Below are 264,427 nucleotides of genomic sequence, written 5' to 3'. Positions count from 1 at the left end.
CAGTTGTTTGCTCCTTCATTTACAAGACAAAGAAAACTCTATTCATTTACTCCTTCGTACCAAGATCTTGAGGTTTCCACATAATCAACTTGCAATAAAAAGTGTTGGCAACAATATAACTGCTACTTCTTTTTTATCAACTTTTAGATTTTAGTCTCTGTCTTTCTTATTTTTTCACCCACTGGATCCATTTTCAGACTCAACATCTAGATCATTGGTTTGCAATTTTTATTATAGTTCTGTAATTGTTAATAATGATTGGCAATGAAGGGAGATTATACTATTGATGAATACAAGCGAGATAAAAAGAATGGAGAAATATTAGTTGAATGGAGAAAAAGATTATTGTTAGGATTATGGCAATGTTGATTGTTGACAGCTTGAGCCTTACCATATAGAATTTTCTTCTGTCCTTAAAAGAACAATTTTTGTTAAAATCTCGGGATGTGATCCCTCTATTCATGTTTCACATGCGTAGTTGGCCAATAAATTATAAATTCCGTAGATCTATTTCCTGTTCTTCTTTAATATTAATTATGAAGTTAATAATTAATTAATAGGGTGGTTTTACATCGACCACAGTAATTAACAAAATGAGAGTTTTCCTTGAAATTGGTTTTTGAAATTCTCCTATCTGTTAATCTAACATCGCAAATCATATTAAAAAAAGAATGTTACATATTAATCAGTGTCCTGAAATGAATATCGGTGTGTTAAAGTGCACTACGTGTTTCACAATCTAAGAAACAGAGGAAAGAAATGAAAGATTCCCAATGGCAAAGAGGAGAGTGAAGTTACACAACAGCCCAGCTCCCACGTCAATTCAGGAGAAAGGAATAGATATCATAACCAGTTGGTGCAGGGAACTGGGACCAACATGCCTCCCTTCAGCTCGATGCCGCCAAAACTCCATAAAATCTTGCAGCCCCACCCTGACTTGCTACCTTCTACCTTAGTCACAACGCTACTGCTTCCAAGCGAGCTGACCCAGATATGGTCCAACGGTCGGATAAAATAGAACGTTAGATTGGGCATCACTGATTAATAGATTACAAGTTTCTAATAGATAAATTTGAATAAATTCTTTATAAAAAAAAAAAGATCCCACTAATAAAGAGATTAGTTGATATCATTTTAGATAAATTAAATAAAATATTATTAAAATATTATTTTTTAATATTATTATTATTTTAAAATTTAAAAAAATTAAATTATTTATTATATTTTATGCAAAAATTTAAAAAAATTGTAAAAATGAGATAAATTTCCAATCCAAACTGGGACTAATTTTTTACTTTCTTAAGTTATAATTATTTTTTTTTTATAAAAACTTACACGAAATTTATTTATTTAAAATTTGTACAGATATTTTTCTTTTTTTTTAAACAACATCTGTACGTATTCCGCACCCCAAGAGCAGAAAAGAATATTTGGTACTGAAATTACCTTATTCGTTCCGAAAGAAAAGTAAGATAATAGAAGAGAAACGAACTACTAGAAACGATATGATGGAATCAACGAACAGTTTGCAACCAGACATCACTTAGAGCTGCTTGCCTAGCATCCAAAGCACGGCCGGCAATATACCGGTGACATGAAACTGAGGATCCTTACTTACAACAGTCCATTAGCATCGAACCCAGCTAAAGTATGATACACAAATTCAAGGAATCCCACATGTTCAAGAGGTACATTAAAGTTCGTATTTACATATATTCACAAGCTTGCCAGATACATATGTGGTAGGGGTATCAGTGTCCTGATGAGGACCTCGTCAACTTTGAACCGATTTTTTATGTACACGTTATACAGTCCAAGAGCTGAGAAAAACAAAAAAAGAATTTGTCAGTCCAATAATTTAGTTGCTTGCAATGGAGAATGGCATTAAAAAAATCAGTTTTTTCTATTTCCTTCCTTTTTTGGGAGGGACAAGAGGAAAGGTGGCGAGAAATGACCCCACAATCACAGCAAACAAAGTTTCCAATTGATGATAGTATAGATGAGCTACATACCTGTTATTTAAGTTCCTTCTAGCCCGAAGCTGACTGAGCTTGTCGCGCCACTGAGCTGTAGATAGCATTAGAATCATGAGAATTCCAACCCTCTTAACATTAAGAAGGAAAATCGACCATAATTACCATAATTTAAGGGCAAGAAGGAAAGGAACACAAGGGTGCCATTCCAAATATTTCCATCTATTTTTTTTAGAGTAATGCTAGAGAGAAGCCATTGTAGCAGTGCACACTTTGCACTCACTGCATGGCTGCTTCTAGTTGACTGTTTCCAACACTCACTTGGGGAGATGTGTAGTCTAGATGATGCCACATCATGTGTGCAAAATAGATGCTCCCAATAGTGACTTCTATCTATATTTATTCTTTTTTTTAACAAGTAAAAATTTTATTAATAAGAATAGAAGACTAGGCGAAGCCTGAGTAAACAGGAGACACCACCGGGTTAAAAAAATTTCTGACAATCAAGTGATGACACCTGATTGTCAGAAAATCAAGTCCATACAAACAAGACCCACAGCCTGATCCCACTTAATGGTGTAGACCCAAGGTCAAAATATTACAGGCTATATTTCAAACGTACAGTAAGTTGTGCATGACTTCGATTTAAACATAAGAAGAAATTAGTTATTTAAGAGAAATGACCCAATGCTAAGCAGAGGATAAAAATATACCAGCATCTCTGTAGCGTTCTTCAACGGCAGCAATCAGCATGTTGCGCACAAGATTAAACTCTTTTGTTTCAATGCAAGGTTGACCACTTGGCCTGAAACATATTATCTTCAATTCTCATTTATCAACTCTCCCAACTTATGGACAAGAGAGCGGGTCAATGCAACATGCCAACATATTTAAGCCACAAGCAACAAATCATATAATTCAACAGATAAATATCGGATTATGCAAAAGCCAGGTAAGCTGAAAGAAAAATCATCCAGATCCCCAAAAATGAAAAAGCACTCATAATTTCATGATAGAAAATGGCCCAAACTAAATACCCAGAACACAACTTGTCTAGACATCCAACACACCAACTCACTCCGAATCAAAGAACAATCAGATAAAAAGGCCCGAAGTCCAAGTAATTATAACAGTTACCTATCCATTTCAGTAAATAATAAGCCATCAGTTTGCATTAACAGCTTGCCAGATTCAATGACTCTCATTCCATCACTATATGCCAAGTACTTGTTTACCTGTATTGGTACCTGCACACGAAAGATAAAAAGACGGTTCATCATTATTCTGTTACTAGGGCATTTAATGCCTTCATATTTCACCGCATGCAGTATAACAAATTCCAAAGCTTGCAAAAGTCAACTCAGAGAATCATGAAGCTACAACAAACGGACCTTCCTTCCAACCAAGAAGGCTCCGTAACAGCAGGAATTGAGACTAACTATAAGTTTCAAGTCGAGTAAAGAGAATGGGAAAGAGAAGCATGAAGCCAAGACCAAGAGTGAATCCAGTCTTTAATATTGGCAACAAAATGAGTCCCGTGCTAAGAAAATCAATCAAGCATTACAGGTACGTGTTAAGCCCAAGGCACCAATTACATAGTGACACATCCATAATTCATCGCAGAACATTGGGGCAACTAAAACTTTCTGGGAAAATGTTTCAAGAAAGTATTTCTTCCCTACCATAGCAAACCTTCATTTATGTACATTCTAATTATTATTGATAAATCCTTCAAAATGTTTCAAGAGCCACTTTATGCATGTAAATAGCTTTGAAATAATGCTGTTCCAATACTGACAAAACTATATAGAGAAAAAAGTTCATTGAGAATGGCATGCAAAGAGTACCTTGCATCTTACTGCAATGTTGATGGCGTCTGAAGGTCGAAGGTCAAAACTGACGCACTCTGTCCCATTACCCACCTGTTGCAACATTGAACAGTGTAACCAGACACTTATCTTCCTAAAAATCTATGGTTGTATAATTTAGCACACCCCCGCACCCTTTTTCTCCAAGTAAAATAATATAGAAGGACAACTGAAGTATAAGGGTATGGTTGATATTTGCCTTGGTAAGGTATAACTGAGCAAAATATGCCTCATGCACTCTCTTAGTAACTCTAACAAGTCTGACCTGCAGAAATAGTCAATATAAATGCTCTCTTTAGTATCATACTCAAATCATTCTTTGAAGGATGTTTGAATGTTTATATTATGATTATAACACTGGTATAAAAAAAAAAAAAAAACACATACTTCATAGCCCATCTTATCAACCATTTCCTTAACCACTTGATATAGAGTGGGTCTAGCCTGAAAAAAATAACCACATATTAGACACATACAAGATTTTGCTTAATTAAGAATTTGACAGTATAACACACTTGGAAACAAAACTCATATAAGAGAGAAAGTGGTAAATAAATTGAAACATACAATTGGAACATTGCGCACTGCTGCCATGAGCAACACACTAGGCATTTCCACTGCAATTAAAGCCAAAGAACAACTATCAAAATGACAGTGGAACTAAAGCAGCAATTGATATAACTTCAGCCATAAGGTTCTATAAAGAATCGGAAGCAAGATGACCATACAAACTATTATGGGAAGAAGAAGACCGGTCCCATCATCAATTTTTAACACAATTGCAGGATGTGGAGCATAATCTGGCAGATGCCCACCATGAGGGTTGTTGTGGACGCACCTTAGATGCCTACCATCCCTCATTTTGACCACAAAACCATCTGCCCCACTCTTCACCTCAACTATATCGAACAAGAAGGATATATGTATCGACAATGGAGAATTGACCATCACATGATAGGAACATGAAAATGCAAAATCATGAAATTAGAAGCAAAACCATATCTTCTAAAAAACGCCAACATCTGAACAATCCATAGATGCAAAGACATGAGCTACCCACTGGCTTAGCTTACCAGCTTCAATCACGCTAGAGTTAACATACTCTTCATCGTTTTCATCGAAATTCTCGGCGGAGCTTCCGTTCCCATTGGAGGATGAATCGTAACTACAATGCACCCTTTGGCACTTTTGCACGTGTAAATGGTGAGAAAGACTCCCCACTTTAGCCTTGCTACAACTGATCCCTTTGAACCCCAAGAACTCACTTCTAAACAGCCTAGCCTTCCTGAAAGGACCAATCATTGGCAGAGTGTAAAATCCTACTTGCTTTGCTCGAACCGTGGGGCAAATAACTGGTCCTTGCAGAGACCCCATACTACCTTCTTCAATACCTACTAAACCAAATCCAGCAAAGAAATTAACATTTCCCAGCTTTAACGTATACAAGTGCCAAAAAGACCACACACTGTTTGCTGCAAAGAAAATGAGCGAAAAAGAAATAATTTTAGTTTTCTCATGATTTAGATATCTTAAGATTCTGAGAAACAAAATAGTTCACTCAACGGTCCCCCCCCCCCCAAAAACAAAAAAAAAAGCGCAAGTCCCTTCTACATCAGGTTTTCCTTACTCGGAAATATTAAATAACTGCTGATAACATAGTATCCCATATTTCTTATTTCTTTCTTTCTTTCTTTCCTTTCATCTTTCTCGGAAACCAAATAGAAATCAGGCTTTCGAAGAGGCACCTCTATTTTTCCCTCTCAAGGATTTTTGAGTTCTAGATTAGTGCTGGTCAGTCTGAAGTCTACGAGAATCAGCCTAATAGAATAAATAAATAAAAACCTATAATCACACCTGCAAGACTCCAAAAGCACTGGACCTTAAACAGAAATCAACGATCAATAGCTATTGATCACCGATCACGGATGCAAACTGGAAAATTTTGCCACAGTTTCTGGACCTCTCCCACGGGATTCCCAAGATTCAAGGATTCGGGAAATCAACTCCGACCAGGTGAAATCCTGAAGGAGAAATCGTCGTATGTTCGGCCAAGGAATTATATACAAGTATAGAAGATCCGAATCGAGGAAACCCTGGAATCGGAAAAAGAAGACGGGGAAATGGTGAGATTTTTAGCTGAAGAAGAATTAGCTTGCAGAGGAAGCAACTGGAGGGGTGGGCGATGGCCGACAAGGAGGATTTGGATAAAAAGAATGTGAGACGGGCGAAAAGATAAGACTAATAAGGGGCAACATTTTTCAATCATGTTTGGTTGAATTACGATCATGGCCCTATAAGATCATGTAATGGTTGTGGATTAATAGTTTATAACTTTATTTAAGCCTAACGGTGTTTAATTTGGATATAGGGGGTTTTTCTGTAACTTGATCCGGTTATTAAGTGGACGATTTCTTCGGTTATATGCGTACATAATGCTGCGTCGTCTCTACTTGATAAAGTAATTGATATTGATAAATAAATAAGGCCATATATGAAAAATGATATTATTTATTTCTTAGTAAAAAAATTCCAACGTTAGATCCATCCTAAAAAAAAAGGCATATTTTTGTTGTAATTATTATCTTTTACGTTTGTATGTTAAGCTGGATTGAGATAAATTGATTTCTTTATGAATAATAGTGAGTTGAGATAGTGGAGAGAGTTTTGTGGGCCTACTTAAAATGTGTTTGGATGTTAAAATGATTTTAGATGTATTTATAGAAAGTTTAAAAATATTGTGGGTCCCGCATGTAAAGAGATGTTGAGTTGAAAAAAGCTTGTGGGTCTCATGTGTAAAAGTTTTGAATTAAAATGAATTTTGTGATTTGAGAATTGATATTTGAATATTAGATTCAGATTAAAATTAAATTGAATTGAGTGAATTTCAATTCAATCAAACTTCCAAACGGAACCCAATTTGTATACAAGAGTTTAATATACGAAATAAATTTTATAATATTTATTAAATATTTAAAATGTTTGATACTATTAATCTCAAGTGAAAATGAAATAATATATGTCTATCCAAAAAACCCACGCAGTAATAAAAACAATAAGAATAATTTATGTCTACTTTCTTTCTTTAGACCTAAATTTTCTTAAAAAAAATATCGTAGTTTTATTTTGATACTATTACACTATGATTGATGTTAAAATTGATGGGTATTTAGCATATTCTTAGTGGGTATTTTTATTTAATAAATAATATTTATAATTATAGAGTATGTAAGTACCGCACAATCTTTTTTTAAAAAAATAAATATATAATTCATATAAAAATTTAATTTTTAAATAATAAACTCAACTATTTTCAAAACAATTATATGATTTTTACGCATTCATGTAGCATTACTTTTTTTGTCTTCCTTGCTTTATTATCAATTTTGACTTATTTGTTGATTTTATAAGCAAACTTTGAAGACTGATTGCATCCTATCCCCAATTGTATGCTTCTATTGGACACTTTACCCAATTGGTCCCCTGTTTATTCTATATTTCAACCCAATAAAAATGTCCAACTACTTGATCAAACACAAGGAGTTTAAAGTGATCATTGAATAAAATAATAACCAATTCGAAGAGGCAATTATTGCATTCTAATATATATATTATATCATAAGTATTATGTGGTTAGAGTTTATGCTTTATGTTTGTTTTAGAACACGCTTGTTTTTATAGATAAGATAAGATAAAAATTAAAAATTAAATAAAATATTATTAGAATATATATTTTTAATATTATTTTTATTTTGAGATTTAAAAAAATTAAATTATTTATTTTATTTTATGTAAAAATTTAAAAAAATTATAATAATTAAATAAAATTAGATGAAATTAATTTAAATTTTTTTTTAAAACAAACGAGTGCTTAAATCCCACAAAGCAAGCCGGTCATTTGTCATTAACCGTTGTCGTGGGAGCATGCGTAGAAAGCATTAAGGAATAAGGACAAGCTTAGGGGACAAAAAAAAAAAAAAAAGACAAAGGGCAGAACCTTTTGGAAGGGTAAGTATGACTTTTGCTCGAAAACAGACAAAATAAGTGTTATTATCTGAGTCTGACGACTGATAGAACATACCGCCGGCGGTCGATGATATCATGATTCTCAAAGGAGCGCCACGTGTGTATTTATTTTACGGGAGGGTCGTGTGGATAATGCCCGTCTCTCAAAATATCCAAAATTTGTTGAGTCCAGTATTGTTGAATTTGCTTGAATTTGAACGCCTTTTTTGGGATTTGACTTCCAAGCTTGAATACAAATTACAACAAAACATGGAGGGGCACCCGTTTTAGAGTGATTATATGATTCTTTTTTTAAATAATAGTTTTAATTTAATATCAAACGATTTTATATATCAGAATAATCATTGGCATGCAAATTAACTAAAATTACATAGGATGAATTTCAAATTCTTTCAAAATTGTAAATAGATTTTTTTTAAAATTCTTAAAAATTGATTCGGAACCTTATCAGGTGTTTATACAAAAGATTTTATTTATTCTCTCTAATTAAGAAAAATAAAATGAAAATTCACAATTCAATGTGAATTTACTGCATGACGTTAATTCCACGTTCCAAAATCAAGCATATTAGCTTGCTTCTAATGGTTTTTAAAAAATAATAATAATAAAAACTTCCTTTTAATAAATTACATTTGAACTTATCAAAAAATTAATAAATTACATTTTTTTTTTTGATAAGTCAAGTTACATTTGAAACTATATACAGGATCTTTGTGTCAAAACAAATTAAAGGATGGCGTTTGTAAATGCAGACACGTAAAGTTAGAGCGAGGCAGGTTTGGATAATTTACACACAACAATTTTGCTACTTTACACACTACATATTATATATATATATATATATATATATATATATTTATAATAAATATGTGGTATATACATGTTGAGTAGAAATTAGAACAGTTTAATTAGTTTAACAGATATAAAATAAAAAAATATATATAATGTGTGGTGTAAGCTACTGAATAGCGAAATTCTAAATTATAAACGTAAGGTTAGCCAGCTGACAAATAATTAATATAAAATATATTATTGAATAGAATCCATTATATTCTAAAGAAAAACAAAGAGTAGTTTTTCACGCACAACTCAATTTAAATAAAATAAAAACAAACAGATTTAGCTACAACTGATTTTTTTTTTTTTTTAAACATTCCAATTTAGTGATACTGATTTCGATGGAATTTGATAAACTACTCCAGCTACGAGGCCAGCATGCATATTGCTAATTGCTGGCCATGTTAATGTCACAGGCCAGGTAATTAATTAAAAGCTTTGAAATCCAACAGTCAACCAATTTGGTATATATGGAGATTCAAGAATGTCTCTCTAATATTATATTCTTATATTTTTATTTTATATAGATGTAAATTGCTAATTGGCTAATTTTTTTGTAATTTGTTTATAATTTGGATTAGGTCAAATAAACTATATTTCATACAATTCTTTTTTTTTTTTTTCCTTTTCTGTTTTCATTATAAATTTTAAGAAATTGATATTCGGTCCGGGGAATAGCCCGTTTACATGATCCAGCCTGTGGTGCATAGCTTTGGGCATTTTGGGGAAGTTTGAACCTTAAAAGTTGTTGTTTACTGATGAATTTCATTCTTGATTGAATCTGACCTCGTAAATAAATAAATAAAGCTTCAAATTTTAATAAATAAATTCAGTTAAATTAAGATAATCACAATAATCAACTCAAGTAATAATTGATATATCTAAGGAAAAATAAAATACTGTAAGATTTAAGAATAATGGTCATAGCGTGGAGTTTCTTACTATAACTCTATTCATGTATAGTGAAAAATAAAATAAAATAATTTTCCGGCCTCATAATTCACCTCAAAACGATTTATTTTATAAAATATATGATGGAAATTAACAACAAATTGTACATGATTTGATGAATAATTTCTCCAATCTTGAACGATAGTTCGAAAGCAAGCAATAATATTAATTCCACCTCGATCAATCTCTAATTAAGGTGTATGGTTTCGATCGGTTTACGCTACGCACCTCATGTAACGAAGCTCTTCGATCTGTTTTACTAACCATGCAAAAGACTCACGAAATAAAGAAAGGATAAAGAAAAAGAGATCAGACCCTGCCATCGAAATTAATGAAAATGTGCATCTAGCTAGCTTGGTTGGAGTTAATTTGATGATCATTTTGTGAATTGCGGAAAGATATAAATGAATCATTATAAATTAGAAAGGGTACATAAATAATATAATGTGAACAAGCTGGGTCGGGGGGTCTCTTCAAATTTCAAAATACATGTTATAAATATTGATACATCCATTGTTAATGGATCAAACTTGGTCCATCCTGAGATCATTTTTTTTTTTAAACAGGATGACCAAATTTGCTCCACTAAATTATAGATGCTAGCTAGACCGAGAAAGGTACGTAAAGGCTGGCTCCCAAATAATATTAAGGCCGGGCTTAATAGAATAAGCAGTACTACTAATTAAGATCTGTCTTGCATGCCCGGCCAGAATTAATTTAGTACTACGGCTGACGTTTAAGATACATGATGATTATTAATTTCATATTATATATAATTATTCTTAAGTTCCTCCACCGTAGTTAGGTGCTGGAGGCCAAACGCCTCCACCGCCGCTATCACCTGTGACATAAGACATGCACGACAAAGGTACGAGACACAGCCCTCGGCTTCTAAGGTCTCGCTTTGGTTCTTGATCATTTCCAATATCGTTCACCGAACCCTGAAATCATATTATATATATATTTGCAGAATGAGCTAACGCTATTATATATATAATCCTGAAACAGATCATGATCATGATAACATGCAGTACTAGTACTACTACTACTACGTTTGATAGCGAAAACTCCTTAATTAAATTATTTGTTCCTCCAACTACCAGTACTACTGATCATATCGTTTATATCTTTCATCAATATAATGATCATGATTGGTTTAAATTAACCCTAGTTAGTAGTTTCCTTAATTAATTTCCTATGTTGGCGATCGACTTCTATTGATTTCTTACCACTGGCATTGTTCTACAAGCTGTCTTGTTTCGTGATGATGACTTCATGTATGGGACGCTCAGTGTCTGCAGAAAAAAATAACTCAAAACTTAGTATACATTCAAGCACAGAAATATAATATCGTATGCGATAAAAAATCAATCAATACTTTTTTTCAGTTTTTTAGCTTACTCCCTAGCTATTGTATCATGAACTTGTGGAAAATCAGAAGCACCATGCATTTTATAATTTGGACATTAATTTAGAATACAGATCTGATCTGTGACTATATATATATATATATATATATATGCAAACTTCAAATGCCAGAGACATGCAGCTAGCATGCATATATGTATATATGCAGGATCGGACTAGGAATTTATAAGGACCCGGGGCGTTTGGTTGGGGTGGGTTCTTCACCATAGTTGGCTCTGTTCATGGGCAACTGATCAGAGCTAACTATCATCGATCTCGGCCTGCATGCTGCCGCAGCAAATCTCTTTCCAAAACAGCAACCAAACCCTTTTCAAAGTCAGAACCGAACTGACCTTAGAGCCTGCAGGATCGGGATTATAGCTAATTATAAGATAATGTTGTCTCATGTTTTCCTGGTCCTGGACTCGTTTATAACTTCATGCATGTATATATTTTGACTAGAGCCGCCATTAAAGACATTGAATTCCTATATATCAAGGCCCAATAAATATATTCTTGCATCAAAGTCAAGCAAAGGTCGATGATCAGTACGTACGTAGTGACTAAATAAATAGTTTTTAACAAAAGGAAATGTGCCAATTAGTATATAATTAAGCTGGAGACAGCTTCAAATATGCTTACATTTTTTTGTGCGTCATTAGATTGAAGTATTAATTATATATTAATCCCTCTTTCTTATATATTATCAGTACTACGGGATAGGTGTAGCATGCATGTGTATTTTGCTGATCTAGTTAATTGCACAATTAATACCCTTTATTAATTATTAATAGCAATAATATTATCATTAGTACGTACCCTTTATTGATAGTTTTAATACCACCAATAGCAGAAATAAAAATCGCAACAACAACAACAATTTTTTATAAATTAGCTACATGATCACCATCATATATATATATATATATATATATATATATATATATTATACACACACACCTTTAACACCTTATTATGCCGTGGTGGTACAGGCGATGAATTTAAAAGCTATAGCAGGGAATATATATTAACTTAGAACATTTTTTTGCATATATATATATACACACACTATAATAACGTAGTGCACGTGAATCTCTAAACAAAAAACGAATGGTTCAAAAATTTTGTATTATGTTATAAAAGAAGTAAAAGAGCCAATAGTATTAGAACCCTAGCGGCCTTTCTTTTCAGACGCTGCATGATGGAATCGTACCCAAGTTTGACCTGCTAGCTGTGACATCTTAGAAAACTTCAAATTTCATTTTCTTAATATTCTTTGAGGACAGACTAGTTCAGAGTCGTCAGATAGTGGGGATAAGAAAAACGACGTTCAAGAAGAATGTTGGGAAGTGAAAATACCTCGACCTGGTTTTGAAGGAATTTTATGTACCCGATAGCCTCCATTAGTACCGATGCTGTGTCTGTCTGAAAGATTCTCGACCCCCACATGCAAAATCGACATCATTTTGCATATATTAGCAAAACATTTTTAAACGTAAACAACTTCTATATTCAACTTAATTATAAGTCTGGTGGACAAAGAAGTTATAAAAACTGTTTTTTGAGTTTTGTTACGTACAATTATTTTTATGTACTTTTTCTATAATATTCCATTGATTTGATTTGTTAAATGAGTTATTTTATATTAAGAAAAGATAATGCAGTCAATCACATTAATAAAATACGTAAAAAATATGTAAAGTGACTTGCGTAAAATTTTTTATTAGCAATTATATATGAAGGCATGCGAGAAATTAACACTGTACGTACCTTGCCAAAGGGAGCCACCAACTGCTGAAGAGCAGCAATTCTATCTCCTAGTTTTTCTTTCCTAACCTGGAACTCAATTCCAAGGCATAAAAATGCGATTCATAAGTTAGTAAAATTTGATAACAAAGTTTATTATATATTTATGTCAAATTGATCATCCTTTGGTACCTTAAAGGGTGGACATGAAGCGCGTGACTCCAATCGCGGTTTCTTAGGTGCAGCTTGAGATGACTTTGCCTCCATCAAACTGCTGGGTCTCTTTGCTTCTCTTACTCTATTTGTGAACAGTGATATCTTTAAAACGCAAAGAGTAAAGATGATCAGTTGAGAATAATTTAAAGTTACAAGTCTCTAAAACCAAAAAAAAAAAAAGCAAAAGAAAAAAGATGCATACAATGTATAAAGCTGAAGGTGCCCCTATTCTAGCAAAAAGAGAAGGCTATTCTTTTGGTGCCATGAGTGAATAAAATTGTTTATAATAAAGGGTTTCGACTTTTCTAAATTTTTTTAGTTGAAGATTAAAATGTATGATTTAATTTAATTGTGCATGTTTATTAATCATCTTTATAAAGCTGGTTTATTTGCTAATTACATATATAATTCGACTTGTATTCAGTCGGCATGAGTACTGCAGATTGCAGAATACAAATGCATATATATATATATATATATATATATATACTCGTTGAATTATTAGGATATATGTAAAGATATTAGAAGCCGGCCGCCTATTAATAATCAAGAATAGATACCCAGCTGAGCTAACTGCAAATTCTTGAACAGGAAGACAATAATTTTTGAAGTTATTAAGGATCATGATGGTGATCTTATAATGTACCATAAACTTACAAGTAGATTTCGTGATTATATCTGAATGAATAGATAAAGTCGTTTAAAAAAAACCTAAACGTAGCGACAAGAAAACTAGGTCATGAAAATGGTCGTGTGCTAGGAGCTGCTACAGAAGAGAAGATCTTAAGAAAATCGTACTCACATTGCTAGGGCTACTTGATAGCCTGTGGGTTAATTGCTGCATATTTTCAAGACCGAAAGGGCTCTCTTTAAATACGCCAAGTCTATCATTCGAATTAGGCAATTGGCTAAAACTTGATCCACTACTATATCTTTCAGATGTTAATGGATCCAAGGACTGCAAGTTCATGTCCAAGGAGCTTGAAATTGCTGACGGCGATGGCGATTGATTCACGTTGGAAATATTTATGCTGGGATAAATCTGGCTGAAGTTCCCTCTACTTGGCATTGCCGCACCTCCAAAACTAGGGAGGTTCTGAGAATTAGAATAGAATCCTTTGGACGAGACGGTCTTCAGCAAGAGCTTCTCACTGAGTTCATGACTCAGATGATCTTTTTGCTCGTCCTTTATGCAGTCTGTTGGATGATGAAGATGGTAATCTTCAATACTTGAGGAACTGTTTAACATTTCAGTGAATTTGGGGAAAGATTCCGAGAGCTCTTCCTTAATTTTCGTGAGGTCGTGTAGGTCATGGGCAGACTGATCAGTAGTACTACTGGTGAAACACCCTGCATTACTAGTCCAGTGAAACCCCAAGTCTTGGACCATGGAACTGTTCAGAGAGGGGACAAGAATGTCATTGTACTGCCTCGAGTCTCTTGGGTTTGAGAAAACTCCGTCGGCATTTGGATTGAAGTTACCAGTATTCCTGCATAAACAGTTGAGAGAAATATTTGAAGATTCAAGTGGAAAATTAGCATTTCCAAAATTTGAGGCATCTGGAAATCAAAGATTGAGAGAGAATTTCTAGAATAACGCGAAAAATGACATTATTATTAATATCACATGAAGGATTTCGCGTGTAAGTAAATATATTTCATACAGGAGTGTAATTAGAACTAGCTAGCTCGGAGGTTCTTCCTTCCAAAAGTAATCAGATAGATAGAAAGAATTCCTGAACCGTTCGTAAGATATCTGATAATTGACAATAATCTAACAAGTAGGTAATTTCAATTAGTTCTGGGCACTTTCTGCTCGACGAACATCAAATCAAAAAAGAAAAAGGAAAAAAGGAAAAAGATTCCAAACTCGAAAGGTCATTTATGATAGTACTTTGAATAGCCAAAAATTCATTATAGAATCAATTCAGAGAGAGAGAGAGAGAGAGAGAGAGGTAGGTTTGAAGCTACACTTACACAGTGATATTTGGGGTCCAACCATGGTTGCTTCCAACTCCATAGCAAGTTGGGTTGGCCAAAGAAGAAGACCCAACAAGCTGGTCTTGGAGCTGATGTTGGTGATGGAGATTTGCAGACTCCATGATGATAATCTTATATTAAAAGGCTTGAAAATCCCAAGATGAGTGGAAATTAAAATTAACTAGCTAGCTTTGCTCTAGGAATCTCTCTCGCTCTATTCAAAGAAAGACAGTTCAGGTGACACCCACATACCTGCTTGCTTTTAGCCACTTTTCTGAGTTTCCTCTTTACTCTTTCAAGTTTACAGCTTATTAAAGCAGCCTTGAAAAGAAAGAAAGAGAGGGCGTGAGTTATTCATCTCCATACCTCTCTCTGACTTTAATTATTATTTTTCTCCTCTCTCTCTCTCTCTCTCTGTCGTCTCTGGGCTAGCTAGCTGTATGTGCTTTTAGCACTCTGCAATTACAGGGAGATGATTATACTTCCCCTACGCCATGATTAACAGCCCTGCCTTCGATCCCAAGGCTTTCGACAAAGGTGTGAGAAGAGAAATGATAGCAACCATACTCTTCCTTCTCTCATCCCCACATGTCCAAAGCTCTTATATAATGGATTTGGTCGGTATCTAAATGAATGGATTCAGCAATGGACAGTTCTCTGCAGTGTGTTGTCTCCAATTCCGTCCAATTAATGAACTTACCAATTCATTACATTTGCATCGATCCTAAACATGAGCGCATGTGTGAGATCATCTTTTCTTCATGATCTCAAATTAATAATAATATCTCACATAGAAATTATAATAAATAAGAAATAAATTTCCTATAATTTAATATCACATCACTACCAATAAATTGATATTGAAAATTATTTTTCAACCATTTTCAATATTCATATTATATATCAATATATTGATGTCGTGTTTAACAACCCGAGCAACGCCGTGCACTAGGTTGATGCGTTCCTGCATAAATAGGAAATGAGAGCTCAAGGTGGTAGAGGATATCTCCGATGTCTAAATTAGTTTGGATTCTGTGTTTGTAATCTATGTGAGCTTCCAAATCAAAGTATGTGTAGAGATTTTTTTGCCCCGATATTTATATTTGGTAGGAGGGAATCCCTTGATAGGTTGATCGCGGTGTTGCCGCTCCTTACCCAGGTAGTGTCCTCTGCCAACTCCTTGCCACGTGACAGGTCGTCCATGCCTGATCGTGGCGATCGCTAACAGCCTTGGGTCCTTGTCATAGCGTGCCCGTCTCCGTCATTCATTAAATGCAACGTGGCCTCAGTCAGGTGCGTCCACCTTCCAGGTCATGTCTAAGTTGTCCCTAACTGTATGCGTGCGGATTGTCGATTAGAAGGAGTGTCAGGCCTCCTGGCTTAGTCCCATGCCCCATGCGTGCTACCTTGCTACATCTTTGTGGGCTTCCTGAGCCGACCTCGCCCTTCATAGCTTGGCCCGACCAATCTCATTCTCTCATATCGATTTCATCCAACCAGACTGTCCTTAGGCCCACCCATGGCACGTGGGCTGGGCTCGTGCGGTCTGGCCCAACACTAGAAACGCCCCCCCCTCCCCTCCCCTCCCCAAATATATATGTAGATAATTTATCAATTGTTAAAAGGCTCACTTAATATTTGATTTGAAGAGTACTTGTATACTTTGCCTCATTTTCTTAATTTGGATTTGGATGAGTCCCAGACCTTGCGAGCACCCAAAAAAAAAAAAAAAAGTACTACAGAGAGATTATATAAAAATAAACTGATAAATTGATATATATGATTTTTTGTGATTCGTTAGATCTATTTTAAAATAAAAGTAATTTTATAATATGACGTACTATATTAAGTTATTTAAATTTTGAATTTACTTTTATATAATCACTAAAATATTTTTTAAAAAAAAGTGAATAAAGAAACAGATCGATCGAATTACAAAGACAAATTAGAAAAAGAAAAAGAAAAAGGAAGAAAGAAAAATAGCTGGACCATGGTGTAGATTTAGCTGTTGGACAAATGGAAGGCACCACATGAGACCCAGCTGGACCTGCAATGCCCAGTGCTTCATTAATCTTTCTTTGTTCGTGTCGCAGTACGTAGTACCGTCGCATGCAATTTCAGCGGCATATAATACATGTACAGAGAGAGCCAGCTCTTGATCATCTACATACGTACGTACGTACCAGGCTAGCTAGATGCTAAATATGTTGACCAATTAATTGTGCATCAATGAATTCAGAACGTTTAAACCCTATCTGATATTAATTACCACGCATTCTATGGATTGATATATATGGGCTGGCTGGCTGGCTGGCTAGTTGGAATCACATGCATCCAATATTGAGAGAGTATTTTATAGTATTTTTTAAACTTGAATGACAACTTCGATCTGAAGGATTCTCGATATCTCTATTTTTCAATGCTTTGATACTCTTCGGAATCAACAAAGTTTTGATGCATGCTCGTATTTATAGTGAATTAATGGAAGACAAAATTAAGTTGCTAATTCATAATTAATAATGCGGAGGTCAATAATATTCCACTTAATTAATTAATTTGCATAAATCAGTATTATTCTTGTAATTGATCGATTGATGCGAGGACCCATGATAAGCTTTTCAAAATTTTCTTCTTTAATCTATATAATGACAAAAGTAAAAGTTAATAATTAAACGTGCCCACGTATGCTATCATATATATCCATATATATAATATTATAGAATACTACTTATTGCTAAGGTGGAAAAAGAAAAACATAAGAAGACCGGCCGCGGGCACAAACCAATCGATGTTAAGTAGTACTACGTACTTAATTAACAATTAACGTAGTACGTCGAATACATATATAATGCATTAAATTTACGCAAGGCATCACAACCACGAGAGTCCACACGAGTGTATATATATATATATATATATATATATATATATGTATATGGAATATAATTAGAGAGGTCATTCAGTTTCTCTTACCTTGAAATTATTCATGTGTATAATATTAAGAGTTGATTTGGCCTATATATATAAATATATATATATATATAGGTTATAGTGTTTCTAGGATTTGAATTCTTAAAAGTTTTTTCTTTAATTAACTCTAACATGCATGCCCAAACATGCGCTAAATCTTAGATTACGCTAAGAGAAATAGATTGATCATAAATACATGAAATCGTCTTACAATATTTAATGAATATTAAATAGTACTATTTAAGAAATTAGAACTATACATAAATGGTTTAGGATCCATCCTATATGTTTAATATTTCTCTAATCTCATTTATAAAAATTTTAGAGCTCGACGATTAAAATCTAGCTCATGTTTAAGATCAATATATTCCTTGCTCTAGATAACTGATGGTGTTATCTGTAAAGGGATTTTCTTGTCAGGAAAGGCCCATTGGACTTTGGTCCTAATTCAACCCGGCCCAATGATGCCCCAATATGCAGAGGGGATAGGGAGTCTACCAAAGAGGGGCGCCGTATGAGAGACAAGATTGATCAGCTTGATACTCCACGACCGACTTCAGAACCTAGGGACCTGCACAGAGTACAGAAGAAAATGCAGAGAGCCTTTGATCTATTGATTTCAGATCATCTACGACGCGTATAGTTTGGACAGAACCAAAAAACCACGCCACATTTATGAAATCGGTGCAAAGCCACGCTGCATTAAAGGAGGTCAGACAGCAGATGCATGAGAGACGCCACGGACTTTGTGAAGGAGAATACTATTTTACTCATTTCCCAGATCTGTAGTATAAATAACAGATCTCAAATATGATAATGGCTCTCTGATCCCTAAACTCTCTTATTTATTTGTAACCCTCCAAAAATATTTATTAATTTTGACATCGGAGTTTATCCGGCCCCTAAGTCGTCCTCTTCAAATTGCACTTCTCTCCATCTTTTACAGGCTCATTATCGAAGACCTAAGTTGTTAGAACTTTATCCAAAGGTGTGCGAAACACAATGTAAACATTGTCACTAATTTAGAAATACTTAGGAAAAAAAACCACAAAGATACATGCACGGGAGCTTTCCCGCTTATGATCTATCGATCCATATTGTTTTCCTAGCTATCTATCTGTTTAGTATGGACGGTACTCACGAGGCCTGGCACAGCTATTAGCAGCAACAAAATATAGTCTGAGTAGCGCGCTTATGTAGTTCAAGACTATATAAAGGGGAAAAAACTATTCTTTCTCGTTGCCCAATATATAGGTGAATCATCAAAAGGAAAGACTACTACTATTATATATTTCCTCTTCTTTTTTTTTTTTTCTTTTTTTACGTTTGGGGAGATGATGGATATGTGTGGGCTGAGGGGGCTTGCCTTTATACAAAGTAAGATAAGATTTCTTTCGATATGTTTGTTGTTTGTTCAAAACAATCATCATGATTCTTGAAAGAAAAAAAATTTCTCAATGATATCCTCATCTCTCGCGGCAAAGAAAAAGACTCTAAACCTACAACCATTGCTAATCATCTGCTGTTCGCACCAAATTAATCATATTGCGACATACACCTACTCTTCAACCATCCATCTTTTCTGGCCTGATCAATATTTTCAAATCTTCTAGCCATCTATTTCGGTACTCTTGCCTCTCTGATCTCTCTCGTCTCATCTGGGTGCGTGGTAGTATACCTGTCATCGTAAAATTATATATATGCAGTGCTATATATATATATATATATATACATGGATATATATACGTACGGGTCAATATTAATGGGAGTACGTACCCAATTAATCATAAATTATAAACTCTTTTGGGGAGTGACCTTTCACATTTAGAACAGCCACAGTCCTGACCACAATGATGCTCAGGAACAAATCTCTTTTCATTCCATGCTTTTGTTTGAGAGAGAGAGAGAGAGAGAGATTAAGGTGTCTTCGATCTGCTTCAGATTAAGAAGGTTTAAAATGAAATGATCATCAGCCCGACCAAAATTCACATCAGACCAAAAGTTGATGGGAGAATGGTGAGATCATAGTAGTATATATGGGCGGGCAAGCTTAACTTTGCTTTTTTAGATTAACATCGATCGATCTTTCGACTTTTATTACCGTGCGCGCCTACTCATATTCCTTCTACGCCCAATATCATTGATCTTCTTGAGTTATTCTAACTAGCAGCTACTCGATCAACTATTTTTTTCTCTTGTTCTTCAAAGTTAGTCCTCTTTATTGAAAGCTTTTTCTCTTTCTTTCGCAGCAATTGTTTGTCACCTTTTGCATATTTCCTATCTTGTCTCGATCGCTACCTTCCAAGATTCATTTCATTAAAGTTAGCTACTCGCTCTCACGTCAAAGTTTATTTTTGTGAAATTTTTTTGTGATTATTTTTATAAAATTTCTTTGTGATTATTGTAACACTTCTCTTATATCAATAGGAAATTGCAACACCAATATTTCTTATCCAATTTGAATTATAATTATTTCTAGTTAGAAGGACTCGTTTGAATATTACATGAGTACTGATCAACGATTACAAGAAGCAGCTGATCTTACAGCTTTTGAATCCATCTATACACACACATGCACAGTACTTTGAAATGCCAATCGTGACCGATTATATATATGTATATATATATGATATTAATGTTAGAGGCACCCTAAAGCAATTAATTTGCTATCATTAATGACTTTAGGGGTCTATCACCATCGTCGTCTAATATAAAGCACATACCTTTTTCAAGTCCTAGCTAGCCTGTCAACGTTGGGTCAAACGCCCACGATCGATCATATATATTTATATCAGCTTTTTCATAAAGTACTTATACCATTCTCCAAAATAAATATAAAATTATTTTACTTTATTAGTTAGCACCTAAATATATATATGTTATATTTTTAATGCTATAATTAGCTTTTGTCTTGTTTATCAAATAATGTAGAAGGTTCTAATTAACCCATGCAGTACTTACTAATCAAATCCCAGTTTACAATATTCAAACTACGTACTAATTCTCTGTGGCTAATTTTAAGGTTTGAGTAACTGTACCCATTAATATATGTGAGTAAAAGTAACTGTTTTACTTCGGTGTTTCTTAAGCAAAGGAAATAGTACTACTCATGCCTGCCCATGAAATCACTGCATGCAGCTTTTGCCGCTTGATATTCATGATCATGTGTGTTGAAGTAACAGTACTAATTAATATCAAACCTCATCTCATATGTATGCAATATGCATTTTCGAATTCGTTTGTAATCAATTAAGCTCCTTAATTCATCAACATGATTAGTGTTAAACTTGTTTAGAGAAACTAATTTAAAAAAAAAAGAAAAGAAAAGAAAAGAAAAGCTGATATAATATTTATAATCTTGATCATTATAAAAGTGTTGGCGTTTTTCTGGACAATTTATTAATCACATCAGTACACAAGCTTTTCCTTTCTTCTTCCAATTATTAATCTCATTATTTGGTGATGTGCTTTTGAACATGAATATATAATATACCTTTTGAGTCAAATATTTGGCAAAGCCCCTCAAAAGGAGGTCTAAAGCAGCAGGATTTAAAGTTGTCTTAAGAAGAAGACAAAACATTGCAACAGGAGAATATATGCTTTCTCAAGCTTATAGGGGCATGAAATCCAAAGCTAGGGGGGCCATGCTTTCCTGATCTTTGCTTTCCATGCCCACTGAACCATTAATTTTACCTTATTCTGTGCGATTCCTTCACCTTCCTAGCTATAATCTTTTAGGTTTTCATATATATATATATATATATATATATATATATGTATAGAGTTAGCTCTGAAAGAATGCAAAGATTGTCCAGAGTTAACGGCACAGCTTTTACCACGCTTTGTTGTCTGGGTATTTATAAGTATAGTGGAACATGTCTTCGCACTGATGCGTTCCGATTGCCTTCCTGAAGCAGACCAGATGAATGATCAATTATGTCGTGCACAAGGTTCTCCAAAAAAAAAAAAAAAAAAAAAAAAAAAAAATGAAAAAGGAAATTATACAAGACATGGACATACACGATATATGAGATGCATGGATTTTTTCAAAGTTATACGGCGGGTACATTTAATATTCCCCATGTTTCTGAAATTTGCTCCAATAAAGGACCAAGATAAGAGCTTTTTATATATCTTTTCTTATTGAGGGAAACATGTTCTCTAAGGACAATTTATGGCCATTCTTGAGGAGGAGGAGTAGAAAAAAGAAAAAAGAAAAAAATTAGATGCTGATCTATGATCTATTGCGCCCCTAGCCTTCCCTTCCCACCTCTAACCTTTGATACCATAAGCTTCATGAGTTACTTTTGTGTGCCATGATTGATGAACTTATAACTCTAGCAAATCTTGTTTTGCTTTACTAATTATTTCTATATATTTAGTTACCAATTCAGCTGAACTTTAATTTATCCTAATATTAAGTAGGAAAATGGGATAAATTACTGTGCTAAATTAGAGATTATTCGTAATGAAAAATGTTATATACTAGACTACTTTCGTCTCACTTTCATACAATTGTAAATGATGAATTATACTCATCAACTATTGTTCACTACTCTACATTTCACTCCACACTTACAGTTTTTTTCATAGGTTGCGGGGTGTGAGAGTAAATATTGACTGATAAAAAGAATTTTTCCAAAATATTATTGTCACAAATTCACAATCTTTAATTTTTTTTCCTTGGGAATATGTACGCGCCTAGTGGCCTACGTATTACGAAAAACAGATTAATGAGGTGGATCATGAATTGACTTGTTGATCCGAAATAATAAGAGGGTACTCGACCAGTTGTGTGCAATTGAGTTGGCGTATATATCATTTCCCAGGCTGACTCATGAGCTTGTCTGTGAGGGGTATTATCCCTTGGGCCAGGCCAGGAGAAGGGACTGAGCTCCTTGGACCGGACTAAGGGAAGGGCCTGGGCTCGAGCCCAGATATGAAGTCTAGGCTGGGCCAAGCATACTCAAAAGGCCCAAATAGAAAGGATGGTGAGACAAGGAACAATGACAGACATATGGCAGGAGGGACAATCTGACCCCCCACTGACCGACAGAAAAAATTCACTGACCCTAAACATCAGTGCCCAGACATGACAGGAAGGCAGGAATGCTGCATTCAATGCGTCTCGGGGCTCGGTATGCTCAACGTGAGACATTATGTCAGGAGTAATCACCATCAGACCTGAGTGGCCTATAGCATGGTAGGAGGACTGCATGAACACCCGATCTCATACAGAGCGACACCCCACTACCATGAAGGCCAGACAGTAGCATTAATGAGACTGATAGAGCTATGAAGGGAAGGCATTCTGCATTCAATGCGTCTCGGGGTTCGGTACACTCAACGTGAGGCCTTGTGTCAGGAGCAATCACCATCAGACCTAAGTGGCTTGTAGCATGGCAAGTGGACTGCATAAACATCCGATCTCATACAGAGTGTCACCCCACTACCATGAAGGCCAGACAATCAGGTATAAATAGACTCCTCCCACGATGAATAAGAAGTTGAGATCTACATCCATTATTATAACAACTTTCCTTAAGATATTCTCCTTTCATTTCCTTCACTTAGGCTGACTTGAGCGTCAGAGGTACCATGGACCCTGAGCCCACCATTCTTCATCTTAGCAGGACCCCGAGCCCTAACAGCGTAGAGTTGTCCAGGTCGCGAATCACAACATCAACAATGTCCATATGATCACTTGGCAGCTTGGCTTCCGTTAATCAATTCTAAAGAATAATCACACAATAAATAATTCTTTATTTTTTCTTAGAGAGAGAGAGAGAGATGGAGAGCTTTTCAATTAATTGCTTGAGGTTAACATGAGAGCCGTTGGGAATCTTGGGACAATATTGCATGCATCTGCGTCAACTCAGGAGTGAATTAATATATATATGATGTACCATTGATGATATTGTTATTAAGGTGAGAATCAGTTTTCTATTGCGTTCTAAAATGAAGGGGCCAAGTGAAGGATGTACTTACTATTGCTAGGTCTCTAAATTACGATGTATACACTTATGGTGATATCTGTGCTGTAATTAAGAAACTTGGTATTAGTATGTGTAATGATCAAAGAATGCTTCGAGAGCATATGAGAAATAGCAAGAAAGCCAAATACGAAATGGGAACATTTTGTGAACAATTTGGACTTCCTGCTATAGCTCCCTCTAAAAAGAAGTACAAGTTTTCTAAACCTCATGGTGGTATCAGGAGAAAATCCCGTGATGAATTTTATAAGAAAACTTATAAAAAACCATGTTCTAAGCCATTTTCTAAGAAAAAGAAATCTAAGGATTTTTCTCAAAGAAAATGTTTTATTTGTGGCAATCCAGGACATTTTGCTGACAAATACCCCCAGAAAGTCAAAAAAGATAAAAAAACTAAAAAAGAAGCTTAATCAGTTGAATATTGATAACAATGATAAAGAATAACTATTTCGACTCCTAGAAATAGCTTCGTCTTCATCATCTGATATCATTGAGTTCAGTTCTAGTGATTCAGAATATCACTCAGAAACTGAATCTCCAGATTCTACTGGTCCTAAGTTAGGTTGCAATTGTAATGATACTTGCTGCCAGACAAAGGGTAAGACAATCCATGTCTTGTCCAAATCTGAAGAACAAGAAAACTTATTGCTAACCTTGATTTCTCAAATAACAAATCCTGAACTTAAGGAAGAATATCTTCTTAATAAGAAAGACTATGACTCGCCAAGAACCAGAGTCTTTTAAGCAAATGATTAGTTTTCAAGAAACCTTGGAGAGATTTCAAAAGAAAAAATTCAAGAAAATTTCTACAAATGATTTACAACACGAAATAAATCTTGTTAAAAAAGAAATCGTTGAACTCAGATCTGAGGTTAACAACATTAAGTCTGAAAATGAGATTTTAAAATAAGAATTTTTAGTGTTTAAAATTGATAAACAACTTGATCAGGATATTCCTTCTGACAATGAGCAAACAAACGATTCTAGTCCAAACCAACATGAGTTAGCTGCTAATAATAATTAGATTTGTTTGATCCATCATATCATTCCTCCAAAATGGTTTTCTAAAGTCACCATTGTGGTCGCCCATGATTTTCAATTTTCTGTTGTTGCTATGATTGATTCCGAATTAAACCTGAATTATATTCAGGAATGACTCATTCCTGGCAAATATTTTGAAAAATCTTCTAAGAAATTATTTTCTGCAAATGGATCTCAGATGAAAATCACATATGAGCTTAACAACGCTCATGTTTCTCAAAACAATGTTTGCTTTAAAATCCCCTCTATTTTAGTCAAAAACATGTCTGACAAAGTGATTTTAGGCATTCCATTCATTTCTGTTTTATATCCTTTTTTTACTAAAAAAGATGGTATTACTACCGACCCTTTTGGTCAAAAGGTCAAATTCAAATTTGTAACTCGTCAAGAGATTGATCAAGATAAATGTTTGAAATCTTTGCTCTTTGCAAAAGAAAAACATCTGAATTTCCTTCAACAAGAAATCATATACAAAAAGATTTCTGAACAATTATCTTTGCCAATTTTAATTTCAAAAATTGATGATTTTAACAAGCGACTTCTTTCCGATGTTTATTATGATTTACCAAATATTTTTTAGCATAGAAAAAAACACATCGTTTCTCTTACCTATCTCAAAAATTTTGATGAAAGCACTATTTTCATTAAAGCTAGACTCATTCAGATGAATAGTCAAACTTTAGAATTTTGCAAAAAGGAAATTGCAGAGCTTAAGGATAAGGGCATTATTAGAGACAGCATGTCCCCTTGGTCTTGTCCAACCTTTTATGTACGGAAAAATGCAGAATTAGAAAGAGGTACCCCTCGTCTAGTCATTAATTACAAACCCTTGAACAAAGTCTTGCAGTAGATTAGGTATCCTATTCCCAACAAAAATGACTTAATTCATAGGTTGAGTGATGCTATAGTCTTCTCTAAATTTGACCTCAAATCTGGCTTTTGGCAAATCCAGATAGCTGAGTTAGACCGGTATAAGACAGCTTTTGTTACCCCCTTTGATCATTTCGAATGGAATGTAATGACATTCGGTCTAAAAAATGCCCCTAGTGAGTTCCAACATATCATGAACGATGTCTTTAACTCGTTCTCTGCTTTACCATCGTCTATATAGATGATGTCCTTATTTTTTTCAAATCTATTGATGAACACTGGAAACATTTGAACTCATTTTTAGACATCATTAGACTCAATGGTCTTGTCGTTTCTGCGAAAAAGATAAAACTGTTTCAAACCAAGATCAGATTCCTTGGTTATGATATTTCTGAAGGGAAAATTAGGCCCATCCAAAGAGTCATTGATTTTGCCAATAAATTCCCTGATATCATTCTTGATAAAAATCAATTGCAGAGGTTCTTAGGATTTCTCAATTATGTTGCTGATTTCTACAAGGATATGAGGAAACAATGTCGTCCTTTGTTCAAACGACTTCGTTCTCATCCTCCTCCTTGGACAAAAATACATACAAACATAGTGATAAAAATCAAAACACATGTTAAGACCCTTCCGTGCCTTAGTATCTCCACTTCTGATTCTTTTAAAATTGTTGAAACAGATGCCTCAAACATTGGTTATGGTGGCATTTTGAAACAATTTGTTTCACAAGGTTCTCCTGAATAAATTATTCGTTTCTATTCTGGAACCTGGAATCCTGCACAAGAAAAATATAGTACTATTAAAAAAGAAATTTTATCTATAGTACTATGTATATCTAAATTTCAATCTGATTTGTTTAACAAGAAGTTTTACTTCGAATTAATTGCATGAGTGTTAAATTTGTTTTAGAACAAGATATTGAAAATATTGCATCAAAACATATTTTTGCACGATGGCAAGGTATTTTAAGTATTTTTTATTTTGATATTCAATACATCAAAGGCACTGATAATTCTATACCTGATTTTCTTACAAGAGAGTTTTTGCAGACACCCAACCATGAGCGTGAGCAAGAAGAAAGGAAAAAAAAACAGAGAGCGAACCTCCCACCTCCAATACGCAGTATAAAACTCATCAAGAATGAGTCTGGATCCACCACTGTGCCCAGTGCCTCATCAACAACACTGGAGATTGCCAATAGATTCACACCTCTTGGTAAAATTGTGCAACCGGTGACCTTCGCGTCTACGGTTTCTACAGCTTTTGATCCATATGCGAAAACAGTAGCATCAAAAATTCCTGCTTTAATTACTGCTCAGTTTTTCCTCCCAAAAGGAAAATTTGAATATATGAAGAAACCATTTATTACCCATCTGTTTCACATAGAACCTAACTGTTCTAACCTAACAGATCTGTTTAAAATAGCCTCTTCTTATTTTCCCCCTAATTTCTACTGGATACCTGATGATTCATACAAAAATCTCCATTATTATTCCAGTATTTTGATTCTCACTAACTCTCTTGTCATAAAACCCATTTATGATAAGAATGATTCCACCAAACTAATCTACCGCAGTGCTTATATCCTCCGAGTCATGACAGAGACCGAATGGAGAACAAACCCATGGACTCCCAAAAGACTCGCAGACTCTAAACTGAGTTATAATTATTTTGATTATATAACTGCCTGGAGACATTTCATGTTCTTTCAGGTACTTGATATGAGCCATTCATGGTTCATCAATTTTGATACAAGATTCAAAGGAACTTTCCCTTATTGGTTTCTCCAATGGTGGGACCAATTTGGTTTAATTCCAGATAATCTTCCTGAGCAGCTCACTAGAGCTTTTACATTCTATCAACAAGTTGCTGGTACAAAACTGAACCGGCATTCACAGATGTTTCCTTATAAGCTCTATTTTTGCAAGAACTACAAACTACCGTAGATCTTCAAATGGACTTATGAGAAAAATGCTAATATAATTGACCGAGCTTACTTCACAAAATGGTGGGATAGGTTCGGATATATTGATAAAGTAATCAACTATATGATTAAAGATTTTCCTCAAAGTTGCCCCTGATTTACAAGACAAAAAGGAATTTCCTACAATTAAATCTGGTTCGCCTGTTCCTAAATACCCTTTAGTAATTCAGACTCCTAATTCACCAACTGCTTCAGCAAGAGGAAAAGCAACCAGCTCATCCTCAAAGAAATCTTCTAAGTCTACCAAAGATAATATCCTAAACAGACTTGGCAAAAAAAATTTAATAAAATTGCTTGAGCAACAACTGTCTAAGTCCACGAGCAATAATTCTAAAGACGATAATTCAGAAGCATCCTCAGAGGCTTCATACAGTAACATATTTGGTAATGATCCAGAAGACATTCCAAAATTGGAAGATGATTGACTACTACTTGAGTTCAAAGAAGACTAACCAAAGTCTACTTTGAGATAATCGTCGCCTAGTATCCAAAGCAGCCGCCTCAAAAGACAGCTAGAAGATAACCAAACGACCGAATGTTATTTTCTCATCTTGTGCAGAAAGCAGCCGCCGACAAAGACAGCTGGAAAGACACAATAATGACACTCTGAGCCCCGTGCTTAAACAGTTCCTACTGTTCACTCACGGATTGATTTACTGTTTTACTTTAATGATTGTAAATAGGAACTCCTTATGTTATAAAATGAGGATCTTACTTTTGAGCTAAGGCAGAACTCACATTCGAGAGAAACATTTCTGATCCTCTCCCTAATCTTGAGTCTCCTTATTTACCCTGAATTCTGTAAGTGCAAATCTGCACTACCTTGCATTTGTAATTACTTTAAGCTTGTTAATTCTGATAAAGTTTATATGTTTATTACAACTGATTTTGCATATTCATACATGCATATGGCTCGTTTAACCGTCTGTTTATTTTGAGCTTGCATAGTTTAATTATTGTGCAATTTATTATTCCCTTCCTTCTCTTCTTCTTCAGTCAGTTTCGGCTTTTCCTTCTTTCCGATGTTTTGGTATCAGAGCCAATCCGGTATCTAATTGTTGTGAATTGTTTCTTTTTTGTTCAACTTATTTTGTTTTCTGACAACCCCCACCCGAAGTTTCTACTTTGGTTGGTTCAGGATCATCTTTTGACAAGTAGGTCAGGAACCCGGAGGTGTAAGTCCCGTTTTGAAGTCATGGAGGCGAGTATAGGGCAGCTATAGGTTCAAACCCGAGGGCCGAGAGTGGTAAGTTCACAAACCCCTGAGATGCGACCCTAGGACAAAATGAGTTGGATGAATAGATCCAATTCAACAATTAGTTCCAGGTCGGCTATGCCACCTGACATAGTTAATGAGGAAGACTGTGCTTTTGAAGCATCAGAGTCATCTGTGCTGGGATCATGGAAGATTTCAAAACTTGATGTTAGCACGATCTATCGAACCAATTGGTTTGAGAGATCTATGCACATACAGTTTTGCGTGCGTACTGTTGAACAAACTTTTGCTATTTCCAAAATCCAAGAAAAATATTATCTTTTTCAAGAAAAACAGATAACCAAATTCTTGGAGTAAGGTTTTAGATATATTCATATTGGATCTGTCCAAATTGCTGCTAAACCTTTAACAAGGAAATGTATCAATGCATCCATACTATTTTGTTTAAGGGATGCCAGATTCAATAATTTTGAAACAAGTATTCTCGGAATGATCCAATCCTCTCTAATGGATGGACCAGTCCATTTTAATTGTTATTCTGATTTAACACTTGCTCTTGATGATAAACATATTTTAAAATGTTTGACCTTAAACATTTTAACTTCTGGATATGATATGTTTAAGGGTAGCAAACCCCTTACTTTAATTTACAGGATTTATTACCGTCTTTTAAAAACGAGTTTAAATCCAAAGGCTATTGCAAAATCCATTTAGGGAAAAACTCTTCTGATCCAGAGTTCAACCCCAGATGCGGATGTTTCAACTCCACAAATAATTTTTTGGAAAGATATAATTCTTCCCAAAGAATGGATTTTGGAAGAAGAGGTTCCTCCTATTCCTCGACTGTTGATAGTTACCCAAGTAACATTTAACAGTATTTGGATGGAACCATTAAAATTAGCTTTGATCAGACTAGATCTCCAGGGCTAAGAAGAAATTCTTTTGCTGGATCTAGTTCTTCTTTTACAAGGTCAGAAATTCCAGTAAGAAGAGACCAAAATCTCAAACAATTTCTGGAAGATTCTGTTAAAACAACTCAACCTGTTAATCCTGTTTTAAAACTGAAAGGACTTTCTACGTCCTCTCAAGTTACTTCTGCTTTTTATTCTGCACAGGATGCTGGATCCTCTAAAGACCAGCCTATTCATAATGAAGCTAATAAAGAAGACGATAACTCATCTTTATCACCTACAGCTTCAGATATGGTAGCTCCTGTTGCACCTCAGATTCATCACAGTTTAATTGTGCTGAACAAATTATTTGTGTTTGATCTTGTTTATCTTTTTGAAGAATACAAACTTTCCAAAAATAGTGCTAGGCGAAAAGCTTATCACACAAAGTATTCCAAAAAAGAAAAACAACGTGTTAAACGGAAATGGAAAGAAGAAATGAATAAGTAGCAAAAGCATATTCTTTTCTTTGATTTTGTTGAAAATATTTATGTTTCTAACAATACTTTGAATGTTGTTAAAACTGATTTTGTCAAGGAAGAAAGTAAAATAGTAGTTCAGTCTAGCCATCCACCTTTAGAGACTGTTCTCATCACCCATAAAGGGATTGAGATATCTGTTTCACCTTTCAAAATCTCGAAAACTGTTTCCAGAGATCCTGAGAAGGACAAGATTCTCAAAGAAATAAAAAAAAGTTATTTCTCAAAATAACTTTGTAAATCTTGCTCTTCATACGATCAGAAAATAGCTAGATCATATTGAAGAAAAGGTTGAAAAACCTAATCTTATTCCTTTGGTTTTGACTACAGATCAACCAAAGAAAATAATTAAAAAACCTTTGATTATCTTACCTGAAAGTCGAGCCAAAATTGATTTTAAAAATCCTCAGGCAAAGACTTTAGATAAGATTGATCAAATACTTAATAATCTGAAAAGAGAACAGCCTTCTACTAGTGCTTTGTCTAACAAAGAAATAGAAGAAGAAGTTCTTGTTGAAACTACAAATGAGTCTTCTAACGATCACTCTTCTGAAGAAAATGATCTTGATTTACTTGAAAAGAATTTTCAAAATATTGCTTTAAAACCTGAAATAACCAGATTTTCTTCAAAAGGACCCAAACCAATGAGTCTAACGAAGAACTGGTATTCCAGGCCTACTCCTCCTGATTTACAGTTTGAAGAAAAAGTTTTTCAAAGTCAATCTTCTTACTCTGCCGACAAGGTATATAAGTGGAATATTGATGGTTTCTCTGAACAATAAATCATGAATACCATGAGTAAAATATCTCTTGTGACAAATGCTTATGTAAATAACAATTTTAGGCAATCTGATATTGTTAAGATTTTAACACAAAATTTTTCCGGTGTTTTGAAAAACTGGTAGGATAAACACCTAACCAAAGATGTCAATGAAACCATTCAGAACGCTGTCAAGTGTAATGATAAAGGGTTACCTATGTTAATACCTTGATTTACACAATTTTAAAACATTTTATTAGCACACCATCTGATATAACTAGCCGTATCAGCGACCAGTTAAATCATCTCAGATGTCTGATTATAGATGGTACCAAGATGTTTTATATATATATATATATATATATATATATATATATATATCAATGTTCAATATGAGACGAGTAGTGGAAATAGATTTCAGTTAATGTTTGATTCTTAAATGAATTTGCACATTGATCATTATTCACTGTATCAGTAACTTCAGAAAAGATGGTAAAACCTCTAAATAAGATTAATTTATCAGTAGAATTAAACTGAAATCGAAGCCAGAATTCTTGTTGGTAAGGGAAAGGGCTAATTTTAGCCCCAAATATAATGGCCATTGTCCTCTACAAATGCCTGAATTGTAAGTTGGTTACAATTCATGTAAAGTGTTTCTGATTCTGATATACAAGTGGCAGGCTGTAATGTATAACTACAGCGTATTATGCTCATAATTCAGAACAAAAAAATTAATGAACTGATATACAAAATTTGTCGACATCCCTTTCTGATCCACCGAAGGACACTCGCACATTAAAAAAAAAAAAAAAAATCACTGAGCAAGATGGTACTAGTAGCAGGAAACTTCAATTCAAGTTCAAAAGCTCACCACCTCTTTTCTCTGTTTCTTCGCTAAAGAGGAATATTCTAGCTCTATTCCATTTTCCAGCTCTCTCTCTATCCACGCCTCACTATCCATCTCAGAATTTGTGGCTTCCACAAACTTCATATCCGCAGCAGTGTCGCGTCTCTTCCGTTTCAATGCCTCTTTGATCCGGTTGGCGTTGATCTTAATGTGGTTATTTTGATTGGGGAAAATCTGATAGCTTGACCTCTGATCAGATTCTACCGTTTTTGGCTTCACCTGACCGTGATCCTCAACAGTACCACCGTCACGGCCACTATCACTTGTCTTAGATGTTAAAGCTTCTTTAACAGAAAGAAGGCGGTCACTTCTTTCCAGATTCTGGATTTTATTAGACCTTACACCTCCAGCCTCGACCAGGGTTCTACAGCTAGAAGAGCAATCAGCAGCTGAGCCTCCACCAGGGTTCTGGGTATTAACCATTGCCTTTTGAACTGGAGCTACAGATTGAGTGATCCTCCCATGTGTAGCTGGCGGCACTTGTTTTCTGTTTTGCTTCAACGTGAGCATCATATGCTGGATGACCTCTGAAAAAGCTCATCAAGTTCAAAAAAGGCTTCATATAAAAAGACAGCATGAATCTAACTGTCAATAAGACCGGGTATGGAGAGGTTGAACACACAGATACGGCAATCCAACTGAAACCAAGCAACCATTTTATGAGATGAAGAGATGACGCATAAATCCTACCATCCATGCTTTTGAAAATACAAAACAAAACAGAATAATCGTGAAGTTTCCAATGTACAATTGTGAAGTTTTTATTCGATATTATATCCTTTCTGTCCAAATTACATGGTAGAAAGACAAACATGAAGCTAACTTCAATCTGCACAAGTCATAATTCATGACATGGAAATTGTGAGGCAAATTTCCATAACTAACCTTTTAACTGTTTCTGTGAAATTTCAAACTCCAGCCCCCAAAAATTTTCCTTCTTCGTAAGCAGTTCCATACTTTCTAAAGCAGTGGCAGCAAGAAAGATGGAACCAGCCGCAATATAATGAGGCTTGTACTGCAAACACAACGTTGTCCGAAGCCTACATGTCCCATTTAAAGGAGGCTTCTTAATAACCAAAAATATCCACACTAACATCTATTCAATACCACCAAAAAAAAAAAACGGACCAGAACAAAGTCTTACGAGTCATTCACAAAATTCCATGCTACTTTAGCAAGGTTAGAGAGATCCAATTTTTTCAGACCGGTAACAAGAGGCTGGTATGGAAGTTGAATATCAAGATCAAAAGCAATTGTTGACAACAAAAGCCTCTCCCCGATTAAGATTAGTTCCCTCTGCTTATCATATAGTTTCTGCATGCATGTATTGGTGGTAAATAAGAAACAGTGATCATGTCAAATATAGTCACAAGGAAGCATGGGAATCTCATCTTACACGTTCTTTTCTTATTCTTTGCGGGGCTAAAGAATCCCATTCATACACCATCTCGTAAGACAGAAGAACAACATCCTTCAGGAAGCGTGGTGTGTCCCCTATTTTGCAAGCAAGAAATGTGCTTGCAGTAGCAATTGTCTGTAAAATGGGGCACCAACATTGGAATGTGAAGAAGCATAACCAACCTAATAAATATAATCAATAATTGAGCATATTCTTTCAAGCTTCCACCTTCTGCATGTCAAGAAAAACTGGCTTTCACTGAGAAAAAAGGTCAATTAGTATTGAAACCATGTCTATTTCAAGTGAACATTTGATATCCTTTGATTCTTTTAAGGGTACAGAATTACAATATTGAGGATAACAAAACAGCAAAGATGCCTCAATAGGACAATTTTCAACATGATATATAGCTTGTCTACTATTGAAAAAATTGCAATAGTTTATGCACCATAAAAATTATTTAGAACACTTTTCTCATCCATCCTCCCCTGTGCCACTTACAGATTCAGTTGCAGGGATCTAATATTTATAAATTGAGGGAAGGGTGTGACATGCAAACTGATCAATGGAGCATTTAAATGGTATGCTCAAATATATTTCACATAGTCAAACGGTATCCATTTCAAGAACATAAACTAACTTCTTAGCATAGAATAATATCTACCTGCCAATCATTCTTAGCATGAGATTGACGCATATAAAACCGGTGGCACAACAACATTCCACTTGCTATTTTCACCTGAGGCCTGAAAAGCAGAAGCAGACCATCATCGTCAAACACCATGCAAGGTGAAATACCAAAATTCATGACAGGCAATTAAATCTTCTGGCACTAGTAGATCTCAAAGCTAAATGTTATGAACTAAAACTTAAACTTACACTTTAAGCTTCTCGCCAAGCCTTTGAATAAATTTGCAGTATGACTCCCGCAAATGCGACTCATACTCCAAATCAATTCCATCCTTCCTGGAGGGGGAATGGTCTTCAATTTCTTTTCTACTGAAATACCACTGACGTATATCGCAATGAGGTTCTTCTGGCAAGCACATGCTTCCTGCAGCTCTAGAAATCCCCTGCTGATAAGAACTATCAATGAAAGATGATCCAACAAATTTCAAATCTGACAACTGGGCCTCTTGGTTTTTCTTTTTTTTTTTTTTTTGACAAGTAGTATGTAGCAGCTTTCCCTTAGAAAGTAATCATTCGCAGAGTAAAGGCCAAGGTAAAAAACTGATTCAATTAAATAAAGGACAATCAGCTGGGGAATAAGATTTTGAGGAACTTTAAAAAATGTCTGTTCTTTATAATAGATAAAGTTGAACATATTCAGCCATCTATATCCAGCATCCAAAGGATTACCAACATTCTTTTCGACAACTATTTCGCCAATAAGATTCAATGGCATCCCCTAATTTTTATGGCTTCCCCCTGAAGATCACATGCCCAGACGGCTTCATTTTATCGCAAGATACCCACATTCTCAATACAGATACAGATTGCGAAAGATTCTTTCTGGAAAACATGAAAATGACTAATCTTACTAGGATAAGCAGATTATCCTCTTAGAACGACTATTTTTTTTTTTGGGTGGGGGGGGGGGGGGGGGGGGGGGGGGTGATGTTTTCAAATACCTACTACCATATTCACCCTATTCATCAGAATAGCGAATCAACGAAGCAAATGTACACGAAATAACAATATTAGATATTCTAGGAATACGATAAATCAATTAAATATAAAAATGTATTAACAAAATAAAGATTTGATTTTTCTATATAAAACTACTAGTTGTTAAATGCGACATTCAAATATTTGACAATTTATTTTATCAAAAAATATATTTGAAGGATTACACAATACGAGCATGCAGCAACATAAATTGAAGATCACAAGCAGTGACTTCATTTTTAAAGTCCAGCATGAATAAGGACAGCCTGCAATCCGACCCCTACCATTGCAACCCCTTTTGGATAAATGAAGTATCACGTAATGCCTTTAAGATCACCCACAATCATAAGAAAAGCTTTGTTGTATTGCTATTTTTGATTGATTAAAAAAAGGATCTCTCTTAAAAGTAGAAAAAAAAAAATCTTTTCTTTTCCCCCATATTGCATAGTATAAGGTTTTCATTTTGACTTATGTGTTATGGCCTCACATGGGTTTGGTATAATTCTAAAATTATAATCCACGAAATAGATGGAAGCTTCAGATCCACAAAGAAGCCGAGAGAAAAGTTACGAGAAGAGGAAAATAATATAATTAGACGTATACACTTGAAGAAATTGCGTGAAACACTTAACTGAAAGAAAAACCATATCGATTTTAAATTGAGTTTGACTCCAAATAGTATTGCCGTAATCTCTGTGTAGAGGCCGATAACTCACAGGAAAGGATCATTTATGGAAAAGAAAATGGAACCCGGAATTACAAATTCAACTACAAGAAGTCCTAGGTTACGAGAATTTCCCAAATATTTCTTGTAAAATTTCCCGGGAACCATAAAGTAGAAATAGAAAGAATACAAAGAAAAAAGAAAGATTACGGAGAACGTAGTACCTGAGGCATAAGGAACCGAAGAATGAAACATCCGTTTACTCCTGATCAGAGAACCCTAGCTTCAATGTTACCGTTTAGAGCAGCGGGGGGTATCAGCCTATCAGGTATACGCGTCAACCCTCTTTCTTGGTCGCTACGCTTGAGCGTGTGCCTTTTACGCGTGAGATCTTTTTCTTTTGCTTTCGTTGTGTCCGACTCAAAAGAGTTTCCCATTAGGAGGGATAAATACATACGATATTGGTAACATCCTCAGCCCGTGTAAAAATAAAAAAAATTCGAAAAACATTAATTTCAAAAATTGTATGAAGTACGATTTTATTAATCAAGGGTCGTGTGACTAATTTATAGAGATTTGGAAGATAATTATAAACGTTTATGTAGGTAGTTGTATCCTATAATATAAAAAGAAGCTCCGAGGATATAAATCCCACATAATTTATTAATTTATCTAATCATTTTATCATTTAATTTATGCATTACATATGCTTATCTTTATACCCAACAGGTCCAACACCACAAAAGATGGATTCTCTTTTTTCTTGGAACTTTTTTCTTAATATATAAGCAAAGTCGATCTCAAATTCCTTGTTCAACCACAAAAAATGTTAATTACTTGTATAAATTGTAAATTAAGTACATAAGATGTTCAACCACAAAAAATGTTAATTACTTGTATAAATTGTAAATTAAGTACATAAGAAATTAGAAGGGTGGGTCCGAAGAGCCTTACCTTGAAGAGGTTCCTTGACACATAAAAAAAAAAAAAAAAAAAAAAAATAGAAAGTATATATGGGAGGGAAGAAACAATTTTCTCCTCCCCCTTTTTTTCTCATTAAAATCTTCATGGCACAGACCTCAAAAACTGTTGATTGTTGGAGGAACAATATCAGATATTGTCTGCTAATGAACTTAAGCTTTCCATATTTCAAAAGTAAACTACAGGTAACATCTCAAGACTTCTCTAGTTTTGGGGCAGTTAAAGAAAGATTGAACTACTGCCAGCAACTTGAAATGCTGTCAGAAGGCTGACTGTTTGAACCTCATCTACATGATATCAGAACCCACGTCGACCTTGTCATCTTTATATGTCTGCTGCAAGGAAGTTCCCAGATAGTGATACCTACATATAGACATAAGTTGTGTATTATTCTTGTTTCTCAATTAAACACATCCCAGAGAGATGCCCCGGGGGGGGGGGGGGGGGGGATTGAGTACCTTCTCGCCCAGTTTGAAAGCCGGAAGACCCTTGTAAGGACATGTACTGCACCGAAAAGCATCCCCTAGCCCACACTGCAGGTTGTAGAAGACCGTTCAGAGTATTGCAACATTTATGAAAAAAGGATGATTGAGATATGTTCAGCGCAGTGGAATAATAAAAAACTGCATGCATGATAAAAGAAAGGGCAGTTTTGACATTTTCTAAAGCTCCTGAGATCTACTGAGGTAAAATTTGATGTTTGATCGTCCTGTACTTTCACAGGAAAACACATCTAACAGCAACACCTCTATAATCCTTTGCCAATAAAAACACCCTATAGCCCCCTTTTTTTTTTATATATCAATTAAATACCAGGATAACTAGGATCTAAAATTTGACCTTTGAACATCCTCACCTAAATTTATTTATCTCAATCTGTGTACCGGTATTACTTCTGGGTAGGGACATCACCCAGGTTCTCACCATGGCATAAAAGCCACATGTATGATCATGTCACTTCACTCACTCTTAAAGATAATGGTAATCAACGCGTGCCACACAAAAAAATGTCACTACATGCAGCAATTAATAATTGTATCAAACAATAGATACATACACTGCCGCAAGCTGATTGAGGATTATTAATCTGCTCCACAGTCGGTCCTATCTGTACTTTCTGCTCTGCTTCAGCCCGCCCGCACGTGCAGTTTTTGCAAGCTTTCCTCGTGCTTCCAACTTCACAATCACCAACTGCACAAGAATATTTCATAATTAATGGAACTGCAAAGCCAGGAAAGGGGGAGGGACAGGAGGCAGCAGAACTCCCAAACTCTATGCCAATGAAGAGAGTTAACATGATAGTTGTTTATGGCTCCTGTTTATCTCTTACCCAGTGGTAGCTGTGGTTTCTTTAAATCCTCTTCACTTAATAGGCTATCTTCATCAATCAGATCTGAGTCATCATTGATCTGAATTTTAGTGGCCTTCTTGATAGCAAATGAAGAACCAATCTTCCACGAAGCCTTCTTAGCCCTGACCTATAAACAAAAAAGAGGACACTGAAATTTAACTAACTAGTAAAACATATATTACAAATATTAACCTCCCAATCGAGGTTAGTCTTCCACACCCAAAGAATAATAAGAAACAGCTAAATCAAGGTGTTGATACAAGAAAGTACCATTGACTTTTGTCCAAGGACCTCTGCTTCTAAGAACCCTGCCAAAAGTAAGATGCGCTCAAGAGCGGAGGTTGCCTGTAAGAAACCCTAGTCAGACTCTCACTACAAACTAATTTAATGCTGTCACAAAATCCCAAACCAATTACCTTATCTGTTTCTCCTGTTGCGGACTGAGAAGTCCTGTGAATTAGTATTGTGCCACCAGGCTTCAACACTCTTGAGATTTCCTCAAAGAATGGAACACTGGGAAATTCAGCTGATCTACTGATACAAATAACAATATCTATAGAGGAAGACTCCACAGGCAGATGATCTATTGCAAGTCGACCAAAATCAGGAGACAGTTGAAAAGAGAATATTTGAATTACAGCTACTAAAACCTAGACTTAATGAATCCTCAAATTAAAAAAACAAACATGAAGATAAGAATTTCAAATACAAGAGCATGAAGATTTTGCCATAACAAGGAGCATAAAAAAGATATTTAAACTAACATCCAACAATGTTAATACTTGAATTAAAAAAGAAAGAGCAAATAGCTTAACAAATGGTTTGAGTTTTTAATTTAAAATTTCTCAGGAAAACAATCTAGTACCCTCCCCAGTCCTATATTATAGAGAGACTATGCCAAACACAGAGTTTTCAGGAATATACCCAAAAAAAGGTCACAAACTTGAACCAAATCTACAGAAAACCAAAAACACCATCAAGTATAAAATCGATTTATACTTCAATGGCAGCGATGCAATACATTCACAGGTAATAAGCAAAATCTTATTTTTAGTGGATAATAGAAGAGAACGTACTCAAAGAAGATGCTTGAGTGATAATTTGAGGATTGCATAGTTCAAACCCTCTAATGCCAAGCGCAGTAACTGTAGTAGATACAGCACTGACTGGCAGAACAGCGTCATCTGTAAATGCCAGCACACTACCTTGCATTGTGTTGTTCTCCTACAAGACCAGTTCAAAAGTAAAAAAAAAGGGGAAAAGATGACCAATGAAATTTCCATCTTCATCAGTCAACTAACATTATGTATATTCCATGCAAGGGTTAGAAAATACAATAAAAAGTGGAATTAAAAACACACAAAAGAAAATAAACCCAAAAACCTGTGAAACTCATGAAAGTCTCATAGGTTATATAAAATCTAATAGACCCGTAGTTTATATAAGAGTAATTAATCATACAGCATAAGCTCGTAACATGTTTAATTGCCACAAATTCTGGCGCGAAAGTACCCAGTTTCCAAAAACAAAACATGTACAATCGGTTTGATGAGATTGGGCTGTGGTTTCCTCTTGCGCATTTGTGTCTTCCGGAGAGAGTAAATGCTTTGGGTTTTTGAGTGGTGTGGAGAGTAGATTTCAGCGATAATCCGTGATGATGAAGGGTGGATTCCGGTGATTGAGAAACTTTGAGAGAGAAAAACAGAGAAGAGGGACTAGGCAAAAACGTTACAAGTTGGGAAATTTTACTCAACTTATTTGTTTTGTAATTGAAAGGGGAGAAGAACGACAATAAAACAAGAGGAGAACAAACGAGTCTACAACTGAAGTGATCCTAATAGCTAGAGAGATAAAGATTTAAACAAAACCACAGAAACCGAGTCTAAACCGACCGTTCATTTTCTTTTTCTTTTTCTCTGTTCAAAGGAGGAGAGTGATGAGAAATAAAAGGACCATTCTAATTTATGCGACAAATCATTTAATTTTTCCCACAAAAAAAAAAAACACCTGCCGCCAGGCGCCATGGCTAGATATTTTCGTTTCATATCTCGCAAATGTTTCTGGGCAACCAAACACCAGGTTACGAAAGCAACGTGAGAATTCCAGTATATATCACAAATGAGCAGGGGAAAAAATCCAGAATTAAATACCCTAATAAAATCAAAATGCTCAAAAATAAAACAAAATAGGCCGATCAGCGAAATGCATTGCGATCTAAGAGTATGCTTTATATTTTTATATAACAAAACTCATATGAAAAGAAATATGACTCACCATCGAGAACCAGGAGGATAAGCGACTTTAAGAACCCTAAAATAAGACTTTGCGTGAAGGAATTTCCTACAGTCTATCGGTCACTCTCTCTCTTCCTGTTTATAACTTGCGAATCACGAAGCCAGTAGTTGTGATGGTCGGCTCGCTGTTTTAAATAAATTGGGCAGGAGGGAGGGATTACGTGGAAGAGAAGCCGCCAAATCAGGTTATGACGTGGCCGCTAAGCGCGTGGAGGCATTCTGGGAGCCTAACCTTGGGGTGTGCTCGTACAACGTTGCCACGAGTTCGGCCTTGTTAGTTGGACTGGGCCCAGAGGCTAACATACCACACAATGCACAGCGCTATCAACTTCGTTTCCATTACCTCCAAAGTCCAACAATCAGGTCTCGTTTGTCTTATAAAATTTTTCAATTCATTTCATCTAATTATTATAATTTTTTTAATTTTTTAAATAAAATAAAATAAACAATTTAAAATTTTCAAATCTTAAAAAAAAAATTTTTTTAAATATTTTTTTAAATATTTTATTCAATTTTTAACTTTCATCTTAACTCATCAAATCTACAAAAACAAACGAAGCCTAAAAAACGATACTAGTAAATCTTTTTATTAATTATCCATTTTTATCACACTTTGAGAGAAAGTAATTTATTATTTTTAAGCTGTTTTTCCCGACACTATATCCCAATGTTATTATGTATCTTAATTATTGTCATCGTAATATAGACACGTTTAAGTAAATTCGTGAAATTACTTTAATATAAATTACTTAAAATACGATAGATTAATTACTATATCGATAATAAAATAAAATCTCTTACCTTCAAAATTCTAAAAGACTTTTTTTTTTTTTAATATCAAAATCTAAAATATTGTAGCCCAATGGTACGATATCTGTTGTGTAAAGTGTAAACGACCTAATGTTGAACACGGATTTGAATTTTGATCCAAAAGTGTTAAGATGATAGTGACTAGTGTAGTGGTAGCCGATGGCCCAACCCATGTACTAGGATGGGCTAGCCCGGAAATGGGCCCAAAACATTGACAATACTCCGAGTTTATTTATTTGTTTATTTTATTTTATTTATGATTTAATTTCAAAATGAACCCCACCTCCAAGGCCTAGCTGTAACGTTCAATCTCGTACTTTTGATTCAGCATCTTGTCTTCAAACAAATAGCATTCTGTCCGTGAATAATGAATCCCAGCCAACAAGTGAATCACAGCTAGAAGAGACAGATCAGACAGACACGATCAGACAGAGGAGAGAAGCTGTCTATGATCATTCTTTTATCAGAAATGTTAAACTCATAGAAACTGTATTCCGAAAGTGTCTCGATTTTTTTTTTTTTTTATAACTTAATAATTAAAAAAATACATAAAAAAATGAAAATAAAAAAAAAATGAAATGTGCTTTTCAAAACACACATTTAAGACAAATTTTCGATAGGTAAAGTGGTACTCTTCTTTTATTTGTGGGTTTACATTAATCGATACTCATCACATAAAAGGGTTGAACCGTACGCCAGTTATGAAACCCGAAGTGTACAAATTATTTATGTTTGGACTTTTTCTGTTGTGTTTTTACAACAGTTCAACCCATTCGGGGACATCCCCGGATGGATCTAGTTAGGTTTTTAGATAAGCTTAGGATAAAGGTCCAACTACACGGAAACTTGTGACCCTCGTGTGGGCATCCTACTACTCTGTATATAATTGTAGAGGAGTGAAAATAATTTATATAGGTTTTATGATGTCCAAATTCTGTACAGTACTTTTGAAAAATATTTAGATTTTATTTTATTTTTTCAAAGAAAAATGATAAACACATATAATTTTTTACAACACATTACATAACTATATTTTAAAATGAAGAGTAATTTAATATAATATTGTATAAAAGTAACATTACTTTATAAAAATACACTCACTTTAAAATATGTGTTACGAAATATATTGTGAAATGTGTGGTATAAATATCACTGCTTGCAAAATTTGGAAACCATTCTAATTACACAAGTATTTCATTGGGAAGGAATAATAACTCATTCTTGGCATCACGGTTAACAGATATTATACCTTAATTAAATATCTGAAAATATATTTCTAAACATAACTAAACTGAAATATCTTCAACATATATGTTTATAAAACGATCTAGCATGATAATTGCAACATTTGGGAAAAAAAAATCAATTTTAGTACTCAGGCAGATGACTTAAAAGTGAATTGAATGAATGTCTCGTGACATATCCTAGGTAGTCTTCCATTTTTGGTATGCACGTCTGTTTCCTTAATTAAAATGTGTGTGTGTGTGAGAGGATATGTTGCATCAAATCACAGACACATACTACGGTAACTATACTCTTCCTAAAACATTGGTCACGCATTAATTATCGGAAATATACATAACATTTTTTTACAATATTTTATATAATTATATTTGAAATAAAGGGTATTTTTATAAAAAAAATTTATACAACCTCTTAGTATTCACACAACCTCCACACATCATGCAATTTTTATTATTTTTTATCAAATATTTAATATACGAATGATTGAATTAGTTTAAAAAAAATAAACTCAAAAAAAATTGTAAAAAATTTAAAAATTTAAAAGAAGTTGTATGTAGAGATTGGAGAGGTTGTGTAGCATTGTTCTTTTTATAAAACATCTTATAAAAATAACATCATTTTATAAAAATATTTTTATTTTATAATATTATTATATAATATATTGTACAATATATTATGTCTATATTATTATTCTTAATTATCGATGCTGATACAGTTTTGGGGCGACAAAAGCACCTTATGCAAACAGTGAAAATGGGCGGGCGGGCGGACGAGGTAGAGGAAAAATTACTAGAATCACATATTGAGGGGACATATCAAAGTCACCCGGCAAGACTCTCTTATTTTGTCTCTCGTATTGTCAAAAACCCATTAAAAAAAAAAAAAAAAAAAAAAGGTCCCATTGTGCCGGTGATGCCATCCACTGCATGCGAGGCCAGTCTTTGATGAAATCAGAAAGAAATTGAAAATAATAATCTATAGTACCTCACCTACCTTACCTTCTCAACAAATTCCCTACACTCTGGCCAGTATAATTACCTAGTTGTTTTCATAATTATTTTCAATTCATTTTATTTTATCTTATTTAATTATTATAATTTTTTAAAATTATTATATAAAATAAAATAAATTAAAAAATAATATTAAAAAATATATTTTAATAATATTTTATTTAATTTTTAACTTCAAACTCAACTATCTTCCGTAATGTGTAAAAACAAACGACGAACAGTGTTACCAAACGGCCTTTGTTTTCTTCTCTCTTCCTGTCTTTGCTTTGGCTTTCTTCAACGTTATTGACCATGGAATTCAGGAGAAAAACTATTTCTTCATTGAATAAGAAGGTGTGCATGTGTCCGTACGTTCAGGCATAATTCAGGTACCAGACACTGATGCATGGGAGCAATAGTATATTTTGTCTATTTTTTTTTATATTATTATTATTATTTTTAAAAAAAATGCAAAATGTACTATCCATCAGATATTCCGATAAGCATTTTCCAAATTCAGGCATTTATTTAAAATCTTAAAGAGTGTGCATTTTCATTTAAATTCAAATTTTGTTAGTAACGTACATGCTCTAGTTAATTTCCTATAATGAACGAATATTCAAAATATTGGACCAGGATCTCATTTAAAATTCAAATTTCCCTAGTAAAGTACGTGCTGATCAGTTTTATTTTATAAAAAATAAGGGGGTGATAAATGTCCGTTGACAATATTTTTAAAACTGAAACTACGTTTTACATTATTCAAAAAATCATGTAATTTTTTTAAACGTACTTTTTAACTTATTTGAGATTAAAAAAAAAACTTTAATATATAGAATCCAAACAATCTAAGTTTTTCATTAAAGAATTTTTAAGACTATTTAAACATTTTTTTAAAACATTTAACGCAATCCCAAACTAGCCCTCAAATTTCTCCAATAACATGCATGCTCAGTTTTATTTTTAAACAAATAAGGGGTGATAAATGTTGATATTTTTCTAAAAAAAAATTATGAGAAATGTTATAGACCTAAAGGGATTACAAAAAAAAAAAAAATTATAAATTTTTGTGATTTCATGTGACCGTTAGATCTGCACTATGATAAAAATAATTTTATAATCTAACATATCACGTCATTATGTATGTTTATTTTTATATAATCTTTTTGTAATTATAATATTTTTTATCCTATATTTAAACATGATCGTATAGTAACATTAGACGGATAGTAAGGGATTAATGAAGCCTTGATCATGACATTGCAATGAAATAAAAAAGAGTCTGTGAGTACATAATTTCACCCCCGGCCCTTGGCATTATTTTCCAAAAGAGAAAAAGAAGAGGAAGAAGAAAACTACAATCTATACTTTTCCCATCCACTAACTAAGCGGCAGCCTCCTATGATTTCCAACTTCAATCAACTTTTGCTCAACTTTGTCGTTGTTTGCTTTGAAGCCACTCCCCGTCCAACTAACATGTGGACCATAATGGAGGCTGCTTCTTTATCAGCCCGAACAAAACTTCACCAGCTGGACCTCCAAACATAGATATGCCTGTTTGACTTCATTTCAGTTTTATTTATTTATTTATTTTAGTTTATTGTGTGTGTGGACTGTGGAGATGGGTCAGTGAGCACTTAAATTGAGAGTAATTTTATATATAATTGTAAAGTTTATAATCATCGCGTAATCGTTTTAGAAAATAACGAGGTCTATTATTAAAAAATTAATTTTTTTTAATGAATTTTATGTTTTATTTTATTTTTTTTAAATGATTATGCAGTAGTTACATAATTTAATAAATATTTTTTCTCTTAAATTAATTTAAAATTAATGGTGGATAAGACTCAAATTATTTATTTATTGCATGCTTTCAAGATACAAAGCATAAAACATGGTATATATAAAAGCTAAAATGGCAATAAATTGTGTTTAGAAGAAAGATATGCTCGGAAGTAGTGTCGACCCAGCAAAGTGTCACGTTCAGATCCTAAGATTTCTTGCGATGACACTATCTTTCATGTGGATCTATAAAAGTAGCCTAGTAATGGCCTAGTGGCCTCATCCTTCCTTCTTCTTCTCATGACAATTATTATTATTATTGACAGTAGGATCCACTGAGGTTTTTTTTTTTTTTTTTTTTTTTTTTTTTTTTTTTTTTTTTAATTTTATAATCGACCCATTCATTAATGTATTAATTATTAGTGTTATACGGTCCATCTTATTTATTTATTTTATTTTAATTTATTTTATTTATATTGCTGTACCATATATATGATTCCTAGCCTCGGCCTACCTCAACTTTTTCGCCAACTTATATATTATCATTCCAACTCATGCCCTTCCACTTCAAAGAACAGAATTCTGTAGGCCATGTGAAGCATTGTCTTTGTCAAAGGTACAAATCCCACCTTTTATTCCACATTTTCTACTATTTCCCACTCTTCCAGCTTCCGGTTCATATGGCGCGAGTCCCCTCAAGGTTGGGTCTAATTTCATCTTCCAATAAAAATCATGTCATGTTCATTGGCATCCATAAATCAACAATAAGATGGTTAGGATCTCGATATGATGATTTTAACGATTGAAGAGATCATGGGATGCTTGGATTTTGACTCGCACATATAAACAAAAAAGAGATTAAGAAGAGGAATTAGCAATTATATATATAATTAAGGTGGTGAAATTAATTTCAATCCATTTAATTTCTTCGTTTTTGTATGAAAGAATAAACCTAAAGTTCAAGTAATTATTCGTCGAAATTAAAACAAAGGAGATAAATATATGAAATTTTCAAATAATGATAGTACGTATCAATCATTGAGTAGTACTATGAAAAATAAATATTCTTCGATCCCATACTTCGTAGAAGCTAAATATAGATTTATTCATAATATTTTGTATAATATATTGTATAATAATATATTAAATAAATAATATTTCTATAAAATTATATTATTTTTATAATATATTTTATAAAAATACTCTTATTTAATACAGTATTATATAATATATTATATAAAATATTATGGATATATTATTATTTAAATATATATATATATATATCCATGGGATTGAGCTAGCAGCTCGATCAATCGTACTTCCCAATCCCCAAAATGAATCAAAGTGCAATCATTTTCCTGGCCAATAAGTGTTTTTTTTTTTTTTTTTTGTTTTAATTTGCGAGCTGACGCCAATAACTTATAAATTTATAATGATCAATAAATAAACTTCCTCCTTCGTTGCCACTACGTACGTACGTTAATAAACAGCCATTATGTCACAGATAAAAGGGTTTCTTTCTAGCCTCTAGGAAAGATCAATTTCATGTAATTAATATTAAATGGAAGCTGGTAGGAATTAATTAGCAAGAGATAAGAAGCATTTCTTTTCAGTTATTCTGTCGACATTAAAAAACTAGTTCCACTCAACTATAGATCAACTGATTTTGTATTGTGTTACCATCACATTATCATGACCACAAAAAATAAAAATAAAAAAAAAAGGAAAAAAAAATCCTCCAACTTTAATTGGACTTTTCGAACAGATCGATCATGAAAATTAATAATGATCATCATCATAAAAGACGATCGAAATCGAAACCCTCAGCTAACTTCAACGGATCCTTTTCAAACTGATAACAACAGACATTCACATTATATATATATATATATATATATATATATATATATATATAGCCTCACGTTTTAAGAAGGATGTTATCATGAATAATTCAATGATCCACTACTAAAGCTAGCAGCTAGCTTGGATCGCTGTTTTTGAAAATGCTGGCCTAGAAATAAAACTGATATTTAAATGGCTGGCCTAATATTCGACATGATCACACGCACGAGAAAGAATGAAATTATCTTTTAAAAATAATAAAAAGAAATCAAACAATGCTAGTAATTAATTAACCTATAATTGAAAGAAAGCCGCCCTAGTCTTGTTGGTTGAAACAGATCGATCAAATAGCAGAAGACATATATGGCACCGGTAGCGCCACTTTCGAACTAATTAATATACATACGTATACATATATTTATATCATGTCATGTGTAAAAGTAACGCGTTTGCCTGCAAATAAAGATAAGGATATGTTTATTATTTCCAACCACCTACTCATTATTCTCTTTATTTTTTTAATTATTTTTTACTTAATAATTAAAGAAATGACTATTAATAAAGTTTATATTTTTTTAATAATTAAGGAGGTTAAAAAATACTTAAAAAAATAAAATAATAATACTTAAAAGAAAATAATAATAATAATTTTTTTTAAAATATACTATAAAGTAATATAAAGTAGTAAATAAGTAATAAGAAATAATAAGTCTACCATTATGTCTTATATGAATGAATAATTGAAAGATGATGATTCGGATCATACTCATCCAATTAGGCATTAATAAAACTAGCTAGAGATCATCCACGTCCTAGTTTTGCATCCGACGTCTGTAGATCGAAGTACTATATATCATTCTTTAAATATATATATATATATATATATATATATATATATTATATTCTCTCGAGCATGCGTTTGAAAAAGAATCCATTATAATGGTCTAAAACGGTGTAGAACTTTCCAACCATACACTAGGGTTTCATGGCGCTAGCTAGGCAAAATGGTTAGGGGCCACGGGCGGATCGGCTTAATGGACGTACACGAGGCGATTGACCCTTCCAACTTTGAAGAATTATTTTTAACGTCTGTATATTTGAATATCTCCCCCTATCTCATTTTATTTATATATATATTTTTAATTTTTATATAAAATATAATAAATAATTTAATTTTTTTAAATTATAAAATAATATTATTACTAACAAATATTATTTTAAAAATATTTTATTTAATTAATTTAAAATTATTTTATCTCATTTTATTATTACTTTCATTGCAAGGTGTTTTACATATGAAGCTTTTTTATTTGATTTACAGTGCGGTAGTTTACCTAAAATCAGATGCATTTGCATGAAATGACAAGTGATAAATTAAGTTCCCTGCACAAAAAATAGGAGAAAATGTTTTCGGTGGTCCCGATTGTATTTTATTTAATTTATTAATTAAATAAATATTTTTTTAATAATATTATAATTTTTTTAAACAAAATATTTAAATAAATACGTTAATTTAGTTATTAAACTCATCACAACTTATTATTATAATTTTTTTAATTTTAATATAAAATATAATAAATAATTTATTTTTTTTAAAATTTTAAAATAATAATAATATTAAAAAATAATATTCTAATAATATTTTATTATTTTAATTTAACTTAAATCAATTCAATTTAAAATAATCTTGCGATGGTTTTTCACAAGATTAAAATATGTAAAAGGGTAGCTAGGTCGGAGTAGTACTCCCTATGAAGCAACCTGGACAGTAACCGTACGTGGTCGGGTGGCATTCCACAAAGTCAGCTGGCTAGATGCACGGACTAAAGCACGAGATTAAAACTTGTTACTGTTCATGCACTGATATTTTCTCTTAACTGGAGGACTTTTGGACTCTGCAGAAGAACGTGATGTTTGAACGCAAAAGTATGTTAGATTATTTATAAATAGCAGTAAGATTATCTGTAACTAATAATAAATAATATAAATAAATAATAATAAAATAGTATGAAAATATTCAAAAGCAGTTATATTTTTAAATGAGTTTTGTTATGCAATTATGATTTTTGTATACATCTTATACTTGATAATTTTTTTTAAAAAATATGTACAGTAAATAATAATTGATAAGAAAAATTATTATTTTTAAATAAATCCATATTGACAAACCTTCGCAGCAGGCGGTTACAGTTTGATCAAAGCTCCTCTTTTGTTTGAGAGTCACTATATACAGTAGAGGTTTTATTTATAACAATAAATTTTATAAATTAAAATAATTTAATATAATGTATTAAATTATAAAATTATTTTTATTATAAAATAAATCTAATATATAATGTGATTTATTTGTGTAAAAAACTTTTGTGTCCAGCCCTCCTCAAAAAATTATATCTACTTCAAAAGTAAAGCACAAGGGGTTCCCCTAAACTAGCCAGGGTCACGAGAACATTTTAGTAGTAGTGTTTAGTCTTATATATAACGATATATATAAAGAGATTTAAAAAAAAAAATAGAACATGCACTCATAAAAAATGAAAACGGTGCCGTTTTTAATTTTTTCAACGTCAGACGTTTTCACAGCGCTTGTACCAGGCGACTGCCTATAGCATTTTTCAATATATATTAACGTATTTATTCGTACTGGTAATTTAAGAAGTTGCATGGAACGAGGTTATTTCGAAGCAATTACAAAATTCTAAAACTGGTGAGTCAAATTAATTATATATACTTTTACAAGCTGAAATCACATCATCATGAGTACGTAATTAGTTAGTTGCTCCCACGAATAAGCAATTAATGCTTACATGTTGGTGGCGGCTGGCGGAAAATTGAAGAAGAAAAAAGGCATTGATTTCATGAGGCCGACCTTAAGATCAAGTTATAGATCAGTCCACTATTATCATATTATCTTCCCTTGACATCCGTTAGCATGATCACCTTCTTTATCCAAATTATACTCTTTCATGTAGTACTCGAATTTCTCCACAATGCTCTCCGGCATGGACACGAGCACTCTCACGGCATCAAAGTCACCAACAACCGGCAGAAACAAGCAGTAAATATCGCTCGTTAGAGATCCCATGTGCAGTGGCTTCCCTTCTCCAAAATCTAAGTCCTCTAAGCCCAGCTTAGACCACTGCGATATGACAAAACTTGCAGACAGGTCTGTCCTCGCAGTTTTGTCCTCCAACAGATCGATCATGGATCTTATATAGTCATTGTCCAGAGTGGATTTAGCCTGCTGTACCAGCTTTACACTATTGTGCAAGTTAGCAGAGACCAAGTCCTTGGCATTGGTCTGGGCGCATCCTAGCACGAACCCATTCCCGTAAAACCCTTGTGGCATCTCTGGGATCAACTTTCTCCTGACGTTAACGGAGAAAAGCAGCTTGACATTGTGCGAGGGGGAAAGGTCCAGTGATCTAACCCAGGAGCGCCAGGTGTGGGACGCGAGGGCTTCGAAGGTGGTGCACTTGAGCGATGGCACGCACTGCCCCTTGAGGTGAAGGATATGGGAGGCGGTGAAGGTTAAGGATGCCGGTACGAGCGGCTGAGATTGTAGGAACTTTGCGATGTCCATGATCATGTGGGTATCGTCCTTGGGGTTTGTTCTGGTATATCCAGGATGAGTGAAGTTTACCTGTGGGGGGTTTCGGGGTTTCAACACGTGGCGACTGTGGAGTGGTGCGATTGGTAGATCAAGATTTGGTTTGGTGGTGACGTGAGCCCAGGCGTGTAGAAATTGAGATGTGCCGATGCCATCGCAGAGACAGTGATTGATCGCAGTGCACAGAATCATAGCCCCACAACGGAGATTTGTCACCTGGAAAAAAGGTATAGAAGAGAGGAAAAACAAAACAAAACAAATTGAAGGTAAATTAAACTTACAAAGAAACTTTTTTTTCCTTTTTCTTTTAAAACATTGAAACATATGAAAAAAGATAGTGGGGGTGGAGCCGGGGAACAATGAACATAATACACAAGCAAACCAAAGCTCACCAACCGAGCTCGTGAAAGCAACAGAAGAATGAGGAGAAATTTCAGGGTTTCAGCGGTGAGTAGGGTCCCAGCTTACTTTTTGGTGATTGTGGCGAAAGACCATATATCTATATATAATAATATAAAATATGTATGGTGCAAATATAGTTTATGTCTGTCACTGGATCATAGTCATTAATTTGCCATTATTAGTATTTTGTAACCTTGTCTGAGCTCCCAATCGATCGCAGGCATGATCCCTCGAATAAGACTGCACGGATTTTCCTTTTTTAAAAAAAGAAAAAAGTTGTTTCTATATATGTATTTTCTAGCCAGAAGTAAGAAGCTGGTAGCGGCTGGGTACGGCCACAGTGATTTCACCGAAAGGATAAAATCATGAATGATAGTGGTTTTTATGCACTTGTGTGGTGCTCATGTAGGGTTGGTACTTGGTAGCATCATTTCCAGGTCTGTGTGTATATGCATGACTGAAAGAGAAAGTTCGAGTGGAAGAACTAGTACCCCTGGATCTATATATGTATAATTAATAGAGCACTAAGCTAAGTGGCTATATTAATATATATGCTATGTTCTTGGATTAAATATATAGATTGATGAATGAACAACACGTGGAAAACAATATCATGATTTCCAAAATTATGGAGAGCGCCCAGTGTCTGGATTTTATTTTCAAAATCACCTTGGACTATGTTAATGTTTGTGTTGTTGCAGAAGGGAAAAATCAGAGTTATGGGGTAAAAAGAATTTTGGAGAGCCTTTTTTTTTTTTTTTTTCATGATAAAGATTCACTGGGGAGGGGAACCTACAGACCCGGAATAAAGGAATAGGGAAGCTGTAAGGGAAAGCAAAGAATAGAAAAGGAACATTGCCAGGCAAAAAAAATGACAGAAATAATAAGAAGAATGGAAGGAAATTCGAAAAAATAGCTAGAGCTGAATCAATATTTAAGGAGGAGAGACAAGAAATCGGACCTGAACTACAAGAGGAGGAACATCCAAGAAAGTAAGAGCTTCCACCCTATATAAGAGCTTTCTCAAAGACCTGTTTGGTCTCTTGGAAAGTTCGAGAAGTTCGTCAGCACTGATGTCCATGAAAGCCTCGGCAAAAACAGCACCTTCTCCATTGCAATCTACCTGAAGCTTCTGATCATCCTCAGCACCGGCCCTCAGCCTCCCAGCCAATGGGTAGTAATCCACAAGAACTCTGGAAAGCGAATATTTCAAGCTATCCAAGCCCACAGATTTCTTAAAAAGGTAGAGATATTTAATGGAGAACCGAAGGAACTTTTGGTCATCGAGATTGGAGAGATAGAGGGAATGCTTGGGTGTTGGACTACTAGGGCAGATTAACAGGGGTTGGTTTGGATAACAACAATCTGGGAGTTCCGAAGATTTTGACATATTTGCCATGTATAATATGCTCTCTTGCTCTTGCAGCTTGTTGCCGACGATGTATGTACTTGAAGCCAAAACGAGAGAGACGGAGAGTGATAGAAGGGCGAGGTGTGATAGGGTAGCCTTGTATAGACAAGAGAGCAATGGGTCAATCACAGATCTACGGTTGGATGTGGCGATAGTACGATCAGATTCCCTTGAGGAGTGATGCTAAGGAGAGGGCAGGAGCACTATGCTTAAAATATGCCCTTCCTTTAAGAAAAAGAAAAAATAAAAAATAAAAAACCACAGTCGGACTTTTCCGACTAAATTTGCTTCGCGCACAATGTTAAAGATGATCGGACAGAGTTTATATATGGTTTCAAAATTTACAAATTATAAGCCGTACAAATCTTGGGTTGGGTTAAGTGTGGCCTAATCAACGAATATAATTACCCTGAGAAGCCACCTGTCCACCCTTTGACACGTAGCTTTCAAGGATCACATGTTAGATGAACTCTTCTGATCGATAGTAATGCCACAAAATCATGCCAAGCATAGCTAGAGCTACCTGCACCAACTCCTCCTTCTACCAAAAAATAAATACATGAGCTATTTTATTTTTATTTTTGTTTTTTCTCCAAAGAATGGGGAGGGGGAGGGGACACTGAATAGGTCGCCCATTTTGTTTAGAGTATCGATATATATTTTTACAATACATTTCATAATAATATAATAAAATAAAAATATTTTTATAAAGTATTTTACAAAATTATCATTTATTTAATATATTATTATAAAATATATTGTAAAAAATAATATGTATAAATCATTTTCCTTTATTTAAGGGTCTGCGTAAGTTGACCACAATTCACGAAAGATTCGATTCTATTCTTTGCTTATATATTTCGGTGGCGACGAAAATCTGTTATCTAAAGAGTCGTCTAGTACAGTAAAAGCATCCGTCCTCTCCTCTGAGACTACTCTGATATATTTCGAGTGTGGGACCTTAGGCCTTAGCTCGGAGTCAACTTCGGCGGTCTTGACCGTGCATTCAGAGCATCGTATCTTACGAAGGATGCCACATTGCTATGATTTCTAGACACACGTCCTCCCTGTCTAAAGCCATACTTTCAAACCAAAAACGCCCGCCCTTCCATTCTGGAGACACGTCCAGCTCCCTGGAGGAGAGAGACAATATTTAATTTGATATTACGGTATTTAATCGCAGAGGGAATTAAAAAGTCTAGGCAATAATTTTCCGATCACCTTTTATTTAATTATGTGTTTATTTCCGTTTTATTTGACAACCCGTGATTCCGAGAGCTTGTGAACACCTTTTAACTAAAGAGACCTTTGTCGTCTCACAAAAGCATTTTACAAAAGAATAATTTTAAGTATTTCACCTTATTTTGTTCACTCATTTTAATTGTTTATATATTTAATTTTTAAAATTTTTTTATTTATTGATTAAGAAAATAACTATTAGTATATTTATATATTTTTTATTTTTATAAAAATTTAAACATTTAAAAAAATATTTAAAATAAAAAAAAATACAATTTACACTATAGGCACACTAAGTAGACAAATTGAAAGGACATAGTAGCACTATTATGAATTTTGATATAATACGTTAAATTATAAAATTATTTTTTATTATAAAATACATTTAATATAGCATATAAAGATATATCAATTCGTAATTTTATTTTTATAAATTTTTTTTATGACTATAACATTATCGTGTGTGTATATATATATAATTAACTACTAGAAATGACTGAGCAGTTTAAAAAAAAAAAAAAAAAAAGACTTTGAGCACCTTTTAATGGATAGGCTAAAGTTCACCCTGATGGTTCATTAACTTTTGTCCGTCCCTCTGTCAATCTGTGCGTGCAAAAATAAAGGTTTTTTTTTTAATTAATTAATTAATTTTTCAAGATTATGGCTCTGTAGTTGATACAACACAAGAATGTAGACCGTTAATGCTGCTAGAAACATCGAACAATCTTTATCCAAAAGGTTACTTAGTAGTTTTGAAGTTTCAATAAAGCTTCTCAATCTATTGAAATGATTCCTGCTGTCTCCACTTATTAGTCAATATAAAGAAGTATGAATATATTTGATGTTTCAGAGGAAAAGGGAAGACTCTTTGCCAGAAAAAGCAAAGGAACTAGCACCTGGTTCCCCGGACAATATTAGTAGCAAAATTTTCATGTCAGAAAAATCTAGAGTTTTGAAAAACGAGGAGCTTTTTCTTTTCATGGTTATCTTTCACTCGAAGGGTAGTGAATATTCCTATATCTGGTTTATTTTCTTCACTTTTTGGAATCTATTTCCTTTGAAAGCAATTTTATTTTCTCATATTCCAAAGATATCCGAAAATCAGTCCACCATGATAAATAAATAGATAAATAAATAAGGGAATCTAGTTCCTGACAAATCTATCTTAAATTTTGAGGCATATATGCGAAATGCGTATCAGAGATATTAGAGTTAGTATAGATGCAGAGTTTTTTTAATTTATTCAATTGCTGATGAAAACCAACTTCCAAGTGTAGAATCAAACTTATTTCCATCGTCTATCATTATGAGTTTTTTGAGTCAGAAGTATAGATGCGAACTAAAGCTGTCTAATCTAAAGATTTTCTCACTCTACCAAATTGCGCGCAGCAAAAGCGGTACTGCTCCTCCATTCACAAAAATTCCCAATTTCAATTTTTATTAGAAGGATCATCCCAATTTCAATAGCCAGAGAACAAAAACCAGAAAAATAAAACTCGCGGGAAATATAGATTTATATGATCATAATCGAGCAACATAAGAATTCGCCTGTGTGACATATCTCACCCATCGATAAAGATTGTCACTCTTTGTCTTCTTTGCTATCTGCAAGTACTTAACCTGCAGCAGAAAAGATGGAGAAATGGGCGCCTTAAACCATTGACAACGAGATGAAATAAAGAATGAAATATTGAAGAGTAACCATCATATTTTATGGCAGTTTCGTAGTACCCTAGTAATGGGCATCAGTATGGATTTATATAATAAGACCGCATTTTTCACACTGAATTTGACCGATTACCAAACCAAGGTCAACAAGTCTTTTAAGTAAGAAATCTGTCGTATGCGGTTTGGGTTTTCTTTCAAACTTAAGAACTACGAAAGAGAAACTTTTTGATGACGATGAACTCCAGATATTGCAAACAACAAAAGAGAGACACAAAACTCCCACATAATTGCTGTCACAAAGAGCATCACCAGTGCAACTGTGAGAAATCCTCAAGTCTAAGGGGGGACCCATAACCTCTTAAAAGGCAAGGTTGTGTATTTCTATACAACCGTCACCTTTTGTTTTTTATACAACCATCACATATATACTTCTGGTAGATTCTATCACAACTAGATCTGGTACACATTTTCAACAAAAATGCTAGTGAAGCTATGATGAGTTCATTATCATAGTGGTACACAATCAGGACCCTAACCAATCAAGTTAGCTTTTTACCTGAAGCCTTGAAGCATTGTACATTGGTATTGTGAAGGTCATGCTAACAGGTCCAGATTCCTTCACAATATTTCCTATGATAGAAAATTGAACATAAAATCATAAGCCTTCATGACAATGAAAACATATATACATCACAAATTACAAAGATAAGGTAGGTAGACAATATCTTACCATGTGATTCCTGTGAGAATGTCAGCTTTGCACGCAGAGTATGTTCAGATCCGCCAACAATCTACAATTTAATGCACCGATTAATCCTCGCTCTCAACACAGAATACTCATAATAAATGTTAAAATGAAACTGAGGGCAGCAAAATTGTGACAAACAAAAGAGATTAAAATGTTTGAGTGCGAGTGCGAGTGCATGGGTATGTTGTGGGGGAGAGAGAGAGAGAGAGAGAGAATTCTTGCCTTCTTTAAGCTCCATTCAAGTCTTTTATTTGCTTCCTTAAAATCGGTTGTGTTTCCAACTGCTCCAGGCTCCAACTCAAAACTAACTCTGCATTTTTTTCCCGAGAACAAATTCCAAAATTTGATTTTAGACTTCATTTTTTAGTCTGATCTCCTTCTTCCCTTTCTCGCCATAAAGGCTCTTATATAAATAACAAATAGGGAGGCAGAAGTGATCAAGTTAAAAAGTATTCTAAAGAAAAAGTTTTGTTTTATGTTCCCGTCTTTGGTTTACATTTAAAGCCTCTTCGCAATATTTTTCCCATCCAAGTCCCCTATCATGAAAATTATGTGCCATTCCAAGAGAGGCTTCACATGAAACTGGGCATTAAAGTCTGACTGGCATTGCTCATGGATAAATTCCAAGGGAGAGTTCATAATAAAAGTCACTCTAGTGTAAATGGTGAAAAGCAAAGAGCCATTCAAGCTTGTAGTATGGGTACCAAAACATGCACCAAATGTTGAAAATTACAATTGGTGTAGCAAGGTGAAAAAAGAAATACCTAGTAGTATATGTTGGCAGTGGCATCTGTACTAGAATTGTATTTGCAGTGATGCTTGAGGAAAACTCAGCACGCACTTTCAGAATCACTTCAGCCTAAGAGAAAAAAAGAAAAATTAAAAGCTTCTAATCTTCTAATATGGAGTATGTAACAAATGATTTCATTAGAGGGAAATTCTACTCACCTTCAGTGGTCCTGCTTCTTCAATCAATGTGTTAATACGAAAAGGAGGCTTGAATTCCTGAGTCATGCGGTAGTTCATGACAGGAAATTCACCATCTGGTGGTACCTATTTTATAATGATTTCATATATTATGCTTAGCACAAACAGTAAATTTAAGTGTCTCTGAAAATACAAGCTCTTGTCAGTCACTCACCAGGGTCAGAGTCCTGTCGTCTTCAAAGCTGTCAAGATGCACAGATTCATGGAAATTACAATCATCTAGGATCACTGCACCTGAACCATATGAACTACCATAATCTGTATAAGGCAACACAATGATATTATATGAGGAAGATTTAATAGATAGGTGAACATTCTTTTTGTAGAAATAGCCAGGATCAACCCCACATCACACTCAAAAAAAATCGTAGCAGAGTAGACTACCACAACAATGTGTATTACTACATAACATAAAAAGAGGGAGAGAAGTTTTGGGGGGGGGGGGGGGGGGGTGAGTAATTGCTTGTGTAGAGTGTATTGATAGGGTCAGCCAGGACAACGATGGTGAGCTTATATTTAGCTGGGAATCAATTTTGGAGTAATCAATTCAAACCCTTTCTTGGGAAAATATGGTAAGTACATATAGTGGTCATGACAATACAGATACAAGTTTATTTTTATTTTTATTGGCGACAATACAGATAAAGATGATTACCCCATATTCATCACATAACATGTAACACCTCTTGGAGAGCTCTACCAGTGACACAATTCTAGGCTTGAGCTCTATAAGCAAACTAAAAAGCATTCTTCCCACATTTTGAGGAGATGGAGGTTTATGAGGTAGTGAGGAAAATGGTTAAAGACAAGGCGTCGGTCCTGATGGTTTTACCATGGGCTTCTTTCAATCATGTTGGGGTGTATTAAAAGATAATCTTATGATGGTGTTTCAGGAATTTTACTCGGCTGGCAAGTTTGAGAAAAGCCTTATACCACTTTTCATGCTTTGATACCAAAGAAGGTAGGGGCCTCAGTGATTAAGGAGTTTCGGCCCATTAGCTTAGTGAATGGGGTATACAAGATTATCTCTAAGATGCTAGCGAAATGCCTAAGTGAGGTTGTGGGGAAGATAATTTCAAAACTCCAAAATGCATTTGTAAAGGATAGACAAGTTTTAGATGCAGTTCTTATTGCAAATGAATGCATAGATAGTAGACAGAAAGCCGGTGCTATAGGGATTATTTGCAAGCTAGACATGGAAAATGCATATTACCATGTTAATTGGGACTTTCTTTTTTATCTTCTAGGGAGATATGGTTTCGGGGAGAAATGGCGTTCATGGATCCAGTGGTGCATAACAGTAGTGAAATTTTCAGTACTGATAAATGGAAGCCCAACTGGTTTTTTTAAGAGTACACGAGGTTTAAGACAAGGAGATCCGTTATCCCCATTACTCTTTGTTATCGTGATGGAGGCGTTGAGCAGAATGACCTCAGCTCTGGTTGCAAATGGTTTTGTGGCGGGCTACTCGATTGGATCTCCAGATGGGGACTTATTAACATTTTGCATTTGTTATTTGCAGATGACACACTTTTCTTTTGTGACGCAGATCATTACCAGGTTCGAGTTCTGAAGGCCCTTCTCCTCTGTTTTAAAGTAGCTTTCGGGTTGAAAGTTAACCTGGACAAATAAGAGATGACGCCTATTGGAGGGGTACAACATATCAGACAGTTGGCTAGTACTTTGGGGTGTTAGATTGGCTCGTTACCTATGACTTATCTTGGACTTCTACTGGGAGCCGCCTCAAGAGCAGTTACATTATGGGACAAGGTGATTGAGAAAGTAGAGCACCGACTAGCAAGATGGAAGAGACTGTACCTGTCAAAAGGGGGTAGGATTACTCTGATCAAAAGTACTTTATCTAATTTACCAACCTATTTTTTGTCCCTATTCCATATTCCAGCAAGTGTCGTCTTGAGAAACTTCAAAAGAACTTCTTGTGGGGTGGAGTGGGGGAGAAATTCAAATTTTCACCTCGTCAAGTGAGAGAAGGTATGTAGCCCTCTCTCGAATGGTGGTTTAGGCATTAGAAATATGAGATCTTTCAATCGGACATTACTTGGGAAATGATTGTCATATAAGAAGAGGGTGGGAGGTTTTTTCTCATCACACACTAGATTCCACCTAGGAGAGGGAACTAAAATTAAATTCTGGTATGATACTTGGTGTGGCAATGGTGCTCTAAAAGATACATTTCGGGAGCAAATTCAGTAGAACATCAATTTCAGTAGGGTTGCACAAGATTGAGAAGTTAGTAGTTTTGAAGCCTTTTACAGCCTTTTGTGTTCCATAAACCCAAGAAACACAGATGATAGGTTGTGGTGGATACCTACAGCTAAAGGTTCCTTCTCAGTTAGCTCTTTTTATTAGTCCATCACTCAAGAGCCTCGCACTCAGTTCCCATGGAGAAAGCTTTGGAGACATAAGGCGCCACCCAAAGCGGTGTTTTTTGTGTGGATTGCTTCCTTGGGTAAGATCCTCACAACCGATAATTTGAGGAAACGTGGGGTGATCATCGCTGATTGGTGTTGTATGTGTCGGAAGGGGGGGGGTGAATCTGTGGACCATCTTCTACTACATTGTGAGTCAGCTAGAGGGTTATGGAATGAGGTTCTTGGTAGAGTAGATTTGGCTTGGTTTATGCCTGAAACAGTTGTGGCGGTTTTGGCCAGCTGGACAAGCTTGAGAGGTATTCAACAGATTAAAGCCGTGTGGAGGATGATCCCTATATGCATCATGTGGTGTTTGTGGCAGGAGCGCAATGAATGGACGTTCGAGGACAAAGAGAGATCGATGGAGGAATTGAAAGTTTTCTTTCTTAGAACTCTTTATACTTGGGCCATTGTTGTTGACTTTAATGGCCTAGAATTTCATGATTTCCTCATCTCTATTGCTCTTACTTAGCTAGGACAAACTATACATGTATCAGGCTTTGCCTATTCTTTGATTAATATAATTTATTTACTTATAAAAACAAAAAAACAAAAAAGCATTCTTCCCACACTCACAACAAGTAATACATGCATACACACATATCAACATGTCAAATGCTCCAGTACACCTTTTCGACTTAAGATTATCACATAATTCATCGTATAAACCACATGTCAGATGAATAACCTGAAAGAATTAAATAAACAAAGGACAGAGCATTTGAGAAAGATTTCCATGGCGTAGAGAAATACCATAGATTGACCTTCCACCCCTTCCTATACTCAGGTCATCATTAAGGGCAAGCCGAATTTCTGGATTCCCTGTAAGATAACTCTTCATTTGAATGGTGCCATCGATCTCAGAAGTTAGTATATATCCCTGCATAACCCACAGTATATAAGTAAAAATGCTTGAAGTCCCATCTGAAGATTAAATAAGCAAACTATTTATCCCTGAAAAATAAGCTCGATGCAGTTTGTGGGGGTTTTGGTTTAAGTTTAATGCCAATAACTGGTAGTACTAGAAGAACAAAGCAAGGAAACAACAATACTCACGCTAGAGCTGAATGTCACACTTATTTTCTCAATTATGTCGACAAAAATTTCCTCCCTCTTCCTACCACCAGGTTCATTTGCCACAACAGATTTCGTAACAGCTGTCCCAGGCATTCGTTTGGTCCCTTGCTGCAGACATGAGTTTAATTAGTCCATAAAACCATATACAAGTCGGAAATGTAGACCCTTCACGGCACTAGTATGCAATTGATAACATAAATTAGTACCATAAATATGGCAGCGGGTCCAAGTGATGGCAAACGTGCCACATCAACCATAATTGGCTCGTTAAAAATGTATGACTTCAAAACCTCAGTTGATGTTGTTTCCACATAGCCAAAATCCTGGCAGAAAGAGAGAACAGCAAGAGACACAAAACAATTACAATTAAAAACAAATAAAAGGGAGAGTTATTAAAAAGAGAGAGAACAGTGACACAGATACACTCAAGTAAAAACTAATGGTTCTTAAATTCAACATAGGTGATGGCTAGGAGGGGGAGACAATGTGGGAAAACATAAATTGGATGCCAACACGATTTCTTTTCAAAAGGTCAACATCCGCCTATATGAACGAGTAAATTAGTTTGTATCAACAATAAGACTGGAGAACATCTAACTTTTAAATCTGCCTGTGAGATCAACAAGAACAGAGATCATATAACTTTTCAACAGTCATTCTAACAAAGCTGGACATGAAAAAAACGACAACCAAACTTACAATGACTTCATCCAGCAACTCATATACAAGCACAAAGTTTTTGCGCAACGAATCTTCATTGAGTACACCAAGGTAATCTTTGATGACGCGTGCAATTCTTTGTAGAAGTTCCAAAACAAGAGAAGGTGACACATTAACTCTTGTTGTAGCAACAAATAACAATCCAGCAACCTTGACATGGAAGTAGTTAACACCATCTACATTCTGTTGACAACATGGATAAATGAGAAAATTATCAGGATGGATAATTAGGGGATACATGATATCATAGGATACATAATAGAATATAAAACCGTCACGTAAGTTAATTACCTTTCTCCACATATATTACTAAATAACGTGCCCTAAAATAAATGAACAAAATAGTCTGTCCATGTAATACAATATTACACTATTTAAGTTAGAAAGGTTCTCTCTACTTACAAAGCACTGGGCATACTGGGAAAGGAACTTTTCTTTTCAAGAAAGCATATACGTAATAGATTCAGAAATAATACCAAGTTGAGGTAACTCTACTGTTTTTTTTTTTTTTTGATAAGTAATAAGAAACTTTATTCCCAAGAATAGGCAAAGCCCAAGTACACGGGACATATACAAAGGAAATACCTACATCTCTCTAAAAACAAAAGAAAATCTAAAACAAATTCTGAAAGTTAACATCATCCATTACAAGAGTTTTAGCCCACAAACACAAAGTACTAAAGAAAAATCCCTAAGTTCCCCATTGGATGTTCTCTGTCTTCAAAACATCTCCCATTCCTTTCAAGCCATAGATACCACATGAGACATGAAGGAATCATCTTCCAAATATCAACAGCATACTTTCCTCCCTTTGATCCATACCAACCTGCCAATAGATCCACGACATCCTTAGGCATCACCCAAAGTAAACCTGTCCGATTAAAAACCTCATTCCACAAAAACATGGCCACTACGCAGTGCAGAAAAAGATGATTAACAGATTCTCCATCCTTCTTGCACATGACACACCAATCAGCTATGTACATACCTCTCCTCCTAAGGTTATCAGTTGTCAAAACTTTGCCAAGGGATTCCACTCAACTGAAAAAAGCCACCTTGGAAAGAACCTTCACTCTCCAAATATTTTTCCAAGGGAACTCACAGCTTCTGTGGCAGGTTAATAAGCTGTAAAAAGAAGAAACAGAGAACTTGAAATTTCCTGTATGAACCCACAGCATGCTGTCCTCCCTTCCTAGCATCACCTTAGAACAATAAAGTCTTTCCAAAAAAGCAGTAACATCATCCACTTCCCAATCATTAGCATCCCTAATAAAATCAACATTCCACTGAATATTATTATCAATGCATGAGAAAGAATGTTCCACAGCTGCAGTTTGATCCCTTGCAATCCTAAAAAGAGAGGGAAAGTCCGACTTATGCGTAGAATGCCCATACTAAATGTCATGCCAAAAAAGAATTCTCTTCCCATCTCCCCCACCTTCAATTTAATATGATTAGAGAATTCCCCCAACCTTTTCGAATGAACTTCCACAAACTCACCCCATACGCACCTCTAACGTCTTTTGAGCACCAACCTCCCCACAAACTTCCATATTTTACATCAATAACATTTTTCCACAAGGCATTTCTCTCCAAGTGATATCTCCAAAGCCATTTCCCAAGTAGTGCTCTATTAAACAATCTCATGTTTTCTATCCCCAACCCACCACAATTAATCGGTTGACAAATCTTTTTCCAACTAACCAAATGGAACTTTTTTTCTTTTCCTTTACCACCCCACAAAAAATTCCGATATAAACTCTCAATTCTTCTTTCTACCCTTGCCAACAACGGGAAAGGAGATAAAAAAATACGTAGGAAGATTAGACAAAGTACTTTTTATCAATGTTAATCTTCCCCCTCTAGACAAGTAAATAATTTTCCAACCAGCTAACCTCTTTTCAATTTTCTCAATCACCCCATCCCAAATAGTAACTGATTTATGTGAAGCCCCCAAAGGAAGACCGAGATATCTCATAGGAAGCGAAGAAATTCTACAACACAATATATTGGCCAGGTCTGAAATATTCTAAATGGAACCCATGGGAACTATTTCAGATTTGGATAAATTAACTCTTCACCCCGAGACAACTTCAAAACACAGCAGAAGTGCTCTTAAAGCACGAAGATGATCAGAATTGGGCTCACTAAATATCAATGTATGATCAGCAAATAATAAGTGAGAGACTTTTAAACTATTCTGGGCCTCATCACCCACCACAAAGCTCGACAAAAAATTACCATCCACCACCTGCTCAATCATTATACTCAAAGCATCCATAATCATAACAAAAAGGAAGGGAGAAATGGGACCATGTGGCCTCAAACCACGCAAGCTATTAAAGAATCCAACCGGAGAACCGTTTGCCAAAATTGAAAATCTCGACGTCGAAACACAATGCTTAATCCACGAACACCATTTTTCACCAAAACCATATCTCCTAAGCAAATAGAAAAGGAATTCCTAGCTAACATGGTCATAAGCCTTTTCCATATCCATTAAAATACCAGCTTTCTCCTTTTTAATTCTACTCTTCAAACATTCATTTGCAATTAAAACAGAATCTAAAATTTGTCTCCCCCTTACAAAAGCATTTTGAGATTTCACAATAATCCTCTCCATCACCCTGCTCAAGCAGTTGGCCAGCATCTTAGAAATGATTTTATACACTCCATTTACCAAACTAATAGGCCGAAAATCTCTCATCTCCACAGCCCCTACCTTTTCCGGAATGAGTGCAATGAAAGTCGCATTAAAACTCTTCTCAAATCTCATATACGAATGAAATTCAAAAAACACCTTCATGATATCTTCTCGTACAATGTTCCAGCATGCTTGACAAAAGACCAAAGAGAACCCATCCGGGCCCGGAGCCTTATCCCTATCCATACCCCTAACCAGTAACCACGTTAAGAACTTCTTCTTCTTCAAACTCTCTCTCCAACCATTCAGCTTCAAACTGATCAATAGAATCAAAACATAGTCTGTCCAGGTTAGGTCTCCAACAAAAATATTCCGAAAACAGCTTCTCATAAAAATTCACTATGTGAGCCTTAAAATCTTCTTGAACCGTAATAAGTCGATCCTCATCTCAAAGGACCTCAATCTTGTTATTTCTTCTATGAGAGTTCGCCATTTGATGAAAAAATTTAGCGCACCTAGCACCTTCCTTCAACCACAACACCCTAGATTTTTGCCTCCAAGAAATTTCCTCCATCGACGCTATATTTTCCAATTCAGAAACCACCACTATTTTTTTCCCTATCCTCCCCCGAAAAAGCCCCTTGCATCTCCTTATCCTCCAAGCCTCGCAACTCTTCCAAAAGAACCTTCCTCTTGCTGTCCAAATTCCCAAACACCTCTTTATTCCACCTCTTCAAATCATTTTTAAGAGCTTTCAATTTTCCAGCCAGAACAAAACTTGGAGTGCCTGAAAAATTATACGAAGTCCACCATCTTCTCACCCTATCCACAAATCCCTCATCCTTCAGCCACATATTTTCAAATTTAAAATACCTACGCCCACCCTCAATTCCACCACAATCCAACATAATAGGAAAATGATCAGAACACAATCTTGGCAATATTTTCTAACTCAAACCCGAAAAATGAGCCTCCCAAGAGGATGAAACCAGAAACCTGTCCAGCCTAGAACAAGTCCTGCCATTTGTCCACGTATAATCTCCTCCCACCAATGGTAAATCAATCAGGTTTAACTCAAAAATTAAATCTGAAAAAGTAGTCATTGCACACGAAAAGTGGGAATCTCCCACTCTCTCACTAGAAAAGCGAGTAAGATTAAAATCCCCACCAAAACACCAAGGTAAATTCCACCAACCACATAAACCCGAAATTTCATCCCATAAGATACTCCTTTTACTATCCATATTAGGACCATAAACTCCAGCAAACTCCCATTCAAACCCATCCTCTATACTCTTGAAATGACACACCACCAAGAATTCCCCCACATAATGATCCATCAACTCCACCACCCTCCTATTCCACATTATTAAGATGCCTCCCGAAGCCCCTTTTGACACTAACTCAACCCATCCCACACTATTACAATTCCACAAACTATGAACAATAGCTTGATTCACTCTTTTCAACTTTGTTTCTTGAAGGCATATAACTCTGCTTTGAGGACGCAAAAGCATATACATACAGAAATGACCTCGGCTATACAGCCCATGTGCAGCAGAAAGATGAAAGTATTACTGCCTATGGGAAATTAACAGGTAAAATACCTACAAAGATAGGTGGCGCATCTCCGTCTCCATCCTCTTTCCAAAACTTCACTTTACGGAAAAATATCTCGGCACTTCCCTTCTGTACCTCACCACGATCTGCATTTCATTTAACAGAAAATGCTGAATATGCATCATAAAACTCAATCACACGCACCAGATTCCTTAATAACATTCATCCACAACAAACATTAGGTTATAATCTTATAAATCATACACAGCTTACAATAATTACCTCTCAGGCTTTCAAAGAGTTTTCTTTAGGTACCATATGCATAAATTTTTAGGACTTGAATTAGATAAATCAGGAAAATTTAACTCGAAATTAGGTGCGTATAAACTCAGACCAAATAGCTAAAAATCCAACTATCTGAGTTGTGTAACAGCAATAATAAAATCTGAAATTCAGAAGGGTGAAAAGTGGAGATTCACGGCAAATAGAGGAAGAGAGAGACTCACAGTCACGGAAGACAATGTTGTCGCCTCTCTGCGACAGCACGAAGAACTGCGAGATCATCGTTGAGTCCTTCCGCCGATTGCTCTCGTTTCTTCGCTCCTACTGCTTCTCTCGGTTCAAGTCCAGACTCAACGTCTATCCAACGAATAGTTACATGCCACGTTGGGAGAGATCACGAGACAAGCACGTGGCACTCGATCAACGGCGCCACAACCGATCGTTGTGACAAATGACAACAATCATAAGCCGACAAAAATTGCTGTATAAATTGTTTTCGCAGCGATTTGTCAAAATAGTTGCCAATTCAAACTAATTACGACGATGTAAGTTGCTTTATTAACTTCGTGCTCGATTTTCAGACTCAATTTTGTGCAAACTTTTGGGATATTGAAGTTGGAATATAAAAGGATTTTACATTATACAACATTCATGTATAGCACAATTTAATTTTTAAAATTTAAAATTTATTTTCTCAATTAAATTTTGTCATGCAGATATGGTATATGGTGTGAAGACATTCACATCAAATTATTTATATAAAAGAAAAATTATATTTACAGTTTTAGAATGTGTTAATTTCGTAAATTCCCTTTAAAAAAAGTGATTAATCTAAGATTTACGTAACAAAATTATTTTTTACTAATACCCCACAGTTTTTTCAAGGGAATGCAAGGGACTAAAATTGTATATTTTGTTTCAATTAATATTTCTAATATTTTTTTGTCACAATTAATATTTTATTTCCTATATATTTGTTAATGAGAAGATGATAGAAGATTTTTATTAAAAATATATCATATCAAGGAATAAAAAACTAAAAAATAAGAATACGAGGATAAAATAATAGAAGTGTAAGATTTATTGTTATTTTAATATTTCATCTTAATTTATCTTTGAATTTGATTGAAAAAAAAAGTTTTAGTTCCATAAAAGTTTTATAAAAATAAATTTACAATAATTTATAATATGTCATATTATATTGAGTCACATTAATTTATGAATTTATTTTTATAAAAATAATTTTATATTTTTTATTAAAAAAATCGATGTTATGTTATATAAAGATCAAATAAATTTAGTTGTTACTTAAAAAAAATAGTTGTTAATGAATTATATCGAGTAATTTTTGCTAAATATAAACCTTCTATAGAAAAACACAATTATTAAGCCTTACTTACGATTTGACGGATAAGTGATGTCATTGGGCAGACAGGTTGGTCAGGACCACCTAATTCCGGTGGATCAATCAAGGTTTAGGATTTTTCAATTTTCTAATGCGAACAAACGGAGAATATTCCCATGTACGAAAAATCTGATTCACTCCGTCAAGCTTTCAAGTTCGAACAAAGCTCATGATGCTCATTCTTAAAAACAAAGCTCATGATGCTCATCTCAATTTTAAGAACATTAGCATTGAATTTGTTAAATACTTTTTCATTTTTATATTTAACTAATTTTAACAATAATTTATCCATATTAAATTAATTAAAAATCTTTTATTTTAAATATATGTTACGGTAATTTTATTTTTTCTTTTAAAAATAAAAAGTTATGTGGTAAGTTTAAACTCATTATTTATTATATTTCGACTCATTCTCTCTCCTGCGATACTTTTCCTTGATATCATGTGATAAAATTTTATTTATTAGATTGTAAAAATGAAAATGAATATGATTATTAGAGATTATAGAAGGTTATGAAAATAGAATTAATTAATTATAAAAATATAAAAATAAAAAATAATAATATTTTATTATTATAAAAAATGTGATGACTAATTTAATATAGACTTTAAATTTTGAATGATTAGTTAAAAGTAAAAAAGTTACATATTAATCAAAATTTAAAGAATAAAATAACCAATTGAAGACCAATGCCTGACGGAAACTCCCAACAACGTCGTCGTTTATCAATGGGTCCCACAAATTAGGGTGGAAAAACGTAAAATATCCGTACCCGTCCGTCGTTGTGAGAGTGTTGAGTGATGAACTATGGCTTGAGATGCAATTAAAATGAAAGACCACATGTTTGTAGTTGATTTTCTGGTCTGATCGCGACGAGATAACGAATCTGATCGTAGAGAAAGCTACACAGCTAGTCTTCGAAGCAAATACCGTTAAAGAGCGGAAGAAATCGAATGCGAACTCGATTTGAGAGCTCCCGCATGGGAGGCGGTAGACCAGGTAGGGTTCGTGCGAGAATTTGAGCGAGAAAAATGTTGGGGTTTTATAATTCTCATGGAATTCTTTTCGGAGTTCCGGAGAATGAGTGAAAATCCTTGAATTTCGAGGTGAAATTTGGGAACCGGATTTGATTTGTTGTTTTTGGGAAGTTTTTGGGAGGGGATGAGATGGCAACTCCAGTTGAGCCTCCGAATGGCGTTATATCTCAAGGGAAGCATTACTATTCCATGTGGCAGACCTTGTTCGAGATCGATACCAAGTACGTGCCTATCAAGCCCATCGGTCGTGGAGCCTATGGCGTCGTTTGCTCCTCCGTGAACAGAGAAACCAACGAGAAAGTCGCGATAAAGAAGATTCACAATGCGTTCGAGAACGGTGTGGATGCGCTGAGAACCTTGCGCGAGCTGAAGCTTCTTCGGCATCTCAGGCATGAAAATGTTATTGCTTTGAAAGATGTGATGATGCCCGTTCATAGGAGAAGCTTCAAGGACGTGTATCTGGTATACGAGCTCATGGATACGGATCTGCATCAGATTATTAAGTCTTCTCAAACTCTCAGCAACGATCACTGCCAGTATTTCCTCTTTCAGGTATTTTTTTTTTTACATTCTTTTTTGGTGCAGTAGTGGGCTGGACTTGTTTTTAGTAGTTTATTTTAAATTATTGATTAGTTTCATTAAATTTCCTTTGGGAGAACTAGTATCCCAAGTTCTAAGTGTAACTATGACTCTGCCCTCTATTACCTTAAAAGTTCTAACTATACAGTCTACGCACACACACACACATTTCACGTGCTCATAGAGGGGGAGCATTAGAATATTGATTGAGTGAGTAAATCCCCAGTTTATTGTCAATTATGTGAACAGTTAGAATTTATGAATGGTTCTCCTCTATAGCGAGCTTACTCATTTTTGGTAGGGTACTAAAGTTTATGGATGTGTAATATAATTTGGTTTCTGTTTGGTAACTTGACTTATGCTTTCTGATTGTTATAGATGATCACTGCTTTAAATTTAAATATGTTGCAGGTCATTCATATTATCTGCTAATTGTGATAGTCGTAATGTACAACTTATTTGTAAATTATAAGTGATGCATGTTTGTGGAATATGAGTTTTCTTGGTCATGTTACTTGTGTGGGAATGATAGTCTCATCATCTTTGTAGTTTAGACTTTGTTATAGTTTTCATCTATTAAAAATGAGAACTGCTACAACCACAAAGGGATTTCATAAAAGTAAACTCACAAACTGACGTGGTTCATGTGATCCATTAAATTTATTTTACAATAAAATTAATTTTACAATCTGACGTACCATACCAAGCCACGTTAATATGTGAGTTTATTTTTGTGAGATCCCTTTGTAACTAAACTGTTTATCATTAAAAGCATGTTTTCATGTTTACAATAGACAGGTTTCAAGAAAATATGGGAATATTTAGAATTGATTTGAGGTTCCCTTGAATTAATGGATAATATTAGGTTTCATATTGACTTTTCAAAAAGAAATAGAAAATTTTCCATGATGATGCAATTCCAATGTTACATAGTGGCTGAAGGATATCTAAGAAAAGGACCTATAAAAAAATAAACAAAAAGTTGAACAGATGTCAACAAAAATGAATAATTTAGTGAGTCATCCGAAATTGATTTGAGGAAAAAAATAGCAATATCTACTCTGTAAGCAATATCAAGTTCTGTACTACCATCAACATCTGTTTTGTGCTATCTATTTGAGTCTGTTTAGTGATTTTTTGTATCTTATGCTGAATACATGCACTTTTGCCCATTCCAGAGCTGTCGGCAATCAAAATACTACATTTGTGAGGCTTTAGTCAATGATCTTGTTAAATGTGATTCTGAGTGCTTTTTTTTTTCTTCTTCTCCCTTCATCATACTTGATTGGTCGCCACAACAATTGTGCTATTGACACAATCAATGCTATTATTACTCAGTCAATTTATCCTTAGTTCAAATGGATTAATTAATCTTTATAAGTTGCTTTAGCCTTAATTGCTTGCATTAATCCGATCTTCCCCGTCCAGTTGCTTCGTGGCCTGAAGTATCTCCACTCAGCCAACATACTTCATCGTGACCTAAAGCCTGGGAATCTTCTCATAAATGCAAACTGTGACCTAAAAATATGTGATTTTGGGCTAGCACGTACTAGCAATGTTAAGGGCCAGTTCATGACCGAGTACGTTGTAACTCGCTGGTACCGGGCCCCAGAGCTCCTCCTCTGCTGTGACAACTATGGAACATCCATTGATGTGTGGGCTGTCGGTTGCATTTTTGCTGAGCTTCTTGGCCGGAAACCCATTTTTCCTGGTACGGAGTGTCTCAACCAACTTAAGCTGATCATCAACATCCTTGGCAGCCAGAGAGATGAGGATCTGGAATTTATAGACAATCCAAAAGCTAAGGGATACATTAAGTCACTTCCATACTCTGTCGGGACCCCCTTTTCCCGTCTTTATCCCAGTGCTCATCCCTTGGCAATTGATCTACTGCAAAAAATGCTTGTATTTGATCCGTCAAAGAGGATAAGTGTCACAGAAGCACTCCAACATCCTTACATGTCCCCGCTTTATGATCCCAGTACCAACCCTCCCGCCCAGGTCCCCATTGATCTTGATATAGATGAAGATTTAGGGGAAAATATGATAAGGGAGATGATGTGGAAGGAAATACTCCATTACCATCCAGAAGTTGCTATGGCTAATCTGGAGGTCTGTTCCTAGTCTCTTCTTGCTTGTTATTGCAGAGTGGCCCAGAAGGCTTCTTTCTTCAGATGACGACTCTTTTATATTCATGTCTTTGGAGCATCAGTTTTTTCGTAGTCCTTATTTATGTTTTTCTTTTTCCTTTTTCAATCAAATAATGATCTCGAGAAATCATGCTTAATGCTATGCTATCAATGCATGGCATGACTATTGTTCTCGAGCTTAAGCTCTGTATGGTAGGTGTCCTTAGTTGTAGATAGGCGTGTTGTTGTACCATTATGTTGGTATGAAGAACTTTTACCCTGTATAATGTTAAAAACGTTCTGTTCCCATGTGAGTGTACATATTCATGTAAAATCTAGTATGCTACTTTTTGTTGGGGTCAATATGTTTTGAGAAATTCTCATGCTCTCTTCCTGTTTTTTTTTTGGGGGGGGGGGGGGTGTCGTTCTCTTCTCTCCTCTCCTCTTTCTTTCCATTTTCAGAGAAAATTGCTATAAAATGTCCGGCAGGGAATTGCTATTATTCAAGCAATTTTAATTTTACTTATCAACTTTCTCAAATTCTCAAATATAGAAAACGTCTTATATTTCTTTTTTTCCAAATTACTAACCAAACATATGAGTGTATAACCCCGATGCGATGACACTTGACAGTTGACAGGTCACTTTACGGTGGGTTCTGGTGGATAAATGTCTGAGTCCAATTAAGCTGGGCTCCTGGACTGAGTCAATCTATGCCTTTAAATCAAAAGCCCAAAAATATGCTTTAGGGCGAGTGGGCTTCTAGAAATACATCTTTAATGAAATTGGGCCCTCTCTCTCTTCCTTGATTTATTTAAAAATACCGCTGAACTAATGAGAAGTAGAAATAGGAGAAGAAAACATGAAACTCGGCAGCCAAGTTTGGACCACTTTTCTTTTGACCAAAACCAAGTTTCAAGTGCTTGGATATATATATATATATATATATATATATATATTTATATAGTTTGATTTTAAGCTTTTCGCGGTCTTATTCCAGTGAAAAGTGCTGGATGTAACTGGCTGGGAAAACCGCTTGGTAATCGTGTCCCATGTGGCACTAAATAAAACGGTTCAACGTTCCTTCATCTTCTTCTCAGTTTTTTTAGTCTTTTCATTTTTAACTTTCAAACAAAAATGCTCCCTAAGCACAGAAGTTCCTTCATCTTCCCCCAAGCATCATAAAAAATTTATCTTCCAAAACTTCGAAAAAAAAATACAAATTTCAAAGAATTAAATCGAGAAATATCTCAGAATTCGAAAAGAAAACGGTTCTTAGGAATCGGCAAGAACGCCTTCGATTCCAATTTTGAATCTCGCAGATCCAAAATTGAAAAACACAGAGGGAGAGGGAAAGGGGGACGTGCTAAGTTGAGCGGCAACAACGTGAAACGAGCTTCTAGTTTCACGGTCGAGATTTATTTTCATCGAGCAAATAAAAAGAATAAAAAACTAAAAGAAAAAATCCTCTTAAAAAAATTGTGATGCTAAACGTGAAGCTATTTACCTTATGTAATCTACATACAGAAAATTTTAAGACGGAGGCCATTTCTCATAAAAAAAACCTTGAAAATTTCATGCGAAGATTCCTGCAATCCTTGGAGCACTTTAAGGAGAATGAGACGAAGAAGCTGGCAATTTTCACAGCATTTGCTTTCTCTCAAAAGCTATTTGATCTTCCACCAGAGACTGTGTTCCAGCCACTACTCAAGGATAACCTTGTGGCCAAAGGGCTAGTTCTTTTATTTATTACAGATTTCTTTAAGGAATATATGATTGATAATAGTCTTGATGATTTGATTTCTATATTGAAGCGGGATAAAGTGGAAGAAAATCTTTTGAACTTTTTACCATTTGCAAAGCGATCTCCTGAGGATTTCAATGGTTCCTGTCTTCTTAATCATCTTCTCTGATTTCCTTTCATCTATTTGTTTTTTTAATAATATATTAGCTGACATGGCAGCCGATTCTTCCGCGGTGGTAAATAGAAGAACTGTATTCCAGTACTGTTTTCATTCACGGGCTTCATATAATAATCAAGCTATATATGTATGAATCTTCGGTCCCGACTTCCGCCCAGCTCCATTTTTTTTTCTTTTTTCCGTTACCATCTCAATTATATTGCATTTTAAATAAGAAACTAATTTATTTTATAACGCAAAAGATAGGAATTTAGAAGAGCCTTACAAAAAATCCCTTTGTGTCGAACCAGAACACAACTCTAGAATAGAATATGTTCTTATTTATCAGTAAATCCAGTAGCAAATTAAATCCTATTCCTCTTATCTAAAGAGACAAAAAAAGTTGGCATCTTTTCTTTAACAAACAAGAAGAAAATCTATTGGTCATGATCATAAATATAGATAATTCGAAAACAACTAGCTAGGTTTGGCTCAAACGTTACTTCATGTTAATTAATCCGTATATATTTTTTATGTAGCATGTTCAATGAGGCCGACAGCCACACAAAAGTTGTCCCTAAAGAAGCCGGCCCGTAGCATGGCATTCTCAAAAATGATCTCCCAATTTATAAGTAACTTTTGATGTAGCGCACATGCTTGCGAATATGTGTGTGTGTGTATTTGAGGCAGGCATATATATTTATGCGCATGCTTATATTATTTCTCATTGGTATATATAGAAATGGTCACTTTATATGTGACCCAAGTGATATATATATGGATGCATGGCATGACTACCTTCGGAACTAAGGCAACTTATACGAATTGATAAGGAGTTCTGGAGATAATAACTTAACCCAGACATATCATGTTAATTAAAGATGCATGAAACGACACCACTACTTATACATTATGTTATATATTAATTAATTAATTGTTTCGTGCCCTTGATGTGATGATCATAAGTCACTTTAAAAAGAACTCCTCTTCCCGCATGCATGCATGCGTGCACTCACGGTCATATTCGAATGAAGGAAAATCTAGTTGCTTTTGAGATAGATATATGCAATTAAGATCAGTGGAGGACGCTAGAGCCGTACGTAAATTTAGAAGATAATGGTCAGATTTGATGTGGATTCTGTTGCTGTTGTGTAAAATAAAAGCAGCACGTGAGTTACAGTACCGTCCTTATAAAGGAATATATCGGCTGCTCGTAGTCTGCACGCCAAAGCCGCCGATTAGTACTACTTCTTGACCAATATTGAGTCATATTTCGAAATGTACATTTTGAAAATTCGTCATTGCGCCAGGCCGGGTGATTGGAATTTAAGACACAACCCAAATTACCTCACCTTCAAAGAACCCACGAAAAAAAATTCAAGTTTGGTCATTAAACAAATCGATCCATGGGGATGCAGCATGGCCGTTGTGCGCGCAAAATTCATTATGCAGAACGTTTTTTGTGTATTCATATATATATATATATATATTAGGTACCAAAGCCAGTACTAAAGATAAAGAAAAGAAAAGAAAAAGGGGAAACGTGTGAAAACCATGGTTGTGGGAAAAGAAATTAAGGCCCAGGCTTGGGACCCCATCGCAAAAAAAGCTGAAATGGGCCCTCCGGCATGTGATCGATTCAGAAGATGGTAGTTAATGTAGTTGTAAGAAAGATTAAGCTCCAGCAATGGCAGGCTGCTGGTCGATCGTACTGGGCGGTGGATTTCTTTTGAGATTACTCAATCATATATGTATATATGTTGTACCACTCTCAGACGTAGACTCACGTAGATATAGACCAAGAAACATTAATGACTTTAAAGGACAAAGTTATAGCCTATGCCTATGGCTATGGCTAGGCTACAGATTCACGTAGATATTCGGTCATGTGTACGCATTACGACTCGTTTTAATCGGTGGAGTGCATTGAGCATGTTCTTCTTCTAAAAACAGGGTTTGCTTGAAACAGCCTTAGCTTTACCTTTTGATTATGCTCTGCCAAAATAAATTAGTATAGAATTCTAAAGAGTACAGTAAGCTGCACTGCAAAGAACAATGTTTGATGGAAGAAGAAAAATATAAAGAAAATAGAACAAAAGAAACAAAACTAGAATCATCGATCCGGGAATATTACAGTACTGTGGCTGAGGACACACACACACATATATATTGTTTCTGATATAAGATGGTTTTCAGAAATTTGTTGCATGTCTACGTGGGGATCTTGGTATAATGTGGTGGCATCTAGTATCATGCATTGAACAGGAGGGACACTTGAAGAAAAGTACTCAGAATATTCTTTATGCACCACAGCAAGATGCGAAACCCAGTTCTTCAGGTCTCACTCGTTGTTGTTGTCAATGGGGCCGGCCAGCTCTAAAAGAAAAGTTGCGAATAGGAATTAAGGAGCATACAGGCAAGAGGCCGAGTAGTTTGAACATGAAGATTATTGTAAGTCGTCGTGACTAGGTCATTTTATCAACTCCTATGTACGTGTCAACCTTTCCTTCTCTCTTGAAGAAAAAGAGAAAGGAAATTTGTGAACCGAATATATAATTCTACCATGCACTTAATAATTATTTACAGCAATAAAGTGATCACCATTGTAAGAAAATTACTAATTTGTAACTAGTTATTTTTTTTTTTTTTATAAAAATGACTATTTTCTATGAAAAACAGTATGTTTTTCGTCGTAAATAGTTATTATCGTCACAAATAATCTGATACAGATATTTATTTTTCTTGTAGTGCACGTTGCATTGATCATATGGCTGATCTATTCAATAATATCATTCCTTTAATCAGTTTTTTTTTTCTTAAATAATAAAATAATTAATTGTTGATGGATACTATTGTATCGATATTATATCGACACTTCTCGTGAAATAAAAGCATACGTCCGCAGTATATAACATTTTTTTCCAGATATTATGTCAAACTTGTGTGTAAGTATTATATACGTATAACTTACATGCGCTAGCTCGTCACTACAAGTATTTAAAATCTCGTGAAAATGGAAGTTTTCTGATTTTAGTAATTTTACATGGTAATTTAACGTAACTTTGAGAGGTTTTAATACTCCACAAGTTAGCTACATTAAAAGTTAATTAAAGGAGTCATCATCACGATCGATCGACCATGACCAAACAGGTATGAAAATTGTATTAAGAATTAATTGAAGCTCCAAAATAATCGCATGCATGCACTGATAACAAGTCATGCTAATATGTGATTATACACATCATGAGAAAGAAGTTATTTAAAGATAAGTTGGATAGATAATCCATACCTAATATGCGACTTCCAAATGCCCCTCATGATCAACAAAGGGAGAGATCTAGAATTCTCTCTGGCCAATTAAAATGGATATATATTGTCAATAGCGCCCATATATAAATGATAAAATGGCAGTAGCATTCGATCGATCATGGGCAACAGCTTTTTAACTACTAATCGTGATCGAAATGGATATCATGATCAAGGTCAGTTTGTCAACTGCTCCGAATTGATTGACTGCGACAATTAATTAGATCATTCAGCAAATATTACGACTTCATTACCGGCCCTATACTAATTAGTTTGTATAAATAAATAAAAACTAATGAATTCTACTAATATTTATCACTTTTAAGCATATTTAATTGTAATAAATAAAAAAATAAAAAGTAATTTAATTGGTAAATGTTACATGGAAATTAAACTTGGTCGTTAATTCTTAGGTCATTTTAATATATAATGCAGTAGTACGTATATAGTACCGGTACTCATGTAGTGATTTGGGTAATGACAAAAAATGGAAGTACTTCTAATTAACTCTGTCATCCCTTTATCACCCTCATGAATCCCTTTAAGGACGACTTATTAGCTGTTGATGGCAATATTCTAGCTAGGGTACGTACAAACAACGCATGCGCCTAAGAACAAGTGGACATCATGAATATTGCAACTTGCTCTCAAACAGGCCAATTAACTCTCTCTCTCTCTCTCTCTCTCTTCAAGTCTTTTTCGTTGAATTATCGATCACAAAAGATGAGAAAGAAGACCCAGTCGCTTTTATATAACATGGTGGATAAATGACTGTTCCCTAAAATGCAAAAACAAAGGGTACGGCTAGGTAACTAGTGGGTCATGTGGAAAATCTAGGCACAAATATTAGGGCGGGGGTACCCGTGAAACTTGCTCCTTACACGGGAAAGCATCATATGCACTAGCCTAGCCTATTCTAGCATGCACGTATATATATAAAATGTGGGAGTGACTTTAATTTCCTCAGTGCCTGATCAAAGGTACTACGTAAAGTCGAGTAACCTATCAACCTCAATCCATGTATATATGCGTTCTCCCTTTGGCACCAAAACCAGCTTTTTTCACCAAATTGCTCACGATGGGGAACACTTAAAAGGCGTAATTCTTGCATGCACTTGCTTTGTAAGGTCCCCACATCTTTTTTTGAGGGACCACATGTGGATTTAATTACCCATTTCAAAACACCAAAGAACCTACGTAGAAAACATAGCATGCAAACAGTACTATCGAAAACTTTACCATCAATCCATAGACAATAATTGAGAGCTATCATATGGTCGCTAGCTAAAATACATAGAGATCAGCACTAGCAGTACTCTAGTCTGATGAATTTCAATGCTTTCACTACTCTCCTCTATCTTACCTTTTTTTTTCCTTCTTTTTTTCACCTTTAATTAATTGGCACGTGCGAGTATACTCAACCGTTACATTAAGTTCTTTTGGAGTTTTCCTTTTAATACTCATTGGAGGGGCCTTACATGGGGTACTTTTATCAATAGCAATATATATATATATATATATATATATATATATGAGAGGTAGTTAAGATACGTACTCATTATATATAATACAAGTTGTACGTGTGGGTTTAAAAAGTAGTTTATAATTAATTAATTAGTATCCCAAAAATAACAAATTAAAGACGAATCATGGTAATTAGAGCAGATAGAAAGATATTGACATCATTTTATGTCTTTTCTCCCTTTTCTTTTAATTTGTGATGATGATGATGATGATGATGATGATCATGATGGAGGGTTATTATATATATGTTACCTCACATGACTTTACTTAAGTTGAAAGTGAATTGAATAAATATTACTAAATAAGTTAAAACGTTAGGTCCTGAATTCCTTCCCCTTCGTAGAAAAAACCACATAATTATTGACGTTAACAAAAGCCAGCAAGCTGCTTAATAATTTCGTCCTCTGTTTCCAACAGCCAGCATGATGAATATATTAACCTTTTTTTTCCCCGAAAATCCATAATTCTACCAGCAACAATTGCATCTAATTCACTGCATGTAGTCTGGTTGTTTGATCTCAATAGGTCTGATCATTCTAGTACTAAATTACTTAGACTTTGTTTGAATACAGAAACTATATCGCCTCATCATATTTCATTTAATCTAATTTTAATTAATAATTTTACTATTATTAATAAACTATCTCAACTCATCTCATCTAACTATCTAAATATTCCCTTAATTTATTTGTCATTCAGTGCCCGCCTTAAACAGTAATATTATTATAACCTTTCTCTATTTGGCCTCACTGTCGTGACATTCATGGCTGCTTATGCTGTCGCTGTTCTACTCAGCATGCTTTTAACTTTGTCAGAGATTTAAAGCCGATGCATATGATCTGACACCAACTACTATTTTCTTTATATCTCAAGCAATTTTATATTTATCTGCTTCAAATAATTTATTACCAGAAAAAGTTTATGTATGGTCAATTGTAGCCTCGTGAAAATGATTATTTTATATTAAAATGAGTATATTTTTATTTTAAATAATTATTTTTAAATAATTATTTTTTTATTAAAAAAAATTAATTAACCTAAAGGAAAAAAATATTAAAATATTTTACACTTGACTACTACACACAATATGTGATAACTCAATCAATTGATTGTCAGATCATCACAATATATCGTTTTTATCACATTTATAATCCTCTAGTAATATGAACATTATAAGGGCATTTTAATTTTCATTTCAAGTAAAAAGAAAACAAGTATAATGTGATTAATCATGCATATATGCACCATCAAGTACTAATATTGGTTTGAGAGTCTAGAGCCCGGCTTATAAGTTTTATTTTATAAAAAAATAATATATATTTATTATATTTTTAATAAAATTTGGTATGGGAAAAATATTATTTATTTTATTTAACTATTAATTATTTAATATTACGTCACGTAAAAAAATAAAGAGTAATATATTTTCTTAATTTTTAACAGGAATTCATCGCGAAACATGATCCGAGCTCAGCTTCGTCAAGCTAACACTCCAGTTTGGCTCGGCTGACTTGCAGTTATAACTGGGGCACACCTTCAAGGCAGGTACGTGTTTTACACGTTTGCCAAATTGTCATATTCTTATCGAAATTTTGTCCAAGGGATCATTGGTTGTGATTTGACACCGTCATGTATAAATATTTTCAACTGTCTCCAAGTAGTAATTTTTCCTCTTTCTTTTTTATAAAAAGTTATTACAGTCTCTATCAAAAAATAAAAATAAAAAAATTATTACAGTCACGCAACGAAACTCACCCTAACATAAGATAATATATGAAATTTGTAAATATTTCATAATTTTTTTTAAAAAAAAAATAAATATGAGATTTATATAAAAAAAAATTAATTTTTTAGATAAATTCTATTTGTAGTCCTAATTAAAGACTGCGTGTGTAGACTTATTGATATATTTTAATAAATATAAATTATTATAATTTGATAAGGATATTATTATAATTTTAAAAAGTTTTTAAAAGTAAAATTATCCAAGCTTGAATGAGTAGTCTCCAAATGGGGACTGTACATTACTCAATTTTTTTAATAATGAACTCTACTATTTTTCAAAACGATTGTGCGGCGCTTGCGCACTTCACGACTATATGTAGCATTATTCAATATATTTTCATTTTTATAATTTTGATATAGCTTTTAAGAGAATATTATATTTTAAAATTAACTTCGATTTAAAAATAAATTTAGTTTTATTTAAATTTTGTGTACATACTATTAAACACCTATGTGTGTGTAATTTTCCATTATTCAAGCAGTATTAATTTAGCCTCCCAAAAAACTTAAATAATTTCTTTAATTTCCAAAAATTTATATTTATCATATTTTTTAAAAAATGGTGTAAATTTGTATATTTAGTTTTTAAATTTTAAAATTTAGCCCCAAAACTTATATAATAATAAAAAATTTACTGAAAACATAAAAATTTGGTTTGAAAGTTTTAAAAATCCCAAACATATATTTTTATTGTGATTTACTATACATCAGGCTTCAGCTACTCTTACACTCCATACGTATAGTTTTTTCATAAGATGTGGGGATGTTTTTTTTATGGGATATGAATGTATTTTTTATAAGATATAGAGTGAGTGGTGAGTAGTGACTATAAAAAAAAATTTATTTTTATTTATGAAGCAACGACTATGTGTACCTTACTGTTCTCATGAGTACTTTAAACGATGGGTTGATTGGCTTCGAATTCTGATCAATACATTTTCCCTTAACTAGGCCACGACGGCTCACCTCCACCCTATATATAATTAATGTTAAATTACTGATTAATAATAATATTATAAAGAGTTATACATACTCATAAACTATTATCAAACTCAAATGGTTGGATTATCGTTTTTGACAATTACATGACTTGCAAATGTCTGGTGCTGTATTTATTGTAGGTTGGTCTTTCATTTTTCACATGATATTAATGTAGCTGGAGATCGAAACTTGTTGTGACCTTTTGAATATTTTTTATTTTTAATATGATATGTTAAATTTATTTTATAATAAAAATAATTTTATAATTTAACATATTATATCAATGTATAAATTTATCTTTATAATTTTTTTTATGACTAAAATATTTCTATTATACATTTGAGATTTGTATGTATAATTTCTCATACATATATATATATATATATGCTCTGATTGTTTTCAAACTAAATATAGTAATTTGTTTTTTTCTTTTTTCGGTCTTCCCGCCCGGGTAGTTGAGCTGAGCTCTTGCAGCCATATCGTACTATTACGGAACGACCCCCTTCTCGAGTTCCTTATACCACCTCTATCCCTAGATAGTAGATTCGTGTGTGTCATACTCAGGTCAGGTGCCACTTTGTCAGAAAAAGTACCATATGTGCTCCAACGGTAACGGTTAAAACTGGCGCTGGCGGTGAAAGAGAGGTTAAAAAGAAGAACAGAAAAAAGAAAAGAAAAGGACGTAATCGGAATTTTAAGATATTGTAGTACTGATTTTGTGATTTTCGCTTTTTTAATAGTGTCCTGCTCTCCAGCTGGAATTGGACGGTTGTGTAGATTTCGTCTTGAGTCTCCACCCCCACATGCGTAATCAACTCCCCCTCAACAAACCCTTGGAGGAGATTCCAATGCACCCTTTTTCTTTCTTTATTTTTTTTTTTAATTTAAAAAAAAAAAAAATTCTAAACCCATTTTCTTCCATATTTTAGTCTATAAATGGCCTCCTCAACACCCTCAACAACCTCTTCCTCCTTTCTTTCACCCCCTCGGTTAGATTTCAGGCTTTCCAGTTCTTCTAGTTTCCGCTTGTAAGATCTGAGGTTCTGTTGGGTTGTCTTAAGGAAATTCTGCCTTTTCCTCTGTTTTGTTTTGCGTTCGTTTTTTTTTTCCCTTGATAGCCTTTCGTCGGTTTCGCTCTTTTTGAGGTTTTGATTTTTGTGCTTTTGCTACCAAATCTTGTTTGGGTTACCCATATAGTCAGACCGTTGAAGTCTCCATTTTTTTCCGGCAAAAGGGTCTTGCTTTTGCAGAGATCTGCCGAATTAAACTCTGTCCTTTTTCAGTCTTGATGCGTAATATAATTGTTCTAAATGTTTAAGGTTCATGTCTCCAGTTCTCAGTGAAATCCTCCGTTCCGGGTTTATGATCAATTCCTCACTCAGACGCCGGACCCACCTAGTTCAATCTTTCTCTGTTGTGTTCCTCTACTGGTTCTATGTTTTTTCATAAATCATCTTTCGTCCCTGCTTGAGTTATACATAATATAACTAGATATTCTCATATGAATTAGATAGTTATTCCTATTATTACTGTTATCTGGGTTCTGTTTTTTTTTTTTTTTTTTTTGAAGTCCTAAAGGTTTCTCGAATTATAACGTCTTGTTTTTCTGGATAATCAGTCTATTTGGTGTAAAACAAGAGTAAAAAAAAAAAAAGGCAGAGAAAAATCGTGATGGCTTCCACCAGTGGAAATTCCTCAGGGTCCTCGCAAACTCAGAACTCTGGGTCAGAGGGAGACTTGCAGCTCTTGATAGATCAAAGAAAGAGGAAAAGAATGCAATCGAATCGGGAATCCGCGAGGCGGTCCCGGATGCGAAAACAGAAGCACTTGGAGGATCTGATGGCTGAGTCGGCACGGCTCAGTAAGGACAACAACCAAATCCTCACGAACATAAACATCACCACCCAGTATTACATAAATGTCGAGGCCCAGAATTCAATCCTGAGGGCTCAGGTGGTGGAGCTGAGCCAGAGACTAGACTCCCTCAATGAGATCCTTAATTTCATCAACACCAGCGGCACCGAGGTTTACGACTCCGATCAGACCCTTCAAACAAGCGCCGATAGCTTCATGAACCCCACGAATTTGCTCTATCTTAACCAACCCATCCCGGCTTCTGCAGACATGTTTCCGTACTAATAATAAAAATCATCACCAGGGGTTGGAAAAATGCTTGATAATGGGTCAATTTATGGTTGTCTTTAATTTAATATCATTTTCGTGGTGGTGGTGGTTGTTGTTGTTCATGCCCCATGTTGGTCTCAATGAGTGGTGCGGGGAAAGAGAGGCTGTTGTTTTATTGTTATGAGAAACGTGGGCGGAGGCCTATTTTCTTGATAAGCACTTAGGAGGAAGCTGGCAATGACTGAAAGAATGGTGATGGTCCAGAAAGGAGAGGGACCCTTTGTCTGGGTTCCTGGTCTGTAAAATGGGTCGTTCTAATCATGGTGTAAAGAGCTTTTGATGTATGATTTCTCTCTGGTTGTATCAATTTTATTTGTATTAATCTTCAGACCTGTGCAGCAATTTTCTTCTTCCTTCCTTTTTTTTTTTTTTGATTTGTATCATCGTTGTTCACATAAGGTGGCCATAGAATCTCTCATGATAGTCTGATTTTGTCATTCTGCATTCAATATAGGCCATTATAAGGTGCTAATTTAGATGGGAATCGAATAGGATACTATTTCTTCTATTATTTTTTTGTTCGAATTTGCTTTTAAGTTCAAAATTTCAACTTGAAAAACAACAATAATCGACGTTATTGTATTAGGTACTCCATGTTTCATTAGCTCTTTCCTTTTGCACCCAATCGATATATGTGTGTATGCAAAAGCATCGACTAGAATATTCTTCATGCTTACTGTTCATATTAAATAATATCGGTTCTGGATGAAGGGCAAAAGAAAGAAATGGCCTATCTATCATTAGCAATTGCTGAACAGGTTGAGAACTAATATGTTGGGCGTGTCAATTCTTTACATCTCAGGGGGCAATTTCTTCTTGAATTACGTAAGAAATGAGCTAAGATTAAGAAACAGTCTTTGCATCTGTTGTTTTAGTCCTTTTCAATAACTAATTCATCCATAAATCTAGAGCACGATTATTGAACTGATTGTTGACGGCTAGCTAGCTTTTGCTCAACAAAAAGAAAGTTGAACAAAAAATAAAAAGAAGAAATTGAAATCCATGACCAACCTAATTGGAATGATACATAAGAACGGCCTCTTTGTTTCTTTGTTTCCTATTTTTATCATTGTTATGATCATGATACATATTTTAGCCGAAAAATGATTACACAAAAATAAATTCATAAAATAACATAGTTTGATATGGTAATGATCAGATTGTAAAATTATTTTTATTTTAAAATAAATCTAACAGATTATATAAAATTATATTAATATATAAATTTATTTTTATGTAATCTTTTTATTTACGTTTGTAACAATTCTTTAGAATCATTATTTGAAAATTTGGAGCTGTGGATGCGTTCTATTTTCCTTTTGACATCTAATTCCTCGTAATGTTTATACGTGTAGATGGACAATTGAATTAGATTGGAATCCTGAGGGTACAATTAATTGATATCCACAACCAAACAACCTCCATCAAATTGAATGCTGCAAAAATAGAGGATACCCATCATATCATGATGAGCTAAACAATGACATTATCGAAGATTTGTCTTGCAGCGAGGAATAATTATCTCATAAAATCCCAGCTTACTCACTCCCATTCTGTGGTTGTCGTGCCACGTACGTAGTTTTTCTTGGCTCATTGTATCATATATATATATATATATATATATATATATATATATATATATATCGGTTGATTAAGGTTGAGTTGAGTTGAGATGATAAAATATTATTAAAATATTATTTTTTAATATTATTATTATTTTAAAATTTGAAAAAATTAAATTATTTATTATATTTTATATTAAAATTTAAAAATATTGTAATGATGAGTTGAAATAAATTTATGCATCAAACAAAGCCTAAGGTTTCTGCATGCATTAAAGTTTTCAGTCACTGCATGCTGGGAATTGCCACAACCAATAGAATAAAGTGGCCTCTTTATTAATTAATTTGCGCCTGTCCTCTAAAATATACTCCCCATAACATGCAGGCTAATTATATATTAGTTCTCTACTTTTTGTTCTTTTTTATTTTTTGATATTTTTTTTTGTACATCCCTCATCACGTGCTCCAAAAAAGAGAGGTCACGAGCTCAATGCTAAAGTTCTTAACACATCATGTGCATATATATTACAACCTTAATGTGGAGGTTGATTTAAACAAATAAAAGATGTTACGTACGGTATCATGTTTTAAAATTACATTTTTACCGAATATTGCTGGCATCCGGTCGTCTGACAATTACTTTCTTATCGTTGTGATAATTTATATAACTTTTTTTTTATTAAAAAATTGTTTATTACATGATTTTCTATCGAATGAATTGGCAGTGTTTGTAATACTATTTAAAAAAAAGTTTTTTTGAAATTTTATTTTTATAATGATGTGGCAGTGCCATGCAGCAAAGCGGGGGGCTGTTAGCGCAAAATTGATCTCTAGTGTTTCTTTTTCAGTATTAACAAGTGTTAATTGTTTCTGTAGTTAATTAGGGAAGGTTTTACTCTAAACTATGAACAAGTGTATTTAAATAATTGTAAATTATCCATTAACTAGAAAAGGTAATTTGAGGGTAGAGTTTGGTCATGTAGCATTTCTCTATTACGAGCTAATTTGAAACTCTTACGTTTTTAGAAGTACTTTTTTCATTTCTCACATATAAAAAGATTTTTAGTTGAGATGAATTTAGTGATTTGAGAGTTGAGTATTTGAATGTTAGAGTTAACTTAAAATTAGATTGAACTGAATTGATCTAAGTTATAAACGGGGCCTTAGTTGACGTGTTTCAAAGTTTTTGACTTATAAAACAACTTAAAATCTATAAACCACATTAATTATCGCTATGATTGTGAATAAAACTCGAGATGATCGAAAAGTATCGATCGTTGCAGCGAAGCACATTGTCTTCAATTCGTTACATGCATTTGGCATTTGGAGTGCTTTGGTCCAAATCATGTTCCATCACCCACGAAATGAATGACTAAAGAAGTAATTTGTATACCTTTGCAGCTAATTTCTCACAAGGAGTTCGATCGATGCGAACGGAATTATATTTGAACTATATATGATCATCATCATCATCATGTAGTACTGGATCATTGATAGTTCAAATTAATTAATTTCATATGATGCTCCAATTAATTAAAATAAACCCAACCCCACTAAACTTAATGTGGGAAGCGGGTGAAATGCTGACGAATGGTTGACGACTTTTTAGTTTTTAATTATGTTAAGAAAGTTTAGGTTGAGAGCGTACATATAATTGGAAAGGAAAAAGATAAATCCATCATAAAGTTGACACAGAGAGTTGATTAAAAATGGGTTAAAACACGGGCCTTAAATATAAAAGTCGATAACTTGAGCATTAAAATATAAAAACAAACAAAAGCACGAAAGATAGATTATCAAGTACAAATTTTTCCAAGATAAAAGTTATGTGCATGATGTGAGAAAGCTTAGTAATCAGTAGCCAATTAACCAAGCCCTATAAAAAGAATACAAAGGAAGTGGGTAAATTCAGGTAGACAATATATATAATATTCTCAATGAGAAGATGATACCAAGAAAAGGATGAGAAATTCATATGTTATGCCTTTCTATGTATGGGTATCGGTTGCATGTTTGGGAAAGTTTTAGACGAGAAGATGATGGAAACATGTGGGTGTGGCACAGCCATTAATGAAAAGGCAGGCATTAACTAAAGCAAATGGTGTCATTATTTTCCAATCTCAGTCCCTGAATATATATAGCTCCATTTAGTGGGGAGTCTGTGATTTAGAATGGCTTAATGTTGTTGTACTTAAAAGGTCGTGGGAAATGGTATTTTTTCCCCTAACCCAATTTGAAATCTTAAGGAGCGGATTAGGCAATTGTTGGCCTGTGATTAATTATACTATATTCAGTATAGTCGGTGGGGGTTTCTCGTGACATGCAATTAAATATCAAAGGCATCGTCTTAGAGAGAGAGAGAGAGTTCCTTTAAGTGCTATATATTAACATACAATTATAAACATTAAAGGAAAAGGCTCCAGCATTAAAGTAGCATTAAGATTTTCACCCAATTGCGAAAATCACGCTTTGCGATGCGTAATCAAATTTCTTATCTTTTCCCCCACTTAGAAATACGTGATTAGATCCTCATAATTTTTTATGGGTTATTATACGATTTTCTCACTTCCATTTATCTGAGGCCATAATTTTCTTTCTGAAATGGCCCGCAGCAAGCAAGGCAACAATGAGGATCGATGATGTGAGAATGACATGCCCACCTAAATATGTAAGGAACCCAAATATACTTTTGAGTGCAATGAAAGACCAATCATGTAATTCATGCAATATATTATACGAGTGTATCATGGCAAGTTAAGTTTCCTTGTCCACAAACATTGCTGAAAGTTGGATATATATATATATATATCATCTGAAATTATATTGGAGGCTTTTTCTTGGTGTGTTGGAAGGGGCTAGCAAGCTTTACTCACTGGAGGCTTTAACATTTTACTTTTTGCTCTTCCTGCTACAACAATGGCCTACCGGCAGTCCTTTTTGGTCGTAGGGGTGGGCGAGAGAGGACCTCCGTCTATGTTGTATTGCTACATATGGGCGGGGATCAAAACAACGCTTGAGTCTGTGCTCAAGTACTAGTGTAAAGCCCATGCATGAGCCGAGAAGTGAGAACATGGAATTCTAACCGTAACCGAAACCGAAACAAGATAATCATGTCCTTTTATCAGAGCATGCCTAAATTTGGGTACGAAAATTAGTCAATATTTCTTGAACAATTATCGTACTTCCACTCAAATGGTAGATCCCACTATAAAACTCATCCTTATGTGAGAGAGAGAAGATTTCGTTCCCAGGTGTACTTTCAACTTTAGGAAAATCAAACCTATCCAAACTCAACTCTCCCTAACCACCTGAGCAAGGCCCAAGTTTTGCTAGTTTTGAGTAACTAAGGCTGTGTTTGGATGTTAAGCTGAACTCAGCTGAGTTGAGTTATTTATAAATAATGTGGGGATGGAATTATGTGGGGTCCATCTAAACTGAGTTTAAAGTGTGTTTGAATATTAAGATGGGTTTAGTACTTTTTATGGAAAATTAAAAAAGGTTGTAGGTCCTATGTATAAGTATGTTTTAAGTTGAAAAAGGTCGTGGGTCTCACGTGTAAGAAGGTTTTGAGTTGGGATGAGTTTAGTAATTTGAGAGTTGAGTGTTTGGATGTGGACTCAGCTTAAAATTAAACTGAGCTTAGCTGAGTTTGGGAACCAAACGCAACCTAAACCTTCAACTTGATCAAAACTCTAAAGATCAATCTGCTAGGACCCTAAGCTTGCCTGTGTTAAAGTAAATTTCAGATTTGAATAAGGGCTTGTTTGGATATGAATATCTCATAATTTTGTGAATAGTAGTGAAATGGTTTGAGTTAAAATGTTTTATTGAGATTTGAAAAAGGTGAGAAAAGTTGAATAAAAATATTATAAAGTTAATATAATAATATCTGAGAATGTTTGAGTGTCCAAACAAAGCCTAAGACTTGGGTACAGAAAGGGTTGCCAAAGCCCACAGGCCACAGCTCCCATGGGAACCGACTATCACAAGGAAGTTTCTTCACACTTGGATTGATCTTCATACTTCTCAAAATAAAAAAGAAAGCAGAGGATACAATATTTCACATGATCATTGTTTGTACGCATTGTTAGGCCTGCTACAAATGGATAGTAATGTATTCTCTAGTGTACTTGCTTGGAAATATGCAAGGGTACAGACCAGAGACTAATTGGGTCAGTGGGCAGTTGGAAGGCACTGTATGGTTCAACTGCAAACATGTTAATTAAGTTCAGGTGGGCAAAACCATTATGCACATACACCCATGCAGATGCATGCATATAAAGGCCCAGAGGTCGACCTATAATCTCCATTAGGCCAGAAAGAAATAGGAATGCTACTACTCTAGAATAGAGAATTGGAGATCCAAAGGAGTTTTCCAGTATTTACCATCCAGCTATTGCAAGTCCTGCTCTGAGCACTAAAGAATTCACAAATACAGAGTTCAACAGGACAGGGACCAATACACATCATAGCACAAAACTAAAAAACCAAAATCTTCAGAACAGACATGGGTAACTAACAATTTCTTTTGATAAGTGACAAGGGTAATGGACAATGAAAAAGAGGATCCTGCCACAGTCCAATTATAAATCATCCAATAACAAAAAAAGAAAAAATTACACAACACAACCACTAACAACAACCAAATAATAGTTCAGCTCCATAAGACTGCCATTCAACAAAGCCAACAAAATGGAAAGACAACTGGATTCTATCTCACGTTTTCCATCCTTAATCACATGGAATTTGAATATATGCAGCATCACATACAAAAGGGATGTCAGCATACATACCAGCAAGAGCACATCGTATACATTCCAAGACTGTGAAAAGGTAAGCAAATGCCACGGCGGTCCAGAAGTGCATCCCCACTTTACCCCAGTAGACAGCAAGTGGCATCCAACGACTCACAGTTCCTATTACTTGCAAGGCAATCTCCAACAACATACCCATTACCACATGAAATCTGAAAAAGTGAGGCCATTCCTTTCTTCTCACCACTCCAAGATATGCTACAAAAAAATATGCCATCAAAAACCAGCTTGGCAACTGCCCAATGGCTCCAAGAAATGGGTATGTTAAGAATTCGAAGTCTTCTAAGAAAGGGTGCAGGTGATATGCTGTTTCAGCATACATCCATGTCTCATGGAGAGGCATTAAATAGGGGAGGCATGCCAATGCCCTCCACCACCATCTTGGCTTCTTGGTCATCGGAGGGAAGCGGAAACTGTATGGAACATCCTTGGATGCTCGAGGAGCCATATGAGATCTACGTTGCCTTGGTAACAAGGGAATTGTGCGCAAAAGGCTACCTTGATCCCCACTTAAAAGTGGGGTTGAAGCAGCTGAAAAGTGCAAGAGTGGCTTCCCTACAATTAAGAGTAAAAAAAAAAAAAATTATAAGTCCCACATTCGAGAAGCTCCAGAGCATTAGATCATCATTGGACTGGTAGATGATATTGCTACAAGGAATACAAGAAATGGCTGTTCATGTGCTATAGCCAACCAGACTTACCCTCACTATGAGATCCCCTTGAACTCATGTGCGAAAATGCGGCCTTGACAGGGAAAGAGGGAATGCAGGTGGAAAATGATCCACGGGCTATGGTGGGCATACACGCCCTGGAAATCATAACATCACGCCCAGCGGGCATTGTGCATCCATTTAGCATCATTGCGAATCACCTGTTAAGAAAAGACGCCATAAGAAATATAGACCAGCATATGTAGAACAAAATATAAATGACCATATACAAGCAGTAAACCGCAACATCCAGCCACAAATAGAACATACAGATCAGTGCCACATACATTGATTTTCAGCATATAGGCCAGAAAATGTTTCAAGGATGTGAAGTATTACCCTCTAAGAAGAATATTTACGAAAAAATTTACAAGCACTCTAACAATAAGAATAGTTCTTCCACTTGCAAGCCGGTGTGGACGGTGTGTCCACAGACTCCACACCGGCCTGCGAGAATAATTTTTCAACTGCATATTATGCGCATCATAAATAGAAGAAGTCATGATTTTGTCACAACCAACCATTGCACCATGAAGTTGTTTTTCAAAGGTACCAATTTCGGACCAACGGCCAACACATCCTTAACCAAACGCTTCCAAATTCTATTCACCACTGTATCCTCAGCTCCCTCTCTCTCTCTCTCTCTCTCTCTCTGAGTAGGTACTGAAGCAATATATAAAGCCGAGAAAGAAGGATCTCAACAGATAGACCACAGCCGAACGGAAAACACAAAACCCCAGACCCCAGTTTCATTTGGAATAAAAAGAAAAGAAAATAGAGCAATTACCTCGAAGCCGCACTCGACGAAATGCTAATATGAAGTCACTGCTAGGGTTCTCTGCTAATCCTTCTTAGGTTTCATCGTCTCTGTCTGTTGTTTTGCCGAAGACACAATGCGATGCTACTGAGCCAGCCCTCTCTGTGTACTGCTTCTGTACCATCGATCATCTGCTCACTGGACTAATCGGAAACACGTTATTCCCGATGTTTAGTGGGCTGGGTCCCGTAATATTAATATATTGAGATATAGGCCCAAATTTCTCTAGTGGCTAATATTGGGAACAAGCCGAGTGGGCTAATATTGGGCTATAGATCTAGGCCCAATTTCTAGTTGTCGGCTTTTTGCAGGAAAAGCGGTACAAAGTCGAACGCGTCGTGCGCACTCCACGTGGTGGAGAAGAAAGCAAAGCAGAAGAGAGAGAGAAACGTGGCACAATTCCCCATGGGAAGGATTTAACTTTTCACTCGCACACACAAAACACAGTTGCACATTGCTTCAACCTTATAACTTAACCCCGCCATAGCTATCGACGGTCCCTCTCTGCCGCCAAAACTAATCGAACCCCCCAAACCCTGGCCGCCATATATGATATATTCGCACCCTTTGAATCTCTGTCGCTCGCGCGCTCGCTCGGTTGTCCACCTCCAATCTTTCTCTGAGTCGCCAAGTCCAAGCGGTACGTTTCAATTTCAAGCACTGTTTCCTATTTTTATGGTTCTTTGGTATTTGGAAACCCTGATTCTTATACATTTCGAAGGCACTATTGTTTTTATTTTTAAAAAATTCTTTTGAAGTTTTCTTTATTTTAGACTGATTGAAGAATTTCGTTTGCTGCAATTACGTATTTCTTTTTCTTTTTTTTTTCTTAAAAGACCTGTGTGAACTGATTTGTTGATCTATTTTATACAGATGTGCGCTTGAATTTGATATTTTATTGTTCATTTAATACTTTTATGCCTTTTGGATTTGGAGATATATTGAATTTAATTTATCTTGGCTAAATAAGGGTTTTCTGTTTCTGCTTTATTAGCCAATTACTTCATAATGAGTACGGTGGAAAATTTCTTAATAAGTTTTCTCATTGAAATCTGGAGAGGAGGTTTATGGACTTTGAACAAAGATTCTATTCCTTTACACATGGATGTTTTTGGAATTTTGATGCTGATGTGAAATTCTTTTAAAACAGATATGGGTTGTATTTGTTGTTCAGAAATGAGTTATCCGTCTTATAAGTTTTCTCATTTCTGATTTTCAGAAATGTGACTGGTATTCGTTTTGTCATGTCCTCGAGTGCGTGTGATTGCCTAGGTTAGAGAAGCGTGTGCTTATGTGAGAGAGGGAAGGGAATAGGCTTCCACCATAGTTTTCACTGAAAATATGTTCTTTATCGAGCCCTGTGGAGTTTAACTTGGCTTACTTACATTAGGTCTCAGTTTCTACTTTCTACAAGCACTTTTCCCTTGCCACCTCCAAATTATGTTTTTTCTGTTGTACTAATTTTGAAATCATAAATAATTAATCAATATAGGCGTGTGAATGGAATGGTTGACTTCACATCGTATTTCATCCTTTGGAGTGATATGCTTGGTATTTCATCTTGTTTGAGAGAGTTTTAGAGTGTCTATAACCCACGTGGCTTTTTTTTAGATACTGGTGCCTGTCCGTTATAATCACTCACCTTTTTTTTTTTTTTTTTGATAAGTAAATAGATAGCTTTATTGAATAGAATGAAACTAGGCAATGCCTAAGTACACAGGAAGTATACAAAGTGAGACACCTAATTACATTCTAGTGAGCTGAAAAGAAGATAGAAACTCATGGACACTCCCACCCTTCAGTACAATAGCAGAAAACCACTGTAAAAGAGATAATACAAAAAAATTCCAGATTTCCCCCACGCACGCTCCTTGTTGTTAAAGCACGCTCCTCGTTGTTAAAGCACCTATCATTCCTTTCTGGCCATAAACACCACATTAAGCACAAAGGTATCATACGCCACGCTGCTGCCAATTGTGCACTATTATGTCTCTTGTTCTAGCACGCTAGTAGTTCCACCACACTCTTAGGCATTACCCAACTTAGTCCGGCTCTATCAAGGATACCAGCCCATAATTCTCCCGCCACCTCACAATGTAAAAGCAAATGATTTATTGATTCTCCATTCATTTTGCACATGTAGCACCACTCCATGACCACCATACCCCGCTTCCTTAAATTATCAGCCGTCAATATCTTTTCAAGCGCGGCTGTCCAAGTAAAAAGCGAAACTTTAGGTGGAACTTGTGCTTTCCAAATACTCTTCCACGGAAAAAAGATGGGTTGTAGTGCTGTCAAAGCCTTGTAAAAAGATTTAACAATAAAAATTTTTCTCCCCGTGTGAATCCACAACATACGGTCTCCCCATTTCCTCTTACCTTTGCTAAATACAAGTGGCTAAAAAAGGCTTCCATCTCATCAAGTTCTCAATACTGAGCATTTCTGGTAAAAGTGACGTTCCAAGTTATCGTCCCATTGATACAACACAGTACATTTGAAACTGCTGCTTGCTGATTTCCAGCCATGTTAAAAGCATCTGGAAAGATAAGGGAAAGAGGTCTCTCCCCACTCCAAGCATCGTGCCAGAAGCGAAATCTTGCTCTATCACCCACTCCAAACCTAATATGTTTTTCAAAGGTGTTCTACTCCTTGCTAATAAATTTCCATAAGCCCACTCCATATGACCCCCTATCCTCCTTAGAACACCATCCTCTCCACTCACTACCATACTTGTGTTCGGTTACCTCTCTCCACAACGAGTTCCCTTCCATTTGATACCTCCACAACCACTTACCAAGAAGGGACTTGTTGAAGATGCTCAAATTTCGTACCCCTAATCCCCCGTCTGCAATCGGACAGCACACCCTTTGCCAACTTACAAGGTGGAATTTGGTTTCCTCCCCCATGCCCCCCCCCCCCCCCCCCAACAAGAAAGCTCTAAACAACTTTTCCATACGGTTAGCCACTCCCACCGGCAAAGGAAAGAGGGAAAGATAGTAAGTAGGAAGGTTGGAAATGGTACTGTTAATAAGTGCTAATAGTAAGTAGGAAGGTTGGAAAGGGTACTTTTAATAAGTGCTAATCTCCCTCCTTTTGATAAATATAGCTGCTTCCACCCCTATAGTCTTTTCTCAATCTTCTCTACCACCCCATCCCAAATGCTCTTTGCTTTAAATGATGCCCCCAAGGGGAGGCCAAGATATTTAATAGGAAGTGAAGCAATTTTACATCCCAACAACTCAGCTAGAGAAGTAATATTACTCACAACCTCCACTGGTACCAACTTCGACTTCCCCAAGTTCACCTTAAGTCATGAAACAGCTTTAAAACAGAACAAGACCGCCCTTAGAGCTTGAATCTGGTCACTAGAGCATCACAGAAGATAAGCGTGTCATCCGCAAATAATAAGTGAGAAATGGAACTGACACAATTACTATTGTTGCCCACCGAAAAACTAGTAATAAACCCCCCTAACAACAGCCTCCACCATGCAGCTCAAAGCCTCCATAACTAAAAGAGGAATGGTGATAATGGATCCCTTTGTCGCAAACCCCTCAAAGGCTGAAAAAAACCACAAGAATTTCCATTGACTAAAACCGAGAACCAAGTGATCGAAACATAGTGTTTAATCCATTCGCACCACTGGCTTCCAAAACCACATCTTCTCAACATATAAAAGAGGAAATCCCAATACACATGATCATAAGTCTTTTCCATGTCCAACTTGCATAGGACCCCCGGAGTGCCTTCTCTTAACTGGCTGTCCAAACACTCACTCTCGTTATAAGTTATATTTACTCTTGCCTTTTTCCTGTTGAAAAACCATCAGTGTGATCCTCTTCTTAAAGCTTTGACTTTGAGGCATTTTTATTTATATATCTAATTTCTTAGTAGCAATTATAAAAAAATCTTAATAGCAATTCATTTTTTTGTTTGGGTTATCTTTCAGGCTGAACTAGTATTCCAGTTTTGTAGTGAGGAAATGCTTTGAGGTAGGCATTAAACTTTCTTCAACGTAATCTTTTTTTATGGTAATTAGATTTCTTTTTCTTTTTTATTTTATTAGTGATTGTTGAGAATAAGTCTAGCTCGATGTTGACATTGTTAGGAAAACTGGGATAAACTAGTAGAGCAGCAGTCCATTATACTTTTAGTGCTACCTGTTGCATTCTGAAGCTGTTGCAGTAGACATTCAAGTGATCATGGGGTCAGCCTGTTGTGTTGCTTCAAGGGATAAAACCGTACCCCACAGGGCTGGAGGTGAAGGTTCACATGGGAATGCCATAGATTCACCATCATGGAGCTTCCGGCGGGATAATAGAGGACATGTGGCTGGAAAAATTGAGAATCCTTTGTATCAGGTCTCTCATGGAGTCAGCGGGAATGTTAGCATGGAGTTAAAGGGGTCTTTAGGTTCTGAAAGAGGTATTTTATCTGATGGGGGAAGCCTTATGGAGAATTTTGGAACACCCACCTCTCTGAAGTCTCCAGCTCATGAAGGAACAGATGTGAATCTGATGACTCCGCATTCAGGTAAATTTTTAGAATGAATAGGCATTGTAGGGGTAAGGAAACTAGTTTGTTTATTTTTATTTTTATTTTTTCTCCAGTAGGTGCAATGTGTTGAACTACTATTGGTCTTTGACAAACAATAAGTTCCTTTCAGATCAAGAATACATTTTGTTGAAATTTAAATACTTTTTGTTGAAATTTGAAGTTAAATTTTATTCTTTCTTCATTTATAACTATCCAAGGTGCTTCGATTTGTCCAAGGATAAGTGCATTTCCACATAACCATCCGAGGTGCTTCGGTTTGTTCAAGGATGTGTATTTATTGTGGAATTACAGTCCATCTGATTCAAAATGTAACATGGTGATCATAATTTAGTTATGTTATAAATTAATATCATGTTTATATCAGTAAGTTATCTGTCTTCCCCCTGCCTGCCTTTTTACCTTCTGCATTATAATCATTTCTTTTTTGTTTTCTTTCAAGCAAGGGGCTATATGATGCTTCTGAATGGATGCTTGTTTTCCAATCCTGCTTGTAATTTGTTGGTGCTATCATCCATAGTAACTCTGGATTTAATTATGCCTAATCCCTTGGTTTGCCTTCACACATTCATTTCATATTACACTACAACATGACCTCTCCATTTCATAACACATCACAAGATAGAGGTTTCGCTAGTGGACTGATGTTTGTTGTGCATGCATCCTCTGTCCACTAATATTTTGGTGCTTGGTGCAGATCTGTCCACAGCAAGCAATTTTTCTACAGAGGTAAGTTTGAAACACATGTTATCATGTTTAGTAAGCTTTGCAGTTTTCTTTCAATTGCCAAATCATTTTGTTTTGATTATTATAAGCCTCTTTCATTTTCTCATAGGTGAAGAACCTAGCAGAATCACCAGAAATTGCAGATTCGGCCGCACCTAATCATTCCATATTCTCCATGCTTTCTGCTCTTTCAGCACCATCTATTGATACTCTGCCTACCCCTACTTATCCACTTCCTAAGTCAACCCCATCAAGACGGGCCCGGCGATCACCAGGATACCAGCTTATGAGACAGTTCTCTGATAGTAGAATCTTGCGACTGAAATCGCCAAATAACAACTCGATGTCTGAAGGAAGACCATCTCTTGTACTTTCCACTGGCAGCAACGACTTAGCCACTGGATCCCAATGTGGATCTTCTGATGGCTGGTCAATCCGCACATTTTCTGAGCTTGTGGCATCTTCACAACGAGAGAGGTGGTCTTTTGACAGTGAACACTTTGGCTCTGGCCGTGGCAAGATAAGTGGATCTAGCAGCAGGTTCTCATATTCGCCCTCTGTAGAATTGCATTGTTGTGGGGCCTGCTCAAAGCTCCTAACAGAGAGATCTTCATGGAGCAGCCAGAAATTGCTTATCGGCAACGAGGTACCAGTGGCTTCTGTGCTGGTCTGTGGGCATGCTTACCATGCTGAGTGCCTGGAGATTATGACAGCAGAGACTGACCGGTATGACCCGCTTTGCCCAATTTGTTCGGTTGGCGAGATGGAAGTCTCAAAGATGTCCAAAAGAGCTTTAAGGATAGACGCAGAGTCAAAGGCAAAGAGCCATAAGATTTTCAAAAATCGGGTTGTGGATAGTTACCTTGATTGTGATTTTGATGTTTTTGATTGCCAAAAAGACGCTGAACGCAAAGGAAAAGTTCCCAAGATGGAACCCAGTTCTAGCACCAGGAGCCTAGTCTCGAAGCCTTTCTTGAGGCGGCACTTTTCAATTGGGTCCAAATGGAGTAGGTCCCTGTCAGAGAACGACTCTGCCCGGAAGAAGGGTTTCTGGGCAAGATATCGTAGGGATTGAGCTTCTAATCTGGAAGGTGGTGAGAACCTTTCTTATTATAAGTTGTTACACAAGCATTTACGATTTTTCTTCTTTAATGTAGTCTAGATTCGGTAATAAATTTATTTTAACTATTATTCCCTTTTGAGGATGTTGCCAGAAACTTCAGTGATATGGAACGACATATATATATATATATATATATATATAGAGAGAGAGAGAGAGAGAGAGAGAGAGTCTTGTTCAATCCAAAACTTAGTAATGGAGCGTAGACTACGTGCCAGAAGAAAGCTACTTGGAGGTATTAATTTTTTTATTTTAAAGATGGAGGTCAGGCCTCATTATTATTCATCATCATCAAGGCTGAGGAGAACCGTGTGAACAAATAAAGAACAAGAACCTTCCAACCAATACCCACAGAAATAGAAAAGGACATAAACTAAGTAAAACAGAGACACCGCTATACAAGGTCCTTGGGACCGAATGCAGAAACATCCCCACTTATCCAATCGAATAACTTTGATATTTGAAGGGAACTCAGAGCTTTGATGCCAGACCTGACCTTGCAGACCCCTGAAGCACCGAGTCTCGCACAACCATCTGCCAAGGAATTACACTCTCGATAAATATGCCGAACCCGTAAGCAGAGACCATCTATCAGATGAAGTAATTCCTCCCAATAATCCTCCAAGTACTAGAGGCCACATCTCTTCTTCCTTAGCCAATCAATCACCAACATAAAGTCCATCTCAATTTTCATCTTTTTCAGACCCAAAAATCTCACAGTTTGAAGACATTGCAGCAAAGCCATAAATTCTGCAATATTATTAGACTGCACACCAGTTGACATAGAGAAACCAGAAATCAAATTTCCACAATGATCATGAATTACTCCACCCGCACTTGAAGGCCCTGGATTCCTTAAGGAACATCTATCCATATTTAGTTTAACCCAATCCTTGGGAGGAGGAGATCATTTGACAATCTGAACACGCTTCGACTTTTTATGCTTAAATGACAAATTTAAAACCTTCAATATATCTTCATGTCTATGGCTGAAACTGGAGGACTCTTTTAATTTTGCACCTTCAATAGCCAACCAGTATTTGATTGAGTTCCAAATAGCTTGAATCGATTCATGAACCTCCTGTGTGAATCGATTCATGAACCACCAAAGCCTCCAAGTTATAATGGAAGGAAGAATTCCAATTAATTGGCCACTGTGTGAATTGTTGGCTCTCTTGTACCAAGATTCCATCATTTGTTTCCAAGTGCGACCTTCTCGTATAGGCATGTCCAACTGGTTTGAACAAATACCCCATACCTGTTTGGCAAAATCCCCCAAGGCAAGTATATGATTTTGGTCCTCATAGTTCCCTGAAATACAACAATCACATTTGGATACCATGTAAATACCAGCTCTCCTTATACGGTCATCAACTGGAAGACAACCATACCAGGCCTTCCACATAATAATCGATATTTTAATTGACGAAGATAGGTGCCACACCCATTTCATCCAAGCAATTTTAGGAGAACAAACCCATACACATTCCCATGCACTATGAGTTGAAAAGCTCAATTCAGAATTTGGCAGCCAAATAAGAATATATTTACTAGGTTTAACTCTGCCCAACTCATCCAAATTTGATCAGTTTTTTCAATTCCCACCAAATGATCAAATATCTCAACATTCCATCCATTTTACATTTTGCAATCCGACAACAATATCTCCGGTAGTTCGCTAACAGAATGATGAGTAATAACGGGACCATCAGTGAGCCATTTATCTTTCCAGAATGACACATATCCTTCCCTCACCTTCCACTTAGAAAAATGAGCAATTGAAAGAAGATGAGACAAAAACATTTTTCAAAACTTTGATCCCTTAATAGAATCAACCATAGAAATATGAAGATTACTCACATATTTAGCAAGAAAAAACTGAGCCCAAGTCGATTTCCTTTGAAGAAGATTCCAAGTCAACTTCATGTGCAACGAAGCTTGCACTTCATGTAATTTTCGAAGAACCACCCTGCCGTCTAACACTGGTCTACATAAATTATCCCAAGCCCTCCATTTTTTTCCGACTTACCACCACATACACTCCAGAAAAATGTACTTATATATCTCTTTAATTTGTCAAGCACAACCTTTGGAGTTTGCAAGATCGACAAACAATGTAAAGGAATACTTTGTAAAAACATGTTTTAATAGATGTAGCTACACTCTGCTGGACAAAAGACGAGTCTCCCATCCCTTTAATTGATTCCTCACTTTATTCAGCAACCCTTCAAGATGTACAGAAAGTAACCTTCCAGAAATTATGGGAAGCCCCAAAGAATAAAATTTACTTAGAGGTATTAATGCTTTTTATGATGGTAGCCTTGTTTAGGGGTGCTACCTGCCCCTACAGGGCGGGGCCACCCCTTCCCCGCATCCTGCCCCGCATGAGGCAGGGGGTAGGGTTTTCACCCCTGTCTCTCGCCCCCCGGATGCGGGGGTGGGGGCAAGGGCGAGGTGCGGGGCTGATTGGGAATTCACCCTGCCTCCATGCACTTAAAAAAACACTACATTTTACTTGGTTTAAAAATTATTTCTAAATGTAAAAGTAATTAAAAATACATTTTTAGACCCAAATTATAAATTAAAATATTGTAAATATGACTATAATTTAAAATTGTGTAATTTTTAAATTTGTTCGTGCATATTTTGTGTAAATTGTAGTGTATTAACTTTTAAACAATGCAGTTTTTAAATTTACCAATACATATTTTGTGAATAAGTCTAACAAATTGTAATATATATTTATATATAGACAATTTGTAAAATATAAATATATATATAAATGTAAGCGGGGGCGGGATGGGGTTGGGCCCCGCCCCGTATGGGCGGTGTGAGGTTGCCCGCCCCGCCATGCAAAGGTGGGGCAGTAGGGTGCGGGCTGCCCACCCCTAGCCATGTTGAACCCAAAATTTTGTTTCGGGTAATATTTAATATTTAATAAAGGAAAATGCTAAATGTACTTAAGAAAAATTTACAAAAAAAAGAATTTATTTTTCCTACATGTCAGTTATTGATATGTTAAAAATCATAAAATTTAAAATTTAAAATTTGAATTTCAAAGAAAAACTAACAAAATTAGTCTTGTAAGTAAAAGTGTAAGTAAAATTATAAGTAAAATTATAAGTACATGTAACATTACTATTTAATATTTAATAAATATTATAGAATTTTATTTCTTTCATTTTAGGTAGTAAAATTTTGTATAAAAACTATAGGCAATAGATTTTCTTGAGAGTTGTTGTGTTTGTCGAAGTTTGCGGCTAAACCGCTAGTCCGCTCTCTTTTTTGTTTGCTTTATGCCTCATGTACTTGGGGATGTTGGGTAGTTTTTAGGCTCTGTTTGGATTGAGGGATGAGATGAGATGAGTTGAGATGATTTGTGAATAATAATAAGATTTGTGAGTTGAAATTTATGAATAGTAGTAAGAACTCATCTCTTAATCCAAAGCGGCTTAAGTTTTCTTGTTTTCCATCCCGTATGATTTTTATGACTTGACTTTAACACACGTATCTCAGTTGGGAATTAAACCGTTGTTCCTTGTTTTTATTCCTTCTTATTAATGTTATACATTACACTTTCATTCTATTTAAACAAAAAATGTGTCATAAGATAAAAGTTCACTATAAGCCCTAAGCCACATTTCCTAAGGAAGCCTTTTGAAGACAACAGTTTTCACAAGCAAGCCTTATCAGTTATCATCGTAATGTGCTATCTCTTTATGAACCTTCTACACTTTTCCTCAAATTTAGGGAAACAGTGTACCTGTTCAAAATTTGAATCTCATAAGAATATTGGTTTACAAATACAAAATCATATATTTTGGAGATTGTCTTTGCAATTCAAGAAAAACTTTTACGTTGGATTATGTATCTTTGAGTCAAAATAATAATAAAATATTATTATTATTATTATTAATTTTTTCCTAAAATTATTTTTAATATATATTTTGCAATTAACACCCACTACATAAACAATAATGCTGTCTTAAAATTGAACATTAGCAAATATACACCAATTTCATCAACAAATATTAACTTATGCTGCCAACACTTCGTATCATCAACTTAATTTATATTTAATGTATCAAAATGTTATGGCTTAAGCAAATCTATAACAATGAAATGGAAATTATGTAGGCACTTCGAGGGGCCTAGCGGCCCTAGCCTCCAAAATGTACTGTCAATATCTGGAAACTAGAATACCTCTTTCATTGATAATTAACATATAAATAGAAATAATACAAATACTTAGTCAAACAATAACTGATGGACTCAACAAACAAAGACCCATGAACATGCATCTGGCCCACTAAGTAAACTGACTCATTACTGGAAAGAACTAATTAATTGACTCAAACGTGGCCCATGAAATACAATCTGGAACCAACGAAAATAATGACTCAAATGGAAATGGACTTGGACCAACTGATGTTTAATTAAGTAGGCCCATATGACAAAGCCTTGACCCGGCCCATGTGATCTCAGACAATTCTCCTAAAGATTAGGGTTCCAACTCAACGGCTCATAACACACTCTCCCTTTTTAGAAGACCTTGCCCTCAAGGTCAGGGTAGCGCCGCTGCAACTCCTCCCTATCCACCCATGTAGTGTCCTCTCCAGCCATGCCTTTCCATTGTACTAGCATCTCAACCCCTGATTTTCTTCCTTTCTTGATTAGACGCCGATTGAGAACCATTTCAGGTTCTCGTTCTAGGACTCCTTTTGATGTTACCCTTGAAAGCTTTGTCATCTCCTAGTGTCTTTTTGAAACAGGAAACGTGAAATATTGAATAGATCTATGACCCTGGCGGTAGATCTAACCGATATGCCACTTTGCCAATTCGTTGCACCACTGTGTACGGCCCATAATATCGTGGTGAGAGCTTGAGGTTTCTCCTTACTGCAACTGAAATTTGACAGTATGGCCGTAGCTGAAGGTAAACTTTGTCTCCAACTTGAAATTTTCGATTTGTCCTCTTTCGATCTGCATAAAGCTTCATTGTCTCTTGAGCTTCCTTTAAGTTCTCACGTACTAACTTGTTAATGAGTTCTCAGTTTTTGAGTTCTTCATCTACTGCTTGAACTTTTGTTGAACCTGGTTCATAAGGCATCATCCTCGGGGTTGGTTGTCCATACACTACCTTGTATGGAGAAATTTTTGTGGAGTTATGTTCCGAGGTACTGTATGCGTACTCTGCTAGAGGTAGCCACCGTGCCCAATCGCAGGATCTGTCTCCCGAAAAGCTTCTCAGGTAGCCTTCCAATCCCTTGCTCACTATCTATGTTTGTCTGTCTGTTTGGGGGTGGTAAGCTGAGCTTAGCAGTAGGTAGTGCCACTGATCTTGAATAGTTCTCTCCAAAACTGGTTGGTAAACACAAGATCCCTGTCACTCACAATTGTTAGTGAAAAATCATGCAATTTAAAAACATTATCAAGGAATACCCTTGCCATTATGATTGCTGTGTACGGGTGAGATAAGGATATGAAATGAGCGTATTTGCTACTATCACCATTATCACTATATGCCCTCCTGAGGGTGGCAAGCCCTCGATGAAATCCATACTTATTTCATTCTAATTCCTTGTAGGGATTGGTAAGAGCAGGCCTGCTGGATGATTAGTTTCCACTTTGTTTCTCTGGCATACATCACACTCACGGATGAAAACCCTGACATCACTTCTCAACCCAGGCCAGAAAAACTCTTTTTTGACTCTTGCATATGTTTTATACACCCCTGTGTGGCCCCCTAATGGACTGTTATGGAATTGTTGTAGGATCTAACACTGGAAGGCCACCAAATTTCCAAGGTGCAACCTGCCTTTGTAGAAGAGCAAGCTATCTCGGGTTTGGTATTGTGATTGGTCTAAGAGCCCATGATCGCAGTTGCTTAGCAACTCTTGCAATTGGGAATCTTGGAGGTAAGCTTCAACTCCTCTACTCATTGTGTTTGTAAAATGCTTATGGCTTGGATATTAGATTGTTTGGTTTGTGATTTGTGGAGGATGGGATTTGGCTGTTTGTGATGAGTATGGATGGATTTGGTGTCTAGGTTGGTGGATTGGGTTTCTATTTCTGGTTTTTCTGTAGATGGTAGCCTGGACAGTGCATCAGCTACTTTGTTTGTCTTACCACTCTTGTATTTCACTGAGAAGTCATATCCCAACAATTTTGAGACTAACTTCTACTGAGCAGGAGTTCCCACCCTTTACTCCAATAAATATTTTAAGGCCTATTGATTTGTACGGACCTTGAAATGCTACCCCAATAAGTAATGTCTCCATTTTCTAATTGTCACTACCAATGCCAAGAATTCTTTTTCATATGCTGACAGCATAAGACTCCTTCCCTTCAACCCTTGACTTAGGTAAGCATAGAGCAATTAATGGAGCTGCAATGGCTCCATAATTTTTCACAAACTTTTTTGTAGTACCCTGTAAGAGCCGGAAATCCCCTTAAGGCCTTCAATTTCTTGGGCAATGACCATCCTTCTTGGGAAATAAGTGACCTAAATATTTCACCTCACGACATCCAAACACACATTTAGACTTCTTTGCATAAAACTGGTGAGACCTCAAAGTTTCCAAAACAGTATGCAAATGCCTTAAATGTTCCTCCAAAGATTTGCTATAAATCAATATATCATTAAAGAAAACCAAGACAAACTTTCTTAAGGTTTAAAAACTAAAGGTTGATGGTGTATTAGTAAGCCCAAAATGCATCACCATAAATTCATAGTGACTCTCATGGGTTCTAAATGTTGTTTTATATATGTCCCCCTCATGCATTCTAATTTGGTGATAACCAGAACGCAAATCCAATTTAGAAAAAATTTCCCCCCCATAAAGTTCATCAAGCAACTCATCAATATTAGAGATAGAGTACTTATCTCTCACTGTATATTTTGTTGAGTGCACGGTAGTCCACACACATCCTCCAACTCTCATCTGCCTTCCTGACCAGTGACACAGGAGAGAAATAGGGGCTTTGGCTTCCTCTAATTATGCCACTTTTCTGCATCTCAGTTACCAGCTTTTCTATTTCTGTCTTTTGATAATAGGGATATCTATAGGTCGCACACAGGTTGGTTTTGATACATCCAACAGCTTAATATTATGGTCATGACTTCGAGGTGGAGGCAAACCATGAGGTTCAGCAAACACATCTTCAAAGTCCTTGATAACTTGTTCTAGAACAGGTTCCATTTCCCCCTCAATCTGCATCATCTCTTTACCTATTAAATGCAACCATATCCCCTTCACCGACCCTTTTTTTAAATTTAGGAGATGTTCCACTTCCTCCAAGGCATCACTTGGTGGTTGTAAACCTTGTAATTTAACTTTGGCACCCCTGAAATCCAGCTGCATGGTGAGGTCATAAAAGTTTCATAAAATTGATCCCAAATTTCGCAACCAATTCATTCCTAAAACTACATCACAACCTCCTAAAGTTAACAAATAGAGATTAGCCATAACCCTTAAGTTTTGTAGTTGAATAAGGTCTGTCCTACAGTAACCTTGGCAAGGTAGGTTATCCTCATTAGCCACTTTAACTGCCAGTGGGCTCTCCTCCACTGGTAGTTTTGATTTCCTTACTACATACAGATCCACAAAACTGTGCGTGCTACCTGTGTCAATAAGAATCAAAACTTTTTGATGATTAATAAGGCCTTCAACCCTCATAGTCTTAGGGGATAATGAACCTGCCATGGCATGTAGTGAGATGCCTAGTAGTTCACCCATCTCCTTCTCTTCCCCTTCAACTTCCTTTGATTCTATGATTGCTAGATTTCCTTCATTAGGTTCGGCTCTCTCACCTTCATCCCCTTCTAATCCTTCCAACAAAAATAACTTGGGTCTACTACACTTGTGACCTAGGTGAAAATTTTCATCACAATAGTAGCAAAGTCTAATTTCCCTCATTTCTTGCATTTGGGCTAGGGTGATTCTCTTTATGGGAATGGTGGGTTTTCTATTTAGGTTTTAGGTATTGGGAAGGTTCCTGTTTTCTGGTCTGGGTGGTGGTGGTGGTAATCTAAGTATTGGAGGTGGTGCAGGGAGCATGGGAAGGTATGGGTGAGTAGTTGTAATCTGGTTTTGGGTTCTGTTTGGTACCTTTTGTTTCTCCTAGCTACTTCTTCCTCCCGTAACTTAGCTAAACCAAATGCAGTTGAGAGTGTATTAGGTTTAAGCATAGTTACCATGATTTTTAGATCATCCCTTAGGCTACTAATAAAAGTACTAATACGAAATTCTTCCGTAAGCCCCTTAATTTTATTAGATAAAGCCTGAAATTCAGTTTGGTATTCTTCTACCGTGGTTGTTTGTCTTAACTTTGTAAATGCCTCAATTAGATCCTCATAAGTAGATGGCCCAAAATGCACCTTAAGTGTGGAAATAAAATCCTCCCATGGGACCCGAATCCCTTAGCTAAGAATATCAAGACAATGCCTTCCCTTCCATATGGAAGAAGGCAATCTGTAATTTGTGATCATCAGGTGTATTAAAGTATTCAAAGAATTGTTATGCCTTATGAATCCCTTCCATGGGTTCTGACCCATCGAACTTGGGGAAGTCCAATCTAAGGGTCCTAGCATGTATGCCCACATTTCCTTCAAACAATGGATTGTTATTGAATTGACCTTTTGTATTGGATGATCCTTCTCCCGTTTGTTGATTACTTGCCTGTACTGCTAACTGCTCATAGCTGGCTGCCAAGTTGTTGAGTTGCTGCAACATGGCTTCCAGCATGTGTTTTTGCTTGTCTTGTTCTTCTCGTAGGTGCACGGTCTCCCCTTTAAGCATGGAAATAGCTTATGCCAGTTGAGCATGACGTGTACCCTTAGCCATGGCGCAGGAATGCGGCTATGATACCACTATTATGACTTAAGCAAATTTGTAACAATGAAATGGAAATTATGTAGACACTTCGAGGGGCTTGGCCTCCACAATGTACTCTCAATATTCCAGAAACTAGAATACCTCATTCATTGATAATTAACATATAAATAGAAATAATGCAAATACTCAGTCAAACAATAAATGGCAGACTCAACAAACAAAGATCCACGAACACATTAAGTAAATTGACTCATTACTGGAAATAACTAATTAACTGACTCAAACTCGGCTCATGAAATACAATCTAGAACCAACGGAAACAATGACTCAAATGGAAATGGACTTGGACCAACTGGCATTTAATTAAGTAGGCCCATATGACGAAGCCTTGACTCGGCCCATGTGATCTTAGACAATACCCCTAAAGATTAGGGTTCCAACTCGATAGCTCATAACACAAAATCAACTTAATACAAATTCCAGAAAGTTTATTTTGATACAAATTCATCAACTTAATACAAATTTCAGAATATATATGTGCTGCCATTCCATTCTATTACATGAATATATATGTGATAAAAAAATTTCATCAATTGGTCAAAAAGCAAACTGGAACCAGCAATGATTCATGGAACAAGGAACTCCAACAAGTTTAGTACAAATAAAAAAATCAGGAAGTGTAGTACAAAAAACAATACCCAGTCGACCCACAAGCAAGTCCAAAAATATGTCACCTTATAGTTAAAAAAAAAATTACAAAATCACTCACATTACATGAATGTACTAGCAAGTCCACCACCAATCAAAATAAACCAAAACCAAGCATACATCTATGTCCGAGATATGGCCTTATTCCTTTGTTCTTCAATGATTTCCATTTGAAAATTATGGAAATACTATTGCTGCAAAGAATTCATGGAATCAATATCTAATTTCATAATTTCTATATCAGTTTTCCTCTTCTTAAGAGCTATTAAGTCAGATCTATCATTCTCAACCTTAATTTTCAAATCAAGTTCTCTTCCTAAGAAGTACTAATTCAGATCTATCATTGTCAGCTTTAATTATTGCTTCTTTTCTCTCCATCATATAAGTTTTCCTATCATCATGCATGTGCCTTAAGACCTCATTAAACTCATTAATTTGTCTTTCCTTACTTTTTCTTTATTTCTCTTTCTTTTTTAACATTTTTGCCCGGAGGTTTCTCATCATCCACGGGTACATTTTCCATGTCTTCCCTAATCATATTGAGTTTGGAGTAATACCTGAACGTGACATATTGTCTTTTCTTTTTATGAGTTTCATGTGTGCTTGCCATTTCGGTTGGTGCCTCAAGAGTTTCCAATAATGTTTTATGTTGAAGTTGGCTTTTTGGGTCTCTTAGTACAAAATTTCCGCCTTATCAATCTACAAAATAGTTTCACAATTAGTATGATCTATCATTACAAATACATAATAATTATAACAATAAAACAGTGAAAAAACCATTATACCTTGTCTAGCTCGGTCGCACTGCTTGGATGCATTCCTTCAACTTGGACTATGAGGCCACAAAATTTATTGATGCATTTTTAAATGCTTGACCACCGATTGATCAAAGAGGGTACAAATCATTCTGGACTGTTAGGTTTTTTATAGGTGTTGTAGTAATCATAAATTCTACTCTACAATTGTATAGAGGTTTGGTCAGTCCCCTGTATGGAGTTTTTACTAATGTTAAACCAAGCTGAAACGAGGAGAGTATTTTCCTCTGCAGTAAATAACACACCTCGCTGAGATTTTTGTTTAGGTGTCCTTGTTTCACGTTGGAGTTATGTTGCTTGGATATCAACATTTGCACTATCCATAGGGGCGTTGTTAATACCATCCTCACTACTTTCCGACAGTGTAGTAAAGAATTGATCCTCATCAGTTAAGTGTTCATCTTTCAACAAAATATTGAAGGACAAAATATTACTAAACAGTTTAGAAATATATGCTGCCTCATTGTCAAGATGAAGCATATGAAATCATAAAACCACATGCTTACTCATAGTCCCATGTTTAATAAATGCAAAGATGTAACGATTACAAGCTAGCTTCAAGAGTATTCATTATGATACTACTCAAACCTGGAAAGGATTGTAGCCGACATTGTTCTTTATATGATCTAACAAATATTATGGGAGGTTTTAATGAATAAAATCTTTTAAATAAGAAAGGTTCTAGGCTTGAACATTTATTTAGTTTTAATGTTTAAGATTGTTGCCATCAAATAAGAAACAAACGAGAGTAATGGTTTTTGCCATTATTTATTAAGAATTAATGTTTAATTTAATATTAAGGACATTTAAGCATAATATTTAATTTGCTTTATTCAACTTGAGAAGTTATGTTTTCAGTATGAAGAGGAGGGGAGAGGGGTGTTGTGTAGTTGCAAGTTGCAAAAGGTGAATTGTACATTACAAAACAAAAGGCTGAAGAAAGCTGAATTTAGATGCAACAAAATTTTATAAAGCACACAAAAAAAAAAAAAAAAAACAAAAAACAAAAAACAAAAAACAAAAGAGTATTAACTGTCAAATTGTTTGCATCCATTGTTAGGTGCCCTTGTTTTATTTATTTATTTATTCCCTGATGTTAATCCTCAGCAGCTTTTGTAGTTTGTGCTTGATGGTTGTTGGTGCTTTCCCAAGCACTATTTCGTGTGTGTGGAAGGAGCCTTTAGCCTCATAAAGAAGATGACAAATTGCAGTGATTAAAAAAAAAAAGGAAGAATAAAAGTTAAAAAAAATGTGGGTGGAAGTACTGATCATTTGTCTAATAACAAAGAGCCACTTTGGCTTTCATGACATGTTCATGATTCACTTTTGGTACCTTAAACAGAGTGAACTATATATCCTTAATTAGGATGAAAAATATACAGTGGATTGAATTAAGTAGAGGAGACTGTTGGCAACATAATGCTGCAGATCTATAAATAATTTTGATGGATCTTGGCTCCTAATTAAGATTTGGACAAATGACACTGCCAACTAGCAGGCAAACATACTGAAATCACGGGAAGGGGTGAATATAAATGTTTATTTTGTTCTGATATTGATATTGTATATAATATATATGATGATATGAAGAGCACATTAGGTTATGCATTTTCTCTTAGGTCTGGTTTATTCTGTTGGTGCACAAAGAAGCAACAATCAATTGCTCTACATGTTGTATATATGATAAAGAGAAGGTTACGACAATCATGTATTGTGACAACAAAAGAGCCATAGCAATGGCAAAGCAGTTTGTTTATCACAGTAGCACTAGACACGTTGCATGAATAAAAACCATTTCATTAGAGAGAAGAAAATTAAAATTTTTGCCAAGGTATTGCCAAAGGAAAACTTTTAGCAACTCGGGAAGCTTAGTCATAGTCCCATGCTTACTCATATGAAATCATAAAATCACATGTCTAATCTAAAACCAAGAATAGAAAATCGAAACATAATCTAGATTAAGCAAAACCAAAGGACAAAGCAATAAAGTTCCACCCTCTTGCTCCTAAATGTTTTCAAAAATCAAAGGATCCCATTTACAAAAAATAAGAAAATTGAAACCTTAAATTCATCCCTAAAATCAATTTAGAAATCACAACCATAATCTAGATTAAGCAAAGCATCCAAATAACAATTACAACAAGTTAAAATCTATGTAATAAAAATCCGTAGGCAAAACAGAGAGAGACAGTTTCATTTACCCTAGCTAGTCCATATAGAAAACACTAAGCAAGTGCAGCAGCCGTGGTGATGAATAGTGACACCATGGAGGAAGTGCAGCGTCCTTGTAGGAGACCAAATCCCAGAAAATCATCACATGATCAAGAGTTTTGGGAGGGAGAAATAGGGAACATTCACTCGGCTAGAGAGAGAGAGAGAGAGAGAGAGAGAGATACTGAAGAAATAGAGAATAGAGGGAGAAAATCCTACATTTGTCATTGCGAGATCGTCGAGAGCTGCTGTTGTTCTGTCGAGAGAGAGAGAGAGAGAGAGATGTGCGGGTTTTACTCGAGAGAAAGGGTTTTGTCAAGTGTTAAGGGTGGAGGGAGAAGAGGAAGGTTGAGTTTGATGTTGGAAAATAATCCCGTTGGAGAGAGAGAGAGAGAGAGAGAGAGAGAGAGAGAGAGAGAGAGAGAAGTAATAAAATATAATTTCAAGATTCAACAATCCATCTACAAAGATGTAATAGTATTGTTTATAGCAATCCAAATATTTACATATGCATAATTCAATGTAGTAAATTTATTGGTTTAGATAGCTAAATGTGTTTATATTTGCATATAAATAAACCAATGCCAATGCTTGTTTGCATAAATAGGAATTTTGTCTAGAGAAAAATATGATAACAATCACATATCCCATGCCTTATTCATGACGAAACAAGTTTCTCAGGCCCATATACCCACAATGCAATAAGGCATAATTAAACCAATTCACATCTAGTCTTGCTCCATATATAGCCTGCCATTACTCCTAAAAAAACAAACTTCTTAGACCCATACCCACCATATCTCTTCTAGCCAGAGGGGTCCAAAGATAAAAGATAGTGGGGGAAAAAAAAAACAAAAACAAAAACAAGCAAACTTGTCAGAAGTGGGATTTGAATCCACGCCCTCTCACGAGGACCAGAACTTGAGTCTGGCGCCTTAGACCACTCGGCCATCCTGACGTGTTGACAATCTAATCTATAAAGTTTATTATTGTAGCAATTTCTGCAGATATGCATACAATTAATGGCAGACGAAACGTCACGAGGCCAGTAAATGGTAGCATCTTCGTAAAACCTATAGCTTTAAGATATCTTTTAATAGGGCAGAACTAGCGTAGTAAGTAAATACATGTGAAGTGTGTAAACACAACGTAATTATTTTAAAAAAGAGTAGTTAATTATTAAACAATTATTTTTTTTTCATATAGATCTCATATTTTATTTATTTTTTTCAAAGCGATTATGTGACGGTTGAATAATTTACGATTACAAATATTTTTTCTCAAATACATATAATAACTCAGTATGATACTATATTTAGGAGCTATTTGGATAGTTAAATAAGATGAGATTATATAAAAATTAAAAGTTGAATAAAATATTATTTGAATATTATTTTTTAATATTATTATTATTTTAATACGTGAAAAAATTAAATTATTTATTATATTTTATATAAAAATTTAAGAAAATTAATGAGTTGAGTCTTTCTTAATACAAACGACTCCTTAATAAATAACTTTTGCAATTCTCTTTTTTGGCCAAGCAAAATTGTCAATGTTCATTGATCCCAAGATTAGTCGGAATGTTCCGGACACCCGATGTAAATAAAAAAAATATTCACCAATATGTGTGTCTACCTCATTCCACACAATGTCATTTCTTAGTAACCCTCGTCGATGGTAAACACTAAGGCCGCGTTTGGTTGTTAGACTGTATTGAAATTAACTCAATTCAATCTAATTTTAAATTTAATTTAATATTCAAACACTCAACTCTCAAATCACTAATATCATCTCAATTCAAAACCCACAACCTTTTTCAATTTAACAAATTTTTACACGAGGACCCATAACCTTTTTTAAATTCTCATAAATATATCTAAACTCATCTTAAGTGGGTCCCACAAAACTTACTCCACTATCTCAACTCATTACTATTCATGAAGAACTCAACTTATCTCAATTCAGCTCAGCATCCAAAAGCAACCTAAGTCACTACCAAGTTCAGTACAGTTGTGCATGTCTTGCTCTCTGCATTTTCTTTTCATTGCTGAAGATTTATCCCTTCTGGTCGAGTTACTATAGAACGGTGAAATTCTCATCCCCATAGATGTTACCACTGTCCCTACTGTGACATGCATAATTATGCAACAATTTCAGCAGACGAATCAGTTTCATAATGCCTCCTCCATATGGTTGATAATGCTTTGCAGACCTGACCTATAGCTAGGATGAAGAAGCCTCACGCCTAGTTCCTTCTTCATACGAGCATTGGAAACTCGCTTCTTGCCCCTTCGACTACCCTTCCCAATTAATGATTCTGATTGGGAGGCGGATTGCTTGATCCGCCCAGGCCACTTCTTCTCGATCAAGTCACTTGCATATGCAAATACTTCTTCTCGAGGAGCTGGATCATCATCGACAATATTGTAAACTCTCCTGAAAATGAAAATCAAAGGCAGTACATAAGGAAAATGTTTACGAATGCAAGTATATTAAACAGGGTTGAAAGCATTACAAACATACAATAGAACAAGAAATTTCATGTGCGAAAGGGGGTTCAAAGAAATAAACAGGAAACAAAAGCTGAATCAGTCATTACAGAAAACAAATTCCATGCCACCTGACAATTAGAACTCCAAAATTACTCAAAGAAACTGTCTCCATAAAATATATGAAGCTTGCTACAAAATGTGTATAAGAATATGTGCAACACATGCCGCGTAAATGCTGGTTTTTGAAAAACAGACAGCGAAAAGGGTACCATTGAACATTTCTTTTAATTAAAGGTGCCAAAACTTTTATTAAGAAAAGCGCTCGGGGTGCAACCCAATCATACAAGGAAGAAGAACAAGAATTCAAAAAGACTAAAAAAGATGAGAATACACCCAACATTCATGAAGTATGGCTTTGCATATTGAAGGCCTTTAAATTGGGATTCCAGATTCTGATTGGCTGAACATTTCCATTTCCTGTTAACAATGATGGATATTGTTTACCAATATCTTAAATATCTAAAATTTTATTATCTGTTGCTCTAGCAATCTCTTACAATGGTAATAGCTTAGAAAAAAATAGGACTGGGTTTAGGAAGGCTGATGATTGGAACCTACCTGCGAGATGGCAAGTGAATGCTGGCTGTAAGTGCCTGGGAGATGTCCTCAACATGGATTCTAGATGTAAATTTCCTGTATGCTCTCATTTTCTGGCCTTCTGACAATGCTCCTTGCTTAATTATTGTATCAACGGCACTGTAAGGGAAATATTTTACCATGATACCTACCTTTAGCATGGAAAGTTGAAGCCAAAGCTTAAATTCATAGAGCCGTGCACATCGATACGCTAACAAGAAATACATCAGCTAACAAGAAATACATCAAATTTCGGTCAATAAAAATTATGAATTAAACTTTTATGATGACATTCAAAATCAGAGTGGTAATGTTTCAGGGTGGATTTCTGTTTTACCCATAAAAAAAAAAAAAAATACATATCAGGGTAGATTTTAATTATAACAAAGGTTATAGCATGAAATGTACTAGCTAAAACTCATGGGTAATTATATCCCAGTTAGAAGCTAACATGTGAATGTTAAGTAACTAAAGACTCAGAACGAAGGCAGAAAATTTGTTCATATTTATAAGATCACAACCTTCTACCAGGGCCATAGATACCTCCAAGCCGAAATATTTGTGTCGAGAGCCCAAGATCATCACCAAGACTTAGCCATCTCTTCTCAGCAATCAATCTTAAGTTAGCCAACTCACTTGCAGGGCTAGTGGGATAACTGTCACAGGATAATGCACGTGTTTAGGGAGATTTGACATCAGTGTAGGCAAGAGTTTGCACGCTTAAGAAGTTGGTTTAGATGCGCTTGCTTACTCCTCATCTACCCATGCACCACCACAATCTCCATATACACCTGCCAAGCAAGAGGTTTCCTCAGAGTCAATGATCACATTCAGGAGCTGTTTGGGAGAATAGATTGAAAACAGTTGGATCCAGGGATGAAAGAGCAGAATTTCCAAAGAATAATATTTTGATTTTGTAGTGAATTGATGTTCAGAAATGTCCCAAGTAGCACATATGTTGCAAAGATTTCAATGCTAGAGCTCTTGCATTAATACCGAGATTTTATAGAGAACAGAAACCATAAGTCCGTAGAACAAATAATGTCAAATCCATGACCCCATATCCACGTCAATGACATAACAACGATGAAAATGTTGACTCATTAGCAATATGAATAGGAACATACTAGTTGATGACAAGTAACAAAGCCATTGAAGGTTCCCCCCATCCGTTAGCGAACTCCTCAAAAGTTCTTTGTGCTGAAGCACCTATAAAATTGATGGGAAAACAAATTGGCCGAAATTAATCATAGAGAAAGATTATCACAAAATCAATAATCCATTCAGCAAATTCTTTTAACAGAAAATTGGAAAATTTAGTTTCAGCGTACCGGGTCACCAATACCCACTACAGGAGGGATTGAGACAACAACGTGAGTATGATATTTCATTATCTCCAGGGTGCTCGGTCTGGGATTTAAAAAAGAATAAAAAAATATTAAATAGGGGCCGAGATAAGCAAAACGTAATTTAGGAAAAGTATATACATCGATACGAAAATTAGTGGTACAAGAGAGCTTTACAATAGAATCACTAACTCTGGCTCATTCGCATCGAAAAGGTACATATCAAAGCCCATCTCTCCAAGCTCATTCTTCTTCAAAATGCTTGTACAAGTCCCGGAGACAACCCTAAATTGTTCAACAATCCAATGTGTTAACTCTTATCAATACAATTTCACGAACGAATGCATTGTAAATTTTAAAATCAAACCCTAGAGAGAGAGAGAGAGAGAGAGAAAGAGATTAATTATGGCAGAGGAAGCTAGTGGTGGAGAGAAACCAGGGCGCAATGGTTTACCATCCTTGGTTCTTGAGCTCTTGAGCAAAGAACTGTGCAACGAAACCCATTCCCAGAAAGAACATCCGGTTCCGATATGTCGGCCCCGAAGGATCGGTTTCGGAACGTGAACCGCCAGCAGCTGCGACATAGGGCCAATACGGTGACGTTTGAGATCTCGGAAGGCCAGGATTTTGCGGAACATGGCCGAATCTAAGCGTAGATACCGGGAATCGGCCCGGTACGTGGCATATATCCATCGCCAGAATTGTCGATTACGTGAAGAAAATATCGATTCGCATGTTATTCTGTCCAGCAGGTTGAGGGATCAAGCCGCTCCAACTGCCAACTGTGCCGCCTTTCGAGTGTCATGGGCCCGGGCCTCCTCAGATGTTGGCCCAAGACTGACATTTTCGGGCTTCGGCCGTAGACATGCTCCGTTCACATCTTCAGGTGGACTGCAAATAAGAGGGCCCAGAACTTTAGAAACTATTACCCAACAGTCTCGAGAAATTCTAGTTTTCCTTTGAGATTCGAAGATGAATTGAAATAAGCTATAAATAGTAATAAGATATATTATAAATAGTAGTAAAATTTGTAAATTAAAGTTGATAAATAGTAATGAGATGAATTGAGATGAGTTGTAAATCCAAATCTAAAATCAAACAATAGTTTGTTAAAGAAAAACCCTACTTGCAAAATCATATTTTGACACACCAAGATGTAAAAGATATAGAGACATGTAACGTCAAATAATAAATAGATTTTTTTTTTTTTAACTAATCAAGATTCTGCAATAAGTAATGTATCGACACACTAAATTAATTTACAAGGAGTATAATTCTCTACGTTAAAATTCTCAAACCTCCAACGCCTTCTTTGTAAAATGTTTATAATCTCTAACTTCAAAAATTACTTATCCTTCATGGAGCAAGTCAACGTCTCAACTTACGAGTTTGAATTTCTTTTTTATTTTAACGTGTCTCTCCCTTTGCTATGCTTTCAAATTTCTCATGTAGTCCAACTATCACGTCTTACTTAATAGCTACAAAAGTTCTTAATTATTCTCATTATTAAGAAGTTCTCATTTTTAAATACATAACTCCCTTTGCTATGTAATATTCTCATCATATTACAAAATGATAGATCATTACAACCGTCTATATAAATTTATAGTAGAACGAAAGTACTACATATCTATACTCCAAAACTACCTAATAATTAACTAGTCTTCCTTTTTATCTCTATTATTTAAAAGTAGGTAACAAATTAAACACACACATATATACCATATTCATATCCCATTGTTTAAATTTAGCCTAATAAATGGGGAACAACCTTTGTCGTCCATATTATAGCTAAGGCTACTATATATATATATATATATATATATTAATGCTACGCACTCTCTTATTCAAGGTATTGATTAAGATGAATTATTTCACCACCTTAAAGGTTTTTTTTTTTTTTTTTTTTTTTAAAAAAAAAAATTATTTCTGTTAGCCATAATAGTTCTCCAAAAAAGATCGATGTGGCACTTTGTTCATCTTTCCTCAACTGTCTAGTCTGCCAACAAATGAATGACACAGCGTCTCTACAAAAAACTAGAGCCACAAAATTAGAGATCATGCATTGAATACCCAGCTTGCACCACAGCTGTACGTACCACATAATAGGAAAAAGAATTAAAGACATACAGATCACTAGGGCGAGAGGATGTTAATGTTGAGGCCGGCTCGGCCAGTACTATTCCTCTTGATCCCTCCTAGCTGGAAATGATTCAGCTTATGCATACTAACATTTTGACTAATTAGTCATAAGCACGTGAAATAGACAGCTAGCTTATATTATCATGCGTAGTACTGGCGATGTGTTTCCCAATAGATTAGTTTTTGGTCCTTTTTTCAGTTGGGGAGTTTGGGAAGTGCATGAAATAAAGGACTCAATATGATTTTAATTCATCTTGAGTATATCAAATCTCATCATCATGTTGGGTCTAAACTAGAATCAATACAAACAACTTCCACACCTAACCCATTTCCACCTGTATTTTACAACACAAAATAAATGTTGCCTACAACTTGATGCATGGCAGAAGCTTTTTCTATCTGGGGAGGAAGAAACGGGCCGGTCTGCTTTTGTTATTCATCAAGAAGAAGGATTCATAAACCCTACATGATCATCATGGCTACTTGAAACCAGATTGATATCTCTGTCTCGTTTCCGGCCGGTAGATTTTGGGCTGACCATCTTCACTTGAAGGCTCAAATCTGCGAAGAAATATATAAATGGAAGCCTATATTATGAATATAATAGTGCTTGGAGTCATTTCATGGACAACAGTTTTTCTGCTAATAAGGAGGATATTCCCCAAGCGCTCGTTTGATTTCTGCAACCGGGCTGTTTCTACGATTCATGCTACTTTAGCTGTAATATTAACCTTTCTCTCCGTTCAAGATTGGGGGTGCCCAGTTTGTCCTTTGGCTGCAAAATCTTCCCCAAAGCAGGTATCTGACACTAGATCATGGGGTTGCTTTATCTAAAATCTATTTGGATTAATTTTTGTAGAGCTCCGTCTGGACTCTGAAACAATATAGTATTTGTTAATTCCAATGACTGCTTTGGTTAAACTCCCTATTTGATGGTGGATTTTGAACACTGAGCAGATGCAAACTCTAGCAGTGAGCCTCTCTTATATGATCTATGATTTAGTATGTTGCCTCTTTGAAAAGCGAGTCAGCCTCGACAACTCCATCCACCATCTGATCAGCATCGTTGGAATTGGCGCAGGCCTTTCCTATGAGAAGGTATTGCCTATTTTTGTGTAATTATTTCCCAGTCATTTAGGTTTCAAATTGCAAACTCAAAACCAGAACTTCTCGGAGCATATATACTCTTCACTAAATTGAAAGACTAAAGCCATATCATTGCTTTGCGAAAACTTTTCCTGGGCTATTCTGTACTTTCTCTGCTTTGCCAAGTAAAGTCACCATCACTTTTTCTATGCAGTGTGGATCAGAAATGGTAGCTGCATTATGGGTAACTGAAGTCTCCAGCCCTTTCCTCCACCTGAGGGAGCTTCTCAAAGAACTTGGATTCAGGGACACCGACCTTAATTTGGCAGTCGATGTGAGTTCAAAATTCAAATTGCTAATAGAACATTTTCCACTTTCATGAGTACAATACAAATGTTCTTAAGGGTGATTTTGGGTTCTTTTATGCCATTTCCAAGTTATGGGGGCTGTAAAATTCAGATGAAATCTCCATATATACGACCCTAATCAGTGCTGGTTTTGAACTCCATCAACAAATGCCACAGCCCAAGTCCTCTATCCTCTGAGTCCAACCCCTCTGAATCTAAGAAATTAGTAATTTTGAATGAACCATATCAATACCATCGAGCTATGATGATCCAATTTTGCTAAAAAGAACAAAAAAAAGAGAGGGAGACTGTAATTCATAGTCATTATCAGTACTAAAGTGGGATTTTTGCAGATTTTGTTTGCAGTGATATTTACATTAGGCAGGATGGTTTGTGGGCCTTATATCACTTACGTGACTGTATCTGCTAGCAATCCTTTTGTCATAAAGGTATGAAATTTACAGTAGAGTAGAGGATATAATTAAATTGTGAAGATGCTTATATGTTGGGGTTGTAATTTTGACTAATTTTCTCCTTCACAACGATGTTCAGGCAATGGCATTGGGCCTGCAGCTGGTTAGTGCCTTCTGGTTCTACAAAATCGTCAGGATGGTGACACACAAATTGACCAAGCGGACAGCATCTAAAAACGTCTCCTCAAAACTATTCACACCAAAAATTTGAAACTCGGTCAATGTCACGACATTTTGTAAAATAATTGATGTATTTTTCAGATCAGTTTTTTTAATGACAACTTGACATACCCTGTAAAATCAAATAATTTGTAACATTATTTATGTTTCTTAAACTAGTTATAAAGATATTAAAAAAAAAAATACCGGCATCTGCTTTCAACAATTATAAACTAGTTATAATTGTAACCACACCTATTTTATCTGTGCATAGCAATTTTATTTTATTTCTAGAAAAAAAAAAAAAACAATTTTATTTTAATTTTTTATGGTCATCAGCATGGCAGTTTTATTTTACAGACATAATCGAACTCAAAACTTACGTATAACTCAATGGTCTTAACGACTTAAAATTTAGATTAAAAAAAATTGTAAGAGATTATTTCAATTCGTCCATAACCTGATCATTTCTGCATGATATCCGAACGTAAAATAGAGCCATCATAGACACTCCAATTCCACAATGTACGTAGTTGATGGGGATAACAAGGAAATTCTAGTTTGATTAGGTCGTACCGTCGTACTACCTGTAGGACTATGTTGACAGTAACATGTATTTGGCAAAACACAACTACATTAGAACACTCTTCCTTTCAAGCCCAATTGGATTAGCTTACTGATATCCACGTTTCGAAGATTGAAGACAAGATACACCAGACTAGTAAAGGGAACCATTTTTTTTTAATGGAATCTCTAGGTATTAGGTAGGGATCACCTTTCAGGCGGATGGAATAAAAGATGCACTGCCCAAATATCCTTGGCTCTGAAAATGAAACGACTGAATGCTAGTGTTTCCCAAAATTAGCTCTGACACTGTAGTGGGCGCTAGATTCGAGTTTCTTTGCTTCGTTCAGCTTCCGCACAGCCTGGGAAAATAAGTAGATGAAACAGAGCATAACATGGCTTCCACATTGTCTAAAAGACCACGATCATTATTCATAATTGTCATAGAGGGAAGCAGGAAATCAAAACAATATAAAGTAATCCACAAACATTAGTGACCAGGGAGAAAAAGATCATTAGACACCGCAATAAGTTGCTCAACAAAATCTAAATTAATTTTAACCCGCGGGGGGGGTGGGTGTGGTTCCGGTCTACCTTCATGAAGTCTTCGTGCTTAACGTAATCACGTTCTGCACGGATCGCTGACATTCCAGCTTCCGTGCAAACATTTCGAAGATCAGCCCCATTAAAACCCTAGTACAATTTGAAATAAAAGACTAGATTAGGAAGCAAAAATATTTAGCTGAAAAAAAGCACAAGTCAACATGACTCACCTCTGCGAGCTTTACAACAGCTTCATAGTCGATTTCACCATGTTTGGCAATTCTGGCAGCATGAATCTTAAGGATTTCCATTCTTGATTGCTCATTCGGCAATGGAATCTCTATTTTTCTGTCCAGCCGCCCTGGTCGAAGAAGTGCAGGATCGAGAACATCAAGACGGTTTGTTGCCATTATAATTTTGACCTACAACAAATATGAACAGACACTTGTATGTTATTCAGCTTACAAAAATAACATGCCCGAATGATCGGTTATAAAACCATAGAGAGATGCAGTTAAGACCAAAGAGTTGGGCAGGAAACAGGTGGACGGACTCTTGAGAACAAAGTATAAAAACTAACAAAAATTTTATGTACAGTCATTTTTACGTATTCTATTGATGTGATTGGTTGCGTCGTTATTTTTTTTAATATAAAATAACTATTTTGACTAATTTTATCAATAAATTACATAAAAAATATATAAAAATGACTATACGTGGCAGAACAAAAAACTTATAAGCTTAAAAAGGGTGTTACCCAGTAGAATATAGGAAGTGTACTACTTATCAAAAAAAGAATACAGGAAGTATACAAGAGATCCACCTAACTACAAAAAGGGAGAAATGCAAATCTTCCCTAGATATGTATTGCCGGATCTGATTATGTGCGAAACTGCAGTTAGGCAACACAATGGGAGCTTGTGGGGTCTATTCGGTCGAACAACTTGCTCTTTTTCATGTAGGCTTCCAACACTGACAAAAAACTTTATGTGTGATATCTTGCTGAGCATATCAAGCAGATCGACGTTATAAAATTTACTTCCAATATCTCATTCTTTAATGATGTAGTGTAAAACTAAACTTCATGAGTTAGGCAGCAAAGGCAATGCTATGCGCTTGATTCCCGACAAGGGCTTTTTACCTCAGAGAGAGAGAGAGAGAACCAACTCCTTCGATTTTTCACAAAACAGTCATCCAGAAATAAGTTTGTTTGTGTGAGCACCTTTGTTAATATCCTAAACTGGGTCATAAACGAGACATACCTTCCCAAACTGATCAAATCCATCAAGCTGATTAAGTAACTCCACCAGTGTTCTTTGAATCTCACGGTCAGCACTTGTTCCCCTACTGAAACGGCGCCCACCAATGGCATCAATCTCATCCATAAAAATGATGCAGGGCTTCAAAAACAAAGTAGCATAGATAAGTCATTTACAAATGAAGATATAATATACTGGAAAAAGATATGCCGGTGTATAATGCTCCAACCTGGTGATCACGAGCATACCCAAACATTTCGCGTATCAACCGTGCAGTTTCCCCAATGTATTTATCGACTATAGCACTTGAAACAACCTATATTCACATGAAAGTGAATACGAAAAAGTTAGTCATATATCATTAGGAAAGATCCCAAATTTGATTTATGCAAAAGCATTGCAAGTGTAGCAAACTCACCTTTAAGAAGTTTGCATCTACGTTACTTGCAATAGCTCTAGCTAACAGCGTCTTGCCAGTACCAGGAGGTCCATAAAGAAGGACGCCCTGAAAGAGGAAAAGGAACAGAAGCCTATTCATCAAAATTCCATTCATATAGGCCTATAGATCATTGCCTAACCGCAGTTTTATAAAGAAAATGTAAATTTACACGCACACACATACTAACCTTAGGAGGTTTGATGCCAACTCTAAGGAAGAGCTCCGGATTCATTAGAGGTAGCTCAATAGATTCTCTCAATTCTCTGATCTGATCAGATAAGCCACCAACAGCAGAGTAGCTAACATTACCGGGATCTTCATGCAGCATTTTATAAACAACCGGATGAACCTGCCAACTCAAACAAACAACACTTACGAACAAAGAGTTCTACAAGATCACCACTAGATAGTCAAACCAGCAAACAGCAATGCCATCCACCAAAGTATTTTCAGTTAGCATCACAATTCAAAGAATTGTCCTGCCATGGTAACTTACTTCACGTGGAAGAGCCCTCAAGATAGTGAGTGTTTTCATTTCAAGAGCCACTCTCGTTCCTGCAATCAGTTTTTCCTTATCCACTTTACTGCGACAGCCAACCACATACCTGCGGCCACGATTTGCCTTGACAATCACTGGAATAATACAATCAATCAAATTCAACAATTACTAACCTGCTCCAAAGAACATCCCAGCCCAAAAAGTACCGGAATCAGAAAGATGAGGGAGAAAAAGCCAATTCAGAAAACAAAAAAAATGCATACAGATTCTTTTTATACATATAATGCATACAGAATTATCAAAATCAAATAAATTCTGCTTCTGTAAGTAAAAAGGGACAGCATAGTGCAAATGCACAAGTCAAGGAAAATATCATATATTCAAATACGGGAGGAAAAGGATCCTTACAGGTGCTCCCGAGTGCATTGTCTACTCAAGTTCATTACAAAGCATCTCGTAGAACGGGATAAAATGCACGACTAATAATATATTAATACGCAGCTGCTACACATGTCAAATCTCAGTAATTGAGAACAGAACCAAAATGGGAGTAGGGTGAAGGATGAAAATGCATGTATAAATAAGGCCAGAAAGCTAATATCACATACAAACTTCAATGCAGGTAGAACATAAAATTCAGAGAGAGAAGTTACAGTGTTCATTGTCGAGAGGCCTGATAACTTCTCCAATGATCTGCCCAACACTTTGAAGTGACTTCAAGTCATCTGCTGTTTTGTTGAACTCTTTCTTCGAAGCCCCCAACTTCTCTCTCACTGAAAATTCACCATTCAACAATGTCAACACTGTCAAACTATTAGCAGAAAAGGTAAGCTCTAAACTACATTAATGGTTATATAAATTCTACAAAATAGGCCAAAAAGAAAATAAAATTTTGAAATGTGAACAAAAATGCAAGCCACGTAACATAGGTAATGATTCACAAAAAGGTTCAAATTTGATTAGGATACGTTCCTTCTTATTTTTCCCCGCAAGTGTCAGGGAAAAACTCGAATTAAATACGACCTGTAAGATTTGAAATAATGTTAAGTTCAAATTAAATCTCACTTACAACTTCCATCGTATTCCTTCTAAACATAGTATCTGCGCTCAACTGCTTGAAATAATATATCCTTGAATTTTTGAAATGAAACATATCGCTCAGATTCAACGCACTTCGACAATGACCAACACGGAACAGCGTAAAGCCCCAAGGACAATTACTTCCACGAAAAACATTGGAAGCAACAGGAAGCGGTGACCGTAGCGGATATTTAAATGGAAAAATGCATCACCGAAATGATTCGAAGATTGAAGGGTATCGTATTAGGATACGGAAAATATGGGGTATGAGACTGACCGATTCGTACTGCGCCTTCGAGTTCCTTGTGCCGGAGGAGTTTCTTGCGGTACCTCGCCACGGCATTACGACGCCTTGTAGCCTCTTCGACGTCGCTCATCGTTGTGCTCGCAATGCCAAATTCTGGAAACGAATTGTCTTGACTGCGTTTTATCGGAGAGCTTAACTTGAGAAAGAAGCAGCCTCTATACGCTTTTGGGTCGCAGTAAAGAATCCACTGTAATGAGCCCCTTGTAATCTGACTGTTTCGAGGTAGTCAACCTCCAAGAACCAAGAACTAGAAAGAGAAAGGAGAGAAGAATTCAAGAAGAGAGAGAGAGGATTGGAGGGAAATTTGTAACTGATTTCCAGAGTTGGCCTCTGCCCAACACGTGGTTACCCTTTTACAGAATTGAATTAAAACGCACCGTATTGCTTCTACAACAACTAATATCCCTAGCTTCCAACGATAGCGTTTCACTAATCACTCACTTATTCAAACGACGCCGTGTTCCTTATACACTTCCTAACTAATACAACAATGCAAAACGACCATGTATCACTAACATTTCAACAAATAAAACTAACGAATCTTCCTTCCCCTTCCATTTCTATTTCTGCTTCCCACTGCTTCCAGCTTCCAGCCTTTGCTTCCAGCTCTTACATGCCCGTGGCATCCACTCCCAACCTGTGCTGCGTCGATTCCCCAGATTACCATTTTACCCTTAATGCTCCTTATTCTGCAATTTGTTGTTTTAAACCGCTAACACAGTTCCTCTGACTTGCACTGCTAACACGCAGTATCGACTAGGCTTGTGCATATGACCTGGCAAACCGACTTGCTCGAGTGACCCGACCTGGACTTTTCCAGGTTGTTAAATGCTCAAGGTTCACCAACCCGATAAACGACGGATTTGGATTTCAAGCGTTAAACCGACCGACTTTCTTACCTTTAGACTTAAGTTCTCTCAAAACCCTAATTACAAATCAACCACCCCCCCCACCCCACCCAGCCCCCTCCCCCAAATTGCTTTCGTCCCGAAATGGCTATAACTGAGCACGATCTGTAATGGACATCACATAAATAACATTGAGCAGGTTTCTCTTCCTTTGCTTTAAGTAGAGAGAGTATGTGCCTCACAAGAGTTGTAGAGTACTACAGCAATAAAAACCTTCAAGTTCAATGGAAAACTCAAACAACGAGTCTAAAGGAGGTGGCGAAAGAGCTGGAAACTCGTTGGCCAATGAGTTGTCACTACGGGAGAAAACCAATTCATGTCAATTGCGAACGTGAGCTGGATTATGAAGAAGGCACTGCGGGTGAACGCACAAATCTCAAAGGATGCCAAGGAGATAGTGCAAGAGTGCATTTGGTTGGTTGATGGAATTGGAGTGGTTGTGAAAAATGAAAAACTTTTTTGGTTGGGAGAGAAATCTGGTTAAAACGCTTGGGTCTACAAATGAAGGTGAAGGATCCAAAATAGAGAATAACTGGTTCGACCCAATCTGAAAGTTACGAGTTGGATCGGATCGGGTTGGTCGGTTCCCTGCGGTTGGGTCGGTCCCAAATCTAATTTGGACAGGTCGCTGTGCAAGCCTAGTTTTGACTACAACTAATGAAATAATTTTTTAATATCGTCTTCACACACTACACACTAATTTATCATTTTTATCTTTATATTTAAAGATATATTTATACATTAATATATATAGATATTTAAATAAGAAGACAACAATAATAAATTACAGATTAGTTTGTAGCAATGGAGATGATAAATAAATTTTCTCTCTCTAAATAGTGTTACTCTAATTTTAATTATATTAATGTATATATAAATAAAATTAGTTACATTATGATAAAATAAAAATATCAGATCATCTATACTCCCAAAAACTAATTCTCTCACGTGAATGGCCAAAACATGGTCGTTTGGATGGGCCATATCACGCCATGTTAAATACTGATCAACTGACTATTATCTAAAAAAATTTCTTATCAACTGACTGTATGGGAAGGTGGGTAAGTGCCGCTTTTACAGTATTACAAAGAAGAAATTAATTATAGACACCAATAGTCTTTGTGAGCCTGAGTTCAGGGAAAAAAAAAAAAAAGGAGTAAGCAAGCCCAAAGATTTATTTATTTTTTAATTCGCCTGAAAAATGTAAAAATCCGGAAATTACTAGAACAATCTGCGAATCAAAGTATCACGAAAGCTAGGAGAATACAGATAATTTAAAAATAAGGAAAAAAGGGATGAAACATTCTGCTCACCACAACAAATGGTTGTTTTTTTTGGGTAAGATAATATTATTTATAGTAAAAAAAAGAAATACAAAGGAACAATCGTCCCAAAGTATAGATAGAGAGAGAGAAGAAAAAAAGAAGCGAAAAATGGTATGCCATGATATGCTTCAAAGTTCAAACACAATAAATAAATACAGGAAAATGACAGCCGAATCGCAGCACACCATAGCTATATATAAATCTTCCAACATAAACTTTCGGACTTGTTACATTGGTCGCGGCGGAGGCAATTATACAATCGATGATCGATCCAAGTGCGGAAAAGAATCAAGATTCAAGAATTAGTGTGGCTCTTTGCTTTCTGAAAAACTTCATTAAAAACCAGAGCAATTCTATGTGACATGTGGTGTTCTAGAAACCTTTCCTTCACCCTCCCATATCCCTTCTTACCCATAGTTAGCCTCCTTTCTACATGTGTGGCCAATTTAACAATATTAATTGCAAGAGGCATCACACCTTCTTTCCCAACAGGATGCAACAAACCTGTTGTCCCATTCGCCACAATCTCCATGGTGCCTCCTGCCACTGTGCCCTGATGATAACCAGTAACATATACGACAGCGTTAGAAGGAACATCTTTTCTATAAGCAGCCGAATGATGTTAATAGGAGGAGCGTATACAACCAAGAAATCTAAACATGCGCACGCGCCCACACCCATGCACACACACATACAAACATACAACAAACTGCAATTGTCAAAAGATAGTATTCATCCAGAATCAAAAGATAGTATTCCTCCAGCAGTACATTCGTCAGTTATCTTATAAGAAATCTCAAGAGAATTCACATGTGTAATGATGGACTTACCAATACAGGCAGCTGAAAGGCCATTGCTTCAATGGTTATCCTGCCAAAGCACTCTCCCCGGGCCTACACGTGAATTGAACAAGTTCAAAACCTTGGAGTAGAGTACAAAATGAACAATAATGGCACGTAGATTCCGTGAAAAAAATTATAGGAAAGAACACTAGAACTGAAATAAAGAGGAATGTATTATGTAACAGGTGGTGATATTCAAGTGCAGCTTAATAAATATGACGCATTCCAACCTATATTTTTTTTATTTCTTTTTTGGCTGGGAAGAAGCCAACCAAGATAACCACAGCATCAAATAGTGTACAAAATAGTCACATTCCCACATATTCACCTTCATTAGCATTTTTTATCATCTTATCGTGTTTCACTCACTTGACAAAGGAATGACCTCTCTATGTAGAATTAAGTGTATGCATGTAATCAAAGTTAGAGGTTGGACCCCACCAAGTTTTGCATGTTTCCAGGTGTCGTTTTTCACTGCAAGGCAGGAATGACTGCCTGATTTCCTTCCAACATCCCCTTCTTTAATTCTGGAGCAGCAAACCATTCCTAAGAAGAGGTACACTGCCCACCAAATAATTTTACTTTTTTTTTTTTTATATAGGTAAACCCAATAATTTTACTTCTTACACAGCAAAGAACAATAATATGAACACCATGAACAACTACAGGCACTATATCTGGAAGTGCAAAGGAGTTCAGCATGAACAAGCTGCAAAGAGGTTTATGCCATCTTTATAAATGTCAATCTCTCACTCTGCCTATGAAAAAAAAATCTCTCACTCTGATGCCTTGAACAAAAATCTTACTTTCAAGTGTCTGAACCAGCTGATGGAAATTAGTTCCAAAATGTGTGCATCTGACTCACTGCAGATCTCAAGAAATGCTCCAAAGGCAACTGTAATAGATACTAGAGAGTCCATGTTTCTTTCCTTTCTTTTCTTCTTATTTGTATTCTTCCATTCCTTTTTCTCCTTATATTGCTGATTTGAGGACTATGAGATCATACTTGGGGGTAGAGCACGATACATCATGTGCCAGGGATGACACTGATATATACACAACTCACTAACCTACCTGCAATTTACCCATGATTAACCCTCAATCCCTTACTTATGGGTAGGGGTGTGCAATTGCCTGCCCAAAACAATCTTTGGCCCGTCCGGTCATGGCCCGCAATAATGGCCAGCTCAGAATAACCCGACCCGAACCGGACCATTCGGGTCGGGTAAAATAATCTTTTTTTTTTTTTTTTTAATAGAAGCCTCATTCTCTTTTATTTGTTCTTTGCCAAACACATCCAGATATAAGGTTATAATATTATAATATCATACAACAGATTTTTTTTTTTTTCTTTTTGTAGCATTTGTACAAATTATAATTTTTTTTATAAGTATTTATACAAATTATAATATAATCACTCAATCTATATTATTGTAAACTCCATCATAATAGATTGTTTTTTTTCTTTTTGCTACATAAAGGAGTACAATAAACATCATAATTTAAAGGAGTACAATCCAAAAAAGTCCTCAAACATGAATCTTTAACAACAAATATAGAATGTGCAGATCATAAGCCTTGAGTCACTCCTCATCAACATAAATAAAGCTTGATTTGGGATCAAACTCTGAAAAAAAAAATATATTAAATGATATAAAAATAAAAATTATGAAAAAGTTTAATAAATATGTAAGTAAGAAATATGTTTATTACCTGATTCTGCCTCAAGACTTTCAACATTGTCCAAGGAGGCACGAAGATCAATATGTACTGGATCTTTTAACCAATCCTGAGTACAAACGAGTGCCTCAACTATTCTTAGGGATAATGAACAACGAAATGGGTCAAGCACACGACCCCCTGCACTGAAGGCTGACTCAGAAGAAACAGTAGAAACAGAAATGACCATCACATCACATGCAACTCTTGCCAAAATAGGATACTTTATTTCATTGATCTTCCACCAATCCAAAATATCAAAATTTGAAACTCGTGCCTCACAACCATGTTCCAAGTATTGATCAATCTCTGATTTGTTCCTCAAATTACATTTAATAATTTCTTGTTCATACTCAACCCAAAAACTTTGCTGAGAATCAGAATCAATCATAGTAGGATCAACTGAGGAATGAAGCTCAGAGTATGAAACTCCACTTGAACTCACATATATAATACTATATTCCCCGTACATGTCAATCATCAATTGTTTCATTTTTGCAATCATTTCTTCAACTAAATTACCACCATATATTTTTTTGAACAAAAAATGTAAAAGATTAAATTTACATCTTGGATCAAAAACAACAGCAATGAATATCATCAAGTTAGTCTTTTCAATTGATCCCCAATATTTGTCATACTTACTCTTCATACTCCTAGCCATACCTCTCAACACTGGATCATTACTTTGACTCATTTTTTATAAATGCGATTGGATGCCACAAAGCTCTTGGAAATATGCATTAGATGTGACATACAAAGAACCAGAAAGTCTCACAGTAGCATCATAAAAAATATTAAAAAATTTAACCATTATTTAACCCTCACCCAATCACTAGAACTTGGGGGGCTCAAGCTCACACTACGACAATAGCGAGAAAAATAATCATCATCATTCTCCAATCGCAAAAATGGCTTTTGAAATGTTTCTGCAACTTCTAGCATGAGATAAGTGGAGTTCCATCTAGTGGGAACATCAAGGCACACCAATTTTGAACAATTGATTTTCTCTCTCTATACGCTTTTTGAATTTTTCCATTCTTGCAGGAGATGATCAAACATACTTAACCGCATTGTGCACCCTTGTGATTGAATCATCACAATCTTTTAGCCCATCATTCACAATAAGGTTCATAATATGGGCGCAACACCTTATGTGAATATACTTCCCCTCCAACAAATGACCTCCCACAAACCTTTTTAAGTAATCGATGGCAACATCATTTGAGGAAGCATTGTCAACTGTAACAGTAAAAATCTTGTCAATTCCCCAATCTTGTAGACATGACTCTACATGCTTTCCAATAGTGTCCCCTTTGTGATTAGGAATCAAACAAAAATTTATAATTTTTTTGTGTAATTTCCATTCAAAATAATAAAGTGTGCAGTAAGACATATATAATTGAAGTTCTGATTGGACGTCCAAGTGTCAGTAGTTAAACTAACCCGCCCAACTACCTTAAATACTTTCCTCAACTTCTCCTTCTCTTTTTTAAATAGTTTAATACAATCTCTCGCTACAGTGGTTCGAGATGGCACTTGGAATCTTGGTTCTAGTGACTTACATATCTTCCTAAATCCTTGTGCTTCCACCACCCTAAACGGAACCTCATCACAAACTATCATCTCTGCAATTGCCTTTCGTACATCTTCTGGATCAAACTTATGTGTAGTTTGTTGATCCATGGTTCTAATTATGTTAGGGTTTTTCCTACAAATACCAACATGATGCAACATACTTGATGTACCATGTTTTTTGCGGTGACAAGCATAAGTCTTGTGGAAGTAATTACACCCCGCTTTTGGGTCACTTAGAACATCCAACTATTTTTGTGAAGTGTTCCTACACCGATGAGGGGTCCTTACTTGCCTTCCTTTTGGGAGGGATGATAGTGTTACTACTAGTAGACAAGTTAATGTTTGAAGCTAAAGGAGTAGTAATCTCATCGTCTCTTAAATATGTAGAAGTGTCACTTTTGAAGTAATCCATGATATGAACTGACATATAATAAAAACATGAGAAAGTAAGAATACCATACAAAATAACATAAGATTAATGCCAAAAATGCTATAAACGATCTAAGAGTTTTATGAATGACGATGCAGTATCATATCCACATATAAGATCTGAGAAGGCTACGGATGAAGATGCAGTATCATATCCACATATAAGATCTGAGAATATTACAAATGAAGATGCAGTATCATATCCACATAAAAGATATGAGAGTTTTATGAATGAAGATGCAGTATCATATCCACATAAACCTTGCATTATCGATTGATACAAAGTTGATATCAATATCACCCTCAATGTTGTGTACTATCAATATTTTTTTGAAATTTTCGATACTTCCAAGTAATCTTGTCGAACCTGCTTTAACGTAACCCGTTAATATTGTACCCCAAGCTAGAGATGCTTCTGCAGCTAGCATATTTTCTTTAATTGCTATGAAACTTGATAACAAATTAATGGTGCGTGTTGCTATAGGAAGCTAGTCCCAGCCAAGAAATCCAATAAGACTACACTTGTTACCCTAAGCTGTAACCGGCCCCCCTACACTTTACAGGTTCTTGGGATTGTGGGAATTTAACACAAACACTTCACAGGTTCTATGGTGAACAATTATTTTAGGGTTGATTCACCCAAATCCCAACCTTCAAAGCTCATGGGGTTTCCCCATTTTGCCGTATCTCTGTTTTCAGAAAGACTAACCCTCAGAGCTTCATTCAAACGACCATAATCACTAGATGGTCATTGCGGTTTACCAGAGAAACATAACACAACAAAACAAACCTCTCTAGTCTCTGCCATTCATACGATCTAGTATCTACCAGAGAAACATAACACAACAAATCAAACCCAACGGTCCCAGATTAACAAAGAAAGAATCAAACCCAGATTATGGCGACGGAGAACGCCGATGGAGACGGAACATACCTCAGCCGAACGGTGATGGCGAATGGCGACGGAGAAGGCCGTTGGAGACGGCGTCAGAGAAGAGAGAGAGACGCAGTTTCCTGAGGCGTGATCGCTTGGAGTACTCGGTTGCTTGGAGGCGCGATCGAGGAGAGAGAGAGAGACTCGGTTTCCTCAGGCGCGATCGAAGAGGGAGGGAGAGAGAGAGAGAGAGAGAGAGAGAGAGAGAGAGAGAGAGAGAGAGAGAGGTCTAGGTTTGGAGAAGAAGGAAATGAGGCTGAAGGCCATCGGGCTGCTCTTTCGCCCGTTAAACAGCGGGTTGGATGATTTCCAACCCGTTGTTTAGTTGAACCCGCATTTAACGGGTGGGGTCGGACGGATTTATCGGGCGGGTGCGGGTCAGAATAAATTTTGAACAGCCCTACTTATGGGCTTACCCCAGTTACAAACATTAACAGCAGCAAGAGTAAACACCTCTCAACTCATTTCAACTCATCATTACAACTTTTTCAAATTCCAACACAAAATATAATAAACAATTCAACTTTTTCAAATTTTAAAATAATAATAATATTAAAAAGTAATATTCTAATAATATTTTATCATCTCAACTCAACTCACTTCAACATCCAAATGCAACCTAAGTTATAGACACAAAAATATAAAGACTAATTCCAACGCAAATAGACATTTAATAGTTGCAGAAAGTACCTGAGAATTCTGAACAAGAACATCAATGGAAGCCAGATAAGGAGCGACTGGCAGGGTTTTGTTGACAATGTGAACATGATCCTGAATCTTTTTCTCCTGTACAAAGTTCCGCAGTTCTGTCTCATACTTCATCTGAGCATTCAAATCACTTCCCACTATTACTGCATGCATGGGCGGCACCTGCAGTTTCTTCTCTTTGATTAATTGCAGACTTTCATGGAAGGAATGGAGAAATAGATCCTAACCTTTCCCACGTGAAACACCTGTTACATAATTCATGTCGCTTAGAAAATATGCAATTTTTACAATACTAACACAAATGGATCTAACCTAGGACACTGTACAGAAACAAAAAAAAAAAAAAAACTAACTCGGCAACATAATGAGACGAATTAATTGTTATATACTAGAAACATAATGAAAATATGCAAAATTCATTCATGCCTTGGAAGACGGGGAAATATGATACCTATTTGGAAAGTAAGGCTGATCTCTTTGCAACAGAATAATGCTCAGCAAGCATAATAAGAAATCATAAATTACTGCTCTAATTTAGAACTGAGAAGCATGCATAAGGAGGTTCACGTACCACCGAAAATGAGAATCAAGAATGTTCTTAAAAGAAACATTAGTTCTTGGGAGAGGCACATCATCAATTAGAGCTTCATTGCCTGCCTCAAGCAGATATTACATATGCATGGGGGGAATATGCAGAAGTATGGGTTACAAGTTCAATGCAAAATGTCAAACTAGTAACAGATGGAATCAGACCCTTATTTAACTATCATGTAACCATGCCTTTAGCAGAATCTTTTGCGGTTGAACACAAGTGAGTTAACAGCACTACTTTTCATCAATCTAAGTGACCCAAGCAAAATGCTTTATCTAATCAACAAGGAGAGCATGCTGTTTATGATGGCAAAGACTAAATCCTCAGTCAGCACTCCAATAGATTCCCGGACATGCTCACGAAGAATTCTCCTGGCTACACTATCTTCAGCAACTTCCGTTAGGTCCTTGCTATTTCCAAGGTGCACGACATAGGTTTTAGGCATTTTGATCCAGTAAAGCATAGAAGGGGAATAACACCAGATAAGGTCACAGAAAGAAAGCATATGAAAGTATTTCTCTTTTCTACCAATATAATCAAGTTTACATTGAATAGTTAGCAAAAAGAGAACATTGATTGTAAATTACATACTCCATCAATGAAAACCTATGTACTTGGGCTGTGCCTTTTGAGTTGTATTTTAATGAAATCTTCAATTACTTATAAAAACAAAATAGTGCAAGTACTTCTACAGTTCTCTGGCACTTAAATATTATAGAAGTTAAACTTAAAGGATACATTTTTTCTGCCAGTGAAAATAGAGCTGGGATATTGCCAACAATTGCAATACCATGGGGAAATCATTCAAACATAAACAGTGCAAGTATTTTTTATGTGCCAAGAGAGCTGTTTCATTCTCATATAAAATATGACTAATGGAAATGGCAAGTGAAGATTGACCTGAAGATTCTCTGCACTCAAATTAGAAGTGATTGATATCTATGTTTTCATCAAATTCACTTCATAGGTCATACTTTTTTTTTTTTTGATAAGTACTTCATAGGTCATACTTTTTACTTCCTACAGTAACTCCAAAAACTTTACTAGGTAATCCAAGGGATTCCTAGCGTGAAATTGAACTAAGGAGGTTTGGATAGTGAGCTGAGTTGAGATGAGAGTTGAGAGTTAAATAAAATATTGTTAGAATCTAGTTTGTTAATATTATTTTTGTTTGAAAGTTTGGAAAAGTTGTAATGATTAGACGAGATGAGTTGAGATCAACTCATTATCCAAACAAAGTTTACAGTTTATCCTGAGTTTTCCCTTTGCCCACTAGGTTACACCCGATATACACAAGGTTTTATTAGTAGAGCAATATATACTAATTGATGATAGTAACATACCCTAAACGCTCTCGAGTGTGGTTCTTCCAGTATTCTGCTGTTGTATGTGAATCAATCATTGCACCTGAAACAAAAGGGAGGTGCTTAACATACTCCACTTTGAAATAATGCCCTCTCATTTCATGAATCCACCACAAAACCTTTGGAAGAACATGAGGAACTTTTTCCTTGAGAACAGCATCTAGCCATTTCCCAGCAACAGCAGTATTTAAAACGACCAAATCAGCTTTAAGAGCTGTATCAATAGCCTTTTGACTCCTTGCAGATAAGACCTAACAGTTTTGAAGAATTATCAATTAGAAGGCTGATATTTTAGAGGCACAACAAATGACAGTTTCTCTTTCCAAATTAGCAGAAATAACCCAGCAAATATGCAAGCGACATTAAAAAAAACAAAGAAATAAATAAAAGAGTAAGGAGTAGTGCATTAATTTGATTTAAAAAATGCCACTAACAAGCATATTTTCCATATAAACAATCTGATATTTAATGCAAGACAGAAGTTAATACTAGATTAATTACACAGCTTCTATCCCTCATTCAACACAGCTGATCATGAACAAAATCAAGTCTTTAGTCCTGACAGCTTCTAGCAAATTAACCGATGCTAGAATACCCACAGAGTTTCTATTCTTTAAAGTCGGATAATAGAACCATGACATTAACTGCTAAGAATGGCATGTCGCATATTCTTTGGACATAGCCACAAGGAAAGACATCAAGTAAACTGGGTCATAAATAAACCAAAGCTCTGCAATTCGCTATATCTTTAGGACATAAAAAGGGAAAGATATTTCAGCAAACTGATGTATGTTAGATAGAGACCTGCACCCCGAGGTCCAACATCTTGTGCTCCAAACTGTAAACGACATCCTCGGGTTCTGCTGGTTTCTGGTTCGTAATCCAAACCACCTCCGAACCCACACCCCTCAACAGAAATGCAAGCTCCATTAATAACAAAGGCCCACCTGTACAGAATTTTTTTTTTTTTAAATGTCTAAAATTTTCCTAAATAGTTCATTTTTTACCCACCTGTATAGATTTTTTTTTTTTAAATGTCTAAAATTTTCCTAAATAGTTCCTTTTTTTACCCACCTGTATAGATTTTTTTTTTTTTTTTAAATGTCTAAAACTTTCCTAAATAGTTCCTTTTTTTCCCAAGGACCAAACGGGAAAGTAACAACGCAAAGAGTACCAGAAAGAGAGAGCTCGTGTGAAACCAAGAGCACAAGCTTCGAATTCATGAAATCGAGATGATTCGGTGTTGCGCTACCGACTCGAGCGGCTGAGAAAATCTGAGTGCTCGTATCTTTTTCTTCTCCAAAATCGTCCGTAATACTATTAATACTGCTACCAATACTAGTAGTACTGGTGATGCAAGAATCGAACGACGTTCTCATGAAGAAAACCATTGCAGTAGAAAGTGAAAACAGTGCCAGAATCATCAGCGGCCACTGCTTTTTTCTGAATAGCCAACGCCCAAGCGCCCTGCTTCCTCATTCTTGTAACTATCTTGCTGCTGAGGATTTTCGCATTCTAGGGTTTCCGATTCCAATCCAGTGCGATGACTCAAATAGCTATACGAAACGTTAATGGTTCACCACTCGGTGCACTCACTGGGCAACAACATTGTCTCAGGGGATTTGGACCTTAGGTCACCTAGAGCTCGGTCGAGTCTAGGGGGTCCAAAGGACCAAATCCAGTGTAGGGGATCTCCATCGTTTTGGGAGGAAGCGAATGGAGGGCCCGTCCGAGAAATTCTATCCGCAATCCTGAATGCCGTGTGCACTGTGTAGTCTATGAAGGTAAAAGGAAGAAGAAGAAGTATTTTAAGGAGGATATTATTATAATTTTAAATTTTTTTTAAACGTATGGACTTGTAAGTTTCTATATGTAGACTTCGAACCTGCTTAGCACGTGAAAGAAGAGAGTGACTAGTTTCGTGGTTTTGGAATTTACAAGTTGGGCTTTGAAGAAATTCAAAAGGAAAACCCTTAACTCAAGCGATACTGTGTATCGAAGTGCACCGAAATGTTGACTTTGATTGATTTAATGAAACGAACCGTTTTAATTTTACTTGCATGAGCTGAAGGTTTGGGCGGGATATGAAGTTAACAAAAAGTTTGGACAAAACGCAAGGTACAGTGCCCTCTCTCTTCTCTACATTCTCTCTCTTCTCTGGTTTGAGCCCTTCGCGTGCGTGTCTTCTCTTTTCTCTAGTTTGAGCCCTTCCGCGTGCTTTCATTGCGCCTCTTTCCCGTGAACATGTATACTGGAAATCATTTGATTCTATGCTTCTTCACCTTGAACCAAGAAACCCAACATAGAACATGAGAGATAATATTCCAAATAATTAGAATTAAAAAAAATAAAGAAAATTATATAGAATTTGGTAAAGAGTGAAGTTGTCATGTTAACAAAACAGCGACATTTCGGTACTTTCAAGGACCAGCTTCTCTTAGTCCACAAGCAAGCCTCCAACAACACTTTTATCATTGAAATGGGGTACACTTGAAGTGGTTTCATCTACTAAAGGTTGCTGCGCCTAAATTGGTTGTCATAGTGAACAACAATATTGAATAAATTCTGCCTTTAACACAGCACTGGAATTTGTGAAGTCAAAGCTACAATACTTGGGAATTTGCTATGAAAAATCATAGCAAATTGACTAAGAAGGTCACTGAACAAGTAAGAATACTTGCCAAGGATGAAGACGAGGAACTAACTGATGTGATCCCACCGTATGACCAAGCAAAGGCACTTGGTAAAACAAACATTGATGTTGATCACATTGCTGCTGGGTTCTCATGTGGCAGCAAATGATTCTTTTTGATGTATGCTCACTAGAAAAGGCTTGAAAGACACTTGTACAACGAACGCAAATTGCAAGTGTTTGACTTTACTGACTTAAATGTGGTTTTCTTTGGAGTGTAAACCCATAAGCTGCCTTATACTCTTTATGTCAGTGGTATGAACTATGTAAAGTTTTTGAAGTATAAGAATTTCTTTTGGAACTTCAGCTGTTTTATTTTTGTCAATTCGGTATCTGGAACATGTGACTATTACTTGATAAACTATTTGTAATTTAATTTATATTTGATTGAAAGTGAAAGGATTATTGAGTTTTGTCATTGTTGAATATGATAGACTCGCAAGTTAACTAACATTGTGGATTCTCTTGCAGGCGGTTTGATATAACTCAAATTCCTTATGTCTATGATTCGTGCTAGTAAGTCATCTGTTTCAAATCCATATTGGATCCAAGTAGTAAGAAAGCATGACATCAAATGGAAATATTATCGTTTATTATTGTTAACTTTGTTTACTTCTTTATTCCTTAATCTCATTCATTTTGCCTTACCACCCCCCTTTAAAATCCCCCCCAAACATCACTTGGGTTTGTTTGTAAGAGTGAATCTGTGCAACATCCAAGACAATTGAAGTAATCGATAATAAATGAACTGCCATAAACTTGGGAGGAAGAAAATGTATTCTACTGACGCAGGCAAGTTGGGAGGAAGAAAATGTATTCTGGAAATGTTCTATTTTCATTGTATAATATGAATTTGCAAAAGAGTATTTATAGACATCTAGAGCCATAACAGAATTGGCATGCGCATAGTGTCAAGCAGCTGATGTGCGCTGTTGTACAATTGGTATGGTAGAGTGAGTTAGAATATTTCCTAAGCACTATAATACAACCAATCAAAAACAATACAGCACAGGCACAAAGGGGTCTTCAAGTCTGCTCTATGTGACTCCAGAATCTTCTGGACAGTTGGATAAAATGGTGGAGCCTTGCTTAGCCATCGTTGTACTGGAGGAAGAAGTGATCTGTTCAATAGACCCAAGTCAACGAAACCAAGACCACATTAGAGGGAACCAGGCTCCAGCCATTGAGGTCATCTCCACGCACGACAACCACCTCCAAAACTTGGCCAGCTGCACCGTGAAACACTAAGCCGCTGTCTGCTAGCTGAACGTCTTCTCCACCATAGAAGCCCAGCCCCGTCGCACTGCCACCCAAGCGAGCCAGTCCATACCACTTCCAAAGCCCCTGTCGTGTGTAATTTGAACAAGTAACAACACACACCTCTCTCCACTGTACACGGCCAAGGAAGCCTCCACGTCCAACCAAAAACCAGCCCCAAGCCGTCGCTGACTTCACCGTAAACCATGGAAAAGATTGCACTGAAAATCACCTAGCAAAGAATTGATGAGGAATATTGAAACTGAAACACAAGAAGACATATGTAAACATGACAAGAGGAATATTGAAGAGAAATATGCCGAATGAAACCTTACAAAAAAGATTAGAAAAAGCTTACAGAAAATATAAACATGACGACGATTGCTCGTGATGGCCGTGAAATCCAAGGTCGAAGATTGTTGCGGTGGAGTGAGAATAGAGTCGACGGGTAGAGAAAATGTGGTTTGCCTCTCAAGTAAAGGAACTGAAAATGAAGATAGAAATTAAACATAGTAGGCTGATAATGCGTTGAGGATCAAGAGATTTGGAGGAAATGAATGCGGGCTGCATTGTTCTCCTTCCTCTGAAGATGATGTCCTTTACTCCCTGGGTTGTTTCTTCTCTTCTCTATTTTTTTTTATTATTATTTATAATATATCTGATAAAACTTTTCACGTAGACGATTGGTACACAATTGGTGCGCAGTGTCGCTTGCATCCAGAAGAACTAAATTCAAAATGGGCTTAAGTTGGGCCTAGAAATCACGCAAAGTTTCTGAGTGTCAATTGCCCTGCCCAATTAGGGCTTAATTTCTACTCTATTACGGGAGCTGATAGGTCACAAAAAATTTTTAATACGAAATTGGACTTTAATGTCACGCAAAGACATGTGGGCTTTTGTTGTTTGAGCTAAAAATGTAACAACATGACGCTTGAGATTATAAGAGATTAGAAATTGGACCCCACTACTCGGCCAGCCTCCATTGCCCAGGCCCTCGTCTGCCCCGTCCCCGTGTGGCGGTATGGGTCACCCTGTCTGCCAGATGTGGGAGGCGGGTGGCTCTGCCCGCATCTAGCACCCATAGCGAGGGCAGGGGCAGGATAGGGGAGACCCTCACCCCGCCCCCGCTTATATATATATATATATATATATATATATATATATATAAATCCAGTCATGCCTGGGTTTTTTTTACTTAATAACAAATGACGAAACGATTCTAGAAATCCCCCTCCCGGCGACTTAGCCCCTTCTCTGAATCTCTCTCTTTCTCTCTCTCTGAGTCTCACTCACTCTCTGCATCTCCGATTCTCCATCGTTTTCGAAGACTCCACTATGTCGTCGTCGTCGTTCCCACTACACCGCGACCTTCCGTCTACATCTCCCTCGTCAGAGATAAGAATCTTGGTTAAAGTTTTGATTTTTTGTTGATTTATGAAATGGAGATTGGAAGGATGAGGTTTAATTAGAGATGGAGGATAGGATTGTGTTTGTAAATTGTGTGTTGTGGAGACTTGACTGCGCATGTGTTTTAATGATTGATGAACTGATATGTGTGAATATGTTCTGTGATTTTGATTTTTGTGCGTTTGTAATGTGTTTTGAATCTTGATGATTGAATACATGATAGCGAATTAGTGATAGGATCTAAAATCCTAAATTAATTTAGGGTTCCAATCCGAAATAATTTAGCTTGATGTTCTTATGGCTTCCAAATAGAAATAACACTTGATTTCTATAAACATGTCTAGATGCATTATGTTTTCAAACTTCGCAACCTTATAAAATTGGCAATAAGACTTATCTGAACAATCAGTGTGTGTACACTCATTAGGATCATACTTAGTATACCCCCTTAACGTTACATCCCCACTACTCTCATCTGTCATTTTTTTAAATCCAATTTCTAGCCTAGATTGGCTCTTCTCTTATAATGATCTTAATATTGGACTTTTTTTACATTATTTTTCTAAGTGTACCTTTAATTGTGAGGTACCATGTTTTCTATAGTAACATCTATAAATTTTTTCACAGTGGTTACACTTGACTTGGGGTGGGGCAAGTTTCCATAGAGCTATGTGTTGGACCAAGAATAGGAATAGAAGTAGGAGTAGAAGTATGGGTATGGGCACCCTGGGTCTCGAAAGGAGACCTCGCATTAAAAAAATATTATTTTTCTAAAAAAGAAAAGTTGATGGGTCAATTGGCAACTCAATTTGTTTTCCTCACCATTGATACTTGGACATCAGTCCAAAATTTTAATTATATGTCTTTAACTGTGCATTTTGTTGATGGTGATTGGACATTGCACAAAAAAATTATAAAATTTTGTTAAATTACCGATCATAAGGGCGAGACGATTGGGAAGGCCTTGGAGGCCGCAATAAAAGAGTGGGGGTTGACATGAGTTGTTACAGTTACAATTGATAATACCTCATCTAACAATATCACATTGGGACATCTTAAAATCTATCTTTGAAAGACAAATAAGATAATCATAGGTGGTGAGTGTCTACATGTGAGATGTGCAGCACATATTTTGAATCTTATTGTCATTGATGATTTGAAGGATCTTCATGACTCGATTGCTTGGATTAGGACTGTTGTGAGATGGGTAAGATCTTCTCCTTCAAGATTGGAGAAATTCAAAATTGCTGCAAGGTTTGCGAGCTTAACATCCAAGAAGGGCATTTTATACTGATATGCCTACACACTGGGACTCAACATTTTTTATATTGGAGGCGACCCAAGAATATAAGTTGGCATTTGCATTATTGGGTAATGAAGACATCCAATATGTAAAATATTTTGATGATCACGAGAGATTGATGATTGGGAAGTTGTATCTATTTTCGTAAATTTTTTGAGGTTTTTCTATGAGGTCACCACGACACTATCTGACACTTTGTACCCTACATCCTATCAATTATGTCAGCAAATATGTAGGGTAAAAGAAGAATTAAATGACATAGTAGCGGGTGCTCACATTAGGCTGTGGGAGATGACATTGATCATAAGGTCGAAGTACGACAAGTATTGGGGAGATTTCACTAGTGCTAATATTTTGTTATATGTAGTGATTGTCTTTGACCCTCAGTTTAAGGTGGATGACATGATATTTGGATTGAGAATTGCGTACGGGGCAAGCATGGGCGGAGCATATTGCAACAAGGGTTAGGGAAACCCTTGATAGATTATTTTATGAGTTTACCGTTTTGCAGAGTAGTAATATTGCGGCACCTACACCTACTCTCACTAGTTCCAGAAGTCGAGGTTGGAAAAAGACGTAGATTGGACTGGGGTGAGAGGTTGGAGCAGACCCTCTTCGTCCGGAGTTCTACAGAGGCTCAGCCAGAGATAGACAGATACTTGGCAGCGGAGCTTCAACAATTTTCAGGAGAGTTTGATATATTCAGTTTTTGGAAAATAAATGTCGTGAAGTATCCCGTCCTTGGAGAGAAAGCCCACAGTCTTTTGGTCATCCTTATTAGCACCGTAGCCTCAGAGTCGGCCTTTATCACCGAAGGGCGCGTATTGAATTCATTAGCTTCTACCACTATAGAGACTTTGATTTGCATGCAGAATTGGATCATAGGGATTTCAATTCATATTTTGGATGTTCTTAACTATGAGGAGGCTGACTCGGGGAAAAGGGTGGTGATTAGCCTGGATCTAGTAATCGTGGGACTTGAATTTCATTTTCTTATTTTAATTTATTTATTTTCATTTAATCGATATTAATTTCAAATTTAATTGTTATAGTGATACATGAGACGGCGTCTACGGCTACCTCTGATGCAGTATGACTTTGTGTGTATTGGACCCACCATTGCCATAGTTTGCATAATTTGTCCCTTAATTATTTTTTGCATTTATAATTTTATATAATATTTTAGTATCTAAATATTTTGCTTGTATATTTTTTAGCTTTTATGTTCTCAATATATATATGTCGAATCCTAATCCTAAGGACTCAATGATCTATTCTCATCTTCATCCCAATGACCCAATCTCATCTTGGTTAGTACTTTTAATATTTTGTATTTTAAATTTTTGTTTCATGTTTATAACTTTATAATTATAATTTGTTTTATTTTTTAACTTATTAATATTACAAGTTTTATAATTTTTATGATCTCGATTCTCAATCTCACAATAGTTGACACAACTCAGTCTCAGTGAACTCACCGTCACTCCAAATTGATCAAATTTGAAATGTTATGATTTTGTTAATTTACAATTAATTGTAATGTTGTTATAATAGTTAATTGTACAATCTGAAATATTTATTATTTTTAGATGAGTTTGTACTATTGTAATAGTTTATTAGTTCTCTTAATTTGACTAATTGTAAATTGTAATAGTTTAGTGTGTTAGTGATGATTATTAGTTAATACTTAATAGTATTAGTTGAAACTTAATATATAGTTAATAGTTATATCTAAATAATTTATTTTTTAAATATATTTATTATTTTAGTTAAATTATGGGTCTAAAATAGCCCAAAAATAGATTCTGGACCATTTTGGGCCCAGATAATTGAACTGGGCCAAAGGCCCAATAGGGTGCGGGGGATGGAGGTCCACCCCTGCACCCTGGGCAACGGATGGGGTACCCCGCCCTCGCATGGACAGGGGGAGGGCGGGAAAGGGGTGGGTAGCACCCCTACTGCTTAACATGTACGACTGATTGTACTCTTAATATAATTACATTTTTGTAAATATTTTTTAAATATTTTTAAACATTTAATATATATATATATATATATACATACATACACACACAAATACATTAGTAGTAATTTGTTTAAACATTTAAGAAAATAAATTAAAATACACAAGCGATTAAATCCAGAGAACAAAACTAAAGGTAAACTAACATTTTCCTTAAAATTTCTATGAAATTCTATAACGTTAATATTTTTTCTATAATTTAGATAAATATGCACCAAGCATTTATAACCATCGTATTTAATGGTGGGATCCATTTTGCCCACAAATATCATTTAAGCCTAGTTTAGATATAGAAATCATTTTATATTATCTCATTATTATAATTTTTTTAATTTTTCACGTAAAATATAATAAATAATTTAACTTTTTCAAATTCTAAAATAGTAATAATATTAAAAAATAATATTATAAAAATATCTTATTTAACTAATCTCATCTCATTTCATTATCCAAATGAGCCAAGATGTTGTGTAATTCACAAAATGTGTCTATCTTTTCATAAACCATAGAAATTATTTGAGTTAAAAAATTGTAAAAAATCAGGTCCCCGTTTGGATTGAAAAATCATCTCAACTTATCTCATCTTATCTCATCATTACAATTTTTTCAAATTTTCACACAAAATACAATAAACAATTTAATTTTTTCAAATCTCAATTCAACTTTTTCAAATTCTAAAATAATAATAATATTAAAAAATAATATTATAATAATATTTTATTTAATTTTTAACTTTTATCTAAAATCATCTCATCTCATCTCATCTCATCTTACTATTCCAATTGGGGCTTAATGTTGACACTTGATGTGACATCCTTAAATTGTTGGTCTCTTGTAAGTCAAACCACAAAGTGAATTATTTGATAACAAGGCACAAGACATAATAGGAGTAGTTAAAGATGATGAATTTTATGCATCAGTTACTATTTATTTTCACACTCCACACTTATAATTTTTTTTTCATAAAGTGTGGAGGTATTTTTTATAGAATGTAGGCAGGGGCGGAACTAAGATTTGGTATGTGGGGAGGCGATTAACAAAGTGTCGTATGTATAGGTGAACAGTAACCGACATTTAAGGTAGAAAAGTGTGTCACCGACATTTAACATTAACCATATAGGATTGTTATCTAAGGATAAATTAAATTATTAAAGCCACCTATCTAAACCTCTCACTTGAATTCTATCTGACTCAAGTGAACAATACAAATTAAGATAGCAATAGTCTTGTGAGATTTTGAAGTAAATGATAAAAATTAAGTAACCAAATATAAACATTTTTGTTGAATCTAAAATTGAATATTGTAAAGTCTCTATAATATAAATAGAAATAGCTATATGAGATTTGTTGCATTCACTCATAATTGTTAACTCGATGGTAGTATATATGTACTTACTAACAAAACTAATCCAAACACGCTAGCTAGTGGAAGACTTAAAAGGAAAAGTGTAAATAAATAGGAAAAATGAGGTTGTAAATTTACCAAATAACTTATAAAAATAGATGAAGATATTTTCTTGCCTCTTATGAGATGTAAAAAAAAAAATGAGAATATGAGATTTTATTAATGACAAAAAATAGGTGTAAGTATAAAAAAATTACTAAAAAAATAAAAGAAACCTAGACAACTAAGTACTAAATGAGATTTTTTAAAATGTTTTGGGGGGATAAATTATCTTTATTTTAGGATATCTTTAAAAAAATCATATATTAAAGCATGTTTTTGAAAATTTTTGGGAGGCAATCAATGTATGTCTGCCCTTGAATGTAAGATGTATGGTAGTAAATAGTAATTGGTGGATATAATTTTGAGAAAACCTTCCTGCAGGTGACCGACAACCCTTATTTATCGGAGGTCATTCAAAACTTGCCACATGGGCGGTGCATGAAAGAACTGATGAGGCGCATTAGACTGAAACCCCTCCCTCCCTCTGAAGCCAAAAGACTCTCCGTCCCCCTCTCTGCTCTCTCACACTCGATCCCCCTCTCTCTGCTCTCCCTCCCTTTCTGAATCTTCAAGACTCCCTCTCTCTCACCAAAATATTCCTATACACTTATATTTGTTTTTTTTTCATTCCATATCTTGAAAAGCAGTCGGGAGAAAAATCACAATTTTGTTTTCATTTCCCAGATTTTCTCAGCAACCAAACAAGGCTAAGACTGAACTTAGGGGTCCCCCATGCATCAGCAATGAACAGAGGCAAAACCAGATTTTTCTGCAAATAAACAGAGGCAAACCAGATATTTCCCCCCTTTCATTTCATTTGTTTTTCATCTCCCACTTGTAGATGCAAGAAATCTTTGGTTTTTGTGAGTTTTCTTGAATTTGATTATCTATGTTTGCTTTGAAGTCTTAAAAATTTATGTACATTTGGAAGTTGTTTCTTGAAGATTTTGAGGCCAAATCAGTAAAAATCAAAGAGCTCTATGACCTCCTCTAGGTCCATCGATGGCGGCTATGAAGAAAAAATTATTTGATTTTGCCTCTGTTCATTTGCAAAGAAATGAAAAAGGGAAGAGCCATAACATCACTATGAAGCATTTGAATATATTCATTGTTCGATTGAGATTCTGAACCTTTTCATCTTAGGTTTTTTGTGAGAGAGAGAGAGAGAGAGAGAGAGAGAGAGAGATTATGAAGATCGGTTTAGGCCCTTTAGGGTTTCAGTTTATCTTCAAATGAGAGAGAGAGAGAGATCGAGTACACAGAGAGAGGGAGACGAAGGAGAGGGGTTTTCGGTCTGGTCTAGAGAGAGACGAAGGGGAAGGGATTTTTGTGATCCCCTACTATACGCCCTACCTAGTTTACAAAGGAATAGCCACGTGGCGGCTTTTAATTGGTTTTCGATAAAAGAGGTATTTAGGTGACACCGGTTCGAAGGGGATCTGTATAATTTTTGTTTAAAAGACCAAAGAAGCTTTTGGAGTGGTCCCGCGGTGGTGAGGTGGAATTCGTGAGTAATTTGTCATTTTGTGAGATTGTGCGTAGGAAAATTGATGGTAAGAGAGTCGTGAATCTTAATTCACACATAACTTAGCACTTATGTTCTTAATATTTCTTCTCCTCAAAAGGGGAATATTCAATTTTATACTTGCTAACTTCCTTTCCATGTAAACTGTCCGCATGCATATAAGAAATTGCCAATTACCGTAAAACAAGCAGATGTATACATTACCTGCTCATTTTCAAGCATCACAGACACCATAGCTTTAACATAATCAGAGGTTAACACAACAGGAAAGCATAAATAAGCCAAACACTTTTAAATGGACAATTAGTTTTGCCTAATTAACTCGACGACAGTTCTTCCTCACTTCACCCTTGAAACCAGTGAGAGGGCTGATGTTTCCCATTTTAATCATGGAGTTAGCAAACTGGTTGAAGAACAGGTCCTCATCCTCTGCATATCTCTTCACCAATTCCATGGTGGTCCTAGGACTTCCAGTGAAAAGCACTTGATCCGAAGTGAGGAGCCCTTTTCCCCACAGGATGAGTTTGAAATATGTGTTGTCAAATCTTGCTGGGGAGGCAAAGTCCAGGGGAGAGATGTTATTGTCACCACCGGACCTAGGACAAACTGATTTCAGACCATAGTAGTAGGTTTTGTCCAGAGTCGCATCCGGTTGGTTGTTTCCATTTTGGTTGTACAGCCTCTGCTTGAATGTCGTACACCTTGCAACGCCAATTGTATGCCCCCCTGCAATTTGGGAAGATTATGTCTTAGGATGAACAGTTGTATTTGACTCCTGGGTAACAAAACTCCTCAATAAAACCAAGTTTACCAGAGAGTGCAACGAGGTCAACTTCATTAAGCCCTTGACGCTTGAAAAGTGTTGAAAGGTTTTGGAGAGTAGAGTTTGGTGGGGGAATGTTATTGTTCGAGGTGCTTAAGCTTGCTGTCTTTGAGTCCCTCCTTCCCAATGGGAGCTGCCAATTCGGTCCACCGCTCTGTTTCAACATACCCAGCAAACTCATAAAAAAAATGATTTAGAAGTACAAAGAAGTATGCCCATTATATTTTTAGTCTCAGTTCAAAGTTCAGATTTGGCTTACTAATACAGTGGAGCCACGAGCAGCAAGGGCGAGAATATCTGCACAAGAGACGGTCTGAGGACATGATTCTTCCAACTTAACCTTGATCTCATCAATGACTTCAAAACCTCTAATAGAATTCCTGTTTGGCAAAGATTTCTTTTCACTGACCACTGTGGAACTATCATCCAACAAAATAGATGCGTCACAACCCTGTAAAAGTAAAGTGAGTTGGTTGGATTTTCATTGAAAAGGGGAAAAGAAATCAACTTTCATTCTTGTACTTCAAACTGTTTGAAACTAATTCTAGAACCTGAACAAAGCAATCGTGGAAATGAAGCCTAAGCAAAGAAGCAGCCATCCTGGGCTCCTTGGCAATGGCCTTCTCTAACACAGACATGACAATGTCATTGGCTTGGGGGCATGAGAACTGATAGAATTCAGGGAACAATCGGAAAGACCCAAAACCATTTCCACCCCAGCCAACATTGAAGCCAGGGTGAGCAACAGAGAGGGTGGCTGAGAGGAAAGCTATTACCAAGAGACTAAGAGTAACTTTGAAGAATTCCATTGATGACTAGTAGTATAACTGCAGCAAGTTTGAGAGAATGTGTGGCATTGGCTTGCATATATATATAGAGCTTAAGGGATTAAATCAACCACTCTCGTTACCAAATCTTCTCAGTTCTCACCTAATATGTAAAGAGAGATGACCAAGTCTAACCCGTATAGTCACCTCTTTCTGGCACAAGAGTGGCGTGTGTATGAAACAGAAAATGGATTTGGTTTTGACATTGTTTCTGGGGTTACCTGCTCCAAGTATAAACTTGGATAGATCTGCAGAAATCTGCCTTCTGCATTTTTATATCCATTGTGAAATATTCTCTTATCTACCTCCATAATTTAAACGAACACCATGCTAACTACTCAACACAATGCTAACGTCGGGACTTCACAATGAACTTTTTTTTTAACAATGTTCTTGCCACGTACTCTGAGATGTTGAACTTTTTTTTTTTTTTTTTTTTTTGAATAATGTTAATATTTTTTATTTTTCTGAATTTAAATAAAGTGGCTAAGGTGAGATTTTAATACCTCGTAACAGATAATGATTGGTTGACACGTGAAAATCTCGCCATTAATATATCTAACAGGAGCGTGATGGAGAGAGCAAACTATAACAAATCTCAAATCCTAGGGTTCGAATACTAAATTGAAAAACTCATGGAGTTTTTTTGCAAACGCGTAAAATCTTGAACTGGTTTTGAATCTCATCCTTACTATAATTATATAAGTGAAACGCCACCGTTTTTTTTAACTAATAGGTACAGTACAACAACACACATACTCATGCATTGGATTATATCTTATTAATTGAATAGATAAACGCTCAATTTGATGCCATTCAAAAATGTCATCTATGGAATAAATAATTATTACTGAACAAAATCCACCATTTATTGCTTCTTATTCAAGAGCAGTTTCCGTTAATTCATTCATCGAATAGCATAAGGACTTATGCTATTTATTCTATTGTCGACTCAATTTAAGTACTTCTTTACCACCTTCTTTTGTCTATAGATTATCGAATACGATTTTGTATAATTTTTTGTCCCAAACATTTTATAATTTGAAAATAAATAAATACAATACGTGGATTTTACAATATTTAATACTAGAGCTCACTGACAATATTTAATACTACGTAATCATCCATATATATTGTGAACAATAAGAGAAAAAGTAAAACAAAACCAAATCAATCACATAATATTTATGTAACTCGACAATATGTTTACGTCCATAGAGTTGGAAAATATTTTATTTTCTTAAAAGTCAAATACACAATATAGCAATACAATATATATATATATATGGTAAAACCCTAATTAGGGTTATTAGCAAGCTAACCCTTATTGAAGATCTACATTCCAGGACTCAAGTCTCATTGAAAATCTACTAAAAAATTGTAATAAATTCTTATCTAATCGGATCATCAAATCGAGTCGCCACAAAAATAAGAAAAATCTACACAATTTTTTACTATTCACGCAACCTTTACACACCATATTTTTTTTAATTTTAATTTTTTTTCTTTTATCAAATATTTAATATATGAATAATAAATAGAAGAATTAAATTAGTTTAAAAAGAATAAACTCAAAAAAAAAATTAAAAAGAATTTTAAAAATTTTAAAAAAAATATAATGTAGAAAATTGAGAAGTTGTGTAGCATTACTCCAAAAATAAATCAGCTTCACAAAACAAGCCCAACGATATGCTGAATGCTTCTCTCTCCAACCTACAAAAGTGCTTTAAGTAAAATAAATAAAGAAAGAAAATTGTAAAGAACCCCCCGTCCTATTTTCTTAGCCTTGCTCGAATTGCAAGCAAACAGGCTTATCTTCTAATTTAAGCAGCATTTCCGCTCCTTCAACATGTATAACGTGTTATCCAAGACAAAACAATACAAAAACACTAGGGCAATCAATTGTGTTGTGTTGGCCTCGGTCATTCAAATTTGGATCAATTTTGAGTTATTCCGAACCCACCATAAATAACTAAACGGGTCAAACACCTCATTCCGAACCCAACAAAATTATTTTATTGGTTGATGGGTTGACCCGACACAACCTATTTGACCCATTTATATATTCCGAACCTCAGGTTGGGTCAACCCGACGTGTCTTGTTTGGCCCGTTAGCTCCAACTTTGCACGATTAATGGTTTGCAATATAACTGCCAGGTTTAGGTTTAACTGCATTGCTTGCATAGAGAGCAAATCCAAAAACCAAATTGATCTACTGATCGTCTATTCGAGTCACACAAATCACAAGACAGCTAATTATTATACAACATTTGGTTGAAAGAAATGATAAATCAATGTCAAACTTGGGAATAGTTTTACAAGATTACTTATTCAACAAAATGCACAAAAATATCTATGCGTCTGATCTATTAAAATGTGTAATATCGTACCCATATCTACACGTATATTTGTATCTTCAAACAATAAGCAAGTAGGATGAACAATGCCAGAGTAACATCACAGGGCATTCTATTTCTGAAGAAGATTGATTTTAGCCAATAAAGCAATAGGAAATCCTTGTTTCAGACTACAAAATCATAATACCAGGTGGGAATTGTGAAACCTGTGATGTTGTTTCCCCGGATCCAGGCACTGAATATCTAATGAGTCAGGCTCTGCAGAAGAAGTTATTGTGTCATTACCTCTTAAATCAGTGCCACCAGAAATGGGAAATCCATCACGTTCACAATGCCGCAATTCCAATGCAAGTGAAACCTGGCTGCCATCTATAAAACTACCCAACTCTAACATATCAAACGTGGCAGCAGAAGCCACAAGACTCCCACCACCAACTTGGCGGTGTGGGATAGTCTCATCTGGATAAAGGCTATGGTCATCCACGTTAGGTCTTTGGTCACCCAATACTCTTACCGTTCCTGACCCTGAAATATTGTCTTTGTCAGCACTACTACCAAATCCAGGTCTTGCCGTTTCCCCATTAACATTTGATTCATGGGCTTGCCCGGGATGGACAGCATCATCAGTTGTGGGTATCACAGTGTCTTGCAACTCTTCTCTCCTTTCCTCAAACTCCCCTGAATGATCCCTAGGTGCTTTCGATGCATTCTCTGGTGAAGATTGGGAGTTCAACTCTGATTCCCCAAACTCTTCTTTGTAAATCTCCTCAACCATGGGCTTCCAAAGACGGACCCGTGCATTAATAAACCAGTTTGCAACCTGAACGGTACACAAGATTAATGATGATGCCACATGAGCAGAAGCATGGCTTGCATGAGTTTCTGATAATTTTTTAGCAAAATTAAGGCACTCATTAACGAGGAAAATTTATGGGCTAGAGGATATCCACAGTTCAAAAGGCCCCAACATGAATTCTAGGTGAGGAACAACGTTTAGCTGTTCAACATATTGACTCATTTGGGTCCCGGTACCACGAATGCATATTGAGAAGCCATTTTAGAATCATCTTACCTGATTTCGGGTCAATCCCGTTTCCTTTGCGAGCATAATTTTCTCCGAGTCCTTTGGGTAACTGGTAAAATAAGGAACGAATTAGTAAATTAGAAGTTCACAGTAGAATAGCAAGTACAATCGAGAATTGTGGAAATTACAGGTTGAGGGGCATACGGATGAAGGAAGTGCTCAAATAACCAGGCACGGAGAATTGAAACGGCAGTCTCAGGAAGCCCTCTTTGAGGCCTCCAAGCATGTCGCATCACACCGAACTGTTGAAGAGCGCTATGTTGCTTGAGCTGCTGATCTACATAGCGGAGACGAGGTATCCCTCCTCCTTGACCATATGGTGAAGTATCTTGCTCCCCAAGGCTTCTCTGAGTAACTTGAATCTGGCTGGTGATTGCATCACGCAAACAGCGGAAGTGGCGGGAAATTGTTTGGAGTGCAAGAGCAGTGTATGGTTCAGCTGCCCCACACCCTGCTACCATGTCAAAAGATGACACTACAATTTGCATCTGATCGTAATATTGTTTGTATCTTCTATCAACCTACACAGGAGCAAAATCATTTCTGATCATAACGTTTTAATTATAGAATTTCCCGCCGGCGCTCGGGGGGGGGGGGTTGGGGGGTAGAAACATATTATAGAAGAGAAGCCATGTTCATTAACATCAAATTCGACCTAAAATATCCATGCCATTCACAACCCTTATTTACGCCTCAGCACACGTCTCTGAGTGCCAGCCACAGCTTGAAGCACTAGCCTCCACTTCCTTCAGAACTTTTTCAACATGCTCTCATTTTTTATCTTGAACTTTCAAAGTCTCCAACTAAAAAACCTGAATTTGGCACTCTAAACTGATAACAGCATTCTCTCAACTAACCAATGCGATCCCTACTTTAGGAGCACAAGTGCTACCAGTTACTGTATCATGCATACAGCCGAATTGGCAGGAAATTATTGTGTGGGTACATAGAAAGTGTGAGGGAAGAATATGTCATGGTCCAAAGGATCTTCTACATGGATAAATAGAGAAGCAATTCAAACTACATATACAAATTAAAAATAAATGGAAAATGATGTGTAACTAGAAAAAGTATGAATGTAGTAGGAGTACCTCGTCCACCATGGACAAAAGTGTTTTCTTCTTATTATGCAAATCCTGTCGTTGTGCAGGTGAAAGCTCGCAAAAGGAGTTGGTAGTTGAGTCGCCAGGGTCTGAAGACATCTGCACAGATTGAGAATTTGATCTCCCATCTTTCTCTTTTGAGCCATCCAAACCAATGCCAGGGATGTTTTGATGTTTGTTCAATCTATGTTGCTTCAAAGCATTCCAGAGATTAGCCACTTCATCAAGCAATTGTTGTGCTGCCTTGAGATACTTTGAGTTTAACAATGTGATTGCGAAACCTAATGGTTCATAAAGATATCGATTAGATAGCGCCTCTTTGGAGTCACCAAGGAATGAGGATTGCACAATGTCTCTGTTCTGGTATGATTCTGGTTGGCTCCAGAAAAACTAGAGAGCAAACATTCTGCAATTATCAACTCCTCAAATTGGTTGTTCTCATCACTTTTACAAGATATTTCCCCTTTTCTTGAGAATGGGGGACTAGTACTCAAGAATGAAGACAAACCTGGGTTTGGATACTGGCCATTGAGTAAAGCTACAGATGCAGATGGCATTCCTGTACCAAGGCTAAGAGCTAATCCCTGACACTGAATATTTTGTTCACCGTCTGGAAATCCCAGCTGTGTCCTCGGAGTCGGGATCACCTGAGAATCTCCAGTAACAGAGTTTCCATGGGGAACAGGGGATAGAGTACTCACAGACAAGATGTCTGAGTAGGACACAGAAGAAGCTTGGTTCAGATACATCATTATGTTGCTGCTAGGATGGAAAGGCGGTTCAGAATTTGAATCAAATTTCTGATCCCCAGGATATGGAGTCAGCAAGACATCTCTTTGATTGTTTGGACTCGGGAAATAGGTAGCCATATTTTGCTTCTTTCGATTCAGAAAATTTCAGTTGAGTATCCTGAGATGAAAGAGAAAACATTACCAGTGCCCTTTGCAATTTGGGCAACCAACAAGTTTTTAACAGGAAAAAGGAAAATCCCTTCCGGCTCTTGAAAAAAACTACAAAATCCCAGTATGGAGTCCTGTGCTGGAACAAAATAATTGCCCAACACTTTCAAACTTCATAAGGCATAAACACTGTAGTAGATTCATGCTGTTGAGACAACCTCAAACAACTCTCAGATAAGCATGCAAGAGTCCGATATGCTCCAGCAAACACACCAAGGAAGCCACGTTTATCAAACTCTAATACATGCCATGCCAGAACAAAGGCATAGATGAATCATTAAATTTATGGCTAGCTATTATCAGGAAAATAAGGGAAAACCCAACAGTGAGGGAGGCACTCCTAAATTATAGAGAAACAACTATGATCCCCAAACCACAAATTTGAATGACACGCTGTATAATACCCAAGCTCCCAAATATCATCGTAATGGTGGCTAAAGAATATAACGTCCGAGGAACAAACAATCTAGGTGCTTTAAATATGTGAGTTCGGAAGGAACTTCAAATTATAGTTCTTTGTAAGTGGCGAGCATCATCCCTCACCCCCAAGTATTTTCTCAGGAAAACGTTCACTATGAACATCATCGCTTTGTTTATGTGATAACCAAACTACATTGACTGAAAAAATATATATCAAGCAATCAAAAGCACGACACCATGATACTAAAAATATCTGCACTCCAGGTACAAAGAAACCAGAATTACCAGATAACAAAAGTTTATCCAGAAAAATAATAACCGATCTAGTGAAGAGATCCTATGCAAAATCTCATACCCATTTAACTTTTTTTTTCTGATGAACACCTCGGCTACCTCATTTATTCACACCTCAATACCAAAAATTAGAAACAACATAAAGAACCAAACATATATAAGCGCAGAGTAACTATAGCCGGAGTTCATACCCATGGATACAGACAACCGTGAACAAGAAGACATAAATCTTGTAAAAGCCCATAACCCAATACCAAAAGTTAAGCCAGGAGAACCAAAATCCAAAGCACCAAGAAGCACAGTTCTGACTATAAACACCTATAAAACGCTTCCATGACTTCTTTTCAAACTTCAAAGATCGTCATCATAAACATGATCATGTAGTTCATGCATCAGATTGTGCCACAAATAGCAATGCGTAATCATCGAAAACAGGGAAAAGGTAACCAAAAGAAGCATTGGGCTAAAAAAACGGAAACAATTACCAGAAAAGCATAGGAATTATGAATCTTTAGTGGGAAGCAAAAATATTTTGGAAGCCTCTGAAGCCAAAACTATAAGCGCAAATGGGTTGCGACAATCTTCCCCAAGCGGAGACAAATGCCAATCCGAAGAGATATATTCTAAACAAGGCCGCCCTCCTTATCATTGGAACAACGGCACCGAGTCAATAAAATGCATATCATGATATGTTAAACAAACATATAATACTTGAACGAACCACCATATTTTAATCAGGATTTGTGTTTAAAAAACTGTTCTTATATCTGTGTCAATCGTTCTGAGTTTCGTTTCTCACGTGTGACAAACACTGGGCGGCAAAAACACGCCAGAAAGTTGGAATGGCGGTGGTGGTTGTTTGCTTGGAGGGGTTCAAGCCCTAACCACCAGTTGGTGGACCTATAACCCTCCTTAAACCTGCTTTTAACGCATAATAGTACTCTCTCTCTCTCTCTCTCTCTCTCTCACTAAAAAAACTAATAGCGCTAAGCTTGTCTTCATAAATAATTTCTGAAAAATGCAACACAGTTTACGTTCACCGAATAAATGCTGTTTTTTAATACAACATGTTTTGTTTTTTAAAGTGTTCTATTTTTTCAAAAATTTAAAAGATAAAAAACATATATATATATTGAGACACCACCCCCCCCCCCCCCCCCAAAACAAGCTTAGGTTGGTCAACTTTAAACAGGGTTTTTCTTTTTTTTTAAATTATTAATATTAATAATATTATTATTCTATATATGGTAGCTTCGTATATATGCGGATGTTAGGCTGTGCATAAGCTAGCGGTAGATGAGAGTAACCAAATCAAATCACGGGTAGGCTAGCGCAGCATATATGCTTCATGGCTTCCAACTAATTTAGGTCTTCAGCACACGCTACGTCGGTTTTCCCTTTCTTTTCCTCTTCAAGATCTCACTTGTTTCCCTAGCTCCGCAAACTTTCTCAGCTCGTGGCGGTGATTCTGGCGAAGAAAGGGTCTACTTGAATACACGATTTGGTGAAGGAGCTCAACATAAAAGGAACTCTTTTTTGTTAAAAAAAAAAATAAAGTTGAATATTATTTGTAAGTGCTATACATCCTCCTTATTCCTCCATATCGCCTAATTGATAAAATTTAATTTATAAGTAAAAATTTATAATTAAATTATCTTATCACTTTAACAGCCATGTCATAAATTGGGTATCAGTAAAATATAAAAATGTATTTTCCACTTAAAATAGTTATATTACTATGACGTTTGTAGGTTTTGATAGTGAATTGAGAATTTTTTTTTTTTTTTTTTTAGATGAAAGTTTAAGATATTATTTTTTAATATTATTATTATTTTAAGATTTGAAAAAAGTTGAATTGTTTATTATATTTTAAATGAAAATTTAAAAAATTTATAATGATGAGATAAAATGAGATGAAAATTTTGTGTCTCATCTCACTTGTCAAACATGAATACCTTTGTGTGAACATGCGTGTATGCTCACTTGCACGACATTCAAAACATGTGATTAATTTGTTAGTTTTTTTATAATCTTTTTGCAATCACGTAGTAATATTATATTATTATCAGCGGCATTAAAATAGAGAGAGATAAAAGAGGTAAGATTCCTAAACAATTTTCTAGACAAACTCGGGTGCCGTTTGGATAGTGAGTTGAGATATATAGAGACACCTATTTCTCTCCATAAAATGCCTAATAGGAGGAGTGTGATAACTCCTTATAAAGATTATGATGACTTTGTTTCTAAGGCATATGGGATTTTGCAACACGGCCCCTCACGTGTGGGCCGGTATTTTCAGTATCATCATCGTGGGTAGGTCGCAAGAGCCTCCATCATCGGTCATATCTTAACATGGCTCTAATATCATATAGAGACACTCATTTCTCCTCATAAAAGGTCTAATAGGAGGAGTGAGATAACTCCTTATAAAGACCAAAATGAGTTTGATCCTAAGCCGTATAAGACTTCACAACAAGATGAGATGAATTTGTCACACATCTATAATAGTGACAGTAGAGGCCAGAGTTATAATGGGCTAAGATTGAGTATTATGAGTTTAGTAGTTGGACTAAGCCCGTGGGTTAAGTGTTGGCATGTGGCCATCTCTTTCATTTTCATGTTATTGTTGATTGAGTTATGATCCACTTCCTACGTTAATAGATATGTTAGGCTTATATTATTTTACTTTTATTTAAGGTGTTGGCCTTAGCCCATAAGTTAGTTAGGGGTCTGATATTATATGTAGCGAACGTCCCTCTTGTGAGGATAAGCAGAATCTGAATACAATTTTAATTTTCTTTTTTGTCCTCTTATTCTTCTTTGTTAGAGGTTGCTCCTCTCGAAATGAGCCATTTCATAGTGCATTTTTATCAAGCATCACCTATATTACAAAATGGTATCAGAGATCCCGATCTCTGTGTTACCATGGAAGAAATTTTTTTTATCATTTGACAAAATTAGGGTTGTAGATGAACCAGTTTGTTCGATAGCCCGCTCGTTAGTCTCCCGGTTAAATTCTAATCGAACTCGACTCATGTAATGTCAATGGGCGAGAGCAGGTTTAATCCCAAACTGCTTGGCAACTTACCTTCCCGTGAGGGCTAATAAGTGGGCAGGCGGCCCAACCTCACTCATGTGGGAGAGCGAGTTCAACCTATTTGCTGTCTGACAACTTACCCCACCCCCATCACCGCGAAGAGTGGACCGGCTTCTCAGTTGTCCGGCAAACTACATCCTAGGAGAACCAAAGGGCGGGCTTAGCCTAAGGCATTCAGACCCCTCCCCCGGTGGAAAGCGGTTTAGTCCATGGACTCCCCGACATCACTCTTGGGACGCCATCTTCAACAACTAAATGCCAAACAAGCAGCGCCTCACCGAGCTCCTCCTCCACTAAACAGAATGCCAAGCAACGTCTCACATCTTTGACAAAACAACCCAGATCTGCAAATTTTGCATTCGTAGTTGAAAGATGAGTTATATTAACTTGTTTAATTTTTCCAGCATTATCTTAAACGTCTCCCACTTGCCTCACAGCAAAGAGCAAAGAGCAAGACAACTCTCCAACTACATGGCGAGTCATCCCCTCGGAGAGATCAAAGATGAGGATTTAACTCAAGGCACCCTAGCCTCTCTCCCCGTAGAGTATGGGCCTGGTACCTCCACCACTCGACATTAACTTCAGAGGAGCCCCACTCCCCAAGTCAACCACAACAAATTGAGATTTTATGATTAGGATAAAGAATAAATTATGCTTACTGTTATTCATAATACAAGTGACATCTCCCCTCACCCAATACACTCATCAGAGCACACGAATGAATAGCTAAAAGTGAAGAAGAAAAAGAACTCAAGAAGAGAGAAAAATATGTATGAAGAATTCCATTAATATTATTACAAAGTACAAACAAAGGAAGATAGAAGCACATCCATAGAAAAGGGAATTCAGTTGGCGAGGTTGTTTGAGAGAGTGCTCGGGATCAGCTTCTTCTCTATTGAGGCACCTCACTTCAAGGTCGTCGGGTCCGGAGGGAGGTCTTGCACCTTCAATGCCCTAAAATTGCTCTGAGGATTCAGGAGCACGTAGCTCTAGACGTCATCTCGAACCAAATGAACATATGACAACTCCTCGCGCAGTCAGGGAAGGGCGATTTTGGCTCCATCAAGGCGAAAGCGCAAGTCCTGAATAGTAGCCTTATAGGCGGCTATCACACATTTGGCCTTAACAAGCTCGGTCTCCAACCCTGCAGCCTGACCCTTCTCACTAGACTCCTTAGCACGGGCCAGAGAGTTCTCGGCCTTCAGGTCCTTCATTCTTTGGGATTAGCCTTGAGAGAGTCCTTCTTTTCCTGCAGATACTTGGAGGCCTCCTCGAATCTCCTTTCTAACCATTTGTACGAATGAACATTGGAATTGTGCAATTTGACCAACTTCGAGTTGTAAGCTTGCAGCCGATCCAACTTTTCTTGCTGGAGATCGAACAATTCTTGGAGGTTGTCCCTCGCCTTTTTAGTAAGCGCCGCTTTAAGATGGTGAGAACAGACCTCCTCCCGAGACCTCGCCAAATCAAACTTAAGTTGGGCCTTGCGATGACGAAGCTGGAGTATCTTCTTCTGCCTCCGCCGCAGGTTGACCTGCACCTTGACGAAGGTTTCCTCTAACTCATCTTTTCTCTCACTCTCTTCCTTGGCACGACACAAAGTCAACCGTGCCAAAGATTGGAGCACCCGATTCTCGACTTCCAGCCCCTCCCGATCGTCCACAATGAAGGTCGCCAACCACTCTACGGCCTACCATGAAATTTCAAGTTTGCTTCAAAGGAAAATGTACCAAGAAAATTTAAAAGGAAGTGTAACGAGTTAATAGCTGACCCCGAAGAAGAACCCCCTCAACCTCCTAGCCATTTCCTGGGCAAGGTCAAAACGGGACCCGCTTACTACCGGCCTTGGAGCAGCATTCCCTTCTCCTCATAAGGGTTTTCGATTGCGATGCATCACCCCCTGATGCCTCAGTACCCACCACGAACTCTGCCAGGGATGGACCTTATCGTCCTTCGCCCTCACCTTCACCTTCCGGGGCACGTTCAGAAATCTCTTCAACCCTTGGGCCCGTGGAAACTACTGGAGCCTCGCCAGCGCCGACGCACCTGTACCAGGGCCAATGAGGGCTCTCTCGGTCTACCCTGCCGCTATCATCCCCACCTCAGCACCAGCCCCAGTCGACACCAAAGCCGAGATGGTGTTAGTGAAGGACAAAGAAACACCAGTGTTCACGAAAGTAGTCGAGACCTTATCACCCTCGCCAACTACGACCCCAACTCCAGTTTTCGCTAAGGCCAAGGCCGTGATGGTGTTAGTGAAAGGCAGTGGAGCCCCAGCATCGGAAGTAATAGATGAAGCTTTATTGATCTCCATTAACACCGTCGCAACCTCAATCTCGGGTGGAACCTCCTCAGCCCATGACAAGACCCTCATTATTTCCCTCCTGGACACAACATCGTCCCCTTCATCACCCTCCAAACTGGACTCGTTCAAGACAACCTCGACTTCAAGGGAATAAGTGATGGGAGACTCCGAGATAGAAACTCGGTCAAGAAAACCCTCGCCTCCAACTGGATGCTTCTCGGATAAGGGTGAGGGAACCATCTCGAGGTCAATTTCAGGAGATGGGGCACTCTTCGGGACTCCCGAATACAACAGTCCAAAAAGACGCCGTAAAATCGCAAGGAGAGCAACTCCTTTAAGGGTAAGAGTTCCACAATCCCCACATTGCTCGGCGGAGTCGGAGAAAAAACTTCTGAAGTAGTTGGGAGAGTCCCCCCAAGCTGTGTAAGACCGGCCATCGGTGGATCAACCCGAACTTGTAGAAGAGAATCAAAGCCACCCGCCCCTCGTGGGGAAGGAGAAGAAGGCACAGCGTGATGAAACAATATTGTCTCCTCTACCCTCTTCAGTGATGGCTTTGGCCGTTGAACGAGCATCGTAATTCGTAACAAAAGTTTGCCTTAAATGAGGGATAGGCATTTCGTCAGAGTCACCTTTGGCAAGAGACTTCCTCCAAGGTTTCTTACCCTTCCCCTCTACCGGTGGACTAGGGGAACGCCTACGGACCTGAGGAACAGTCGTCTGCATCGATATGGTCCAGTCAGCAAAATGCATGTTGGCTGGAGGATGTAAGTATCGTCGAAGGCTGCCCTTGTCCAACATGGCCTTATTAAAAACAACGTTCAGATGGGTTTTCACCCAGGTACGAACGGTCTCGATCCGGCTCACTTCCTTAGGAGTCGTTGATGGTTAGAAGCTCTTGTCATCGCTGACGGCCCCCCATATGGCGTGAACAGGGTAGACTACACTGGTTGACTTGTCCGACCGGAAACTCCTACCCTTTGGCAAATTAAAAAAAGAAGCTTTAACTCCACCCTTTTACTCCCGGAAATTGCATGTGTTGCCACTTTGCTTCAGAAGATTGTGGGTAAGGAGAAACTCATGAGTGGTGAGATCAGGGTACTCGGAACCTGCCTCCTCTAACGCTTGCCACCAAATGACATAACATGACACCAGGATCCTCCACGCATTTGGGTGGAGTTGGGTAGGTGCCAAATGCAAGTAGTCCAGCACATCACGAACTGGATGGCAGAAAGATAACCTAAGGTCACTGAAAAACATGCTAGGGTACAAAGCCACCTTCAACGAGTACCCTTCGAAATCTACGGTGCCTTCGTTGGGGACCACACCTCAAACTCAACGATGTCAAGCACCTTGAAGTTTGACTTCAGTGACTCCAACTCACCAGAAGTCACCACTGACTTTCACGAGAACCCGTAAAAACCTTTGTGACTTAGTATGAATCTCAGGAGGGTCTAGGCCTCTAAGAGTCTGCGAGGAACCAAAAGGTTTGGCAAGTTTAGGGCTTTTAGAAGCAGAGTGTGAATGGTTCTTTGGAGCCATGTGAACAGAAAGATGGAAGAAAGGAAATAAAGAGAAATTTGAAGAGAAATGAATAAAGCACAAATGACTCTGGGAAAGGAGGAGAGAGCAAAGTGGGTTCCGGCGACGATGATGAAGATTTAAATAGACCTCAACGACGTTCAACATCCCAAAGTTGTGGGAACGTACGCGCCCCACGAAGTTAGCAAGATGTGCATGAATCTTGCGGCGTGTACTTTACAATGCAACGTGGGGAGAAGGAGTCGCCTAACCAACACCATCAATGCTAAGGGAACTTGAAGGATGCAATCTAAGTGCAAAATCCAACCGTCAGAGAAATGTGACAATAAAGTCGATAGAGGAACTGTCACCTGACATCGTTAAATGATGAAAAAACCATACGGGCATAACCTAGAACTCAGAACCTGACATGTAGTATAGCTGGAAAGAGTAATTACTGCCCTTTCTAGGGAAGATGATCTCAACGGTAGCGACTGTGGGAAAATAATAGCACGAAGACAAAAACAAAAAGAAATTTTCATCGAACTAGTCAATTGACGGGTAACTATAAGTGATTTTCCCCTCCTATTGGTCCGTATAAATGTTCCTAATCCACAAACCATTTCTGCTTACGGTCATAATTTATTTGAATATGTCATTCAATTTATTGGATACGTGAGCAAAACTCATATCGTAGAAGAATAAGGTCCATGGTTTCCTGCAATAATAAATATACGATATTTTAAAAATACTTATAATTCTTAAAAAAAAAATTAAGAAAGACTATTAAAACATCATATGTCTAAAAAAGTTGTAAGATTGAAAAATGCGAAGTGGTTGCTACGTGGCCAAATCGAAAAGTCTGTGAATGTGGAGTTTGCGGTTCCCACGTGCGAGTTCCAGCTTAGTACATACGCAAATTTGAAGAAGAGCAGATGAGTCTAGATTGTCCGATTAAACTCCATATTTCCACGCAGCAGAGACTTCAATTCCTCTTGTCTCTGACTCTGTTTTGGAAGCCATGACCAGCTCTGCTGCTCCTTCACGGAATGTCTGTCTCTTTCTTTTCTGCTTAAATATGTGCATGTATGTTTTTGTACGTTTTTATGTTTATATATGCCCTAATTCGGCCAATCTTTTCGTAATTTCTCATTTACTTGTAAATTTTTATATCGCACGCACATAGGCTCTAAGCAAGATCGCCTGCAATCGGCTTCAGAAAGAGCTCGTGGAGTGGCAGGTTAATCCTCCTGCAGGATTTAAGCACAAAGTTACTGATAATCTGCAAAGGTAAAATATACTCAAGCCACGCTCCGATTCACCTTCTTCCTTCTTTGATTTTTTGAAGGTCTGGAAATTTGTTTTATCTTCTAACTACGGTTTTTTTTTTACGCTTTATGTTCTGCTAAAGATGGGTGATCGAAGTCAACGGTGCTCCAGGGACTCTGTACGCAAATGAAACATACCAGCTTCAAGTTGATTTTCCCGAGCATTACCCTATGGAGGCACCACAGGTCAGTTATCCACCACAATTTTTACTTCTCTCTCTTTGATCTTTTTTTTTTTTGTCCCTAAGAACTCTGTAATTGGTACCTTGTAACTGTATTACGCTCAGCGGAGTGGATCTTTGTTTGTTAGAATTAAAATTTTAACCATCTTAGCTCACTTTCTTAGAAAGTAAATTCAAACTCGATGATATTTTTTACCTATAAAGAAAAAAAGTCGATGATTGTTTTTCGAATTGTTCTCATGTTGGGTGTTGTAATATATTGATTTTGGTTTTCCAGGTGATTTTTCTCTCACCAGCTCCTCTGCACCCCCACATTTATAGCAACGGCCATATCTGCTTAGGTAGGTACCATTGTAATTTTTTCTTTCTAATAGCCATCTTTACTAGCTGTTAAATGCCATTCTTACTAAGTCCTTTGCACAGCTATGATTTTTTCACCTTATTAAGGTGCCATGCTTTTGATGAGTGTTATAATGAAGTGTTTACCCAGAAATTTCATGTATGGAATAATTCACAGTATAATTCAGTCTATCCAATTTGTGGTGCTTGCTAGTTGTCTCTGGTATAGTTTCTCTCCATTTTTTGAGTATTGGATTAGTTCGACATGCAATTATTTGCAACCATACTACTGTATGGGTCATTTTATTTTTGTCATAGTTTGAGGAAATGCCATGTTATTTGGTATATCATGAAAAAAGAAAGCCATTTGCACCAAGCATATTGCATTTTCCCTTGCCCAGATGTTCGCCATTGTATGTCAAGCAATGTTGACCTGCCGAAGCCTCAAGCCCCAAGGGCACCATCTTCTAGCCTTTAGTAGTCCAAGTTCTTTGCAACCATTCTACCATATGGGTTCATTTTATTTTTATGTCATAGTCTGAGGAAATTTCATTTTACTTCGTTTTTTTTTTTTTTTTTTAATTTCAAGAAAATTTATGAGGAGGTATTTCTTTGGAAAATTGGGGATGCTTATCTGTCTACTTAGAATGTGAATCTATGCTGGTAGTTAAAGATATTCATTGGATAGATGGACTTCTTTTCTAATATGATAGTGTGCTTGCACTATTAAGGTAGGAGGGACTAGGGAGTATGATTTTGGAGGAAACTACACTAGATATGCCCAGTGGAATATTTTTCTTTCTTGCCATGAAGTCTTTCACTCTCTCTTCTTTTTGTGCATATCAGAGTCGGTTCAACTCCCACTTTCACACTTCTTGCACTTTGTCTGCTTTTAAGTGCTTACTTTTGTTCGTGCCAGCTTAGCAAAGACTCTGTAATATAATATAAAACTGCAAACCCTCTACCAATTATTACAACTTATTTTCTGGATGCGCAAGTCTTCATCTGGATGAATGTAGTTAGATGTGTTCCTGTGTACTTCACCATTTTACACTATTTGATTTTATTTCTTCAACTGGCTCCATGTTTGTGAGCTGCTGTTAACAAATTGTTATTGTTTGAGGCAAAGGCAAGATGTGAGGTCTCCACACCTTCATTTTCCCTAGGGCTTTAATGCTTCTCCAGCTGTGATGACTGATTTGAAGACCAAACTTAAGTGACTATTAAGTAGTAGGTAGATTAATTTATTGTATACAGTATGGATTAAAAAATGAAAATTAGGACCACTGATAACGTGTGCAAATTTAAAATAAATAAATATATACATTACTAAACTCTATTAGTTGTCGTTTAGTTTACGAGGCAAACGTGATGGACCCAACTCCTGCCAAAGTCTTGAGGTGAAATGTGGAACACTTATGCTCCTGAAAATGTGAGGAATTGGCCTGACTAGTAGGAAATCCTCGAGGTGTTCACTTTCCAGCCTAGATACTCCGGACCACATGCATATCCAACTTTGAGGTTGTGGCTGTTAGCTCTTGGAGTTTAACCTTCTACACTTGGATATATGACAGCACTTCAATCTTAATGTTTAGTCATCTGAACTCTCTTGCTAAGTTGTGAAAGCTTATTGGCTCGAGCCATATTTTACTTTCCAAAAATTTGTTATTAATGTGAAGATGGCATAAATGATTGACGTGATAAAAGACCACGGTTACCTTAGTCCTTGGTTGACTTAAAGGAAAGGTTGTAGAAGTTACTTCGTTTAAATTTCCCATCTGTATTCTTCAAGCAAGTATATGTGGTCAATCAGGTTTCTAATTGACATCAGAATTATGTGTTATATTTCAGATATCCTGTATGATTCATGGTCTCCAGCCATGACTGTGAGCTCTATCTGTATCAGCATTCTATCGATGTTATCAAGTTCAACTCTCAAGGTTTGGTTCAATTGTTGAACTTTAAGCGTGTCCCCCCACCCACGCACAAACCATCCGCCCTTTTCACCTCTTTCTCACTATTCATTCATTTTTTTAATGTGCAGCAACGCCCAGCAGATGATGATCGGTATGTGAAGAACTGTAGAAATGGTAGATCTCCCAAGGAGACGAGATGGTGGTTCCACGATGATAAAGTTTAATGGTATTAAACGAGTATCTAATACCTATGTATAAAAACTGGGTTTTAGTAATTGATCAGGGATTATGTAGGGGGGACTGGCACGAGCCATGTACCCCTGCAAGCTGTGGGAACCCTAACATTTTTCACAGCTGTGTATGATTTATCACATGCAAAGTAATGGATTTGAACGGGTTGCATTCAGTGAGATGGTATGCTTGCTTCTGAGCATATATATTTTATGCAATGGTAACTATATGAACATCTTGATTGATTTGGCCAAAGTTGAAGGATGGTTAAAATTTAGATAATCTGTGCCAAAAAGATCTCACATTGGATTGGATATCTCTAAAATAATTTGGATTTCAGCTTTAGTGATTCACCAAATATAGTTAACTACAGTTGCTTCATTAAATATTAAAATATTAATTTTTCACTCCAAGCAAATAAATTAAATTAATTAGAATATAACTAACATTTAACATTTAGAATATAATTATTATTAACATTTAATTGGAAGAACTACAAAATGTGGAAAAAATAAATGTAATTAATTAATTATTAAATTAATAATATTTTATTATTATATAGAGAGTAAATAGATAATTCATTATGGAGATTGAATTTAAATGGAATAGACAAATGTAAATTTATATGATATTAGTTAAAATTTAAAGATGTATTTAGTCAATCCAATGAGAATGCTCGTAAAAGGAGAAGTGTTAATTATCCATCCTTTTATTGATCAAGTGATTTAGAAAATGCGCTTGAAATGAACTTGCATTCCACTCAAACTAAAGAGATGGATCGAAAATATCAAGAAAAAATAGGTAATTGTAATATGAGAAATGTTTCGTTGATATTTATCTTTCTCACATCATATATTAATATGTGATTTGTTATTTTTATCTTTTTATTTAAACACATATTTACATGTCAATGTGTATGTTTAAATAGAATGACAAAAATGACAAATCATATATTAGTATATGATGTATGAGATGATAAATAGAATTTTTGAAATTGAAGTAACTTTTTTTATTTTTTCCTAAGCAAATTGAGGAGACATAATATGTGAAGTTTTTTTTTTTTTTGAAGAGATGATATGCGAAGTTTTATTTACAATAAAGAAGCATTATAACTTAATACACATCGTCAAACAATGTCCTAAATTATGCACCTGAGGTGCTAGGACGTCTGGTACCATATGACTATAAGAGTTTTAGAAAAAATTTATTCATCATCTTAATTTCTATCACCTCTCATCATCTCATTATATAATATTATATGATAGATTTATAAATAAAATATAATAAATAATTTTTAATCATCTAATATCATATCATAAAATGATAGAATGATGATAAGAGATTAAGAGTTGAGATGATGAGGAGCGTTATTCGTTTTAAAATAAATAGGAACGGAGCGTTTTTTAAGGCCATGGATTCAATTCTGGCCCAAACGAAAAGTTAACGCTGGTCCAGGTCCTTGTTTTTGGCCCAAAACTCAACACGGCGTTTCTTTCACTACCAAGTCTACCTTACAAAACAAACTGGAAGAAGCAAAATGTTAAGTCGTCGAGTTCCTTCGATGGCGGTTTCTTTCACTACAGCTCTATCATCATTGCGATCTCGACCAGGGCTTTATCTCTTCCGTACTCAAACGGCGCCTACGTCTTTCAGACCACTCTCGCTTTTCAATAACAAAATGGGCGTCCTCGCCTTTTGTTCCAGCCCCCAATCTTTCCCACAAATCACCGATTCTTCCTCGTCGGTCCCCGAAGAATCATCCAAACGCGTAAGCCCACGCTTTCCTTTTTCATCTTCTTGACCTTTTAAACAAATTTTTTCTTCTTCTTCCAGCAGGGCGTCCTTAAGCCTGGCTTATATCTAGTGGGAACACCGATTGGAAATCTTGAGGATATCACCTTACGGTACTTGCTTATATACACACAATCACTGAAACTGTTTGGCTATTTACTTGGCGGATTTTTATGTGCCTGTTTCGCGAATGCAGTGCTCTCCGGGTTTTAAGGTCGGCTGCTGTGATACTTTCCGAGGACACGAGGCATTCGGGGAAGTTGCTTCACCATTACAATATCAAAACCCCCCTTGTGAGTATCTTACAAGCTTTAATATATGTGTGTATTTGTAGAGCTTATCTTCTTTTCCGTTCTTTCTCATTGTGTTCTTTAGAATTTGATTTCAGCTGAGTTATCACAAATTCAATGAATCTCAAAGAGAACAGGCTGTGCTGAAGAGGCTGAAGCAGGGAGAAATCGTGGCTTTAATAAGCGATGCGGGGACACCTGGCATCAGCGATCCTGGTATGGAATTGGTGAGTTTGTTGGCCATTGTCTTTTTTGTGAGTTACTTTTGCTATTTTGTTCATGTGCTCTACTTCTGAATGATCAGTCTAAAGAAACCCCTTCAAGTATAACCGATGCCTCCATCATGCGCTTACTGTGGTAAAATGTATCTTCAAACAGTTTTCGGTGGAAACAATCCATAAACTTTCAGCCTGAATTGAGCCAGATTAAATTTAGAATGTTGCTCAATCTATGGAAGTACTTTAGTGCCTAAATACGGTACACTAGTTGTTTAGTAATGAGCTTTTTGTGTATGTGTTCTGCGTGTTTGTGTTTATCTATACTTTGTATTCAGTGGAAGCAGAGGAAAATATGACATGAACTCGATGGTATGGTCTGGAAAAGTTATGTACTTGATGATTACAAATATATGATTGCTTCGTTTCAAAATTTGTAAGGCGCTTGGAAGTATCTGAGTAATATGCATATTTTACTGTTTCTGGAGGTTAAAACATACTCGGGTTTTGGTTGGAAGTTTGCAGTTCTGTTTCCACTTGCTTTATCTCGAAATTAAAATGAAAATATATCTGAAATCCTGGTGCAGGCTAAGTTATGTGTGGATGAAAATATTCCTGTTATTCCAATCCCTGGGCCTTCTGCTCTTGTAACTGCTCTTTCTGCCTCTGGTTTGGAAACTGATGAATTTACATTTGGTAATTTTCTTACTCGTTACTGGGGGCTGTCATGCTTGTTGGTTCCAAATATTAGTAGGATTTATAAACCTTATAACATATATACTGCTGCAGTTGGGTTTCTTCCTAAACATGCTGGATTGAGAAGAGAGAGGCTGAAAGTTTCTGCAAATGAGATGACAACTCAAATATTTTATGTACCTCCACACAAGCTCCAGCAGTTTCTTGAAGAAACTTCTTTACATCATGGTGGCACTAGGTAAATTCTTATTTACCTAAACAAAATTTTTGTTTATCTCATATTGACTTAGAGTCAAAATCTCTTCATCCATTATAGTAGTCTCCATGAAGAAAAAAATATTAACCACTACGGAGTGCAAAATTCAGTGGCACTTGTTAAATTCTTTATATTTTGTTGAGGTTGCTAACCTTTTCTTTTAACTTGTTTATTTGGCAATATGTGCTCGTTTCTCTCCCTCTCCGCTTTCTGTTATTGGTAATATCTTGTTTGATCAGAATCAATAACCTTCATTTCCTGGATGTGGATGGATTTTTTATTGAAACTACAGCCTCTTGCTTTTGGTCAATTTCTTGCCCTTAATCTATGTAAGTATTAAAGTTTTGGTTTGTTGATGCAATTAGAAGATGATACTGGGGACCTCTCCTGCTTCAATAAGTAATTTTCATCATGGAGTAGAGAAAAGTGGGAGAAATACATGCTCGATGTAGATTTAATACCTGTTTATATAAGCTTTCAATCCATTGAAGTTTTGACAATGATTGAGTTGATACGATATAGATCAGAAAATGAATTTGCTTTAGGTAATAGCTGATTGGCTATGCATACATACTTTTGGTTAAGTATATAAGCAATTCCTGAAATCGGCTTTGAAAGTTTATGGCAATGTATTGCAGACAATGTGTCATAGCCCGGGAGATGACAAAAATGCATGAAGAGGTAAGCTTTACATTGTCTGTCACTTTTACCTCCTGTTTATGTTGCTGCTTCTTATATGAATATAAAATATTTTTTGAAAAGAAAAAAACTACCATTAATGAAGTCTCGGTTGTTTTTTTTTTTTTTTGTGTGTGTGTGGTGGGGGGGGGGGGGGGGGAGGATATTGGGTGGGAACAAACTCTTGGTACGCCAAAGAAGGAATTGAAAGTTGTTCTGGTACTCTTGGTATGCAGAAAAAGGACAGCACTTTTGTAGTGTCAGACACAATGAGCTCATTTATAGGTCCAAGAAACCTAAGAATATTGAACTTAAATTCTTGTATAGAAGGGTATATGTCCTCGTGTATACTTGGGCTCTTGCCTATTCTTATGACCAATAAAATTTTGTTTACGGATTAAAAAAAAAAATTGTATATAGATAGAAAAAAACTCCCAAAAGGACTAAGTATAGTTTATAAGCTGACTTAAAACACAAGATAGAAGAGGCAAACCTAAAATGTAAACATTTGCGAGATTCCGAGCTAATTGCCAAGTCTCATATGAAATTGTGTGCCTGCTTGGTCTTGGCATGCTTATTGGATGCACCTTTATTATCATTAGGCTTTCTTCGGCAATGAATGGGCATGCCATCTCTCATGATTCTTTAATATCGGGATGCTCTTTTCCACTTTTTTCCACTAGATTTCCATTAGATTGTTAATTGTGCTTTAAAATGAAAACATACCTCTAAATGCTTCCACTTACTTGTTGGTCTACATAGGAAACATGTAGGTAGATTGAATGATACACCCAGGTGAAAACAAAAGAAGCATTCCATCACTTAGCTGAAAAAGACAATTAAAATAGTAGTCACTCTACGACGTTGGGTGATTAGAAATTTGGTTTGTGGTGGCTTGGGTATTTCATGACCTGTGTCTTCAATTGCTGGGTCCCTTAAATGGGTTGCCAGATTTTCAAGTAGATGAATATAAAAGGCGTGGGAAAGGGATGGGGAGGAACTTTGGTACTAAAGATGTACAAAGGAAAGGCTAATAGATGAACGTAATTGTAAAAGGGAATAGAAGAGGGCAGCCAGCAATGGTAGAGTTCTCGGAGTGCATCTCTGACTTGAACTTGGTTGATCTACTACTAGCTGGGGGTACAACCACGTGGGTTAATAATCATGCATGGTCTCGGTTGGATCGTTTCTTAATATCTCCAAATGGGAAAGTTACTTCCCGGATGTTTGGCAAAAGCGCTTGCCTCGTGTTAGTTCGGATCATTGGCCTATCATGCTTGATTGTGGTGGCCTTCGCAGAGGATGACGGTATTTCAAATTTGAAAACATGTGGTTGAAATCTGAAGGTTTTGTAGAAAAAGTAAGGCAGTGGTGGTCCACGTACCAGTTCGAGGGTACCCTAGTTTCATCCTTGCTGCGAAATTGAAAGCGCTAAAACTAGACTTGAAGTTGTGGAACACGCAATCTTTCAGAGACATAAGGGAGAACAAAAAATGCAAGCTGAAAGAGATCTAGGAAATTGGGAGAATCCAAGAGGGTAAGGCCTCTTACTCAGGAAGAAATAGATCGGAAGGTGTTGTTGGGGGCGGAGCTTGAAAGGATCATATTATTAGAAGAGACATCTTGGCGGCATATATCAAGAAAGGAAGGAGATAGAAGCACAAAGTTTTTTCTTAGTATTGCAAATTCTCACAGGAGAAACAATAATATAGAGATGCTGAAGATTGATGGGATAGAATGTAGAGAAGAGCAGGCAATCCATGATCATGTAGTTGGTTTCTATGAGCAACTACTATCCGAGCCGATTGGATGGCAGCCCTCCCTTGATGGCCTGGCATTTGATACCATTGAACCAAGTGATGTCTCTCGAATGGAGAGGGTATTTGAGAAGGAGGAGGTTTTCGAAGTAGTAAGGACGATGGACAAAGACAAGGCTCTGGGGCCTGACGGTTTCTCTACGGGTTTCTTCCAAGAATGTTGGGATGTCGTCAAGGAAGATCTTATGAAGGTGTTTCAGGAGCTGTTTGTGTTTGGAGAATTTGAGAGAAACTTAAATACCACTTTCATCGCGTTGATCCCAAAGAAGGTGGGGGCTAATGAGGTGAAGGACTTTCGTCCCATTAGCCTTGTGAATGGGGTGTATAAGATCATATTCAAAGTATTTGCGAATCGAGTGAGCGAGGTAGTGGGGAAAGATCATCTCCAAACCCCAAAATGCCTTTGTTAAAGGTAGGCAAATCCTTGATGCGTTCCTCATTGCTAATGAATGTCTGGACAGTAGGTTGAAAGCTGGTATAGCAAGGATCATTTGCAAGCTTGACATGGAGAAAGCGTATGATCTCGTTAACTGGGACTTTCTTTTATACCTTCTTGGGAGGTGCGGTTTTGGAGAGAGATGGCGGTCTTGGATTCGTTGGTGCATATCAATGGCGAGATTTTCGGTATTGATAAATGGTAGCCCAGCTGGCTTCTTCCATAGTTCGCGAGACCTAAGAAAAGGTGATCCATTGTTGCCTCTGTTATTTGTTCTTGTGATGGAAGGTTTAAGCAGGATGACATTGGCTTTGGTGAATAACGACTTTGTGGATGGCTTTTCGATTGGGACCCTGGATAGGGGTATCATTAATATAACTCAACTTGTTGTTTGCAGATGATACACTTGTTTTTTGTAAGCTAGATCTTAAGCAGATTCAAGCTTTGAAGGCCTTGCTGCTTTGCTTCGAAGCAGTCTCCGATTTGAAAGTGAATTTAAATAAATAAGAGATGGTTCCAATTGGAGATGTTCCTAATATCCGGCAGCTGGCTAGCACTTTAGGGTGTAAGATAGCCTCATTTGACATACTTGGGACTTCAGTTGGGGGTGGCCGCGAGGGCGTCCTCTTTATGGGAGACGGTGCTTGAGAAGATAGAGAAGAGATTAGCGGGATGGAAGATAATGTACTTATCGAAAGGCGACAGGATCACTTTGATCAAGAGTACACTCTCTAACTTGCCAACTTATTTTTTTATCACTCTTTCTTATTCCTGCAAGTGTGGCAAACCGAATTGACTTCTTGTGGGGTGGCATGGGGGAGGAGTTCAAATTCCATCTAGTGAAGTGGGAAACGGTCTATCGTCCTATCTCCAATGGTGGTTTGAGTATTAGAAATGTGAGGATCTTTAATCTGGCGTTCCTTGGAAAATGATTGTGGAGATATAAATTATAATAAGGAACCAGAAGCCTTGTGGAAGGTGGTGATTGAGCATAAAAATATGGAGGAAGTTGGGGGGGGGGGGGATGGAGTACTAATGAAGTTATAGGAGCATATGGAGTGGGGTTGTGGAAACATATCGGAAGAGGATGGGGGGTTTTTTACTCGACACACTCGACTCCAGTTGGGGGAGGGCTCCAAGATTAAATTCTGGAAAGATATTTGGTGTGGGGACATTTCCCTACAAGTCGCCTTTCCTTCGCTTTTCCAAATTGCTAATGATAAAGATGTTGCAGTGGCGGATGTCATGGGGTTATCGGATGGATAGATACACTGGGACATCAGTTTTAGTAGAGCAGCTCAAGATTGGGAGATGAACAACTTTGTTGATTTGTACAGCATCTTGTACTCCGTTAAACCGAGCAATCGACAAGAAGATGGGTTGTCGTGGTCGCCCGCCGGGAAATGTGCTTTTTCGGTTCGCTCTTTTTATAAGGTTCTCACCCAAGAGCCTAACTCTCATTTTCCTTGGAAAAGACTTTGGAGACATAAGGCACCATCCAAAGCTGCATTTTTCATGTGGATAGCATCGTTGGGTAAGATTCTTACAACTGATAATTTGAGGAGAAGGAGGGTCATCATAGCGGATTGATGTTGCATGTGTAGGGGAGGGGGAGAGTCGATGGACCATCTGCTATTAGATTGTGATACAGCAAGGGCTTTGTGGACTGAGGTGATCGGTCGAGTAGAGTTGGCTTGGGTTATGCCGGAGACTGTAGTGGCAGTGTTGGCCAGCTGGACAACTATAGGAGGCTTGCAGCAGGTGAAAGCGGTTTGGAAGATGATTCCTATATGCATCATGTGGTGCTTGTGGCAGGAGCATAATGCAAGGACATTTGAAGACACAGAGAGATCACTAGAGGAACTTAAAGCTTTATTTTACAGTATTTTATGTACCTGAGCCATTGCTGTTGATATCAATGGCATGGACCTATATGATTTTCTTAATTTTCTTATTTCTTCGACGCCTTCTTAATTAGGGTACTCAGTGTTCTTTTATTTGTATTTGGATGAGCCTATTCTTTGATCAATAAAGTTTCGTTTACCTATAAAAAAAAAGGGGGGGGGGAGGGGGGGGGGGGGGGGGGGGAATTATAAAAGGGTAGAAGATAAGATTTGGTGAACTGTTCCAATAATGTATTGTTGACAACGTCATTTCATTTCATTTACAATGCCTAGGAAACCTGATTTTAGATTGGTTGCTGGTGTAAAATTTCTTTATTGTTCTTGATCATTGTACGACTGTAAAGTAGAAGTCATTGTTTTGTAAAAATGCCAAGGAATCATGCTAGGTTCTCGTTTGGGAAAAAATATACAGCATACTCGTAGGCATGTATGTAACATTACTTTATTATTTCATTGTTGGATTACTATGATTATACAAAGGTATCATTTGCAAATTAAATTATACGGAGATTTCATTTGCTAATTTAAGAGTTCAATGCTGACATAATTTGGAATGTACTTTTTATTAGATTTAGTATTTATTCATTTGATGGGATGTTCTTTGTGGTTGCCCTGTTGATTATTTTTTTACTAATAGAGATAATAATGCCTCATCAGTTTTGGCGGGGTACATTGGCAGAAGCAAAGGAAATGATTCATGCCACCGGCCAAAGGGAGAAATCACACTATTAATTGAAGGGAAGACAAAATCTATGGTTGAAACTCCGTCAGAGTGTCAGCTTGAAGATGAATTGAGAGATTTGATCTCCAGTGGGCACAGTCTTTCTACAGTAATGACTTCCTCCCACAGTCTACCAAATTTAAGTTTTTCTGATACATGGTTATACATTATGGATGAAGCTGAAATCAGGGAATTTATGATAGTAAGGCTAATTTAGCAACTCTAAATGTAGTTCATTTGCACTTTATATTAACTAAAAATATCATCAGAAACACTTCTCTCAGAAACAAACGGGCACATGAATATACTTGTGTGGTACCATTCTCATTAGCAACTTAGCAAGCACTTCGAGTCAGTCCTACAGAATAATTAGGAATGTGTACACAAGGACACACATTAAGATGTTTCCGCCAAATCAATGGATGATATCCCAATTAATGGCAATCGTGTTGTAAACCGACATGCTGGAAGTATCTGACTTGTGATGTAAAAACTGCATTAAGTGAAATTTTGTGAAGATGCATATTTTGTGTTTTCATCTGGAATAGTCTTCTCTGCTTTTCCTTTATGATGGACCCTCGAGGACGAGATGAATTATTGGACATGACAATTTTACTATGCATTTAGGCTGTCAAGTTGGTGGCAGGCGGAACGTCAGTCGGTAGGAAGGCAATATATTCACTTGCATTGAGAAAATTCGGGAAGCAACTTGGAGCAGAGGATGATTCAAACTAAATGCAAACCACCCAGTGAGTAACACCTCATTTACTGCCAGACTAAAGAGCAAAGTTCTCATTGTCTTTGTTGATTATTTCATCCATAGTGATGTTATGCTGTCCAGTTTTGCTAGAAATTGCTAACTTCCATCATGATGTGCATCAACGTTTGCTTGAACAGTGAAATCGGTGTTTAGCTAATTTTCATGGGCTTGCATTTGGAAGGGTGCTAATGGTGGAGCAGGAGCAAAGGTACACGTACATATGCTACTCTAAAACCTTTTTCTAGTTATAAATATGGTCCGTAAGATTCGAATCTCACATGCAGCATTATCCGAACGTGAGGAAAACATTATAAAAAAAATAAATTTTGAAGAATAATATAGATGTGGAACTTTCTATTCTTTTGCAGTGGCGAGCCGTTCATGTAAATCTCTTTCGTTCGTGCGAGTTTCATGGCTAGAAACCTGGAAACAGGTAATACTCAGTTATGCCAGCAAAGCTGAGACATCTTGAAGAGGATATACTGTACTCCCCCTTTGGAACATGCTTCTCGTTCCATTACTGTGAGGCCCAAACAGACAAAAATTAAAAAGGAATGGTCCATGACTGGTGAATGGCTGTATTACTATGCGGCGCAGTCAGATTGTAACAGACGATGCATGCAGAGTTGGCTTATATATTAAAAAAAGAGATGGACAGTAATGGTTGAATTTGTGAAAATATGTCTTTTTTTGTTTATTTTGCATCCTTTTTTGTTCTTTCTTTTGATGGAAAGTTAAGAGAGCTATGTGATCAACACGATCAGAAAGGCTAAAAGCTTGTCAGATACACGAGGAAGTCTTTAGAGCGCCATTTTGCCACCAAGTTTCGGACGCTTTGCTCTGAGATTAGTCGATGTCATACTACTATTAATTTATGTCATTTACAACTGTTATGGAAAGGTAGTGATGCTCTAATTCAGGTGTCGTTTAGATTCGAAGATGAGTTGAGATGGATTGTGAATAGTAGTGAGATAGATTGTGAATAGTAGTGAGATTTGTGAGTTAAAGTTGATGAATAGTAATGAACAGTAGTGAGATAAGTTGAGATGAATTAAGATGAATTACGAATACAAACTGGGCTAGTGCTGTAATAATAACCATGCAAAACTTAGCAAAACTACAAGACTAGAAAGTATAAATAGGAAGAACAGACGAATTTTTTTTCCTAAACTGCAGAAATTTAATTCAACTTTGTTCGAATATAAATTACATTGAAGATATATGAGGATTGAGAGGGGGGGGGGGGGTGGGTTGTTAAAAGGAAAACAGTGACGTCGCCAATCGACATTGGTGGAGAACTGGAACCAGCTGTGTGTAAAGAAGCTGCAGACAATATCCCAAGGCAAACCAGACGGACAACAACATTACATGGAGCCTCCACACGATCTCGGGCCCAACCCTCTCTACTCTTTGATTCCACCGTGCGATATCATTTGCACTCAGACAACAACCTCTCAACAACACCACATCTATGGCAAACCGTTAAAAAAAAGGAACCACACCTCTCCAAATCACTAATAATTCACAAAATTTTATTCTCCAAACTTGTGCCCTTTTGGGTCATTTATGTTGTATGTACAAAAATATTAAAAAAAAAAAAAAAAAAAAAAAAAAAAAAAAAACTAGTGCTACTATCATGTTGTTGTAGTGGTGTGTACTTACTTGTTGTTCAATCATTTAATAATAAAATATAAACTATAAAATAATGGTCGTCACCAGGAGGAAGCCAGTTGAGTAGTAAAGGAGGGGTTAAAAATACGCTGGCCAGTGGCTAAAATGCGACGGGGGTCGAACTCCAGCTTCTTGTGATAAAACCGGTCCCACTTATCTCCGAAGTGGTCCACCCAGTCCTGTTGTGCGGTGTGGTGGGGCAGGTACTGTTTCATCTTGATCCCCGCATCCTCGCAGAATTTGAGGATCCGACGGTTCTGTTGGGTCAAGTACTCCAACGTCTGGGTCTCGTCTCCATTGTCCAAAGCCGACCTCAGAAACGCCACAAGGTAAAACACGTCCTCGTCCGGTGTCACCACCGACGTCCTCTGGTCCCACCTACATAGAATCACACCACACCAAATTAACCAAAAAAAACAAAACAAACGTAAATTAGTAGAGAAAAAGAAAACATGTTTCGAAGCTGTCAATGATTCTCATGTTTTGCAAGAGGGTGGTTGGGATATGATGGTTTTGGGGGCGAGAACTGAGTAGGACCTTCAAAAAGAAGAGGGTGGCCACAGCGGGGGTGATGGCTCGTTACCTGTACTAACGGCATATGTTTGTGGAAGTAGGCAAGTAGCTGAGTGACAGAACATGGATTCCATCCCATCAAAGGGATAGTTGGGTCCCCCGGAGAAGATCTTCGTGACATGAGAATCTTCCCACTTGGATGATCGTTACCGTCGATTTTTTATTTTATTTTTGTTGGGTTCCAGTCAATAAAAGAGAAAAGTGTTTGTCAATCCTAGCTGGCTAACGTATTATTTATCAATATTCATCCAGTTGGCTTTGCCTTAGGTGCATGTGGTCCGCCTCTTCCCGTCTCTACAGTTCGCCACGTGTACTACCTTAATCATGGGAACATTATACCCACGGGGGTCCCTCTGCTTTCGCTTTTTCGACATTTTTTTTTTATTTTTTAAACCTCTCAAAGAGAGTTTGTAATCAGAGATTACCTTATTATGATGCTCATCATCATCATCATGAGATGAAATTCAAAATTATCTTAGTTCAGATCTCTCTTCCTGATGAGATTGGTTGACATGCTATATTTTAATTAAATTTTAATTACTATTAAATAGAGGAAATGTTATTTTTAATAGATAATCGATCACATTAATATGTTTTAATTTATAAGAGACGATTACAGATAATTTTTTAGCATGTCACACGTAAGTAGAATGTTTCAATTCTTGAATCTTTTATCTTTTATCCTTAGCTATATATATGATGCTTCTCCCAATTATTGATAGTTTTACAACTTGCAATATTTTAGACGAGTTGGTGTTCGAAGGTCACTCAACTACCTTGTCTTAATAGTTTAGTTGCACCGAAAATCATATTAATGAATGAGCCAAGTGATGGTCATATACATAAAAATATGGACGTATTTTTCTCGCATATATATATACATATCATGTCATGTGTGTGTATTTAGAGATTGGCATATAAATAAATAAATAAAAATGTGGTTTTAATTCCATGTACGGATAAGGCTAGCTATTAATTAAGAGTGGCCCTCTGAATTAGAGAACCCGATGGGTAGGCATATATATATATATATATATATATATATATATATATATCTATCGCTTAAAATAAGGGTAGAGAAATCTTTGTATGCTGCATGCATGCAGTTGTTTAATGAAAAAGGACCTGAGAGGGCTATATATATGATGTGCATGATCTGGGAACTTACTTGTCTCTGTTCATGGGGTAGATGAGGATGGGCCCGCTCGTCTTATTTCCCAAAATGCCCTTGAACACACCCTTGTCGAAGTCAGCAATGCTTGATTTTGGGACAAAAAGGTTGAGCCATGGGTGCGGCACATCCCACAAGCCCTTGGACCGGAGCTTCAGCTCGTTCTTGTGGACCCGGTCCAAAAAATCCACGTAAGGGAGGTCCGTTGTGAAGACCGATGTTGGTATGAAATCTAATTTTTCCAACAGAGCCTCTATTTCCTGCGCCAAGTCCCCAAGTCATCCAAGTTGTTAGTATTAATTAAAATCTTAATTGTCATTATTGCGTCGAATCGAAATAAAATAATAATAATAACACGTACAAGAGAGCAACACATCAAAAAATATAATTAATTAATTAATTAATTAAAATATTAAAAGACTGCTACGTACAAAAGAATGGGCTTTTTGGCAGGATAAGTTTGATTCCAACAAGTTTTATTTTAATTGAATATACTAATTAGGAAGATAGGTTATATATTAGAAGGGAATAATATAGCAAGTGGAAGGCATAAATATACTCATTTTTTAAAGTCAAAATATAATATAAAAAGTTGTGTTCAATCTTAGGATCAGATGGGCTGATAGATTTAGATTACAGAAGATCTTCCATGTTTTCTTGTGCATGTTTTATGTTTTATTTACATTTTATAGTATAAATTATTCACTTTTGGAGTAGTCCCAATAATATAATCCAACAGTAGTACTAGTGGGGCACCACTATTAATTAAAGCTACTGATTATATATAATTAATCTCTCCATACAAAATAAGTACCCAAAATTGGTCTTTATGGATACAACCAACGAAGGAGCAGAGCTAGGACATACTGCTGATATATACTATATATATATATATATATATATATATATATAATATAATATATCGTAGAAGGTCTTAACTTCTCAGAACACATGAATTGACATTAATACTGTTAATTAATCAATGAGAAGATTTTACCATATATTCGTTTTAACCTCAGCTTTCAATTAAGAAAGCATGGAAATTTATTAATTTTTTCATCCTATATATTATTATGAAGAAGCTGGAAGTATTTACTGAGAATTAGACGTAAGTACTCTGGCCTCCTAGCTAGCTAGTGCCCGTACTGTCTGAATTGTTAATGCATGGGACAAATACAAGATATATAGTTATTCACATATATAGAGTTGGAATGTCCTATGGGGAAGAAGATGGCTGATCATATATATATATATATAAGCTAGACAGATGGAGTACTGGAATACCAGCCGCGCGCCTAATAAAATCGCCCACCAGCCCCAGTACTGCCACCTACTTTGAACGACGCAAGCTGCTGTGACTTGTAACAACAGATATCTTTGTATCATGATGATCATGTTCTCTTTTGTTTTTATCTTTTACCCATTAATTATAAAAATGGTCATTTTTTTATGGAATAATTGCATGCGCTATGCCGCTATCTAAATTTATTATTACTGTTGCTATCACGATAATAATATTAACGCTGTTGTTATTAATAATAGTAGTTGCCACGACTCAAGATCAGGGTTAGGTTAATCTTCGTATTTATGTATGTATTACCTGATCAATTCTGGTGGCGCTGGAATCATCGTAATTCTTGGTGACCTCCAAGCAATATAGGACGCCTCCATTAGCATTAAAAGAGGTGATTTTGACAGGGTTGCGAGGAGAGAAGAAAGAGGATCTCCAGTTGTTAATGAGCCCATCATCGACAATCACAAAACCCTCGACATAGTCGAATTTCTGGGCAGCAGGGTGTGCATGCAAAGAGATGAGGAACTCTTGGTCCTTGGTAAAAGCGGAAAAATTGGAATACAGTGCTCGGATCCACCTCACCTATTGATTAAGACAGTAATAAAAACAAAAGAAACAAAGAAGGAGAAAGAGACCACGTTAGAGAAGCAAAAAGGACATGTCAACAACATTGCCAGCTTTAGAACAGCCGTTTGAATGGTTTAAAAAGCTCTAATGGACCCAACCCTTAACAAAAAAAACTCTTAGGGTGATGATGCTTTACTTTTTAGGTTTTGTCATGAACTAAATACTAGGAAATTTGTCGCAAAAGTATGTGTCCTACCCTGGAATTTCCAACCAAAACTTATTTCAAACAAGTAAAAATGGTTGGCATGTCATGTGCTGTATATATGCTGGAGAGAGAGAGAGAGAGAGAGAGAGAGAGACGTACTCTTTGGGGTGAAGGTTCAAGAGGAATTCTAGCCCTGGTGATGATTCCAAACTGCCCAAGACCACCAAGAACGGCATGGAACAGCGCTGAGTTTTGCTCTTCCGAACATGTCAATAGCTCTCCCTTGCCTACAAGCAATAAGAATATGTTATAAAATTCCGAGATGTGTCCATAGCACGTGAAACTCGTACAAACTTGTTAACAACAATACCAAGACAAATGGTATGAGAATGCTACTTTAGCAAACAATTTATATATATGAACGCTCCTGAGATTAACAACAAGCTACCAAAGATATTAATTACGACCCATTTTGAATACAACATACATGGCTCGTACTACAATAAAAAATAAAATGTAAACTATAAATGCTAATTACATACTTGGTTAGAACTCAAAAACAACTTAAAACTCATATGAAAAGCATACGGGAAACACTGTAGATGATGTCGAGTACACCATTGTTTTTTTTTTTAAAAACCTATGTTTAAAAAAAAAAAGCTTAAGATATATGGTAGAGCATTCGAAGAACTGAAAGAAGAACATATGTACAACACATGCAAGCGAAAGTAATTGGACCTGTAACAACGTCAAGCTCGTAGACATTGCTAATCTGAGGTCCATGATTGAAAGCTTGGCCGCTAATCCCAGCATTCGAAAGGGTTCCACCCACTGACAGATACAAGTAATCTGTCCATGACTTCGGCGCAAGCCCATGCTCTAGCGTTGCCCTTAGCACGTCTATCCACAGTTCCCCTCCCACACGTCCACATAACTCTCTTCCTCCGAGACCCGAGCAAGGGCCGGCTTTCCCGACCCTAGTTGCCTACCCTTAAGCCGCTCATCTCTATCACCAGCCCTTTTGTTGCCTGAGCCTGCCCGTTTATGGAATGCCCGTGGCCCTTGCCGAGACAAAGAACCCGCGAGCCGACCCATAAGCCGCTCGGATGAGCCTGGCGATGTCCTCCGCCGAGGCCGGGTGGAAAACGGCTAGCGGCTTCCGTTCGGCACATCATGCCAAAGTCAAGCGAAGCTGTCTCCATGTCAGCCGGGTCAACACTGAGTTGACCGTCGACTCCCAGCCGGAGAAGCTCCGTGGGCTCCACGGTCAGTCCAACAGTAACAATTAGTCGATATATAGCAAACGTTAAAAGAAGCCTAGTAGTAGCCATTTTATATATGCTTACCTACTATATATATAGCTTGTGCGTTTTGTTGCTTTAGAATAAAAATGTTGTGTGATTATGTTTCGAACAAAATGAAGGTATTTATAGAAGAACCAAGGTGGTGTAGGATAAGGAAAGTGCACACACCGGCGGAGGGAAGAAGGAGGCGCTGGGAGTAGAAGTACTCTGTAGGAATGGCCTGGGAAGGAGGGAACAAAAATCTTGTGGCAGAGTTATGGGGAGGGGAGGGTGGTGGGGCTAACGTAAGCGGGATTGCACTTTTAAAGATCTTCTACGTTGCACAAGATTCGCTGGCTCTCTTACCCTCTTTGCTTTTTACCACGTTATTCGTTCAGCACAAAAGGATAAGCAGATTAAAAAGCCGAGACAACGAGGACGAACTGCATCTGTAGGACTCTTGGTTCTTTCCTTCTTTCTCTCTCTAAAAAGTATTCTCCTCTTTTTTTTTTTTCCCCTTTTCTATTTCTTTTACAGAACAGAGTGAGTCTGAGTCTGAGACTGGTTCTGGGTCTGAATCTGAGTCTGACCGACTCTGTGTGTGATCTCCTTTATCTCCTTCTCTCTCTTTCTATCTCTCTGCGTTTCGTGTCTAGGATATAAGATACAGGTTCTCAATTTATAGGACAGAGGGGAGAGGGAAAGGAGACGAGTTGGTTAGGAGAGGGTGAGACACGTGGATATCACGTGCGACATAAGGGAGACACGTGCAGGGGATGAGGGACGTATTTTCTCTTTTATTTTTTCCATTTAAATTTGTAAAGACTAAAGAGCTGGTGTGTGTATGTGTGGCCTTTTGCCGAGGGACTCCTTTCTGGGAAAGGGATGGTTGGGGGCAGAAGAACTCAGAGAGGTTGAGGAGGGGCCCACCTTTGGATACGGAGGATCTGTGTGGGGACACGAGCGAGGGAGCGTTCACGTGGGTGCAGACTCTGGGACGATGTTAAGCTTATGCAACCAATGAAAGATTCTCTCTCTCTCTCTCTCTCTCTCTCTCCGAGATCTCTCTTTCTTCCTTGTAAAAAAAAAAACAGTCTATACCACATCAACAGAAGCAGATGCTTCATAAACTCATATAATAAATATATATATACAAGTATAAAAAAATATATAAAAAATTATAAGGTCATGATCGCCGAATAATGGTAGAGAGGCTACAGAGTAGAGCCCATCAATTTTGAACTCCAAGAAATTCACTGTTTCTAAGGTAGATTGCGAATTAAGGGTTTTTGGTTGCATAGAGAGAGTGGCAGAGCAATGATAATGAACCAAAGGCAAAAGGTGGGGTTCTGTTCTCTCAAGTCAATTTTTATAACCATGCAGGTTTATAAGGCTACGTACGTAATGCACATAACGGTCACCAATTGACATTTCAAGAAAATAAATTTTTATGATTAATTTATTGTAACAAAAAAAATTTTTATAACTAATTTTAATTATAAATAGTCATTTCACTAAAATTAACTGGTCGTAAATAAGAAATTTTCTTGTAGTGTGAAGCGGCTTTGGGCTTTTTATTCCTTAAAATATAAGTTAGTGACCCTTTTTACCTATCTTCTTATAAATTTAAATTAAAAAAAAAAGAAGATAAAGAGGTGCTGTTAATGTACTACTACTACATGAATTTAAAGTTAATGTACACTACATGAATTTGAGAGGATGCATACCCCTCAATCTCATTCTACCGTGCCTTTTAGATTTTCATAGTGGGAATTAAGGACCCTCTCATAAATTTGTAATTATTGTAATTAGTTTAATAATTTCTGTTTTGTGCTCGTTTATCCATGACAATGTAGTTTTTGGTGGTTTTTAATTTTAAATGAAGCGTATCTTGTTGAGAAAATAAAAAATAAAAAGGTGGTAGTAGTAGTAGTTGGTTTCGATGTGATCTATCCTCAAAAGTAGAGAATTTTCTTTTCAAAAGAAAATTATAATATAATTAATTACAGATTGTTCTCTCATTTTCATTGACTGACCACCCAATTATATTTGGTTAGTTGAGACGACTTACCCACATCCGTAGAACTCAACAGTTAAAATGAAAGGAGAACGAATTTGGATTATTCGATTGGGAAATTACTTTCCGGTTTTTTTTTGGACTCTCTAACGTAAGATCTTCAAAGAACCAAGATGCATTATTTGACAGTGCAGGAGCTAGGAATATTGCATGCATTTGTATGCAAACAAAGCGTTTGTACCTCTGGGGCCTATTTGCAGCAGGAACGACAATGATTGTTCGATCAATGCGGACATCCTTTAAATTCGATGACAATTAATTGAATGCATGCCCAACTAACATCTCCTTGTCTGTCTCTACAATTGATCTTGACTAGACTTTGGTAAAGCCTTTTGCCTCTTTCTTGTTTAAAAGCATTTTTACCTTTTGCGTTGTATAATATATAATATAATCTAGTGTTCTTATATTGATTTGTGTAATATTCTCTTCCCGTCACTTCATAATTCCCTCCCTCGATTGTTCTTGTTTTTTCATTCAATCAAACAAAGAAAAATACTCATAATCCTTTCTTTCTTTCTTTCTTTCTTTCTTGTCAAACTTCACCAGCCTTATTACCTACTTGGGAGGAATAACGAAGGAAATGAAACGAACGAGTGAAAAGAGAAGGAAACGAAGAAGATCATGAGGAGGTCCTTTTCAAAACTAGGAGGAACTAAAAAGAAGACGAGTGAGAAAATGGTGCGTCTGATTTTTTTTTTTTTTTTTTTTCCCTTCCTTTTCTCGGCACGTACGTCCAAAATGTATCTGTGATGGGTTCTATAATTATAGTCTCCCCTTTTTTTTCTCACACAATCAACCACTCGTTGGCCAACATGTCCAATAAAACACATCCATCAGGACCATCGATCACGAAGCTATACATGCCAAGAATTATTGAGATCGGTGCTTCCTCTCTCGTATGGAACATGATTGAGATTGGTTTTCGATGACCAAATCATAACAGAGAAACATGTGGGTTGGGTTCAACATAGTGAAAACAGCACAAAATAATTTAATGCAGTTGAGTCGACGTACGTCTGACCACGAGAAAAATTAATGCAAACGCAATTAATAGATGCAGACAAAGTTTTCTTTATTGATATATACGTTTTTTTTTTTTTTAATTATCATTACTGCCATGAACTCTGCCTCAAAGGAAAAAAAATCGTGTGAACAGTTTTTACTACTCAAAGAAAAACATTACCATTTTTCTCGTGTTGTTGGCTGATCTGTTAGAATAAAGTGTGAAACCGGACCAATTATCCTCTTACAGGTTCTTTAGTCAAACTAAGGTGAGAAAAATATGTTCGACATGAAAATATATATGTTAGTCAAACTAAATTTCATATCATTTCTTTGTTGTATTATATGTGTCAGGAAAAAAAAAAAAAACAATGTTTTCACATAAGAAAATGTGGGCATATGCTTGTCCCTTAAGAAATATCAACCAGCAACTATCCAATGGCGCCTTGATTAGTCTATTTTTGCATAAAAATTTTCTTTCATGTTTAAAAAAACCGTTCACAATGCCTAACATTCTTGAAACTTGGGTAGCAACATGAGTCTCGTCAACAGAGAACGAGGTTTCACATCGAAGCTAGCTAGCTTGATTGGTTTGTTTTTTCGATCTAAAGAGGTCTATGGATGCCTATGAAAGTGTTAATGTGCATCGCGTCATGTCTTACGACAGGAGAAAATGACTTTGGGGATTTTAGAGGATCTTCTTAACTCAACCGTCAAGTGATCCAATCATCCAACTACATCGAAATTAAAAATGATGACTCCCTAGTTTGTAAGTTCAAGGGTGTATCATCCAATTAGAGTAATGGTACATGTATACATAGAATTTGTTGTATCTTTATTCTATACGGGGCAAGGAAACCATACTCGATGGCTGCTACTCCATACACGGCGTGTCACTGTTAGTTTGGAGGATCTACGAGGATAGTAACTGATTGCTTTATTTCTTAACAAAACTCTTGACCATTACTGTATAGCATGCAGTCACCCTTATGTTGGAGGATCTATCTCTCTCTCAAACTCTCTCAAAAATCCTCCAAATCAAGGAGGAGGAGGAGTAAACCTATCTCCTTTCTCATTCCCCCTCCCCTACCCTCCTCTTCTCCTTCTTCTTCCCTCCCTTCTCTTATTTTCTTAATTTATTTTGTTTCCTTCAGATTGAAAAGACGGATCTACAGTTCTTCAGCACCTCTTGTAAGCCATGAGCAGCACAAGATGCTTCCTAGGCCGATCGTTGGAAACATATATAGTGGCGGATCACCAAATCAAATCGTTCAAATATGACTTTTATGGCTGATTTTGAAGTCTACCAGAGTATATCTAAACTGTAATTCGTAATTTTCACATCTATCTTTATGTTTTCATTGTTGTTTCCTTTAGTTTATTTTAAAAAGAAAAAATATCATCTCTTAGACGTTTTGTCAGTAGGGGTTAAGTCATCTCCGCTCCTATAGATAGTGACGTATGAGTCTCTGTTTTAGACAGTGTTGTCTCTTAGACGGTTTATCTGTAGAGAGTTACAACAGTAGTTAAGACCATATACCAGTAACAAAGGAATTTGTATACTGGTGGAGCTCCAAATGCAATAGTTAGCTTGTGATCCGGGAATTTCTCTGTATGTATCCGATCATGGATGTAATTTTTCTCTGATGAATGAATGAAGTCAATTTCCCATAAAAAAAAAAATGGATGTTTCTTTTTACCAGGTATTATAGTTTTTATATGTTGGAGGTCGTGCCTGCACGTAACATGCGAGCACATGAAACCATTAGTTAATCCACATTAGGTGCCGTTTAGATAGTGAGTTGAGACGACATGAGTTAAAATGAAAGTTGAATAAAATATTATTATAATATTATAATTATTTTGAGATTTGAAAAAGTTGAATTGTTTATTATATTTTGTGTGAAAATTTAGAAAAATTGTAATAATGAGATGAGATGAAATCAGGAGATGAAACACTTTCACTATCCAAACGATGCTATATATATGCTAGAGTTTTGCTACATATAAATCGGCCATGTGTTAACACACTATTTATAGTGAGTCTTATTATAATTTTAAAAAAATATATCAATAATTTTTTAACATAATCATGTGAATATTGGTGTATTAAAAAAAATGTGGGCTAGATATATTTTCTCTGTATATTGTATGTTAATCCCATAACGATAACTACCAATTGCCAGTAGGCCTTCCATCCATTTCATGACAAGGATCGATGCTAAAGGTCCTGAGAGGTGCCATGGGATATTTCCATTTTCACAACCCGGTATTATATAATTATATATATATTGATATATCGCAACACAAATATAAATAAATATTAAAGGAAAAAGGTAACCGATCGAGTCACATAGGAAGTGATAATAATTCCCAATTAATTAGGATTTTTTTTGGACGCGATCCAGTCTCTCTGAGTCACCAACAAAAAGACATTATATATATAATTTGGTGCTCTACTTTTTTCTGCAATATTATTCAATCTGCTGCATGCAGACTCAATTGATCACTTTATTGCCTCATAGAAAAATCTTGAACTCCGTCTACGCATGCATGCACACTCGTACATGTTACTCGTCTAGGTTTGAAAATTACTGAAATATCATCTTATCGAGGAAAAAGGGGTGGGGGTAGGGACCTTAGGGTTGGTTGAAATGTGAAACAGATGCTTTTATTTTTTTCATCAGCTTCATGATTTCCTTCTTTCCTTCATGTAAATTATTTATTAAACGCCTCATGAGCCCTCAGCCACCGATCGAAATGCATATCATGATGTTTTATATTTTATATATCCATATAAATTAATGATCCTTCAAGTACGTACATACCTTATTAAGATTTGCTAAATTTAATTCCAGCTTGATTTCCTATACAAACTGAAGATCAGGTACGTACCACCTTGTTTTTTAAGTTGAAAAATGCTACACACTGCATTTTCTTCCCGCCCTATTGAGGTGCGTGGTGTGTGTGTGTATATATATATATATATATTATCAGTCAAATTTTAATTTTTCTTTTCAAATGTAAGAGATGTTTAAAAAGTTATGGAAAGTGTCATGTCATGTCTACACACATGATGAGGTGAAAGTGTGATAATTAAAAGGTATATATATGTATGTATGTATCTATGTATATATATACAGCATTAGTACTAGTGCTGCTTCAGTAGTAGTACTCTAGCTGCATGCATTATAAGGAGACAGATATTCATCATGTACTTAGCATATTCCAACTTTATTTACCCTAAGTGCTTAACACCAAGAGATCAAGGGGATCAAATCATATATATATCCAATAATATTAATGCTAGAAGTACTGCACATGACGTAGTACATCCTCCGATTTAATTAAATACTTTATATCCATACTAGTTAATTAATGGTTGCCAATGATTCGATTTTCTTTGTTTTAATTAATGTAGTGTTAATTAGAGTCAATGTATAGCTTGTCTTTTTCATTGAAATGCATACCCGAAATAATAAAAATTAATGCCTATGAAACATTATGCTATATTATATATATATATATATATATAATAAAGTTTTCTTCAGATCAAAGTACCTATGATCGGTTAATAATACAAGTTGGCCTAACTTGGTTGAAATTTACTAGCTACTTATTTTAAACCACAGATTAATAATGCTTGCGAGCTACTTCAACTTGCATTTTGTCAAGAAGTTAGTGTTTGATCAGATGTATTAACAATTGTCTTCTTTTTCCATTAATTATTACAAAACAATCTAGCAATTAATTATTATTATTATTCTATATAAATGGATAGTATGAAAGAGATCATGAAGATTAATATTGCAGCAGCTGTCCCCACGATCGGTCCCTACATTATTATATATTGCAGGCTCTACTAGAGAATGTCATGCTTTTTAGGTAATATATATATATATATAGGAAATATAACGTATCCGATTCTTAGCTAGGCAATTAATTAATATCTAGTTAATTAGACTTGAAAATCCATGAAATCCAACTTTTTTTTATTCGGTTCGAATTCATGAATAAGCTGATTGATGCCTGAGACTGTCCTATATAGTTTATACTGCTAATTAATATTACGGGTTTTCAAACAAGTGGTGATCAATAATGTAAACAATTTTATATCAGGTATCACCATCATGACTGATGCATGATATTAATTTGAGCAGCACTCAAACAATACTAGGAACAGACATATATACATTATTTTATTTATTTTTTAATTATTAATCACGGAGTGCATTAATTATTTTATTTTAGCTGTATTAAATTTTGGAAGAATAACAAGCTAGATAGCTAGGTAGCAGTAGTAGTTCTAATTAATGCAATGAGATCTAATATTTTATTTACATGTAGTACTATGTACAATATCTCATTGGACGACTTCTTTCCTATATCCAGACATAACAACAAAAAGTAATGCATATGTTTAATTCAATTATTTTGACAGAAATTAATAGAAACCGATCGAAAATGAGTGACAGCAGGCAGAGGCAGGAGCGCGCAGGTCGATGATATGCATGTGATGTGCTGGTTTTGACTAAACAGATTAGCGTAACGTACGTCTCTCCAAAAAGGTTTTTTTGTGATAGGGAGATGATCAGAGCTAGCGATCGATATTGATAATGATGAATGACTCATTGTACATTGCCTAATTGGATGGAGAACAGAAGGAAGGAGAGGAAATGAAAATGGACCCGTGCAGGATGGCGTAATTGACTGTCTTTTTGGTTTTTTATCAACTTTTTCTCTAAAACTTCCCCAACTTTATATCTTTTTAGGTGAATGTTGAAGTTCTTTTCCTTTATCATTCGTTCATGATCTTGTCTTTCTTTCTAGCAAGCAGCTGGCTAGCTACAACCCATGCATGCATAATGCATATATCGTTTTACAGTACTTTTACTATTCCCTCATCTCTAATTTCTCTCAAAGTGCAAACCATTTGGCAAGATGGACCTACACAACTGTCACTTGGTAGACAAAAGATGCTTAAGACGCAAACACAAGCTGCACTTTCTCTGTTAGTATACAAGGGAGAATCGACCTCTTTTTAGCTGACACCAATTATTCCACAGATTAGATTCTCTCTCTCTCTCCCTCTCTCTCTCTCTCCTATTTTGTAACGTAGCAGAAAATGATGATCATAAAAATCGTAATAGGCAGAGAGACCACCTCGATCATTTCAGTGGCTCAAGGGATCTCTATAGGCTTTAGAAAAAGGGACGTTGCTTGCTTGCTTTGCTTTGCTTCCCTCGCCTTTTTATTATTTTTACAGCTCATATCCATTCATTATTATCATTATCGTCATTGGTTTTTGCCATTTTCAACTTTACCATATATATAATATGAGAGCACCATGGACTCAAGCATGCTAGCTCCTTTTTGAAGTGTAATGGGTTCAATAATGGACACCACTGTTCTTAATTTTCCAAGTATATGAATAATAAATTCGATCATATAATATTCTTGCCCGTTTCTTAATTTATACCAACATCGGTAAAGATAAACAATCCCAGAAAAAGTTAAGTATGAAACGGTACTTAGAAATTGATCTATCAATCAGTTGGGTTTCAAACTGCCCAAAACCATCAAATAATATAGATTTCGTAGAAGAATTATTGAGAAATTATATAATCTCTACCTCTATACTTCTCAACTTCCTAGCTAGCCAAATCATTGCAAGAAAATTGTTAATTTGTAACTAGTTATTTTTAATAAAAATGATTATTTTTTGTCGAAATGAGTTTGTATTTATTGCAAATAGCCGTTATCGTTGCAAATAATCCGTCACAAATGTTTGTTTTTCTTATAGTGAATTTACACGTCAATATGGGTTTTTTTTTCTTAAGAAATAAAGCTATAATATTGGTTTTCTATCACAATTAAATTTCGTTTCGGCTCGAAAATCTTTGGAGCTATATGAATATTTTCAAACATATATAATGTTAGACAGTGGTACAAGCTTGTCTTCAACTGCACCCACTGTGAGAATCAAATTGACACAAAAACTAGTATTCAAAATAGTTTGGAGAGAACAGAGAGGAGTAGAGTCCTGCCTAACTTTAGTCCAAAAGTCATGTCAGTTCATACACCGATTACACATTTTGATATTCAGTGGGACAACCATCTCGGTACTTCGATTCGTGGGCCAGCCTTCTGATCTACAATGGGTGCCCTAGGTCGTATCCAACAGTCATCCATATGGGCTATTTTGAGTAAGATATAATAGCTCATGTAGACAACGAAGAAATTAAGAGATTTTGGAAAGAATAAACTAATAATCCGATGCACTTTTCAAGCTTGACACGATATCTTTCTGACTTTCTTAGATCATCACACAGGAAGTGTTCCATTCGAATTTGGGTTTCCATTTTCGTGTCAGCTAGCTTGCGTGAAAGAAATAGTTAAGATTGGAAAAAAAAACGTCCAAAATCATGTTCTCTTCTGAGAAATTCACAGTATTGGGTAAATAAATAATTAACACGAGTAGTGATGCATGAATGACGACAAAAAACAAAATAAAATATTCAACTGAAAAAAAAAATGCATATAAATCGTGCTTTAGATCATGAAGCACGTACATGATTTATATAACATTAATCAAAATTCAATAAGATGAAAAACTCAAAATTAAAGAATATTAAGGTCCCGTATACAAAAACATTTTCAACACATCTCATCTCATCATTACAACTTTTTTATATTCCATACAAAATGTAATAAATAATTTAACTTTTTCAAATCTCAAAATAATAATAATAATAAAATATTCTAATAATATTTTATTCAGTTCATCTAAAATCATCTCACTTCATCTCATCTCATCTTACTATCCAAATCAACCATAATTTTTTATGAATTAATTTATATTCTATTATTCATTTACATAACTGGTGGGAAGCTTAAAAGATAAGATTGTGGTACTTTCAAGGAATCTGAAAATTATCCCAGTACAAATCTGTTGGTTGCATAGGACACGTTTATTATAATGCATTATCCAGATCCCAAATGAAAACTTAAGAGTGTGTATGTTTATATATATATATATATATATATATGAGATCAATATGATATTGATCATCTGAATGTGCTATGTTCTTCTTCTTCCATGCAAACGGTAGGCCACAGATAAAATCTACCACATATATAATATTTGATCAATTATTAAGGAGCTAGCGATAACGTCTGTGCGTACGAGTTCAGACCCCATTTCGATCGTCAGTTGCCACGTCACGATGAAGAATAATAATGTGTGCCATGTCATTTTCTCATTGCATGATCCATCCATCCATCCATCCATCCGAACGATATATATCTATGCAATTAAATATGACAACGGAATCTTTCACCTACTCTAATTATTCACTTAGGTCTACCTAATTTTTTTCAAATTGCATGCTGTCATCATAATCATTGGGAATTTTGCAAATTATGACTAATCGAGACCATGAAAGTTCCCAGTTTTCTGCACCAACCTTTTTTTTTTTTACAGCTAATAACCATGCATTAAGTTAAAAATGAGGATTTTTTTAATAAAATTAAAATACCGTCTTCTTTGATAAAAATAAAAAAAGAAAGCCAAACGTACTGAAGAAGCCACCAATTTCTTTCTTATATTAATGGAGGCAGAAATGGAAGAAATTCAAGCATTTGTTGTTCAGACGAAGATGTTATTCGATTTTTATTATTAATGAATATTCTAGATATAATAATAGGTACGGTTTGAATAATGAGATAAAATGAGATATTTTGAGATAAAAATTAAATAAAATATTTTTAAAATATTATTTATTATTATTATTATTATTATTATTTAAGAATTTAAAAAAATTAAATTATTTGTTATATTTTATTTAAAATTTAAAAAAATTATAATAATAAAATTAAATAAGATGAGAAAGAACATTAAACGGCCTAAAGCGAGTACATGCATTTAAACATCGCAAGTACTTTAGCCATCATGTCAACCGGCCAGCTTGATTTTTCCTAGTAAGTTTTGTTTTGGCCTATAAAAAGCAGACAGTTATACAGCCATTTGACTTGGCATAATGAACTTTACACGCTTACTTGAAGAAGATCGATCATTCACGTAGATCATCAACAGAAGTCTTGTTTTAAGGGACTTGTAGTCGTTTGATAGGTCCACCGAGAAAGTTTTTAGGTAAAAAACACAACGCAAAACCAAAGAAAAACAAACCACCTTTTCACAGCTTTAAACCCCGAGCAAGACGTACTTACACAGCTGTTTTATTCAGATTCGAATGGAGCTAAAAAGACTCCAAAGATACATTGTCCTTTTCATTTTAAGAAGGCATGCATTCATGATGTCTTCATGAAGCCATATATATAGGCCAAATTCAAATTTAACTGTACTGATTTATATGCCCACAGTACTGCTTCTGGCCTACTTATCTAAAAGACTGTCATCAATTATCCAAAAAACGAAGTTTATATATATATAAAGTATACTGGTTTCCAGTGTGAATCTAGCTATATGTTTTGTTTTTACATGACATTAATCTGAAGATAATTGATGAAGTACCTGTCCCTTTCACGATGGTCGCTCGCATGCTTTCATGATCAGGATACCATTCATGTTGAACAAGCTGCTATATATGTACTGATCTATATAAATTATAACGGACACTCGATGGTAAAGCTAGCATCTTTATCAGAATTTCTCTCTTTTTTCATTTTCCTTTATATTAATCTTTATCAAGAATATTCCTTTTAATAAGGCGCCCTTTTCTTTTTTGTTCTGTACTCTCATTTTAGGATAAACTCTGCCATTTGCTAGCATGCACGCATTGACTTGACCTTACTAATAAAATAAAAAAAACCTTCCTTTCATGCATTACATTACCCATGAGCTAGACTCCATTCAAAGAGAACGGAGGAAAAGACAAATTGTATTTAAAACAAGGGAGGTTGGAAATCGAGTCTTGAAATGATACGCTTTTCCCTCATCACTATGCTTGATTTGATGTGTGATATTGCAAGAAAGCAAGGTAATGGAGTATTGGGCATGCAGCTTGTGTGTAAATGTCTAAGGCTACAGTACTCATAAATTGTCTTGTGCCACATGATCTTGCTGTCTGCCTTCATTCGGCTAAAATATTAGAAAAGATATATATGCAGATCAAGACTATATCCCATAGATGCTAAATTTAATTCATCCACCTTTGAACTTCTTTTTTACCATCCTGACTAGGTTCTTAGCATTATCTATATATAGGCTCAACTACGTACACCCACTTTTTTTAAAAAAAAAAAATCCAAATTGGAGGAAAAAATAATTGAAAACAAAAAGAGAAAGGGAATGCAATTCCTTTCTTATCTTCCATCATATTTATTGATGTGACATATTTTAAATGATTTTACATATTTATAATTTAAATATACAGCCACTTGAAATGTAATGCATTAACAAGTGATTCTGTTAATGACAAAACATGAAGAACAATCTTTCTCAAACTGCTACACGGGCCGATCGAGTTAACAGATACTTGTGGATGTCCTCTGGCCCAAGTCTCATAGTTCAATGCTTTATCAACACACGCCAATGGGTTTTGATCTTGCCCAGCATATATACTTGGGTTTGCCCGCTCACTTCTAATGTTTATGGGCCGAAACGAGACCCGAATATGGCCCAGTAATAGTTGTACCACGGGCATGGACAGAGGCCCAGAATCGTATTGGAATGAATATTCAGGAAATATTACTTGGATCAAACACACAATTTTATTGACCTTGGAGTTGGGAGCACAATACATTAGACATAGACTGATAGAAGCATATATGTATATCAGACATGGTTTAATAATATGTTAGGAATTATTATCATTATGATTAAAAAAGTATTATATTTCAGAACAAAGAATCGATCAACTTGAAAAGAGAAGACTTTCCTGTAGGTTTCTGACTTCCGAGCCAGTGTTGCATATGGACTCCAATGGCATCCAAGTAGGAGCTACTCCTCCCATGGAAACCGACCACCTTGCCTTCTGTCGTGGTTGACGTGAAATATGTCCCTACTTCCTCCCCATACGGACCGTACCTACCTCGACTCGTGTACAATGTCAGTGACCTTACCACTTTAGGCCTCTCCTCTCTACTGATGCAACCATAATACCCTGATACGCAAGTCAGCACTTCATGCGGGTACTCCAATTGCAGCTGCACTCAAAATTACGAAGTTTAATATAGTATTATCAATGGATGCTAAACTCACTTGTTCTGTTTCCTTTTTTTTTTTTCCCAAGAAAAACAGTATTCTTTAGTATCATAAAGATCGAAATTGAATGATCGATCGATAAGAATTAAGTACCCTATGTGTGGAGGTTCCTCCGTTACCCCCATGCTTAATGGACCAAATAGATTGTCCATTTCTGTCATACTCAATTTGAATCGAGCAAATGGCTTCTGATGATCTTGTCAAATATATCTGCTTGATCCCAGAAAAAACTCCATCATCCCATGGTCTTCCTCCATCCCCGCCCCATGGACCTGGTCCACATGGAGCTGGTTCTTTTATAACACCACCAGCAATCTGGACCCAATCGAAGAATAGAAAAAACAAACAATTATAAACCTTTGTGTATATAAACCATGATCTACGAACTGTTTCCTAGCTATATATAAATATATATATATATATATATATATATGCATATTGGCATGCAGAAAATGCTTATAGATTAGACCACCGAAGAATATGAATATCTATCTACCTCTGCAATGGGGGGTTCGTTAGCAGACTTGATTGCATTGGAAGGAGAAGGATTCGAAGGCATTACTTTCCCTTCTATAACATGTACACCCAGTGCATCTATGAATAAACCCTCTCTTCCATGGATTCCGACAATCTTTCCCTCCTTCAGTTTGGTGGTGAAACTGGCTCCTTGTTCTTCTCCATATGGCCCATACTTTGTCTTATTTGTATAGAAAGTGAGGGACTTTATAACATTAGGCCCCATGTACATTATGGGACCATAGAAGCCAACTATATGCGTCAAGATTTCTGATGGATAATCGAAGACTAACTGGAAAAAAGATTAAAAAAAAAAAAAAGTGAGGGAGTTTTGAAGTTCTAAAATAGCCTAGGTACCCCCATATGCACAATAAAATACTACCTAATCAGGGAATAAAGACCAGCTTGATTTAGTACCTTTTCATTTCTATACCCTCCGTTGCCTCCACGTTTGCTTCCCCAAATGGCATCCCCATCCCGATCATACAAAACTCTCATCCATACAATTCCAACAATATTGCGGGACAAATTAATTCGTTTAATGCCCGTATACATTCTATCGTCAAACATAGTCCCACCAGTACCGCCCCACGGCCCATAGGTCACCACGCCATTGCCATCAACTTTGAATGGCACTAATTTCTCAAAACCAGGCATCTGAAATGAATTAAGCTTTAACCTAATAATTAGATCATCTTCTTCTCGTGCAACATATAAAAATTGAGAGGAAAAAAAAAAATTGTAGTTAAAACTTCAAGAGAAAAAGTAAGAGAGGTTGCTTAATGAATACCTTTCCCATGGTTCCAACTCCACTCTTTTCTAGATCACTGACTTGTTTCTTTAGAGGGTTGCCGAATTCATCCTTTGGTCTTACTGCAATAGGATATACGTCAATGCTTTCATCTTCAGTCGTTTGTATTACAGAGTAGCCAGCCTTCTCAGTCCCATTAGCAAGATACTTTGCCAAAGCTTTGGAGGGGTATTGTTTTTCAATCGGTTTCAAATAAGCTCCGATCGCATCAAGATACCAATTACTCTTTCCATGGAACCCAACAATCCTGCCCCAGTCATTGCGAATGAGAAATAGGTTCCTTGTTCGATACCAAATGGTCCATATGTTTTCTTGTTGCTCTCCAAAGTAAGCGATCGAATAAAGACCGGTCCCCAGTCATTTAAGCCACCATAGTGTCCATGTATTGAAGTTAGGAACTCGTCCGGGTAATCAAGCTTGATCTATACAAGTGACAAAGAATAGAAGAACGAATAAGTCAATCAAACACAAAGGAGATGGAGTGACACGTCACTTTCGTGTAAGTTACTTATCAAACGAGTCGTAAAACAGTTTCGTTATTCTTGTTGCAGACATTTTCTAGATTATGTTGGGTTCTGTACCAAGTGATTATGCGAGCAAGGGTATAAATAACCTTGTCTGTTCTGTCGCCTCCATTTCCACCATGCCTTCCTGACCAAATTGAGGTTCCTTTCTCATCGTATTCAATCTGGATGCAATCGATGCCCGCTCCGTGTGTTATTACCAGTTGCCTCACTGTTGAGTAAAATCCATCGTCCCAAGCCAGCCCTTGCAGACCTCCCCACGGCCCAACTGATATGGGTCTCCTAGCTGAAGCATCCCCAAAATTCTGTGGCAACAGCATCCCAACATTTTCTGATTAACCAACATCTTTCCTAAACAGAAAACAAAACAAAATAGTACTATCAATTATCATTCTGTACCATGTTTCAGAAGCGACCAAAGACAGACAGGAAGGCCAAGATGGAGAGAGCAAATGTGACTGCGTTGCATGCTCCGAGTTTGTAAGCAAGATGTGGGAGGAATTTAATAGAGCCGAAAGGGTGTATGTTGAGTGCAGATATATATTCTTAAAAATTGATGTCCAATTACTTCGAAGAACCCAATACGGGGTTCCACTTTGGAGGGAAAACATTGAATAGCAGAGAATTAGATGCCCCATTGAATCCCCACGAAAACAAAAAAGGGCATCATCTTTTGGTAGAAAAACTCCATACGTGTGATGGTCTCAAATATGCTTAAGGACGCTTTTCCTTTACTTTATGTTCATTGCACAATTGTTATTCTTATTCTTCATTGCATCTTCATAGTACAGTAGTCAATTGCAAGAGAAATTAAGGAACGTTTGTGACATCGCTAACACGTAGTACCTAAAGAGACAAAAGGAAGTGTTTGATAAAAGGTCTCAACCAAGGCATTTGTATTTCAACAGCTCTATATTCTTTATAACCCTCCGTGGGAGCCAATAGGTGGCACTCAGAAAACATAAAATCTTATTCTAGAATATTTCATTGTAGTGCAGAATTTGTTAGGACACTGCTGCACCCGAATCTGGTTGTTGAGTAATTCTTCCAAAGGATCTATTTTATAATTGTGTCACTTTTTATCATCATCTCTTTACTTTTTTTAAAAAATAACTCAAAAGTTGATGGTTAGTGCCACTTCATCGTGGGATAAGAATGGAAAGATAGTGTAGAAATTATACAAAAATTATTGGAATATTGCGATAAAATTATTTACTTATATATACACAAATTATTAGGTATAGACACATAATTAAAATTTAGAACCATTTAGATACAGAAATATTCTCAATTCATCTCATCTCATCCCATCATATAACTTTTTCAAATTATTATACAAAATATAATAAAAAATTCAAAATTTTTAAATCTCAAAACAATAATAATATTAAAAAATAATATTCTAATAATATTTTATTCAACTCAGCTAAAACCATCTCATCTCATTACACAAACGAGCCCTTAATATTAATATAAGTAATTTTAATAACATGATACCTTTTTTAAAAAAAAAGTAATTTTTTTTTAATATAAGTAATTTTTTTTTATAATAACATGATACTTTAAAAAAATATTAATTCATTCACACTTTATAAGTATTTAATAACTCTCCCTAAAAAAAATAACTCTCCTTTTTGTTCTAAAAAAAAAGGCTCTTTTTACAGCGTTATCAATGTGGGCCAGACAACTCAAATTTATTACTCTCCGTTAAAAGACCCAGATTTGAATAACCTGGGCCGTTGCCTTGTCCAAGCATTCTGGGCTTTGTATCACACTCTGTTTCCTTTGTTTCAATTGACAATTAGATCCCAAAATTCAATAATAAAGTTATGATAATTGCCTTGGGATCAAACTAGAGTTAGCAAACCAACACTGCTTATATAAAACATCAGTCATTACAAGCTCTCTCTCTTACAATCACATCCATTATTTGCATGCGGCACTCTTCCATCCATATGTGCTCCTCTGGTAGAGAAATAACTAATTTAGCTAAGTTGTGAGCAGCCATATTTGTTTCCTTATAGTTGAATTATACATCAGTTCCTCTTCAGAATAGACAGGCTGGTCTTAGGGGATAAACAGCCTCCAATCACAGCAAAACACGTAAACTATTTCATAAAAAAGTAAAATACACTATTTTCCATCTGATTACACTTATTGCCTTCCACTTTCCCTCAGATTTCACTTTTAAGATTTCACTCGTCGTGCACATTTGCCTCTAAAACCCGTGCAATGAACTTCTCCTCCGTCGCCGTGAGCCATCACTTTTCTCCATCGTAGTTCATTCCAGAGCTGTCGCTGCCGCCAAGCTCAGAGCATCACTTTCCTCCAACCCCCCCCGACACTTGCTCTGTCGCCCCGTATTTTCCTATATCGTCCCCCCTGGTAATTTACTCCATCGTCGTGAGCCATCACTTTCCTCCATCACCGTTCGTTCCAGAAAGAGGATGGGGCTGCATGATCTCTCATGAGATCCTAGGAAGCCTGTGATTGGGATAGTGGAAAGGAAACACAAAAACTGCAAGCTTCTCTCATTACTTAAATAGCTTGTTTTTTACAAGTATCTCATTGCTTACACAACTATTTAGAATTTCAGAAAACCTACCACCCCCATGGTACATGATAATTTCTAATCTATCATTGATTCAATTGGGTCAAAATCAAGGATATATTGTTCTTGTTTTGCTTCGAAAACCCATGTATTTAGTTGACAATATAGATGTGGAATCAAAGCTCTTTAACAGTCAATTCATCGAGCAGTTCAAATGTAGATAACAACTTTCTTTCTTTGCAAAACAATTCCAACACATGAGCCCACGAGTTTGGCTCTGGTTTAAAACCCATCTCCATCAATTCAACACAATCCTGTAACTAGCTTTATTTAGATAAACACCATTGCAGGGAAGTTTCTCAAACCAATCTTCTCTGCACAGCCCTCCAAGTATCACATTGAAGGTCACGGTATCAGCTTTGCATTCTTTTTCTTTCATCTCTTTGAGAAACTCCGTAGCTTCATCGATTTTTCCAGCCCTACAGAAGCAATTAATTAAAGTCGAGTAGCTAATTGTATCCGGTTTCAAACGGAAGCTCTTCTTCTCATCAAAAACTTCTTTGGCCTCTAACAGTTTTTTGTCCTTACAAAATCCATTCACCAGGGTTGAGTAATTGAATACATGAGGAGTGCATCCATTTTTCCTCATAAATTCCATCATCTTCCTAACACAATAAACTTTTCCTACACGGTAGAACCCATTGATCAAAACATTGTAAGTTAGGGCATCAAGTAAGACCTGCTCCTTTGAGACCATTTCCTCGAACAGATCAACTGCTTCTTTGAGTCTTCCATTTTCACATAGGCCATACTTGCAAAATATGGGGGTTGTGAAATAGTCCGTCAATTGGGGGTCGTGAAATCAGTCCGCTGCGGCTTGGCATTCGTTGGATAAGCTCAGGGTGGAAGACGAAGGAAACCAAACGAAGGCGAGTGGGTCTGCTGTGAAGGAAATCGCTGGGTAGATAGGACTGAGGGGAAGAAGACGAATGGGTTTGCTGTGAAGGAAATGGCTCTCGTCAATTTCGAAGAAGAAGAGGATTTTGCTTTTTGAGCTTTTGATTCTCTATTGGGTGGGTGCAGGATAGGTAAATTGGATGCCTTACGTGGAGAGTTATTATTGGGGAACTATTATGTTGGGGTGAACAGACCAATCGGCTTGAAGGTTAACTCATGATACATTCCATCACAATCCGATTTTCATCATACACTTGATATCATGGATCAGAGGACTTACTGTTGTCCAACTCTCTTGATGTGCATTAGTTGCCTCCACAATCTCTTGGCCGCCCCCTTCAAATATGACCTTTGAGAAGCCTAGATCAACACATAAATTCATTGCTCTTCTTAGTGCTCTTGCCTCTACAGTTGCAGGTTTCCTCCATATCCTTAACATCGCATCCACTACAGTATCATTGTGATCTTGATCAGGTTGTTAGGTAGATTGATAGTCTTCCAAACTCTTTATAGCTTTCTGAAGTATTATCTCTGATCGATCAAACTTGTTATAAAAAACGAAAGCATTCCTCCTAGTTTATATATTTCTCATAATAATGACGACATATTCGATACGTCTTGACTTCAGATTTTCACTCAAATTTTACCACAGTTCCTAGACATCAGAAACTGTATTAAAACATTTTTTGAGTGGGTTGTTTTTCTCTCCCCAGACATCACTAGCAGCAGGGCAAAACATTTACATTTTTAGTTGTATCCAAGTCCTGTCTACGATTTCAAAAATAGATATTTTATATATTATTTAGAGTAAATAAATGACCAAAACATATTGTTTTACAAATAAAAACGTTCAAAAATAATAATTTACTACTACATTCATATATCTTGACAAAAACTTTCAAAATATTTGTATAGTTTTATGTGGTCGTTTTAGAATACGACTTGAGTTTCACTAACTTAAAATTTGAGATCGAAACGACATAAAGACAGTAATTTAGGCCAATAAATTTTATTTAAGAGTCTTGTTAGGTACAAGCAGTTTGGTACATCAAATTACATATTGACACTGATATGGTTTTTTTTTTAAATAAAAATAAAAGAATAAAAGTTTTAAGGGAAGAAGAATGTCATATATCTCACAAAAATTATTTTTGTCTCAATTCGCATCGTTTCATTAAATGAATGCCTTATATGTCAACATTGGTGTGCAGTTTGGTGCGCGAACTCACTTGCAAGAAGACTTTCCCTTTATTTAACTTATTTATTTAAAGAAAACTAAAATAGTTTAAGAGTTTGATCTTGGGCATCCATCTCTTTTTTCTTTTTCTTTTTCAAAATAAAATATATCTTCTTGCCTAAAGTATGTAAATTGAAATTATTTTTAATGAAATTGCACAATAGCATTGATTGGTTGTAAAATAAATTATAAAACAATTATAGGTATATTATTATTCATTATAATATGATCATTAGCCCGCATTTTGTATTTCTCATAATTTAGATGATTTTTTATTTTATTTTAATCAAATTAGCTAATGATCCTATTGCGATTTGGAATTTTGGGGCACTGCGGCTATCGTCCCTCAGTCAATGGTGATTTGCAATTAGATGTTGAAAAGAAAAGGCAACAAACTTGGATAGTAATGGGTCCACACCACATGAGCCTTAAGAGACTTATCATAAACACCAATCACGATTCACAACTGGTAGGGTATCCCAGGTTGCTGCACCGTTCGTTACACGTGATCCAACGGCGTGTGATATTTTGGGATTTGGCCATCTCGATGGGGTACACGTGAAATGTGTCGACTCCGTCTCTCGGACAACCGAAACGGCTCCCACCGACGTAAACGGAACGGAGATCTAGGGGTGCTAAATTAAATAGATGCGATGCACTGACACTAGCGAGAAACAAACGGCGCATCAACGGTGTCCCCACCGCCCTTGTCTTCTTGTTAACGCTAAAATATTAGAAACCAAATTAAGATTAGACGAAGAGAGGACCCATTTAACACTAATTACAAATAAAAGTCGACAACATTATAATTGAGGTTCCTTCTAAGCGAGGGCTTCCTATGAAAATGCATGTGTGATCATGGGCCCATGTCAAAGGGATCCATCCTCTACAATTTTCAAAATAGGGATTAATTTGTTCAATGATACTTATTATGTATAGGGTGACTCATACAAGTTTTATATGATTTTAAAGATTAAGAGCTTAATCATTGATTTGAATCAGTAACTTTAGGTAAGGGTATATTTGGATGTTGAAGTGAGTTGAGTTGAGTTGAGTTGTGATGATAAAATATTGTTAGAATATTATTTTTTAATATTATTATTATTTTAAAATTTAAAAAAATTGAATTGTTTATTATATTTTATATTGGAATTTGAAAAAGTTGTAATAATTAGTTGAGATGAGTTTGGTAACCAAACTTATTTAGATAAAACAAGATAAAATATTTTGTTAAAAGTTAAATAAAATATTATTATAATATAATTTTTTAATATAATTTTTATTTTGATATTTAAGAAAGTTAAATTATTTATTATATTTTGTATAAAAATTTTAAAAAATTATAATAATTATGTAAAATAAGATAAAATAATTTAATTTTATACAATCTTTAAGAATACAAAAGGAGCCATTGCAATGGAAGGTGGAAACTAACAAACCGTCCATATTTAAAGTTGGAAGGTACAATAAATAGCCTTTGTGGGTGGGGGAGTTGGGCCCGAGTTGGTTTAGGATACGAGCGACTCGAATCATAGATACAGAAACAAAAATTAGGTGAATTATTAATACAAAAAGAAAGTTAGGATTTGAAAAATCCCCTCCTCACAACGCGTTTATGCTTCTATTTCTTTAAGCAGGACGATAGTCTGCATAATTCAGAGTTGCCACCGACGCTTCCTTCTACAGGAGAAGTCAAATTCATCTCAACTCATTTTAACTTATCATTATAATTTTTTTAAATTTTGACATAAAATATAATAAGTAATTTAATTTTTTTAAATTTTAAAATAATAATAATATTAAAAAATAATATTCTAATAATATTTTATTATCTGAATTCAACTCAATTAAACATCTAACTGCAGACTTAGATTCATTGTTTGAAAAGTGATGCGGATTTCATGTTCAAGCTATACATCATCAGAAACATCCATAAAAAACGAGTTTAATTAAAGAGAGATGCATGTGACACGTGTCTTGCAACATTTAGCATTATTTGAGAAATTCATACCAGTAATAATAATAAAAAAATACTAAACATATTTATAAAAAACTTATTTTACTACATATCAGTTATTATTGATATATTGAAAATTATAAAATTTAAAATCTAAATTTAAAATTGTTTTAAAAAATTAATAAACTGAATTTTGTAAATAAAAATATAATTAAAATTGTAAATAATGAGCACGTTCCTTTCATTTGATCTAGACTGAAAACATGAGCGTGGCTGAACATGCCAATAAATACCAAAGAGTTTTTCTTTCTGGGTTATATTTTCTAGGCAATCAAATTTCTACCTATTAGGCATTGGCAACCCTTTAGGACCATAGTGCCCTAGCATAGGGTACAGTACGTCTTGAATGAGAGAGAATGAATGACGCATGCTAAAGGGCAAAAAAGAAAAATAAAAACGGAAGTACACAAAGAATCCCAGGCTTGCTCAACGAGAAGTACTAGACCGCGGTCGAAGAAACCACGTTCCACGGAATCCGAGCAATGGCCCGCTGTCTTGGGGTTCGGCTCTTTAACCGAAGTGGCTCTGCCCGCCTGCCTTTTCAAATAATTTTTGGAGATCTAATATATCGTGATAAAATCAATATCAATCAATGTTTTTGTTTGGTTTTGTTTTTTGTTTTTTTTAATAAAATATATTAATAAAAATAATATTATATAAAATCATAAAATAAGTAAATACTATACAATTATTTTAAAAAATAATAAAATCTATTATTAAAAAATTAATTTTTTTAATATAAATATCGTATTTATTTATTTTTTTAAAAATAATTATACAGTACTCACACACTCACGATTATAAACAGAGCAATGTTACGAACAGTCTCTATTTAGAGATTGTATTACAAGCATAGTTAATTTTGTCTTTAAATTTTTTTAAAATTACAATAATATCTTTATCAAAATGATACTTTTTTTCTATTTGATGAAAGGCTTGCACATGCAGTCTCTATTTAGAGACTGCAAATAAAATTTCTCTTATATTATTTCGCTATTAATAATGGTGCATGTGGCAGCTTGGTTGGAGCATTGGTAATGATCTTTCATTTTAATTAATGATCTACATGTGGATGCTCATTAATATGGGTACCTTATAAACTTTTTTACACCCATACCCCTCAAAATAGAACAATAATACTTTACAAGAAAAACTAAAAATAATCTAGTGTATATAACACAATGACATAATTTGATTGAGAAACAAATAATTTAAAATTTGAATCTTATCAATCAAATCTTATTATTTAAATAATATAGAAAAATAACTCTACCTTGCCATTTAAGATTTATGGATTTTTTTAATGTAGGGAATGTGCATTCTGCCTGTAGAGTGATTGCAAGATTCACCTCCAGGGCAAATATAACATGCAATGATTAATCTCTCGGCTTGTACAGTGGAAAAAAGCGAAAAATATCTAATAATCCTATCTAATAAACATATCATAGAATAAGTCGTTGGAAATATTATGATGATCTTCAAAGAAAGTAAAACAATCATCCAAAGTAAAGTGCGGGGGTCATGGGGGAGTCCCATGCCAAAAAGATAAAAAAGAAGAAGGGTAACATGGTGACCTACCATTTCAACATGTCGTTCATTGAGAGGGAATGTATGAACAATGTAAGATGATATAGAAAGGCATGGAAGACATATCACATGGTGGCATGGTACTGACCCAGTGCCTATAGGCTACTGGACAAGGCTTGAGACATCTATGCTCACAAGACAACGTTTTGTCATCCACAAATAACAAATAACAAAATGGGAGTATGGTTGGTGACAGGAAAGGAGGGGTCACAGATGCAAACAAGGCAAAGGAGTATAATATAAATGGGTTTCCAGGTTAGGTCTGGCAATGGAAAGTTTAGATTATTAGTAGACGCTGCTATCTTCTGACTTCTGAGTTTAGATTAATCCCTTATTACCTAATACTCCAACCACTGAGATCTGAGGACCCAAATTTATGAATGCTGTTAATGAAGTGAAGTCACTTCTTGTTATGCCGACACATACAAAAATACAAGTTGATCTAATTTGTAGTCTACAGAAAAGATGCATTATTTAAGTTAACTGGGTTCACTGATGAATCATACCTTAACAGTATACATCTTTCAATTGGTATTCAGGAACTTTATGACAGCCTAAAAAACGTAAACTGTCATCAACTATGTAATTGTTATTTTCCCTTTTTGTTTTTGGCAGATAACAACAGTAAAATAAAATTTCAATTTGTGCCAGCTTTTTTTGGTTTTAAAAAATTAAAATATTATTTGGGGTGTTTAATTCAAAAGCGCACTTGTTCAGTTGTTCTGAGCTGACAAGCTTGAGACTACAATATATAAGATGGTACGTAGCAGAGAAGCAGTGTGCCGAAGAGTAGCAGTAGAAGATCAGAAGCCCAGAACTTGTCTCTTACAGACTTTCGCCACTCAGAGCTTTTTCAAGATTACCTCCACATAGTTGGAGAGAGAGGGAGAGAGAGACATGGAAACTCGCTCAGTTTCCATTTCCAAGCTTCTAGTGTTGCTCTTCACGACCTTGGTTGTTGGTTCTGAGCTGATCCAGTGCAGTATCACCTACGATAAGAAGGCTATCATCATCAATGGCCAAAGGAGAATCCTCATCTCCGGCTCCATTCACTATCCCAGAAGCACACCTGAAGTATGTCTCGGTTTTTATTTCACGTTTGATGATCTTCTTAAAAAAGCTGATTTAATTGCGAGACTTTGATGTTTTTGTGAAATGGGTGTTGGTGTAGATGTGGGAGGACCTTATTATGAAGGCCAAAGATGGAGGCTTGGATGTCATAGACACATATGTGTTTTGGAATGGTCATGAACCTTCACCTGGAAATGTATTATTCTCTATCTGCAGCATCTTTTACTTCTTCTTTGTTTTAGTCTTTTTGCTTATTTTTACACTTATTTTTTAGTTCTAAGCTTATTTTGCCCTTTTTGAAACTTGGTTTTTAGTATAATTTTGAAGGGAGGTACGATTTGGTACGGTTCATTAAGACAGTTCAGAAAGTAGGACTCTATGCTCATCTCCGCATTGGACCGTATATCTGTGCAGAGTGGAACTTTGGGTACATATTAACTTGCACACTTTTTTTATTTTCAGATCTCCATTTCTTATGTCTCATTGTGGCAGAATAGATGCCCGATGATACGGGTTGTTGTTATTATTTGTAATATTAGTTTGTCTGGAGGGCTTGATTTTGATTGTCATTCTCTCCGTGGTGCAGTGGATTCCCTGTTTGGCTGAAGTATGTTCCTGGAATCAGCTTCAGAACAGATAATGAGCCTTTCAAGGTTTTCCTTCCTCTAATTTCTTCTTGTTTCCTGAAATCTTGGGGTGTAATGTGATCAATCAAATTGAAGGGAAAAAAGGACGAAAGTAGCAATTATGATGCAGATGTTGGTTTAATATCTGAAAATCTGTCAATGTTTTCTCATGAAGATGGCAATGGAAGGCTTCACCCAGAAGATTGTCCAGATGATGAAGAACGAGAGGCTATTTGCATCACAAGGAGGCCCCATCATCCTTTCTCAGGTATCCTTACTGGATATAGGTCCTTGTAAAGTTTTGGGTACCGTAAATTCTTTTTTCCTGAATCTTAAGATATGTACGAGTAGTAACTTGGGGTTGTGAAGAAGTACGGAAAGAAATGGCGAAAGAGTGGGTTGTGCACTTATAAACCATGACGGTGGATGGTACTTATATGAACTGACTGGCAGTATAATTCTTTTCCTGGTTTGCTTAGATTGAAAATGAGTATGGACCGGAGAGTAAGGCTTTCGGAGGTGCTGGGCATGCGTACATAAATTGGGCGGCCAAAATGGCTGTTGGATTGAATACAGGAGTCCCATGGGTGATGTGCAAGGAAGACGATGCTCCAGACCCCATGGTCAGCTCTCTCATTCTCCTTACATAATGTGATGCCTCGGTTTCCCATTATTACTTTAATACCTGGCTGTAGTCGTAGGTTTACATTGGCCCTCTCTCCTTAAAAACGCTTAGTGGGTGGTTCGTGTTTAACAGTTTTCTTTTAGTTTCATTTGAAATTTGTTGAGTTTTGTCTCTCCATTTTTTACCACAGATAAACGCATGCAATGGTTTTTACTGTGATGCTTTCTCTCCCAACAAACCCTACAAGCCTACCTTGTGGACTGAGGCTTGGAGTGGCTGGTAAATGAGTACTTCACCACTACCTTTAGAAATGACTTAATGAATGCATACTCTTCTGATTGGCTACCCCTCCCCCCAAATGGTTAGGTTCACAGAGTTCGGAGGCACATTTCACCAGAGACCAGTTCAAGATTTGGCATTTGCAGTTGCTCGTTTCATACAAAAGGGTGGCTCATATGTTAACTACTACATGGTTTGATATCTTGGATGATTCAGTTCTTTGTTTTAAAAGGACTCATTTTGCCTGTCATTGAATTTAGATCCTAGTGTATGACTTCTTACTTCTGTCAGTATCATGGAGGAACCAACTTCGGACGCACTGCTGGTGGCCCATTCGTTACAACAAGTTATGATTATGATGCTCCAATTGATGAATATGGTGAGAAAGCTAATCTCATATCTTCATGACTATTTCTCAAGATTAGATGCTCTCTAAATGTGCACAGCATTTCGGCATTACTAACCAGATACTTTTAGTTATGATTCATGGATACATGAATTATTCAGAATTTTTTAAGTAATTTGTAAAGTTCCAGAACCACAACAAATGGAGTAATTCATTTGATATTTCCCCTAATACGCAAATGGTACCCTGAACTCAAATTCATTATAGCATTGTAATATTGGTTCAATGACTTCTGAATTTCCCCCCCTCATGCATCCAAAACATCAGTAATTCCTGTTTCTATCTTACTTTGAGTCCAATACTTCTTGGATCCTGATTTCTCCATATGAATAGCATTTTGGTAATTAGTTTATATTTTGAACTCTTAATCACAAATAACGACTTCACACTGTATTTAGGTTTGATCAGGCAACCTAAACATGGTCATCTGAAGGAACTTCATAAAGCTATTAAGCTATGTGAACATGCTTTAGTTTTTTCAGATCCCGTTGTTACTTCATTAGGAACCTATCAGCAGGTCAGCCTTTTCTTTTATGGATCATTACTTTGTTCTGTTAGTTGGGAAACTTGTATCAAGACTAAACTTGCCAATGGAATTGCCTAACTGGATCATGGCCATCTCCCAGGCACATGTATTCTCTTCAGGGCGAAGACGGTGTGCAGCTTTTCTTGCAAACTATCATTCAAATTCTGCTGCTAGGGTGACATTCAATAACATGCACTACAATTTGCCTCCTTGGTCAATTAGCATCCTTCCAGACTGCAGAAATGTGGTATTTAATACTGCAAGGGTAAGTGAAGTTCTAGCTTTCATTGTAGTCCATGTCAAAAAGAAAAAGCAACTAGTGGTTGAGTAGCTCATTTTGTGGATTATTCTTTTGGACCACGGGCTAACACAATTATGTCCTCAAAAAGGTTGGAGTTCAAACTTCACAGATGCAAATGTTGCCGGTTGATTCCCAATTGTTCTCGTGGGAGGCTTATGATGAAGATATTTTGTCTGTAGAAGACCATTCAACAATGACAGCTGTTGGACTGTTGGAGCAAATAAATGTTACCAGAGATGCTAGTGACTATCTATGGTACATAACCAGGTGAGCTGCTAGATTTATGTGATTGTTGAATATCTTTCTGCTAATTTCTTGCCGATTAGCAGCCTATGGATCTCATGAAACTAAACTTCTTGTTGCACATGTCGCCACCTCTTTCTTCAATCTTCTAAAACCTAAATTTTTATGACTCATTTTGAAAATCACAAACATTCATTCCAATGTTTATGCAAAAGAGGTATGATCTGAAAGGATTTGATTATCATATTTCAGAGAAGAAATCGCTGTATCCGCCTAGTTGAACAATGTATATATTTACTCTTCATTAGTATAGATTGGTAGTGCAACTTAATGAATATGGAATTGGCTGAGAAGTCAAGAGCAAGAGTGAGGGAGAGATGTGAAATGGAAGATGTGTCAAGCAGTGTGGGGCTTGAGGAAACTGGGTTTATGTCAGATCCTTCTGGCCTACTAACAATATAGTCTGTTTATTCTTATAGACTGGACAGAGATATATCTAGAGTGCACATTTCCTCACCCATTATACATTCTATTCTGTGTTTTTGTCTTCATTAATATTCAGATATTTCTTTTGAATTTTGAGTTTTGTTTTCATTTCAGTGTTAACATTCATCCATCGGAATCATTTCTGCGAGGACAAAAGCCCACTCTTAGTGTGCAATCAACTGGCCATGCCGTTCATATCTTCATCAATGGGCAATATTCAGGTATGCTGAATTTAACTTTCACTAGTAATTGAGTACAATCCTGGCCTAAAAAGAGGAGGAAACAAAAAAAGAGATTCAAAATTTGCCTTCTGCTATTGGGTTAGTACTTCTTGTATCCCTAGATTCTCATACCCAAAATTGAAGTTCAATAATTTTGTCATATTTATTCCTATAGGATCAGCCTTTGGGACCAGGGAACAGAGGCAATTCACATTTACTGGACCAGTCAACCTGCATGCAGGAAGAAATAGAATTGCACTACTCAGCATAGCTGTGGGATTACCGGTTAGTGCCCTAGCATGACTCTTTCTGAATGCAGGTCTGGTAGTTTAATCATTTTTTAGAGTGCAATTTAACTGGCCAGTTCTCCTACTGCTGGGGTCAATTAAGCATGGTGGCAGCAGAAGCTGAGCCAGAGTTGACTTAACTGAGTCACTGAACGTTCAAGTCATTGAATTATATCTGGGACTGACTGGTGAATTTTTCTGTGTTGCTGAAGAACATTGGGTTGCATTATGAGATGTGGCAAACAGGAATCCTTGGTCCAGTTTTTCTTTATGGTCTTGATGAAGGAAAAAAAGACTTGTCGTTGCAAAAATGGTCCTATCAGGTCAGAAAAAGGATATATATGCAAACAAAAATATGATAATCTTATTTATGTATGTTTCATCATGTACTTATCACACACAAAAAAAATTTATGTTTCATCATGTGTTATATAGATCCCAGAAGTTTTAGTCTCACAGTCTTCTCTGCACACAGGTTGGTCTGAAAGGAGAGGCAATGAATTTGGTCTCTCCTGATAGAGTCTCATCTGTTGATTGGATCCGTGGATCACTAGCTATCCAAAGCCAGCGTCCGTTGAAGTGGTATAAGGTAAGGAAGATTAGAGAAGGGGTATAAAAAGGAGCAAGTCTGATTAATGTCAAAGACTTGAGAGGCTAACTACATGTTTGGGTGATGAGATGAGATAAAAATTTTGTAAATAGTAGTAAAATGATTTGAGTTAAGATGTTTTCTTGGGTTTTGAAAAAAGAGAGAGAAAAAATTGAATAAAAATATTATAAAGTTAAAATATTGTTTGAATATAATTTTTTAGTATAATTTTATTTTGAAATTTGAAAAAATTGTATTGTTTTTAGTGTTTTGTTTAGAAGCTTGAGAAAATTGTAATGATTAAATGAAAAAGTTGAAGATTTGAAATTAAAAAGTGTTCTGTGTTTATGTGATGTTTGAGAATGAAATTATGTTGAGATCATCTCATCTAAGTGTCCAAACATGGCCTAAATATTTATTTTTGACTGGCAGGCTTATTTCAATGCACCTAAAGGATATGAGCCATTGGCTTTAGACATGAGGAGTATGGGGAAGGGCCAAGTGTGGATCAATGGACAGAGCATAGGAAGATATTGGATGGCCTATGCAAAGGGTGATTGCGGTACTTGCAGCTACACTGGGACATTCAGGCCCACAAAGTGTCAACTTGGTTGTGGGCAACCGACTCAAAGATGGTATTAGAATTCAATTCGCTCAAAGCCAAAAAAAAAAATAATAATAATAATAACTTTTAGCATAGAGCAATGAAATCTTTAGATATGCCCTCAATTGAGGGAAAAGGCTGGCTGAGCTTGATTTATTGAACATTTCCACTTGGTTTATATTACACGATTTATTCTTCAGGTATCATGTTCCAAGGTCCTGGTTAAAGCCAACCAGAAATTTGTTGATAGTTTTTGAGGAACTTGGCGGGGATGCATCAAAGATTTCTCTTGTGCGGAGATCAGTGACAAGTGTTTGTGCTGATTCATATGAGCACCACCCAACGATTGATAACTATAGTGTTGAGGGCCATGGTGAATCAAATATGATGCATCAGGCCAAAGTTCACTTGCAGTGTGCAACAGGGCAGTCCATATCAACTATTAAGTTTGCAAGCTTTGGCACTCCTTCTGGAACTTGTGGAAGTTTCCAAAAGGGAACTTGTCATGCACCAAACTCTCTTGAAGTTTTAGAGAAGGCATTTCCCTAACTGCAATAATATTTTTTGGTCATAGATGTGATTTAGTTGTGGTTCTACATTTACAGATTTCATCAATTAATACCATCATATTAACATTTCTTTATGTTTGATATATTTTACAGAAATGCATAGGGCAGGAGAGTTGCATGGTTACCATATCCGATACTAACTTTGGGGCAGATCCATGCCCTGATGTGTTGAAGCGATTATCAGTCGAAGCTAATTGTTCTTCAGTGAGTACAACCACTGAAATCAATTCAAGGAGATGAGAAGACTGCAAAAGCAGGTAATACTTCCTGATGCAATTACATTATCTGCATATGATGGCAAGCTACTAAGTGAGTGGTGAAGAAAAAGAAGTGATGGGTACAAGGTCGTCAGTGTTTGGAACTTATAGCCAAGGGTATCTCATCTCGGCAATTAGCAGTTTTTTCCCCCTTTCTGGAAAATATGCTTATGCAAGTCAATTGTGGCGGATAAGCAACTGCTTCGGTTTAAAGGTTCAACGAAGTGTTGTGCCCTACTAGTGATTTGGTGCAATGCTAAGATCGCTAAGCTACATATAGTTTATGATTCTTTGGCAATATAAAGATATGGACTGGTAGAAGAAAGTAGTTAAGCAACAACTCCTTATGAGTGACATGAATATGCTTGAAGAGTGATTATTTGTAAAGACGAGTGCTTCTACTAAATTAAAGCTACATTCTAAATTACTGTCATTGCTGTTGCTTCTGCTCCTCCTTCTGTTTATTGTGTAATATGTGATGCTACGCTGTCCGTGATTAAGATTCATAGTGCTATAAGAATCCATAAACTGGTGAGCACTTTCTTCATATTAACAAAGCGTCCTCTTCTCTGCTCCTTTACTCAATGGAAATGGATGAAATCGCCCTCCACAGAAACTCCTCTACCACCACCCCATGCCCAACATGATTGCTATAACTAATGTGTGCTAACATACCTGGAACAGAATCTGTAAGCGGCTCAGGGCAGGATAGACTAAAAAGCAACTTCTGGATGATGAATTTTGTTTTGGTTGGCCTGTGCATACTTCCTTTACATCTTTACGGTTCCAATTATCAACATCATAGTCAACATCCTCATAACCTCCAGATCAACATAGGTTTGTTCAGGTTTAATTGTGCCACGACAAGTATATTTTCTCATTCGCTTCAAGTTAAACATATGTGAAACATATGTGAACAGTAGCAGAGTCTTAAATCCGCCCGTTATCAGCTTCAAGCCTCCAATACAGGCAGATCCTGCCGGTTGTAAATTTGCAATTCTCCTACATTGAAAATAGACGTGCAACGCTGAAATAATGACCTCAAGGATGCAACCAGCTTGGGATGCGATCACTTTGTTAAAGGGATTGTGACTGATCAAAGAAGGTCCCTTTCATTATTCACTGGCACCCAGAGGTATACAGCGGTGGCGGAAGTCTTAAATGTCGTGTCAACTCCATCTTTGCATTTGATGAAAGCTCATTGCATGGGCCATTGAGAGTACCCTCCTTTTTCAAAAGGAAGGTCGTCTGCGGGAGATTTGGGACTTTTGCTGCCTATTGCCTTGCTTGCTTATATTAGAATTTCCGCTGTCCTTCAACACAGATTGGTACACACACACACACACACACGAGAGGTTCTGTAAACAGAAATAAGGATTTGGGCAATCAGGGTTATTAACTTCCCATTCCTGAGAAATAAGCAATTGTGTCATTTTTGCCATGCCAGAGAGCCCAAGAGGCGATCGCATTTTCCGGCCAGCTAGGGGCAAATGAGATATAAGGACACGTCAAGATTAACATTATATAGATAGATGGAGATCATGGAAGCACGGCTTCTTTTTTATGATGAGAAATTTTAGCAATCATGCAAATGCAATATGGATTTCATCCAGTCAAACCCGACCTGAGGAATCATCAGTTTTTTATTGATAGAAGTCTCTAAAAATTATTTGCATCAACAGTTCGAACTTGGACTTGAGGGGGAACATACCCCTAAAGACACAAGTTCTCATTCTCAATGGAGCACGGCTTCTTAGCCAGGGATTGCCAAAAGAGCTCTAAAAAATTTAGTTAGCTAATATTGATTAATCCTATAATTTGATTCCAATACTAATGAACAATGCACTTATTGGCACTTAATCAATCCAATTCTTTTATTGCATCTCAAAATCAGGTCAGCTACTCACAGATTAAACCATGACCACCAATCTGATTCCTCGTTTCATGGCTCCAGTATGAGCGACGACAACAAGAACAACAACATAAACTTAGTACCATAAGCATTTTAGACAACAGAACATCAATTAAAGCGATGTGTAGCTCTGCATACATGCACACATAAGCTAGCCACACCCTTTAGATATCTTCTGAAAGATCCATAACCACACCCAGCGCAAACTAGAAAAGAACACAAAAAAAAAGGATTTATGAGTTTCCAATATCCTCCATGTTACACATCAAGCAGCAGCAGTGGGTGTGGCATGCTTTGCTATAGTCAGCTGCAACTCGTCTTTCTTTGCACCCACAACCGTGTCCACCACTTTGCCTTCTTTAAGGAACACAAAGGTCGGCATCGCCTGCACTTCATACTCCTCAGCTACAGTCTGCAGACAACAATCACTATTAATTTTATTTTCCCACTCCTGAGAAAGTAGAAACGCTGAATTTATCCAAATAACTTTAATTTAGACTTTTGAGAAGGGGATGGGTTTATGTTCTGTTACCGTTAATTCATCCACATCAACTTTCAGGAATGTGACCTCGGGCATCTTCTTTGCAATCTCTCCTAGAATTGGGGCAATGGTACGGCATGGCCCGCACCATGAAGCCGTGAAATCCACCACCACCTGTCAAGCAGCTTTCTTCGTTATGGCATCAAGAATTTCAAAGATATCTCATTAAAGGGGACAGGAAGAACACGTGCAAGAACAACGAAATGAAAACTAAACAGTCTCGCACAACGTTTAATCACATTTGGACCTTTTCAAGGAGAAGTTTTTACCAAACGAAGCTTCTAAAATTGTATTGCTTCACCAAGATCTAAATTTCACCAGCCAACAGAAAAACCCCGTCATGTCATATGTGAATACCCTAGCGAAGTGAAATCAATTCAGTGGCTCTATCTTTTCCTCGCAACTCTTAAACAAAGCTGCATATGCTTTTCTAAACAAGAACCAAATCGAACCCAACAACACCATTTTATTCAAATCACGAAATAATCACTCCTAACCCTTGAAAGCCCTAAATTTTATGAGAAACACAAAAAAGAAAAAATAATTTTTTTTTTTTTTTTTGGGGGGGGGGGGGGGGGGTGTGTTGGTTAAAATACCAGTTTCTTGGACTCGTTTCCATTCTGCATGTGCAATTTCCAAGCATCAACGGTGTGGCAGCTAGTCACTTGGCCCTCTTCCGCCATTTTCTCTCTGATCACCTGCTTCGTTCGGTACTTTTTCAACTTGCAAATCTCGACAAATTTGATATAGCGATGAATGTTAAGGTAGCCAGTAAGCGGGTATATATAGACCCAAAGACCTGAACGAATTGTGAATTTACCATAAAAGGTCATCTATTTGAAGCCGAATTACCCACGTGCCATTATTCTGAATCTGCCGTAAACGACAACGCCGCGTATCGATTCTGTGACGCATTTGCGTGTGTCAATCCGGTCCACCAACGGAACTGTGGCGGTGCCTTTGGTTGTTTGGTCCGGCAGTGTCTTCTTTTCCCATTATAACAAATACAATATACACAAAATTAGAAATAAAAAGATGGAAGAATCAAAACTTTGATCAGGTCTATGTTTCTCGACCGTGCGTTTTGTTTGCTACATCGTTTTCAAGTTTCCATCGTGCATGAATAAATGGCTTCGTCTCGGAATCCGAATTATCAGTATTGTTTGGATTTAAGCATTTTTCGTGTATTAATATGTTAGCATTCTCGTCCTGTATCATGTCATTAAATTTAAAATTTATATAAATAATTTTAATTATATAATATATTGTAAACAAATGATATTATATTCTTGTGGTCATTAGCTTTTCGTTATTTGGGATAATAGAAATATTATTATTTATTTAGACGGAAAATTATAAAATAAATACTGTTTGTTGAAAAAATGGCCATTATACAAAGAAAAAAAAAACCAATTATGGTCTTAATACGTAACAGAACGGTTCCCAGTTCGAGCTTATGTGGCTTTCAACCTCCCATCCCAGGTGGGCATATTGGACACGTCATTGATTGGGCCTACCATACCAAACGTGGCCCTCTGTTGTAACATGGGCTTCGGAGCCCATGATTGATGATTCTTACTACATGGACTTTAGAGAATTTGCAAATTTATATTACGAGTAGGAAAAGCACGTGCCACATAATCTCCATGAACCCCACGTGGGAAATCCAAAACCACATCCCTAATATCCCCCCAATTCGTCGTCTTCATCTCTCTATATTATCCGCACCCTCTCTCCCTCCTCTGAAAACCACCAGATTCACCTCTAATTAGCAACCAAAAAATAAAAATCCAAAAAATATAAAATATACCACAAAAGAGTAGAATAAAATGAAGTATCGAGTGTATTCCCTCAAAACAGGCATATATGGCAACCTGACCTCAAGTTTCTCTTGAAACAAACACGGCAGACGCCCAAGGAAATGGCTCTTCTTCAGCTCATTCCTTCCTCCTCTTCGTCTCTCTCTACCAAACCCACTTTAAACCCTAATAACATTCCCTCTCCCTTAAACCCAAACTCTTTGTTATTTTCAAGGAGAACTAATTCCCTCCGCAGACAGCGAAGCAACTCTCTCCGGTGTTCCGCCTCCTCTTTCTCCGAGAAGCACCATACGAATCCTCCCAAGTCCAACGACGTCGTAGAGCTCCCCCTCTTCCCCCTACCGCTCGTGTTGTTTCCTGGCGCGATTCTCCCCCTACAGATCTTCGAGTTCCGGTATCGGATGATGATGCACACTCTCCTCCAGACCGATCTTCGCTTCGGCGTCATATACTCCGACGCTGTTTCGGGCACCTCCGACGTCGGATGCGTCGGAGAGGTGGTCAAGCACGAGCGCCTCGTCGATGACCGGTTCTTCCTCATCTGCAAGGGACAGGAGCGGTTCAGAGTGACCAACCTCGTCCGCACCAAGCCGTACCTCGTCGCCGAGGTGACGTGGCTGGAGGACCGGCCATCCGGAGACGGGGAAGAGGATCTAGAGGCGCTGGCGAACGAGGTCGAGGCGCACATGAAGGACGTGATTAGGCTTTCGAACCGGCTTGGCGGGAAGCCGGAGAAGGAGGCGCAAGACCTTCGGCGGAACCTGTTTCCGACCCCATTTTCGTTCTTCGTTGGGAGCACCTTCGAGGGCGCCCCGAGGGAGCAGCAGGCCTTGCTTGAGTTGGAGGACACCGCGGCGAGGTTGAAGAGGGAGAAGGAGACATTGAGGAACACGCTCAATTACTTGACGGCGGCTTCTGCGGTTAAGGATGTATTTCCTTCTTCCTAATCGGAGGTACTGAATCGAATGAAAAGTACTCTTGCGTAATTTTACACTGTTTCAATAATTTAGCTAAAGTTGTAAATTTTTCTTTTTATGTTTAATTGGAAGTGTAGTTTTAGTTATTAGATAGTTGCGGTACCGAATAGTTTTATATATACTGGATAAAATTTGTCAACTTTTGTGTGGATTACTGATTTAAATTTTGAAGTGGTAGAGGGGATGGTAAAAAGGATATTTGTTTGATTATATTGAATTGAAGTTGGCTTTACTGGGGATTTTTGAATCATGTATGGGTTGCCTTGGTAGTGCTAAGAAATTACAGAGAAAGTACCACTTAATAGCGGGGTAATTGTGCATTGGTTTGTTGAGCTTTTTTGAACCTTTTCCTCAGCAAAGCTCTTGGCATAGCTTATCAGTAGAAACTGAATCCAGAGATTTTGGGCGAGCTTTGTTGAGAGATTGGACTATAATAGTTACTGTTGTGACTAAACATGGTTTGGGTGACTACTGAGGGATAATAATTTCAGACAATACCTCAACTTTGTTGTGTTCTTGCAAGGCTAATTTCACCTGGTTCTCAGTTTCTCCTTGTAGGTTGTTGAGCCATGAAATCGCCATCATGACCTATGTTTTTGAGCCACAAGTTAAATATTTTCTATGAAGGATGAAAAATGTGTTTCCAGTTGTTTCTGGAATTGTACTGTTTTTTCATTAAAAAAGAAAAGGAGAGAAACCAAAAAGGAAGAAGGAGGGAAAGAGAAAAACTGTTGTGTTCTTTACTTTGTTCCCGATTGTTATAATCAACCAACAGTATATAATTGTGATGGAGAGAGAATGCCAGAATGGTCGCTTGAACATCAGGATTGTAGGCATTGTCAAATGCTAACAAGCCTAAATTTTTATTGACGGCTGTTGGGGTTGCACCCTAGCATGGTTAGATGGCATGGTTGAGGCTTTGTTAGTTGGCATTTTGTTACAGAATTGGGTGCTATCTATCAGCATGACTTTGTTGAGTGTTTAAACGTGGAATTTTTTTGGCTTCAATTATTATAGACTCGTGCAGAGCTTGATTTCCTATTTCTTCATGAGCTAATACTTAATAGTGTGCTCCATCATGTGTTCTACTGAAAGAGCGAAGGATTAAGTTGAGGTAACCTGTAAATTGATTGGTTGCGGACAAATGCATACCTTTATCTTTCGATACATGTTTTCTCCATCAAATTACCTACAACGCATTTCAAGTTCTCCCCGTGGAATTAGAACAATTTAATCGAAACTGTTATTTCATATGGCTCTCTGGGCGTGTGACAGCTTTTCTAAACAAACTTGTTTAAAATCTCACACTATCATAACCAAGATTCTGAACAGAACTTAGTATAAGTTCTGACTCGGTGTCCATGGTGTCTGCGGAAAATGATTTAGAGCTACGAAACTAGACTTGATTGAAGGTTGGATGAAAAGGATGATATATTTTTCTACAGTTCAGATTGTGGGATCTTGATGATTTATGGTTGACAAGGGTTTTCATAGTTGTTTGGTTCTGGCAAACTAAAAGCTCCAACGAACCCCTTCATGGTGCATCCTAATGGTCAAAAGGCAGGTTTGGAATGAGTTACCGTTTCAGACATCTTGGGTTTAATTATGTACCAAGAGTTTTCTTGGATTATCTGATACACAATTCTGACGGTTGTGGTTGGATGAAGTTTACTCCCAGACATGGATCCGAAGAACCCTACCTTAGAAAGGCTCCACCTCATAATAAAAGTTCCAATGTTGTTTTTCGTTTGTACATCCCATCGTCTTTTAAGTATTAAGAAAAATCTTATTGCAAGCAATACCGTGTACTAATATTAAATATAAAGTATTCTTTATTTATTTTTATAATAAAAAAAGTTATATGAGTGTTAGTACCATACCAAACTGCATATATCTAGCAAATCCTGTAAGGGGGCAGAGAGGAGCTGTCATGCTGCTTCTGGGAAGTTCCTATTTTTCAGTATGTCTAATAGCCGTACTAATAATCTTTTTGTCCAGCCAGCCTAACCTCGAAACGATACAAACTGGATGATCTCACATCTAAATCGGCAATATAACAACCAACAATAGCCCTTATATTCGCACGTTTTCTTGATTTTTGTTCGAAACCAGCGGATGCGACTTTACATTAATAATCTTTTCCTTTTCTTCTATCGTAAGGAATCCAAATGGTAATGGTAGATGAAGGAGTTATTAGAGAGGGCCTTGCTTTGGACTCAAAAGCCAACAGAAATGCCTTACATCTCGACCATCTGGTATGGAGTAGCGACACAACTCTCTCTATGTCAGTTTCCCCAGCTAGGATTGATACATTTTTATCTAGTGTTTCAAAACTAGAAATTTGTAAGCAATGCTACAGTAATAAATAGAATAGTTACACCACTGACACTCCACTTTTCTCTGTAGCATAAGAAAATCGTTCAAATTCAGATTCTAGCCATTTTTTGTTCATGAACTTGAGGTCGCACGACACATTGTGCATTGAAGTTGATACAAGTTTGATCCGATTGATGTATGGGGTATCATATCCAAATTCCTAAGGCACGACTCTGCATGCTTGTCAAGAGAACAGGAACAATTGTTAAAAGACAAGGAATTCAAGTTCAGCACAAAGTTTTGGCACAAGTCGATCATCCGGTTTCAAATTTGAGAACAATAGGGCTTCCTGTGTACACAAACAATCTATTCAACCTACATAAGGAATTTGTGTGGTGAATCATACACCTTATACAACATTGTGTAAAAAAAATAACATTACCCACTGGTACACTGAAGAATTAACTCTACAAAATCCAAGCCTCAACAATGGAACTCCAACTGCCTGACTTCCCAGAAGAGCTTCTCCTCTCAAGTGCTTCCATTCTTGTACCATTCCCAGCTCGCTGCAAATTTGATAGCTTATTAGTCTCGAACATGGAAAATCAATAAACTATAGGACTTGTAAATAGGAGGATCCGAACTATCCAATGAGGATGAATGGCCTGTTTGCAAGAAAACAGTCATCCTGAAAAACTTAAAAAGGCTGGCTTAAGAAAAATTCTACTTACTATACAATTATCTCACTCTTAATTATCTGCTTATGATGATGTGACATTGCCCATCAACCTTTAAATTTCCTTTTTTTTTTTTTTTAAATAAGAGATTATCCAATGGTTATGGACAATGCATGCCACATTCATGAAGTGGGATGAACGTGAGATAGTAAATTCTAAATTTCTTGTTTAGAATTAACTCCAAGCTTAAATTCTAAACAACACAGTATATGTAATATGTATAAAATCAGTATGATTCAATTTTAATTGACATTGAAGCAACTCTGCAGTGAAGACTTATATATATATATATATATATATATATATATATATTAAAGGAAGTTGATACAAACCTTGACGCATTGGATCCTTTTTGTGTCACAAATGGGATAATCAAGAGGACAACAGTGAAGATGGTCCTTGCAACAAACGGCAGAATTCAACTCGCAACATTTCCATGAAATGCAGATTCCAAGAAGGCGCCTTGCACAACAGCAGGTTTCCCCTTCTCCACAGTAAGTGAAAATATCACATCTAGTGGGGCCCGGGGGAGGTGGGGGAGGAGGATTTGGCCTTGTCTTGGTTGGATACGAAGCCAACATGTTGATACCACATAGCCCTTGCGAATTGCCACTGTTACGCAGCATATGAACATAGCCATCCATTCCCCAACGTGTTCCCCATGAGTTCTTCACTATCCAATAATCTACACCATTTTCTGAACCGTACCCTACAATCAATACAGCATGATCCAAAGAAGTTGAACATGGGCCAGTGAATATCCCCTATCACACATAAAATTGAAAACGCATCATAAATATAGTTAGAAATTCTAATGTCTCGTTTTGAATATTAGGACCAACCTTCGAGTACAGCTGAAATGCTCTCTCACTGCCGCATATGCCTACACTCACTGGTTGCGTTGCTACGGCTTGCAGTAGTTGTTTCTCATTATTTGTTTGCACATCAGTGTAGCCATCAATCGTCACAACATGCCTTTTTAACTGCAGTATAGACATCTTAGAAATGTAAGCAAGGCAAAACTCATACGCAAAATGGGAGAAAGAGCAAAGAAAAAAAGGGGAAAAAAAATCCAAATAGTTACCTTCTCCTTAATGCAGGACCTTTCACGACCTTGATAAGGGTAATCATCCTCAGTGTCAATGCCATGGTTATCTATAATAAATTGATATGCATAGTCCATGAGCCCGCCTTCGCAACCGCTATCGAAAGATCTGTCGCAATCAACTAACTCCTGTTCTGAGAGGCTGACAAGAGATCCAGTGACAATCTTATTTATACCTTCAATCGCTCCGGTAGCCGAGAATGACCAGCAAGCACCTATACAATAGAACAACTTGAAAGCATGAAACCATATAATAAACTTGTGATATATTCAAACTATGGCAAAACACATCTCAAAGTAGAAAATAAACCATTGTGATCAAACAAAGCATCAAACTTTCAAGTCAAAATGCACGCAGGAGAAATTTCTAACATGAATGTCAAAGTTGACAACTAAAACCCAAAAACGCTTCCGATTCGAAGAGCTTTAATTGGAATTTCCCATAAACAACTTAGATTTAGAACTTAGAATACAGAACAAGTACTTTCATAGTCATACCGCAACTCCCCTGATCTTTGACATGGGTCACTGCCCCTTTCTTCCTCCAATCCATCTCCGAAGGAATTTCACGGACCACAGAACCGGGCCCTCGAAACGGACGCTGCCGATTGAGACTCATACCAGCGGACGAGAATCCCAAGCGGGAGGCCTTGAACTCGTGGTGGGTGAGATCGGCAAAGGCATTGAGAGAGAGGGTATAAGAAGAATTGCCCATATCGTTGTGCTGCGTAACAAAGTCAAAGTTGTCCTGGAACACTCGAAACCTGTAGAGCTTTTCAGCTTCCGAAGAGTACGTTCTACCATGCTGTTTACACCACGCTTCGAAGACTTTGGAGGCGCGTGAAGGAGAAGATAAGGTGATATGCGGAGGAAGAAGAAGAAGAAGAAAAGTGAGGAGAAGGGAGGAAAGAGGGTTCATATTCTCTTTCTCCGAGGGGCGATTATCGGGTCCAACTTCTTGTTTGGACGGGGGTAGCCTATAAAAGTGGAGGAGAGCCAAACAAATTATGAAACTTGGCTCTCTTCGTATAAAGAAAGAACCTAGCTCTTTTAACATCTTCTTTATCACCCTCTTAATCCGAATGGAGTTATCCCCCTATGGCCCAGGTTGGTCTCCATATTCCGATTTGTCGGATATGAGATTTTGTTACCTAATTACTGTTAATTTATATAAAGTTGTATTATTTTTTAAACTTAAATCTTTAGAAATTTATCGTTTAGATTATGCCATGTTAATCACAAAAATATACTGAAAAGTTATTAACAGTTATAATTACTTATTTTTAAGTCAACTTTATATGTTGTCTATTAATAAATAAAATGCAGTCCGTTATTATCACAAAAACAAAAAAAATCTTCTTTATAACCGCGTGGGGCACGCACGTGTACAATATCCATGTATGTGCAAAATATCTGATGTAAATTATTTTCTAAGAAATCTCAATTGTTTTGAATTATTTTCTGTTAGTAGAATTAAAAGATCCTTAACCACTATTTGGAGCTGTCCGACTACGTTGAAGATGGTTCTCGCTATCTCTCGATATAGCTGGAATGAGTAAGGCCTATACGGATATTCAAATAGTATGATATCGTTTCATTTTATTATTATAATTTTTTTTTTTAATTTTTACATAAAATATAATAAATAATTTAATTTTTTTTTTATTTTAAAATAATAATAATGTTAAAAAATAATATTTTAATAATATTATATTTAACTTTTAACTTTTATCTAAAACTATCTTATCTCATCTTACTATCCAAACGGAATCCGTTTGAAATACAAATTCATCTCAAATCAATTATTGATATGATCCATTTCTTTTATAACTTCTCATGAAAAAGTTAAATTCATATCAACCCATTTTATACATTTAAACATATATTTCAACTTATTTACATTCAAACACATTTTAATGAGATCTATAAAATATTATTATTCACATATAAACTTAGATAATTTAAGATGATCTCAACATCTATACATAGCGTAAACCATCCTCAAACCTGATGTTTTTCTTTTTAATTAAATTCATTCTTTATTATTTTTATTTGAATAAATTTAATTAAATATATATGAGTTTTTCTTTTTAATTAAAAAATTGACATGTGAATTTTTTAAAATACTGTTATATGTACTTATAATTTTACGCATAATATTATTTATAATGTTACATACAGTCATAAAGTATACAAACGTCACGCAATCGATTTGAAAAAGAGTGAGATTTACTATTAAATTTTTTTTTATGTAAGTCTCGTATTTACTCATTTTTTCAAAATAATTATATGAAGTTTATACACTCTACGACTTCAAATATCATTTCTCTAACACTATACATTGAATGACAATTCTATTTTATCAATAAAATGTTCACAATCTCAATAATTAACGCGTTTGTGTGTATAATTATATGAATAAAATTATAAATATAAATACTATTTTTCATTTTTTATTGAAAGATGTAAAAGACTGATTTACTCCTTTCTTCTGTGAAGATTTGCTATCTCTACATAATAAAAATATTAGTATAAAATAAGATAGAAAATTGACATATTTGTTATTATTTTAAAATATGAAAAAAGTGTTCGTGGTAGAAAATCGAAAGAACTTGCGGTAAGATCGAACTCACTCCTACAGCTTTTAGTGTAATTTGCCCTTATCTATAGTCTCCCATTCTCTCCCCTGCCCAAAGAGGTCCGAGTGTACAGCAAGGCTCAGACCTTTATTGCCGATCTTCTACGTATTCGCGCTTCCACTGACCCGTAAAGAGTCCCTGACGTAGAAACGCCGCCAGCTGTCGCGCTCCCGCTCTCACCCCTGAGGCACTCTGTCGAATACACGACCGAAGCTCCAGAACCTTTACAATTTCTTTCCCCTTTATTTGTCTTTTCGGTTCAACGAGGCGTTCGGTCATGGACGTTGATCCCCGCCACTACGAACACGTTGTGAGTTTCTAACCCCCTCCCGCACCACCCTTGATTCAATCTCCTGGAATTTATGTTTTGTAATGTTGGAAAGTTTCTACCTTGTATTTGTTCAGAAAACAACGATTTATATGCAAATTAAAATGATTTTTCAGTGATAATTGTACCTAATTAATCGCATTGCTTATGATGTTGACCCTTTCTCTGGATAAAATAATCGAAACCCTAATTGATGCTTTTTTTGTTCTTCTCATCCAATCGTTGATGCGAAATCATTATGCAGCTAAGTACCACTAGGCTTCCATTCATGAGAATCGACAAGCGCATATGCGATAAAAAAAAAAAATCAGTCCATTTCTCCCCGAAGTCACTCTTCAATACATACAATAGAAACTGGTAATTAACATTATCGTAATTATGCTTCAGACCCAATTTACACATGATAGTTTGGTGGAAAATCTTGGAAGTACGAATGGATCCACTAATTGATGCGTGTTTGTACCCTACAAGCATGCATGAATGGATGCATGCAACACAAATGGGTGTTGGGATTTTACTGTAAATGTCTGACGTATTCTTTAAGTTATGTGACAGTAGGACATATACATATTGCTACTTGTAAAAAAAGGGGGCATGCCAGAATTGGAGAAATTTCCATCACTACTTTGGCTTATAATGTTTTATCTGAATAAAATCTAATTTGTAATATAGACAATTAGACTACATGTCATATTCTGTTAAATGGAATCAAACCTAAATGGTTTTGGGTGGTTGTAGATCTAAAAAGTTCACAAGCATTTTTCATATGTGGGGTTTCCAACTTAAATGTGGACTCACAATACTTTATATCCTTTTAAAGTGCACTGGACATACCCAATTACAGGAGAGGATATATAAACTCCTGCTTGTATTGTTGTTTCACATTTTCTATAGGTTGCCTTTTTATTATGATTTTATGGTCTTATGTATTTCGTCTGCTTCAAATTGGTGTTACTGTTTCCTATTGGGCTCTCTCTCTTAAAATTTTGGGGATTCTGTCTTCATGTGTCATTGCCAGGCTATCAATGACAACGACATCCGCAATGTTGTTCTATCATATCTTGTCCATAATTGTTTCAATGAGACTGTGGAGTCATTCATCACTAGCACGGGGATGAAGCAGCCTGCTGATTATCTTGAGGGCATGGAGAAAAGAAAAAGTAAGTGAAATTACTCTTTTGGTGGGAAATTAGGGTTTGGAGCTCTTTGGTTACTCACAAAAACCTTTCTACAATGGATCACTTACACGTCCATAGCATGTCTGTACTTGCATGAATGAAGCATTACGTTTATACCAAGTTTTTAGTTGTGATTTTTATAGATACTTTATGGGTAAATCGTGTGTTTATTTTAATATTTGATTTGACACTATTGCATATGTTGAGTACTTGTTTAATGATGCATCTGATTATATAATTCCTGCTCAGGAATTTTTCATTTTGCCGTGGAGGGAAATGCACTTAAGGCCATTGAGCTGACAAATCAGCTGGCACACGACTTGCTGGAGAAAAATGAGGACTTGCATTTTGATCTATTAAGCATTCATTTTGGTGAACTTGTACGCTCTAGAAAATGGTACCCCCCGTTAGCAATGATATTTCCACCCCCATTAGCAATGATATTTCCAAGAGATGAGGTGCATGTTTTTTTATCCTTTCTAAGTTTTTGTTTCCTTGCCAGCACAGAAGCTTTGGAGTTTGCTATGACCAAGTTGGCCCCTTTTGGCAAGGTGCAAAAATACATTGAGAAACTTGAAGTACGTTTCTTTTTGTCTCAAAATTTTTTCAGGCACTTCCAGAACATTTATCTGGCCTACATTGTAATGAAAGGGATGTCTGTTGTTGCTGCAGGACTTTATGGCACTGCTAGCTTATGAAGAGCCAGATAAATCCCCAACGTTTCATCTGCTTAGCTTAGACTACAGGCAGCAAGTCGCAGATAGCTTGAATCGGGCAATTCTTGGTTTGTTTCTTGATATCCTATGTGCTGCTATGTTTTAGGAGGCTCTGAAGATTAATGTTTTCTCTGCAAGGATCATTTGCTGATGATATACTATTGTTCGAAATGTGCAATGCAATTAATTTTAATTAATAAATGCTTTGTCTTGTGTCTAATGGTTAATGTCAGCACATATGAAGCTGCCCAGCTACACAGCAATGGAAAGGCTGATACAACAGACAACAGTCGTTAGACAATGCTTAAGTCAGGAGCTTGGCAAGGTAACCTGCCGTTCATGAATTTCTGAAGCTCCATATTTCAGCTTATTGCGGGCCACATGGTAGGTTCTGGGATAGTTTGCCTTTGTTGTATCCCTGGAAACAGGAACAGTAAACTAGATCAGTCATTTAAAGTCAATAGAGTAGTCATCTAAATAATTTGTACTGAATGCTTGAATCGGTTAGGAACAAGACTAGTTGGTGCTAATCTCTCTCTCTCTCTCTCTCTCTCTCTCATATGGGTGGCAGTTGTTGCTGTTAGTAGATTCCCTAATATTGAATTGAATCGGTTTGTTGTTCTCAAACTGGGGCAAGAGGCTCGAATTTTAGAAAACTCATTCAGTCATTATCACACAATTAAGTAGTAGCCAGGGCTGTCTGACTTCCCAAAAATAAAAAAAGAAATAGTAGCCAGGACGACATCTGAGGTACAGAGGAGCCATTCACAGCACATAAAATGTGAATGAAGTAAGTAATTGGTGTACTCACTCTTTTGTTGTGGTTTTGTAGGATGGGCTTCCACCATTTTCCTTGGAGGATTTCCTCAAAAGCTGAATGGACGAGTGTTTGAAGCATTGCTGGCGATGGGTAATCGCATATTCAGCTTGAGTTTTTGGATTTGGGGTAAGGTTTGCTGATGGGTAAAAAAGTCTTCACCGCTTGCTTTTCTGTGAAGACGGTAAGTGGGCTGTCTCGTGTATGCGCTCTCCTGCTTTTAGTGAGGCATAACCCCTCGTCCTGAGTGCCCATTGTGAAAATCATGATTGCCTTCAACTTCGTGCGAATTGGTCTGTCTTCTCTATTTATATTGTTGATCCACGTTTGTGGCATGCACTTGCTACCTTGCATATATTCAGACGTTAGGGAATTCCGATTATCTTGTAATGTTATATCCGTCGAGCATTTCCGCCTATTTCAGTTATTTGGCTTAATGCGAGGTTGCAATTCGTAACGCATAATGAACGTTTGGTGATGAAGCACAATTGATAAAGTCTTGCCCTTCTATTTCTCGTATCAGTTATATCTTGTCACGTGAATCGCGAGTTAAATTTTCATAATTTTTTTTGTGATTCAAACATTTATATTTAGAGAAGGGTAGTGATAGGGTTTACTATCCAATTAGGTAGGATAGTAGTCTTATCATTATTCTTTAGGGAATATCTTCACACAGGTATGTCCAATATTCTTCAAGCAATAGCAACCAATGGTAGCCTGCCACGTAGATCCCATATCCTCCCAACGGTGGACTGCATTGCAGAGGAACAAAAAAAAATCCCAGGGTCGGATTCCTTCTCCTTCCCCCCCCCCCCCCCACCCAAAACTCTGTTGAAGCCTCCGAAATACACTCTGTCGAAGCTCTCTCTCTCTGCCCTTCCCACAAAACCCTGTCGAACAACACCTGCAGAAATGCTGACAGAAATGCTCCTCCCATCAACTCTGCTGCCATTATCTTCTCTTCTGATCTCTTTTTTCGCAAAGATAGCAATATCAGAAGAAGAACCAGAGACAGAAGGGTTATAGATGCAGCCTTCTTTGTTCATGGTGTATATATACACATACACACACCATGACATGCAAGATGATTACCCCTTGAACGTTGGGGCAGGAAAAGCTATTCCTATGGTGGACCCTCCATGACAGATACTTTTTTTTTTCGTCCTTAATAACATGGTAGCTTGTATTACTGACTCAAGATTCAAGATAAAAGGAAGTGGGAAAGAGGAATTGGCTGGGGGATCCATGATAGAATTCATTGACTAATATTCAAATGATACAAAGCTAGCTAGCTGTATTAAAACTTTCTGAAAGATAAATATTCTCCTTTTTGAGATCCACGGCTAGAACAAGATCAAATAGTCAAAACAACTCATCTTCTTCGTTGAATAGATCGTATTATTCACTATAAAAAAAAAAAAAAAAAAAAAAAAAAAATTGGTTAAGGTGTTAAATTCAATCTGCAAAGACCAAATAATGCAAGATGGCTATGCAGTATCCTTCAAACCCAGTGACTTTCTAGAAGCAGAATGATGCATGCGATGTAATTTGTAGAACAAAAGATGTTGACAAAAAAATGGGCAGCGTGTGGAAGGCAGCTTAGGTTCAAGATGGTTCCTGCGACTATGGTGCAGTACGCCGGTCTAGTTTGGAGCTCCTCCACTGGGACTGAAGGTCGTACGACGTGCTATGGTGCGAAGGGATTTCCTGGTGCGATGTGGGTTCACAAGAATGAAGTGATGCAGGTTCACATGAATTTTCTGTCAAAGTGGGTTCACCAGAGGTCTCAAAATGGGTTCACGGAGGTCGAAGTGGGTTTATAGGGATGCGGATTTTCTGGTCAATGGGATTTTTAGTCAACAAAGGCGATGTGCTATGGTGGGTTCCCAAGGTTTCATTTTTGTGCTATTATGCGATGCGGTTCAGGTTGTTAATATGTGCTTAGCTAATGTGTCACTTTCTGATTGACTTCCGATAAACCCATTACATAGGATATGCCGTTCCAAAGAGGAACTGCTATATTTATTGCATATTTTCCGATTTCCTAAGTATGTATACACAATCTTAAACGGTGTTATCAAAGTTAGTCCACTTCTTTTAGTAATACAACATTTTAATTTTGATGGTGTTAAAGTCCCTCTTCTTTTAGTCCTAGGGGTTGCTTCTAAGTGGTAAAGTTATAAAGGGCTTGGGCTTGAGGGTATACTTCTCTCATGTCTAAGATTCAAAATCATTTTGGTGCAAACAATCTTTAAGAGTTATCGGATTAAGAGATATTTTTCTTGAATTACTAGAAATGCACTTGTAGAAAGCTCCTTATCTAGGGTCTGTGCGCCCTCAGGATTAGTCGGGACGTTGTTCTCAAACACCTGGTGTCAATAAAAAGAAGGTTCCTCTTATTTTGAAAGACTGACACAATCTAATTTCTGGTTTACATTTAAAGAATTATATATTAAAAAAATTGAACCCTTGTCTTAAACTTGTAGTTAAACGATTCCCATGCCTATATGCTATCTCATCAGAGAGAGCACCAGCGAATGGGGATGACATTTTGTGCTCAACGGTTGTGTTTGGATTGTATCAATTCATAAACATTCGACTATATGAGTCAATTCGAACACGATCTGTTAAGTTAAACGGGTCAAACTTTCAAATTCTAACATGATCAATTTAAATAATAGATCGCATCGTATCATCCGTTTTGACTTATTTAATAATTAATTAGAAAATATTCAACATGATACAACTAATTTTAGCCCATTTCATATAAATGGATTGAACTAACCCGCATAACTTATTAAACCCGATTAAGATAATTTTAAAAATTAAAATCCATATTTATTAGTAGTCACAATATCTAAAAAACAATAAAACTACTTACTAACAAAAAATATCAATATTTTTCAAATTTTAACGTATAATAAAACCAATATTACAAATTCAACAATAACAAATATGAGTATAGGTCTAGAATTACAATTCTAATAATAAAAACATAAGCACATTGGAAAATATCAATATTACAATCCAATAATAATAAAATTATAATTCTGAAATAAAATTTAAATAAATTATTTCGAGTTGATTTCGGGTTAAGCGGATTGACTTGTTGTTGACCCAGTTATTAATCGTATATTAACAGGTCAACCCGTTTTTAACCGAACTCATTTATATCAAATCTAAACTCGTTAATTTCATATCGAATTCATATTAATTTCATAGGTCATGTCACATATTGATACCACTACTGATGCCGAGCCTCCACAATGTAGGGGTGGGTAGCGGGGCCCCACACCCCCTTCTGCCCCACCCCACCCCACCCAACCCCACATCTAGCACCCCTAGCGGGGGCGGGGAGGGCCCAACCCCGCCCTGCCCCGCTTACATGTTTATATATATAAATATTATATATATAAACATAAATATATATTTATATTTTATAAATTGTGTATGTATAAATGTATATTACAATTTGTAGACTTGTTCACAAAGTATATACTAGTAAATTTAAAAACTACATAATTATTTACAATTTAGATCTAAAAATGTATTTTTAATCACTTTTGAATCGAAGAATAATTTTTAAACCTAATGAAATGTAATCTATTTTTTAAGTAGACACGAGGCCCCGGCCCTGGGATGCAAGGGCAGGGTGCAAGAAATGGGTGGCCTCGCTCCGTAAGAGGTGGGTAGCACCCCTACCGCAATGTGCAAACCCTAGACAATTTATGGCTGTGGCATTGTTATCGTCGTGGGAAGCGACGACATTTAGTTAAAAGGGTGCAGTACTTCGCTTGCAAAACCTACAAAGAAAGGCAGCACTCTTTAAAACGACCAACCGTTTCCAGTACTGAGAGACTGTTAAAACAACAGGTGTGCCATTGCCAGAGGATTCTCTCAAATCTTTGTCCGAGTCAGAGTGAGGCCCTTTTATTCAGATAATGCCTTGGCTGATTTCTGCACCATCCTCACCTTCGTATCTCAGCGTACGCCTCCATAACAATACGTTTTTCTCCGCTCGAGTTTTCTCGGAAAGGTATTCTTTCTCGAAGAAGAAGAAGACTTTATTTAGCTTTGATTTGCGAAATCTTTATTGCCTAGAAGAAACGAGCTCCATAGTTCTTGATAAGTTAAATAAATAAAAAAACATAAAATTTGACGGTGCGTTTGGTTGCACTGAAAAAATCAAAGAATATGACTTGTTGCAATTTAGTAATTTACTGGTGGATTTAAATATATATTTCGTTCTTGCCCCAACTTTTCGCATCATTATGAAATTTATGATGGAAGCATTACTGCAATTACATTTTTCTTGGTTGCTGAGAGATTTGAAATCTTCAAGTTCTTTCTCGTCGTAATATAGTAGTGAGCAAATGAATTTTTAGGGCTTTTATTTTCATTTTTTATTTTCAATAAAGGAATCGTAGGAACCACTAATTGTTTCCTCCCATAAAACCTTTTCCCGTCCTGTTTCTTTAAAAGTTACGTTTTACCTTGAAGAAATTGTGGTGAGAAAGCAACCAAGATTACCAAAGATGATTTCTGTAATTAGATATACTAGGGATAAGTTTGCCGCAAAATTGTTGCTCGAGAACGCAGACATTTTATAGTTAGCATTGCATGTTACGGAATTTTACAAACTTCTGACTCAGGGTGCGCTTATTTTATGTCAAGACCTTGTCATTCAGAGTGGTGATAAATTCTGTTTTCCAGAGTGGCTCACATTCCTAATGCTTAACAAAAGATGAAGCCAATTGTATTTGGTGGTAACTCCAGACGCCGCTTGATGAATGCACCTGATGTTTCAGCTTTTAATCGTACAGACAAATTTGTTGTGATTTACTGTTTTATGTATGCTGATATGTAGTAATTTGGATACGCTTCAACCACACCATAAGAAAAATATGTGAATTTTCAGAAGCTTTTTTCTACTAAAACAAGACCAAGGAAAACACACTTCAGATTATCTCGGAAAACTGGAATAACTGTGTTTTCACATGAGCATATGAACTTACTTTGTTGTTTCCATTGAAACTCCTCATTTCTATGTATTTTATTGTATGACTTCATTCCTATTTTTTAATCGGAATCCTTATGTAATATCTTTTTTAATTAATAGATCAAGAGGCCTTCTAATCTATCGGCGTAATCAACACAAAAGCAATTCTAAAAATTGTGCATACTACACGGTGAAGTGCCAAATTGCCAGGGTGAATGAGGGTTCTTCCTCAAGCCCTGTTACGTTGATCAACGAACCTCACAAGTATTTTGATCAGGCTATCATCACAGTCCGTGCTGGAGATGGAGGCCACGGTGCCATTCTTAACATGCCTAACCAGAGAGCTGGTAAGTCTCAAGGAAAGCATGAAAAGGAGAAGACACGGAGGAAAAGCTTGTATAAAAGGGATTTTGATGGGTCACTTATCCTTCCTATGGGCGGGCATGGAGGGGATGTAGTGATATATGCAGACGAAGGGAAAGATACATTATTGGAATTTCACAAGAAAGGCCGATATAATGCAAAGCGTGGTGGAAATGTTGATGCAATGGGTGTTTTGACTTCCCAGTTGCACAACGGACTTGCTGCACCAACTTTGCGCATTCCTGTGCCTGTAGGTTTGTATGTTATGTTCCTAATTTTGACAAAGATAACTGCCATTGCATGTTATGAGAATTATAGTGGGGAATATCCTTGACCAGATCTGATTATGTAGGTGGTTTCCTCCTCCCTTTATTATCTCTAGTTCAAACGAGGATGAGAATATGCTAGGACGGTTAATTCTCATTTAAACATTCACCTATTAAAAAACCTCTCATTTAAACATTCAGAAAAAATAGTTGCTTCATGCGTACTGTTTTCTCTCCTAATCTGATGACAGGTACAGTTGTGAAACGTAAGCGGGGGAAGTTGTTGGCTGATCTGGCACATCCAGGTGATGAAGTCCTAGTTGCTAGGGGCGGGCAAGGAGGGGTAAGGAAATCGATTTTTTTTTCCCAGTTTACTTGTCTCAGTGTAATAGTGAGTGCATAGTATTTGTTGTCTCTTTCTTTCATTCATTTATTTTCCAAAGTTATGCTCTTTGATGTCAAGACATTCTGCCTAAGATGGAGTAATGGTAAAGTTTCGGTTCATTGGAATATCAAAATTTAAATAATGGGCCTGAAAATATCAAAATATTACATGCATGTTATCTTCAATGTGCCTGCAGGTTATCATCAGAATTTAAGAGCACATTTTTTTAACTTGGGTGCTCAATGTTGATATGTAATTCTAAACTTTTCTTGATCAATTATTTTTGACAGATTAGCTTGGTAGAAATGCCAGAGCATCGAAGGAAAAAGCTGATGGCTTTGACCACAAATGTGATGAGAGATGACAGTGATAAGGTAAGCATGGAAAGTTATATGCCTTTCATGTCATACACATATGTGAATCTTTATAACTATATTGCAGGTTTTAGTTCTTGGTCAACCCGGGGAGGAAGTTAGTTTGGAGTTGATTCTACGCATTGTTGCTGATGTTGGTTTAGTTGTAAGTACTGCTTGGTTTACATGAAGAGCTTGGTTGCATTAAATGTTGCCTATGTTTTCATTGTTATCATTAACCCCAGGAGTTTTGCTATATACAAGCAAGTTTGTGTACCAATCTACGTACTAATACTATTATCTTCATATTCTAAATTTAAATTAGCACTGTTTTCAATAAAGTCTACTTTCTGACCAATCATATTGAATGGGTGCGCGTATTAGTGCGCAGAATTACTTACAACTAGATTTTTCCTAACCCCAGTTAGGTACTTCTCATGTATACATCCTGTGTACTTGGGCTTTGCCTTCTCTTATGAATAAAACTTCTTGATCACCTATAAAAAAAAAAAAATTTTGCTGCTTATTAAAAAAATCATTTTTTTAAAAATTTTCATGGTACAGTCTAATAATTTGTAGTTATAAGTTTGTTTTAAAGTAATAAAGATAATGGAAAAGGAAAGCCCAACAGAATTCTTCACATTTCATTACTGATTTAAAGGATGCAGTCATCCTTATTGATGTACTTACTTCCGTTTCCCATGTATTTAAGAAAAAATGTGTGGATTGGTAGATTACTAATTATAATTATTGATTTAATTTTCTTCTAGATTACTAGAGGTTTACTTGCTCTTGTTGTAGGGACTCCCAAATGCTGGAAAATCAACCCTTTTGGCTGCCATTACTCTTGCAAAACCTGATATTGCTGACTATCCTTTCACCACATTAATGCCAAACCTTGGACGCCTTGATGGTGATCCTAGTTTAGGAGCGCGGATGTACTCATCTGAGGCAACATTGGCTGATTTGCCTGGTCTTATAGAGGGTGCTCATCTAGGGAAGGTTTGTGTGTTTTTCATGTCAATTGCCTGCTTACTATAAAGTAAAACGTTGCTAAATTTGACATCTGTACCATCCTTCAGGGTCTTGGTCGCAACTTCTTGAGGCATCTAAGGAGGACTCGGCTCTTGGTCCATGTTGTTGATGCAGCTGCTGATAACCCTGTAAATGACTACAGAACAGTAAAAGAAGTATGTGCTCTCCTTCTTGAATAATACCGATATATGTTTAACTGGGTTGCTAGCACAAGGGTTTTAGTTTTATGTAAAGCTGAGTGGGAGATTAGGATCATGATTTTGAGCTGTCAAATCTTGTAGGGAAAAAATGACAATGTCCGGACGTTCTAGAGTTTTCTTCATTGTTTTTAGCATTCTGGGAGTTCGAATGTGAAAAGCCCATGGAAATAATTTATCACGTGGTTATTCTTAAACTTTTTAATCTTTCACATATAAACACTGGGATTTTATGGTCTTGCAGGAATTGCGAATGTACAATCCTGATTACCTTGAACGACCATTCATTGTGGTGCTAAATAAGATTGACCTTCCAGAGGTATGTGCCTTTGATTGTTCCTTTCAGATTTGGAACCCCTTTCCTTGGTATTATCTTATTTTCATATCCTAGTGCTGTTAGTATTAATCTTATTAATCTTTCCATTTCTTATGTTAATTGAAATTTAAGAATTCTGTTAATTACCATTTCAGGCAAGAGACAGGCTTTCATCTTTGACTGAAAAAATAATGAGGATCGGAAGTGATGGTGCATCTTCTAAGCCAGAAACGAGCTCTGACAATGTTCTTCAATTGCTTGCCAGTGAAGCCCCGCATGCAGATGTATCTTCTCCAGGGATTCAAAGTAAGGATGAGAAGGACAAAGAAATCGAGGACTATCCACGCCCCCTTGCAGTTGTAGGAGTTAGTGTCCTGTAAGTTCCCGTTGTCTCTGTGTCTTTTCTCTCCAAGTACTATGTTTTTCTATATTTTACCTCAAATCCTTTTTTGGGTGTTCTATAGCAGCTTTTGTTTCTTGAGTGAAAATTCCTGATCTTGTACAGCCATTTTTACTTTTTGGACATCTGCTTCGGAGATAGTTTATGAGCTGCTGGTTGTGTTTTCCTACTCTTCAATGCTAAAAAAATTGACATGTTAGTTCTTTTTGGACACAGTTCAGGTTGTGGTGAACAAGTTACCTAATTTATAGTGCTCGAAACATGAAAATGTAGTTTGTGCTCTATTTGGGTCCAAGGGCAGCATAACCCTACCATTTTATATTTTGTATAGCAGGAAAGGTATCAGGATAAATGAGATGTTGAAGGAGATAAGGGCAGCCCTGAAGAAGTGCAGAGATCCCGATGAAGCTTTGAAGTTGGGCGCGCGATCATGAGATTGGCCTTCAAGGCTCCATCAATTTACACCGGCTCTTTTATGGGTTTTGATCATTTTGGTCCAGCTATCACTGTACCCGGGAAATTTTCATTTTCTTGTAAATGCCAGTTAGTCTCCATGCTAGCAATTACTGCTTACAATGCATGCATGTACAGGTAGTGGTTGGGTGTTGGTGAGAGCGAAGCTGCTTATTAAGAGGGTTGTGCCGTGATGATGATGAGAATGTGTGGGGTGGGCTTGGTGTTTCGAAATTTAAAATACTTTTAGAATGTAATTCAAACTTTTTGCGTCACCGTTGCTATTTTGAGCTCATTTATTGTACTTATTGTAGATCTTGGACATCCCAAGTGGTCGCACGCATTTAGTTTGGGTCGTTTAGGTGATTTAGATCAGACTTTTACCCTCTGCCCTCTGGGACTCCAATGCTTTTGCTATGTATTTGCAAGTTGACGTGGGATAAAGACCTATAAAGAAAAGTGGCACCTTTGTGTTTTTTTGAGAAAACCTTGAGGCCAGTCTGGTGTGAAAATTAATTTCGTACTGGTCAATCAGCAAATGCCATGTAAGCATCCTAAAATGAATTGAAATGAATCAGCATACACCCAAAACCTCTCCCTCCTCTCTCTCGCTCTTCCTCCCCCATCTGCACTCAAGACGCTGATTGTCCCTCTCCCTCTTTCTCTCCCTCTCTCCCCCATCTGCACTCAAAATGTGGCTAGCAGATATTTCTACCACTATTACCATATTCTTTTCCAACATTTTCTCGTTGATTCATTTTTTCCTCAATGTCCATGATTCATTTTATTCTGATTACTTTGATCTGCTTTGCCCTTGGATTCAGATTCTGTATAATAGAAGGGCAGCCAGAAACAGAGCAAGACTTTGTCACAATGGAATTGCAAGGTATCTAGGATTGTATTCAGTGTCATCAGAACAAAATTTTCTTGCATATGGAGGAGGTGAGTGAGAATCCAACAGATACTCTATATCCCTATCTCAAAGCTTATTGGTTTGATAGATAAGCTTGAATGGTTGTTAGAGCTCTCAATTTTGCAGAGTAGCAAAATTATTGGATAATATTCATGTCCTTGTGTACTGGTTAAGAAATCTGTTCAATCCAACTGACTTTATACTGGGTGGAGAGGGGGAGAGAGAGAGGGGTAGTAGTCGTCTTGGTGCAGATGGGGGAGGAAGAGGGAGAGAAAGGAGAGGGAGAGGTTTCGGGTGTATGCAGGTCCATTTTAATTCTTTTTGAGATACCTACATGGCACTTGTTGATTGGCGAGTGTGAATTTAATCTTCACACCCGACCGGCCTGGAATGCTACTCTTTTTTTTTTTTTTTTTCTCAGTAGAAAAATGACATTTTGATGTAAATTCAAAAAGGAAAAATGATGCTATAGGTGTGACATATTACAGTGTAACAATTCTTATTCTCCTTTCAATTTGATGACAAATTGTGCGCCAATCTTTTGTGAATTGAATTATATCTTTTTATTTTTAGGGTAATTTCTCATATGCATTAGTAGTGACGTGGTCTTATGTAAGACGAGCACAGCGGAGAGGTATTCAGTAACTGTAAGCACAAAGGAATCTATCTACCAAAGATTGAGGAGGATTCAGAGTATTATCGTAAAACTCGTAGCGTGGGCCCCTTACAGTACTGGATCGAGGAGAAATCCTGAAAAGATTGAATATGTTCACACAGACATCAGGGCTGATCCCACCACTTCATGGGAACTGGGAGCCCCACGTATCAATCTCTCTGCTTTGCTAATTGCCGTGTCCAACTGATTTTGGGAACCCCCAACTATGTTCTTATCCCCAGCCATCTGCACGTTTAAAGACACCGCCATCCCTAAAATATTAGAAAAATGACAATTATCCAATTCCATTCTCCTCCTCCTCCTCAAGTTTAATTTAGAAAAAGAAAAATGAAATACAAAATGAAAAGCAAATTTAGGTATGTATATGCATGTATTATACACATGCATTATACACATGCTTTTCTCCGTTTGCCACCTGAGCTCGTGCTCAAACAAATGCCGAAGCCAAGTGTGTCTAAGAGAAACAAACAGTGAGGCTGTGTGTGGACACGAGCAGTGTGGTTCATAGTGCCAAGTAGCAACACCAAGTCACCAGAAAAGCCACGTTTCAGGCGTGTCTCAGTACAGTGTATCCCAAGTTCTTACTTGGCTTTGCTTCCGTTATATATATAGTATTCGTACCTGCCATTAAGCCATATCTGTAACCTTATCGCCAAAATCTTAATTGGATCAGGCTCTGGTCAGTTCTCTGCACGAACAATGTTGAAATCAGATATGGGTCTTGTAGAGAGAAAACAGGTGAAGAAGCCTGCACAGGCAAGCTCGAGAAAAGGGTGCATGAGAGGGAAAGGAGGTCCAGAGAATGCTCTGTGCACCTACAAGGGCGTCCGGCAGAGAACCTGGGGCAAATGGGTGGCCGAAATCCGAGAGCCAAATCGTGGTGCGCGCCTCTGGCTGGGGACTTTCGACACGTCCCTTGAGGCTGCCAGGGCATATGATGCCGCTGCACGTAAGCTTTATGGCTCGGTGGCCAAGCTCAATCTGCCGGACTTGTCGAGCACCATTAATTCTCGGCGTCCAGCCACTTCGAACAAAAACCAGACTGCCAATATCGAAAACCAATCTCATGTCATGCATAATTCAGGCACTACGGCCACCACAAGTTCTCCAAATAGTAGTTGCCCAATAGTCAGGGATATTGAAGATGTTAAACCACAAGTCTACCAAAACAGTTCTACCATGTCTTTTACTGATGAAAGCGTGGAGACCCAAGAAAAGCAAGCGGCCGAATACAACGTGAAATTCGGGGAGAATGAGGAGGGGATTGATGGACTTTGGGGTAATATCAATCCCAGTTTCCCAGTGTTTGATGAGACAATATGGGCAGAGGCCGCCATGTCATTAGATTTTCCATTCATGGGGGACTCGGGAATTTTCGCAGGCAACTTAATTGGTCGATGGTAGTGGCCGGGAAACGTTGCAGTCAAAATGATGCATGTAATTAAAGCATCATGGCCTGGAACAAGTTGCCAAAATATATATGTATTGTTAATATTAGATATGGCATGGATAAACTTAGTATAGGCTGTATATCATAAGTACTGTATCTGAGTTCAGTAAAGGTCTCGACCCCACGAGGGTTTGGCTCTTGTGTGTCTCTCTCTCTTTTATTTTTCTTTTTGTTCTCTTTTCTGAAAGGGTGGGGTTTACAAAGCTCTTGTATGTATTAATGAGTCACGTACCAAGTAAAAATAAGAAAGAAAGAAAGTCATCTTCTCACTCTACCTAGCTAGCTAGTGTTCCTTCTATGTACAAGAGAATATCGTTTATAAACAAACTATGATGTTTCAACCATCTTACGTAAGGAATTTTCATTAAAAGAATGAGTTTGGCCGGCTTGACAAAATCCGAGCCGAAAAATGAAAAGAAAGTAAGAGGATAAAAAGAGAGACTGCCCTCGCCCAACGTGGTCAACAACAGTTAAAATGCAGAAACTAACATTAGCGGCCTGCAGTCTGCAGCTGTCTTTTCTGACCGTGCATGCATGACTGCATGCTCTGTTACCCCATGTCTGCTTGTACTCGCTACATTCCATGTCTTGTTCCACGCCTATCCTGTTTCTCCCTAGGGGCATTGTGGGGGTAATGAGGTATTCGACAAAGGTAAAAAAAAAAAAAAAAGTGAGAGATGAGTTTTCAAGTTTAACTTCTGGCAAAAAAAATTGAAAAATAAAAGCTCACTCATCATCAATCATGCATCTCCTCAATATCTAATGGTGTAGCATCGAAAAAGATAATTATTTGTATGAATTTCCTCTTTTGATTAGACTCTCCATCCAAAATATTTTCCATCAAATGTCCGAAAAGTTTTAACGCCATGAAATGGGAGCAAAAAGATGGTATGGGTTAAAAAAAAGAAAGAGGAAACAAAAAGATGGTATGAGAAAAAAAGAAAGAGGAAAGAAAGAAATTCAAATACTAGTATCGAATCATCTTAGAAAGCCAAATGGTACTATTTATTTGGTAGTCCTGGAACTCTTTCAACCTCAAAAATTAACTCAAGAGGTGAGGTTTTCCCTCACACTTATAAACTGATCACCAGTTCCTTCCACAACCGATGTGGGACAACTCCAACACTATTCAAGGCTATGTTGTGGCAAATAATCAGAACAACCAAATTACGTTGTGATCAACATCCCAGAATTCATCGGTTCTATTTTGGCAGAAGATGGTACAGAAAGTTAGGATACGAGTGAATGAGTTTGCTGGGAGCGGCAGAGGCCTGCCAAGTTTACCTGTAAAACCCATTTTCACAGCAAATTGTACACACTGAATGAGTTTTATTTAGATTCATATAAAATCAAATTGTGCTTTACAATATCTGACAAATATTTCGTACAGTGAAATTTATTTGCAATACACTCTAACTTATCTGCAAATTTTGAAATCTGCCATAAATACTTCCACACCCCTCCTCTGTTGAACCTAGATATCAAAGCAAAAGGAAGGCTGATCATGAAGAGGGGAACTGTGCATTCTACATGTTTTCAAGTAACTTTTTACAGACTAGAGAATGACTCTTATCATATTGCAGCAACAGATGATGTTTCTGAGGGATGCCAATATCTGTTTGCCAACCATACAGAATCAGCTTCTACAGCATAGCCATCTTGATTGCGATGCCAACCAAAATAGGCATGAGTCCTGTTCTTTATGTCTAAAATCCCATGACCAAAGCTGGCTTCACGGTAAGCCGAGTAGCTTGGCTGGGGCTCTGTCATGCTGCAGAATTGAAAAATCCAATTAGTAGAGGCAAATTTCAATTTTTAGAGAAACAAGCAGAGAATTTTTTCCAAGAGGAACAATGCTTTTTGTACTATACGTACTTGGTCGCCAGTCCTTCAAGATTTCCTCCATCTCCAATGGTTATGTAAACGGGAGCAGATTGGTCACTAATGGGAGTGCACAACCCATTTACAACATTGTATGCGATATTTGAAAAACGTTCCTGCATTGTAAACAAAAGTTTTGGTGGTTGGAATTGTATTAATGCATGTTTCATTTCTCATGAAAAAAAAAAAAAAAAAAACCCCACTTAAGTTTGTTTGCTTAAGAGATCCATTTCCTAACAGAGAAGACATGTTTTATCTCAATCCTCTAATTAACAAGCCAATTAACCAATGTATATTATAGAAATTGGATTTATTTCTCATTCCCAAATGATGCCATGTCCTCTTTTACTTGACATGAAAAGCTCATGTATAGAAATCTATGAGAGGCAGGACAAGTGCACAATATTTAACGCGACTTGAAGCTGCATAGCAGCCACATGCATTAATTCCCTCTCATCGATCCATAGAAGCCCCTTGGAATATTGAATGTAATGTGTGAGTAGGTTCTTTATCGTAAAAGAGGCTTTAACCAGGACATAAAATCAAACAGATCGTATCACCTACTTTCCGAGCAGATAATTCAGTGGTCAAGAATAATTATCCAATTACATAGTCAGCTTAGTCTCATAAAATCAGCAACATGATTGAATGAAAAAACTTCATGGAGGACCTTTATATCTTGATCCTACTAGGCATTACATCAAGGATATTCAGTGTCTCTAATCAGTAACTAAGGAACAGACAGGGCAAATATGGAAAGATAGGAAACAAAACTTCAAAATAAAATTCAGGGCCCGTGTCATTTACGTTGAAGCAATTATTTTAACAACTCAAAAGTGCAAATCTTCTACACAAAGTGAAGGAATCTGCAAAATAGTGATGCAGCCCTAGTTTAAAAGAATTTTGCACTTACAGATCGTTCATAGGCATGAACATGACCAGCAAAGACAACATCAACTTTATACTCCACAAACCATTGCTCATAAATCACTCTCATGGTTTCCCCTTCCATATAATGATGTACATAACTACTATATAGTGGGCAATGCATAAAAACGATAAGCCACGGCGTCTCAGTCCTGTTCACTCTGGGCAGTTCCTTTACAAGCCATTTGTATTGTGGAGTGTATTTCCCTGCAGATAAAAGTTTCCTCAGTCATTTTACCTTTGATGTGCAATGTTTGACTCTTTCCAACAGTTAGCATATAGCATGTATACAAGCAATTTTACCATATAGCCTTGTTAATATGACTCTCAGTCCCTAAAGCCCTTTTCTACAGCACAAATGGATGTTCAATAGTATAACACTGGAGGCCATGGATAGATTCACTTATCCAAAAAATTTATAAGATTCCCTCCCGAATTAATTTATATGGTGGTGTATTGTGATTCATTAGTAATAATTTGGCTTCCCCTCTTAGTCTCTATCAAATCAGCAAATTAACCACTTAAATCATTAACCTTGAGCAAAGCTAATTTCCAAACATAAGAGCATCAGATAATTTACAAGTTGCTTTATAATAGTGATACGTTATAACTACTTGGAATTAAAGCTGCAGAAATGAGCTTAACTATTCATGCCACAATTGGCTGGCTTGTTCGATAAGAACTCACAATGACAACAAAAACACTGTAATAGAAAAGTAAAATTTTTACCAAAAGCTGTGTAGGACGACATGACAATGATATAGGCTGAAGCTCTCTTGATGGAGTACCAAAAGGGGGATGTACTATCTGATGCTTCATATGGTACATGATAACGATTTGTATAAGGCTTAAAGGGTGTAGTTTCACCCTGCGACAAAATGAATTATTACTTCATAAACCAAAGTATTTTAAGACTGTCTGAACAAAACAGCTATGCTAGACTAATTGAACATAAATAAAAGTATCATTGTAATGACACAGCCATTGAACATAAAGAGTAGCCATATTCATAATAGCAAGCACTGAGCACACAAAAAACAAGAAATTAACCAGTCAAGAGTAAACAAAAGCAGAGATAGAAACATACAAGTTCTGGAGCATAATCGATCTCATGATTGCCTGCAGTCCATACCCAAGGTTGATAAGCAGCATTTCTCTCTATGAACCTTCCCCATGTATCCCACCTGTTGTTGTCATGCAATGGATAGTCATCTGCATAAGAGAGGTCTCCAACGAACAATACCATCTGGCCTTTTGTTGGGTTTAATTCATAATGGGTGAGTGTCCTATTTGAATCATGAGTTTGACCAAGATCACCTGCTCAAAACTCTTGATAGAGTGAGAATCTTATATTATTATTTTTTAATATTATATTCTAATAGCCAGTTTTTGAACACATCAGATCAAACACTATATATTTGTGCCCTTGAAGGTATAGAAGGAGCAAATTCTAAGCTTGGATGTAATCATAAAGTATAACAGAAAAGCAATAATAACCTTAAAAATAGCAAGAAAAGTACTTCAACCATTCTAAATTTCTAAGCACACACTGATTAGCAATAAGAAAAGTGTTTTTCATGAAACTGATTTTATCCATCAATCAAAAGAAAATGAGTAAAATAAGTAAGCGAGATTGAATTACCTATTAGGCCAAATGTATATGGAACATCGGGGCCAACACTTGGAGGAGTTCTAAACCAGAACTGCCGTGTGGAATTCCCAGACCCGACCTCATAGAAGTATTTGGTGTTAAACTGCAGCATTCATTGAATTAAGTTTCCAAAACCTACCATGTTAATTTTTCTTTGAACAGGGAAAAAAAGAATACTAAGGACAAGCACACACCTCCAAATTGTTAATGGTGCAGTGATGAATATAACCGGAGGTGTAATTGACATACTTGTAGGTACGTATAAAACCATCAGCCCGGCTTTTTAGCTGGCTATTTTCAGCCCAGTAAAGCACTGTACTTGAACCGGGTTCATCTGCTGTAACCCAAGAGACAATCACACCCTTTCCTTCATGATCTCCTTGAGTTATATGCACCTTCAGACCCAAATTTTCCAAAATCAGAAAACAAGCATAACTACCTCCCCCCCAAATGGTGATAAATGTAGGAAAATAATCAAAGTTATGAATTTGGATCGGTTCAGCATTTAGTACTGGATTGAATTTAGTCTCTTTTTATTTGATTTTTTTTTTTTTTTTTGGGAAAATAACATGACATTACTCCCAATAGCATAAAACTTGGAGGAAAGAAATATCAGGAATGGAATTGGTAGAAATTCAAAACTTCTTAAAAAACACACCTGTTGGGGTGCATTGTAACCAGGAGGCACTCTGAAGACGTCACTGTCAATTGGCATATCCAGAGATAAGTCATCGTTCCTCACATAAGCACTGGTTATTCCGCAACTACAAAGCTCTAAAGCACTCAAAATCAAACACCCAACAAGAAGAACACCACCCTCACAGTCCCACCTCACCATTCCCACCTCTGTCTTCCAATCCGATATCCAATCAGCCGCCAAAAAAAAAAAGATAATCAGAAAGTATCAAGTAGTAAACCAATTCCCCCAAATATGCTGGGCGCTAAGGAATATTCATGTTTGGTTGCGAATATACTGGTATTTTACCTTATTAGTTAGTAGAACTGAGGTGGAAGCTGAAGTAAGGTAACAGTTTTGTAACTTTGTTAGGGATTGAAGAAGAGTAGAGAAACTTCCATCACAGCGGGGGTTGATGCGCCTGTCGCCGTCGGGACACGTACGGCTAACCGCCAGTCAACTGAAACACATGTCTATCAACGGAGGCGTGGAATCCGTGGAATCTCGAGTGAAAATTATATATAATATATAAAATAGTTTTTGTTTTTTTATTTAATGTATTTATTTAATATTTTTTATTATTTAAAAAAAATCATAATAACATTAAAAAATACTTCCTAAATTATTAAAAAATAAATAAAAAACATTGTCCAAAGCTCCGACCAGGAACCACCATGCGTGGATTTAGCATTTCTGTTTATATTAAATGAAAGAAAATGATAGTATGAAATATGCTCACTGTCTTTATTCATATAATAATTTTTTTTTAATTTTTTTACTAACTAAAAAATAATTATTAGTAAATTTTTATTTTTTATTAATGATTAAATATGTTTAAAACTAAAAGCCATTTACATTGCATTATTATATCTTTCATCTACGCCATTGAAGCAAAGGTTTTTTCTAGCTAGTTGACTGCTTGACAGTAAAAAGTTTTATTGGTATCAAATATTCAGATACATCATACTATTATTCTATTATATAAAATATGACACATTTATTATAATTAAATAATTTTTTATTAGATAATTTTTTATTATTTAATAGTAATAAATATACCACATCTTATATAATAAGATGAGAGTGTAATATATAACATCACTCATTTAGAAATAAATTTTTATCTAATTTTGAGAGCATATATACAGATTTTTATAAATACAGGTCAAATAATTTAAGAAAAAAATTTTCCAGAAAGAATTTGGAATTTACGAGCCTAAAAAGTCAATTTATGTGTATTCTTGATAAACGTTGCCTTATTTAGATGATTACGTAGAGTGACGCCTTTAGATTCGTCCTGTTTTGAAAAATGTTTCAGTTATAAATAGAGTATATGAAAACTAAATTTATAAATTGACATAATTTGATATATTATATTATAAAATTATTTTTATTATAAAATTATTTTTATTATAAATTATATCTAATAGATCTTATAAAATTACATCAATTTATAAATATACTTTTATGTAATTTCTTATATATGTAGCGGTTATCTTTAGCTTATCTTTTGTTTTGATAACTTAATTTTGCCTTTAGTTATTATCTAATAAAAGGAATTAAAATTGGGTAGGACGATTTTATAATTATTAAACACGATGGCATTGGATTAGAGGCTTTATTTATTTTCTCTCTCTCAGTCGTTTCTCTCTAGTGTGCCCATTGCCTCTCCCAGAAAGTCTTTTCGTTCACGGGGGAGGGGGGTTGATGCTTCGGCTCCACCCACATTCCCTCATCGCCGACCATGACTTTTATTCCGTTTATCTATGTTTTTTTTCTTAATTTTCGGGTAACACCGTTTATCTTTGTTGATCTGCTGCTTTTTGGTGACTTAGGGTGGACACGTGCCCCTTCTTCAGCTTCTCTAGGTGTCGATCGTCAAACTGGCGAAAGAAATCCACCCATTTGTGCAGCTTGTTTGCCTCATGCGCCGCCGCGCCTTACAAAGCACTCTGCCACCACGCGCGGCAATTTCAAGATCTACGGTTTCGAATATTCCAGATCCGACTGTTCTCTTCACTCCAACTGTGGCACGTGACCTGCACGCGCTACCACCTAACACTCCCTCGCCGGCGATTCGTCACAATTTTCGGTTGCTATACTATGTTTCTGCTTTCCCTAACTAAGGATCGAGTGAAAGTGGATGTGACAATTCCTTCCAGCCAATCCAAACCAACACGTTGCAGCACACCCCTTTGTACTGCGGCTTCTAACTGCAGTTTTATAGTCTTTTCATCAGACTATTTAAAAACCGTCACCAAGCGATCTCTCCTTGTAAGAATTGGATGAGAGTCAATCTTTTGGCTCCGATCACCCCATTTGTTTTTTTACTTTTGTGTTGTAATGTATGTTGGCTTTAGGAAGACTATAGGAGACTCCTACTCTACCGAATTTATATTTTGTATCCGTTAGTTTATCTATAAATACTTTACTTGCCGAGTAAAAAAGAAAAAAACGATAGCATTGATCACTTCATAACAAGTTAAAAAGTCTCGTTGAAATTTTAAATTTTATATAATTTCCTTCTATTTAAAATAAAAGTATACAAAATTAGGCACTCTTAAAACCCTACATTTATCAAATCTTATGGGTTGTTTTGAGACTTGGTCTGGAACGGATGTAAAAAATAATCCAGATTTGAGCGTCTCAAGTGAAAAAGATATGAAAAAAACAAAATGGGTTCTACAATATTTGATGGTACTGTATAAATATCTTAAACGTATTAAATGAATAAGAAATATTATAAAACCTATGTTCTATATCTATCTATCTCCCACTTAACTTTAAAATTCCGGATCAAAAGTTGAGAAAACCTTAATTTGGGAAGCACCACACAAGCATCATATGTTCTCTTTTCTCCCTCCTTTTGTTTGGTCTCTTATTGATCTTAAACTTTCAAAATAGGAATTGTCACGCATATAATGATGAGATAGGTTTATTGTATTTTGTGCAAATATTTGTAAAAATTGTAATGATAAGATAAGACTGGATGAGATAGGTTGTGATTAACTCTCAATCCAAACTGAGTAGTTTGGATGTTAAAAGCCTCTCATCTCATCTCAATTCAATATCCAAACACCACAAATATAAATATTTTTTTAATTTCAAATTTTCAACTTTTTCATCTAATTATTATCTAATCATTACAATTTTTCTAAATTTTTACACAAAACACAAAAGACAATTCAACTTCTTCAAATCATAAAAAAATAATAATATTCTAATAATATTTTAATCTTATAATATTTTTATTCAATTTTCTCTCCCTCATTTTTCAAAACTCCATAAAATATCTCAATTCAAATATTTTACTATTATTTATAAATTATTTTATTATTTATCATCTAAACTCATCTTATCTCATAATTAAGCCGGCCTAAACGTTCTGCTTATGGAAGAACGAGTCCACACAGTTTGAATAGTTCCCAAAACGTTACAAAAGAAACAGCGTTCGGTCGACATGAATCTTGTCCGGCGCAATTACTCAAAATTTGGGACGGCAGCTTGACTGCTTCCAACGTCTAATGCTTTCACGTAATCAAAGAATTAAATTCATCGTTGGAACCAACGACAAGTCGACTTATTTTCCCACATTTGTTCGGACCGCATGCCCACTTCCCAAATCCAGCATTATTATTGAATCCACGTTAACACCATACCGGCCATGACAGATCATCATCGCATCACTCCCAGCAGGTCATGTCCAAGCAGAAGACTTGAAAACTTCTAAAGCTTATTTAATATATAATCCCACTTCTGGTTATTTAATTTAAATAGATCAGCTCAAATCGTAGACTCCTACTTGGACAAAAGTACTCTTGCAAACGCCGAAAGCTCTTTACACACAAACTCAAAGATGGAGATCAGTAACGAACCGAGCAATCACACATACGAGAAGTACTCCATTGTTCAGCCCTCCATGGAGATATTTACAGAAGATGACAGTACTACGCAACCCCAAGTGGTAAAGTTTCCTAGCCTGTATATATAAGATCATCTGTATGCAACCAATTAAGCATGCATGCATGCATGCACTAATTATATAGTCTGCTCTACTAACACGTCCTCTGGGAAGGTTTTTGTAGGCAGCCAGCCGTTCGACGACTTTGGTAAGCAATGGATGCGTGGATTTTCGAGGGAGAACTGCCGACAAGCAAACAACTGGAGGATGGAAGGCCTCTCCGTTTATCATAGGTTTTCATGACTTGTCTCAAACTCTAATTAAATGGGAGATCATCATAGTAAATGATTATCTACTTTCTTTTATACTAGGATTTGTGTAATTAGTGACAAGGGGTGATCTTATAATTGTTGCATGATGAATTAGTGAATGAGGTGGCGGAGAGGTTAGCGTTTTTTCGCCATTGCGGTGAACATGGTGGCTTACTTGGTGTTTGAGATGCGCCAATCGCTTCCTTCTGCTGCAACTCACGTCACCGATTGGATTGGTGCTGCTTATGTTCTAACTCTATTCGGAGCATTTTTAGCCGATGCTTATCTGGGCCGCTTCAAAACCATCATCATCTTCTCTTGCGTCTATGCCGTGGTAATTAGCTTGAAAGCAATATTAATAGTACTGAACCCAGTTTTCTCTCAAAAAATCTCTTCGAATATTAAAAACACCGAAAAGAGTCCAATTGCTTAGATATAAAGTGGGCTAGCTAGGCCTATTAAGAAATGAATGGCCCATTTAATTTATTCTGCAAGACTGGCCCAATCTTATTATATATACGGTGTCTTAATTTGTGATGATACCTCAGGGAATGGTGTTGTTGACACTCTCGGCCTCCAGAGACAGCCTACGTCCACCTCCATGCACAGAAAAGCCATGTACCAAGGCGACGGACGGCCAAACAGCATTCCTCTACGGTGCTCTTGCCCTTATAGCTCTCGGAACTGGCGGTATCAAGCCCTGCGTCTCATCCTTTGGTGCAGACCAGTTCGATGAGGCTGATGAAGAGGAAGTCCAAAAGAAATACGGGTTCTTCAACTGGTTCTTCTTAGCCATAAACATGGGTGCACTTTTAGGTATCACACTGATGGTGTATATACAAGAGAAGAAAGGTTGGGCTTGGGGATTTGGAGTTCCGACAGCGTCTATGGTCTGCTCCATCATTATACTAGGTGCCGGTATTCGAAGATATCGCTACCAAAAGCCGATGGGAAGCCCTTTTAGCAGGTTCCTTCAGGTCATTGTGGCTTCTATGAGGAACCATTTCAGAGGAGTTGAGGTGGGACGTAAAGATCAGCTTTATGAGGTCAAGACCAAGGAGTCTGATATCTTGCGAGCCCGGAAACTACCTCATACTGCACAGTACAGGTCAGTGAATAATCCAGCACCTTGCTTAATGCGTACTTGAGTACATGATGGCGTAAGATTGAGCCATATACACATGCTAATTTAAAAAATGCTAAAACTATACAAATTTTTACATAAAAAATCGATCTTACAAATTTCATATTAAACTAATTGGATGATATATACATTACCTACAATATGATAATTAATATTTGTTTGACTATTTGTTTTATTTTGACTTGATCTTATCGGTAACATCGTATAACCATAAAATCTATGTACTAATATTTCTGATACTTACATTATCAAAAAATATATTTACAAATATTTTATAGATATACTAAATAAATTATTAATATAGAAGTCCAACGTATCAACTAGCACAAGAAATATTTATATAAATAATCTATTTACTCACCAAATAGCGTAAGTACTTAATACCATTATTCTTTAGTTTAACAGTTCAACGTGGCCCAACAAGTGTCCAAGAATATTTAACATCTCTAAGGAATTAACCTGTTCTCTCATGCATGAGTAGTACTGTCTCGACAAACTAAACCAAAGAACGTCTCTCAGACTCGAAAATTCATATTTCCATTGTTTTCATATATATGAACGCATGCATGCAGATAATTAACGGGAAGTGCAAGTTTTTACCCACTGTCTTTCTGCAGGTTTTTGGACAAAGCAGCACTAGTCACAGACCCAGAAGCCAACGCGAAAAACCGCTGGAGGCTCTGCACAGTAACCCAAGTTGAAGAGTTCAAATCGTTCATCAGAGTCCTCCCCGTCTGGGCATCCACTATAGCCCTCTCCATCTCATACTCCCAACTCTCAACTTTCTTTGTCAGCCAAGCCCGAGTCATGGACCGCAGCCTCGGCCCCAACTTCGACATTCCAGCGGGCTCCATTCCCGTTTTCAGCGCCATCAACGCCCTCATTCTCGTCCCCATATACGAAAAATTAGTCGTCCCCTTCCTCCGCAAAAGAAACGGTCACCCCCGAGGAATGACATCGCTGCAACGAATGGGTATCGGACTCTTTATTTCCATCTTTGCCATGGCTTCAGCCGCATTGGTAGAGAAGAAACGCCGAGACGATTCCAATCCGTTATCAATGAGCGTCTTTTGGTTGTTTCCACAGTTCTTTCTGATTGGCAGCGCCGAAGTGTTTACCTACGTAGGACAGTTGGAGTTCTTCTACGATGAAGCTACGGATGGGACGCGAAGCATTAGCAGTGCAATGTTTCTCAGTGAGATCGGGATTGGAAGCTGGTTAAGCACTGCCCTGGTGAAGATCATTGAGAGAGCAACTGGCGGGGAAGAGAAAGGGTGGCTGAGGAACGATTTGAATAAGAGCCAGCTCGATTATTTCTATTGGATATTGACGGGGATTAACTTGGTTAATTTGTTGGTGTATTTGTGGGTGGCTTGGAGTTATAAAGGAAGGGGTGCAGATCATGGAAGTGTGAGAGATGAGCTCGTGGTTGAGTTGGGCGGGGAAATGAAGAGAGAGGATGTTGATGATCGTGAAGGAGATCAATTCAAAAGTGTGATGCTTTAGAATCTAATTAAGGCTTCTTTAGAAAATTGTTTGAAAACTTGATGTTCTTAATTTCTTGCTTTTTGAAATATTTGCCGCAATTTATCATTTACATGATATATATATATATATATTATATATAGGGTATTATGATCTATTATGTGTGAAATATTCGACTTTTAGTTTTTATGGCTTTAATTAAAATAAAGGTTTGTTGTGTCTATAGCATGCGAGCTCTTCGGCTATGATCGCGTTATTCTTTAATTAAAATAATAAAGCATACTCTTTTCTTCTTCTTCTTTTTTTTAATCGAACACACGGAAGAAAATTAGTCATGAATTAAGAACACTGAACATATTACATATAATTATATATAAATTACGAACTGGTTTTTTTTTCATAAGAGTGGTTGGGATATGTTTCATATCATGAAGGCCTCCATATATGATCTGATTATACATATATTTCATGATAATGAAGCGAATATCATCAGATCGTGAAGTTCGGGACATGATATACCACGTCTAGCTTAATTAAATTGAATATTAAATCGAAAATATAAAATTCCCAACGTAAGTTAACCCAACAACGATGAAATATGTTTAATTACTTTATTGAAAAAATCAAGAAACCAAGAATTTTAGAAAGGAGTTGAGACATGTCGACCTTGTGCATATTTATGATCTAATAAATTTTTAGGTACTTTCGGAGTATCTATAATATGGTGCTTATAAGCAATACAAATTATGTTGCCTCCATCTCAACTCCAGAGAACAAAGAATCGACCTCAGCTCCTCAAGAATAAATCCAAGCATTCTTCTCGGTAATCTTCTAGATCTTCTTCTATGTAATTCTGTTATTGTTGCTTTTGTAGTGAGGAATCTTTTTCTATTACAGCCGTGTCATAAGTGGCCTAGGAATGTTAGTGCACACCACTTGTTTATCATTATAACCGACTCAGTGCAGTCCTCTGTATTCTCTATAAATAGCATTCTGTAAATCAACATTCGCCAAGACAATTTAATATACAAGTCTTTATACCTTTATGGCATCAGAGCAATTCCAAGACCAACGCCAAAACAATGGCGAAAGAGTCTTTTTCTCCAAAAGCTTCAAATCAAAACCCACCCTCCTCTACCCCTCTTCTTTGTCATCTTTCCCATCTCGTTATTGTCAAACTCACAAATGAAAATTTTCTTTTATGTTGTACCCAAATGGTTCCATACCTTAAAGGCCAACAACTTTCCCATCTCATTGCTCAAGTGGTTGGCTATTCCACCGCTCGTGAGGTCTGGCAAGCCCTCGATAAACTCTTTACTTCCTAGTCTCGTGCCAGTAGTATCCAACTAAGATACCAGCTAGCCACCATAACCAAAGGATCTAGCTCAGTTTCTGAGTATTTTCACAAGGTCAAACATCTTTCTGATACTATGAGTGATGCTGTCTCTCCTCTAACCCCTGCCGAATTTCTTTCTTATTTGCTTTCAGGTCTTAACAACGAATATGATGCTTTTGTAACATCTGTTACTACTCGACTAGAACCCCTCTCCATTGAAGAGCTATATAGTCTCTTGCTCACCCATGAAAGTCATCTAACCATAACCATCATCTTCCATCTTCCATCTTCCATCATCCTTTAACCCCTCAGCCAATATTATCACAACTTTTCCTAATAGGGGTCATGGCACTTATTGTGGTAATAACCGTGGCAGCTATCGTGGGCGTGGACGAGGTCGTCACAACCCACCCTCTTCTCCTATGTACTTCACCAATCCTCCTTCTCAGATGCCTTCCACCCTTCCGCATTCTAAACCTATTTGTCAAGTCTGTGGCAAAGTGGGTCACGTTGCCCTCAAATGTTATCATCGCTTTGACCAAGCATATCAAAGTGACCCACATCGCTCACTTACAGCCCACTATACCACATCCACCTCCACTCTAAATACAACTTGGTACCCAGACATTGCAGCCGCTGACCACCTTACATCTAACCTCTCCCACCTTAACCTGTCGTCGACTCCTTATGGTGGTACTGATAAGATACACGTTGGTGATGGTTCAACTCTTCCAATCTCCAATATTGGCGACTCTGTCTTATCCACTTTTTCTCATTCTTTTCTTCTCAAGAACTTACTGCATGTTCCTAATATCACCAAAAATTCAATTTTCGTTAGACAATTTTGTTTTGACAACTATGTTTTCTTTGAGTTTCACAATTCATTTTTATTGTAAAGGACTCCAAGACAAGGACTCCTCTTCTTCTCCTCAAGCTCTAGCTGGTGAGCGTGCTTCTTCCTCTCGATGGCATGCAAGACTCGGGCATCCTGCTTTACCGCTTGTGCATCACATCATCAAGTCAAATTCTCTTCCAGTTTTCAGCAATAATATTTCTTCTGTCTATCCAGCATGCTACCAAGCCAAGAGCACTCAACTACCATTTCGGCACTCCCATAAGCTTTCTACTAAATCCCTTCAACTTGTTTACACTGATGTATAGGGCTCTACTCCTGTTCTTTCTAGAGAAGGTTTTAGATATTATCTATCATTCCTAGATGATTTCACAAGTTATACATTGTGGCGCCCTCGACCCCCCACGTGTTATTTTTGTGGAGTTCGTGACACCGGGATGATGACCACACGGATCATGCACCCCAACGACCAATGCTCAAAGTGTACAACATACATTAAATGTACAGTATAATAATATTCGCAGCGGAGAAAAATAGAAGGGTCTTTCTTTATTAAGTACCAGAATTGTTCAAAAAGCAGTAAAATAACTTTACAAGAATTTTACAGTCTTCCGTCAGATAATTTAAAGAAAACAATAACATAAGGGAAACAAGTCCCAAAACGCTGTACAACATAACAACGACTTAAGCTTCTGGCGGAGTCGGTCCTTCAGGTTCATACTCGGGCTCTGCGTCAAACGCTATGGCACCATAAGACGGAACCGTAGGGTAAACACCACTATGAGATTATGACATCTCAGCAAGTAATTTACCAAATAACATCCAAGAGATTTTAAACACATTTATACAAACAAGTGTTCCCATACGGACAGAATAACAACCCACATTCATTTTTTCCAAAAATATCATTTTTATACTTACACCAAAAATCCCATTTTTATCCCAATCATATTTATTATGAAATTTACGCATGCACCATGGTCTCCCCTATGGACCGTCCGCATACCCTAGCTCTCTTCGTCACATCACGGATAACATCCGTGCATGAGACTTCGTAACGAGTGATGGCCAGTTCCGCGCCCAGCGTGTACATAGCCAAGCATCCTCTAACCTCGCCAGCCAAAGGTCACGGAATCGGTACAAGAGCGTTACCGTCTCGTCCGTTCCCGTCGTCGCCCTGTGACAACTCAGATGACATCACGTCAGTCTGTTACGCTCTCGAGTGACCAGAGGAGCTCCACCGAGATAATGCTCCATCTCGGCTTGGGGTCGTGATACACACGCACCCACGCCATTAATAACAATAGTTTCAATTTCAACAGACAACGTGACATCATAGCACAATTTATTATAATTGATAAATATGCATTGCAACAGTTTATTGGAATAAATATTAAATATTTCATTTACAATAAAATAAACCTCCATTTACAATTATACAGTTTCACAAATACACGCGTAATCTCATTCATTAATCCGGCCCAATGCCCAAATCCAACAACTCCAATTTTAACAAACCCAACACTTCAACGGCTCAAGGCCCAATTTCTAACAAAATCAACAGTTCAATAATTTACAATGAACAACAGTTATAAAGTCAATTTAAATCACTTGATTTACGATGGAAATTACATACACACGATTATGGGTATTTCTGAAAGATCACTCAAGGATGTTGCTCAAGGCGGCGGCTTAACGGAACAGTGCCCAAAAATTGAGTTTTATCACACAGCAACAACAACCCAACAGATAAATTTTTCCCTCAATTAAAACAAAACCAAGCACAACAAAAATCAAACTCTCGGATTCAATCACCCAAACTCACAAATTTCAGATTTGCAACTCTCGGATTTAATCACCCAAACTCACAAATTCCAGATTTGCAGCTCTCGGCAAAACCATATAACACTCGGGTTCATCCCAAAAATTCACAAATCAACACACAAAATGGAAAGAGGTGAAATGGCTTGAAAGAGAGAAAGAGGATGAGGATCTCTGAAAATTAATCTGAGGAACCTGTGGACTATAAATAGCCCAACAATGACGGTTTTGAGGAGCTATGTGCCGCACGGCTAGAGAAGATGAAAACGACATCAAGCCGTGGAGGAGTGAGATGCATTCGCGCGGACGTGTGGAGCGGCGGCGACGACAGCACATTCGGAGCCCATGCCCAACGCCACCGAGATGCTAATGGAAGAATGAGGTGGTGGCGTGGGGATCGGCAGCTCGACAGCAAGCTTCGGAGTCACTACTGAAAGACACGGAGAGAAAGAAGCAAGGTGGAGGTGGCGGCTCACGCCTGACTTGCGGAATTGAAATCCCGAAATGGTGTCGGCAGCAGCTGCATGGAGGAAGGGAGAAGAAATGCAGAAGGAAGGAGAAGGAAGACTCGCGCGGCACAAGGGAGAAAGGGATGAAACCCTAAATCATCCCTCCAAAACGACGTCGTTTCAGAAAGTGAGAGCTGAGTCTCACGGGCCGCACGGCTGGGCTGCGCTTCACACATGGTCTGGGCCCTTGCTGGGCTGGGCTGGAACCGGGTCACCAACACACACACCCACAGCCCACAGCAAAAATACACATACACACACAGTCCAAAATAATAATACTACAATAAAATTATACAAAAATTACTAACACATATATAAATAATAAATAAAGAAATTAAAATCCCAACATACCAAAAATAATTAAAAATAATAAAATAACCCAATAATAATTTTTATAAATTTAAAACCCATAAAATAGGGATCTCACATACATGGTGGTTTCCCTTAGTTCAAAAACCTGATGTTCTCTCAATTTTTATTCATTTTTAGAAACATGTTGAACTTTTGTTTAATGCTAAAATAATCTCTATTCAAAGTGATTGGAGATGTGACTATCGCTCACTCTGTACTCTACTTGAAAAACAGGGCATTTCCCATAGTCTATCATGTCCTCACATCCATCAACAAAATGGAGTTGTGGAACGTAAACATTGATATATTATCAAAACGGGCATTGCTCTCATTGCCCAAACTTCCTTACCTCAATTATTTTGGGCCGACGCTTTTCACACAACCATATATTTAATTAATTGGTTTCCTACCCTCGTTCTCAAGCATAAATCTCCCTATGAAAAATTATTTCTTAAACCACCTAATTATGGATTTCTCAAAATTTTTGTTGCTACATGTTGGCCACATCTTAGGCCTTACAACAGTCACAAAATGGACTTTCGCTCTCTTCCATGCCTATTTTTAGGATATAGCAATTCTCACAAATGGTACAAGTGCCTACATCTTTCTACAGGTCATATTTATTTTTCCCAGAATGTAATTTTCGATGAACACACATTTCCTTTCTCCAAATTAATCTCATTTAATAATACTCCTCAGACCACTCTTTCATCTATTCTGGGACCTTCACCTCACTCCCATACATCTCCTATCCAGCCCAGTTGCACACGACCCACTGAATCTTCATCTCTATCCCCGCCTCTTTCTCCCATTTATAATTCACCTCACTTTTTACAAGCCCAACCTAGTGAGCCCAATAACTCATCTCGTCCTTTACCTTGTTCCTCAAATCTCGACAACTCCTCTATGTCTCTTCTCTTCCTACTATTTTACCTTCACATTTCACAAATCCTTCCATTGACTTTTCTTCATCTTCTCCGATTGTCACTAAGTCTAAAACAAATTCTCTTTGTCCATGATAGTACACTGATGGAACAGTACTCTGGCCACCACCACGCAGCTATCTCACCATTACCACCTCTATCTCTGAGGAACCAAATTCCTACACAGAGGCTGCCAAATTTAAGGAGTGGCACACTGCCATGTCTCAGGAATTCCAAGCTCTACTACAAACAAACACATGGTCTGTTGTTCCTTGTTCTAATATCACTATGTTGGGGGGTTGTCGTTGGGTTTTCAGGACCAAGAGTTTGTCTGATGGTTCGGTGGAACGCCGTAAAGCTCATTTGCTGGCCAAGGGCTACCACCAACAGGCTGGAGTCTACTACTCCGAGACTTTCAGTCCAGTTGTCTAATCGACAACCATACGCACAATCTTATCCATTGTTGTTATAGAGAAATTGGACCTTAAGCAACTTGACATTTCTAATGCATTTTTGCATGGTGATCTTTATGAGCAAGTGTACATCACTCAACTTGTTGGCTTCATCAACCCAGACTTTCCCACTCATGTATGTCAGCTAAATAAGGCCATTTATGGCCTTACACAAGCTCCAAGGACATGGTTCTCTAAGCTAAGTAATCGTCTCCTTGAACTTGGTTTTACATCTTCTACTGCAGAGCCATCCCTCTTTGTTTACAAGCATGATACTGTTACACTGTTTTTTCTTGTTTATGTCGATGACATATTAATACTCACTAGTTCACACTCGCATGCCATATCTTCTGTGCTTCACTCCCTATGTTTTGTCTTTTCCCGTGAAGGACCTTGGTCCATTACGTTTCTTTCCTGGCCTTGAAATAAATACACTCCCCACTGGTCTTCATTTATCCCATCAAAAATACATTTGTGATCTATTGAAACGCACCCATATGGATTTGGCCAAGCCCATTACATCACCTATGTCAACCTCTACTCATTTATCTTTCACTGATGGCAATACTTTCACTGATCCTACCCTCTATAGAAGTACTATTGGGAGTCTCCAGATCTTGTCTCTTACCTATCCCGATATTGCATTTGTTGTTAACAAGGTATGCCAATTTATGCATGCACCCAAGCTTCCTCACTGGCAGGCAGTGAAAAGAATTCTCAGGTACCTCAAGCACGCTAACAACCTTGGTCTCAATATTCAGCCATGTCCCAGTTACTCTTTAAATGCTTTTTCAAATGTTGATTGGGCAAGATGCCCAGATTATCGGCGTTCAACAAGAGGTTTTTGTGTTTTTATTGGTCCTAACATTATCTCGTGGGGTTCCAAGAAGCATAAAATTGTTGCTCGTTTGAGCACTGAAGCTAAATACAAAGCACTTGCAAACACCACTCTGAGCTCATATGGATTTAGTCACTTCTTAAAGATCTTGGGATTTTTCTTTCCAAACCTCCTACATTATGGTGTGACATACTTGTCCACTAATCATGTACTGCATTCCCGCACCAAGCACATAGAAATTGATTTCCATTTTGTGCGTAATCATGCCTCAGCCAAAACTCTTGATGTTGCATTCATTTCCTCTCGTGATCAACTTGCCGATACTCTTACCAAGCCCCTTGCAACATCTTGGTTTCTACATATTCGGTCGAGCCTTACCGTGGTGCCCATGTTGGACTTGTGGGAGGGTATAAGCAATTCAAATTATGTTGCCTCCACCTCAGCTCCAATGAACAAAGAATCGACCTCAGCTTCCACCTTAGCTCCTCAAGAATAAATTCAAGCATTCTTCTCAGCAAAATCTTCTAGATCTTCTTCTGTGTAATTTTTTTATTGTTGCTTTTGTAGTTAGGAATCTTTTTCTGCTACAGTCGTGTCATAGGTGGCCTAGGAATGTTAGTGCACATCACCTGCTCGTCATTATAACCGACTCAGTGCAGTCTTATGTATTCTCTATAAATAGCACTCTGTAAATCAACATTCACCAAGACAATTTAATATACAAGTCTTCATTCCTTTAGTGCTCGTTTAAATATTTACCTAAGATTGATATGATATTCCGGAAATATATGATAAATACTCAACAATATTAATAGTGTTGATTGATGGCATGCAAGTTGCCAACACTCGCGATCGAGACTCCAATTGCAATAACTCGTAACCAATTTATCAGTTTTTTCTTTTTTTTTTGGGGGGGGGGGGGGGGGGGGGGCAGTACGATTCTTAGTTGAAATGTCATTTAATTTGGGAACAATTCCAACGAAAGCTTAATTCCAAGGGGAAAAAAAGTAGGAGAAAAAGGTAAAAACGTGGTAATTAATTAAAACAGATGCCATTCACATCATTGAAAAAGAAAAGAAAAGGCTAGGCAAGCCATCTTAAATATTATATTATATAAAAGATTAATATTGCTTTTGGAAAAGTACCCAATCCGATTACTACATACTCTGTCTTTGATGATGTGATCTTGATCAGATATGTTAATCATATACAAATCCTACCTAGAATTTTGTCAGCACACCGATGTCTTTGGCCATGGATTAGGAACACCTGCCCGGCATTTGTACTGAAACGGATCGTCGAGATACTGTTAAAGAATCTAATAAGTTAGCCTTTTTTTTTATGGATTGCACTTGGCTACTTGATGATGCCTGCAGGGGATGATGTGGAAGAATTGAGCATGGTCATGAGGTGAACTTGCAATGTAGTCGCTAGCTTTTTGTCTTCTGGGAATATTAATGGTCACCCACTAATAATCTGTCAATTTTGTTTGAAAGGTAAGTATAGGTATGTGGTTTCTTTCATTTTTTTAACTGAGGGAAAGATAAACCTCTTAAAACGTAACAAAAGCCTGATTGCAACTCTAAGATCGAGGCAAGAACCTTAGGATTGTTGAAGATGCATGTAATTAACATAATTACAAGAGAATTGACTCTAGAAGTTTTGTAATCCTTATAAGGTTTATCATTTTTTAAACAAACAAAAAAAAAAAAGGTTATGCAGGGATTCATTATATTCGTATAAAAAGTTAAAATACCAATATTTAAAAAAAAAATTAAGTAGACGTGGTAGACTTTTGACATATTTGGTGGGTTAAATAGATTATGCTCGGTATGGATACACAGTTTAGATGAGATGAGATGAAATGAGATATTTTAAATAGTTGTGAGATTTTTTGAGTTAAGATGAGATAATTTGTAAAAAAAAATGTATGTTTGTATAGTGAAATGAGATAAGATAGTTTTGACTTTTTGGAATTTGAAAAAAGTGGGAGTCTCATGGTATTTATAGAGTAAATCCTTGAGATTTTGCACTGTTCACGTTAGATTGTACTGTTTTGAACTATTCACTGTCAATTTTATACTGTTTAGCTACTTTTATTTAAGTGAATATTTTCAAAACTTAGAAATGAAATATAATATTTGAATAGACAAAACTCTAAGACCGTACAACTCAGATGAGATACAGATGATATGCTTTCTAAACCGGGAGGGAAAAAAATTCTCTCTTCCAACAGCTTGCCATTGTTTTTTTCTCCTGCATTAATTATAAGTAAGGGTGTTTGGAGTCGATCCAAAGAGATGATTAGCAAATCAAGTTTCGAACTCGGTGCATGTATATGAGATAGCTTGAACTTTCCTCTTGGACGTTTCTCTTGTACTTGTCGACACGGCTTTTAATTAAGCGGCCTTCTCCCTATATATTATATTGAGGTAGGAGTTGGTTCCATTTGATGAAAAATTTCCTCTTTACCTTCCGATCTGTCTTTATGACGTTTTATCGTCGTCGCAGAGGCAATTGCTCTTAATTGGGACATTAATGGCGTGTTTTGATTTGGAGCATACGCTTTCTCAAGGCGTGGTTCCAAATGGCCAAGGCCCTAAGCCCTACCCATTTTTCCTGCTCGATTATAATATAAATATACATGATATCGTTGCTGGTCTAGTGCGCGCAGGTGGCCTGCTTCATATATATATATATATGAGCCGAAGTACGAAGTACGACTCTAGTGGTCTCCCAGTTGTGCCTCAAACCCTCATGTGCTCGATATTTTACAAGCACATCTCATCATGTCTCACCGGCCATGATTAAAACAAAATCTGTAGATTGACAAGTTTTGGATGATTCCAATTTCCGACCGAAATGATAACAAATGAGTATGGTTATGATGGCAAATAATACCCAGCAATTCAGCATGCTTAACAAACTTTAGCAATTAAAACAGTGATCACGCACGATTGGGGAACTTTGTGGGGCCTTTCATGTCCATGCCATAATGCTCTGGCATTAGGTTCATCATGATAATGTGCATATCTTTTTTAGGTAAATCAAACCCATAAATTAATTAACATATATATATAAAGCATGCATATTCAGGCCCTGCGGCCCCACATGGGTGACAATGATCATCATGATATTCATCCCCTTGAAATCTCTCTTTCGAACACCCTCTCTCCTACTAAGAAAGCCATAAAACAAAGTTGAAAAAGAAAAAAAAAATAAATCATACACACACAAGTTATCTGATATAGGGTAGCACTTTTTTCCCCCTTTTTTGCAGGCAGAGCTGTAGTTAAAAGTCAGGAGTTTGCGGGTCAAACGTTCTCTGAGGATGATGGAAGTAGTGGCTGAGTAATGGATGACTTGATGTGGCTTGTAGTCCTGACGTTGTTCCCATGCTCTGGAGTGGATTGGAGCGCAGCTTTATCCTGTGCAAACTTCTTTTCTTCATTTTTGCCCCATAGGACGAGGTACAATCCCGCTATGATCAACACTGCCCCAATGATCCTGTATATATTACACCCATAAAATTAACCTGTATGTTCCATGGCATAAAAGCGAAGGATGATGTTTTGCAGAAACATCCCCACTCTCTAGATCTGATATTTTTATTTACTCTTTATGTATTTAATTTCCAGTCTATATTCAGAATTGAATGGCATTAAAGAGGCTACCTTCAAAAGCAAAACAATTTTGATGCTTTACTCCAACCAATTCCATGGTCGGTACCCCACACCTTTTTTGGGCATGGACATGGTACCAAACACGACAAAACATGCATTGGTCATTTGTGTTTGTCAAAGATAAGGTATAAGCAGTCTTATAAACATTTCCCAATCCAAAACTTCCTATATATTTTGGACGTAAATATCTATACGCAGGTGGGACTAGTCTAGTAATGCATGACTGATGAGACTCGCCTGACTGATTAAAACTAATTTGTGAGAGAGAGAGAGAGAGAGAGAGAGATGTGGGGAGTTGATTGTAGTATGAAGAGAAGGGACCCACCCTCCTAAGTAGAACTCTTCACGTAAAGCAATAGAAGCCATAATAGCCACGACGAGAGTCTGAACAGGTTGATAGACAGCAACGAAGACAGGGCCACCTCTGTCAATGCACCATATCTGTACAGCGAAAGCCACCCCTGATGCCACCACTCCCTGCAAGATTTCCACACAACACAAACTTTCTTTCTCATTTCATTTTCAACACCAACCATCGCTACATTATTGTACAACTACTTTTGTACCCTTTGACAACTAAAGCTAAGTTTGAACATACATAAACAAATAAAGTTTTCAGCTTTGAATCCAATGAATTTAGCATGACAAAACGTTTCAGCCACTGGTTTCGCACATGAACAAACTTACCCTTTTATTTCAGAACGAGACTTGACAGTCTTTTCAACACAGTCCACCCCTGAGCACAGGCGCCTCGGGGGCCTTGAAATGCAAAAGAAAAAGTTGGTATCACACCCATTTTTTCATATGCAGCTCTTATTGGGGGTGGTAGCCGGAGTGCCAACTTATAATGTCACCTTCTTTTTTGGGCACACTTTCTTCCTAATTAATGCTAAAGCCTACTTATCACGATAGTTCGTATAGTGGGTTTTGTCATCAGTTTGAGAATAGGGTGGCTATTGGCTGAAGTTTTAGTCAAACTACTTTGATGCACTTTTGTGCAATAAACAACAGCAAGCGCATAACACGGGTGCTTTTCGTCTGTTAAATTTATTCAAGCAATTTGTTTTTATCAGCTATTTATTCAATCAATTCAAATCTTCTTTTTTGTTTTTAGCATTATTAATTACCATCTTTGCCCACTGATCTTGGCTCAGGCTGAGTATACAACCTAATGCTTGACTAATTGTACGTTAATTATTTGAGACAACTTAGACGAAGGAATAAGGATGTTCGTGTTAAATAGAATCACTGACCGCATAGAGGATGGTGAAGAGCTCTCCACCAGAGTGAAAGACCCAGGCCTGTGCCTCTCTTTCAAAGATCAGAGCAATCACCACAAACTGTAGGAGACCGAAAAAACACGTATAAGAGGTGACCGAGAGGCGGGCCGGATACTTCTTAAGAACCGGAGCTTGCAGAACGAGCCAACCGGACCATGACAAGCAATGGCCAATAAGGTAGATGCAGCCCAGGGTCCAGTTCTTCCCATTCGCATCTCCCAGCTGTGACACAAAAGCTGGTGTTGTGCTGTGTAGTGTTTGTGTTGGGCTGTATATTGTTGGACCTTTGTATAGTGTGATTACTGTGGCTCCAGTGACGCAGAATATGGTTCCAAGCACCTTTGCTATGCCGTCTTTCCGATCTAGTCGTACTTTCTCAATCCTGTATTTAGGCAATGAACAAACAGGTATAAGTTACGTATACAAAAACACGTGTTTGACCATCCAAAAGAATAAAGAACGTCCCGTCTTTTGGAGTGTGTGTGCGCGCGCGCGTGCCTTTTTACATATATTATTCCTAAGAGAGAGAGAGGGAGCGTGAGCTTGCCGGAGTAAGGCCGCCATGAGAAAGGTAATGGCTGGGACTGAGTTTTGAATTGCTGATGCGAAAGTGGGAGATGTGTTGTCTAAGCCAAGCAAGTAGAATCCTTGATTTGCTGTTATTCTGTCACGCAAAAGAACGTTTAAAATTATTGTTATCATCATTTATTTAGGAGATTAGTGTTATGCGTATTCGCTTGATCTAATCATGCATGTATATACCCAACAAGTGCGAGCAGGAAGAACTGAACGAGGAAATTTAGGGTAATTGCCGGCCTCTCCTTCCTGGTCAAAGAATTAGAAACATTTGTTATTATCATTAATTTAGATCATGCAGCAACGAAAGGTATATAATGTTTACTAGTGAGGTACGTACTTCTCTAGAAAATATGCAAAGGGAAGGAGCAAAAGCAAAGCGATAATGTTCCTATAGACAGGGAACACAAGTTTGCTAACGCCCATGTTGAGGGCAGCTCTGGAGACAACATGGAACCCGGCATAGCCAAACTGCAAGGCCAACATGGCCGCATGCAGCTGGAACCTTTCGGGTATAGAGCACCACATTCTCTTTGCAGGGGCTGAACTGGTATCAGCCATTGAAGCAGAAACAAAAGAAAGACACTACAACAGATAGGAAGTGAAAAAGAAGGGGGAAGTGATGGTGAGCTAGGGAGGAGTAGGAGATGTAAATATAGTGGAAGAGAGTGAGAAAAAAAGAGTACAAGTGAGGAGAGGTGTGGCCCACAGTGGCCCTAAAAAGACGTTACGTCAACTGTTGCTAACCTTCAAATGTTTTTGGTTGTCTCCCACATTCTTCTCTATCATACCCTATAGCTCCTTGGCTGACAAGACAACCCCAATAGCACTACGTGAAGCCTTGAAAAGGGAAGGGAGAGAGAAAGTGACTATTATCTAACAGGTTTTGTTTTGGCACCATGCCATTAATGATGATAATTGAGGAGGGGCTAAGCCGCCATTGATAGATAGCGCGCACGAGGGGGGGAGTGGTAGGTACCCCATGCGTTCTCATGCCCTATGAGGACCTCCAACCCCATTACAGCCCCCCACCTTTACACACACTACGTACAAAGCTTACATTTCTTTGCATTTTTATATGTATCTGCACATTATTATATAGATCATTCATGATGTTAGTATTTTATGATCTGTACATCAATATTATATCCCTTTTAATTTCTAATTATTTGACGAAATTTAATTTGTAGTGGTTGCCTGGGAAACTACTTAACGTATCCGTAGGGATTCCATATATTCCCTTCATTCTCAACCATGCAGTACTCAAGAATGATAATTACCCGCCATTGCGGCGAGATGATCCCTACCGAATTGTCAATTAATGCAGATCATGATATGTTGCAGACTACACAGGATAGCCATGATGAGCAGTTGAACGAACTTAAAAGAGAAGCTTATACAACCAAAAGTCTTGAGTGGTAAATTAAATGCTTAAATTCGTTCGAGTTTTTATAACTAACTAGACAAACCAATTCAATCATCAAAGGTTAAAGATTATAATATAATATGGAACGTCGAGAGACTAGCATTCTCCTAGAAAAGGTTCCACTACTCATGTTTGAGAAAGAGAGAAAAAGAATTTACACTCCTTTAGTATAGGACCACAGTTTAACAAAAAAAAAAAGTAGCAGGCAACAGGCCGGGGAATCCATCTTTTCTGGCCCTTTTTCTTTTGTTATATAGTAAAAAGTTCTTTAATGTTGGAGCTCATCTTAATAAATTGAATTAAAGGATCTTCTTTCATTTGTTTGTAAGATGTTGATCCTCCTCTTAAGGAACCTAATGAAGTGTTTCCACTAAGGTTTCCCACTCCTAAAGCGTACTTAATTGTGGCTAAGCTCGGATATCAATCCTCTCACTTTAAGAGACATGCTGCCCCCCCTCACTCAAGACCACCATCATTCTAAAATTCAAAAAAACAAAAAAGGAGGCAGCCTTCCCAGGAAGAATATATTACTAAGCCTTTTGATCTTTAAGATCGATCGAGTGCTTCTATCAGACAACCTGCTTTGTATTACAATATTCACAGTAAAAAAAGCTGAGCCTCAGAAGAGAAGGACTGGTTCTGACCCGGCCTGCATGAACCGGTCGGACACCACCCTGACCAAGCAAGTTGTGT

The 264,427-nt window shown here is 36.5% G+C and overlaps 30 protein-coding genes, 2 long non-coding RNA genes, 1 other non-coding gene and 1 pseudogene across 49 annotated transcripts; 13 read left to right on the top strand and 21 right to left on the bottom strand.

The window, feature by feature from the left end:
- Window positions 1-1,492: 1,492 nt before the first annotated feature.
- On the bottom strand, window positions 1,493-6,070 carry LOC121260055 (bifunctional nuclease 1-like). Of its 4 annotated transcripts, none has more exons than XM_041161906.1 (11): window positions 5,696-6,070; window positions 4,915-5,232; window positions 4,570-4,740; window positions 4,409-4,458; window positions 4,229-4,285; window positions 4,041-4,106; window positions 3,821-3,895; window positions 3,111-3,220; window positions 2,687-2,778; window positions 2,013-2,067; window positions 1,493-1,820 (listed from the first exon to the last, which is right to left on the bottom strand). In XM_041161906.1, exons 2-11 carry the CDS (start codon window positions 5,213-5,215, stop codon window positions 1,805-1,807), a joined length of 993 nt encoding a protein of 330 aa, XP_041017840.1. In that variant the 5' UTR covers window positions 5,216-5,232; window positions 5,696-6,070; the 3' UTR covers window positions 1,493-1,804. The 4 variants fall into 4 exon arrangements, with proteins under 4 accessions (XP_041017840.1, XP_041017841.1, XP_041017842.1 ...); XM_041161907.1 differs by having other exon boundaries at window positions 4,915-5,313; window positions 5,696-6,056; XM_041161908.1 differs by having other exon boundaries at window positions 4,915-5,235; window positions 5,696-6,056.
- Window positions 6,071-10,213: 4,143 nt separating this feature from the next.
- On the bottom strand, window positions 10,214-15,588 carry LOC121261545 (transcription factor bHLH110). 2 transcript variants are annotated; one of them, XM_041163974.1, is made up of 7 exons: window positions 14,999-15,588; window positions 13,824-14,511; window positions 12,998-13,123; window positions 12,830-12,895; window positions 12,419-12,484; window positions 10,882-10,947; window positions 10,214-10,593 (listed from the first exon to the last, which is right to left on the bottom strand). In XM_041163974.1, exons 1-7 carry the CDS (start codon window positions 15,121-15,123, stop codon window positions 10,435-10,437), a joined length of 1,296 nt encoding a protein of 431 aa, XP_041019908.1. In that variant the 5' UTR covers window positions 15,124-15,588; the 3' UTR covers window positions 10,214-10,434. The 2 variants fall into 2 exon arrangements, with proteins under 2 accessions (XP_041019908.1, XP_041019909.1); XM_041163975.1 differs by lacking the exon at window positions 14,999-15,588 and adding an exon at window positions 14,686-14,908.
- Window positions 15,589-31,828: 16,240 nt separating this feature from the next.
- LOC121259654 (cyclin-T1-3) lies at window positions 31,829-36,389 on the bottom strand. 2 transcript variants are annotated; one of them, XM_041161315.1, is made up of 7 exons: window positions 36,130-36,389; window positions 34,453-34,649; window positions 34,238-34,319; window positions 33,571-33,708; window positions 33,319-33,488; window positions 33,060-33,214; window positions 31,829-32,701 (listed from the first exon to the last, which is right to left on the bottom strand). In XM_041161315.1, exons 1-7 carry the CDS (start codon window positions 36,136-36,138, stop codon window positions 32,127-32,129), a joined length of 1,326 nt encoding a protein of 441 aa, XP_041017249.1. In that variant the 5' UTR covers window positions 36,139-36,389; the 3' UTR covers window positions 31,829-32,126. The 2 variants fall into 2 exon arrangements, with proteins under 2 accessions (XP_041017249.1, XP_041017250.1); XM_041161316.1 differs by having other exon boundaries at window positions 34,453-34,646.
- Window positions 36,390-36,858: 469 nt separating this feature from the next.
- Window positions 36,859-40,666, bottom strand: LOC121259655 (anamorsin homolog). 2 transcript variants are annotated; one of them, XM_041161317.1, is made up of 8 exons: window positions 40,512-40,666; window positions 39,314-39,461; window positions 38,654-38,820; window positions 38,508-38,582; window positions 38,217-38,364; window positions 37,944-38,077; window positions 37,345-37,419; window positions 36,859-37,249 (listed from the first exon to the last, which is right to left on the bottom strand). In XM_041161317.1, the coding sequence occupies exons 1-8, from the start codon at window positions 40,512-40,514 to the stop codon at window positions 37,211-37,213; spliced, it is 789 nt and encodes a 262-aa protein (XP_041017251.1). In that variant the 5' UTR covers window positions 40,515-40,666; the 3' UTR covers window positions 36,859-37,210. The 2 variants fall into 2 exon arrangements, with proteins under 2 accessions (XP_041017251.1, XP_041017252.1); XM_041161318.1 differs by lacking the exon at window positions 40,512-40,666 and adding an exon at window positions 40,245-40,436.
- A 9,237-nt stretch (window positions 40,667-49,903) lies between these two features.
- Window positions 49,904-52,806, bottom strand: LOC121261701 (alcohol acyltransferase 9). Its single transcript, XM_041164187.1, has 2 exons — window positions 52,170-52,806; window positions 49,904-51,022 (listed from the first exon to the last, which is right to left on the bottom strand). Exons 1-2 carry the CDS (start codon window positions 52,605-52,607, stop codon window positions 50,099-50,101), a joined length of 1,362 nt encoding a protein of 453 aa, XP_041020121.1. The 5' UTR covers window positions 52,608-52,806; the 3' UTR covers window positions 49,904-50,098.
- A 2,463-nt stretch (window positions 52,807-55,269) lies between these two features.
- Window positions 55,270-66,360, bottom strand: LOC121260811 (AP-4 complex subunit mu-like). Its single transcript, XM_041162841.1, has 13 exons — window positions 66,201-66,360; window positions 65,746-65,840; window positions 61,470-61,673; window positions 60,977-61,093; window positions 60,750-60,878; window positions 60,447-60,573; window positions 57,416-57,519; window positions 57,223-57,327; window positions 57,039-57,133; window positions 56,497-56,584; window positions 56,257-56,317; window positions 56,083-56,156; window positions 55,270-55,478 (listed from the first exon to the last, which is right to left on the bottom strand). The coding sequence occupies exons 1-13, from the start codon at window positions 66,256-66,258 to the stop codon at window positions 55,380-55,382; spliced, it is 1,356 nt and encodes a 451-aa protein (XP_041018775.1). The 5' UTR covers window positions 66,259-66,360; the 3' UTR covers window positions 55,270-55,379.
- A 1,718-nt stretch (window positions 66,361-68,078) lies between these two features.
- Window positions 68,079-71,490, top strand: LOC121259864 (mitogen-activated protein kinase homolog NTF3). Its single transcript, XM_041161660.1, has 2 exons — window positions 68,079-68,971; window positions 70,427-71,490. The coding sequence occupies exons 1-2, from the start codon at window positions 68,549-68,551 to the stop codon at window positions 71,120-71,122; spliced, it is 1,119 nt and encodes a 372-aa protein (XP_041017594.1). The 5' UTR covers window positions 68,079-68,548; the 3' UTR covers window positions 71,123-71,490.
- Window positions 71,491-81,546: 10,056 nt separating this feature from the next.
- LOC121260336 (bZIP transcription factor 44-like) lies at window positions 81,547-83,136 on the top strand. The gene is made up of 2 exons (XM_041162166.1): window positions 81,547-82,875; window positions 82,906-83,136. Exon 1 carries the CDS (start codon window positions 82,296-82,298, stop codon window positions 82,761-82,763), a length of 468 nt encoding a protein of 155 aa, XP_041018100.1. The 5' UTR covers window positions 81,547-82,295; the 3' UTR covers window positions 82,764-82,875; window positions 82,906-83,136.
- A 5,746-nt stretch (window positions 83,137-88,882) lies between these two features.
- Window positions 88,883-90,891, bottom strand: LOC121260731 (protein TIC 20-I, chloroplastic-like). Its single transcript, XM_041162725.1, has 3 exons — window positions 90,682-90,891; window positions 89,886-90,055; window positions 88,883-89,739 (listed from the first exon to the last, which is right to left on the bottom strand). The coding sequence occupies exons 2-3, from the start codon at window positions 90,043-90,045 to the stop codon at window positions 89,102-89,104; spliced, it is 798 nt and encodes a 265-aa protein (XP_041018659.1). The 5' UTR covers window positions 90,046-90,055; window positions 90,682-90,891; the 3' UTR covers window positions 88,883-89,101.
- A 172-nt stretch (window positions 90,892-91,063) lies between these two features.
- Window positions 91,064-97,187, top strand: LOC121259656. Its single transcript, XM_041161319.1, has 5 exons — window positions 91,064-91,351; window positions 94,661-94,703; window positions 94,820-95,244; window positions 95,963-95,994; window positions 96,101-97,187. The coding sequence occupies exons 3-5, from the start codon at window positions 94,914-94,916 to the stop codon at window positions 97,064-97,066; spliced, it is 1,329 nt and encodes a 442-aa protein (XP_041017253.1). The 5' UTR covers window positions 91,064-91,351; window positions 94,661-94,703; window positions 94,820-94,913; the 3' UTR covers window positions 97,067-97,187.
- Window positions 97,188-106,764: 9,577 nt separating this feature from the next.
- LOC121259657 lies at window positions 106,765-114,929 on the bottom strand. Of its 4 annotated transcripts, none has more exons than XM_041161320.1 (9): window positions 114,614-114,928; window positions 114,337-114,444; window positions 114,145-114,223; window positions 113,941-114,022; window positions 113,565-113,604; window positions 113,335-113,469; window positions 112,796-112,933; window positions 111,679-112,121; window positions 106,766-106,946 (listed from the first exon to the last, which is right to left on the bottom strand). In XM_041161320.1, exons 1-8 carry the CDS (start codon window positions 114,850-114,852, stop codon window positions 111,857-111,859), a joined length of 1,086 nt encoding a protein of 361 aa, XP_041017254.1. In that variant the 5' UTR covers window positions 114,853-114,928; the 3' UTR covers window positions 106,766-106,946; window positions 111,679-111,856. The 4 variants fall into 4 exon arrangements, with proteins under 4 accessions (XP_041017257.1, XP_041017254.1, XP_041017256.1 ...); XM_041161322.1 differs by having other exon boundaries at window positions 106,767-106,946; window positions 114,352-114,444; XM_041161321.1 differs by lacking the exon at window positions 106,766-106,946 and adding an exon at window positions 111,193-111,369 and having other exon boundaries at window positions 111,670-112,121.
- TRNAL-CAA lies at window positions 110,557-110,640 on the bottom strand. The gene has a single exon. It is a non-coding gene; the product is annotated as a tRNA-Leu (tRNA).
- A 1,526-nt stretch (window positions 114,930-116,455) lies between the features above and the next one.
- On the top strand, window positions 116,456-118,612 carry LOC121261638 (TLC domain-containing protein 5-like). Of its 2 annotated transcripts, XR_005939936.1 has the most exons (6): window positions 116,457-117,099; window positions 117,259-117,399; window positions 117,602-117,721; window positions 118,088-118,183; window positions 118,287-118,506; window positions 118,570-118,612. XR_005939936.1 is itself a non-coding variant. In XM_041164106.1 (5 exons), exons 1-5 carry the CDS (start codon window positions 116,881-116,883, stop codon window positions 118,416-118,418), a joined length of 708 nt encoding a protein of 235 aa, XP_041020040.1. In that variant the 5' UTR covers window positions 116,456-116,880; the 3' UTR covers window positions 118,419-118,508. The 2 variants fall into 2 exon arrangements, 1 of the variants encoding a protein (XP_041020040.1); XM_041164106.1 differs by lacking the exon at window positions 118,570-118,612 and having other exon boundaries at window positions 116,456-117,099; window positions 118,287-118,508.
- A 219-nt stretch (window positions 118,613-118,831) lies between these two features.
- Window positions 118,832-123,481, bottom strand: LOC121261637 (26S proteasome regulatory subunit 10B homolog A-like). The gene is made up of 10 exons (XM_041164105.1): window positions 123,028-123,481; window positions 122,324-122,443; window positions 121,668-121,804; window positions 121,359-121,520; window positions 121,151-121,237; window positions 120,962-121,048; window positions 120,736-120,873; window positions 119,704-119,895; window positions 119,525-119,623; window positions 118,832-119,292 (listed from the first exon to the last, which is right to left on the bottom strand). The coding sequence occupies exons 1-10, from the start codon at window positions 123,125-123,127 to the stop codon at window positions 119,212-119,214; spliced, it is 1,203 nt and encodes a 400-aa protein (XP_041020039.1). The 5' UTR covers window positions 123,128-123,481; the 3' UTR covers window positions 118,832-119,211.
- Window positions 123,482-125,399: 1,918 nt separating this feature from the next.
- On the bottom strand, window positions 125,400-135,255 carry LOC121260342 (annotated as a pseudogene).
- Window positions 135,256-136,952: 1,697 nt separating this feature from the next.
- Window positions 136,953-138,019, bottom strand: LOC121260343. The gene is made up of 2 exons (XR_005939692.1): window positions 137,741-138,019; window positions 136,953-137,637 (listed from the first exon to the last, which is right to left on the bottom strand). It is a non-coding gene; the product is annotated as an uncharacterized LOC121260343 (long non-coding RNA).
- Window positions 138,020-145,160: 7,141 nt separating this feature from the next.
- LOC121259167 (peroxidase 9) lies at window positions 145,161-146,791 on the bottom strand. Its single transcript, XM_041160667.1, has 4 exons — window positions 146,485-146,791; window positions 146,193-146,384; window positions 145,922-146,087; window positions 145,161-145,836 (listed from the first exon to the last, which is right to left on the bottom strand). Exons 1-4 carry the CDS (start codon window positions 146,740-146,742, stop codon window positions 145,424-145,426), a joined length of 1,029 nt encoding a protein of 342 aa, XP_041016601.1. The 5' UTR covers window positions 146,743-146,791; the 3' UTR covers window positions 145,161-145,423.
- A 2,259-nt stretch (window positions 146,792-149,050) lies between these two features.
- Window positions 149,051-153,863, bottom strand: LOC121259092 (BEL1-like homeodomain protein 7). The gene is given in 6 exon segments (XM_041160584.1): window positions 149,051-149,937; window positions 150,190-150,250; window positions 150,346-150,722; window positions 151,293-151,630; window positions 151,633-152,213; window positions 153,463-153,863. Coding segments are annotated over 5 exon segments (1,959 nt in total). The 5' UTR covers window positions 152,174-152,213; window positions 153,463-153,863; the 3' UTR covers window positions 149,051-149,295.
- Window positions 153,864-160,797: 6,934 nt separating this feature from the next.
- Window positions 160,798-164,071, top strand: LOC121259486 (probable ubiquitin-conjugating enzyme E2 16). The gene is made up of 6 exons (XM_041161093.1): window positions 160,798-160,951; window positions 161,087-161,190; window positions 161,312-161,414; window positions 161,688-161,751; window positions 163,601-163,689; window positions 163,794-164,071. Exons 1-6 carry the CDS (start codon window positions 160,922-160,924, stop codon window positions 163,887-163,889), a joined length of 486 nt encoding a protein of 161 aa, XP_041017027.1. The 5' UTR covers window positions 160,798-160,921; the 3' UTR covers window positions 163,890-164,071.
- LOC121259488 lies at window positions 161,759-163,574 on the top strand. The gene is made up of 2 exons (XR_005939595.1): window positions 161,759-162,983; window positions 163,104-163,574. It is a non-coding gene; the product is annotated as an uncharacterized LOC121259488 (long non-coding RNA).
- Window positions 164,072-165,413: 1,342 nt separating the features above from the next.
- Window positions 165,414-174,359, top strand: LOC121259485 (ribosomal RNA small subunit methyltransferase I). The gene is given in 12 exon segments (XM_041161092.1): window positions 165,414-165,664; window positions 165,733-165,800; window positions 165,884-165,980; window positions 166,076-166,204; window positions 166,780-166,888; window positions 166,982-167,126; window positions 167,783-167,825; window positions 172,637-172,670; window positions 172,673-172,809; window positions 173,328-173,449; window positions 173,598-173,668; window positions 173,829-174,359. Coding segments are annotated over 10 exon segments (1,101 nt in total). The 5' UTR covers window positions 165,414-165,433; the 3' UTR covers window positions 173,436-173,449; window positions 173,598-173,668; window positions 173,829-174,359.
- A 695-nt stretch (window positions 174,360-175,054) lies between these two features.
- Window positions 175,055-180,862, bottom strand: LOC121259484 (cytokinin dehydrogenase 5-like). Its single transcript, XM_041161091.1, is given in 9 exon segments — window positions 175,055-175,509; window positions 176,873-177,135; window positions 178,476-178,751; window positions 179,101-179,228; window positions 179,680-179,859; window positions 179,862-179,931; window positions 179,934-180,004; window positions 180,007-180,110; window positions 180,112-180,862. Coding segments are annotated over 9 exon segments (1,590 nt in total). The 5' UTR covers window positions 180,273-180,862; the 3' UTR covers window positions 175,055-175,172.
- Window positions 180,863-193,019: 12,157 nt separating this feature from the next.
- On the bottom strand, window positions 193,020-195,699 carry LOC121259891 (jacalin-related lectin 3). The gene is given in 7 exon segments (XM_041161696.1): window positions 193,020-193,470; window positions 193,622-193,843; window positions 194,025-194,336; window positions 194,462-194,716; window positions 194,835-195,106; window positions 195,109-195,277; window positions 195,469-195,699. Coding segments are annotated over 7 exon segments (1,770 nt in total). The 3' UTR covers window positions 193,020-193,161.
- A 2,529-nt stretch (window positions 195,700-198,228) lies between these two features.
- LOC121260269 (pentatricopeptide repeat-containing protein At5g18475-like) lies at window positions 198,229-199,326 on the bottom strand. Its single transcript, XM_041162094.1, has 2 exons — window positions 199,168-199,326; window positions 198,229-198,741 (listed from the first exon to the last, which is right to left on the bottom strand). The coding sequence occupies exons 1-2, from the start codon at window positions 199,324-199,326 to the stop codon at window positions 198,229-198,231; spliced, it is 672 nt and encodes a 223-aa protein (XP_041018028.1).
- A 5,081-nt stretch (window positions 199,327-204,407) lies between these two features.
- LOC121259890 (beta-galactosidase 5-like) lies at window positions 204,408-211,251 on the top strand. The gene is made up of 19 exons (XM_041161695.1): window positions 204,408-204,802; window positions 204,900-204,995; window positions 205,114-205,226; window positions 205,386-205,452; window positions 205,601-205,693; window positions 205,905-206,048; window positions 206,241-206,329; window positions 206,417-206,522; window positions 206,621-206,708; window positions 207,134-207,252; window positions 207,362-207,526; window positions 207,651-207,829; window positions 208,406-208,512; window positions 208,688-208,797; window positions 209,012-209,122; window positions 209,275-209,388; window positions 209,821-210,023; window positions 210,193-210,529; window positions 210,655-211,251. Exons 1-19 carry the CDS (start codon window positions 204,626-204,628, stop codon window positions 210,799-210,801), a joined length of 2,565 nt encoding a protein of 854 aa, XP_041017629.1. The 5' UTR covers window positions 204,408-204,625; the 3' UTR covers window positions 210,802-211,251.
- A 1,416-nt stretch (window positions 211,252-212,667) lies between these two features.
- LOC121259894 (thioredoxin H-type 2-like) lies at window positions 212,668-214,214 on the bottom strand. Its single transcript, XM_041161699.1, has 3 exons — window positions 213,868-214,214; window positions 213,263-213,385; window positions 212,668-213,142 (listed from the first exon to the last, which is right to left on the bottom strand). Exons 1-3 carry the CDS (start codon window positions 214,102-214,104, stop codon window positions 212,996-212,998), a joined length of 507 nt encoding a protein of 168 aa, XP_041017633.1. The 5' UTR covers window positions 214,105-214,214; the 3' UTR covers window positions 212,668-212,995.
- Window positions 214,215-215,091: 877 nt separating this feature from the next.
- Window positions 215,092-216,207, top strand: LOC121259893 (lon protease 2-like). Its single transcript, XM_041161698.1, has one exon. The coding sequence runs from the start codon at window positions 215,193-215,195 to the stop codon at window positions 216,036-216,038; it is 846 nt and encodes a 281-aa protein (XP_041017632.1). The 5' UTR covers window positions 215,092-215,192; the 3' UTR covers window positions 216,039-216,207.
- Window positions 216,208-218,664: 2,457 nt separating this feature from the next.
- LOC121259892 (low-temperature-induced cysteine proteinase) lies at window positions 218,665-221,255 on the bottom strand. The gene is made up of 5 exons (XM_041161697.1): window positions 220,725-221,255; window positions 220,206-220,441; window positions 219,964-220,104; window positions 219,454-219,885; window positions 218,665-218,950 (listed from the first exon to the last, which is right to left on the bottom strand). Exons 1-5 carry the CDS (start codon window positions 221,143-221,145, stop codon window positions 218,852-218,854), a joined length of 1,329 nt encoding a protein of 442 aa, XP_041017631.1. The 5' UTR covers window positions 221,146-221,255; the 3' UTR covers window positions 218,665-218,851.
- A 1,522-nt stretch (window positions 221,256-222,777) lies between these two features.
- On the top strand, window positions 222,778-226,392 carry LOC121260839 (glucose-induced degradation protein 8 homolog). Of its 5 annotated transcripts, XR_005939796.1 has the most exons (8): window positions 222,835-223,175; window positions 224,212-224,353; window positions 224,621-224,768; window positions 224,874-224,949; window positions 225,044-225,155; window positions 225,321-225,412; window positions 225,659-225,837; window positions 225,920-226,392. XR_005939796.1 is itself a non-coding variant. In XM_041162881.1 (7 exons), exons 1-7 carry the CDS (start codon window positions 223,143-223,145, stop codon window positions 225,962-225,964), a joined length of 648 nt encoding a protein of 215 aa, XP_041018815.1. In that variant the 5' UTR covers window positions 222,778-223,142; the 3' UTR covers window positions 225,965-226,392. The 5 variants fall into 5 exon arrangements, 4 of the variants coding, with proteins under 4 accessions (XP_041018815.1, XP_041018816.1, XP_041018818.1 ...); XM_041162881.1 differs by lacking the exon at window positions 225,659-225,837 and having other exon boundaries at window positions 222,778-223,175; XM_041162882.1 differs by having other exon boundaries at window positions 225,659-226,392.
- A 3,357-nt stretch (window positions 226,393-229,749) lies between these two features.
- LOC121259724 (probable GTP-binding protein OBGC2) lies at window positions 229,750-245,888 on the top strand. Of its 2 annotated transcripts, XM_041161445.1 has the most exons (13): window positions 229,752-229,940; window positions 231,024-231,520; window positions 231,784-231,875; window positions 232,208-232,291; window positions 232,359-232,436; window positions 233,072-233,272; window positions 233,353-233,460; window positions 233,747-233,821; window positions 233,974-234,194; window positions 234,553-234,765; window positions 234,853-234,856; window positions 236,736-236,738; window positions 245,876-245,888. In XM_041161445.1, exons 1-10 carry the CDS (start codon window positions 229,846-229,848, stop codon window positions 234,650-234,652), a joined length of 1,551 nt encoding a protein of 516 aa, XP_041017379.1. In that variant the 5' UTR covers window positions 229,752-229,845; the 3' UTR covers window positions 234,653-234,765; window positions 234,853-234,856; window positions 236,736-236,738; window positions 245,876-245,888. The 2 variants fall into 2 exon arrangements, with proteins under 2 accessions (XP_041017380.1, XP_041017379.1); XM_041161446.1 differs by lacking the exon at window positions 232,359-232,436 and having other exon boundaries at window positions 229,750-229,940.
- LOC121259727 (dehydration-responsive element-binding protein 2D-like) lies at window positions 236,764-237,984 on the top strand. Its single transcript, XM_041161449.1, has one exon. It carries the CDS (start codon window positions 236,960-236,962, stop codon window positions 237,662-237,664), a length of 705 nt encoding a protein of 234 aa, XP_041017383.1. The 5' UTR covers window positions 236,764-236,959; the 3' UTR covers window positions 237,665-237,984.
- On the bottom strand, window positions 239,020-243,317 carry LOC121259726 (purple acid phosphatase 2-like). 2 transcript variants are annotated; one of them, XM_041161448.1, is made up of 9 exons: window positions 243,155-243,317; window positions 242,828-243,019; window positions 242,364-242,564; window positions 242,161-242,272; window positions 241,606-241,835; window positions 241,248-241,386; window positions 240,505-240,725; window positions 239,586-239,707; window positions 239,020-239,481 (listed from the first exon to the last, which is right to left on the bottom strand). In XM_041161448.1, the coding sequence occupies exons 2-9, from the start codon at window positions 243,005-243,007 to the stop codon at window positions 239,283-239,285; spliced, it is 1,404 nt and encodes a 467-aa protein (XP_041017382.1). In that variant the 5' UTR covers window positions 243,008-243,019; window positions 243,155-243,317; the 3' UTR covers window positions 239,020-239,282. The 2 variants fall into 2 exon arrangements, with proteins under 2 accessions (XP_041017382.1, XP_041017381.1); XM_041161447.1 differs by having other exon boundaries at window positions 242,828-243,015.
- A 751-nt stretch (window positions 245,889-246,639) lies between the features above and the next one.
- On the top strand, window positions 246,640-249,901 carry LOC121259150 (protein NRT1/ PTR FAMILY 8.2-like). The gene is given in 6 exon segments (XM_041160645.1): window positions 246,640-246,809; window positions 246,931-247,039; window positions 247,173-247,198; window positions 247,200-247,391; window positions 247,606-248,165; window positions 248,819-249,901. Coding segments are annotated over 6 exon segments (1,884 nt in total). The 5' UTR covers window positions 246,640-246,701; the 3' UTR covers window positions 249,708-249,901.
- A 9,926-nt stretch (window positions 249,902-259,827) lies between these two features.
- Window positions 259,828-262,939, bottom strand: LOC121260554 (protein WALLS ARE THIN 1-like). The gene is made up of 6 exons (XM_041162483.1): window positions 262,649-262,939; window positions 262,495-262,557; window positions 262,280-262,396; window positions 261,706-262,114; window positions 260,778-260,929; window positions 259,828-260,276 (listed from the first exon to the last, which is right to left on the bottom strand). Exons 1-6 carry the CDS (start codon window positions 262,867-262,869, stop codon window positions 260,084-260,086), a joined length of 1,155 nt encoding a protein of 384 aa, XP_041018417.1. The 5' UTR covers window positions 262,870-262,939; the 3' UTR covers window positions 259,828-260,083.
- Between the last annotated feature and the right edge of the window lie 1,488 nt (window positions 262,940-264,427).

Source organism: Juglans microcarpa x Juglans regia, chromosome 4D (genome assembly GCF_004785595.1).
Source record: "Juglans microcarpa x Juglans regia isolate MS1-56 chromosome 4D, Jm3101_v1.0, whole genome shotgun sequence".
Classification (NCBI taxonomy): domain Eukaryota; kingdom Viridiplantae; phylum Streptophyta; class Magnoliopsida; order Fagales; family Juglandaceae; genus Juglans; species Juglans microcarpa x Juglans regia.
The sequence above is the reverse complement of the archived record's forward strand: the minus strand, read 5'-3'. Positions and strand labels throughout refer to the sequence as shown.

Bases quoted from the DNA above. Each gene is read 5' to 3' on its own strand.
- LOC121260055 (XM_041161906.1), bottom strand. From the start codon at position 5,215: ATGGGGTCTCTGCAAGGACCAGTTATTTGCCCCACGGTTCGAGCAAAG. The intron at 4,459-4,569 runs GTATGGTCATCT...CTTTAATTGCAG, and splicing joins TCTTCTTCCCATAATAGTTT to TGGAAATGCCTAGTGTGTTG. The intron at 2,779-3,110 runs GTAACTGTTATA...AATATGTTTCAG, and splicing joins TTATTTACTGAAATGGATAG to GCCAAGTGGTCAACCTTGCA.
- LOC121261545 (XM_041163974.1), bottom strand. From the start codon at position 15,123: ATGGAGTCTGCAAATCTCCATCACCAACATCAGCTCCAAGACCAGCTT. The intron at 12,896-12,997 runs GTACCAAAGGAT...ATTGAGTTCCAG, and splicing joins CTTCATGTCCACCCTTTAAG to GTTAGGAAAGAAAAACTAGG. The intron at 10,594-10,881 runs GTAAGAAATCAA...ATATGATTTCAG, and splicing joins CTTGTAGAACAATGCCAGTG to GGTTCGGTGAACGATATTGG.
- LOC121259654 (XM_041161315.1), bottom strand. The intron at 33,709-34,237 runs GTAGATATTATT...CCCATTTTACAG, and splicing joins ATGCTAAGAATGATTGGCAG to ACAATTGCTACTGCAAGCAC. The intron at 32,702-33,059 runs GTTAGTTATGGA...GAGCTTTTTCAG, and splicing joins TTCACAGAAACAGTTAAAAG to AGGTCATCCAGCATATGATG.
- LOC121259655 (XM_041161317.1), bottom strand. The intron at 38,583-38,653 runs GTAATTGGTTTG...GGTTTCTTACAG, and splicing joins CAACAGGAGAAACAGATAAG to GCAACCTCCGCTCTTGAGCG. The intron at 38,365-38,507 runs GTACTTTCTTGT...TTTTGTTTATAG, and splicing joins TCCTTGGACAAAAGTCAATG to GTCAGGGCTAAGAAGGCTTC.
- LOC121261701 (XM_041164187.1), bottom strand. From the start codon at position 52,607: ATGGCAAATATGTCAAAATCTTCGGAACTCCCAGATTGTTGTTATCCA. The intron at 51,023-52,169 runs GTCCGATTTCTT...CCTTTTTTCCAG, and splicing joins TTCCTCCTCTTGTAGTTCAG to GTGACAAATCTCCGTTGTGG.
- LOC121260811 (XM_041162841.1), bottom strand. From the start codon at position 66,258: ATGATCTCGCAGTTCTTCGTGCTGTCGCAGAGAGGCGACAACATTGTC. The intron at 65,841-66,200 runs GTGAGTCTCTCT...AATGAAATGCAG, and splicing joins CAACATTGTCTTCCGTGACT to ATCGTGGTGAGGTACAGAAG. The intron at 57,328-57,415 runs GTGAGTGACTGA...ATTATAAAATAG, and splicing joins ACGACAGGACTCTGACCCTG to GTACCACCAGATGGTGAATT.
- LOC121259864 (XM_041161660.1), top strand. From the start codon at position 68,549: ATGGCAACTCCAGTTGAGCCTCCGAATGGCGTTATATCTCAAGGGAAG. The intron at 68,972-70,426 runs GTATTTTTTTTT...TTCCCCGTCCAG, and splicing joins GCCAGTATTTCCTCTTTCAG to TTGCTTCGTGGCCTGAAGTA.
- LOC121260336 (XM_041162166.1), top strand. From the start codon at position 82,296: ATGGCTTCCACCAGTGGAAATTCCTCAGGGTCCTCGCAAACTCAGAAC.
- LOC121260731 (XM_041162725.1), bottom strand. From the start codon at position 90,045: ATGATGCTAAATGGATGCACAATGCCCGCTGGGCGTGATGTTATGATT. The intron at 89,740-89,885 runs GTAAGTCTGGTT...TCTTAATTGTAG, and splicing joins AAGGGGATCTCATAGTGAGG to GGAAGCCACTCTTGCACTTT.
- LOC121259656 (XM_041161319.1), top strand. From the start codon at position 94,914: ATGGGGTCAGCCTGTTGTGTTGCTTCAAGGGATAAAACCGTACCCCAC. The intron at 95,245-95,962 runs GTAAATTTTTAG...TGCTTGGTGCAG, and splicing joins TCTGATGACTCCGCATTCAG to ATCTGTCCACAGCAAGCAAT. The intron at 95,995-96,100 runs GTAAGTTTGAAA...ATTTTCTCATAG, and splicing joins CAAGCAATTTTTCTACAGAG to GTGAAGAACCTAGCAGAATC.
- LOC121259657 (XM_041161320.1), bottom strand. From the start codon at position 114,852: ATGGATATATGCCACGTACCGGGCCGATTCCCGGTATCTACGCTTAGA. The intron at 114,023-114,144 runs GTACGCTGAAAC...TCAATTTTATAG, and splicing joins TAGTGGGTATTGGTGACCCG to GTGCTTCAGCACAAAGAACT. The intron at 113,470-113,564 runs GTAAGCAAGCGC...ATCCTGTGACAG, and splicing joins GGTGCATGGGTAGATGAGGA to TTATCCCACTAGCCCTGCAA.
- LOC121261638 (XM_041164106.1), top strand. From the start codon at position 116,881: ATGGAAGCCTATATTATGAATATAATAGTGCTTGGAGTCATTTCATGG. The intron at 117,100-117,258 runs GTATCTGACACT...AACACTGAGCAG, and splicing joins CAAAATCTTCCCCAAAGCAG to ATGCAAACTCTAGCAGTGAG. The intron at 117,400-117,601 runs GTATTGCCTATT...TTTTCTATGCAG, and splicing joins CAGGCCTTTCCTATGAGAAG to TGTGGATCAGAAATGGTAGC.
- LOC121261637 (XM_041164105.1), bottom strand. From the start codon at position 123,127: ATGAGCGACGTCGAAGAGGCTACAAGGCGTCGTAATGCCGTGGCGAGG. The intron at 122,444-123,027 runs GTCAGTCTCATA...GTGAATTTTCAG, and splicing joins CGAAGGCGCAGTACGAATCG to TGAGAGAGAAGTTGGGGGCT. The intron at 121,521-121,667 runs GTAAGTTACCAT...TTGAGTTGGCAG, and splicing joins TGAGGGCTCTTCCACGTGAA to GTTCATCCGGTTGTTTATAA.
- LOC121259167 (XM_041160667.1), bottom strand. From the start codon at position 146,742: ATGGAATTCTTCAAAGTTACTCTTAGTCTCTTGGTAATAGCTTTCCTC. The intron at 146,385-146,484 runs GTTCTAGAATTA...TTACTTTTACAG, and splicing joins TCCACGATTGCTTTGTTCAG to GGTTGTGACGCATCTATTTT. The intron at 146,088-146,192 runs GTAAGCCAAATC...ATGTTGAAACAG, and splicing joins CTCGTGGCTCCACTGTATTA to AGCGGTGGACCGAATTGGCA.
- LOC121259486 (XM_041161093.1), top strand. From the start codon at position 160,922: ATGACCAGCTCTGCTGCTCCTTCACGGAAT. The intron at 161,191-161,311 runs GTAAAATATACT...GTTCTGCTAAAG, and splicing joins GTTACTGATAATCTGCAAAG to ATGGGTGATCGAAGTCAACG. The intron at 163,690-163,793 runs GTTTGGTTCAAT...TTTAATGTGCAG, and splicing joins TATCAAGTTCAACTCTCAAG to CAACGCCCAGCAGATGATGA.
- LOC121260269 (XM_041162094.1), bottom strand. From the start codon at position 199,326: ATGTTAAGGATATGGAGGAAACCTGCAACTGTAGAGGCAAGAGCACTA. The intron at 198,742-199,167 runs GTAAGTCCTCTG...ATATTTTGCAAG, and splicing joins ATCAAGAGAGTTGGACAACA to TATGGCCTATGTGAAAATGG.
- LOC121259890 (XM_041161695.1), top strand. From the start codon at position 204,626: ATGGAAACTCGCTCAGTTTCCATTTCCAAGCTTCTAGTGTTGCTCTTC. The intron at 204,996-205,113 runs GTATTATTCTCT...CTTGGTTTTTAG, and splicing joins ATGAACCTTCACCTGGAAAT to TATAATTTTGAAGGGAGGTA. The intron at 209,123-209,274 runs GTCAGAAAAAGG...CTCTGCACACAG, and splicing joins TGCAAAAATGGTCCTATCAG to GTTGGTCTGAAAGGAGAGGC.
- LOC121259894 (XM_041161699.1), bottom strand. From the start codon at position 214,104: ATGACCTTTTATGGTAAATTCACAATTCGTTCAGGTCTTTGGGTCTAT. The intron at 213,386-213,867 runs GTATTTTAACCA...GCTGCTTGACAG, and splicing joins GAAACGAGTCCAAGAAACTG to GTGGTGGTGGATTTCACGGC. The intron at 213,143-213,262 runs GTAACAGAACAT...TGTTGTCTGCAG, and splicing joins TTGATGTGGATGAATTAACG to ACTGTAGCTGAGGAGTATGA.
- LOC121259893 (XM_041161698.1), top strand. From the start codon at position 215,193: ATGGCTCTTCTTCAGCTCATTCCTTCCTCCTCTTCGTCTCTCTCTACC.
- LOC121259892 (XM_041161697.1), bottom strand. From the start codon at position 221,145: ATGAACCCTCTTTCCTCCCTTCTCCTCACTTTTCTTCTTCTTCTTCTT. The intron at 220,105-220,205 runs GTAACTATTTGG...TCTATACTGCAG, and splicing joins GGTCCTGCATTAAGGAGAAG to TTAAAAAGGCATGTTGTGAC. The intron at 219,886-219,963 runs GTTGGTCCTAAT...TATGTGTGATAG, and splicing joins CATTTCAGCTGTACTCGAAG to GGGATATTCACTGGCCCATG.
- LOC121260839 (XM_041162881.1), top strand. From the start codon at position 223,143: ATGGACGTTGATCCCCGCCACTACGAACACGTT. The intron at 224,769-224,873 runs GTACCCCCCGTT...TTTCCTTGCCAG, and splicing joins CTTGTACGCTCTAGAAAATG to CACAGAAGCTTTGGAGTTTG. The intron at 225,413-225,919 runs GTAACCTGCCGT...GTGGTTTTGTAG, and splicing joins TAAGTCAGGAGCTTGGCAAG to GATGGGCTTCCACCATTTTC.
- LOC121259724 (XM_041161445.1), top strand. From the start codon at position 229,846: ATGCCTTGGCTGATTTCTGCACCATCCTCACCTTCGTATCTCAGCGTA. The intron at 232,292-232,358 runs GTAAGCATGGAA...ACTATATTGCAG, and splicing joins TGAGAGATGACAGTGATAAG to GTTTTAGTTCTTGGTCAACC. The intron at 233,822-233,973 runs GTATGTGCCTTT...TTACCATTTCAG, and splicing joins ATAAGATTGACCTTCCAGAG to GCAAGAGACAGGCTTTCATC.
- LOC121259727 (XM_041161449.1), top strand. From the start codon at position 236,960: ATGTTGAAATCAGATATGGGTCTTGTAGAGAGAAAACAGGTGAAGAAG.
- LOC121259726 (XM_041161448.1), bottom strand. From the start codon at position 243,007: ATGGTGAGGTGGGACTGTGAGGGTGGTGTTCTTCTTGTTGGGTGTTTG. The intron at 239,708-240,504 runs GTAAGTGCAAAA...TTTACAATGCAG, and splicing joins TTCATGCCTATGAACGATCT to GAACGTTTTTCAAATATCGC. The intron at 239,482-239,585 runs GTACGTATAGTA...TCAATTCTGCAG, and splicing joins CTTGAAGGACTGGCGACCAA to CATGACAGAGCCCCAGCCAA.
- LOC121260554 (XM_041162483.1), bottom strand. From the start codon at position 262,869: ATGGCTGATACCAGTTCAGCCCCTGCAAAGAGAATGTGGTGCTCTATA. The intron at 262,558-262,648 runs GTACGTACCTCA...TTCTTTGACCAG, and splicing joins TTTGCATATTTTCTAGAGAA to GAAGGAGAGGCCGGCAATTA. The intron at 260,277-260,777 runs GTGGGTCCCTTC...TAATATATACAG, and splicing joins GAAGAGTTCTACTTAGGAGG to GATCATTGGGGCAGTGTTGA.